Source organism: Molothrus ater, chromosome 23, assembly GCF_012460135.2.
Source record: "Molothrus ater isolate BHLD 08-10-18 breed brown headed cowbird chromosome 23, BPBGC_Mater_1.1, whole genome shotgun sequence".
NCBI lineage: Eukaryota > Metazoa > Chordata > Aves > Passeriformes > Icteridae > Molothrus > Molothrus ater.
In genome coordinates, this window is record NC_050500.2 from 6,394,422 (window position 1) to 6,661,629 (window position 267,208).

At 53.2% G+C, this 267,208-nt stretch overlaps 3 protein-coding genes and 1 long non-coding RNA gene across 7 annotated transcripts; 3 read left to right on the forward strand and 1 right to left on the reverse strand.

Moving 5' to 3' along the window:
• Positions 1 to 23,935: 23,935 nt before the first annotated feature.
• On the reverse strand, positions 23,936 to 28,471 carry LOC118695062 (uncharacterized). Its single transcript, XR_004981500.2, has 2 exons — positions 26,236 to 28,471; positions 23,936 to 24,391 (listed from the first exon to the last, which is right to left on the reverse strand). It is a non-coding gene; the product is annotated as an uncharacterized LOC118695062 (long non-coding RNA).
• Positions 28,472 to 29,190: 719 nt separating this feature from the next.
• On the forward strand, positions 29,191 to 68,080 carry IGSF21 (immunoglobin superfamily member 21). Of its 2 annotated transcripts, XM_036396295.2 has the most exons (10): positions 29,191 to 29,550; positions 49,902 to 50,014; positions 56,114 to 56,235; positions 61,403 to 61,521; positions 62,169 to 62,284; positions 63,069 to 63,516; positions 66,094 to 66,179; positions 66,921 to 67,113; positions 67,208 to 67,246; positions 67,833 to 68,080. In XM_036396295.2, exons 1-10 carry the CDS (start codon positions 29,487 to 29,489, stop codon positions 67,904 to 67,906), a joined length of 1,374 nt encoding a protein of 457 aa, XP_036252188.1. In that variant the 5' UTR covers positions 29,191 to 29,486; the 3' UTR covers positions 67,907 to 68,080. The 2 variants fall into 2 exon arrangements, with proteins under 2 accessions (XP_036252188.1, XP_036252189.1); XM_036396296.2 differs by lacking the exon at positions 29,191 to 29,550 and having other exon boundaries at positions 49,981 to 50,066.
• Positions 68,081 to 72,421: 4,341 nt separating this feature from the next.
• On the forward strand, positions 72,422 to 75,247 carry KLHDC7A (kelch domain containing 7A). The gene has a single exon (XM_036396353.1). The coding sequence runs from the start codon at positions 72,559 to 72,561 to the stop codon at positions 75,166 to 75,168; it is 2,610 nt and encodes an 869-aa protein (XP_036252246.1). The 5' UTR covers positions 72,422 to 72,558; the 3' UTR covers positions 75,169 to 75,247.
• An 18,548-nt stretch (positions 75,248 to 93,795) lies between these two features.
• On the forward strand, positions 93,796 to 228,366 carry PAX7 (paired box 7). 3 transcript variants are annotated; one of them, XM_036396244.2, is made up of 10 exons: positions 93,796 to 93,880; positions 96,281 to 96,516; positions 97,464 to 97,593; positions 98,582 to 98,710; positions 152,151 to 152,350; positions 175,804 to 175,969; positions 177,332 to 177,528; positions 215,001 to 215,066; positions 223,162 to 223,408; positions 228,251 to 228,366. In XM_036396244.2, the coding sequence occupies exons 1-10, from the start codon at positions 93,796 to 93,798 to the stop codon at positions 228,364 to 228,366; spliced, it is 1,572 nt and encodes a 523-aa protein (XP_036252137.1). The 3 variants fall into 3 exon arrangements, with proteins under 3 accessions (XP_036252137.1, XP_036252138.1, XP_036252141.1); XM_036396245.1 differs by lacking the exon at positions 215,001 to 215,066 and having other exon boundaries at positions 98,576 to 98,710; XM_036396248.2 differs by lacking the exon at positions 215,001 to 215,066.
• The last annotated feature ends 38,842 nt before the right edge of the window (positions 228,367 to 267,208 follow it).

A 267,208-nucleotide genomic window follows, 5' to 3' on the forward strand; every position in this document is an offset into this window, starting at 1 on the left:
CCTCCCTTGGAGCTGGTGAGCGACCAGGAGGCTGGGAGATGATGGGGAAGCAGCAAGGCCAGGAGCTGCGGGATTCCAGGAATTTTGGGTAGCTGGGCTGAGGAAACAGTGATGGCGGCACTGGAAGGGGGTGTTGGAATGATGAGTGTTGGAACGATGGCTATGGTGGAATGGTGGCCGTGTTGGAATGGTGGCCATGGTGGAATGGTGGATGTTGGAATGATGAATGTTGGAATGGTGGCCATGTTGGAATGATGGCCATGGTGGAATGGCAGTTGTTGGAATGATGAATGTTGGAATGGTGGATGTTGGAATGATGGGTATTGGAATGGTGGCCATGTTGGAATGATGGCCATGTTGAAAGGGGATGTTGGAGCCATGGGTGTTGGAATGATGGCCATGGTGGAATGATGGATGTTGGAATGATGGCCACACTGGAAGGGGATGTTGGAATGGTGGCCATGTTGGAATGGGGGATGTTGGGATGATGGGTATTGGAATGGTGGCCATGTTGGGAATGGTGGATGATGGGTATTGGAATGGTGGCCATGTTGGAATGATGGCCATGTTGGAATGGTGGCCATGTTGGAATGACAGATATTGGAATGGTGGTCATGTTGGAATGACAGATATTGGAATGGTGGTCATGTTGGAATGACAAACATGTTGGAATGATGGACACAGTAGAATGGGATGTTGGATCCATGGGTGTAGGAACGATGGCCATGGTGGAATGATGGATGTTGGAATGATGGCCACTCTGGAAGGGGATGTTGGAATTACAGCCATGGTGGAAGGAGATGTTGGAATCATGGCTGTGCCACTGGCCAAAGCCAACCGAGAATGATGGTGGCCCCATGGCAAGCCCATAGTGATGCTGATCCCAAGTATCCCACTGGGATAAGGAGCCACGTGCTGCAACAAACCCTCATCCCAATCCTTGGGAATGCTGGATCCGTGACCAGACCCCAGCCCATCACTGTGTTTGACCCCATGGCAAACCCAGAGTGGAGGAAACCCCAACGATGTCAATCCCAACCGCCCCATTGGGATCCAAACTCTCATCCCAATCCTAGGGAATGCTGGATCCATGACCAGACCCCAGCCCATCACTGTGTTTGACCCCATGGCAAACCCACAGTGGAGGAAAACGATAACTGATGTCGATCCCAACCGCCCCATTGGGATCCAAACCCTCATCCCAGTCCTTGGGAATGCTGTATCCGTGACCAGACCCCAGCCCATCACTGTGTTTGACCCCATGGCAAACCCACAGTGGAGGAAACCCCAACGATGTCGATCCCAACCGCCCCATTGGGATGCGGGGCCGTGCGCTGCACCAGCCCCTCCTCCCAACCCTTGGGAATGTTGGACCACGGGGACCCTCAGCCCCCCAAGCCCTGGGGGTGGGACAAACCCATCCCCAGGACACCTGGACCTCCGGGATGTCCGAGCCCCCCGTCACCCCCACCCCTGAGCATTAATTGTATGCTAATTACCTTCTCATTAAGGCTCCAGGCCAGGCTCTTTCCCAGCTCCACCACGGATTTGGGCAGCTGGGAGGAGGTCGGGAGGTCCATCCCTAATTCCAGGCCCGCGTGAGCGCCCCCCATTAGCGTAATTAGCCGTGCTAACGAGGAGCTGTGATGTTTTATGCATGGTGCCTAATTTTACTCCGGCAAGCTCCCGCTAAATTTAACTCCATTAATCATTGATTCCCGAGGGGCCGGATCCCTGATTAGCGTCACATGGATTAGGGCAGGAAAGGGATTTAAAATAAACCCCCCTCGCCCTTCTCCTGCGGGAGACGGAGCCACCGGTCCTTGGATGAGTCTGGAATGTGGCTGGAAGGCGTCGCTCCTTTCCTGGGTTTCTTGGTGCTGTTTTCTGGGAAAAACCAGGGAAACAAAAGCATTGTGGGATCATTTCCCTCTCCCCATTCCCAATCCCAGTTTTCTTGGCTGTGTTTACACAGCAGAGCCGTCAGTGTTTAATTTTTTTATTGCAGGCTCCAAGAGTTTATGGAGCAATTCCCAGATTTCCTTGATGAATTCCCAAGGGTTGGGAGCCACTGGCTGGTCCTGCATCACTCAGCCCGTCTGGATTCCAGCGGATCCATCAATCCCCACCGCGGACACTGGAATTCCTCAAGGAGCTTGAGGACAAGGCTCGAGTCCCTTTGGTGTCCAGCTGCTCCCAGTGTCTTCCCACTCCCTAAGGGAAAAAATCCCCCTCATTATTTCAGAGTCACTGGATTTTAAGGGGATTTCCCCCTTCCTTAACCCCATCCATGCAGTATTCCAAGGATTTGGACCATTCCCACCCCTCCTGTTCAGGGATGAGGATTTGGGAGCTGTCCATGAGTCTCTTCCAGCAGGTGGAGCCACCAAAATTCAGACATTTAGGTCTGAGCGTCCATGTCCTGGGATGGGGGGAAAATTGGGACTGGGGAGTCTGAGCTTCCATTTCCTGGGCTGGGGGGACACCGGGATTTAGGGGGACATTGGGATTTGGGGGAACATTGGGACCTGGGGGGAGCCTGAGCATCAAAATCCCAGCAGGGATTTGGTTTGTTGCAGCACGTGGGGTAGGGAGCACCCTGGGATCTGGGTTGTCCAAAAATCCAGGTCCTGGATTGTGAGGACATTGGATTTAGGGGGGATATTGGGACGTGGGGATCTGAGCATCCTTGTCCTGGAATGGGGCGGGACATTGGGATTGAGGGATCTGAACATCCAGATCCTGGACTGGGGGGACATTGGGATTTGCTGGAACATTGGGATTTAGGGGAACATTGGATCAGGAGTCTCCAAGCATTGAAATCCCAGCCTGGGGGGGGGGATTCTGAGATCTGGGTTGTCCAAAAATCCAGGTCCCTGAATTGTGAGGACATTGGATTTAGGGGGGATATTGGGATGTGGGGGTCTGAGCATCCTTGTCTTGGAATTGGGGGGGAACATTTGGATTGAAGGATCTGAACATCCGAGTCCTGGACTGGGGGGACATTGGGATTTGCTGGAACATTGGGATTTAGGGGAACATTGGATCAGGAGTCTCCAAGCATTGAAATCCCGGCCTGGGGGGGGTGGGATTCTGGGATCTGGGTTGTCCAAACATCCAAGTCCTGGATTGCAGGGACAGTGGGATTTAGGGAGGACATTGGATCAGGGGGCTCCGAGCATCCCAATCCTGGCCTGGGGGAATAGTGGGACCTGGAGTTGTCCCAGTATCCAAGTCCTGGATTAAAGGACATCAGGGTTTGGGGGGTCTGAGCATCCCAGGCCTGGATCAGGGGGACATCAGGACCTGGAATTGCCAAGTTTTCCTCCCAGGCAGGTGAAAAATGAAGGAGAAACGGGAAAACCAGAGCCAAGGCTGGGCTGGGATCGCATCTTCCCGAGGCACAGATGGAGCAATTAGAGGACAAATCCTTCCTGGGGCTGATCCCGCTCCAGGAACGCAAACACTTCCATGGGGGGTCCTTTCCGGGCTTTCTGAGGCTGCTGGAAATTCCGAGCCTGTAATTCCTTGATGGAATTGGGATATTCAGGTACTTGAGAAGGTTATGAGAAAAGCAGAAAACATGGAAAAAGAGCATTTCCCACCTGCAGAATTCCCAGGGGCAGCGGGCTGGGAGCCAAAAATCCCAGGAAAAATGAATATCCAGGTGTGTCATTACCCAGCCCAGGTGGATTTGGGATTTGGGAAGCAGCAGGAGAATCTCAATCTGCCTCCCTTCCTCCTTTTCCATGTCCTCGGGTCACGGATTCCGGCCCTGGGGAGCAGAACCAATTTCCCAACGTTTCCAATTAAACGCTTCCCATCCGAGCCATTAATTAGGATGTTCCAGGGCACTTCCCAGGCACTTGGATTTCCCAAATATAATTATTAATATCCCATGAAACAATGAATTATCGCCCACAATTAAAATTAATTACGTTTCTCCAAGTTAATTAAATTATTCTTCGGATAGGGAGATGAGGGAATTCCAGCATCCAAAGGAGAGGCCTCATGGGGGACTTGGAGGAAGCAGGAGAAGGGAGGGGGCAGTGCTCCAAAATTCCAGGTTTTTCTTGGCTTCCCGTATTCCCTGTCCCATTCCCTTGAGTGTGGATACAATGGGGTTTTCCACGGGAAAAAAATTAAAATCCCTGATATCTTCAATTCTCCAGGAAAAGGGATTTGAAATAAATGCTGATTTTTATGGAAAGTGGGAATTGTGTCTGGAGCGGAGGCCAAGGGATGCTCAGGGAATGCTGAGCGGAGCATAAATCCATGGGAACACATTCCCAGCACTACAAACCCCCCAAATTCTGGCAACTCCCCCTTCCACGGCCCAGGCTTGGTTTTTCCACCAGGTTTCTAAGCAGAGGGAATAATTCCAGAGGTTTGGAATTCCCTGTGGAAGGAGTGGCTTTTCTCCAGGCCCGGCAGCTCCTCCATGTCCTGCCAGGTTCCAGGGTCCAAAATCCACGATCCGGGATCCAAGATTCGAAATTCCAAGATCTAAAATCCAAGATCCAAGATCCAGGAGCCAAGATCCAGAATCCAGGATCCGGGATCGTTTGCCCTTCCTTGTTCTTGTCCATAAATCACCGCTATCCCCCGAAATTGCCTGGAAATAACTCGGGGTCATGGAGCTGCTCCGGGTAATTTTCCCGCATTTATCCGCCGGGAGGGATGGGATGGAATGGCTCGAGTGGGTTTTTATTCCCTTCTCCCTTTCTTAGCTGGATTAACCCTTCTGTGGAAGGAGAAAAAGAGGGAACGGTGAGATTTTCCACTCCGCGTTGTCCCTTCATTTGGGAACAGCTTCTGGGACTTTTCCCACACCTTTTCTGCCTTTTCTGGGAAAATTTGGGAACCAGGACCTTACAGGGAAAGGGAGAAAAGGAAAAGCTGCAAATAATGGGAAAAAGGAATATGAGAAAATGATGGCAAAAAAAGAATTTCTCTTTTTTGAAGGCTCCAAGATGGAGCTAAAATCCCAATGGATTGGGATAAAAGAAGGAATTTTGGGATGTGTTGGGTACCTGGGGGGGGGTCTCCCCTCCCAAAAAATTTTGGTTTTATCCCCCTTTCCTTCCCCTCCCATTTCCCGCTGGATTTATTCCCATCCATATTTAAATCTCGATGTATAATTCAAATATTCCTGCCCTCGATTTCCTCATTCCAAGGACTTTCCTTCTCCAGGACTCCCTTGAGACCCTCCCTGGCTTTCCCCCATCCTTGATGCTCCTGATCCTCATCCAAGGATAAAAAACCCCTCCCGCAGATTCCCAAAAGCCCCACAAAAGCTAAAAATTCCCCCTGAATCCCAGCCAGAGAAGCACTTAAACATCTCCACGGTGATTAATAAGGAATAAATGCCTGGATTTGGGATGGATCTGGGATTTTGGAGCCACGTGGGGAGGAGGGAAGAGCCGTGGGAGGAAATCCCACTCCTTGTTTTACACCGCGACCGATTTGTTCCCATTTTTCTCCCGTGTGCACCCAGGAGTCAGAGCCAGTCTGGGAAAAAGGGGAAAAAATTCCCTCTGGATGTGTCCAGGAAAATCCAGGCTCTGCTGAGCCCCTTCCCTTAATTCCAGGAAAATATGGCAAGCTCTGCTCTGCAAGAGGCGGGAAAATGGGAGAAATCCATTTATCCCCTGGGAATTCTGTGTTTTCATGCTTCTCTCCATCCCAAGGGGTTTTTGGGATGCCAAAGTTTGCACCATTGGGAGATTTTTATAATCCAGAGGTTTTTAGGATGCTCATATTTGGAGCTGCCCTCAAACCCTTTCAACTCAAACCTTTTCCAGAGAAAACAAAGGAGAAGAGTTTGGAAGCGGGAACTGGGGACAGGGAGTCAAGCTCGGCCTAGGCTGGGTTTAAGCCCAGCTTTGACCTCAGCAGGAGCTGCAAATCCTTCCCCAGGGAGACAAAAAAGAAGTTTTTTTTCCTGCAGGAAGCAGCTGCCTTGGGCAGTTTCCATTTAAATTTTCAAGTTTTTCCTTAAATTTTGCAGCTTCCCCGTGACTTTTGGAATTTCCCTTTATTTTTTTTTTTCTGATTTCTCCCCCCTTTTTTCCCTATTTTTTTTTCACATTTTCTCATTATTTATGGATTTTCCCTTTATTTTTTTCCCATTCCCCCCCTTTCTCCCTGTTTTTTAAATTTTCCCCATTATTTTTGGTATTTCCCCTTATTTTCCCAATTCCCCTCCTTTTGCCCCCTCATTTTTAAAAATTTCCAACCATTTTCTGAATTTCCCTTTATATCTTTCCAATTTTCTCCCTTAAAAAAAAAAAAATTCCCCATTATTTAAGGAATTCCCCCTTTTTTTTCCCTTCCCTAATTCCCCCCCCCCGCCCCCTTTTTATTCCTTTTTTTTTTTTTTTAATTTCCCCATTATTTTTGGAATTTCCCTTTTTTTATTCCCAGATTCCCTCTTTTTTGAGTTTTTCTGGCTGGGGTGGGATTTGTGCCATCCCAGTGTCCCAGACTGGGATTGGGATGGGATTGGTGGTATCCCTGTTTTCCAGGCTGGGATTGGGATGGGATTGGTGTTATCCCTGTTTTCCAGGCTGGGATTGGGATGGGTTTTCTGCCCTCCTCGTCCTCCACACTGGGATTTCATCCTCTCCTTGAGCTGTTCCATAAATCCCAGCTGGCCCTGGAGCTTTTCCAAGCCTCTGGAATGGGGGACGCCTCCCTGAGGGCACCTTTGACGTCCCAGCCTCCTTTTTGGGGTCGCCCAGTGCCAGCAGCGTCCTGGATTTTGGGATCTGCTCCATTTCCTCCGTCCTCTGGCCAGGGAAGGACTTTAATTAGCAGGGCCTGGAATTAGGGCATTAATTTGGGAAGCAGGAATTGCTCCGTGTCCCTTGTGCTGCATTGCACCAACAACGGCTGCAAAACACCCAGAATTTGGGAATTCTAGGGGAAAAACCCAAAAGTCTGCCCTTTTTCCTTCACTTTTTTCCCACTGTGGTGGAAACCCCAAAGGCGGGGGAGGCCCGGCCGAGCTTTTCCTAAGGAAAGGGAACAAAAATTCTGTGGAATCTGGCACTGATTGAAATTCCAGCTTGGATGGAGCAGGAAAGGAGAAAAATGTCACAGTCCGGGCGCGTTTGGGAACCTTTCAGGATTGGGAATTTGGAATTGCTCCCTGCTGGAGCCACCAAGCTTGGAAAAGGCCTCCAAAACCATCAAGTTTGGGAAAAGATGGGAATTTCTGTAGTGCTGGAGCCCCTCTGTGGGGTTATCCTGGGGGTTTGCAGAGGAAATAAGGAGTTTTGTAAAGGAAAAAGGAATTTTGGAAAGGAATAAGGAAATTTGCAGAGGGAAAAAGGAATTTTTGTGGAGGGAATAAGGAATTTTTGCTAAGGGAGTACGGAATTTTTGCAGAGGGAATAAGGAATTTTATGGAGGGAATAAGGAATTTTGCAAAGGGAAAAGGGATTTTGGAAAGGAAAAAGGAAATTTGCAGAGGGAAAAGGAATTTTTGTGGAGGGAATAAGGAATTCTGGACCCCTTCCATGGGGTTTTCCTGGGGGTGTGCAGAGGGAATCATGGATTTTGTAGAGTAAATAGGGAATTCTGCAGCGGGAATAAATAATTTTGTAAAGGAATAAGGAATTTTGCACGAGGAATGGGGAATAAGGCTCGGGTGGGGCTGGAAAGGAGGAAAACGCTGCATTCCCAGCACGTTTGGGAACCTTTTAGGGGCAGAACATTCCAGGGAATCGATGGAGCTGTTCCATCGATTTGGAACCGGGACTAAAAGCCCAATTCCAGCTTTTAATGGGCCGGGAGGAAAATGGGAAGTGACATAAATGGGATGAGCTGGGAGCCGTAATGGGATGAACTCGGAGTGGAAAAGCTCCTGTGAAAAGGGAGGGAAGAGCAATTAATGGGATCATTTGAGGGATTTGGGAGCTGGATAATGGAGGCCTTACGGCTCCCTTGGGATTGGAGGGAAATCCAGCTCGTTTTTCCCAAAAAAACGACAGAGCTGGTGCAGGGAACAGCAGGAGGAACTGGGAAAGCTGGGATTGGATCCACCTGAACTCCAGGTCTTGGCATAGGGGGGGATATTTTGGGATAAATCCCTGGTTTTGGAAGGATAATCATAATTTTTGGCATTGTCCTTCCCTGCTCTCCCATTCCAGCCTAGTTTTGGAATATTTTGGGATAAATCCCCGTTTTTTGAAAGGCAACCACAATTTCTGACATTGTTCTTCACTGCCCTCCAATTCCAGCCTGGTTTTTGGGATATTTTGGGATGTTTTGGGATATTTTGGGATGCTTTGGGATAAATCCCTATTTTTTGAAGGAGAATCATCAGTTTTGGCATTGTCCTTCCCTGGTCTCCCATTCCAGCCTGGTTTTTGGGATATTTTGGGATAAATTCCCGTTTTTTGAAGGATAATCATCAGTTTTGGCATTGTCCTTTCCCTCTCATTCCAGAGTGTCCCGTCTTGGCCTTGGCTCCAATTTTCCAATGCCAGCAGGGAATGGGATGAGGATCCTTGAGCTTCCCACTTCCAGGACTGGAATTTTGCCTCCCCAAATCCTGTCTCTGCAGGGAAATCGTGGATTCTCCCCCCGGGATGGATGGAATTTTGTTACTTTGGGAATCCTCCTCCCTCTTGTTCCCGGAGCATTTTCCCACTCAGTCCACAAACCCACACCCCAGAACGGAATTTTTCCATATTTTTCCTCATTTCCTATTCTTCCACCAGCCCGTGGGAGATGCTGGGAAAAGACGTCGGAATCGCTTCCAGCCCTGTTCCCATCCCATTTATCCCCCCTGTGTTTTTCCCTCCTCCATCCTCTTGGATTTCCTGGGAATGTCGTGTTCCCTTCTGGCTGCTGGATCAGCACAGGGAAATTTAGATCCAGGTGGAGCCAATTTCTGCCCAGAAATTCCCAATTTTCCTTGACTTGGAGCATCCCTTGCTCCATCCTCTCTCACAATCCTCTCTTATTTTCCATCTATTTTCCCCCCTCTCTCCCTCATGGAATTGCTCATTCCAGGTGTTTCCAGGCGCTGGCAGGGAATAAACACAGGGAGTGGGAGTTGTTCCATTAAATTAAGTTTCTGTTCCATTATCAGCAGGAAAAGTGCGGCCAAGGAGCCTTGGGAATAGGGAAACATCCTTATCTGCAATTCCACATGTGCCAGGCACTGGGAATTGGGAATTATTGGGAACTGGGAATTGCTCCCTACTGGAGCCACCAAGCTTGGAAAACGCCTCCAAAACCATCAAGTTCGGGAAAAGATGGGAATGTTTTTAGTGCCAGACCCCCTCCAGGGTGTTATCCTGGGGGTTTGCAGAGGGAATAAGGAATTTTGTAAAGGAAAAAGAAATTTTTCACAAGGAATAAAGAATTTTACAAGGGAAAAAGAAATTTTTGTGGAGGGAAAAATGAATTTTATGCAGGGAATATGGAATTTTTGCTGAGGGAATAAAGAATTTCATTGAGGGAATAATGAATTTTGCAAAGGGAAAAAGGAATTTTGTGGAGGGAATAAGGAAATTTGCAAAGGGAAAAGGAATTTTGGAAAGGGGTAAGGAATTTTGCAGAGGGAATAATGAATTCATGGGATGGAGCGGTTGGCCCCCAGTGCTGGACACCATTCCTTGGCCCTCTGTCCATGTGGATGGAAAAATCAGGATCTGGAGCTCTGGAAGTGGGATATGACCCCAGGGAATGAGCCCCAAAACTTTTGGATTTGATGCTCGGAGTGAGGAGGAATATTTTGGTTTTAACCTTAAAAATCCCTTTCCAGAGCTGGAGCAGATCCCTGAGCATGGATCAGCGGCTCCTGGTGGATTCCCGCTGGGAATGACCTTGGAATGGCCTTGTTTGGGATGCTTCAGGTCCCAGAAATGATGAGTTCATCCCCCAGCTCGTGTTTATCCCAAAAAAGCTCCGGAGCGTGAATTCCATGTTCAGCCCTTGGAAAAGCTCCGGGATGACCTTGGGTGTCTCCCTCTCCTGCTCAGCCTCAGATTTTGTTTATGGGAAGGGAAAAAAGGGAAAAATAATTTGGAAATAAACCAATAAATGAGATCGAAGCATCAGGAGGAGCCAATTATCCCGTGGGATGCTCCTGGAATGTGATGCAGGCCCCATCCTCAACCTGAGATCGTCAATGACACTTCCTGGACAACATCCTGGGAATTTTCCTGGCTGGGATGGGTTCTGCTCCATCTCCATCTCCCAAACTGGGATTGGGATGGGGTTAGTGTCATCCCAAACTGGGATTGGAATGGCTTTTGTTCCTTTCCTGTGTCCCAAACTGGGATTGGGATGGGTTTTGTGCCATTCCTGGTTGTATTTGCTGGGAAAACAGGAAAAATAAATTCCAGTGAGCTTGGGAAGCTCTTGAGTAGAAGTAAAGCCTAAATCGAGGCCGTTTTCCTCCTGTTCCAAGTGGGATTTTCATGGTTTTTCCTGGATGTAGAGTGTTTTGGGGAAAGGGAAGATTTGGGGTGAAATGTTGCATCCCTGGTTAAGGGCTGGGCCACTTCTCCCTTTTTTTGGGATTTCTTGGGGAGGATTTGTTGCACATAATGCTCATAATCCTAAAAAAAAAATGGGAATTTTCCTTATGGGAAACAAAGGCTGGAGACAAGGACATACTGAACCACAGCAACACCAAACCCCTCGTTCTTCTCTTAATTAATTAATTTATCAGCATCGAGCCTTCCCCAGCTTTCCCCTTTCCCAACGGATCTGCCGCGCGCTCCCCACCCCGCTCATCTCATTCCCCCGGGATCTGCTCCCGCGCTGTCGCTTCCATGAATCCTTCCCACCCTTCGCGGGTGCCGCCGTGTCCCCGAGCCTTCCCCGGTTGATTTTAAGGCTCCGTGACAAGTCAGGGACTGGATCGGTGGCGTCGATCCTGGGATTGCGGCGGAGGAGCCGCCGCCAGAGCCGCGGAAGTCACAGCGCATTAAGGGCGTGAGGAGGCCCCGTGGTGGCACCGGGAGATGATCCCCACAGATGATCCCAGCTGGGAGATGATCCCAGCCCGCAGATGATCCCAGCCCGCAGATGACCCTGGCTCGCAGATGATCCCGGCTCGCAGATGATCCCGGCCCGCAGAGCCAAAGGATAATTAATGAGGCTTTGATGATCCCTGATGGCCGAATCCAGGCTATCTCTGGAGCTCCCAGGGCGGGATAAGGCAGCAGAGGGATGAGTTTTCCCGGAGTTTGGTGCCTGTGGGGATGATCCTGGTGCTGGAGCAGGTTGTGTGCGTTCCCACCGCGAGATCCGAGCCTTTGGGGCGCTGTTATCTCAAATCAACGTCCTCTTCCTCCCCCTTCCTGCTCAAACCTCTCCCTCTCCTCCTTCCGAGCGTGACAGTCACGGTTGAGTTGGGATTATCCAAACCCCGCCTTGGATGCTGAAGGTGAAGGTGAACCCACCTTGGGTTTCTCCTTTGGTTCGGTGCCAGGACTGCCCAAAAAGCCAATTCCTGCCTTTTTTCCCATCCTTTTCCTGTGAAATGCCTGGATCCCGCTGGCGTCTGCAGGGAGGAAGTCAACCGGAAGGGAGGAAAAGCTTGGACTTGGATCCGAAGCAGAAACCAAGCCCTGCTGGTGCCAGGCCTGGAGCTGTCTGCTCCCGTCACGGTGGGGGCTCATCTTTGCAGCTTTCCCTGCCAAAACCACCCCGGGGCGGCTCCGCTTGGATCCAGCTCCTTCCTGGGAGGCTGGGATCCCATCCAGGCCCTGCCGGTCGGATTTGGGGTCTCTCGGAGCAGAGAGGGACGATGAGGTTTCGCTCCAGCCGAGCCGAGCGCCAAAGCTCTCGTTAAAATTGAACGAGCTTGGCAGAGTTTAAATCTGAAACTTGGACAGAACCGCGGTTTTCTCCCCCTCAAAGTACAATCAATTCCTTTCGTCTATAAATATCCTCTATAAATAGCGACGGGAAGAGGTTTTAATATTTCCAAAGGCTCTTCTGGGGAAAGAAAAGCTGGAATATTGGGGCTAAACCCCTTTTTTTCCCCACATTGGATCAGCAAAGGCAGCGCCGCACCCTCGAGCACCCCAGAAAAGCCTCTTAGCTCTGCTCAAGGAGCTCGGTTTGGAAAAAACCCGGGAATAAAGCGGGTTTTTATTCCCAGCCGGCTGTCTGGAAGAGGCCGAGTCCGTAATGGGGTCAATGACTCGGCCGCGCTTCCCCCGGGCTTGGCAAGAACCTGACAAATTGCTGAGCTGCCGCCCGGCTGCGCTGCTTTCCCGAGACCTCCGAGCGGGTCATTAGTGCCTAATTAGCGCCTAAACGCTCTCATTTGTCCTGCCCTTGTCAGCCCGGCCCGGGGAGATCCCGCTCGGCCTCCTCCGCATTCCACAGGCCGGAGCGGGAAAGGGGAGGGAAGGCCAGAAAAGCCATAAACCCGAGGGGCTTTCGTTCCTGCTTGCAGAGAGATTTAACCCCAGCCCAGCGCGGGCCAAAGCCCGGCACGGGGTAAGGCCTGGCTCGCCTCTTCATTCCTAGAGCCTGGCTTGGCCTTTTTGTTTCCTGAGCCTTGCTTGGCTCTTTCTTCCTAAGCCCAACTTGGCCTTTTTTCCCAGAGCCCAATTTGGCCTTTCCTTCCTAAAGTCCAACTTGGCTCTTTCTTCCTTTCTAAATCCCCATTTGCCTCTTCCTTTCCAGAGCCTGACTTGGCCTTCTCCTTCCTAAAGCCCAACTTGGCCTTCTCCTTCCTAAAGCCCGACTCCTCCTTCTAGAGCCCAGCTTGGCCCTTTCTCCCTAAAGCCTGTCTTGACTCCTTCCTTTCTAAATTCCCGCTGGGTTCTTCCTTTCCCAAGCCCAACTTGGCCTTTTCTTTCCAGAGCCTGACTTGACCTTTCCTTCCTAAAGCCCAGCCTGGGCTGCTTCTCCCTTCCTAAATTCCCACTTGGCTCTTCCTTTCCAGGGCCCAGCTTGGCCATTTCTTTCCAGAGCCTGATTTAGCCTTTCCTCCCTAAAGCCCAACTTGGCCATGTCTTTCTAAAGCCCTGCTTGGGTCTTTCTTTCCCAAACCCAACTCAGCTCTTTCTTTCCTAAAGCCCAACTTGGCCTCCTCTTTCCTCAAGCCTGACTTGGCCTTGTCTTCCTAAAGCTCAACTTGGCCTTTTCTTTCCAGAGCCTGACTTGGCCTTCTCCTTCCCAAAACCCAGCGTGGCCTTACCTTCCCAAAGCCTCACTTGCCCTTTCCTTCCCGAAGCCCCCGGCAAGGCGTGGCCCATCTCCGTGCTTCCTTGTCCTTCTTTTCCCAAGGAAATGATGGAATTCCCATCCCTGGAAGCGTTCACACCCCGTGGACATGGCCCTTGGGGCTGTGTTCAGTGCTGGCTCCACAGCTGGACCCCACGACCTTGGAGATCCTTCCCAACCTCCCCAGTTCCACAATCCCTCTTCCCTCTGCTGGCTCGGGCGCTGCTGTCAGCTCCTCCTGCCGAAATCGCCTCCGGTTTAGGAATAAATTCCCAGGTTTTGTGTTCTCGGGATGGCAAATCGAGTTTGGGGTGGGGTTGGAACATTCTGATGTTTTTTTCTCTTCTTTTTCCTCCGGATTTTTTTCCATCTCACTCAGAGCCCAACACGGCATCGCCGGGTGACAACGTGATGACAGCGGCTCCGAAAAGAGGGGGAGGCGATGGATTTGTGCAGGGGGGGAGAAAAGCAGGGAAGAGGAGGGAGGGAGGCAGGGAGGGAGGAGACGTGGAGATGCCACTTCGCTGCTCGCACTCACCGTGATTATCCCATCCCGGCTCCTCGGAGCCGGATCCGCCTCCCCCTTCCCTGGGAGATGGGACTCGTGTGTCCTCCCCCGCTTCTCCTGGCTTTTCCCAGGGTTATTTTTATAGATTTTGTATTTTTTATATTTATACTTTGCCATAAATAAATCAGGAGCCATCCCAGCGCTGTGTGGTGTGAGGACGTGGAAGGATCCATCCACGTGGATATGGGATTGTCCCTTCCCACGTTCCACCTGGAGCACAAAGAACTCCAGGGTGGTTCCAAAATTAAGGCAAAATGGGTCTTTTCCCTAAAATAATGTGGAGTTTTCCTCTTTTTCCCCCCAACCTTGCAGGCTGAGTTCATTGATTTTTAATTCATGTGCAGTTTGGGCTGGAACCCAGCTGTGGAGAAGGCTTTTTTGGGATGCAGATTTTTGGGATGAGGGTTTCCATCCATGGGGGCAAAGCGGGCTGGGATTAACAGTGGGATCCAGGGGTTGTTTTCCCTATGCTTCCCTTAGGAATCGGTTGTCAGCTGTGCCTTGGCTCTAATCCCATCCCAGGCCCTTCCTTTGGATTTTGGGGATCTCCTCTCCCCAAACCGCGATCCAGAGGTGTGGCCTCATCCCCAGTTCCCAACCCGAAGGAAAATCCTTCATGTCCAGCCTCCGATCCTGTGGCACGTGGGGGTCATAGAGGCCGGAGCTGCTCTCAGCCAGGTGAGAGCTGGCAGAGAAACACGGACAAATCCCAATTTTTATTATTTCCTTCTTTCCTCCCTTTCTGTCTCACCTTGAGCTCCCCCCCGGCTCTTCCCGAGGCGGCGGCACCTGGCTCCGGGATTATTTTTCCCATCCCTTTTTGGCAGCGCTCCCTCCTCCGGCACAAACGCAGCTCCTATAAATAACCACGGCTCGTGCTCGCTCCCCCTCCCTCCTTCCCTCGGATCCGTCTTCCTTTCTCCTTGTCTGTCCCTTTCTCCTGCCGGGAGGAGCTGCCAGAAAATCCAGGAGTGGGGGTTGAGCTCATCCATGTCCCCCCCATCCCTGGAATCGGCTGCATCCAAAGCACGCGGGGGAATTTTTAATTGGATTTATGCAAACCTCCCCCCTGCTCAATTTCCTCCCCAGTCCCCCCATAATTAATTCCTGATTTTTCTTTTATCCTTCCCGATGGTCCCAAATCCAGGCAGCCGCTCCCTAAAAATTCCCCCCAAGGATGCCACTGGGTTTCCACCCCAAAAATATTCCAAAATCTGCGCATTTCCCGAATGGTGATGATGTTTTCCAGCCTTTTTTGGGCATGATGTGTTTGGAATGGATTGGGAGGGAATGGCTTCACATGGTTTAGGAGCAGAGTCCCTTGGTCCATGGGAATGGGGAATTCCAGAAATAATTACAGGGTTGGTATGAGCACAAAGCTCCAAAAAGTCGAAATTATCCCGATGAAAGCACCTAAATTTTTGGGAAAAGCTAAAACTGAGCTCAACCTGGGAGATCCCGAAGGATAAATCCGGGTCTGGAGCGGAAACCGCTCCGTGTGTGACCAAGGGTGGATTTGGGATCCCCCATCCCAGGGGATGGTGGGGATGGCAAATCCACCTTGGACTTTGGGTTTTTCCAGCAGGGAATTTGCCGGGAATGGTGGCAGCATTGGGATAATGAGATGCTGCTCACGCTCCCTAATGAAGTGCCGAAGGAAGTCGGCGCCGGCTCCCGGCAAATTAGATCGGGATTATTGGAGCAGTGAGAATGGAAGGATCCGAGATGGTATCGGAGCGGGCGGGAAGGGCTGGAAGGGGAGGAAGGATGGGAACCCCTCCCAAAACCTGGATCAGGGCACGAGGGGAGGGGAGGGATCGGCCTCTCCAGTGGCAATGGCAGCTGGAGCGGGAATGGGATGTGGGAATGGGGTTCTCTGTCCGGAGCGTCCCCAGTTTTCCATGGGCTGCCTCTCCCCAGATTTGCTTTTGTTGCCATTCCTGGCTGGATCTGGCTCCCTTGCAAAAGGAGATTTTCCTCCAGTTCCCGACTGGATTTGGCTCCATGCTCCTTTCCTTGGATGTGTACAGCCTCCAAATGCGGCACAATTGGGAATGTGGGGGATATGGGAATGTTTGCATCCTCCCAAAGTGGCGTTTTTGGGAATATGAGAGATAATGGAATGTTTGCGTCCTCCAAAATGGAATGTTTGTGAATATAAGGCTCAGGTTGGGATCATGGTCAAATTTCTCAGAAGAAAACCCATTTCCAATGGATTTTCCCCCAATTTGGGCCTTTCCCATCCTCAGCCAAGCACTGCTGGGAATGGGATGAGCTGGATCCGGCTGCCGGGTCCCCCTTTTCCCTTCCAGCCACAATTCCCAGCTGGATTCGGCTCAATGCTCCTTTCCAAGAATTCCTTAGATGTGTTTGCATCCTCCAAACACGACAAATTTGGGAATGTGAGGGATATGGGAATGTTGGAATCCTCCAAATGTGGCATTTTTGGGGATTAGGAGGGAAACAGGAACATTTGCATCCTCCAAAATGGTGTTCTGGGAATGTGAGGGAAATGGGAATGTTCTCATCCTCCAAATGTGGTATTTTTGGGAATATGAGGTTTAAGCAGGGCTCATGCTCAAATTTCCCTGGAAAAAAATGAGTTTCCAATGGATTTCCCCCCAGTTTGGCCCTTTCCCATCCTCAGCCAAGCACTGCTGGGATTGGGATGAGCCGGATCCGGCTGCTGGGTCCCCCTTTTCCCATTCCCACAGGATCCCTCAGGAAGGCACCACCCAACAACGGAGCTCATTAAGAGCGTGGAAAACACAAATTTAATTAAAGCCAACCTTGCCTTTACCAGGAAAATAAATCCGCCCTTTTCCATGGAACAATGGATTTTTCCAGCCCTCCCCGTGCCGGGATTCCTCCCTCTTTTCATCCCTCTCCTTTATTATCCCTGGCTGGGAGCAGGCGCTGCCTGATTTCCATAAATTTGCATCAGGAATTGGGGGGAGAAAGGAGGAGGGGAGAGAAAAAAGCTGGAAAAATGAGATTTTCCAGTGCTGAGCTTGCTCTGAAGCAAGGAGCCACGGCTGGAGGAGGGAAAAGGCAGGAAGGGGTGGGAAGGATCCTGGATTTTTAAAGTTCACCCATTCCCTGGTTTTTTGGGTGAAAGAAAAACTTTCCCAAGCTTCGCATGGAGCCGGAATTCCCAGTTTATCCAGATGCAAAATCTCTACAATAAGATCCACGGGGCAGCCCCTAATTCCAGGGGTCTTGTGGTTTTCCTGGGAAGGATCCAGAATTTTCTGGCTTTTCCATGCTGGAAATGTTGGCTGTGAGTTTCCAAGTGAGGGAAAGGCCTTTGGGACCTCTAAGGCCGAGCTTGGAGGATGGGAAGGGATAAAATCTGGGATTTGGAGGCTCAGTTTTCTTCAGGATTGGCTTTTCTTGGTATTTAAGGAAAGGCCAATCCATGGGAGCATCATCCGGGTGGGAGAAGAGCATGGAGATCCAGATGTGGGAATTACCCGAATATGGGATAAAAATGTCAGAATTCCCAGGTTTGGACAGGCTGGAGGGGATGAATCCCAAAGCTGCTCCACAGGGATCGTCAAAATTATTCCCAATTGTTTCTTGGATGGGATTTTCCAGCTTTCTCATGGATAACCCCAAATTTTTGGGGTTGGAGGTTTCTGGGGTTGAAAACCAGGGATTGAGGGACTGAGGAGATGTTGGAAAGAGGCTTTTCCTCACCCTTGGAGCCTCTCCACCGTTACCAGATCCATCCCTTTTCCCAGGGAATAAAGGGCAGGAAAAAAGGAAACGGCCCCAGGGTCCAGCAGGAGGGGTTTAGGTTGGATATCAGGAAAATTCCCTTTGGAAAAGGTGGAGAAGCCCTGGAATGAGCTTCCTATCCCTGGAATTGTTGAAAAGTCCCTTGGGACATGGAATTCCTGTGGGAATGGTTGGAATCCATGACCTCAGTGGCCTTTTCCCACCTGAACAATTCCATGATCCAAAGGCCGAGGATGGGGATTGACCATGGCATCAAATCCCAAATCCCAAACACTTTTGGGATGTTTTCCTGGTTTTTATTCGGAAATAAAACCAGCTCCGAGGGTTTCTCATTCCCAAGGAGAAAATGACCCCTCAATCCATGTCCGAAATCCGCCCTTTTTTTGGGAAGGGAATGCCCAGAGGGAGCCATTTCCAGGTTTTTGGGTCTCAGCCCTTCCTATTCTCATTCTATTCCCACATCGTGGATGGATCCTGTGCATTCCGTTATCCCTGTCAGAGTCAGCAACGGGTGCCTGGAAGTGAGGGGGAATTCCCAAGATTTCAGGGAATTGTGGATGAGTTATAATGATGACAATGTAGGCTCGTGGTCCCATTGGATCCCATCCCAAAATCTGAGGGAATCATGGATGATTTATGGAATTCGGGAGGATGGCAAAGGGGCGTGGTCCCGCTGGATCCCACCTTCATCATCCTGAAGTCGGAATTAAATCCGGGATTTTTCCAGCCATTCCCAAGCCCTGGTTTCTGTATTCCAGCCAGTTTTGAGGTTGGAGAAGGTGGGAAAGAGCTGGAATAAATTCCTGGATTTGAGGAGTTCTTATGGGAGTTCATCTGCTCGTCCTGAAGAGGGAGAAATTCCCAGGAAGTCGATTTGTGTCACATCCCAGCCAGTTTTTGGTTCAATTCCACGGAAATCCCGTTTTCTTCTCTGGAATGACCTCGGGCAAAGACAAATCCCTGGAATTGGGGCTTTGCTCCCTGCTCAGGCCCTTCCAACTTGGATCCAGCTTTGACCTCCCAGCCCTTCCCCATCCCACTTCAGCTGGATGTCCTTGGAGAATGAGGGTTGGAATATTTCCAGAGGGGTTTTTTCCTGGTTTTTCTCCTCCTCTGTAGCATTTTGGGGAAAACTGAAGCATTTCCCCCCACTTTCCTTTTGTTTTCCAGCCTGGATTTTCTGCCTTCCCTGGGAATTTTCCACTGCCTGTTGATCTGGGCTCGTGGATGGAGATTTTCCCCTTTTTCCTCACCTTTTTTCCTTTTATTCCCCTTTTTCCCCTTTTTTGTCTTTTTCCGCCCCCTTTCTCCCTTCTCCCCGTTTTTTTTTTCCTCTCAGAGAAATTTACTTTTATTGGGACCTCTAATGCAAAACCTGCACACAACCTTTTCCCCTTTCCCCCCCTTATTCCCTTTTTCCCCCTTTCCCCCCCTTATTCCCTTTTTCCCCTTTCCCCCCCCCTTATTCCCTTTCCCCCCCTTTTCCCCCTTTTTTCCTTTTCCCCCCTTTTTCTTGAACTCCCTTTTCCCAGGAAAAACGCAGCCTCGGACGCACCAGCAGTGAAAAAATCGGATTTTTAGGGAAACCTCCCTGACCTCTCCCCACGGATTTTTGGGATCAGGAAGAGTTCCTCACCTTGGGAAGCAGAGCAGCAGCTCCCCCCGATCCCCTGGAATTTCTGGAGCTGCTCCTTTCCCAATCCAGGGGTGAGAATTCCTGGTGGGATCCTTCCAGCTGAAGGAGGAGCCTCCCGCTCTTCCCCCGGGAACGGGAGCCGGGGGTGGATTTTTCCATCACCACCTCACACTGGGAACATTTTCCACCTTTTTATTTTTTTATTTCTAGGAACCCTACTGAGGCTGGGAAAAAAGCTGTCTTTCATGGGATTATGTAATTCCAGGGTTTTTTGGGAAGGTGGGAGCAGCTGCATCCGCTGGTGCCGGAGTTGCGGTGGGAGTGGGAAGCTCCTGGGAATGCAGGGAGCAGCTGGAATGTGGCGAGCGGGATTTGGGGGAATTTCTGCCCATTCCAGGCCTGTTATGGGGTCGGGTTGGTTTTCCCAGTGTGGGATGATCCCATCAGATCTGTTCCCGGACAAGCCAAAGGAAGGAACTGCTGGAAAAGCAGGAGAGGAGAGGTTTTGGTGGGAATTTGGGGGTTTTGGGGGTTTGCAGGAGGAAAGAAGTGAAGTTGGGATGCTGGGATGACAACAGGATTTGTGTTCCTGGAAATTTGGGGTTTATTTGGGATTTGCAGGAGCAAAGCATCAAAAGTTGTGCTGGGAGGATGACAGGATTCGTGTTCCTGGGAATTTGGGGATTTTTGGGATTTTGCAGGAGCTTGGAAGTTGTGCTGGTGCCGCATCAAGGATTCTGGGAAAGGAAGGCAGCAAAGGAGCAGGAGGAGCTGGGATTCCCAAATTTTGTATGGAAACATTTCCAGAGCGAGTGGAGCTGTGGAAACTTGGAGGGATCTGAAGGAAAAACCTCTGGGTCCCAGGATTTTGGGATCCCACTGCAAACTGGATTAATTGGGATTAGGGGATTGCACCCACAGGGAGCTGGGAACGGGCTGGGAAAGATGGGAATGAGGGAACAAAGCTGGGATTGGAAAGGGAATGATGATGCTGGGAAAGACAAGGTTGGAGTTGGGAAGTGGTGGGAAAACCCCCCAGGATTTCTCTGCCTGGGATGCAGCTTTGGGAGCAGCCAGGACAGGTTTTGGTGGGAATTTGGTGTTTTTTGGGGGGGATTTTGCAGGAGAAAATCATCAAAAATTGTGCTGGGAGGACAATGGGATTCGTATTCCTGGGAATTTTGGGGTTTTTTTGGGGATTTGCAGGAGCAAAGCAACACAATTGTGCTGGGAGGACAATGGGACAATTTGTGTTCCTGAGAATTTGGGGTTGGGCTGGTGGGAAGACGTGGGAAAATCCCGTGGGATTTCTGTGCCTGGGATGCAACTTTGGGAGTGGCCAGGAGAGGTTTTGGTGGGAATTTGGGGGTTTTTGGGGAATTGCAGGAGCAAACCATCAAAAGTTGTGCTGGGACAACAATGGGATTCGCGTTTCTCGGAATTTTGGGTTTTTTTAGAATTTACAGGAGCAAAGCAGTGAAGCTGTGCTGGGAGGACAATGGGATTTGTGTTCCTGGGAATTTGGAGAGTTTTGGGATTTGCAGGAGCAAAGCAGTGAAGCTGTGCTGGTACAACAATGGGATTCACGTTTCTTGGAATTTTGGGGTTTTTTTGGGATTTTGCAGGAACAAAGCAGTGAAGCTGTGCTGGGAGGACAACGGCATCCGTATTCCTGGGAATCTGGGGTTGGGCTGGTGGGAAGGGTTGGGAAAATCCCGTGGGATTCTCACCCCATGGGATGCGGCCAGAGCGGAGTGGGAGCATCCTTGGACCCCCACTTTTCCAGGGAATCCAGGGCTGTTCCCGGTGCCCCAGAATTGGCCACGTGGGACTGGGAGTGATCCTGAGTCAGCAGTTCCAGGTGGGCCGGGACACCCGGAACACGCGTGGGAGAGCTCCTAAATCCGGCTGGGAATGACTCAGAGCACGAGGGATTGGCTCAGCCACCCCCAGGTCCCTTCTCCTGGATTCCCAAAGCTCCGGAGGAGAAGGGAAGCTCCAGAGGCCTCAAAGGGATGGATTTGGGATGGCTCCACTTCCAACCCTGCGGAAGCTCCAGCTGGGCCACTCCCATTGGGATTTTTTCCTTGTTATTTTAATTTATTCCTGAGGATTTCAATTTTTTATGGAGCTTCCCATAGGTGGAAAAAAAACTCTGGAATGTGCAATGACCACATTCCTCTTTTTCTCCACCTTTTTTTTCATTTTCCTCCTTTTTCCTCCTTATTTTCCTCCCTCCTTTTCTTCCACCTTTCCCCTCCTTTTTTCATCTTTCTTCCCTACTTTTTCCTCTTTTTTTTTTGTTCTTTCTTCCCTCCTTTTGTCACCTTTTTTCTCCCACTCCTTTTCCCCTCCTCCTTTTTTTCTTTTTTTCCTCCTTTTTTACCTCATTTTCCCCTCCTTTTCCCCTCATTTTTTCCTTTGCCTTTTCTCCGTGTCCAATCTGGGACAATCCCTCTGGAAAAGGCCTTGGGGTGGCTCCGTCTCTCCCTTCCCAACCCCTCCCAGGGCTCCTCCTCCTCCCATCCCAGCTTTTCCAGCTCCTTCCAGCCTTGGAAAACTTCTCCCCGAGGAGCAGGAGCCATTCCAGGGGAGCAGATGGCTGAGGAGGAGGAGGAGGAGGAAAATCATGGATGCAAATTCTCCGGGATGTCTTTGCAACATTCCCAGTCAAGGTCGAGCCTCTGGGAGAAGCGTCCTGCAGGATTTTCCCCCAGTCCCTCAAACTCTGGGATATTTCATGGATATTGGAAGCCTTCAAGTGATTGATCCTCATCCATCAGCTGGGACAAACCTGGATTTTTAGGGATGTCCAGGATCCTGGGATGGCAATTCCAGGCTTGGAGCAGCTGGAATTTCTGGGGGTATCTGACATCTCCACAAAATAACCATTCCCAGATTTCCCAACTCTGGTTCCCATTTGTGGGAAAATGGGATCTTCCGAAGGTTCCCCACTAGAAACCCTTTGGAATGTGGGGATTTATTTGGATATCCAGGGGGGAATCCCGTCAAAAACAGACCCCAAAATTCCAGGGGTTCTCTCAAAGCTGCAGAACTTCCCCGGACCCCTGGAAAACTTCCAGACTCCACCCTGGGGTGAGGAAATTCCATGTTTAATTCCCCCCACGTGGATTTAGGAGGAGCAGCAGAACCGGGGGTGCCGGAATTCAGGAGATCAAAGGAATTTGGGCCTCATTATCTCCAAATTCCAGGGAAGCTGAGGCTGAAAGCCGGGAAATCTCCCAGCAGCCGAAAGCTGGGCAGGAGGGAGGGAGGGAGAGCAGAATTCCCAAATCCCTGCTCTGCTGACGAGGTGGAAGCGCGGAGCTGAAATCGCCACGGAGCGTTCGGAGCCACGGCGGCTCCGAGCGGGAATAATTCCGCTTGAAAGAGCCGGATTGAGGTGGAGAGGGATTTTTCCCAAAGAAGTGACAGCTCGGAGCTGGGCTGCGGCGTGGGAAGTTATTTTGGGAGGAAAAGCAGATTTCGGTGTCATTCCAAGGAGTTTCATCTCCTGTCAGCAAACTCCATCCCTGGATTTTGTGCCGCGATTGGAGTGGCTGGAATTGTTGGCATTCCCAAAGTTCTGCTTCATCCCGAAATTCCTGCTTGATGCTGTAGGAATAAGCAGGATGGGAAGCCCTGGCACAGCTTATCCAGGGAATCTGGGGCTGCTCAGTCCCTGGGGTGTCCAGGGCCAGGGCTTGGAGCACCCTGGGATTGATTTTTTCCCTACCCAAAGCATTCCAGGATTCCATGTGCTGGGTTAGGTGGGATAATTGGGATAAATCCTTCCCTGGGAGGGTGGCGAGGCCCTGGGATGGAATTCCAGAGCAGCTGTGGCTGCCCCTGGATCCCTGGAAGTGCCCGAGGCCAGGCTGGACACTGGGAATTCGGGCAGCCTGGGATCGTGGGAAGTGCATTGGAAGGGGATCAGCTTCCAGCTCCTTCCCAACCCATCCTAAAGAATTCCAGATTCGTCACAGCCTGTTCCCATCTTTCCATGACCGGGTGGGAATGGAACCAGCTGGAGATGTCCCCGTTTCTCGTCCCTGCCTGGTGCTGCTTTGTCCCACCAACATTCTGGGTTCCCAGCCAGTATTCCCAGCTTCCAGCCAATATTCCCAGTTCCCAGTCATTAGTCCCAGTTCTAAGTCAATATTCCCAGTTCCCAGTCGATTTTCCTGGTTCCCAGAAATACTCCCACTTTCCAGTCAATATCCCCATTTCCAAGCCAAGATTCCCAGTTCCAAGCCAAGATTCCCAGTTCCCAGTCAATTTTCCCAGTTCCCAGTCAATCTTTCCAGTCAATATTCCCAATTCTCAACCAATTTTCCCAGTTCCCAGTCGATTTTCCTGGTTCCCAGAAATACTCCCAGTTCCCAGTCAATATTCCCAGTCAATATTCCCAGTTTCCTGCCAATATTCCCAGTTCCCAGTCATTATTTCCATTCAATATTCCCAGTTCCAAGCCAATATTCCCAGGTCCCAGAAATATTCCCAGTTTCCAGTCAATATTCCCAGTTTCCAGACAATATTCCCAGTCAATATTCCCAGAAACATTCCCAGTTCCCAGTCCTGGATGCTCCCCACGCATTCCCAAATCCCTTTGCTTCCCGATGACCCTGCGCCCTCCCGGGGCTGGAATTCAATTTTGCTTCCCTACCAAAGAAATCCCCCCCCCCCCCACCACCCCAAATCCACTGTGCAGAAGCGAGAATTAATTAAATTAATTAAAAAATAATTAAATTAATTAAATGGATTAAATTAATTAGTGGCCATTGTGTCATTAATGCCAGACTTTAATTAAATTGTGTGGAGATAACGACTCCAGAGCTTCCCAACAGCCGAACGTTCCCAGGATGGAGAAATTCCTCCTAAAACCCATCCAAGGCAGGCCCTGTCCTCCGGTGGAGCTCCGAAGTTGGAAATTCCAGGCTATTTTCCAGCCAAAAATGGAAATTCCTCCTCTTCCTCCCCTCTTTTCCATCCTTTTGGAGCTTCCAGGTATTTCCCAGGATTGAAATCCAGGATCTCCTCAGCTCCTTCCCATCTTTTGGAATAGATGATCCCATGGGATGTGGAGTGCCTGGACCTGGGAGCCACTCACGGAATTTGCCAACGCCATGTGGTGGTGGTGGTGGCACATTCCAAGAACTCTTTGGAATGTTGGCTGCAGGAAAAATCTGGGAAGCTGTTCGCTGCAGGTAAATTCCCAAGGAATTTTCCTGGCTGCTCTGGAGGGAAAAATTGGGATTTATTCCATGGGGGAAATGTTCCCAAAGCTCCTTGTCCTGCAGGAACTCCTCTCCAAAGGGCCATGGCCGAGATTGGATTGATTGATCCAGGAGCAGAGCCTGGAGCTCGGGAATTCGGAACTTGGGAAATGTGGGACAGGGGAAAGGGGGAGAATCAGGAGGTCCTGGAGGAGGAGTAGGAAACGCTGCAAAATTCCCTGGGGGAAACTTGGTAAAAGGCTGGGATGTGACCGCATTTTGAGGATTTGGGATGTATTTTGTGGATTTGGGATTTATTTTTCAGACTTGGGATAGACTTCCTGGATTTTGGATCTATTTTGTGGATTTAGGATGTATGTTGTGGATTTGGGATATATTTTATGGATTTGGGATTTATTTACCGGATTTGGAGTCTATTTCCCGGATTTGGGATCTATTTTCTGGGTTTAGGATGTATTTTGTGGATTGGGGATTTATTTTGTGGATTTGGGATCTATTTTTCAGATTTGAGATATATTTTGTTGATTTGGGATCTATTTTGTGGATTAGGGATCTATTTTCCAGATTTGGGGTATATTTTCTAGATTTTGGATCTCTTTTCAGGATTATTTCCCTTCCTCTGTGCAATGGTTTGGATTCATTTTCCAAGAAAATCTTCCCTGTCGCCCTCAGATCCCATTTTTCCTGTTTTTCCCAGCTCTGCTTCCTCCACCTCTTTTCCAGGTGTTTGGATGGATCCAATCCCTTATTCCCATCCCTCTCCCACCCAAGGAGCAGCCATTTCCATATTTATTAAATTCCTTTCCCACGATCGACAATCCCTGGCTCATCCCGCTCCTGGTGCCGGGAGGTGGAGCAGGGATGGGAGGATTGGGAAGAGATGAAAGGGAAAACCAATGGGATTCAGGATCCTGGTTTTCCTGCCTTATTCCTGCTTCCTCCTCAGCCTGGAGCAGCCCAACCATCCCTGCTCCCCTGGGAGCTGCCAGAATGGTAAATTCCTGGTGGGATTTCCAGCTCCGTGCTGGGATCCAAACGCTGCTTTCCATGGAGTTCATGGAGGAGGAGGCGCTGGGATTCTCCTGGAGATTCTTCCCGTTTTCCCATCTTCCATCTTCCCGTGTTCCCATATTTCCATCTTCCCACAGTGATGGGAAGAGGTAAATATGGGAACGTGGGAAGATGGAAGATGGGAACACGGGAAGATGGATTTTTTCCGGTGGTTGAGCTGGTGACCGGCTCAGCCCTGGGAGCGCTGGATATTCCCGGCCTTTCCTCGCTCCCACTCTTGGATTTTCCTGCTGCCCTTCCCAGATTTTTTCACCAGGGAATTTTTTCATCCCAATCCTCCCATTTTTTCATTTGCTCCCCCTTTCCAAACCCCATTCCAGGAGGGATTTCCTGCTCCAAAATTCCTGGGATTTTTCCGAGGTGATGTTCCATCAAAACCTCCTCCCTGGGATTTGCTCCCCAGGATGACGCTCCGGAATAAATTCCTGGTTATTCCAAATCTGGGACTTCCTCCCCAAAGTTTGGAACTTTGTCTTTCAATCTGGGAATTTTTTTTCCCTAAATTTGGAACTTTCTTCCCAAAATTTGGGACTTTCTCCCCAAATTTGGGGGTTTTCTCTTCCAGTTTGGGAGTTTTTCCCCAGAGTTTGGGATTTTCTCCCCAAAATGTGGGACATTCTTGCTAAATTTGGGATTCTCTTCTCTAATTTGAGACTTAGCCCCTGGATTTGTTCTGGAAAGGTCGGGAAAAAAAGAGAAACGGGAAAATTTTCCCTTTGGGAGCTTTTTTTGTCCCAAATTCCCATCTCCAAGGGCAGACGGAGGAGCCTCACCTGGAATGTGCTGCTCTGGATTCCAGTTGTTCCCAAGGGACGCATGGAATGAGGCTCAGGCCTGGTTTTCCGGGCTGGATCGATCCCTTGGGAATCTGGGAAGGACGGGAGGGTGCCAGCTCCGTTGGAAAACAAGGATTGGTGTTTTTGGGGAGTGAAGGGATCCAACTTTGGAAGGCAACGCGGGAAAATCCGTATTTACAGGAAAAAACTGGGAATAATCATTTGGATGAGGCAGGAGCAGCATTCCCCAGTCGTTCCCTCCCTTCCCAAGGCTGGGAATCCCCCAGGGCATTCCAAGGGAGCTCCCGCCAGCCGCTGGATTCGCGGGGAATTAAAAGCTGGGAGAAATGGGAGCGATCCGGACATGGCAGGGTTCACATCCCGCGATTTCCAGGATTCCTGTCTGCTCGGATGCCCTGGGAGCCTCCTGATGGCCGGGAATTCCACTCCTGGGAATTCCCTGTGGAATCTGGAGGCTGCCAAGGAAGCTTTGCCTTCGGAAAACGAATCGTGCTCCCAACATTCCGGGTTATTCCCCTTTATCCTTCTCCCACCGGATCATGGGTTTGGCTCTGGGGCGAGGCTGTGCTGAAAGGGGCTGAAATTCCCATTGGGAAGCTCTGGAATTGTGGGAATTTTTCAAATCCGGGTTTATTTTTGTTGTCCAAGGAGGTATTGGAGCTGTTGGATCTTTGGGAAGCAATTCCCAGCTTCCCGAAAATCTCCACTCGCCTCATCCAGGGTGGCTCCCATCCAGAGGAATGTTCCAACCATGGAAACAGCCCTGGCTGAGGAAAGCGGGAATGCTGGGAGAGCAGAATGTTGGGAATTTTGCCATTTTCCATGGAAAAACGGACAGGAAGAGCCAGACGTTGGGTTCCAGCAGCTGAGGGAAAAAGTCCTGGATTGGGTCATCCCGTGGCGATGGATTTGGGAATTTTTGACTCCTGGTGGTTCCGTTTCTCATGGAAAACTCCTCATGAGGGGGGAAATGAAGGATCTGAACTTGAGAATCTGGGACTGGATTTGGTTTTATCCCGGATTTCCGGGCACTGAGGGATGGGTGACCCCAAAATTTTGTCCTGGTGTTTTTTCCCAATCAGAGCCCCAAAAGACAATCCTGGGTGGGAAAACGGAGGCGTTTTCCATGGAATTGCCTTTCAGGGGGATTTGGAACAGCTGAAATTCCAGCCCAACCAGTAACACTTACCCGATCCAAACTGGTGGGACTCAATTCCCAAAAACCCTCCCTGACAGGAACCACCAGGAGCCAAAAAAGCCCAAATCCATTGCCATGGCCTGACCCAATCCATTACTCTTTCCCTCGGTGTTGCCGGGCCAGGATTATGGGTAGTTCCCATCCCAGGGAAAACTTTTGTCCTGGTGTTTTCCCCCAAATTTTAGCCCCCAAAGAGGATTCTAGGGGTTTTTCCATGGAATTGGCTTTGTCCAGCTGGAAATCAGGGAACGTTCCCCTGGGATTTTGGGAATAGGTGGGGGTGGAGGGCTGGAAGGAAAGGATTTGGGAAGACAGGGAGAGCACCTGGAAGTGGGAATAAAGGATAAAAATATGGATTTTTGTGAGAAAAGGGATGTGGATCTCCAGCTCTTCTGCTCTCAGGAAGCCCCGGGCATCCCAATCCCCCTTCCCAAGGAATCCTGGCATCTTCCTGAAGTCTGAGAGTGAAGGGAAACCAGGAAAAGCTGTGGGGCAGGGCCCTGCAGGGTGGGATCCCAGCCAGGGTGGGATTTTGGGGAGTCTGGGATCACTCCAGGCTGGATCCGGGGGTTCAGGGAGGCAGGAATTGCTGAGGGAAGAGGGGGCAGGGGGGAAGTGCTGCTCCCAGTGGATCCCAGTGGATCCCAGTGGATCCCTGTGGGTCCCTGCTCCAGGATCCTGCATCCCATATCCCTGCCTGCATCCTGCTCCTTATCCTGAATCCCAACGCCATCCTGCATCCCAGCCCCTCCTGCATCCCAACCTATCCTGTATCCCACATCCCTGTCTGGATCCCGCTCCCTGTCTTGTATCCCACATCCCTGACAATATCCCAACCCTGCATCCCGACCCCGCATCCCAATCCCTTCCTGCACCCCAAATTCCTGCTCGTATCCCACATCCCTGCCTGCATCCCAATCTCATCCTGGACTCCACATCCCTGCCTGCATCCCGACCCCTCATCCCAACCCCATCCTGCATCCCACATCCCAGCCTGTATCCCACATTCCTGCCTGCATTCCAACCATGCAGCCCAACCCTGCATCCCAAATCTTTGCCTGTGTCCCAACCCTGCATCCAACCCCATCCCGCATCCCAACCCCATCCCGCATCCCTGCCTGCATCCAACCCCTCCCCCATCCGTGTCCCCCCTCCTGGCACCGCCCCTCCCCCATCCCGTCCTCTGCCCCTCCCCTCCCCCGGCACCCCCGTGACCCCCCCCAAATCCATCCCTGCATCCCCCCCACCCCCCCAAATACATCCCTGTATCCGCCACCCCCCCAAATCCATCCCTGCATCCCCCGGGCCCCCAAATCCATCCCTGCATCCCCAACCCCCAAATCCATCCCTGCATCCCCCCCACTCCCCAAATCCATCCCTGCATCCCCCCCACTCCCCAAATCCATCCCCGCCATCCCTCCGTGAATCTTCCCCTGCATCCCCCCACAATCCACCCCGCCCCCGAATTCCCCCCTCAATCCATCCCCCCCCGATTTCCCCCCCGGATCCATCCCCCGATCCCTCCGTGAATCCCCCCCCGTATCCCGGAACGCCCTCCCCGATCCCCCCCCCGGTATCCCCCCCCCGGATCCCCCCCGGATCCGTCCCCCCGCATCCCTCCGTGACTCCCCCCCCGCTCCATCCCCCCCAATCCCCTCCCGGTCCCTCCCCGCCCCCCGCTCTGCTCCCCGCCCCCCTCAGCCCCTCCCGGGGGCCGGGCCGGGGGCGGGCTCAGCCCGGGGGGGGCCGGGGGCGGCCGCTCCAGCCCCGCTCGGCTCCGGCTGCTCCAAATCGGCTTAAGGGCGGCAGCGGCGGCGGCGGCGGAGCTGCTGCACCGGGGGGGCAGCGCCGAGCCGAGCCCCCTCCCCAACTGGACCGGACCGAGCCGAGCCGAGCCCCCTCCCGGACCGAACCGGGCCGAGCCCCCTCCCGAGCGGGACCGGACCGGGCCGAGCCCCTGGCGGTGCCCGGCGCGATGCCCGCCCGGCGCCCGGCGCGGGGGCCCCGCTGAGCCGCCCCCGCGGGCACCATGCGCGCCATGAGCCCCCTGCCCCTGTGGCTGCTGCTGTGGCACCTGCGGCACCTGGCGCTGGGTGAGTGTCACCCCCCCTCCTCGAGGGGACAGGGACACCCCCGGGGCCGCGGGAGGGATGGGGTGACCCCCAGGGACACCCCCGGGGCCGCGGGAGGGATGGGGTGACCCCCGCACCCCGCCGGTCACGGGGCGAGCTCGGGGCTCGGCGCCCCCGCCCTGGGGTTTGGGGTGATTGGGGGGTGGGGGGGGCACCCACGGAGAGAAGAACGGGTTTGGAGTGGGGAGTTGGGGTTTGGTACTGGGGAATGGGGTCGGGGGGTGTTAGTGGGGCACCCCATAACCCGGTATTGGTGTGGGAGGCATTAATGGGGCACCCAATAACCGGGAACTGGTGTGAGATCTATTATTGGGCCACCCCATAACCCGGTGTTGGTGTGGGAGCCGTTAATAGGGCACCCCATAACCCGGTACTGGTATGGAGCCTGATAATGGGGCACCCCATATCGCGGTACTGGTGTGGGAGCCGTTAATGGGGCACCCCAAAACACGGTATTGGTGTGGGAGGCATTAATGGGGCGCCCCACAACGGGGAACTGGTGTGAGATGTTAATGGGGAACCCCAGATCGCGGTAGTGCTGTGGGAGGCATTCATGGGGCACCCCATAACCCGGTACTGGTGTGGAGTCTGATAATGGGGCACCCCATAACCCGGTATTGGTGTGGGAGCCGTTAATGGGGCACCCAATAACCGGGAACTGGTGTGAGATCTATTATTGGGCCACCCCATAACCCGGTACTGGTGTGGGAGCCGTTAATGGGGCACACCCTACAGAGGGGGGTTTTAATGGGGCACCCCCTACCCGGGCACTGGGGTGGAGCCGTTCATGGGGCGCCGTTTTTGGGGTGCGAGGGCCCGGGGCTCTCATCCATGGGGCCACCCCGAGTCCCCTTTCCCCGCTCTGCCTGCGCATCCCAGCCCCGCTCCAGCCACCGAGGGGGGGCTGTGTTTGGGGACCCCCACCAGCTCAGATTTTGGGGGGGTCGCAGCCCCTCCTGCCCCTTTGGGATGCCCAAATCCCCAGCAAGGAGCAGCGTCCCCCAAATTCCCGCTGTCCTGGGGGATTGCAGCTCCCGAGCTCCCAAAAACCCCGGGACTCCCCACGCCAGCCCCAAACCCGGGGCTCCGGGGAGGGGAAACCGCCCGGGGAAGGAAACTTTGCCCTCCTCGCACCCCACAGGGCCACCCGTGGCATTTCATTCCGTCTCCATTTGAGGCGAATTCCCTCTTTTTTTCCCCCAATTCCCGCTCGGGGGGGTCTCAGGTGGCCGCTCCTTCCCGAGCCCCGGGAAGCGGGAGCTCTTCCAGGCGCCGGGAGATGGAGGGGCGAGCGCAGCCTGCTCCGCATCTCTCTGATTTTTGGCTCTTTTTTTTGGTTTTTTTTGGATTTTAATGGACTTTGTGCTCTCCGGGAAGCGCCGGCGGGCGCTGCAGGGCGCGGGGCGGGGGAGCCGCGGCTCTGCGGGGCCAGCTCCACACAAAGGAGCCGATTCTTCCCCTCCTGCTCCCGCTCCATCCCTCGGGCACCGCGCAGCCCCAGCCCAGCCGGGCTTTGGGATCGGGAAGAGAATTCCCTGAACCCCTCATTTCCTTCCCTTGGCCCTGGGGTTCGGGTCCTGCCGGGCTGCGGCTGCTCCTCCGAGCCCCCTTCCCCAGCATCCCGAGCATCCCGAGCATCCCAGCGCCGGGATTAATAAAACCTGCTCGGGAAAAGGGGGGAACTTGTGCCAAACCCTCCCCTCCCCTCCCCGCTCTCCTCCGCCGCCGTTTTAAGGTCATGGATAGACAATTTCCAAGGAACAACGCATCCCCCCGGCTTTCCCGGAGCTCCAGCTGTCTGTCACTGGCGCAGGGATCATTTTTCCTGCCTCTCTCCTGCTTTTTTTCTCGCCGCAGATCGGGCGGTTGCTCTCGTGCTGTTGATTTCCTGAGAGCGGCTGCGGGGGAATCTCTGTTTGTGAGGGGGGAAAAAAATGGGATCAGAGTTGGTTTGTGAAGGGGTTGGAGGAGCTCGGGGAGCCCGGAGGGGTTGCGGGTTAGGAAGTGATGGATCCGGCGTCGGGAATTGTTTGGGTTTGGGCATCCACGAGCTGGATTTGGGCTCCTAAACCCCACTGGAACTTGGCTGCATCCCGAGGATCCGCCGTGTTCGGCATCTCCTTCCCTGTGGAAGCCGTCCCTGTGCTCATTTTGGGGTTCCCAACCCAAACCACCCCGCAATTCTGTGATCCCCCCCTCGGCTGTCCCAAAAATCCCATCCCGAGCTCTGTTTTCCCATGAGGCAGCCACAAATCCCGGCCAAATCCCGGGCTGGGGGCGCCTCCCTTTGCTCGGGGCAGCGGGGGCTGAGCTGCTCCCGAATTATTTGGGGGGTGCAGAGCGTTGTTCCCGAATTTGGGGGGGCAGAGCGCTCGCCATTCCCGAATTTCCGAGGGCAGATGGCTTTTTCCTGGCTGACGGCATCCTTGGCTGGAGCCGCCGCCGTGCCCTCCCCATCCCGGCTGGAGAGCGATCCCAGGGATGCAGACCCCGGGGAGACCCAGGTGGGCCCGGCCCCACTCCCCGCTGTCCGTCCCTACATCTGCCCTGTGGCCCCAAAACCCCTTTTATTTTGGGGGGGGGGGGGGGAATTTCCCTGCTTTCATTGTCCCCTCATCCACCTCCTCATCCGCATCCCGGAGCATCCCCCAGGAATCCGCTGGAATCGTTTCCCACCCCACAGATCATCCCTGGGAAGCTTTTTTGAGGGGGGGGATTTCCAGCCCTGCTCTACATCCCCGCCCCGCTCAGGAAAAGCCCTTTTGTGACCCCGAGCACAGCCGGGATCATTCCCGAGGTGTTTTCCAGCCCTCGGGGAGCATCACCCCTGCTATTCCAGCTTTTTTCCCCCCCTTTGTCCCCGGCTCAACCTCTTCCTTTTGCCAAAAAAAGCCGCCGGGGCCGGGGCTAAGTGGGTTAAGGAGCCGTCAGGAGGGAAAAACGAGGCCACGCGGAGGAGGCAGCGCTGGACCATGGAAAAGGAGAGGAGTGCCTGGAAAAGGGACTGGAAAAGCTGGAAAAGCTCCCTTTTCCCCTGAAATCCGTGGGTTCTGGGATCAGGGCTGGCTCGTTCAGCCCGGTCTGAAATACGGCCCCATAAAGGGCTCGTCGGGGGCTGGTTCAGCGCCCTGGGAGGGATCAAAGTGTCGAGTTCCTGGAGATTTCCAGCGGCTTTATCCCGGTGGGATTTGCTTCGGCTTCTGCTTCTCAGCCCCAGTGGGTTGGAAAAAAAAAAAAAGAAAAAAAAAAAAAGGAAAATTCAAGTGTTTGAAGCTCCTGGGCTTTGCAGGGAGCTGTCCTTGGGGATATTCCTGAAAAACCCAGCTTGGGAACAGCCCTTTGCAGTTGGGGATTTACCTGGAATTCTCTCCCCTCTGCAATCCCCCCGGAGGTTTTTCTGGCAGGGGTTTTCCCAGCTGACAGGGAGCCCCTCGGGTGGAACCTTTTCCAGCCTGGAAAAGACGATTTTCCCTCGTTTTTGGAGGGAAAATGCAGCGTGGGGCTTTCCCCAGGGTGGTGGGAGGCACCTGCTCGTGTTTCTTTTTAATGGAAGGAGGAATATTGTAGGAATTGTGTCCTGGGAGAATCGGGGAAAAGGAGGAGCGGGGGTGAAATCCAGCTTTAAATTCACCCGCAGGTGCCAAAAATCTGCCCCACATTCCCACCATCCTTTCCTGTTCACGCTTTTCCCATCAAATCCTGCCTTCAGCTCTTTTTGGGAAGTTTCCCCTCCCATTTCCACGAATCCCGCGTTCCCACGGAGCCTCTCCAGGTAAATCCAGGCCGTGCAGCCCCTTTGGAAAATCCCCCTCGCTGTGCTAATTGCCCTTTCCCAATTAGCCCAATTTCCCTCCTCCCACCGGCTGCGCTTCGGAGCCGCCACTTCCAATCCAGAGCTCGGGAAAAAGCCGCGGCTCCGGCGAGGATCTTCCCTCTCCTTGTGCCTTCCCAGGATAATCTTTGGGAAGGGGAGACATTCCCAGCTTTATTCCTCCCTGGAAAAGCTCCTGTGGCTGCTCCCAGAGTGTTTCCAAAGTCCCCCAAGCCCAAATTCCCTTGGGATTATTGGCAGCCCCCAAAACCAAATCCTGGGAATGTTGCAGAGTTTGGCTTGGGAATGTTGCTGCCCTTTGGCCTGGGATGAGGAATTCTGATCCAGCTGCTGGGAGCCTGGAGCTGAGCAGCCCCTGCCCTGTGCAGGCTGTCAGATATTCCCAGCTCTATCCATGGGCTCAGCCTTGGAATCCTGGGATGCTTTGGGTGGGAATTCCACGGCCAGGGACAGATCCCACTGTCCCAGGTGGCTCCAAGCCCCATCCAGCCTGGCCTTGGACATTCCCAGGAATCCAGGGGCAGCCACAGCTGCTCTGGGAAAACTGTGCCAGGGCCTCACCTCCCTCACAGCCAGGAATTCCTTCCCAAAAACTAATTTCAATTTTCCCTCTGGAATTGTGGAGCCATTCCCTGTGTCCTGTCACTCCAGGCCCTCCTGAAGAAATCTTTTCCATTTTTTTCTGTCGGCTCCTTCAGGTCCTGGAAGGCCAAAATTGGGTCAACCCAAAGCTTCTCTTCTCTCCAGGCTGAACATTCCCAACTCTCCCAGCCTTTCCTTGGATCATCCTGGAGCCTCCTCTGGACTTGCTCCAGAGGGCAGAATTCCCCATTTTCCTGCTCTGGGATCAGCCCTAGACTTGGGAGGTTTCCATGCCCCGCTCCAGGTCCTTCTCCCAGGGCTGCTCTGTGTGCTCATCCCAGCCTGGATCCATCCTGGGATTCTCCTGCTCCAGGTCCTTCTCCCAGCCTGGATCCATCCCGAGTTTGCCCCGCCCTTGTTAAACTTCAGGAGATTCCCGTGGGTCACTCCAGGACTTTTCCAGGTCTGGAAGCCTGGAGGCTCCTCCAAACACCTCCAGATCTTGCCTGGACCTTGCATCCCAAATCCATGGGTGGTCCTGGAGCATCCAGACGATCCCACCAGCCGCCCCTTCCCATGGAGATGTTTCCTGTGATGGCTTTTTCCCACCAAAATGCTCTTTCCTGTGGGGAATTCCTTGGCTTGGGAATGCTTGACCAGCTCTCACCTCTTGCTCCGGGATCTAACAAGGAAAAGCTCTCGGGATAAGAGTGGGATTTTAGTGGGAATCCAGCTGAGCAGACCCTGAGGCTCTGGCAGCGCTTGCCGAGGGAAAAGCTCCACAGGGAGCTGGGAATGGAGCTGAGAGCTCGCCCTGGATGGCTGGGAATGGGCACAGATTCCTACCTGGAACAGGTGGTGGGGGGGGGAGTGAAGCAGCATCACCCCCTCGCAACTCCCAGTGATGGGATTTTTCGGGATTTTCCCCAGTTTTCCAAGTCAAGTCCTCGCTTCAGCCCCACCACATCCAGCTCTGCGCTCAGACCCCACAGAGAGGCAAAGCGAGGGAAGGGGCCCCCAGATCCTTAATTTTGGGAGGCAGCTCCGGCCGTGTGAATTCCCGGCTGGCGAATCCCGGCGGGAGGGATGCAGCTGACGGATGGGGCTGGAATCCTTCCCGATCCAGCTGCTCTCTGTGCCCTTTTGTTTGCTTGCGCGGCGCTGCCGGGCTCATTCCGAGCTCGTGGCTGGCGCTCCCGTTCCATTCTCTGCTTCCCACTTTTCCCCTCTTTTTATTTTTTCCCAAAATAACCTGTCAATCACGGGCTTGTTTTCAGCGCGCTGGGGCCCGGATCCGGCGGGAGCGCCAAGGGCGGGCGGATTCCAGAGGCAGGGATAACAACCCGCGGCTGTTGCTCCCTCTTTGGAGTTGTGGTTTTATCAAATTAGGGACTGGGGGCTCTCCAAAGCCTTTGGATCAGGGAAGGTGCCTCGTTCCCATTCCCAGCTGGGATTCAGCTCCGGGGAGGTTGGGGACGTGCCAGGAAACCCCACAATTCCTGGAAAAGGGAATGGAGATGGGAATGTGGCTCCACTGGGCCCGTCCTGGCCTCCAGACCACACATTTTGGCTCCTCCAGTGCTGGGAGAACTTCTCCGTCTGGAAAATCCCGCCTGGAGCAGGGGAGGCGGGGAATTTGTTCATCTCCTGCCCAAAACTCTGGAATATTTTCCCATTCCTATAATTCCTTGGTCAATATTCTCCAGGCAGAGGGGATTAGAAACCCCTCTCCATCTCCTTGTGCTCAGGGATAAATCCAGGAGCCGCTTCCCATCCAGCCAGGACAGGGAAAATGGGAGCTGGGAATCTTCCTTTGGGATGCACCTCCTGCTTTTCCACCTCCTTGCTCCTTTTCCAAGGATCTGCAGCCCCAGGGAAGGGCTGGATCCAGGGAGAGGCTTCGTGAGGGGAGTTTGGGATCCGAGGGACGGGTGGGAGGAAGGGTGAGGAGGGATCTGCGTCCTCGTGGCCTCCAGTCCATGGAAATGCTTTTATTTTTTGGGATGAATTCCATGGGTAAGCCTGGATTTCTGGGTAGAACGTTGCTTTGGAGGCCGCTCATGCCAGGCTGGTCCCAAGGTGGGAATTGCTCCTGGAGCTGGGGCCTGGAAAAGAGGGAAGTGACGGAAGGGACATTTTTGGCCAGTGATGGTCACCATGGGATGTCCTGGCATGGATTCGGGAATCTCCGGCTCTTCCTGGCGGGACTGGGACAGCAGAAGAGGGGCACAGAGAATCCAGCTCAGCAAATTCCAGCAAAATCCTCGGGATCATCCCAATTTTGGGATAAGGGGGAAGTGGATGGGCTCCCTGTGAGCCTCTTGTGGAGATGTTCCCCTTCCTCATCCTGAGTTCTCTGTGGCTGCATCTTTCCTTTGGAAAAACCCCATGGATTGGATGGGAATTGCCTGGGAAGGGATTTTGATGGGATGGAAATTCCCGGCCCAGCTTTGCCCCTCTGGAGAGAGCATTCCAAAGCTCCGGCTCCAAGGCTTTGGGAGATTCCAAGCCTGGATTCCTGGACCAGGATTTGGGATTCTCCCACCGCTCCATGGAGAATCTTCCTCCTTTTTTTAGGCCCGGCCGCCCCCGTTCCCTGCGGATGGAGTCACACAAAGTGTGGGAACACGGGATCCACGTGGGAACACGGGATCCACGTGGGAACATGGGCTCTGCTATTCCACCCTCGGCAGCTCTGGGAGCATCCCGAGAACCGGGGGTGGAATTTGGCTGCTTTCCTGGCTTTCCTCCTAAAAATAAAGCAGGGAATGTTGGATTGCGAAGGACCCCGTGACTCTGAGAGGGGTGGGAGGGTTTGGGGGGCTGGGAAAGGCCAATGAAATATTCCCAGGGAGCTGCTGGGGAGTGGGATTTTCCATAGGGGATGGATGGATGGATGGATGGATGGATGGATGGATGGATGGATGGATGGATGGATGGATGAAAATGGATCCACTGTGTGGGATTTTCCATGTGGGATAACAGGCTGGATCTGCCGGGGAATGGGATTTTCCATGGGGGATGGAAACGCTGGATCTGCCGGGGAATGGGATTTTCCATGTGGGATACAAGGCTGGATCTGCTGCTGGAACAGCACCAGGCAATGGGCAGATCCTGTTCCAGAAAAGATCCAAAGGATGCAATTCCCACCAGGAACAAGGGTCCCAGAGAGCCCATCCTGTATGGAAAAGCCTCCAGCGCTCCGGCTCCACTCAGAGTCCTTCCCTTTGGAATTGGATAATGAGATGTTTTCCATTAACGGCAGCTCCCGGTGACCCTTTTGAAGTTCTGTTTGCATCTCCCTGCGCTATTCCAGCTTTTTTTCTGTAGGGAAGCGCTTTGTGAGGAGTGGAGATTGTTTGGATTCCTCCCGAATTTCCGCTGTAATTAGTGCAGGGATGGGAAGGCGAGAGGAGCTTAGGGAAGCATTTCCCAAATTAAATCTTCCCATTCCTTGGAATTTGCAGGGTTGTTTTTATTTAGGGCAGGAAAATCTATGAGATTGCATGGTGGGAGAGAGAGGATTTGGGCAATGGGATGGTCAGGATGCTCCTGCCGTTCTTGGTTTGCGTGGATCGCGCTCCAGACCTGCTCCATGCTTCCCAAAAAAATGGGTGAAAAAAATCCCAGAGTTTTTGGGCAGAAAGGATTTGATTGGAATGATTTTATCTCTGGGGGAGGGAGGGAATGGGAATGGGAGTGGGAATGAGAAAGGAGAGCACTTCCACCCTGGAGAATGGAAATGGGAATGGGAATGGGAATGGGAATGGGAATGGGAATGGAGAGCACTTTCATCTTGGAAAATGGGAATGGGAATGAGAAGGGAAAGAACTTCCAGCCTGGAGAATGGGAATGGGAATGGGATTGGGAACAGAGAGCACTTCCTGCCTGGAGAAAGGGAATGGAGAGCACTTCCAGCCTGGAAAATGGGACTGGGAATGGGAATGGGAATGGGAATGGGAATGGGAATGGGGGGCTTTTCCAGCTGTTTAACATCCCGGGCACTCCTCTCCGCCCCGCTGAGCAGGAAAGCCTCCCGCATTCCCGGCCTCTCTTCCCGCCCTCCCGGGAGCACTGAATTAAAGGAATATTGGATGATCCCACGCTTGGTTATGTTTTATTAACGCGGAGCCTCGGCCCCCCGGCACATCCAGAGGATCCGAGGCTCTGCCGGGCGTTTGTCCCTCTTTTCCAAGGTCTGGCTGCTGCTGATATTCCCAATTCCAGTCCTTGGCTTGGCTGGGGGGTCGGGCTGGGGTATTCAGGGAAGGAGGGAAATTTGGGATGAAAAATGGGAATGTGTGGTTTGTCTGAGGATTCTCTGTGTCCTGGCAGGCTTTGGGATGGGAGTTTCACAGCAGGAATAGGGATGGATGCGGGAATAGTGATGGATTTGGGAAAGCAGAGTCATGGACACGACGTGGAGCCGTGGAAAAATCTCCTCCCTGATTTTCCAGCTTTGCTCCATCTCAGGGGTGGGAGAACCCCCAGAATGTCGCATTTGAGGGAAAAGATCCCAAAAAACGCCAGCATTCCACAAGCAGAGCTAAAGGAGGGATCGGGGCTGGGATTTTGCTCCATCAGCCTTTGGGATCAGCGGGAAAAGCCAAACATGGATAATGGGACAGCTCTGGAAGTGATGGGAGAGGGAAAGGTGTTAATTAGCAGTGGTTTCCTAGTGGAGGGGGGATGGATCGGGATGAAGGAAACTGCCCCATGGAGATGGATCGGGATTAAGGGAAGAGCCCCGCACATCCTCTCTGTGGGAGAGGGAAGTGTCGGGAATCAGTGCCTGGAATCAAGGCTGGAAGAGGGAGATATCCATTAATCCCATTAGGGATGCGGAATTACCGGGAGAGCAGAGGGATCATCAACCGTGGAGTGTGAATCTGGAGGAGAGAGAGCAGCGATCACAATCGTGCTTTGTCCAGGGAATGGGGCTGGAGAGGACGGGAAAGATGGGGCTGGATGAGGTTGGGCCGGGGAGATCCCTGGGGGATGGGATCACGGTGTTCCCAAGGGATGAGGGAGAGTTTGGGATGCAGCTGCATCCCTGTGCCTGGGAAAAGCATCTCCAGGCCACGGTCAAATTTTGGAGCTGGGAATCCTGGTGGGAATTTTGGCTGTTTCCATGGGAGGTCTGGAGGAGTCTGTCCCAAAAATCCTTCCCTTCCCTTCCCTTCCCTTCCCTTCCCTTCCCTTCCCTTCCCTTCCCTTCCCTTCCCTTCCCTTCCCTTCCCTTCCCTTCCCTTCCCACTCCAGAACATTCCTCCAGGAATACCAAGGGTTTTCCAACTTAGCCGGGACCATTTGGGGCTGATCCAGGTGCCCCAGGCACCCTCCAGGTCATTTTTTTGGGAAAAAGCTGCACATCACACCCCGAATTCCAAAAACAAAGTGGATTTTGGAGCTCCTGGGATTCCTGCAGGGACTGGGTTTATTTTTGTGCTTCCTCTGCCTGAGGTTGTGCCTCCGGAGAAAGAGTTCAGAAGGAAAAATCCCAAAATATCAGTAACAATGATCCCTTCCCAGCTCCTCCGGGCAGGAATCGATGGAAGGAGTGGAGATTGCCCGGAGCCAACAGCTGGGAGGGAGGGGGGATCGATGGCTCCTCGTTTGTCACCAATCAAAAATCTGGGATAATTGGATTTCCCGCAAGTGGAGAAATAAATCAGGGAATTCATTATCCGGGTCAGGGTCACCCCTGCTCCAGGGCCACCGGGGCTTGGGAAAACCTGCTTGGAACTGGTGGGAAACCCGGCGGGGTCTCCCAAACCGAAACCTGCTGACTTTCCTGAATGGAATTAATGGTTTTCCCTCTTTTCCCCATCCCAAGCCTGTGGGTCTCCCAGTAAAGCTGGAAAAAGAGGAGTTTTAGGGAGGACTGAGGAGTTTTGGGTGGGAAAATTCTTTCCTGGTGTTATTTTTGGGAGCAAGAGCACCTCTGATAACCCCCCTCCTGTTCTCCCAGGATTGGATTTTTTGGGATCTCAAATTATCCCCTTGCTGTTATTCCAGGACTTTCTGAGATCTCAAATTATCCCCTTGCTGTTACTCCAGGATTTTTTTTTGTCTTTAATAACCCCTTGCTGTTACTCTGGGATGGGATTTTCTGGGATCTCTAAAAAACCCTTATATCTGGAATAAAATAGTCCATAATTTTCTAGGGATCTTCAATAAACCCCTACTGTTAATCCAGGATGGGATTTATTGGGATCTCTAATAACCCCTTGCAGTTACTCTGGGATGGGATTTTCCTGGATCTCAGATGAGCTGGAAAGGACCTTGCTTTCCCCTTCCCAAGTGGGGAAACTGAGGCATGGAAAGACCTGGAACCCTGGAATGCTTTGGGTTGGGATGGACAGGGACATTTCCCATAGGCTGTTGTTCCAACGTGGATTTGAGCACTTCCAGGAACAGGGAGCAGCTCCCAGCTCCTTCCCGCTCTGTTAATTATTCCTGCTGGGATTAACTCCAGCAGGGATTAACACCCCGAGCCGTAGCTTCCCAGAATTGGCTGCTGGTGCCATAATCCCCATCCCAACGGAGCTGGAACAGCAGGAAAATCCTCAGCTGCTGTCAGCAAATCCCTCCCAAGCCACTGATTGAGCTCTGCCAGGGGTTTGGGATTTTTTCCCCAGTTTTCCAATCCCTCAGCTCTGGTTTGGGACTCTAAAAAGGAGCACTGGGTGCAGTAATTCTCCTTTTTTTCACTCTGGAATTGCATTCCTGGGTTGGATTTTGTACGGCAACACCATCTGGGGATAAAATCCTTTATCCCAGGTGAGGTTCTCCATAATCCCAGTGCCCAGGGGTGGCATTCAGAGGGTGCAGCTTCCCAGGGAGCTCCAGGAGCATCCAGCTGGCGGGAATCTCTCCCTTGTCAGGATGCAGAGCTGAGCCGCTGGAAGAGGAGGGCTGGGAATTTGCTGATGTGAGGAAAAAATCCCATTTCCAATCTTTTTCAGTGTGGGATTAGGATACAGCCTCTCCTTCTCCTGCCACACTTAATTCAGGATTAATTCCACATCTGCACATGGAGATCAGATCCTGCTGTGTTTTCCGTGGAGCTGCTTGATTAAAAACCAGGGAAAAGCAGAACAGGGGGAATTTTTAGCCCTGGGACACCTGGACATTCCGGTTTGGAGCATTAATCCCGGTTAATCCAGGTGTTGAGGAGGCACCATGCTCTGATGGAAGGGTTTTAGGGAATGTTGAGCCATTCTGGAGGCATTCCATTGGATTTGGTGGTCAGTGATCACTCCCGCTCGGCAAAGTTGGGATTGTAGGAAAAGTGCCCGTCTGGTGAGCTTGGGATTTGCTGGAAATAGACAAAAATTCCATGGAAATGGATTGGAGAGTGATCCATGGGGCAGCTGGGGGCAGATGGAAAAAATGGGGGAAAAGAAGGAAAAATTGGGATTTTTTTAACAATTCCCGAGTGTCATTGGGATCTGCTGGAAAAAAGGAGGAAGGAACTCCCTCCTGGGATTTATCAGCAGGAGGGAATTCCTGCCCTGCAGCCCAGACTGGGGGTGGAAGGACTTCCGGGGGGAAAACAGGAAAATCCAGCTGATGTGGAGGAAATCCTGCAGGAACGGGGTTCATTTATAGGGAAAAGGGAAAATTTGGGATGAGAGGTGGCACCTCCCACCTGCTGGGCCTTGTGTGCCCAAAATCCATTGGCTTCACCCCATGGAATGGCAATAAAATTGGGGAGTGACCGATCTGGGGAATTGTGCCTTAATTAACTTGGGGGGAGTCGTTTGGCAGCTGGGAATCAGCCCTGATTTGCATATTTGCATAGATGCAAATGAGGGCCATGATCTCCATTTATCAAACGAGGCGTCTCAGACCCAGCCTGGCCCTGCGGAATTTTGGGCTCCGTTTTGGCTCCGGCAGTTGTTCCAACATCTGGGAAGAGGCCACAAGGTGCTGGTGGAGCCATCGGTCCAAATTAGGGATGGTGCCAGGTTTTTGAGGGAATTTGGCTCTGCTGGATTCACCTTCCCACCTTTCCCAGGATGAGGCATCATTTTGGATTCTGAAAACACCCAAAATGATCCAAACAAAATGAATAATCTGGAAAAATCCTTGGATAATGAGGAAAAGGGGTTAATGGAACAGGAGAAACAACAGCGGAATGATGACAAACGTCCGTCTCTTCCCAAAATCCTGATCCACCAACCCAGGAGCTCTTCCCAAAATCCAAACCCATTGGCCCATCACAGGCTCTTCCAAAAACCCCAACCCAAAGATCCACCAGGAGCTCTTTCCTCTTTCCATGATCCCAGCCCAACAACCCATCCCGAGCTCTTCCTGAAATTCCAAGCTCTTCCCGAAATCCAAAGTCAATCACTCATCTTGTGCTCTTCCCAAAATCCCAATGACCCATCCCAAGCCACCACTTTGAGCAGCTGTGGGAGCTCCAGTGGGATGTCCAGCGTTTTATGTTATGGGAATATCAGTGGGATGAAGATGTGGAGATAAAATATTCCCCCCTCCAGCACCGCTGGGAGGCCAAGGGATTTTATGGAAACATTGGAAGTGGAAAAGGGCGGGGGGGAAAGTTATAAATAAAACTTCCCAGCGTTTCAGTAAATGCTCCTAAACATCCTTCCCATGCGGAGATAAATATTCCATGTGTGATTTACGGCCCTGCATTCCCAGGCTGTGCGGGCAGCGGGATAAAATCCCATAAATCACTGGGAATATCAATGCAGCCACCACATTCTCGCTGATAAGCAGCGTGGGCCAGGAAAATCCATCTTTTCTGCGCCAGCTGCGCCTTGACGGAGTTGATTTAAGGAGTTTTGGGATTGGGAGGGGTTTCCCAAGCCTTGGGAGGGTCTTGGATCCTTCTTTGTGTGTTTTCGTGGAAAGGAATTCTCTTCCAGGGGGGTTCAGTTTTGGGGGTGTTGGGATTTTGTTCCAAACAAGATAATTCCCATCCATCCCAGGGAAATACTTCCCAAATCTGAGAGATCCTGGCTTTCCGATGGATGTTGCTTCCCTCCGGTCCTGTTTTTCTTGTGTTCACCCCCAAATCCTCACTTTTCCAGCATCCCTGGTTTTGTAGCCACTGGATTTATCTCCCGGGATGGGAGGGATGCAGCCCTTAGATCCACCATGGAATTTCATCTCTGAGCATCCAGGAAATCCCTGGACTTTTGGGATGAGAGACCCCCTTAACATCCAAAAATTCCAAAGCCATTCCAAGGGTTTGTAGCAGGGCCTGGTCTCCCTCCAGCCAAAGCCGTCACGGTTTTCCCTCCAAACATCCATCTTTTTCCTGGAACGCCGCATTCCCTGTGGATTTGTGCCGGAGATGTCGAACAAGCACGAAATCGACGCCGTGAGCTGAAGCCAAGCCGGGAACGGGCTCCCTCATCCCGTGCTCCAATGAGCCGGAACAGCTCCGAGGAGCTTGGGAAAAGCCGGATGAAGACGTTCGAGGATTTATTCCAGCCCGTGCCCAGGCCACGGGGCTGATTCCGACGGCTCAATCCCACCCGGATTTGTCTGTCGGGAGGCGCAAAGGTGGAAAACGCTGGAGTTTTCTTAGGATTTACTCGGCAGGGAGAGAGCTGGACTTGAGTCGTTGTGGGAAGGAAGCTGGACGGGGAAAAGTGGAAATGTGGGAAGGAGGAGATGGAAAGGAGATTGGAATTGGAGAGATGGGACACAGCACCACCGGGAGGCTCCCAAATCCCAAATTTCCTGTGGCCTTTCTGCTCCCAAAGTGCCCAAACTCTCCCCTTCCATCTGAAATCCTTTGCTGTGCTGAGGTTGTGCTGATGGGGATGAAAGTCCCACAGAGCTGGAATGTTTGGAATGTTTTTAGCCCAGCAGGATCCATTTGGATCTCATTCCTCTTTTTTCTGCTGCCTCTGGAGCCGCTGGAGTCTCGGAGCTGATGAGAGCCAATCCCACCCCTCCAGAACATAAAAGTGACTCTGGAGCTCATCATGAGGAGAAAACCAGCCCCAAAATGGATTTTTCCTGAAGATCCATCAGCATCAATCCTTGGGAAGCCCTCAGGTGGTGTTGGAGATGCTCCCCATGGACACAAGGACATTGGGAATCATGGGCACGGAGCAAATCGGGAATTCATCCTTTTTCTTTGGACTGGGATATTTTGGGATATCTTTTCTTCAGGATATTTTGCTTAGGAGGAATCTGGGATTTAAGGAAAAAAGGGAAGCTGGACAGTGGTTAAAAATTCCATCTTGATGGGATTTAGGTGTTGAAATCCTTGGGAGCTGGGATTTGTGAGTTTGTTTTATCCGTATTTTATAAAAATGGGGAATCATGGAATGAGTTGGATTGGAGGGACCTTAAATCCCATCCCAGTCCCTGCCATGGACAGGGACACCTTCCCCTATCCCAGGCTGCTCCAAGTCCAACCAGGCCTTGGACACTTCAAGGGATGGAGCAGCCTTGGCTTCTCCAGGCTGAATTGATCCATAAAATTCCATCATTCCATAATTCCCACAAGGTTTGCTCATGGAATGGACAGGAAACAGCCCCCGGAGCCCGGCTTGAAGGGGTTCCCTCACTTCATCTTCATTTGAAAGGGGCTGGGAGGCCGAAGGGGCTGCGCTCAATCCATGGATTGATCCAAAGGATTGATCCAAACCATTGATTCCCATCACAAAGAGCCTCGGGACACATCCATAGGATCCGGCAGGTTCTGCATCCTGCTAATTGAAGAAAAATGGACCCGAAGCATGGGCTGGACGTCCCCCTGCTCATTCCATACATTTTCTCCTGATCCCTAAAAATTTAGGAGCTGGTTTGGTCCAGCAGCCCCGCCTAAGGAATAATTCCAGATCCAGCTGCGGAATCGTTCCCTCCCACTTATGGAAATGAGAGAGGGAAGCGGCGCCTAATGAGATGTTTGTGAGGGAAGAGGAATTTTAATTACTGGCTCTTAATTGTCTGCTCGGCCCGTTAATATCCCATTTTCCCGGGATTAATGCCATTCGCTCCCTGCCAGCCAGGCTCCTCCTCTCCTGTGGGTGACGCCAACTTTCCCGGGTTTATTTTAGGGAATGCGCCCGTTTTCCAAAAGCCAGGATGACTTTTGGGAGGGCGGTGGAGGGGTTGGGGATGTTTAACCCCGTTAACTGAGCTGGTGGATTTTTGGGAAGCAAAGCTGAATATCCAAGGAAAACTCAGCACAAGGCTCCCCCAATCCATTTCCGCCACTTCCCAAAGGCCCATTTTCCTTGGAAGCGTGGCGCCGACTCTGGCTGTCATGTCCCATTCCCTGGCTGGTGTTAAACCCATGCCAGACGCTTATTCCTGTTTAAACAAGAAATAAAATCCTGCTGCAGCTTTCCAGGAGGAAAAGCTCCGGATTCAGCAAAATTCCACCTCCCTGGATGGGGCCAGCTGGGAATTCTTTGCCCTTGGAGCCCTCCCGGGTTAACAACGAGAGGCAGCATCATATTCCGACTGTAAATTGTCCTGGAATGTCATAAATAAAGCATGGCCGGAGCCGGGAAGGGAGCGGGAAGGAATTTGCTGCGTTCCCAGGAACAACTGGAGCTGTTGAATTTTTCATGGACAAGATGTTGCAAAGCGCCGCCAGTCAGAGCACGTTTGGTTCTTGAGGATCCGGGGCTTCCATCCCTGGATCTGCCACGGCCGTGGACGTTCCATGGTTGGGAATTTGCAGGAGCACTCCCAGATTTTTCCAGGGGGGTTTGCATCCCTTTGGATCCCACTGAAAGGAGTGAAATGTCTCCTGCTCTCCTTAAATCCTGGGAATTTTGGGATATTGACCGGTTAAGGGAGTGCTGGTGTCTGTTTTCCTGTTCCCTCCTGGTTTTCCCATCCCATCCCAGCCCTTGGAAAAGGGAGGTGGAGGAATAGGAGGGAATTATGGATAAGCCCCGTTAATCGCTGGCTAATTAAAATGATGAAGTGTTTGTGTTGTCAGCGGCTCCTCGAGGAGGCTGGGGACGTTCCAGAGGGGGATGGAGCCACTGGATCCCAAGAATCCCCTCCTCTGGCTCCATCCCGAGCTCCCAGTCTGCTCAGATCCGCTGCTGCTTCCAAGGACCATTCCTGAAAGGATGGGGACAGGTTGGACTCTGGGGACACGGAAAGGGGGAAAATCCATCCTCAGCTGGAGCTGCCCCATCCCAGGATTTGTCCAATCTTGGAGGGGGCTTGGAGCAACCTGGGATAGTGGGAAGAGTCCCTGCTCAGGTCCCTTCCAATCCAGTTCCAGAATTCCATTGGTTGGAGATTTTTGGGAAACACTGGGAGATGAGAAATCTGGGAATGGGAGCACTGGGTGATCTCCATAAATAAATCTTGGATTTCCATGTGGGATGGAAGGAATCAGGCGCCCGGGGGAGATGTGGAAGGGGCTCCATGTGGTGCTGGGATTCCTTGGAAGGCTCCATTACTCCAAGGCCTCTCCTTAGGACATTCCCATCCCATTCCGTCCCATCCCATCCTCCCCAGGAGCCTCTGAGCGATTCCAGCCGCCCTGGCCATTCCCATGGAGTGTCCAGCTGCATTTGTGGGCAGAAATCCCCACAGAATGCTGGAAAGGGCTGGAAACGGGGTTTTCATCCAGCATCTCGCACTTCCAGGGCTGGAGCAATTCCTGCCTTATCCCTGGGAGCTCTTCTGTAATTGGAAGCACCGAGCTTGTTCCGATGCTCTCCTTTATGAACGCGTCACTCCCGATTTCAAAGGACATTTCCTTTATCCCTCCCTTCCCCCTCTCCTCCCCCTCCTTCCCTTTTCCCTTTTTTTTTTAATCCCCCTTAAACTGGATGGTGCCAGAATTCCCAGCGATTGCCAGCAAAAATATCCTCTCCTCCCCAGGGCTGCCATCTAATCAGAGGGATGAATTTCCAGAGGGCCGAAGCCGATCCGGGGGAGGCCGGGCCCGGCATTCTCTGGAAAATCTCGGATTGAAAAGAGCAAAGGGGAAGCGGAGCGAGGCTGAGAAGGGGACGCTGATAAAGGGACGCTGATAAAGGGACGCTGATAACGCGAGGGATGACAGAAATTCGGGATGGGCTCTTCCTTTTGGAAGAGTTCTTCCCACCCAGCCATTCCCGTCACGGCCGCTTTGTTCTCCTCAGTAAATCCCAAAAAAAAAGGGAGCCGAGGGAGGCTCTGGAGCAGCGCTGGCACCTGGCAGTTGTTCCCGGTCGGGAGGCGAAGGGAAGCGGAGGATGAGGGATGGGATTCGCACGTCAGGCGCAGCCAAGCAGCGGGGTCTGGACGGCTCCATCTGGATTCCTGCTTTATTTTCCTTTGTTTTCCCGCTTTTCCCCCTCCCCTCCACGCATCCTTGGCCGGCTCCTGTGGGCACTCGGCATCTGTTTCCCTCTCCCCCTTCTCTCCTTCTTTTCCACAACTTCCGGGCTGGTTTTGCACTGGATTTGGGCAGGGGTGCTCTTGGAGCGTTTGAGTTTTCCCCTTCCTGCCTTTTCCAGGCCCAGTCAGGGCTCTAGATCACTGTCCGTGGGATCCTGATCCCACAGCACCACAGCAATAAATCCTGGAACTCCAGAGCTTCCACGCAGGAGAAGCTCGGGAACATCCTGTGGTTCCACACTGGTGTTTTTAGGGATCAAATGTCTGGATTTAAGGCCCAGCCAAGCCACAATTCCCAGGAATATGAGTGGAAGCTGCTCCCAATGCCAGCTCTGAGTGGTTTTCCAGCACATGGAGGAAGCAGAGAGAGGAAAAATTCCAATTTTGGGGGATTTTTTTGGCCACCCAGAAGATGCAGGTCAGGGATGGGTTTGGAGGGGGATTTCCTTGGAAATAATGCTTGGATGGGTGGATTTGCTGCATGGGAGTGGCTGGGGCCACCCCAAACTTGGTTCTTTTTCACTTTAAAAATCCACCAAAAATCAGGGAAAGGTCCAAACAGCACCAAAAGCCTTGGATGGACTGGGATGGGGATGGATCCCTTTCCCATGGAAGTGCAGGGGTCTGGAAAGGAATAATGTAGGAAGAGGGATGGGAAACATCTGGAAATGCTGAGCTGGGAACTCCTGGATCCCACGGACAGGGAGAAAATCCAATCTCTGCTCTGGACTGCGATGGGGATGGTTTTGCATGGAAGTGCACGGGTCTGGAAGGGAATAAGGTGGGAAAAGGGATGGAAACCACCCAGAAATGCTGAGGTGGGAACTCCTGGATCTCCACATGCCACGGACAGGAGTGAAAATCCAATCTTTGCTCCAGCTTTGCCAGTTCCTCCCCGGCTCCCTTTAATCTCCGGCTGATCCGGGGGAAGGCGGGAGCTGCGATCCCAGCCGGGGGCTCCATGGAAAGGCGGGAGCTCTTCCGCACGCACGGAGGCTCCATCCCGAATTCCTCGGGGCGGATCCTGCCGCGCTGCCAAGGATTTGCTCATCCCCCTCCTTCCCCGCCGCTTTCCCGTGCCTGTTGCTCATCCCGGCGTTCGGAAATGTCAGGAGCCGAGCGAGGGGAATCGGGGCAGCCCTTCCTCCCTCCCTCCTCCTCCTCCTCCCGTTCCTGCCTTTTCCATCCGCACGGTCCCGAATCCAAGGGGCCCTCGTGCAGCCTTGGCAATCGCAGGGATTTAATCCCCGCTTTAGGAACAAAAATAAACCCTGGACAGGCAGGGAGAGGCTGGAAAGGAGCCGGCCCCAGGCAGGCTGGGAATGCTGACCAGGATTTGGGTCGCTCCCAGCTAGGAAAACCAGGATTCTGGGATGCAACAGCAAAATTCCCTCGTTCCAAGCATCATTTGGAGCTGAAAAGAGATTTAACCCTCAGCCCTACCCCCAAACAGTCCCAGAAATCCACTTTTCCCCCTGTGTTTCCTTGTGCAGAGCTGTTCCCGCAGCCCCCAAAAGCAGCACAAAACGGGATTTTCCGGCTTTTTCCCGGTGTTCAATATTCCAGGCCACGCTGCCCGGCTGCCGCAGCCTGCACGTGTTCCCGGAGCGTGTTCTCCCGCAGGTCGTGCCTGGGATTTATGGCACAAACACCTCCAAGTTGTTTTACAAGGAATGCTGAGCCTCAGGATCACCGCCTGGGAGGCACAAAAAATCCTGGGAATTCACCTTCTGCCCTCCCAGGGCATCTTCCTCAAAGGAATCTCTGATTTCCAGCCCCGTTTCCAAACCTGCTCCTGTTTCCCTGACTTTTTCTCGGCTCTTTTCCCACCTGGTGCGAGGAGAGATTAAAAAAAAAAAAGGAATTTGGATTGGGTGAGGGTTTTTATTTTGGTTTTTTTGGGATGTCCCGGTGTCAAGCAGGGAAGGATGCCTGGGATTTGCCAGGCTGTCAATCCATCAATTCCCAACAGCTGCAGGAAAGGCAGGAAAACAAACCAGGAATGCAGTTCCTGTCCTTGCTGCCCCCCCCGGCTGCTCCCTGCTCCCAATTTCCCAACAAATCAAGGGGAAAGAGGGAGAAAAGGAACGGATGGAGCTGCCCGGGCTTTGATTTTCCCTCTGGATCGAGGATGGATTCAGAATCCGGCCATGGGGAGATGGGGAAGGAGCTGAAAAAGGAGCTGGATGAGGGTTGTGCATCCTCGGGGGAAGCTGTTGGGGAATTCCCACCGGGAATGATGAATTTGGGAAGTTTTGTGCAAGCACAGGGCAGGGAATGGGGAGAGACGATGGAGCCCAAAGCAAACCCGTAGGAAGGACGGGAATTTGCAGTGGGAATGGTGGCCGCTGGGATTTTCCCAAATTCAGGAAGGATTTCCTTCAACTTTGGCTTTTTTGGGATCATTGGGGGCGGCCCTGTGAGGGGTCAGGGCTTTCCCTGGCATCCAACAGTGCCATTAACCCATAAAATTCCTGGTCACCACCAATTCCAAACTTCCCTGGGGCTCAGCTCTCTTTCCCTGCCTTTTTTCCCCCCACTTTTCCAGGATATCTGACCGTCAGCATCGAGCCCCTGCCCCCGGTGGTGGTGGGAGACGCCGTGACCCTGAAATGCAACTTCAAAACCGACGGGAAAATGCGGGAGATCGTCTGGTACCGGGTGAGCTCCGACGCCTCGGGAATGGGAATGCGGAGCCGGCCGGGAACAGAAGGTCAGGGCTGGATGAGGCAGGAAAAGCAGACGGAGCTTGGGCTGATGGGAATATCAATTCCTGGGAGGAGGAGGAGGAGGGAGGCAGCTGGGCTGGACTCGGGAAATGAGGCTGGGAGGGATGCAGGATGGATTTGGGATCATCAGGACTTGGGATCATTGGGATTTGGGATCATCGGGATTTGGGATCATCGTTGGATTTGGGCTTCACGTGGAGTCCCCATCCTTTTTTTTTTTTTTTTTTGGAGTGGCTGCCAGGTGGGTTTAGGGATGGCTCGGGATTGGGTTGGGATTTGGAGCTGGAGCTGAGGTTGGCACCGCTCTGCCAAGAGCTTGGAGGGTGGAAAATGATGGGGAAAAGGCAGGAATGGGGAAAATCTGGGATATCCGGGGTTTGGGGGGAAGTTTGGGGTTCTTCATGTAGAGCTTTTAAAAAAGCCCCAAATTTCCCTGTTCCCAAATTATTTGGGAATTTGGGATGTTGAATGGGAGGGAAGCTCCTGGTTTTATTTCGGAAAGGGGAATTTGGAGCCTGGCTTTATTTGGGAATGGGGAATTTGGAGTCTGATTTTATTTGGGAATGGGGAATTTGGAGTCTGATTTTATTTGGAAATGGGGATTTTGAGGGCCAGTTTTATTTGGGAAAGGAAGGATTTGGAGCCTGGTTTTATTTGGGAAAGGGAGGAATTAGGAACCTGGCTGTATTTGTGAAAGGGGGGAATTTGGAGTCTGGTTTTATTTGGGAAAGGGAGGAATTTGGAGGCCAGTTTTATTTGGGAAAGGAAGGATTTGGATGTTGTATTAATTTGGGAAAGGGAGGAGTTGGAGGTTGGTTTTATTTGGGAGAAGTAAATTTGGGGGCCAGTTTTATTTGGGAAAAGGGCATTTGAATGTTGATTTTCTTTGGGAAAGGCGAATTTTGAGACCAATTTTATTCGGGAAAGGAAGGATTTGGAGCCTGGTTTTATTTGGGAAAGGAAGGATTTGGAGGCTGGAGCTGCTCCTAGATCATCATTCCTGAGCCTTGATCCAGCCTCAGGTTCACCAATCCTGAGCTTTCTCCAGGGAAATTTGGGATAAGCTGCCAACCACAAATGGTTTTATCCAAGAAAACCTGAGGTTTTCCAGGGAAAACTCCTGGAGGAGGCAAAGAGAGGGCGAGTGCTGCCAGTGGCATCAGATGGAGCAGCTGGGAATATTTTTCCTTGGATTTCCCATCCTGTTCCTGCTCCCTGCCCAAGGAGCTGCCCTTCCCTAATGCTCTCCTCCATTTCCAGGTTTATGAGCAGGGAAAGGATCGGTGCAAATCCATCTGTTGGAATGTGGTGTGTGCACAGGAACATCTCCATGGAATCTGAGATGGATTTTCCTATAATTATTTATGGCTGGACCCCTAAATGTTGGACAGGCAGGGAACAGAACCCCAAACCTGCCCCGAATCCAAAATCCCAGCTTGGAATTGGTTTCACCTCCCTCCTTTTTTTAGGGAGGATTTTTTTTTTTTTCCTTCTGGCTCCGCCATCTCCACCAGGTTTTTCCTTCCCTTTTCCACTGGGTAATATTGGATTAACCCACTTTCCCGGGAGCGGGATTTGCATAATCCCCCCTGCGAGCAGGGATGTGGGAGCGGCTGCTGCTCCGGAGCAAACGACGCTCCGAGAAACCTCGGAGGCAAAGGGAAGGGCAGAAATATCCCAGCTTGGATTTTCATCCCCACAAATCCCCCCTTTCTTCCAGGGGTTTTTACCCCTCCTTCCCTCTTGCTTCTTTCCCAGGAACTTTCCCAGGTTTGGGAAGTTGGGTTTTTGGTGGAGCAGCTCAGGATTTGCCCAATTCCTTCCTGATTTTAAGGGTTTTTTTCCCATTTTTCTCCCTCCCTGTCTTGCCTCACTCCCGGACTTTTGCAGCTTCCCAAAGCTCCCGTGGCAGCTCCAGGGTGTTGGAGGTGATGGATGGATCTGGGAGAACTGGGGCGGAGCCTCTGGAGCTGTGGGTTCCGTTTATTCCACCCGTAAATCACGGGAATGTGGCTCCGGAGCGCTGGATTGGGGTCACGCCCGGCTCCTCGTTCCCGTGATTTATTGGACAGGGAGCAGAGGGAGCTCCTGGAGCCTGAGGGATCTGAGCTGCTCCAGGGGCGGGAAGGGGCAGGGAAAAGGGGGAGAGAGGAGGAAAAGTCAATGGCAGCGCTTTGGTGGGGATTGGAGTTGGGAATAACCCCCAGGATGGATCCTGTGGGATGGATCCGTAACCCTTGGGATGGATCCATAATCCATGGGACAGATCCATAACCCTTGGGATGGATCCATAACCTGTGGGATGGATCTGTAACCCCTGGGATGGATCCCTAACCCACATGGTACATCCATAACCCCTGGGATGGATCCGTAACCCTTGGGATGGATCCATAACCTGTGGGATGGATCCATAACCTGTGGGATGGATCTGTAACCCTTGGGATGGATCCATAACACCTGGGATGGATCCATAACCCATGGGATGAATCCATAACTCATGGGATGGATCCATAACCCCTGGAATGTATCCATAACCTGTGGGATAGACCCATAACCCACAGGGGTACATCCATAACCCCTGGGGTGGATCCATAACTCCTGGGATGGATCCATAACTCCCGAGTGGATGATCCCATTGGGATCTGTGCTCTCCAAGGCTGAGGAGCCTCATCCCATGGGTGAAACTCCACGGAGAAACCCCACACTGGAACCAGCACCCACAATTCCAGCAATTCCCCTGGATTCCCCGGGGATGAGGGACGGACAGGGACAACCCTTTCTTCCCGCTGGGAAACCCCTCAGCTGCTGGAATGCCGCCGGTTTCAGCATTCCTGGGACGAGCAAAGGGAGTTTTTCCCAGAATAAACAGGAACACATCCCTCAGGCGGAGGCGTTAATTAACATCCCACAATCCCAACACCTCCGCAAGGTGTGATGTTCCCGGGAACAGGTGCAAACACGGATCTGCACCTGGAGAGCTCCTGAAAAAGCCTTGGCGGGAGATGGGGGTGGCAGAATCCGCTCGGAATGAGGCTGGGAACACCCAGAGCTGTTCCTTGGGTCCCGCTGCCGGCGTCTCCGGGGTTGCCCCGGATTTGTGTGGTTGGTTCCAGGATGGGAACTGGGAAAATTCCTTCTTTTCCCAGTGGAGCTCAGGAAAAATAACAGGGAAGCAGGAGTGGGAGGGGAAATCCTTGGAGGGTCCAATCCAGCCTCGTGCAGCAGGAAGGGAAGCGGAGCTGGATTGGGCTGGGCTCAGAGCATGGGAATTTGGGAATTGCAAATGGGGTTTGGTGGATCTGGGGTGTCCGAGCAGGGCCGGACACCATTCCCTGGTGCTGCGTGGGATTCCTGGGATGTCCGGGAATGAAGGGTGGGAATGGAGGGGAGCCCACAGGGCTCTGCCTCCATTAATTAGAGCTTGGTGCTCGGGGTAATTAGCGGGAAGGGAACGAACTGGAGCTGGGATTGCTGGGAGCAGGGCCCTGGCATTGCTGCTGGTAGTAACCTTGGAGTATGGGAAAAACCTAAATCCAGAGCATCCCAGGAGTTTTTCCCATTGGTTGTGATTCTCTGGGGAATGGGTGAGGGAAGCAGGAAAAAACCTAAACCAGGAGTTTTCCAGGATAACAAGTTTTTCCTGTTTGCTTCTCCTGGGAATGGGCAGGAAAATCCTAAATCTGGAGTTTTCCAGGATAGAGTTTTCCCGGTTGATTCTCCTGGGAATGAGCAGGAAAAAGTGAAACCAGGAATTTTCCCGGATATTGAGTTTTTTCCAGTTGATTCTCCAGGGAATGGGCAGGAAAATCCTAAATCTGGAGTTTTCCAGGATGAAGTGTTTTCCTGGTTGATTCTCTAGGGAATGGGAAGGAAAAACCTAAATCCAGAGTTTTCCAGAATAATGAGTTCTTCCCATTGTTGTGATTCTCCTGGGAACGGACAGGAAAAAAACTTAAATTCGGAATTTTCCAGGATAACAAATTTTGCCCAGTTGATTCTCCAGGGAATGACCAGGAAAAAAATCTAAATCTGGAGGTTTCCAGGATAACAAATTTTTCCCAGTTGATTTTCCAGGGAATGGGTAGGAATATCCTAAATCTGGAGTTTTCCAGGATAACCAGTTCTTCTTGGTGTCTCTGACGTGGACGCTGCACCCCCTCCTTTTCCCCACCAAACACCTGGAGTGCTGCAGCCGCTCCAGGGAATTTTCCCTCTTTCCAGAGCCATTTCCATTTGCTTGGAGAAAGGGAATCCATCGATCCATCCTTGGGACACGGAGCCTGGATCAGATCCCAATTCTGCCCCTTTCGTCCCACATCCATCACTTTCTGATGATTTTGGGTCCTTTGGGCATCCTGACGGGACGCTCCGGAGATTTTAATAGATTTTGGGAACAGCAAATGTCCATTTTAATGGATTTTGGGATTTGTTCAGGTCATTGTGGAGGGGAGGGCAGCAGGTGGGAATTTGGGTGGGAATGGAATTTTTCCTGGGATTTATGATTAATGCAGGAAGCAGCACCCATTTTATGTTCCTGTGCCCCTTTTCCCAAAATTCCTGGATGTGGAGACATTCATTGGGATGGGAACCATGGGATGCTGCCCAATTATCCTCCTTTTTTGACTCCCAGCAGGAAGAGTTGGGCTGCAAATTGCTATGGAGTTTCTCTTCCCAAAAATCTCCCCAGGTCTGGATAAAAGGCTGGAATTAGGGCTGATCCCTGGAGACAGAGAGTTCCTGATGGGCCTTTTCCTGGAATTCCCTCCGGAGTGGAAGCTCAGGGAATGTGAGGATTCCCAGAGGGTGATTCCAGCTCCCCTTGGATGGGGCAGGATTTGGGCCCACATCTGTCCGGATGTGCTGAGAAAATCCCAAGGCTGCAAATTCCCAATCCAAAGGCATCGCCTCCACCATTCCCAGCACTTCCCACTGTAAAAGAATCCCTAAAATCCCTTTGGATTTGGATCCCTTCTCCTTCCCAGGAGCAGTTCCCAGGTTTCTCTTCAAACCCAAAGAAAAGTCAGGAAAAATCCCTGGAAACTTCCCTGGAAACTTCCCAAGGCCGGAGATTTACAACTCCCGTCATTTTTCCCGCTTTTCTTCATCCCACATCCGTGCCAGGGTGGAATTTCTTTCCCATAAAAGCCTCAGCCTGGGATAATAAACTGGAAGAGTTTTTTAGTGATGGATTTTTTTTCCCCCTCCTTTTCCGCCACTTTTTGCCATAAAAAAAGAGGGAAAAGAGGAAACGGGGAATAATAGCAGAATTTTGGCCAAGCGTTGGGTGGGGATCTGGGGCTTTGTCCTTGGGAAATGTTGAATTTGAGGATTAAATCCCAAAATCTTCTTCTGTTGTTCCTGGCTTAATTTAAAAAATGGGAATTTTCACTCTCTGGAAGCTGGTTTAGCCTCAAAATTCCCATTTCCCTCCATATTTTTCCTCTAAAACTCCTCAAAAGCAGGGAAGATAAATCCAGAGGTGCTGGGAGGCACAGGGTATAGAATCGTAAAAAAAGCCATTTTCCATTAAAAAATTACAATTCCCAGCTGGAAAATGGAATAATGGGACGGAAAACGTGGATTTCAGTTTCATCTCGGCAGAGGCATCATAAATCCATAAATTCCAAGATGAAAGACGCTGGGATTCTATGGATAAATGTGGAAATTGTGATATAATAAACACAAAAATTAAAATAAAAGCAAAAATTAAAATAAAAACAAAAATAAAAATAAAATTCTAATGTAAGTATTTAAATGCACCACATAAAATATTAAAATAAATGTATTTACTGCATTTAATATAGATTAAAATTCAAATAAATTTATTCAAATCTAAATAAGTACCGAAATATAAAAAATTATATCAAAATGCAAATAAATCTATTAAAATCTAAATAAATACATTCAAATTTAAACAAATATATTTAAATAGAAATCAATTTATTCAAATTCTTGGAGTGAAAACCCTTTGAAATATTCCAAAAAGGGCCGAAAATTCCCAGATTTGGGACACTGGGGCTGTTTCCCACAGGTCACTGATGGTGGCACCATCAAGCAGAAGATCTTCACCTTCGATGCCATGTTTTCCACCAACTTTTCCCAGATGGAAAACTACCGGAAGCGGGAAGACCTCGTTTACCAATCCACCGTGCGGTGAGTCCTTTCTCCCTATTAATGCAAATTTTTAGGGAATTTTTTTTTCCCTATTTTTGGCCCCGCTCAAAGGATTCCAGCAGAACCCGCGCCCCGTCCAAGCGTTGTTCCCGTTTTCCTGATGATTCTCAGGGAAAAGGTGGGAAAAACGGGGGTTTTTAGAGGTGGGAATGGGCAGAGAAATCCAAAGCTTGGGAAAATTGGGGAAAACAGGTCCATATTTATTTATAAAACAGGCATGGGAGCGTCTCCTTGCTTTTATTCCAAGTGGCAATAACTTCCAGAATTCCAGGTTTATTCCTGATTCACCTGCTCCATTCCCACTGCTCTAAAACCAGCTCTGGAGCTTGGAAAAAAGGTCAGGAGAGGCTTCATCCAAGGGGGAAAAAAAATGGGATGAAATTTCCCTTCCTCCCGGTTTCTTTCCAGTCTCGTTTCTGCAGGAAATGAGAATTTCCTGATCGGATTTTCCCAGCTCGTTTTTTCCGGCACGGGGAGTAAGAAAAACTGGGATTTCCTCCAGTCACAGGAGGTTTTCCCACCTGGAAATATCCGGAATGGCCTGGGAAGGGCTGGGCCAGGCTCATACCATGGGATGAGCTGGTGGGAAGCGGGAAATCCTTCCCAGTCCTTTGGAATTAATTTGGGAATTTTTTGGGTTTTTTCTTTTTGCTGTTTTTCCCTGCTGCGTTTGGAGTTGGTTTTTCTCCTTAAAGAAAAGAGTGGCTGCGTGGGAATGGATGTGGATTCAGAGTGGGAAAAGGGGGCTGGGGAGGGAATATTATGGGATGGGTCAGGAGGATGCTCGGGCCCTGCTCAGGAAAGGCTCAGGAGGAGTTTGAGATGCTCAGGGGGGCCAGGAGATGCTCGGGGATTACTCCAGGAATGCTCCAGGAACGCTCTGGAGATGCTCAGGGTGCCCGGGGGCCACTCAGAGGATACTCAGAGGATACTCCAAGGTTACTCAGAGGATACTCCAGAAAGTTCAGAATGCTCACGTGGATGTTCAGGTAGCTCAGGAGGTACTCCAGGGTTACTCAGAGGAGTCAGACAATGCTTGGGATACTCAAGGGTTACTCAGAGGATGCTCAGGGGATGTTCTGGAGATGCTCCAGGGATGCTCCATGGATGTTCCAGGGATCCTCAAGGGATGCTCTGGGGATGCTCTGGAGATGCTCCAGAGTTGCTCCATCCCTGTTTTGTTTCCCTGGATCCACAGAGCTGCTCCTCGGATGCTGAACACATTCCTGACTCCTGTGTGGAGAAGGTTTTGGCAGCTCCAGGCAGGAATTTCACATCCCTGACTCCAGGGCTGTAAATTCAGTGCTTCCCTTGGGATTTGGCCATCACTTGCCTCCAGACGGGAAAATCAGGGAATTAAAGTGGATTAAAACATTCCCTGTGTGCGGAATGAAGGATCAGGAACATCCCTGGAGCAGGAGCAAGGATCAGACATTCCATGGAATGAGGGATCAGGAGAATCCCTGGAGCAGGAACAAGGATCAGACATTCCATGGAATGAGGGTTTGGGCGAATCCCTGGAGCAGGAGCAAGGATCAAACATTCCCTGCTCTTGGAACGGGGGATCAGAAGCATCCCTGGAGAAGGACAACAAGGAATCACCCATTCCCTGATCATGGAATATTTCCCAGACCCGACAAGGAAAAGCTCCCACTTTTCCTGGCTCCACACGTTGTAGAACGAATGGAATTTGGGAGCAGAAAATTCCCCCACCCCAGCACCAGGCACTTGAAGGCCTCGGGAATGTCCAGGAAATTGGGCGTGGAGCCAGGAGATGCCAGCAGGAAAAGGATTTTCATGGCATGGCCTTTTTTTTTCCAAGGAAAACAGGAGCCAGCCTGAGGAGATCATTCCCAGAGCCTGTTTTCCCAGGCATTGGAATTTTTTGGGAAGGTCCTGCTGGATTTTGGGCTCTCCCAAAGAAGTGGGGCAAACCCGGGAAGGGTTTGGGGATGGAGGAAGCATTTCCCCGTCCAGGTTTTTGCTCCTGTTCATTCTCCCTTTTTTTTTTTTCCATCTTTTTGTTCTCTCTTGTTTTGGGAATCTTTGCCGCGGTTCAGGCACAGCTGGAGCCATCCCAAGGAGCTTTATCCCAGGAGGAGCCGTCCTTATCAGCGTTATCCCGGTCCTTATCAGCATTATCCCCATCCTTATCAGCATTTTCCCGGGCAGAATTGTCCCGGGAGAATCCAGCCACATCTGCATTTTCCCCGTTTCTTATCAGCGTTTTACTCCGGTGGAGCCAGCTTTTATCAGCGTTTTCCCGTCCCAGAGAACGTTATCCCGGGAGAAGCCGGCCACATCTGCGTTTTCCCAGTTCCTTATCAGCCTTTTCCCGCTCCTTATCAGTGTTTTCCCGGCCTTATCAGCGCAGCCCAGGGGCTCCAGCCTGGCTCTGTGCCGTGAAGAGCAAAGCTGGGAGAGATCCAATCCCTCCAATCCCGTTTTTTTTTTTCCCCTTTTCCTTGATTAAAATCCCACTCTCATTAGGAATTCCCAAATCCCTTTTTCCCTGTGTTTCCAACTCCAGGACGCACCAGGGAGCATTTGCCTTTCCAGGGCCAGTTGTTCCCTATCTCCCGTCCTTGGGAATTCCAAACTGAGCCTGCCAGGCCCCAAAATCTGCGTGCAAATCCAAAGGAATCCTTCCAAAAGGGCTGGAGGGGGATCGGAGCCGCTCCGAAATGCTGCTAACGGGAGATTCCCGATCCATGCGTGGATAATCGGAGCCTGGAACAGATGGTGGAGGCTCGGTTGGAAGTGTTGTATCCATGGAAAGGAGGGAATGTTCACTTCCAGGAGGATCCTTGGAGTGGGAAGGCGGCCAGGGGCTGGGAGAAGGGAAAAGCGGAGCTGGAATCCCCCTGGCAGGGAAAATTCCCCTGGGTGGGATTTTTAACTGGGGCGCTCCATGAGGGAATCACTCCTGCCCACATGGGATGGGTGAGGTGGGATAAGGCTTCTGGAGAGGGGGGATGGATCTCCTGGAATAGGGAATGCTGCCAGGTGGAGAGGAGAGATGGATCTCCTGGAATAGGGAATGCTGCCAGCCGGAAAGTGGGATGGATCCCTGGAACAGGGAATGCTGCCACGTGGAAGGCGGGATGGATCTCCTGGAAGAGGGAATGCTGCCAGCCGGAAGGTGGGATGGTGCTGGGATGCTCTTCTCCACCATAGAGGAATGGCTGTGCCAGCTGGAAAGGTGGAAAGTTGCTGGAAAAGCAGGGTGAGGCTTCTGGATGGTGGGGTGGGATAATGGTCCTGACTGGAAATGCAGGATGCTTCCAGCAGGAGAAGTGGGATAATGACAACTGGAAAGGTGGGATATTTCCAGCTGGAGAAGTGGGATAATGACAACTGGAAAGGTGGGATGTTTCCAGCTGGAGAAGTGGGATGATGCTTTCTGACCGGAAAGGCAGGATGCTTCCAGGCAGTGAGGTGGGATGATGCCAGCTGGAGAGGTGGGATGATGCTTCCGACCGGAAAGGGCGGATGTTCCCAGGTGGAGAGGTGGGATGATGCCAACTGGAAAGGCGGGATGCCACCATCCAGTGAGGTGGGATAACGCTTCTGACTGGAAAGATGGGATGCTTCCAACTGGAAATGTGGGATGTTTCCAGCTGGAGAAGTGGGATGATGCTTCTGACTGGAAAGGCCGGATGTTCCCAGGCGGTGAGGTGGGATGATGCCAACTGGAAATGTGGGATGCTTCCTGCTGGAAAGGCAGGATGCCACCACCCAGTGAGGTGGGATAACGTTTCCAACCAGAAAGGTGGGATAATGCTGCCAACTGGAAATGTGGGATGTTTCCAGCTGGGAGAAGTTGGGATGATGCTTCCAGCCAGGGAGGTAGGAAGTCACAGACCAGCAAGAAGGGATGGGACCAGCTGGAGAGGTGGGATGATGATGCCTGGAAATGTGGGATGCTCCCAGCTGGAGAGGCGGGATGGGATATTGGCTGGAAAGGCAGGATGGTCCCAGCTGGAGAGGCGGGATGGGATATTGGCTGGAAAGGCAGGATGGTCCCAGCTGGAGAGGCGGGATGGGATATTGGCTGGAAAGGCAGGATGGTCCCAGCTGGAGAGGCGGGATGGGATATTGGCTGGAAAGGCAGGATGGTCCCAGCTGGAGAGGCGGGATGGTGCTGCCATCTGGGAGGGAGGGATGGTGCCAGCTGGCACTGTGGGGTGGGATGGGATGGGATGGGATGGGATGGTGCCGGCTGGTGAGGCGGGATGGTGCCGCTGAACGGAAAAGTGGGATGCTGCCAGCCAGAAAAATGGGATGCTGAGGATCAACAAGGTGGGATGCTGAGGATGCTGAGGACCAAAAAAGTGGGATTCTGAAGAGCAGAAAAAGGGAATGGTGAAGATAAGAAAGGTGGGACAGTGAGGACCAGAAAAGTGGGATTCTGGGGATCAGAACTGTGGGATGCTGAGGAGAAGAAAGGTGGGATGGTGAGGATTAGAAAGGTGGGATACTGGGGAGCAGAAAAGTGGGATTCTGAAGAGCAGAAAGATGGGATGGTGAGGACTAGAAAGGCGGAATTCTGGGGATCAGAATTGTGGGATGTTGAGGATCAGAAAAGTGGGATTCTGAGGAGCAGAAAGGTGGGATTCTGGGGAGCAGAAAGGTGGGATGCTGCTGGCCAGGGAGCTGGGATGCTGCCCATCAGCCAAGTGGCCCCTGTGCAGCCTCCCAAGCATTCCCAGCTCCAGCAGCACGGATCCTTTGGCACAACTGCTCCTCTCCTGTTTTCCCCAAGTCTATCTAAAGCCTCCAGATAAAAGGTGGATCGATGAGCGCTCTGGGTTCACTGGGAGTTTGGGATTTGCTGTGCTGGGGTGGCCTGGCAGGGCCGGTGTCAAGGTTTCCCATTGGCATCTGCGGGCAGGCAACATCTGTGGCCATGGATTTGTGCTCCATCCACGTCTCCTTCCAATAACGCAATTCCTTCCCCTCGGAGGAGCTGTCAGTGCCAGGGAACTCCAGCTGCTAAAGCATTCCCGAGCTCCTCCCACAGCCTTTGGAGTTATTAAGAGTTTATTGATCCCTGTCCAACGCTGCACTGTCCGGGTGCCGATCGATGAATCCCACGGGAAAACGGGGTGGGGATGGAGTGGTGAGCACTGTCCCTCCTCCACAGCCTTCCCGAGGTCCGGATCTCGGACAACGGTCCCTACGAGTGCCATGTGGGGATCTACGACCGAGCCACGCGGGAGAAGGTGGTCCTGGCCTCCGGGAATGTGTTCCTGAATGTGATGGGTGAATGCCGGGATTGGGATCGGGATCAAGGGAAAACCACTGCGTGGTCTCAGGGTGTGGGAACAGCAGGGATTGGGATTGTCCTGCCATACTTGGGGGTAGGAATGGGGTGTGGGGATGGGGATGGGGTAATGGGATTGGGATGGGGATAGGGATGGGGATGGAATGGGATGGGGATCGGGATAGGTATGGGGACAAGGACAGGGATGGGGATGAGGATGGGGACAAGGACTGGGATGGGATGGGGATGAGGATGGGGACAGGAATAGGGATGAGGATGGAATGGGGATGGGGATGGAATGGGGATGGGGACAAGGACAGGGATGGGGACAAGGACGGGGACAAGGACAGTGATAGGGAATAGGATAGGAATAAGGACAGGGATGGGGATGAGGGTGAGGATGGTGTGGGGAGAGGAATGAGGATGCCCATGGGGATGGGAATGGATATTAAGATGGGAATGGGACATGGATAAGGATAGGGACAGGGATTAGGACAGGGAATAGATTGAGGGTGGGGACAGGCATGGGAGCAAAGATGGGCATGGGAATGGGAACAAGGATGAGGACGGGGGTGAAGATGAAGGATGAGGATGGGATGGGGGTTGTTGAGGACTCCATGCTGACCTCCTGGCTCTGCCCCTGCAGCTCCCCCGACGTCCATCTCGGTGCTGGCCGCAGACACCCCGGCGCCCTTCAGCCGCTACCAGGCGCAGAACTTCACCCTGGTGTGCGTGGTGTCCGGCGGGAAGCCCGCGCCACTGGTGAGCTCCTGGCGGGACCATCCCTCCCCCTGGCACATGGGATAACCCAACACCTCCTCTGTAAAATCCACCAGATCCTTGTGCTCTTCCATCAGGCCAAACCCGCTCCCCAAATCCCATCTTTCCATGGAGACCGTGGGATTTGGGAGTGGGGAAAGGAGCAAATCTTCAGGATTCAGGAGCAGGGAACCAGCCAGACCTTTGGGATTTGGGAGTGGGGAAAGGTCCAAACCAAATCTTTGGGACTGGGGAGCATGGAATGAGCCAAACCTTCAGGATTTGGGAGTGGAGAAAGGACTAAACCTTTGGGATTCAGGAGAGAATGAACCAAACCTTCAGGATTTGGGAGTGGAGAAAGGATCAAACCTTTGGGATTTGGGAGTGGGGACAGGACCAAGCCTTCGGGATTCAGGAGCAGGGAACCAACCGGACCTTTGGGATTTGGGAGCAGGGAACAAACCAAATCTTTGGGACTGGGGAGCATGGAATGAACCAAACCTTCAGGATCTGGGAGTGGAGAAAGGACTAAACCTTCAGGATTTGGGAGAGAATGAACCAAACCTTTGGGATTTGGGAGTGGGGAAGGGACCAAACCTTCAGGATTTGGGAGAGAATGAACCAAACTTTTGGGATTAGGGAGAGAATGAACCAAACCTTCAGGATTTGGGAGTGGAGAATGAACCAAATCTTTGGGATTTGGGAGTGGGCAAAGGACCGCGGATTCCATCCAAAGGGGTGCTGAGGACACCCCCGCCGCACTCACGGTCCCCTTTGTCCCCTCCAGGTGTACTTCAAGCGGGACGGGGAGCCCATCGAGGCCACCCCGCTGCCGGAGCCGCCGGCCGGCGCCAGCAGCTGGGCCCCCCGGAGCCTCCTGCACCGCGACCTGGACGACACCAAGGTGCCGAAATCGCTGGCGGCCGACGGCGAGCTGGGAATGGGGAACCCCTTTCCCACGGCGGATGCGCCGCGGGGGCTGGCGGCCGAGCGGGATTCGGTGACGGAAAGCATTCCCGAGACGGTTGTGAGCCGGGAATTCCCGCGCTGGGTGCACATGGCCGAGCCCATCTATTACTTCCGGCACACGCACGCGCCCGTCAGCGACGGCACCGTCGAGGCCCGGGCCACCCTCACGTGGACCCTGAACCCCCAAATCGACAACGAGGCCCTCTTCAGCTGCGAGGTCAAGCACCCGGCGCTCTCCATGCCCATGCAGTCTGAGGTCACGCTAGGTAAACCAGTGGATTTGGGGCTTTTCCTGGGTTTCAGGCACTTTTGTCCATTTTGCGGGATTTTCTTCTTTTTTTTTTTTTTGGTTTTTCTGTTTTCATTTTTTGGACTTTCTCTACAGGTTTTGGCTTTTCTCTCAATTTTTTGCCTTTTCTCTCCATTTTTTGGCCTTTCTCTTCATTTTTTGGCCTTTCCCTCCCATTTTTTGCCTTTTCCACCCAGTTTCGGTCTTTTTTTTTTTCTTCACTATTTTTGGCCTGTTTTCCTTTTTTCCCCTTGCTTTTTCCTTTTTGTTTCTTTACTTTCCTCTCAATTTTGGGGTTTTTAATTTTTTTTTCTTTTTTCTCCACTTTTTCTATTTTTTTTTATTTTTGGCTCCTTTTTATTTTTTATTTTTGACTTTTTTTTTTTTTTTTTTGGCACTTTCCCCCCATTTTTCTGGAATTTTCCACAGGATTTTGTTTTTTGTTTTATTTCCACGTGCTTTGCTTTCCTTGCACACATTTTCTCTCTCCTTTTGTCCTTTTCCTTTTCTTCTGGGGGCTTTTAGGCACATGTAGGGATCCCATGGGGCTGCATTGGGATAGAGGTGGTGATGCCAAGGCTCCACAAAACTTGGAATGAGAGGAGGGAATCTGGGATGTCCACCAGGCAAGAGAAGAGATTTTCCAGGTGTTTATGGCCCTCCAGCCATGGGCAGTGTTTAGGGTGGGGTTTGCTGGGATTTTTGGGGAATCTGTGTCGTGGTGAGCAGGAAGAGGTGTTGGAGCTGCAGACGGAGCTGTCACCTCCATCCCAATCCCAGGAGATCCAAGGACATCCCATGACCCTTATTGGCTGCCACAAAGCTCATCCCAGTGGGAATTGCCAGGGAGGGAATTCCCGAGCTGGCTCCTGCCCATGGAGCTGTGACAGGCTGATGGGATTGAAGCCAGGGAATTTGGCTCCCCACATTCCCAGGCTCCTGGAAGAGCAGAAGCTCCTCAGGTGACTGTGGGATCCACGGGTCCATCACCATCTCTCACCCTGCCTGAGGCTCCCGTCCCCTCTCTTGCTCCTGCTGGAAGAGGCTGAGCTCTCCACGGGGTTTTCCAGCCTCAGGACATCCTCTGGAAAGGCTCTCCCAGCCTGCAGCCAGGTTGAGCAGCCTGGGCTTTGCTCCAGGCCAAGTGGAGCACTTGGCTCCTCATCATCTCCTGGAGAGCTTCTCCTTGGCTTCCCGACATCTTCGCATTAAATCTCTTCCCCAGCATCCAAAACGTACGGAAATCCTGCATTTTCCCACTTCCTGGAGCTCTTTGGGTTTAGATCCAAGATCAAGACCTCGTGGCTTTGCTGCTCTTGCCCAGGGGGTCCAAGACCTGGATTGGCAAAGCTCAGCCCTGATTGTCCCCAGTCCCCAAATCCAGGGCTCTCCTTGTCTCTGGAGGTGTCCCTGCAGCTCCTTGGGTGCCCATCCACTCCAGTTTTTTGGGAACCATCCCAGCAGATCCCCTTAACCCTTTCCCTACATCCATAGTATAAATACACACTGTGGGTATATATAAAATATAGATTCCCAATAAAAGAGAAGATATTCCCAATAAAAGAGAAGATATTCCCAATAAAAGCTGCATTAAACCCAACATCAACCCAAAAGCTGCCTCTTGGTCCCAATCAGGGTGTGATGGGATCACCTTCAGTGCATCCCACCTGGTCCTGCTCCAGAGGGCCACATCCCACATGGAAAGAGCAGCCCATGGTCTCAGGGTGTCCAGGCAGAGCATCCCAGGGCAGGGATGGCCATTCCAAGGGCTTCCAGTGTCCTCCACCACAGCTCTCTGGTGGCTCTTTGTCCCTCTGTGTCCTGCTGGGGTCACATCCAGGTCCATTTTGTCCCATCCATGACAAAGCTTGGATGGAAAAAAGTGACACATCCAAAGCTCAACCTCGCTCCTGCCCATTTCCCCTTCTCACTCCATGAAAGTCCAGGGAGCTCCTGGGATGTCCCATCCCACTTCTGGCCCAGCAGGGACATCCACACAGCCCCAGGTGGAAGCAGCAGCAGATCCTGTGTGGTGTCCCTCCATCCCAGGGGAGGAGCATCCCTAGTCTGGCATGAGAAAAGGCATTCCCGGTTTTTCCACACCGTCCTTGGGATTCTGTGCTAGCCAGGCCTTGGGGTTGGCTCCTGTGCTAACAGCGCCTGGCTGAGAGTCACCAAGGCTGCATTTTTTGGGAATGTTCCTCTGAGGTGTCCATCTCCCTGGCTTCAAACCAACCTGATCCTTCTTGGCCTTTTTTATCCGAGCGGAGAAGGGTTTGGTTGGGAAATAACTCCTTCCCATCAATCCATCCCACCCCAGCCATCCATCAGCCTCACACTTCTCCCGTTCTCCCGCCTGGGGGGTCCTTCCCTCCCTGTCCATCCGTCATTCCGGTGTCACTCAGCCCGGCCATCAATCGCGGAGCTGCCACCCCTGGGCTGCCACCCCTCACCGGGATCATCCATCAAAGCCTCGTTAACCCCTCCAAGGGCAGCCCCGGCACCGGGAAAGTCGCGCGGCGCTGACGGCTCCTCCTGTCCCCTTCCCGTGCAGTTGCTCCCAAGGGTCCGAAGATCACGATGACCCCGACAAGGGCGCGCGTGGGGGACACCGTGCGGATCCTGGTGCAGGGCTTCCAGGTCAGCATTCCCACGGCCACGGAGGCCAATGGACAGCCTTGATCCAAGGATGTGGATGTGGGCTTGCCTTGGTGGCCTTGGTGGCATCATGGTGCCTGTGTTGGGATGGGTTCCCAAAGTTGTGGCTGTTCCACCCTGGAAGTGTCCAGGGACAGGGTGGGTGGGGCTTGGAGCAATCTGGGACTGTGGAAGGTGTCCCTGCTCTTGGGATGGGATGGGATGGGAGGAGCTTAAGGGTTCTTTCTAACCCAAACTCAAACCTAGACTCAGACCCAGATATATTCACACCCAAACCCTAACCCAAACTCAGACTTAGATTCAGACCCAGACCCAAAGCCAAAACCAAATCCAAACCCAAACTCAAAACCAGGCTTAGACCCAGACCCAAACCCAAACTCAAACCCAGACTCAAACCTAAATCCAAACCCAAACTCAAACCCAAACCTAAATCCAAACCCAAACTCAAACCCAGACTTAGACTCAGACCCAGACCCAAACCTAGACCCAGACCCAAATCCAGACCCAGACCCAAACTCAAGCTCAGATTCAAACCTAAACCCTAACCCAAACTCAAGCTCAGACTCAAACCTAAACCCAAACCCAAACTCAAACCCAAAACCAGACCCAAACTTAAGCTCAAACTCAAACCTAAACCCAACCCCAGCCCCAAGCCAGATGCGATGATTTCATGTCCAGCTTTGCTGATCCCGCTCTCCTCTGCCCCCGCCCCTCTCCCTGCAGAACGAGGTGTTCCCGGAGCCGCTGTTCACGTGGACGCGCGTGGGGAGCCGGCTCCTGGACGGCAGCGCGGAGCACGACGGGAAGGAGCTGGTGCTGGAGCGGGTCCCGGCCGAGCTCAACGGCTCCATGTACCGCTGCACGGCCCAGAACCCGCTGGGCTCCACCGACACCCACACCCGCCTCATCGTCTTTGGTACGGCCACGCCGCGGCCCCGCCGTCCTCTCCACGGGCCCCTGCGCGGTGCCTCCCCCCTAAAATTGTCTCTCTGCTCTTTGCTTCCCGCTAGAAAATCCGAATATTCCCAGAGGGCCAGAAGACTCCAACGGTGAGCAGTGCTGGTGGCACTGGGATTTCCATGGAGATGCTCGGGGAGGGAAGGGCCGTGCGGAGAGGGCCTGGCCCTGCCTTGGCCCCGGCCCTGGGGCACCTCTCCTTGTCTCACTCCAAGCACTCGCCCATCTCTCCTTGCCTTGTCCCAGGCTCTTGCCCATCCTTCCTTTACCCATCCCAAGCCCTTTCTGATCTGTCTTTGCCTCACTCCAAGCCCTTTCCCATCTCTCCTCACCTCATTCCAAGCCCTTTCTGATCTCCTAGCCTCATTCCCAGCCCTTTCCCATCTCTCCTTGCCTCATCCCAAGCCCTTTCCCATCTCCTTGCTTCATTCCATGTCCTTTCCCATTTCTCCACATTCCCAGCCCTCTCCGGTGTCCTCGGGAGCATCCTCGCACCAAAAGGGACCCCACAGATGCTCCCACCCCATCCCTCATCTCCACCCGACCCCACCCAACCCCCAGGCCAAGTTTTGCGGGGTGGGGGGGTCCCCTCCTAACCAGTGGTGCCCCCATCCTGCTCTAAACCCAGCGTTGGGATGTGGCTCCATGAACTCCTGATCCCTTTTTCCTCCTCTCCAGGTTCACTTCCCGGCCACTGCGGCTTCAGATTCGTTTTGGCGCTCACCCTGACAGTGATCCTGGAGCTCACGTGAAGCTTCACCGCCTCCTCCTCCTCTTCCTCCTCCGTGTCCGGCTCCTCCTGGCATTCCTGCCTCCAGCCATCGGGTCTCCCGCTCTTTTTTTTTTCTATACTCTCGACAGTCTCGGTCTCTTTCCGTGTCTTGGCTTCCTCAGACGATTGAATTAAAGGGAAAAAGGAAAACCTCTTCTGGGAGAAGGTCGTAATTCATGTTTTACCTGTGCTGGGATTCCCAGCTCCATCTTGGGGTTCCCATCTCTGTCTCGGGATTCTCAGTTGCATCTTGGGGTTGTCAGCTCCATGTTGGGGCTTCCAGCTCCATCTCGAGGTTCCCAGCTCCATCTCGGGGTTCCAGCTTTTTCTTGGGGTTCCCAGCTCCATGTTGGGATTCCCAGCTCCGTTCTTGGGGTTCCCAGCACCATCTTGTGGTTCACAGCTCCATTCTTGGGGTTCACAGCTTTGTCTTGGGGGCTTTGCAAGGTCTTGGAAGGGGGAGCAGGAGAATTCAAGGATTCAAAGACCAAATTTTCCCTGGAGAAACCCGCGCGCAGCATTCCCACTGCCCCGAGATGCTCCAGGCCCTGTATCCCCAGGGTGAGGACCCGCAAACATCCCCAGCCCTCCCGAGGCCGCGGAGGCGGCGCCGGGAGCCCAAAGTCGTGGATCACTGGGTTTATCCGGTGGGATTCCGGCTGTGCTGGGAGCCAGGGCCCGTGCGCGCCGCTCGTCCCGGGCTGGCTGAGGAATGACAAGTGACAGGCGGCTCCCGACCCCAAATGTCAGCGCTCACACTTGAGCGGGCAGCGTGTCCCGTCCCCTCGTGGCCAGCTGTCCCCATGGAAACGGGCTGGATCCGGCCATTCCCGCCGTGCCCATCCCGGGATGGCGTCAATCCTGCTGCACGACGGCCCCTGGCAAAATCCAGGTGGTTTTGCCCCAATCCTGGAGGTTTTCCAGCCTTTTCCTCATGGTGGAGCACCCGGCTGTGGGCTGGGATGTCCTGGGGGGAAAGGATCCTGAGGATGGGGCGCTCCCAAGCCTTTTCCTCTGGGAACTGGTAATCCTGGGGGATTTTTTGGCAGCCGTGTGGTGCCTCGTCTTCCCCAAGCCCCGCACGAGCGCTAAGCATCATTATCACCGTGATGATTAATTATTATTAAGCAGATCCCAGCCCTTCCCCGCTCCGTTGCCAACCTCGCTGCTTCCCCAGCCTCAGAGGAGCTGAACGAGCCCATGGCAGCTCCAGAGCTCCTTCCCATACGGAATCCCAGAGTTTTACCCTTCGGATTGGGAGCAGTGGGATCAGGACTGGCTGGGACGTGTGGGGGGATCAGCAGCTCCACTTCCACCCTGAAGGAATGGCATCCAAACATCCCAATCCCATCGGATCTGTGCTTCCACTCCACGGACGAGAAGAAAATCTTCATTTTTTCAGAGGAAGCGTCGTTTCTTCAGGAATTCTCCCTGCCTCAGTTTCCCCCCATGCCCTGGAGACCCCCTCCCATGGATCCTTCTGGCCTTCCTCATGGATCTGAGCCGCTCCAGCGGCCTCATCCCGCCCTAATTAAACAACCACCAGGATTAAACAGCCATTAGGCCTCCCCGCTTGGAAAAGCGAGCATTTCCAGCCGCCCGAAGCTCCATTTAAATGCAAATGTGGCGGGTTTAGCCCAGAACCGTGGAAATGAGGAGCATTCCCGTGGAAACGAGGAGCAATTCCAGCGGCGGGGCCTCCACCGGCTCCGCTCGGTGCCACCCCGGGAGCGCTGGGACAGGAACGCCGGCCCGGGTGGGGCTGCATCCCAAACCCACCCCAGTTCGGGATGCTCTGGGAAGAATCCCTGGGAAAAGGGATGGATCTCCTGACGTGGATGGATCGACCAGATGCTGGGACCTTCCGAGCGCCAGCGCAGACAGATGAATGAGGGGATTTGGGAGCTTCTCCCCATTTTGGGGCAGAGCTGCCGCCTGTTTCCCTGAGTTCCTGCCAAAACGAGGCGCACAAAGGGATTCCATCCCACCATCCCACCAAAGGGAACCATCCACGCTCTGCCGGACCCACCTTCCCCTCCCCACCCTCTCCCTGCAGGTACTCGCAAAGGACCCCAATTTCCCCCCCTTTTCCCCCCATTCCCGATCCCGTTGTTGGAGGCGCCGGCAGTGAATAATGCAGGAGGAGGCTGGAGGGGAAAGGAGCGGCTCAGGTTGTTCCATTATTGATGAGAGCTGACAGATCCGCTGCTGACAACCTTCCGAGGAGATCTGATTAGCTCGGAAAAAAACAACACCGAAACCGCAGCGCCTTCGCGAGGGGCTGACGGCAGCTGAAAACCCCAAAGGAGCGGCGTTATCGACGCTCCCGAATTCCAGGGGACTTTCAAAAAAGGTTCTAGCAGGTTTGGAAGAGGTAATTACGCTCAATTAGAGTCACAAGCGCCGAGACGTCAGCGCCGCTTCTCCCGCTCCCCTCACACCGCAGGCAGGGATAAACGGGGATTTATCCAGCGGAATCCGTGGATTCTTTGGGATAGCAGGAACCGGGGGTGCTCCGGCCCTGCAGGAAAGTCAGCGGGAGCTTCGCTCGGCGCCTCCCCCCTCACTGCCGGCTGCGTTCACGGGGCTGCCGAGCGCATGAATAATTCATCCTCCTCCTCCTCGGCTCTCAAGCGCCGGGGTCTTTGCAGATCCAGCCGCGGGATGAAAGCCCCGGCAGGAGCGGTGAAGGGCCCGGGAGGTCGCGGCTGCCAGACCCTTTTCCAATTAGCCGAGCCCTGGAACGCGTGCCCAGACTCCACACGCGGCCCTCCTCCCTCAGCTCCGGCACCGCCCGGGCCTCCAGGCAGGAGAAATTCTCTTTTTCCCAAGGTTTTGGCCAAACCGAGCCCCGCAGGGGTGGATTTTGGGGCTCTGTCCCCGGCAGGATGGAGGAGAGGCCGGGTGGGCTTGGCTGGGGTTGTTTTGGATGTCCGACACCACCCGTGCTCCAAAACCCAGCTTTTAAATTAAATATCTCAATTCTCCCAAGCTCTCCTGTGCTGCATTTCCCCACACGAGGGGACAGCACTCCAAATATTCCCCTAAATATCCTAAATTAATCCCAAATAAAATATCCTAAATATCCTCTGTTGGTGGATCCGTGTTCCCAGCAAGGACGAGCACAGGGATCCCGGAGTGCTGAACCAGCCTGGGGGCGTCATTCCTGTGCTCCCTTTCCATCCTTTTTAGGGATACAAAACCTTTTTCGGTGTTTAGGACAGGATCCTCCAGCTGGAGGGTCAGGGGACCCAGCCCCATCCCCTCCACCACGGGAATTTCAGCCTTCCCGGGAATTTCAGCATCCCAGCCTGGGCAGGGGGACACCTCAACACTCAGGGATGCCAGGGATGGTGGAGAACCTGGCCCGAGGGGGTTCAGAGGCCCCTCCCCATCCCAAAATCTGGGGAAGCGGCGGGTGGGATGAGGTTTGGGAAGCTGAGGACACCGGGAGTGAATTCCTGAGCTCCCACCTCCCACTGGAGACCCCTGGCAGGGCCCCCTCGCACCGCAGCCACCCACGTCCCCTGGGTTCATCCCTGAGGAAAATCCCACCGGGCTGGGACGGAGCCAGCGGGAGCGAGTCCCCGAGTGCAAACAGGAGCTCCCACCCACGCCCAGTTTGGCTCTTCCTTCCCTCGTTCTTTTCCGCCTCTCCCTGAAGCTCCCCTGGGTCCGATCCCTTTGGGTTCCGCTCCCCCGGCAGCGGTGGCAGCGATGCCGTTCCCCAGGCTCCCGCCTTTCCCCCCACCCCACCGTGCTCCCGCTCGTATCGTCTTGGGGACAAAAACTCCCCAAAATCTTCGGAATTCAGGCCAGGAGTAGATCCACCACCAGCACCTTCCCCTGCCGTGCCTCAGTTTCCCCACGGTGACTCCGATTCCTGCAGCATCCCTCAGGAATGACAACTCCCATCCCTTCCCATCCCGAATTTCCCCCTGCTTTTACTCCTCCCTTCGCTCCTCTCCTCGTGCCCACAGCTGAACTCCAGCCCCGATTTCCTGCCCAGCTCCCGGATTTTCCCCCTTCCCGACGCCCACAGCTCCTTTTCCACCAGCTCCTCCTTCTTCCACGGCGGCCTCCGAGAGACCCCACAAGCTCCGGGGCTCTTTCCCGTCAGCCCTCGTTAGGCAGCGCGCGGCAAACGAGGGCCGCTGAATTAATTAATCACTGAATTAATTAATCACTGAATCAGCTGCTGAATTCGTCACCCGGCCGTGCCGCGGAGCAGCTGCTCGGCATCAGCCCAAAGGGCTCCCGGCTGCCGCTCCCTCCCTTTTCCGGGAGCACCGAGGGATGAGGAGCCTTTGCTGGGCACAACAACTTTTTTTCTTTTTCCTCTTTTTTCATTGCGCGACCCTTTTTAAAGCACCGCAGAGGAGCAGCAGCTCCCCGGGGATGTTTTTCCTGCCTTGGTGCCCTTCCCCGAGCCTCTCTCTCCGTTTCCCAGGCCAACAGAGCCGGCCCTGGGCTGCACCTTTCCCTGGAGCCCAGCCCATCCCAAACATTCGCGGCTCCTCCGGAAGCCTCCTGCCAGCTCTGCCCGCTCAAAGTCACCTTGTCCCGGCCCGCCGCGCTCCGGCCTCTCCCGGCAAATCATTAATCGGCTCCTCGGCATTCCCGCATGGAAAAATGCCCCAGCGGGTGCCCCCGGCCTGGCACTCGGAGATGCCGCTGCCCGGGAAGCTGCTCCTGTCGGCGGCCGCGCTGCTGCTCCTGTCCCTGGCCTTCAGGTTTTATAGGAACCGCTCGCCTCCCCCGGGAAAAATCCCACCGGGAGAGCAGCGGGAAAACCGGGATGGGGATGGGGCTCTGAGGAGGAGGAGGGATGGGGGGGACAAACGTGGGAATGGCCCCGGGATGCAGCCCGCGGCTCTCCGGGGGGAGCAGAGCTTTCCAAGGAATGAGGAGGAGGAGGAGGAGGAAGGAGAGGAGGTGGGTTCGGAGCTGATTCCCAGGAAAGCCCCGCTCGGTCCGGCCGGGATGGAAAGGGAGTGGGGAAGGAAACTGGGATGGAAGTTGGGAATTAAATCAGAAAGTGAAGCAGGGGCTGAGCTGGGGAGAGATCCCGGGAGCAGGACGGGAAGTGAGCTGGGAAAAGAGCTGGGAAGCGAGCTGGGAAGTCAGCCAGGAAGGAAGTCGGGAAGCAGGCTGGGAATCAAGCCGGGAAACAATCCAGGAAGAAAGCCAGGAAGCAAATTGATAATGAAGCCAGTAAATGAGTTGGGAAGTGAGCAGACAAACGAGCTGGGAAACAAGCTGGGAAAGAAATTGGGAATTAAGTCAGGAATCGAGCTGGGAAGCGAACCGGGAAGCAAGCTGGAAAGTAAGGCAGGAATTGAGGTGGGAAGAGAGCTGGGAAGTGAGCCAGGAAGCAAGGCAGAAATTTTGCTGGGAAGTGAGCCGGTAATTTTGCTGGGAAGAGACCTTGGAAGCAAGGCAGGAGTGGAGGTGGGAAGTGAGCCGGGAATGTCGCTGGGAAGCGAGCTGGGCTCTCACGACCCCGGGGCCGTGGCCGGAGGCCGGGGCAGCCCCGCAGGGAGGGACGCAGCTGCTCCGGGCTCCGGGCATTCCCCAGGGATTCCCGACGCCCGGACAGAGGGGGATGGATGCGCCCAGAGCACGGAGCGGGATCCGGCTGCAGGAGCGGGGAGGAGCAGGGAGGGCAGCGCAGGGACAGTCCGGACCCTCAGCGTCACCTCCAGCCTGGGGCTGCTGCTGACGGCGAGCGAGGCGGGCTCGGACACCTCCCACTGCTTCTCCTCGGTGGCCAAGATCCAGGTGGAGGAGAATTTCATCCCGGAGCGCCGGGACCAGGACAGGGACAGCCTGCCCAGGCCTGGCCTGCGGGGCAAAGTCTACGACTACTTCGTGCAGTCCACCTCCGAGTCGGTGTCCAGGCGGACATCCCTGCCCTTCGTCCCTGCGGGGACACCCCGGTGTCACGGGGAGCGGGGCCAGGCGGAGCCACAGAGCTCCGGAACCCAGGGGGAGAATCCAGCTTTGGAAATCTCTGATCCCGACACCTCCTCAGCTCCACATGAGGGCACGGAGAGCCCTCCAGAGCCACCTTCTCCCAGCAGCACCCTGGGGATCAGCCCCGAGCTCCCGCTGCCCGGTGCGGTTCCAGCTGCGGCTCCTGAGCCATCCCAGGTGTCACTGCCCAGCCAGGTGCACCTGGGGAACTGCTCCGAGGTTCTGCGCGCAGCCAAGGCGCGGCAGCTGCGGGCCCTGCAGGATGCTGCCCTCCAGGTGATGAGCAACCACCTCCTGCAGGTGCTGCGCACCCCATCCATCTACGGCCGCCTCAACGCCGGCGAGCGGGAGCTGCTCCCGGCGCTCCGGAGCCGCGGGCGGCCGCGCCTGGTGGTGGCCGATGTCCCCCCGGCCGAGCCCGGCCACCGCCGCGGCCGCCTCTGCTACTACGACGAGGACGGGGACCGCTGGTGCCAGCTGTGCCAGCTGCCGGCCGAGGTGGCCGGGCGGGGCTGTGCCGTGTGCTCCATGTTCAATTACCTGTTCCTGGTGCCCGGCTGGGAGGGGACAGGCCGGGCGCGGAGCCCCTCGTGCCGCGTGCTCTGCTACGACCCCCTGAGCGACAGCTGGCGCGACATCTGTCCCCTGCGCCAGGCGCGGCCGCACTGCCAGCTGGTGGCCCTGGACGGCCACCTCTACGCCATCGGGGGCGAGTGCTTGGCCACCGTGGAGCGCTACGACCCCCGGCGCGACCGCTGGGCCTTCGCCGCCGCCCTGCCCAGGGACGCCTTCGCCGTGGCCCACGCGGCCGCCGCGTGCGACGGGGACATTTACGTCACCGGGGGCACCCTGCGCTCGCTCCTGCTGCGCTACGACGCCCGCGGGGACAGCTGGGCCACCAGCCCGGCCGTGGGTGACAAGGACAGGACGGCCGAGCTGGTGAGCGCCCACGGGTTCCTGTACCGCTTCCAGCTGCGGCGCGGCGCCGGTGGCACCCAGGTGGCCGTGTCGCGGTGCAGCGCCAGCGCCAGGCTGTGGTACCGCTGTGGCAGCCGCCCCCTGCCCGAGCCGGCCGGGCTGCGCTGCGCCGCCCTGGGCGGCCTCGTCCACTGCCTCGGCCGCGGTTTCCATCTCCGCTTCCTGGCCGACCCCGTCTCGCCGCGCTTCGGGGCCAAGGAGCTGCGGCCCTTCCCGGAGCCCCACGGGAGCCTCCTGCCCGCGGTCCTGGTGCTGCCCGAGGGGGGCACGGAGACACCCCGGCCCTGAGGGGTCCCCAGGGAGCGGTGGCAGCTGGAGAAGGAGCCCCCAGGCTGTGCAATCCAGGCCCTCCATGGACCCGACTACTTCCCAACACTCCGGGATGCAGGAAGGGATCAGACCCTTGGATCCAGCCTCTTCCCACTCTCTGGGATGGAGAAAAGGATCAGACCCTTGGATCTGACCTCTTCCCACTGCCCGGGCTGGAGGAAGGGATCAAACCCTTGGATCCAGCCTCTTCCCACTTCCTGGGATAGAAAAAGGGATCAGATCCTTTAATCTGGTCTCTTCCCACTGCCCAGGATGCAGGAAGGGATCAGACCCTTGGATCCGACCTGTTCCCACTCTCTGGGATGCAGGAAGGGATCAAAGCCTTGGATCCAGCCTCTTCCTACACCCCAGGCTGGAGGAAGGGATCAAACCCTCGGGCCCTGCCGGGAATCGCAGCCCGGAGGAGGCTCCAGGAAGAGCCGGGAGGAGCTGGGCGGACTCGTTTGCTCAGGGGAGGTCAAACAGGGCCGTGTTTGTTTGGGCGGCAGCAAATCCCGGATCTCCGCGGGCTCCAGCTGTCCGGGCGCCCGTCGGGACCCGATTTAGACCCGATTTAGACCTGATTTAGGCTCCAGGTGGGGAACATTGACCCGGACACGGATGGGGAGTGGTTTAGGGTGGCGGTCGCTGAAGCTCCGCCGGCATCACTGGGACGCCTCACTCACGCTGGGAAGAGTTCGGGGCTGGCCTCGTTATCTCTTATCTCGTTATTTCTCACCTCCTCCTCCTCCTGAGAGCGCAGTTGTCTGTGTTTAATCTCTGTGTAAAGCGGCGCCGGGGCTTTAGGCACAGCTGGGCCTAAATTAAAGCGAACATTCGGTGAAATGAACCCCGCGCCTCGTTTTAAGCCGAGCCTAATTGGAGGCAGGAGCGCGCTGCTTGTTCGACATCGCTAATTAGGCACGGCCGGCAGCTCCGGGGAGGCGAGCAGGGAGCAGCGCTCCCTCATCCCCTTTTCCCAGGTTCTCCCGGCTCAGACGCTCCCCCATCCCCTTTTCCCAGCTTTTCCCCCTGCAGACATTCCCTCATCCCCTTTGCCCAGCTTTCCCAGGAGCAGATGCTCTCTCATTCCCATTTCCCCCCCAGCTTTTCCCAGCTCAGACACTCCCTCATCCCTTTCCCCCAGTTTTTCTGGGAGCAGACCCTCTCTCATCCCATTTTCCCAGCATTTCCCAGCTCAGACATTCCCTCATCCCCCTTTCCCAGCATTTCCCGGCTCAGACACTCCCTCATCCCCTTTTCCCAGGTTTTCCAGGAGCAGATACTCTCTCACTCCCTTTTCCCAGCTTTCCCAGCTCAAACGCTCCTTCATCCCCTTTTCCCAGCTTTTCTGGGAGCAGACACTCTCTCATCCCATTTTCCCAGTTTTTCCCACTTCAGACACTTCCTCATCCCCTTTTCCCAGCATTTCCCAGCTCAGACACCCCCTCATCCCCTTTTCCCAGCTTTCCCAGGAAATCACTGGTTATCCCACAATTCCAGAGGGGCTGGGGGAAAGGAGCTTAAATCCCCCCCAGTTCCACCTCCCGCTACCCCAGGCTGCTCCAGCCTGGCCTGGGACACTCCCAGGGATGGGAATTCCAGGTTTTTTAGGGAATTTCGCGGCTGCTCGGAGCGGTTTAGGAGAGCCTGGGTTAAGATTCTCTCCCAAAGCGCTCCCGGAAGGATTCCTGGCACTGCCTGGAGCCTCCGGACGGAGGGCAGGGAACCTTGGGAGGCTGCGTTAATTAATGAGCCTGGGGCCGCGGTAATTAATTAACCCAGGGCTGCGTTAATTAGCAAACCTGCCCAGACTGCTTCTGCGGGTGGGGGTGGGTGAAGGACCCCTCCCTGTCATGGGAAATGCAGGAATACGTCGGAGCACGAGGATTTTTGGGATTCACGGAATTTCCCAGCTGAAACATCCCAAAAAAGAGACTCTGGGAGATGGGAGGCGGCAATTCCAGGCGGGATGATCCCTCTGGGATGGCCCCGGGGCAGGGGAGGGGGGAAATAAAGGGAAAAGGACAAATCCAAACCCAGACTCAGACCTGGAGGTTTCACTCCCTGCTCCAAAATCCCAGAGGTTTTGTCCTTTCCCTGCTCCCAAACCCTGAAAGTTTGGTTCCTTCTCTCCCAAATCCCGAAGGTTTGGTTCATTCCATGCTCCCAAATCCCAAAGGTTTGGTTCATTCTCTCCCAAATCCCGAAGTTTTGGTCCTTTCCCCGCTCCCAAATCCCAAAGATTTGGTTGGTTCCCAGCTCCCAAATCCTGAAGGTTTGATCCCTTGTCCAACTCCAGGTTCCTTCTCCCACCCCGGGGCCATTCCAGAGGGATCATCCCGCTGCTGCCGGGCTGGAATTCCCACCTCGCTCATCCCAGAATATTTTTTTTTTTTTTTTTTTTTGGGATGTTTCAACCCAGAAATTCCGTGAATCCCAAATCCTCCTTATTTTCCCCATCATTATTTAACTCCTTGCTCCTCTCGCTCGCGCTCCCCCACATTTCTGCTTTTCCCACGGCGAATTCCCGGTGTTGGAGCTTTCCAGCCCCTTGGAACGCGCGGACCCTTCCCGTCCCCATCCCAAATCCCGATTTTTGCCCTTTCCCCGTGACCGCTGCAGAGGAGAGCTCCCGGTGGGTGCGAGCGCGGCCCTGGAGCCCTTCCAGAGGACATTGGATTGTTTTCCATCCCAGGAAAGCTTTCCCAGATCCCGCCTTGCTGCCGGCGCCGTTTCGTGTTTCACCTTCCCTTTAACCCCTTCCTGCCCGCCGAGCCCGCGTTCCCCAGGGATGAGCGCCAAGGACGGGGCGCGGGCAGCGCTGCCCCCCCCGCTCCTGCACTCTCCAAGATTAATTTTGGGAAGCATTTGGGAGATTAAAAATGCCTGGGACATCCCGGCCTTGTCCTGCCGGGAAGGACACACAGGCCGGGAGTGTGTGGGAATGACTTTGGGATGAGGGAAAGGGAAAATAAAGGGAAAAGGACAAATCCAAACTCAGGCTTACACTGGGAGGTTTCACTCCCTGCTCCCAGATTCCAAAGGTTTGGTTCATTCCCTGCTCCCAAACCCCAAAGGTTTGCATCGATCCCTGATCCCAAATCCAGGAGGTTTGATTTGTTTTCTCCTCCCAAATCCCAAAGGTTTGGTTCATTCCATGCTCCCCAATCCTGAAGACTTGTTTCACTCCCTGATCCCAAATCCCAAAAGTTTGGTTGGTTCCCTACTCCCAAATCCCAAAGTTTTGGTTCTTGCCCTGCTCCCAGATCCCAAAAGTATGGTTCTTTCCCTGCTCTGGAGCCTCTGGAAGTCTCCCAAATCCCGAAGGTTTGGTTCATTCCCTGCTCCCAAACCCAGTGCGGGGAAGAGCCTCTGGAAGTCTCCTAAGTCCCAAAGGTTTGGTTCTTTCCCTGTTCCCAAATCCCAAAGGTTTGGATTGTGCCCTGATCCCAAATCCAGGAGGTTTGATTATTTCCCTGCTCCCCAATTCCAAAGGTTTGGTTCATTCGTTGCTCCCCAATCCTGAAGACTTGTTTCACCCCCTGCTCCCAAATCCCAAAGGTTTGGTTCCTTCTCTCCCAAATCCCAAAGGTTTGGTTTGTTCCCTGCTCCCAAATCCCGAAGGTTTGGTTCATTCCCTGTTCCCAAACCCAGCTCAGGGAGGAGTCTCTGGAAATCTCCCAAATCCTGAAGGTTTGGTTCTTTCCCTGTTCCCAGATCCCAAGGGTTTGGCTCCTTCTCTTCCAAATTCCAAAGGTTTGGATCGTTCCCTGATCCCAAATCCAGGAGGTTTGATTAGTTCACTGTTCCCAAATCCCAAAGGTTTGGTTCTTCCTCTCCCAGATCCCAAAGGATTTGGTTCATTCCCTGCTCCCAAATCCCAAAGGTTTGGTCCTTCCTTTTCATTGGGATGTCCTGGATTTTCATGGAAAGGTTGGAAAAGCTGCCACAATTTCCAGGGAAAGGGGTTGGGAATGCACGTGGTGCATCCCAATAAACTCCACACCTTCCCCATGGATCTTTCTGGAAGTATCCAAGGATGAATAACCAGAGGTCACCATGGATCCTGTGGGATTTTCCCTGGAATCTTGGGATCCATGGATGGGAACAGGGAGAACTCCTGGATCTACCAGGGACAGCAGCTGGGGCTCCTGAAAATCTGGGAATCCCTGGAGTTGCAGCTGGGGCTCCTGAAAATCCATGAATCCCTGGAATTGCCGCTGGGGCTCCTGAGAATTTGGAAATCCCAGGAGTTGCAGGGACTCTCCAGCAGCAGAGACTCCTGAAAATCCAGGAATCCTTGGAGTTGCAGGGACTCTCCAGCAGCTGGGACTCCAGAAATTCTGGGAATCCCTGGAATTCAGGGATCTCTCCCTGTTCCCACCCCCAGATCCAGGGACTGAAGTTCATTCTGGGATCATTTTCTCAGCTCCAGCAGAATTCCCAGCACACCCCGGGCATCCAGAGCCACCTCGGCATTCCGACCATTTCTGCTTCCCAGCTTTTCCCCAGTCCTGCTTCCTCAGCTCCTTCCCTTCTGCTCTGTTTTCCCTGGATTCGCTCCCGGGAAGCGTCAGCAGAGCCGGGCCCAGGGAGCGGAAGAAAAGCTGAGCTGGCTCCGGGAGCTCCGTCGGAATTCCAGGGGGAGCTGGGGCTCTGGAAAAGGGCTGGGAAAGGGCTGGGAAAGGTCAGGGATCCCCAGGCACTGCTGGAGTCCCCTCATCGCACTCCTGGAGCTTCATCCCAATCCCAGAGCCGGAGCCACCCCTGGGATTGTTATCCCTGATCCCAAATCCCACTGGAACGGCAGCAGGATGGGAATGGGATGAGGTGTTCCCAAAGGATCGAGGAGTATCCCAAAGGATCCTGGAATAACCAATATTTGACCCCCAGGGATCCAATCCAGCTCCAGGCCCTGCTCAGAGATCCCAAAATTCCGCATTTCCAAATGCTCCCGGGGCTCCAGGAGCCTTGGGAATGTTCCCATTCCGTGGGCAGCCATGTCAGCCCTGAACCCTCTGGAAGGAGAAACTCTTCCCGAAATCCAACCGGAATCTGCAGGTGACGCCAGAATCCAGGGAATCCAGGAATTCCTATCTCCATCCTCCAGGAATTCCAGAACCGCACAGGGACCGGGAATGGTCCAGTCCAGAGAAATTCCTGGAATAATGCCTGGAATCCTTGGGAATTGGGAGCCAGTGAGGAGAGGGGATTGTCCCTGAGGGATCCCGAGGGAATCTGAGATTCCCTTGGAATCTGAAACCCACAGCAGGCCCTGCCTGGAGGGGAAAATTGGGATTGGGATTTCCAAGGAGTTTTCGCCTGGAGACCTCCAGCCCCCTGGGATGGGATCCATAAAAATCCACAATTCCCTTAATTCCCACGCCATTCCAGCTGCATCCATGTGGGATTCCCATCCCAATCCCATTCCCACACCCACCTCATTGAAATTGGGATAATTTCATTGGAACTGGAATAATTTCCATTGGCGTTGGGATAATTTCCACTGGAATTGGAAAAATTGGAATTGGGATAATTTCCATTGGATTTCCAGCTGATCTGTGTGGGATTCCCACCCCAATCCCCATTCCCACGTCATTCCCAAACCGTTCCAGCCCTATCCATGTGGGGTTCCCATCCCAATCATCTCCATGGGACTGGGACCTCTCCTGCTTTTTGGGGAGCATCTCCATGGATTAGGGGTCTGTCCTCCTTTTTTGGGATATCTCCCTGGGACCTCTCCTGCTTTTTGGGGAGCATCTCCATGGATTAGGGATCTGTCCTCCTTTTTTGGGATATCTCCATCCCAAAAATTTTTGGGATTTAGGGTCTGTCCTGCTTTTTGAGGAGAATTTCCTGCGCTGGGATGTGACTTCCCGGGTTTTGCTTCCCTAAAGCAGCGGCGCTGGAAATCCCAATCCTGGAGAAATTCCATAGAAATCCTCCCAGGCCCGGGTGTTCTAACGGAATTCCAGGGTTTTTTTCGCACACTGGGAATTTTGGAGCTGGAGAATGAGGATGGAATTCTGGGATTCTCCTTTCCTGGTGGATCCAGATTTTCCAAACGGGCTGGAGAAGGGGATGAAGAATCCCAGGAATTTCCTGAAGATCACAGGGACCCTAAAACAGAATTTGGGGTTATCTCGATCCAGAATTTTGGGATTCCAATGGAGGATTTTCCCTAAAATGGGAAAAATCCGGGAATAAGGAGAGGAGGAAAAATCCAGGAGCACCGGAATCCGCAGGAATTTTAAAATTCGGGAATTTTCGATGGAAGCTGAGCCCAACGGAGCCGCAAAATTCCCTTTCCTCAAACTTCCGAAATCCTCAAAATTCCTTTTCCCCGAGCTTTTTCCCGGGGCGTTGCTGCCATCTAGGGGCTCCCGGTTGAAAACATGGAAAAACGGAATTTATTCCCAGTTTCCCAGCATTATTCCCAACTTTTTTTTTTTTTTTTCCTTTGGCTTTTCCAGCGGTTTTTGTCTGCTTTATTTGCAGCTTGGATCTTCCCGGAATTTTTATTCCTAAATTACACCCAGGGTTTTTCCAAGACTTTTCATCCCAGCAAAGATCATGTTTTATCCCTGGAAAAAATTCTGGCAAAGACTTGGATGCTTCCCAGAAAAAAAAACTTGGAAAGAACAAAACATCTTTGGGGCTCAGCTGGGATGTAAAATTCCCAAAAATGGCAGGAATGTGGGAATTCCCAGCTCCTCATCCCAGCAAATCCCTCATTCCCACATGGACACGGAGCAGGATCCTCATTCTGCTCATTTCATGCCCCATTTCCATAGGGAAAAGGTTGGAAATGCCATAATTTTGGATTTTTTTCCCAATTTCTGCTCCTTCTCCCTCTCAGCTGCCCAAAAGCGTTTTGGGAATGAGGGAACATCCAGGGAAAAGTGGGAATTCTCCTCCTGCTCCTCCCTGGGATCCACCCAGATGCCATTTTTCCCCAAAATATTTTTATTCCCAGGAATCCTGGAATCCTTTAATTCCTGGTTCTCCTCACCCTAACGGGGCAAAGCAGGCATGGAAAAAAATTCCATGGTTTTGAAATCAGTTGAAGTCAAGGAATAGGAATTCCCAAGGAAAAGGGAGCTTAGGGAATGAATAAGGAGCAGCCAAAGAAATGGGAATTCAAAGAAATTCAAAGGAATTCCCGGAATTTTCAAGGAAAAATGGGATTTATTCCTGGTTTTCCCAGATTTTCCTGGAGGTTTTCCATTGAACTTCCCCTGGGTCCATCTGGGCTCATCCCGAGGAATCCACGCATGAGGATCCTGCTGGATCCCTCTGGGAGCAGCTCCGTGCCCAGGGAATGCCAAAGGGGGAAGGAAAAGCGGGAATTCCAGCAGCCTTAGGAAAAATCACCTCAGAAAGGAGAAAATTGGGATTCCTGAATTGCCCGGAGGCCACACTTGGGGGATATTGGAATTTTAGGGATTTATCCAGGCTGTGCCGGGTTTTTTCTCCATGGGAAGGGCTCAGTCCAGGTTTTATCCCAAATTCCTGCAGGACAGGGAAAGGAAAGCAAGAGGGGAAAGTGGGAATTCCAGCAAATTCTGGATTTCTGGGAATTGCAGAAATCTGGGATCAGGGAAGTTTTTACAGCCCGGAGAAACCAAAGGAACCTTTTCCCATGGGATCATTTCTCCCATTTCTCTTCACCCCATGGGGTTCCCTTGGGATCCGTATCCAGCTCTGACCCCCTGGAAAACCCCAGAGCATCAGAGAACCCCAAATTCCCAGCCCCAGGCATTCCCTGGGTTTCCAGGGGGAGGATGATCCCTAAAAAACCTGGGACATCCATCCCCAACCCTTCCCATCCCTCAATTCCAATGAAATTATCCCAATTCCCATGGAAATTATCCCAATTCCCATGGAAATTTTCCCACTTCCAAGGAAAACGATCCAAGTCCTGATGAAAATAATCCCATTTTCAATGGAAATGATCCCGACTCCAATGAACTGGTCCCAGTTCCAATGGAAATTATCCCAGTTCCAATGGAAATTATCCCAATTTCAATGAAGTTATCCCAGTTTCAATGGAAATTATCCCAATTCCAACGGAAACGATCCTGATTAACTCAGATTCCCTGTTTTTCCCAGCCCTGATCTTCCCAGCTCCTGGCCTGGATGCTCATCTGGGATATCCTTCAGCACAATCTCGGAATTATTTGGACTGGAAAGGCTTTAAATCCCACCCTATTCCCCCTCATTCCATGGGGGGATTCCAGGATATTCCATATCCATTCCAGGAACATCCACCCCCCAGTCATTTCCACCCCTGAATTCCAATGGGAAATATCCCAGTTCCAATGGAAATGATCCCAATTCCAATGGGAATTATCCTGGTTAACTCAGATTCCCTGTTTTTCCAGCCCTGAACTTCCAGATCCTGGTACAGGCAGGGATGTGGGATCACCTGGAATGAAGGAATTGTCCCAGTGTCCTCCAAAGACAGATCCAGATCCAGGTCCACATCCCGGTACAGGTGGAGATTTGGGATCACCTGGAATGGAGGTGTGGGATTGTCCTGGTCTCCTCCACAGCCAGATCCAGCCCCACATCCTGGTGCAGGCAGGGATTTGGGATCACCTGGAATGAAGGGATTGTCCCAGTGTCCTCTACACCAGATCCAGTCCCACATCCCGGCACAGGTGGAGATTTGGGATCACCTGGAATGAAGGCCTGGGATTGTCCAGGATGAAGGTGTGGGATTTTCCTGGTGTCCTTCAAAGATGAATCCAGTCCCACATCCCGGTGCAGATGGAGGTTTGGGATTGCCTGGAATGGAGGTGTGGGATGGTCCCAGTCTCCTCCAAGGCCAGATCCAGCCCCACATCCTGGTACAGGTGGAGATTTGGGATCACCTGGAATGGAGGTGTGGGATGGTCCCAGTCTCCTCCAAGGCCAGATCCAGCCCCAGATCCTGGTGCAGGTGGAGATTTGGGATCACCTGGAATGGAGGTGTGGGATGGTCCCGCTGCTCTCCACAGCCAGGTCCAGCCCCACCTCCTGGGACAGATTCCCATGGACTCCAGGATCTCCAGCGTCTTTCCCCAAGGTGGGGATCAAACCCTGGGAAGGCTGAGGGAGCTCATCCCACAGTTCCTCCCATCCCAGCCCTGCGGACGTTGGGTCCTTCCCTGTCCCAGGACAATTCCTTCCTTGGCAGAGGGGGCACCTCCAGCGGGTCCTTCCCAATCCAGCTCCCCCTGCTCCAGGCTCCTGGGACCCTGCTGGATGCTCAGGTCAAGCTTGGAGCCTCCCTGGAATTCCCCATCCTTGACATCCAGGATTTTTATCCTCACCAGGAGCTGGAGGAGCTGGGGGCTCATCCAGGTCCCCAGATGGACCTGGTGGAAGGGCTCAGAATTCCATGGAATTCTCCCTGTCTGATCCAGGGCTCTGGGAAGGAGGATCCGAGGTTCCAATGCAGCTCGTTCCATCCAGTCCAGCATTCCCAAGTGTCCAGGGCCACTGGAACCTCCTCAGAGGAGTTTTGGAGGTGTCATTTTAATAGAAAATATCGTTTTATAGGAAATATAATTTAAAGAGAATAACCTTTTATAGAGAAGATATAATTTTATATAAAACCCTCAAATCCGTCCATCCATGGATCCCCCATCCGTTATCCTGGGGAGGAAGGGAGGGATGGATGATGGATGGATGGATGGATGGATGGATGGATGGATGGATGGATGGATGGATGGATGGAGGGAGAGATGGATGGATGGATGGATGGATGGATGGATGGATGGATGGATGGATGGATGGATGGATGGATGGATGGATGGATGATCCATGGATGGATGGAGGGATGGATCCATGGATGGATGGATGGATGGAGGGATGGATGGATGGATGGAGGGATGGATGGATGGATGGATCCATGGAGGGATGACAGGGGAAAAGCAGGGAATCTTTTCCCGAACCTTCCCGGCCGGATCCACACGGTGGCAGCAGGGCTCTGCCGATGGAACACCGGGAGACGCTGCGCTGCTTATCCCAAAAAAGCCCAGGGATGAGAGCCGAGGAACCGCTCCATGGAAGGGGCTCAGAGATCCCCGGAGAGATCCCAAGGGAATCCCGCTCCCAGGGAGAGAGGGAGGGAAAGGTCCCTGACCTGTGTCCAGGCTGTGTCCGAGCACATCGGTCCCAGGACACGCTGACCCCTCCGGAGCTGGGGATTCCTGCAGGAACTCCGGGAATTCCCCCTCAGGTGGCACTGTGGGACAGGGAAAAGGATCCGGAATGGCTCAGGCTGGGTTGGTGGGACCTTCGCGCCCATCCCATTCCATGTCCGGACACCTTCCCTGGTCCCGGGTGCCTCCAGCCCCATCCAGCCCAGCCTGGGACATTCCGGAGATCCAGGGGCAGCCACAGCTTTCCTGGGAAGAGGTGTCAGGGCCTCACCTCCTTCCTGGGCAGGAATTTCTTCCCAAATTCCACTCAAATTACCCTATTTCCGTCTGACCCATTCCTGCTCGTCCTGGAAGTCCACTTCCCAAGGAACATTCCCTCTCCAGCTTCCCTGGAGCCCCTCCAGACACTGGAAGTCGCTCCAAGTTCTCCACATCCCTCCTTCCATCCATCCATCCATCCATGGATTCCATCCATCATCCATCCATCCATCCATCCATCCATCCATCCATGGATTCCATCCATCCATCCATGGATTCCATTCATCCATCCATGGATTCCATCCATCATCCATCCATCCATCCATCCATCCATCCATCCATGGATTCCATCCATCCATCCATGGATTCCATTCATCCATCCATGGATTCCATCCATGGATTCCATCCATCCATCCGTCCATCCATCCGTCCATCCATGGATTCCATCCATCCATCCATCCATCCATCCATCCATCCATCCATCCATCCATCCATCCACCTGTGGATTCCATTCATCCATCCATGGATTCCAATCATAATCCATCATCCGTCCATCCATCCATGGTTTGCATCCATCCCTCCATGGTTTCCATCCATCCCTCCATGGATTCCATCCATCCAAGCTGCTCCAATTCCTTCAGCATCTCCGTGGCCTCCTCTGGACCTTCTTCCACAGTTCCGTGTTGGAGCAGAGAATTCCAGGTGGGATCCCAGGAGAGATCCCCCCTTCCCTTCCCTGCTGCCTTCGTTCCTTGGGATGCACCTGGGACATGGATTTTGGGCTGGGAATGTTGGGATGAAGATGGGAGAGAGGGATGGGATCCACAAAAATCCCATAAAAATTCCCTAAATTCCTATTCCTGGTCTAAAACCCTGGAATGTCTTTTTTTTTCCCCCCCATGGAAAAATCCCTTTATTTTCCCATTTAATTCTGTATGACCCCAAAGGTTTGGGGGCTTTATTCAAACATTAATAAAATACTAACAAATACTTTAGTGTGACTATAAAAATCAATAATTAATGTAAATAAATAATAATATAAATAAACAATACTAATTAAGTGTGAATATTGTGATTGAAGTCTCAATCCTACAGTTAAAGGCATCCCAAATTATTTTATTTTTCCTTTGTTTTGATTGTTTTATCAATTTGTTTGTGTGATTTAGAGTTGACAATATCTTTATTAGTAGTAGTAGAACTACTACTACTAATATTTTAATCAATATTTGGTGAGTTCATGATTGATAATTTCTGATTTAATCAGTATTTGTGCGATTTATTATTGATAATCCCCGATTTAATCAATATTTGTATGAGTTTATTACTGATATTTCCTGAATTTTATCAATATTGTGTGGATTTATTATTGATAATCCCTGATTTCCATCCATATTTAGACGAGTTTATTATTGATAATCCCTGATTTAATCAATATTTGTGAGAGTTTGTTATTGATAATTGATTTCCATAATTGATATTGATTTCCATCAATATTTGGTGTTTATCATTTATAATCCCTTATTTTAACCTATATTTGATGAGTTTCTCATTGATAATTCCTGATTTCCATCAAAATTTCATGATTCTATTGATAATTCCTGATTTTTATCAATTTGGATGAGTTTCTTACTGTAATTTCTGATTTCCATCAATATTTGGGATCACTGACTTGGTCCTGCTGAGTTTTTTAACTTTCATGCTCCTCCTGCTGGAATTCCTCGGATTTCCAATGGGATTTAGGCCTGGCTTTACCTCATCTGCTGCGACAGGTGAGGCTTTGTTAGACCTGGCATCAATAATTATCAATCATTATCAATAATTATCCTCATTAATCCCTGTCCTGCTTTTTGGGACATGCTCCCCCAAAATCAGGACAGGCACCAATCCCAAGGAAATTCTCCTCAAAAAGCAGCACGGATCCTAAAACCCATTGAAATGCTGCCCAAAAATCCACAGAGATGCTCCCAAAAATCAGAGCAGGCCCCAGTCCCATGGAATTTCTCCTCAAAATTCAGGACAGACCCCAAACCCATGGAGAAGTCCCCCAAAAAAGCAGGACAGACCCCAAACCCATGGAAATACTCCTAAAAAGCAGGACAGATCCAAAACCCCATGGAGATGTCTCCCAGAAAAGGAGGACAGACCACAAACCCATGGAAATGCTTCCCAAAAACCCATGGAGATGCTCCCAAAAATGAGAACAGGCCCCAGTCCCATGGAGATGCTGCCCAAAAAGCAGGACAGATCCCAATCCTATGGAATTTCTCCTCAAAAAGCAGGACAGATCCTACAATCCATGGAAACATCCCCAAAAAAGCAGGGCAGACCCCAAACCCATGGAAATTCTCCTCAAAAAGCAGCACAGATCCTAAAACCCATGAAAATGCTTCCCAAAATCCCATGGAGATGTCTCCCAAAATTCAGGACAGCCCCCAAACCCATGGAGATGTCCCCAAAAAGCGGGGCAGACCCCAAATCCATGGAATTTCTCCTCAAAAAGCAGAATAGGGCCCAATCCCACGGAAATTCTCCTCAAAAAGCAGGACAGATCCCGAAACTCATGGAGATGTCTCCCAGAAAAGGAGGACAGACTCCAAACCCACGGAGATGCTCCTCAAAAACCCATGGAGATGCTCTCCAAAAAGCAGGAGAGGCCCCAATCCCATGGAGATGATTGGGATGGGAATCCCACACGGATGCAGCTGGAACAGTTTGGGAATGATCCCAAGTGGGAATGGGATTGGGGTGGGAATCCCACACGGATGCAGCTGGAATGGGAATTTAGGGAATTGTGGATTTTTATGGATCCCATCCCATCTCAGGGGGCTGGAGATCTCCAGGAGAAAACTCCCTGGAAATCCCAATGCCAATTTCCCCCATCCCGGTTTTTCCCAGCCCTGTCCCTTCTCCAGAGCCCTTTGGGATCTCTTGGGAATCTCTGATTCCCTTGGGATCCCTCGGGGGGCACAGCCCGGGACAATCCCCTCTCCCCGCTGCCTCGGGATTCCAGGCGTTATTCCAGAGGCAGATCCGGGCGGGACGAGCCCCGGGATCCCGGGAAATCCGGGAAAACCCCAGCGGCACCCGGAGCGGGGCCGAGCCTCGGGAAAAGGGGATTTAATCCCGCTCCGGGAATCTGAGCCGGGAAAAGCGGGCGGGGCGCTCCGGAGGGACGGGAATTCTGTGGGATCGGGAGTGTCGGGGTCCACAGCGGGAACGGGGCCGCTGCAGCCTCGCGGTTGGGATTTATCCCGTGAAAATTCCCGGCTCATCCCAGAGATGTCGGGCTTGGATCAGGGAACGGCTCCAGGCCGAGTTAAACCCGGCCCAGGGCGGGGCCGCTCCGCCCTTTGAGCCCCGCCCGGGACTTTGATCCTCGGGTTTGGGGTCTGGGAAAAACAAACCGGGGACACCCCTGGGGACACCTGAGACCGCCTGGGGACACCCCTGGGGACACCTGAGACCGCCTGGGGACACCCCTGGGGACACCTGAGACCGCCTGGGGACACCCCTGGGGACACCGGCGAGATCTCCTGGGGACACCCCTGGAGGCATCTAGAATCTCCTGGGGACACCCCTGGGGACACCTGAGGACACTGCTGGGGACACTCGGGTTCTGCTGGGGACGCTCCTCAGGACAGTCCTGGGGACACTGGCGGGGACACGTGGGATGTCCTAGGGACACCCTGGATCTGCTGGGGACACTCCTAGGACACTCCTGGGGACACCCAGAATCTCCTGGGGACACTTCTGGAGACACTTGGGATCACCTGAGGACCCTCGGGATCTCCTGGGGACACTCCCAGGGACACTGCTGGGGACACTTGGGATGACCTGGGGACACCTGGGAACACTGCTGGGGGCACCCAGAATCCACTGGGGACACTTGGGATCACCTGGGGACATTGTTGGGGACACTTAGGATCTCCTGGGCACGCTTGGGATCACCTGGGGACATTGCCAGGATCTCCTGGGGACACTCCTGGGGACACTCCTGGGGACACCCAGGATCTGCTGGGGGACACCTGGGATCTCCTGGGGACACTGTTGGGGACACTGCTGGGGACACTGCTGGGGATAACCAGGATCTGATGGGGACACTTGGGATCACCTGGGGACATTGCCAGGATCTTCTGGGGACACTCCTGGGGACACCCAGGATCTGCTGGGACACTCTGGGGGACACCTGGGATCTCCTGGGGACACTGCTGGGGATAACCAGGATCCGATGGGGACACTCAGAATCCCCTGGGGACATTGCCAGCATCTCCTGGGGACACTCCTGGAATACTCCTGGGGACACCCGGAATCTGCTGGGACGCTCTTGGGAACACTCCTGGGATCACCTGGGGACATGGCCAGGATCTCCTGGGGACACCCAGAGTCTCCTGGAGACACTTGGGATCATCCTGGGGATCTGCTGGGGACAGTCCTGGGACACTCCTGAGGACATTCCTGGATTCCCCGCTCCTGGAAAAGGAGAATTCATTGCATTAATTAATTCATTAATCCATTTATTGCTCTTTCCCCACCTCCCAGCCCCTTTTCCACCGCTTTTCCTGCTGTTCCCTCGCTCCTTCCCCGGGTCCCTCCCGGCCCCGCGCCCGTCCCGGCTTCTCCCGGCGCTGAAAAACTCCGGGAAAACGCGGAAATCCCGCAGAAATAATTTCCTTTCAATCCCCGTTTTTCAAGGTGGATTTCTCTCCCTTTAGAGGGAGATTCCTGGGATAATCGCTTGGGAAAATAACGCTGGGATCTCCCACGGGAAACCTTCCCACATCCATCACCTTCCTGGAACTGTGCGAGGAACCAACTTTCCATCAAGGAATTCATCCTCGGGCGCTTTTGGGCTCGGTTTGGTTTTGCTTTTTCCGTCCTTGTGTTGAAAATCGGGATCGAATCCTTCGGGTTTTCCTCCTGAGCAGCCTCTGAGCGATTTCCCAAGGGAATTTCTCCTTCCTGGGTGCGCCCCGCTCCAGAAATGGGCTGACATCCCTAAAAAATAATAAAAATTTTAAAATAAGAGAAGCACTTTTTTGAGGGGAATCCTAATTCATAAAAATCATTTTTAAAAGGGCTTTTTGAGGAGAATTGCAATAAATAAAATCGCTGATTGGGGAGGTTTTCCAGACGGGTTTAATCAACCTGAGAGCGTCTTTTCCATGGAGAAAATGGGATGCGGAGCCCTTTTATCCCAAAAATCCGCATTTCCAAGCGCGCATCCGAGTTGGAAACCCACCCGCGAGGGATGCGGGGGATAACGGGATGCTCCTAAAAAATCCCAAATAATCCCAGCCCGCTCCCAGCGCGCGTTCCCGCGGGAATCGCGGCATTTATCGAGCAGGAACATACCTTAGGAAACCATGGAGATGCGCCGGGAAGGTGGGGAGAGAAATTCCCACCGGGAAAGCTCCGGGAATTCCGCGCTCCGCATCCCGATGGATGCAGCCTCTAATCCAGAGAACCGGGCTCGGCTTTTGTCCACGAGGCAGAGCCGGGAGAAGATGGGAAAACTGAAAAAAAAAAAAAAGAAAAAAAAATAGGAAAAAAAAAAAAGAAAAGAAAAAAATTTCAAATTTAACCCCAAAAAGGATTTGGCGCAGGTGACCCCTCCTGGAGCGGATTTTTGGGGTGATGGGTGGGGACAGTCCCTGTCACCCCCTGACCCCCTCTGGACAAACCCCGGGATGCGGCAGCAGCCTGACCCCCCTCAGAACAACAACAACAACAACAATAATAATAATAATAATAATAATAATAATAATAATAATAATAATAATAATAATAATAATAATAATAATAATAATAATAACAATAATAATAATAATACAATTGGAGCTCTTTGCGTGGCCACTGCCCGGAGCTGCAGGAGAAAGTGAATTATTTTTCTTTTTTTTTTTTTTTTGCCTGAAATTGCCGAATCTTCCCCCAATTCCAGCAGAACGGGGCGGGGGAAGGAGAGAAAACAAACGCGGCGTTTGAAGTGCGGGATTTTCCTGCGGGCGAGGTGACCCCGGAGCGGCGGGGAAGGAGGGCCCGGGCTCGGCTCCCGGGGTTTCACCTTCCCCCAGCGCCGCGAGAGCAGAAATATTTAATTTTCAACTTTATTCCCAGGCTCCTGCCCCCTTATCCCGGCAAATAATTGAATTACGGCGGCAGGAATGCGGCGGGGACGGAGCCGGGGGTTTTCCCCCCGAAAACTCCGGGAATTGGCGTTTTTTGGGAAGCGGGGAAGGAGCGAGGTTTATTTTCGTTCGCCAAAGCCGCGCCTGAGCCGGGCTCAGAGTCCGGGCGCAATTTGACACCTCGGGAAGAATTTTAAAATCGCTTTTCCCCCCTCCCCACAACTATCCCGATTTCGGAGGGGGATTGGGGTGGATTTGAGGGTGGAAAGGCAGAAAACCCCAAAGCGCGCAGGTTTAGGCGCGGCTTGGGCCGAGCTTGGGCTCCAGGCCGGGTTTAAGCCCAGAGCAAAGGCGAGGGAGGAGCGGGCCGGGCTGGGGGGGGTCAGGCCGGGCTTTGGGGTCCGCTCTGGGGCCGGGGGCGGCGCGGCCGCTCCGGGGCGGTTTTGGGGAGGGGGCGGCGGGGCCGAGTCCCTTTTACAGCTGCGAACAAAAGGCAGCGCCGGCGCCGGCGTCACGTCCCGCTGCGCGCTCATTCCCAAAGCTCCCGCAGCTTTTGGGGGAAAATCGGGAATTCTCCGGCCGGGCCGGGCCGGCCCCCAGCCCGCCCCGTAATTAACGCGGCTGTTAATTAATGAGGGCGGCACCTGGGATGGGGAAGGGGTGGGGGCGCTGGGCCGGGGGGGGGTTCAGGGTGAGCCTTTGACACCCCCAGGGATGGATGGGTGGGAAAAGCGGCTCCAAACCTTGGAGGTGGGGAGCATTTAATTAATTAATTTATTAATTTATTTATTTATTCATCGCACTTATTTCCTACTATTCAAATATTTTTCTTATTTAATTTGTGGGGTTTTTTATAATTTCTCACAGTACTTTTTTTAAAAAAATTAATTTTAAGTTTTTTACTTCAACTTATTTTAGTTGTTATTTGCTTTAATTTCTCTTCTACTTAATTGCCATTCATTTTCATTTTCATTCATTTTTAATTTTTTATTAATTTATTACAATCCTGCTTTATCTCAAATTTTTTTTTAATTTGCATTTTAAATTTTTTTTTTATTTTTCAATCCACGCCGCAATTCCCCCACCCTAAGTCCATGCCCCGCCCGCCTTTCCCCTCCTGGAATCCGCTTAGGGGGAAAAACCCTAAAAAATCCCCCAAAACCCACCAAAAAAACCCCAAACTCCCGCAATTCCTGATTTTCCCTGCTCTGTTGCACCCCAAATCTTTCCCAGCCGCTCGAGGGACACCCCAGCTTTCCATGAGGAGCCTGAGAATGACCAAAAACATCCCCAAAAAAAAAACGCTCTGGGAAGGAGCGCGGGGCTCCGCTCCCATTGGTGCCGGGGCCGGGCGCGGATCCCCCTTCCCATAAAAGAAAGGAGCCGGAGCCTATCAGAGCCCGCCCGTCCTTCCCACCGCCCCAACTTCCCCGCCGGAGCAACTTCCAGCCCCCTCCTCCTCCTCCTCCTCCTCCTCCTCCTCCTCCTCCTCCTCCTCCTCCTCCTCCTCCAGCGCTGCCACAGCCGCGCCGCGAGGAGGAAGAACCGCAGCGCACGGAGCGAATCCGGGGGGCCGCGGCTCCCCCCGCTCTGCCCCCCGAGCCAGCCCCGAGCCAGCCCTAAGCCAGCCCTAAGCCCAGCCCAGCTCCCTTTGGCAACTTTGGCCGTGCCTGCTCTTCCCGGGTGACATTCCAGCGGAGCGGCCGCTCGGGACACAGCCCCCAAACTTTCCCGGCAATTTCTGGTGGGTGATCCCCCCCCTCTACCCCCACCCCTTTCATCCCGAGCGTTGCAGCATTTTGATTTTTCCGCTGATTTTTTTTAAATCATTCTCGTTTTGTTGGTTTTTTTTTGTTGGGTTTTTTTTAAATAATTTTTGGGGTTTTTTTTGTTTTGTTTTGTTTTCCCCTCGCTCGGAGCCCAGATTTCTCCCTTGTTTTGCAGCCGCTGGAAGGGCTGGGAAGGTCGGAGGAGGCGGCCCCGCAGCCCCCCCGGTTGTGCCCGGTGTCCCCCCCCCGGTCCAGCCCCGGTCCGCACCGGAGCCCCTCGGCCGCCGCCGCCCCCCGACCATGGCAGCGCTGCCCGGGACGGTGCCGCGGATGATGCGCCCGGCGCCGGGGCAGAACTACCCCCGCACCGGCTTCCCGCTGGAAGGTAGGTCTGGAAAACCTGGAAAAGGGCTCTGGAATCACCCGGGGAGGGGGGTTAGGTCTGGAAAATCTCCGCTCCATCCCTCTGGAATAACCGGGGGGGGCTCTTAGCTCTGGAAAAGCGCTGCTCCATCCCTCTGGAATAACCTGGGGGGGCTCTTAGCTCTGGAAAAGCGCTGCTCCATCCCTCTGGAATAACCTGGGGAGGCTCTTAGCTCTGGAAAAGCGCTGCTCCATCCCTCTGGAATAACCCTGGGGGGGACCCTAGGTCTGGAAAATTTCCACTCCATCTCTCTGGAATAACCGGGGGGGGCTTTTAGCTCTGGAAAAGCGCTGCTCCATCCCTTTGGAATAACCTGGGGGGGCCCTGGGTCTGGAAAAGCGCTGCTCCATCCCTCTGGACCTACGGAGGGGGACTCTTAGGTCTGGAAAGGCGCCGTTCCATCCCTCTGGAATAACCTGGGGGGGCTCTTAGGGTGTGGAAAATCTCCGCTCCATCCCTCTGGAATAACCTGGGGGGGCTCTCAGCTCTCTGCAAAAGCGCCGCTCCATCCCTAAAAGCGCCGCTCCATCCCTCTGGAATCACCCTTGGTGCAGGGGGTGCGGCTGAGCTCCGCTCTTGGGGGGGTTCCCGAAATTCTCCCAACTTCTCACCCCTTACCCAGCCCCTTCCCGCCGCGCTCCCCGCGAATTCCCGGGATCCGCTTTGCTGTTTTCCCGTGTTTCGAGTATTCCCGGGCATCCCGCAGGATTTTTGGGGCAGCTTCTCCCGCTTTGGGGTTTTATTTTTTGGGGGCGGTTGATTTTTTTTGGTTTTTTGGGTTTTTTTTTCTGGCGGGTTGATTTTTTAAAAATGTCCCCGTGTCAAAACGGGAGGGAAACAACCAAACTGATGGGATTTAACTTTTCGGAGGGGAAAATAGGAATAAAAACCTTGATCCGGGGAGCAGCGGGATGATGTCCTTGGCCGGGGCTGGCGAAGCGGGGACTCGGGAGCTGTCACCTCGCCGAGTGTCACCCATCCTCCCTCCGCCGTGCCTTTGTCACGAGGGGGGCGATTATTTCCAGGCACACACGTTCCCAAAAAAAAAAAAAAAAAATTAAAAAAAAAGGAAAAAATGAGAAGAAGAAAAAAAAAAAGGCAAATTTTCTATCCGGGACCCCTCTGGCCGCATTTATTAAAAGCGGAGAAAATTTCATCCCGCCCGTGCTCAAGTGGCGAATCGCAAACCCGCGGAAAACCACGCAGGCTGCAAAACACACAGGGCGCGGGGATTTGCTGAAGTGCTTTTCTGTAGCAAATGAAGTAAAACAGACGGCAAGGGAAAGGATCAAAGGATTACAACAATATTTGCACAACATGACTGGGAATAATGAAAGGAGAGAGCGGCCGGCGCTTTTAGCGGCTCTTGAATGTAAAATTGGCCACTCGAGTGTTATCTGTCGATAATGATACATCCAGGGAGCGCCGGCCAAAGTGACTCGGAATTAGCGGTGCATGATTCTCGCTAAATCGCCAGGCAATTTCTGGAATCGACTTTTCTTTGTAGCGAGAGAGGGGAGGGGAAAAAAAAATTATATCTAAAAAAAAAAAATAAAAAAAGAAATAAAAATCCGCCCCCCTCGCCTCGCCTGGCGCTCGCCCCCTCCAGCCTCGCGCAAATTACCCAGCTGAGTTCTGCCCCCTCCCGTCCTGCCTCCCCTCCTTTTCGCTTTAATTTCCAGCCTGTGAAATCGTATTAATCTGCGAGATCTGCGGCGCGAGGTGTTCGATAAATTGGGGAGGGGGCGAAGGAGCCCCCGCGCCCGGAGAGGCGGCGGCGAAGCGGCCGCGGGATAAAATCCACCCCAAAAGCCACCAAAAAAAAACCCCAAAACCACCCCAAAAAAGCTCCCCGAGGGTGTTCCAGAGGTGATGTCCAAAAGTTTGTTGGAAAGCGGAGCTCCGTAAATCGAGGCGAGATTTTTTGGGGGAGAAAGGAGAAGTTTTGGGCGCGTTTTGTTGAGTGGGTTTGGATCTCCTCGCGTTTCAAACGCCGGGAATGGTTTCAAACCAAGGTGTGAAATCCCAAATCCGGACAAATTTCCAGGGATGGACACACGGGGGGTGTCTTGGGGGGGATTTTTAGTTCCCCACTTTCCATGGGAGAATCTCAGGCGTGGTGCCGGGATAAACAAACACCGGGATAAACAAACACCGGGATAAACACGGGATAAACCCCGGGATACGCACGGAGCGCAGGGCACGGGCGAGACTTTGCCCCTTCTTTCAAACCTCCAAAGCCCGGGAGAGAAGCGGGATGTGCGGGGAAAGACACGCCGGATTTTCCGATTTCCCCCCTCTAATTTCACTTTTCCCCGGTTTTTTTGGGTCGGGTTTTTTTCCCCACCTTGTCCCTCGCAGTGTCCACCCCGCTGGGCCAGGGCAGGGTGAACCAGCTCGGAGGGGTTTTCATCAACGGGCGCCCGCTGCCCAACCACATCCGCCACAAGATCGTGGAGATGGCGCATCACGGCATCCGGCCCTGCGTGATCTCCCGGCAGCTCCGCGTCTCCCACGGCTGCGTCTCCAAAATCCTCTGCCGCTACCAGGAGACCGGATCCATCCGGCCCGGGGCCATCGGCGGCAGCAAGCCCAGGGTGAGTGCGCTGCGGGCACCGCGCCCCAAAATTCCGCCTTCTTTTGGGGGGCAGCGCGAGTTTTCCCAGCGGTTTTGGGGGGTTTTTTTTTTGTGTGGATTTTTTTTTTTTTTAGGGGAGAAAAGGTTTTAATAAGTTGCGGTTTTTGGTTTCTAACGGGGAGAAAGCGGGGCCCGAGCTGGAGGTGCTGATGGATTCAAGTGTTTTTCTTTTTTGTGGCTTCCACGTGCAACAAGTGGTGCGCGCTGGAGCGATCCCGGCGGGGTGTGGGGAGCAGGGAATCCGGGATTCTTTGGCAATAGGAAATCCCATAAACACCCCGAAAAGTGTCCCCTGCGCCGCCTCCCCGGAGCTCAGGGCAATCCCACCCTGCCGGCTCTCCCGGCCCTCAGAGACCCCGCTTTTAAGATTTGGGGGAGCGGGGCCTTTTCCCAGCTTTATTTCCCTCCTGACCCCACTTTTAGGATTTGGGGGAGCCGGGCCTTTCCCAGCTTTATTTCCCTCCTGATCCCGCTTTTAAGATTTGGGGGAGCCGGGCCTTTTCCCAGCTTTATTTCCCTCCTGATCCCGCTTTTAAGATCTGGGGGAGCAGGGCCTTTTCCCACTTTATTTCCCTCCTGATCCCGCTTTTAGGATTTGGGGGAGCCGGGCCTTTCCCAGCTTTATTTCCCTCCTGATCCCGCTTTTAGGATTTGGGGGAGCAGGGCCTTTTCCCAGCTTTATTTCCCTCCTGACCCCGCTTTTAGGATCTGGGGGAGCAGGGCCTTTCCCAGCTTTATTTCCGTCCTTTCCCCACTCCCAAGCCCCATTTTCCACCCCAAACCCCGCAGCCCGGCCGGGGAGGACTGAGCTGCGCTGCTTCTTTTGAATTAAAAGCGCTTTTCCCCTGCTCTCCCTCCCTCCCTTCCTCCCCGTGGGGACACCCCGGCGCCCCTTGGGCACAAAAGCAGGTCGCGACTCCCGACGTGGAGAAGAAAATCGAGGAATACAAGCGGGAGAACCCCGGGATGTTCAGCTGGGAGATCCGGGACCGGCTGCTCAAGGACGGCCACTGTGACCGCAGCACGGTGCCCTCAGGTGAGAAGGCAGCTTGGCCACACTCCCCCGGCTCCACGGGAAAAGTTATCCCGCGGGAAAGGTTTCCCAGAGCATCCAAACACCCTCCCGGCTCTGCTTGGATGGAGGAGGGAAAAATCACCCCGAGCAAAGCCCGGGATTGGGGGCGATTCGTGCCCCGGCTGCTGCAAAACCGAGCCCAAACCAAGGCCTTTTCCCGGGTTTTTCCAGCTCCCTGGAAAGCCGGGGGGATGCTGGGGCAGGGGGAGACCCCCAGAGGTGCCCCCAAATCCAAGGGGGGAAAGGGGAGCCCTGTTGGTCCCGCTGGGATTTGTGCTGTGGGGGCTGCACAGCAACGTCCCCATGGGGCAGAGATTGCAGGAGATCCGGGGATCAAGGAGATCCCAAGACATTCAGAGATCTGTGACATCTATGGATCCATGAGATCCTGAGATCCAGGAGATCCCAAGACATTTAGAGAGAGATCCACGAGATTTAGAGATCCCTGAAATCCCCAGGCATCCATTAGATCCATGGATCCAGAGATCCATGCGGACCTGAGATCCCGAGATCCAGGATATCCTGAGAGACCCAGAGATCCGTTAGATCCTGAGATCCAGGATATCCCAAAAGATCCCGAGATCCACGGGCAGCCAGGCTGGAGCCCAAAGTTCTGCCTGCAGGGCCGTGTTTGGGGTCCGGGGGCTCGGCTCTGAGGTCCCTGTGGGTTTTGGGGCCGCTCTGTGGGGCCAGAGCAGGCCCGGAGCTCCATCCCGGCTTGGGAACTGGGGGGAATTTGGGAATTGTGAGGTGACTTCGGGACATCTCGGTGGCGCTCGGGTCGGGACGTCAATTTGGGAATGCTCGAATTGGGGAATTCGGGAATCGCGGGGGCTCGGCGATGGTGGCAGGTGCATTCCCACGGGAAGAAGAGCGGCATTCCCGGCCGTTCCCACTCCTCGCAGGCAGCTTATACTCGCCTTTCTGCCTTTGACTGTCCGAGGTTTAGTGAGTTCGATTAGCCGCGTGCTCCGCATCAAATTCGGCAAGAAGGAGGAGGACGAGGACTGCGACAAGAAGGAGGAGGACGGCGACAAGAAGGCCAAGCACAGCATCGACGGCATCCTGGGCGACAAAGGTACCGCTGCGCCGGGGGGGGGGACAGCGGGGACACGGCCCTGCCCGCCGGGGGTGGCTCCAGAGCCGCCGGGTTTGGCTCTTCCCAAAAAAATCCCTGCGGGGAGCGGGGCTGGCAGGAGGAGGAAGAGCTGTCGGTGCTTTGCTCGGGATCAATTATCCATAAAAAAAGGGCCGGGAATGGCCGGAGGGGGGGAGAGGCACCTCGTAAATGAATTTGTTAAACAGATTTCGCCTAAGTGGTCCCCTGGAACCGGGGCTGACAGGTGACCGATGGCGCCGATCAATATCAATTAAGGACGGGAGCCGCCAGCTCCGAGGGGACACGGGGGGGGTCCCCGGAGCGGCGCCGCACCCCCCAATTATCCTGGGAAAAATTACCCAGGGAAAACCATCCAGGGAAAACCATCCAGGGGAAACGATCCAGGGAAAAATGATCCAAATGATCCAGGGGAAACCATCCAGGGAAAATGATCCAGGGAAATCCTCCCGGCGCAGGCGGGGGAAGGCTCCGAGCCAGGCCGGTGGCGGGGCTCTGTTATCGCCTCCCAAACGCGGCGTTTTCTCTCCCGCTGCCAGGAAAATTCCAACTTTTCCCAGCTGGGAATGCGAGGTTGGGAGTGGGAACTGGAGTGCGGGCAGCGCCGTGGTGCCAAAAAACAACCAACCAAACAAACAAACAAAAAAAAAAAGGTGGAATTTTGGGGGAGCATCCGTGAGATCCGGCAGGGAAAAAGGGGGGCTTGGAGCAGCTGCGGTCGGGCATAAAACGAGCGCGGTTTTGGGGGGGAAACGGTGATTTTTGGGGGGAAACCGGTGATTTTTGGGGGGAAAACGGCGATTTTGGGAATCCCCGGCAGAGGGAAGTTGGGATTTTCCAGTTTTCCCCCGAATTGGTGCAAAGCGAGGACGGGCTGGGCTTGAGCCGGAGTTGGGATTTTGGGGGATTTGTGGCATCGCCGCTGTCGGGGTGAGCGGGATTCTCCCCCAGACCCGAATTTCCCCCAGTTTGGGACACGTGGGGGGAATTTTGGGGTAGAAAACGCTGCCCCGAGCCCCCATCAGTGGAGTTGGAAATGAAGGTGACAAAAGGGATTTTGTTTTATTTTTTTTAAAGGATCCGACCCCCTTTTTTTTTTTTTCCTCCTCTTTTCCCAACCTTGAAGATGAACTTCACTTACAAAGACCTTGGGGTCTATTGAAGCTTTATAAGGAAAAGATTCCTGACCACAAAAGCAAACAGCGGAGAAAAAAAAAAAAAAAAAGAAAAGAAAAAAAAAAAAAGAAAAGAAAAGAAAAAAGAAAGAAAAAAAAAAAAAAAAAGAAAGGGGGGGAAAAGGGGGAAAAACCCGAGGCTGCCTTAAAAATGGAGTAAAGGGATGGGGGAGGGAGGGCGCGTCCATTCTCATTCAAAATTCCGCGAGGAGGAGAAAAACTTTTGGACAAAGGGCCGAGGACGGGAAGAAAGGGAGATAAATTATTCAAAACTCCCTGCTGTTAGATAGTTTTGTAATATTATCGGAGCGGCTGCTGCAGAAAGGCAGAGCCGTTGGACGCTGCAAAATGTTGCTGTGATTTGGGAGAGGGGCGATGCTCATTTGCAAATCGGGGCCATTGTGTCCGCCAGAAGCTCCCCCCGCTCACTTTCGGGGTGTTTTTAATTTTATTAGAGGGGGGGGAAAGGAGATTTGGGGGGGTTTAAGTTGTGTTTTCATCCAGGCTCGCCGCTGGGGAAAAATATCTTTATTTTTGAAAGCGCGGGTTGGGTTTTTGGGTTTTTATTTTGCCGTCGGTCGCCACCCCCAAAACAACGACAACAACAAAAAAATTAAAAAAAAAAAAATAAGAATGAAGGAGCGGGGAGCTTTTTATCCCTGATTAGCACGCAAGAAGTGCGTGTCAAGAGGCAAAACAAAACGCTCCCTTCTGCCTTCATGGGTGAGGCCGCGGACAAATCAAACACGAGCCCCCGTTCCTGGATGAAAGGGGGCTAATTTGGGCAAATTCCCGCGGCCGGAGCCTGTGGAGCGCCGCGCTCCCTCCGAGCGCGCAGAATCCCCCGGCCCCGCGCAGAAATCCCAATTTCTCCGCAATTCCCGGGTTTTTATGGCCGCGCCGAGCGGAAATCCCCCCCTAAAAACGGCGTGAATTTGAGGGGTTTTTTTGGGGGGGATCCTGCGCATCTCCAAAAGGAGCGTCCGAAATTCCGAATTTCCCGCTGCCCCGGCGGATTTTAACGCCTGGGAAAGTTTTAATGGCCCCAATTAAGATAATTGATGAGGCCGCTTGTAAAGCACTGGCGGGCGGCGGCTGCGCGCTGGGAAACGCCGCGATTTCTGCTGGGGGAAAAAAACCTCAATTTCTGCTCGAAAAAACCTCAATTTCTGCTCGAAAAAACCTCAATATCCGCACGAAAAAACCTCAATTTCCGCACGCAAACCCCGCAATCTCTGCTCGAAAAAGCCGCGATTTCTGCTCGAAAAAACCGCAATTTCTGCACCAAAATCCCGCAATTTCTGCCGGCAAACGCCGCGATTTTGCATCCCCGCAATTAAAACCCCTTCAGAGCTGTTTCTCCCTCCACCCAATTCTCATTTCCAGGTGGCTCCCACCGAAACCAACCCAACCTCGCACGCCTTGAGGGAGGGATGGAAGGAGGGAGGGAGGGGGAATTTTTTTTTTTTTTTTTCTCAATTTCTGCGCCCAACGCGACTTCTCCCTCCGAGAGCTGCGGGGGGAAAAGGGGCGAAAAAACTTTGGTTTTGCTTTTTTCTTTTTTTTTTTTTAATATTATTTTTTAATCTTTTTTTTTTTTTTTTTCTTTTCCAAGCGCTCCGTGGCGGGTTCTCCTCGCGGGGAGCCGGGGGAAGACAGCCCTAAATGCTCTCTCTTTTTAAGTGGGAAAGAAAGCTTCCACCCTGCGCCTGTTTCTTTCTATCGTCTGCTTGGCATTTAATAATGTTAAGACTTATTAGAGCTGGTAATGAAAACTGTGGCTGTTGAATAGGGAGCTGTGTTGGAGAAGGGTGTAATAGCTCCAAGGCATGCTAAGAAATGTATTTATCCCCAATCAGTACTCACTCTCTGAGTTCCCAGCACAAACGTTAAGTTGAAGGGTTTTAAGGCAGATTAAATTGAGCCTTTATTTCTTTGCACTTTCATCTTTAAACGGCTCACTCCAGCTAGCCCTGGGCGGATATTCATGAGGCTTCACTTTGGGTTTTTTTTTTTTTTATTTTTTTTAATATATGTTTATTTTTATATTTATATATATATATATATCTCCTTGTTAAGAGCGAGTTGTTGTTGCTGTTTATTATTGTTATAATTATAATTACGATTCGGGGTTGTTGTTATTTATTAGGGAGGGGATGCGCCGCTCTCTCCCTCGCTTGGGGGGGGGGGGGAATTTGGGCACCCCCAAATTTCGGGGGGCACCGCTCAGAAAAGGGGGGGGAGGGAATCAATGGAGGCCAGACCCGGAGGGGGTCTCTGGTGTGTCCCCCCCATTCCGGACCTGTCCCCCCCATTCCGGACCTGTCCCCCCCATTCCGGGCAGCAGCGGGGATTGGGGGCGCTGCCACCCCCGGAACCCCGCGGGGTGCGGGCGATGCTCGCAGGGACCCCCAAGTGTTTGTTTTGGGGTGAAAATGCTGATTTTTAGGGCATCTTCCTCTCCTCACTGTGCCCCCCAAGTTTGTGCCCTCGGCCGATTCTGGGGGAACAGCAGGATCGGGGCTCCGATTTGGGGGGAAAAGGGGCGGGATCGGGGCTCCGATTTTGGGGGAAAAGGGGCAGATCTTCAGGATCGGGGCTCCGATTTTGGGGGAGCAACTGGAGAGGGGCAGGATGGGGGTTCCGATTTTGGGGTAACAGTGGCGGGATCTCGGTTCCGATTTTGAGGGAACAGCTGGATTTGGGCTCTGGTTTTGGGGGAAAAGCGGCGGGATCGGGGCTCCTATTTTGAGGGGAAAAGAGTTGAGATCTGGGGTACAATTTTGGGGGAAAAGAGGCAGGATCGGGGGCTCCGATTTGGGGGAACAGCGGCGGGATGGGGGTTTCCGATTTGGGGGAAAAGAAGCGAGATCGGAGTTCCAATTTTGGGGGGAAAAGAGGTGGGATCGGGGTTCCGATTTTGGGGGAACAGCTGGATCGGGGTTCCGATTTTGGGGGAACAGCGGCGGGGTCGGGGTTCTGATTTTGGGGGGAACAGTGCGGGAGGGGGGACAGGGACAATTCCAGCCGGGAGCTGCTCCCGCCGGGTTTTTGGGTGCCCGCAGCGAGAGGAGAGGGGAGGGTTTGGGGGGTCCCGGCCGATTTGAGGGAGCTCGGGACGGGCGGAAAGAGAAGGGGGAACCCCCAGAGCTGGGCCGGGCTTTGTTCCCCGAGCCGGGGGAGCGGAGCGGGGCTGCGGGGCCGATTTATCGGCAAACAATCGGCGCGGGTTTAAAAACCAACACGCGGCTCCTCGGTAAATGTGTGTTTAGAAGCGCGGGGGGGGCCGCGAGCAGACACTTCATCAAATCAAGGGATTACCAAAGGTTGGCAATCTAATCAAACAGAGCCCAGGCGGGATTTGTGAGTGTTGCGAGCGGGATCAGCTCTAATAATGGGGGGCAGGAGAAGAGATAGGGAGGTGTCAAGCAATTCATTGGCTTTAGGCTGAGTTATTCTGTGCATATTTCAGGCCGAGAGGAGAGGGAAGAGAGGGGAAGAGGAATAAAAAAAAAAAAAAAAAGCAGGGAGAAGGGAGAGGGAGAGGGAGGAGGGGGGGCTGGATGCGGGCGCACACGGAGCTTACATGTCACAAAAAAAGCTGAGACAAATGAGGTACAACAATAAACACAGATAACAATTACAAAGGCAAACAGTGGCTTTTGGGAACGGGAACCTGGGCTACATAAACAAAGTCGGCAAATGTTCGCAAGATAAACTCCTGCCTAAATCGAGTGTGACGGGGAGGAGAGAAGAGAGGAGGAGAGATAAGGCTGGAGAGGGGAATAAACGGGAATAATCGAACACGAGGCGTTTGAAAAAACAAACTTGAGACAAGGATGCGGCGAGCGGGGCTCGGCTGTACGGCAGGGAGCGAGGGAATGTCGGGGAGGTGCTGGAGAGCCGGGGCTCGGCTGGGGTTGGGGGCTTTTCCCTCTCTCCCCCCCTTTTTGGGGGAGAAGAAAAGGATCCGTCCTGGAGCGGGGGGAATGGGGAGGGAAATCTCGGGGTCAGAGACAGGTGGGGAACCCCGGCCGGGAGAGAGGAAACGCATTGGAGAGGTTTTAATGTGGGATTTGGGGGTGATTCCATTACCCAGGGCACGTAGGAGAGGTTTTGATGCAGAATTTGGGGGTGATTCCATTACCCAGGGCAGGTAGGAGAGGTTTGAATGCAGAATTTGGGGGTGATTCCATTACCCAGGGTGGGTAGGAGAGGTTTTAATGCAGAATTTGGGGGTGATTCCATTACCCAGGGCGGGTAGGAAGCAGATTTGGGGCGAAGGGGGGAGATGGAGCCGCCATAGAGCAGCGCAGGAAGGAAGAGGGGAGGTCTCGTCCTAATCCCAGGTTTGGGCCCTAATTGGGCCGGGAGGGAGGGGGCAGAGCCGGAATTAAGGCAGGAGAGGCTGAGAGGGGAACGCGTGATCCAGGGGTTGCTGCAAACAAACAGATCTCCCCCAAAAACCCCCGCTTTTAACCCGAAATCATCTCGAGGAGCAGCCGCAGGCCGCGCTGGGGTCTCGCTCTCCCGTGGAGGATTTTTCCAAGCGGGAATTGCGCGCGGGAGAGGGGAGAGACGTGTCTGCAGCGTGGTTAAAGGAATTAGATATTTACCAGTTTGAAATAAGCCTGGGTATGGGAAAAAAAAAAAAAAAAAAAAAGGGAAAAAAAAAAAAGGGAAAAAAAATAAGCAGGGGGAGAGAGAGAGAGAGCGAAGATGAGACGGGAGAACACTTCAAACGAATTCATCATCTGGAGTGGCGAAGGGGAGATTTAGAGACAGTATTGGGAAGTTATTTAGATATTAATAACATATTTTCCTGAGGCGTCAGGAGTGCCTCCATACGCACTTTTTCCTCGCAGCTATTTGGCTGGGTGAAATATGGGAGACCCAAATGTTGGGGAGAGATAACACAATCAGCCGAGCCCTGGTCCTGCGACTGCATCACGGCGTTAAACCCGGATTAACCTCCCCTTCCTCCCCCTCCTCCGCCGCCGTTTCACACCCCCCCTCTCCGAACTCCCCAAATTCCACCCCCACGAGAAGCTTTTTCCAAATTTTTCAGGGGAATTTCCGCGGCGGGGTTTTAAAGCGCACACAACAGCGGGGAGGGACTCCGGCATTAGGGTGAAGGATCTTTGGGAAAATTGCGTTTGCCATAAAAGAGAAAAAGAAAAAAAAAATAAAATAAAGCGAATCAGGGCCCCTCTGCAGACCTGGCTTTGCGGATATTCTGTATTTATGGGCATTATTCTTAAAAAGAAGTGGGGGAAAAAAGCCCGTTTCAATCTGCTGCCACTTTTCTCTCCCTTTCCTCACGCGGTTTTAGTCGCCTTTGAAATGGATTTGATTTTATTTTGTATTAAATCGGAACTTCAGCCTGGTTTGGGCTCTGGGGTTTCTGGGGGGTCGAGGAGAAGCTGAGAGGGTCAGGAAAGGAGGGATCCGAGCGGGGCAAGGGGGGCCCCGAGGGGGCAGGGAGGGAGGCAGAACCCCAGGTTTGGGATTTTGGGGGGCTCCTCCTCCCTTCCTGCCCCCTCATCCCAGGAAAAATCAGGGATGGAGGAGTTGGAAGGCGCAGGTGCAGCTCCGGGAGGGAGCAGAGCTTGGGATGGGGCTGCGGCTTTGCAGGGGAGAGGGAGGCTCGGGGTATCCCCCTCCCCAGAACCCCTCCTGCTCCTCCTCCTCCTCCTCCTCCTCCTCATTCCCGGCTCATCCCGAGGCTGGCGCTCGGCGGGGCCGCGCCACAAAAGGAGTTGGATGTCACTAATGCCACTTTATAAAGACATTTGTCACCCGCAGTTGGGGACAAGGCGGGGAAGGAAGGGCCGGGGGCGCGCGGGGAGGGCGGGAGCCGCCAGCGGAGCCGGGTTTGAGAGGGGCAGGGGATGATGGGGATGGTGATGTGATGATGATGATGATGATGATGATGATGATGATGATGATGATGGTGGTGGCGATAGCTCGGGGGCACCGCCTGGGACTGGTCCGTGCACTTGAACGGCCCTCGGGGCTGTGGGGAGGAACAGGGGGGGCTTGGAGCTCCTCGGAGAGGGTTCGGAGCTCCTCGAAAGGGGTTTGGAAGGGGGGAGCTGCATCCCCTTGGAGGGGGCTTGGAGTTCCTCCCTGAGGTTTGGAGCTCCTCGGAAGGGGCTTGGAGCTCTTCAGAGGGGGTTTGGAACTCCTCAGGGAGGGTTCAGAACTCTTTGGGGAGGGTTTGGAGCTCTTTGGAGATGATTGGAACTCCTCGTGGGGAGCTGCATTCCCTTGGGACCCCTCGGACGGGGTTTGGAGCTCCTCGGGGTAGTTTGGAGCTCCTTGGAGTAGTTTGGAACTCCCCGGGGAGGGTTTGGAGCTCCTCAGGGTAGTTTGGAGCTCCTCAGGGAGGGTTTGGAATTCCTCGGGGTAGTTTGGAGCTCCTCGGGAAGGGTTTGGAGCTCCTTGGGGTAGTTTGGAGCTCCTTGGGGTAGTTTGTAACTCCCCGGGGAGGGTCTGGAGCTCCTCGGGAAGGTGCTGGAACATCTCGGGGTAGTTTGGGACTCCTCAGGGAGGGTCTGGAGCTCCCCAGGGAGGGTCTGGAGCTCTCGGGGGAGCCGCATCCCCTCGGGACGCTCTGGCGAGGGGAGAGCGAGCAGGGGCTGGGAGCGAAACGCGAGGGCGAGGGAAAGGCGAGGCGGGCGAGGGAAAGCGGCGGCGGCGGCTGCAGGAAATGGAGCCGCTGCGAGCCTTTGATCGCGGCTGCTCTCCCTTATCGGGAGCGCTCCCCCACAAAGGGAAGTTCATCACATTACAGCGGCTCGCGCCGTTAATTAGCGGCCGCGGCTCTGGCGGGACCGCGCGATCTGAGGCCGCGTTTCGTGCTTGGCTGGCTCCGGGAATGAACGGGAATGGGAATGGGAATGGGAATGGGAATGGGAATGGGAATGGGAACGGGAACGGGAGCGACAGAGCGACCGCGGGCTGGGGGCCAGCTCCTCCCTCGGGAATTGCGCTGGGATAGCACTGGGATAGCATTGGGATAACACCGGGATATCATTGGGATAGCACTGGGATAGTATTGGGATAGCACTGGGAATAGGATTTGGAATAGTGCTGGGGATAGCACTGGGATAGCATGGGGATAGCACTGGGAATAGTGTTGGGAATAGCGCTGGGATATCATTGGGATAACACTGGGATATCATTGGGATAGCATCGGGAATAGCGTTAGGCTAGCACTATCATTGGGATAGCATTGGGAATAGCACTGGGAATGGTGTTGAGAATAAATAGCATTGGGATATCACTGGGATAGCACTGGGAACATCACTGGGAATAGCACTGAGATAGTGCTGGGAATATCATTGGGAATAGGATTGGGAATAAATAGCACTGGAACAGCACTGGGAATAGTGTTGGGATAACACTGGGATAGTGTTGGGATAGCATTGAGATATTGTTGGGATAGAATTGGGATAGCACTGGGAATAGCATTGGGAATAGTGTTGGGAATAGGACTGGGAATAGCATTGGGATTAGCATTGGGATATCATTGGGATAGCATTGGGAATAGCATTGGGAATAGTGTTGGGATAGCATTGGGATATAACTGGGAACGGTGTTGGGAATAAATAGCATTGGGACAGCACTGGGAATAGCATTGGGAATAGGATTGGGAATAGTGTTCAGATATCATTGGGATAGCATTGGATAGCACTGGGATATAATTGGGGTATCATTGGGGATGGCGTTGGGATAACACTGGGATAGCATTGGGAATAGTGCTGGGAATAGCGTTGGGATATCACTGGGAATAGGATTGGGAATAGCATTGGGACAGCACTGCGACAGCATTGGGATATCATTTGGCATAGGATTGGGAATAGCATGGGATAGAACCGGGATAGAATTGGGATATAATTGGAATAGCATTGGGATATCTTTGGGAATAGAATTGGGATAGCACTGGGATAGCATTAGGAATAACACTGGGAATAGCATTGAGATATCATTTGGGATGTAATTTGGGATATCATTTGGAATTTCTGTATCTCTGCTTCTGCGGGGCGGGGCAGGGCGGGGCAGGGTGGGGCAGGGCGGGGCTCCCTGGTGGATGAAATCCGTGGCCGCCCAGAGCTTTTGGGCTCACGGAGGTTTTGGGAGCGTTGAGTTTTGGCTTTTCCCAGGGAAATGCTGGGAAAGAATTCCCAACGAGCCCAGCCAGGTTTTCCTCGGGAGAGGGAGGGACGGGGCAGGGGTGGGAATGTCCCTGCCCAGGGATGCTCCTCTGCCTCCCCTGCACGGGAGTGATCCCAGGGGGATTCGGGGAACCGAGGGAAAACTGGGGCTCCACAGGGGCGGAATGGGATTGTCCCCCCCCTGTCCCATAGGGGCTGTCCCCTGCCCCACAGACAGGTGTCCCCCCTCCCACAGAGTGTCCCTGTCCCACAGGGAGTGTCCCCTGCCCCATAGGGGCTGTTCCCTGCCCTACAGAGAGAGGCGTCCCCTGTCCCTGTCCCGTCCCACTGGGGCTGTCCCCTGCCCCATAGAGGTGTCCCTTGTCCCATAGAGAGAGGCGTCCCCTGCCTCTGTCCTGCCCCACTCGGAGTGCCCCCTGCCCCACAGAGAGGCGTCCCCTGCCCCATAGACAGAGAGATGACCTCCGCCTCATATTGGGGTGTCTGCTGCCCTATAGAGGGCTGTCCCCTGCCCCATAGGGAATGTCCCCAGTCCCATGGACAGAAGAGTGTCCCTGCCCCATATGGGGTGTTCCCTGCCCCACTGGGGGATGTCCCACTGCCCCACAAGCTGAGGTCCCCTTGCCCCACTGTGGGCTCATCCTCTGCCCCAAAAGGGTCCTCCTGTGCCCCACCAAGGGATTCTGCTCTGCCCCTCCAAGGGTGCTCCCTGATACCATAGGACACTCCCTGATCCCAGAGGATGCTCCCTGATTCCAAAGGATGCTCCCTGATACCAAAGGCTGCTCCCTGATCCTATAGGATGAGCCTTGATCCCAAAGAATGATCCTTGATATCAAAGGCTCCCTCCCTGATCCCATAGGACACTCATTGATCCCATAGGACACTCATTGATCCCATAGGGCACTCCCTGATCCCAAAGGACACTCATTGATACAAAAGGACACTCCTTGATCCCAAAGGACGCTCCATCACCCCGGGGATGTTTTGGGGGGGCTCAGCGCTATTTTTACCCCCATTCCCTTCCTCTCCCCCTTCCCGCTGCCCCCTGCCCCAGGCCCGGCCCTGCCCGACTGAGGGAGGGAAAGGGAAAGGGAAAGGAAAGGGAAAAGGAAAAGGAAAAGGAAAAGGAAAAGGAAAAGGAAAAAGGAAAAGGAAAATCCCTTCTCGGTTTTGCCCGCGCTCCCCTCGGGGGTTTTTTGGTGCTAAAATTGGAAGGAGCCCCCGGCTGACCCCGGGCAGCGCTGCCCGGCCCCGAGGGAGCCCCGGCCCCGACCCTCAGAGCCGCCTTTGTCCCCAGCCCCGGATCAAAGCGAGCCGGGGACATCTCCGGGAGAGGGGGCGGGGGTGGAACCGCCGTGCCCAAACCCGAGGTGGGGGGGAATAAAAAGCGATTTTCCGATTTTCCAAACCGCCCCTGCCCCGCTGCCTTCCCCAGCTCGGCCGCGCCGGGCCACCCCGTCCTTTATTGAATTTATTTCATTTGTTTTTATTCCCGCGGCCGGGACGCGCCGATTTGCATTTTTATTGGGAATTAAGGGGCGAAAGTTGATTCCAGCAGCCGCTTTTGGAGCGGCTCCTTTCGGAGAGGAGCTGGAAGCACCCGGGTGGTTTTGGGCTGGCTCGGAGTTGGGAGAAAGCTCCTGAAACCACCCGGGGAACTCCCAGAGCTCTGCAGGATTTGGGTTTTTCCAGGAGAAAAATCCACCCGCGCGGAGCCTCGCGGGCGCTTTAATCGCGATTAATTTGGGGTCTTTGGGCGTTTTTAAAGGCAGGAAACAGAGGGTGAGGGTGCAAAGGACACCTCAGTGTCGGGGGACACCCAGGGGACAGCGATGTTTAAATCGGGCCCCGCACATGGGATGGGGCAAAGCAAACTCCGCCGCCCCGAAGTGCCCTGGGGAGCCTCAATTAATGACCAGAGCCTCTGCAGGGCCCTAAACCATCCGGGGAGCGGCGGCCGTGCTGATTTTAGGAATATTTCTATTTATTTATACATTTTTATCTCGCCGGTGTTTTCCAGAGGGATTCGTGATTTTTTTTTTTTTCTTTTTTTTCCCCGTGCGGCGACTTAATTATTTTGAAATTCCGTCCCCACTCCCGCAGAAGATGCCGTTTGATGCTGAAAAGCAGCAAATTGAGCTATTTGAAGCTTTTTTTTTTCCTCCCACCCCCCCCTTCCCTTCCCTTCCCCGGGAATGCGGATATTTGGGCTGTACCTGGCTGCTCCGCTGCTTTATTTTCCCGGAGTTTTTTCCCCTTAATCTCCTTCCAGCCTCAAACCCTCCCCCGCGCGGGGCTCGCAGCGGGATCGCGGCGATTTCCACGCCCGAAAACTTCGGCAAAAGGAGGAGGAAAGTTTGCGGGCTTTGACAGACGGTTTGTTTTGCCGGTTTGTTGATTTTTTTGGGGGGGGTTGTTTAAATAAACAAACCCAACCGGGCGGTTTTTTGCCGTCCCAAATTCACAGCGGGAGGGGTTTGGAAAGAGGAAGAGCCGGCGCAACCTCGGGTGGTGAAACCCAAGGGATGTTTTTTTTTTTTTTGGGTGAAATGATTTAAAAATAACTCAAAAAAGAACTCCTGAATCTTCGCCATTCTCGAGGGAAAACGTTCCCAGGTTCACGGAGCGGAGAGGGAGAAATTCCCCAACTTTTGCCCGGCTCGGCCGAGCCCTGCCAGGGAGTAAAGTGGGAATTCCTCGTTTGGAATCATCCCCAAGGGATAAAAAACCCCAGCGCCGGGATCGGGGCTCAACCACGAGAGCCAAAACCATCCCCGCACCCCCAAATCCGCCGGGAACCCCAAATATTGGGGTGATTTTCCCCCCTGCCCGGCCGGGAAGGGAAAAGCGGCGCCGCAGCCTCGCTCCTCTGGGGCTGCCGGAGCCCCGCGTGTTTTCTGGGCGATTTTAAACTTTCCCCAGGTCGAATTTGATCTTTTTAAACTCTTTTGCCGCCCCCCCCCTCCTCTCTCCCGTCTATTTTATTTTATTTTTTTTTTCTCTCCCCGCTCTGTTTTCTCCCCTTAACCCCGCTCCTTTTTGTGCGCCCGCCTTTCATGGCGAGCGCGGCTTTACAGCTTGCTACACTTTCTAAGTGCCTCAATGGCCACTTTAGAAATACAAACAACTTTTAGAGATAAAATAACCAAACCAGAATGGGACTTTCAATGGGGGAATAGTTGTTGTCCTTTACCATGGAGTGTGCAGCCGCCTCTGCCTAATCCAGCTTTCATTTTCACCGACAAATGCCAAGAATCTATATCTGTCTCCCAACCCCTCGGGAGCTTGATTACACGACAAAAGGCTGCCATTATCCGCCGCAGAAAACAGGGAGGGGACACGGGGGGCTCGGGCCTCTGAGGATGAGGGCATCTCCAAACTATTGACTTAGTGGATGAAGTCAAGAGCAAACACGCTGAGATCTGAAGGGGGGGAAGGCGCTCCGGGAGCAGGGGGGGGATGCTCGGGGAAGCGGCGGCGGAAAAAAGCGGCGGAAAGTGCCTGAAAGTAGCGCGGAAGGGACGGGAGAGAGGTTGGGGAGGGTCGGATCCATCTGGGAAAGGTTTTTCTCCCTTCCCGTCCCGCTCTCTCTCTCATCCCCTGTTCATATTTTTTTTTTTTAATTTAATTTTTTCCCCCTGATGGTGCCATTTGAATTTTTTAAAAGATCTTCTCTATCCGTCGCCACGAGGAATTCGGCGCTTTCCTCCTGTTGGGAGAGGGGGGAAAAAGGAAAACCTCCCCAAAAAACCCCAAACCGCGCTCCTTGGGGGCGCGGGGATGGTGCGGGAACCCCCACCCCGCCCGCTGTGACCCCACGAGAGCCTCGCCCCAAAGTTTGGGGGGGCCGGGGGAAATCCCCGCCCCAGCCTCGCTGCTGGAGCACGCCCGGACCCCGATTTTGTCCCCAAGCCGGGTCAAGGTCTCGGCGGCGGAGCCGGGGAATTCGGGATGGGAATTGGGGTTTTGGAGCGAGGGGAAGGGGTGAGACCCTCAGTGGGGCCGGCGGGGAGGAGAAGCCGCCCCCCAGCGCCGTTTCCAGACCCAACAGGGCCCGCTCAGCCCGGCCCGGAGCGATGCCGGGGTCACCTGCGGAGAAATCCGCACCGAAGGAATCCCGCCGCTCCTAATTAATCTTTAATCAAGGCGGCGCAGCGGGGCCTGAAGGAGCCGCTTTTGGGGCGAGGAGCCGCGGTTCAGCCGCGCCCGGCCCAGCTGCCCCAAAACCGCTCCGGTTTAAGGGGTTTAAAGGTGCTGGGGCCGGGCCGGGAGGCTCCGAGACAAAGGGAGAGGCCGACAGGGAGGGCAGAACCTGCATCACCCGTTCGAAAGCTACAAAGGAGCCTAAATTCAGCTTTTTAAGCGAAATTCATCCTGGCGGGGAGCGGGTTGGGTTCGCGGCGCTCGGAGGATTTTCCTCCTTGCCATCAACACAGCCGGAGAGCAGGAGTTTAATTATTTTTAAATTGTAAAAAAATTAAATTTTATTATTATTTGCGTTTGATGGTGCGGAGGGAAAGGTGCTGAACCTCAGCAGGAGGCTGAGCTGGGATGGGGCTGCGGAGCTTTGGGTTTTCCACCTTTGCTTTGGGAAAAGGCGCCGCGTTCCCGGTGCCGTGGACAGTTCGGTGCCTGGCAGGGAAAGAGCAGCTGCTGCGAGAGAGAATAAGTGTTAAAAGAAAGAGGGGGAAAAAAAAATCCTTGTAATCTTGGGACGTGTTTAATCTGCGTCTCCCCGAATCCCAAAAGGCAGCCGGCCCCGTCTCTCTGATTTATTTTTACGCTCGCCTCGTTTGCATCCCAAAGAAGTAAACTGCTATTTTTAACCGCCGGTTTAAAGCTTAATTAAAAGCCCCTAAACTGATTGTTTTGAAAATTGATTTAGAGGAATGGCCCCAGGGCTGAGACGCTATCGCAGCCAAGGCGCGGAGCTCGCTGCGGGTTTAACCCCGGAGCCGCCGGTGCGGGGGATACGCGGGGTCCCCGCGCCCTCCGCGCTCAAAAGCTCTTTGTTAGCGCGGCTCCGGCCCGCCCGGCCGCGGCTCCGGCCGCTTCCTGGGGTGAGGGCCTTTAATTGAATTAATTGAATTAAGCAGAGCTCGGGGATGCCGCTGCCACCGGGAGCCACGAGGTGCCCCCAAACCCGGCTCCGCTGGGGGGTGCTGAGAATTTTTTGGGTGCCCAAACCCCTTCGTGCTCTGCCTAAGTCCCTTTTCCCAGCGCTGGGAAATTCCTGGCGGCCGGAATCATCCTCCGAGGGGGTTTTACCTGCTGGAAAGGGCTGGGATGGGAGCTGGCATCTGCGGGAGAGGGAGGGTGGGAAGGGAAGTGGCGTTCCAGCGCCGTAATTAGATGTAAACAAGAATAGAGACGGGGCTCCGTGGTCAGACAACTCGATTGTGAGCGGATTAACACCTCGGTAAACCAATAAAGGCCCCGAGAGGCTGCGGGCCGGGCAGGACCAGCCGCGGCTGATGGGCTCCCCCCGGCACGCCAGGAACCCCCCCAAAAAGCGGCCCCGACACGCGTGGCACCGCCCCCGGCAATTTGGGGAGTCCGGCTTTGGAGGTTCTTGGCAGAGCTTTGGGTTCCCGGGGGGTTCTGCTGCTCAGGGGTGATTCCCTGCCCTCCCTCGGGGTGCCCAGGGGCCTGGAATGGTTTCCCGGCACCCCTGGCCCTGTTAATTAGGGCAATAAATGAGTTAAAGAGGATCTCCCGCCGCCCGAGCGGGGCAGGGCTCCCCCACCTCCACACGTGCCAGCGGGATGGTTCCTCTGGCACGAGGTTCCTGCAGCCCTTTAATTTCTCCATCCCCTCTTAATAACGGCTTAAAAATAATAAAATCCTCCGGAGCCAGCTCGAGCCAAGCCCTGGCGGGCGCAGCTCCCCGGGTTCGCCTCCAACCGGGCTTTTGTGGCCGCTCCTTTGGCTCCCAGCTCGCCCCCGCTCTGTTTCCCCCAGCCTTGGAGCGCACGGAGGAGTTTAACCTTTGGGAAGAATAAAAAACCCCCTCGGCTCGGGCTTTGAGGGGCGCGGCGCTACCTGCGAGCCCCGTTTTTGGATTTTTGGGGCTTTGGGGGAGCCGAAGGGCTCCGAGTCAAAGCGAGTTCAACACCCGGCTCCCCTTTGTCCCCCCCCGGGCCCGGGGCTCTGCGGGCAGCGCCAATCTCGGCGCGCTCCGGGGGCGCGGGTATTTCTTCCTCCCCGATTGCAAATAAGCGCAAGATTAGCACCAGCAGCTGTTTGGAATTGGAACAATGGAGAGACCTAGGAAGTGGCGAAATTGAAAAAGGAGAACCCCCCCCTCCCCTCCTCTCCTCTCTCCCTCCCCTGCTCGCCCGGCTCAGAGTTCACCGAGTCAGACTGCCTGACTCGCCGTGACCTCCGCGGGGCTGTTCGCGCACGGGGAACCGGGGGGAACGGGGGGAAAAAGGGGGCGGGGGGCGCAGCGGGGGCTTTAATGAAATTTCCTCCAGAAAAAGGAGGAGGTTCCGCCAGGTTCTGGCGGCGCTGGATGCTCCCCTTCGGCCGCCGGGCTGGCTTTGGGGTTTTATTGGGATGATTTTTTTCCCCCCCTCCCCGTTTTGGGGCGCTGCCCCCGCGCTGGCCGGGCCGCCGGGAGAGGTTTCAATGGGATCCCCCTAATGGATTTGACTCGGAAATCTCGACTTGACCAGTTTTTTCCTCTTTAAAACAAACTCATTAAACTTGTCAACACTCATTAGGGCCTTGAAGCGCTGAGCGGGAGCCGCCGGGGGCTGCCCGGGGAGGCAGCGCTGGGGAGGGGGCGGCTCGGCCCCGCTCCGAGCGGCCTCCGCGGGGAGAGAGACGGCGCTGCCAGGAAAATCAACCCCTTAAAAGAGAAATCAAGGGAGGACAGAGGGAGCCGGCACGGGGAGGGGGCCGTGCCTTGGAAATGGGGGCGGCCCCGCGCCCCCCCTGCCCCGGGCTCGGCTACAAAGGAGGCGCCGGGCGAGGGGAGGGCTCCGGAGGGGACTCGGGGTTTGGGATCTTCCCGGAGATTTGGGGGCGTGTGTGGGGGGGGGATGGATCCGCCGGGCTGCGATTCCTGCGAGCGCCGGGGAAGGGGGGACGGGAGGGGGAAAGGGCAGAGGCGGCTCCCGGCCCTAAATCCCCTGGAAATGAGGCTGCTCTCCGAAATTCCTTCCCAATCCCCCTGCCCGCGATATTGGCAGAGCTGTAAAATTAGTCGGGGATCGTCTCAATTCTGCCGGCAGGACGAAAATTGCTTTGGGGTGGGGTTTGGGGGGCAATTAAATGTTGCGCACTTCCCCGTCCCTTTTCAATACCGGTTTTGTTTGGGGTGGACTCCGAATTTTTTTTTTTTTTTTTTTTTTTTGGTGGGTTTGTGTCTTGTTTTTTTGTTTTTATTTTAACGGGTTTATTCTGATGCTTTTCAAGCCTCGCTTCTCCTTTAAGGGGCAAAAAACCGCCACCCCCACCTCTGTTAAAAATAAAAAAAAAAAAAAAAAACCCAAAAAAAACCCTTCGAGCCCTTCTGTTCTTCCCCTCCCTGAGAATGAGAACATCAGCTATTCAAGCGTATTGATGAACTCCCCCAAAAAGTTTATTAAGAGGGGCGAAAACAAAAGGACTAAAGGCCGCAGGCAACTGGACAGACAGTTTATAAACTGAGCTGCCATTGTCCCCCCGAGGCAGATGCATGAATACCTCTGAATGGGGCCCTTTGGAGTGACAAGATCAAGCCAGACAACAGCATGGTAAAAGGAAGGAGCGCTGCTTCTCCCTCCCCGAGCCCAAAGATCTGCTCCCCCTGCTCCTGCCGCATTCACGGACATCTGCAGGGGGAGGAATAAATAGCTCCTTACAGCCCCGGCGCCCGGGGGGGCTGCTGTGCCCCCCCGGCCCGGCTCTCTGCGCCATATGCTGCGCTCGGCTCCTTCTGGGCAGCGGGCGTGCCCCACAAACCCCAACTTCCCTTCCTCCTCTCCTTCGCCTTCCCTCCTGGCCCTTTGCCTTCCCTCCTGGCCCTTTTCCTTCCCTTTCCTTTTCCTTCTCCTTTCCCTTCCTTTTCTCCTTTGCCTTCCCTTCTTTCCTTTTCCTTCCCTCTCTCATTTTCCTTTTCCTTTCCCTTCCTTTCCCTCTCTCCTTTTCCTTCCCTCCTGTCCCTTTTCCTTCCCTCTCTCATTTTCCTTCCCTTCTCTCCTTTTCCTTCCCTTTCCTTTTCCTTCTCCTTTCCCTTCCTTCGTTTTCTCCTTTTCCTTCCCTTCTTTCCTTTTCCTTCCCTCCTGTCCCTTTTCCTTCCCTCTCTCATTTTCCTTCTCTTCTCTCCTTTTCCTTCCCTTTCCTTTTCCTTTCCTTACCTTTCCTTTCCCTTCCATCCTTTTCTCCTTTTCCTTCCCCTCTCTCCTTTTCCTTCCCTCCTGTCCCTGTCCTTTCCCTCTCTCCTTTTCCTTCCCTTCTCTCCTTTTCCTTCCCTTCTTTCCTTTTCCTCCCTGCTTTTCCTTCCCCTCTCTCATTCTCCTTTTCCTTCCCCATTTTCCCTTTTTTCTTGCCCTGTCCCTTTCCCTTCCCCCTCTCCCCTTTCCTTCCCCCTTTTCTTTTTTCTTTCCCCCTCTCCCTTTTCCTTCCTCCCATCCCTTTTTCCTTTTCCTCCTCTCCTGACCATTTTCATTCCCCCTTTTTTCCTTTCCTCTCTCTGTTTTCATTCCCCTCTCCCTTTTCCTTCCCCCTTTTCCTTTTTCCTTCCCTCTCTCCATTTCCTTCCCCCTTTCCCCTTTCATTTTTCTTTGCTTTTTCCTTCCCCCGTCCCTTTTCTTTCCCTCTCTCCATTTCCTTCCCCCTTTTCCCTTTTCTTTCCCCCCTGACCATTTTCCTCCCCTTTTTCCTTCCCCTCCATCCCTTTTTCCCCTCTCTCCCTTTCCCTTCTCCCCTTTCCCTTTTCCCATTTCACAATTCATGGCCCTGCCTGTCCTGGAGATCCCTCGTGGTCAACTAGGTTTGCACAGAACAATTCCCCTTAATAGGCTTTGATGGATTTATTTGATTTTAGGGTTTATTTGATTTTAGGGTTTATTTTAATTTAGGGTTTATTTTATTTTAGGGTTTATTTTATTTTACTTTTCCCTTTCCTTTCCCTGGATCTCAGCCCTGTGCTGCCAGGATGAGGGAATGGGAGGGAAAAAATTCCTGAGCATCCCATGGAGAGGGGCAGGGGATGGAAAACCTGGAAAAGTCCCCAAACCCTCTTTGGTTCCCCTCATTTTGCCCCTCCGGACCCTGGCCCAGATGGAGGGAACAAATTTGGGTGGAACTGAGCAGTTTTGGCTTCTCCCAGAAAACTTCCAGGAGCTGTGTGAGCACTTCAGACAAAATTTAATTAATTTGATTTGATTCAGACAAAAATGACCAAGCTTTGGGAGAGGAGAGGTGTCTTATGAGTGTTTGCAGTGGAGGGGCTCAGATTCGGGATTTGGGGGGGTTTGCTGTCTGAAGAGGCGGAAAAGCAGGGAAAGGGTGACTTTGTCACCTCCTTGGCCCTTGGAACAACTTCCAGGGGTCCAGATCCCAAAAAACACCCGGGCAGGGAGGGAATTGTGAGGTTGAGGGCAGAGAATTCCCAGTGCAATTCCCACAGCCAAGCCCCACAGTCCCCATGTTCCCATTCCATCCCATGGATCCCATAGATCCCATTGATCCCATCCCATGGATCCCATAGATCCCATTGATCCCATCCCATGGATCCCATGGGTCCCATGGGACCCATTCCATGGATACCATCCCATCCATGGATTCCATTCTATGGATCCCATCCCATTCCATGGATCCCATTCCATGGATCCCATAGATCCCATGGATCCTATCACATGGATCCAATCCCATCCCATTGATCCCATCCCATTGATCCTGTCTTATCCCATGGATCCCATTGACCCCATCCCATCCCATTAATCTCATCCCACTGATCTCATTAATTCCATCCAATGGGTCCCATTGATCCCATCCCATCCCATTGATCCCATTGATCCCATCCCATCCCATCCCATCCCATCCCATCCCATCCCATCCCATCCCATCCCATCCCATCCCATTGATTCCATCCCACCCCACCCCATTAATCTCATCCCACTGATCCCATTAATCCCATCCCATGGATCCCATCCAATCCCATGGATCCCATCCCAGAGGACCCTACTGGCACTCGGGGGTGTGACCTCCCCCCAGGGAGGGATTTTTGGGATGATTTTTTGGAACACCTCCCCATGGGGAGGGATTTTTTGGGATCATTTCGCAGAGATGGCTCCTCAGAGTCCTTAACCAGAGACGGCTCCGAGTGCTGCACCAGGGAGGTCAAGGAATGCCAAAAAGTCCCCAAATTCCCCCTTTTCCAGCCCCAAGGAATGCCAAAAAAATCCCCAAATTCCCCCTTTTCCAGCCCCACCGGACCTGGAGCCACTGTCCCAGGGCTCCCTTGAGGGGCTGATCCAATTCCTGACCCCAAATCCAGACTTGGAGCTTCCCAAAGGAGCTCCTGGAGAGGGGCCAGGAGTGGGGCTGGAGCCGCAGGGGCAGAACTGATGGAATTAACAACCCCAAAAAATACCCCAAAATGGCAGCAGGGAGGAGAAAATCATTCGGAAAAGGGGGAAAAACACCTGGAAAAGGAGGAAAATACACAGAAGATGGGGAAAACGCCAACCAAAGGGAAAAATCCCAACCCAAGGGGGAAAAATGCTGGGCAAAGGGAAATGTTGGGGACTGGGGAATCCCTGGGGGATCCTCTCTGTAGGGAATGCAGGGAGCTGGGTTTGGGGTCAGTCCTGCCATCCCAATCCCTATCCCGAGGTGAGCTTTGGGATGGAATTCCCACCCTCAGCAGGGCTCTGGAAGTGGTGCCACCTCCCCAGAAGGGACAATGCCAAGGTTGGATTGCTCTGGGATAAAGCTGAGCGCATTCCCAACCCCTCGTTTGGGGAGGAATGGGAAAACCTAATTAATTAAGTAATTAATTAATTAATAACCCTTTGAGCAAACACATCCTGGATTTTCTGTGAGATCCCACTGACTTTACTGCCCCAGTTTTCCCAGGTTTTGGCTGGACATGGGATCATTTCCAGCCCTCCCAGAGCAGGAATATTTGGGTTATTTCCTTCTGGGGTTTTCAGGAGGTGCCTTTGCCTGAGAGTGTCACAAATAAGGGGCTGAGGGGACAAAAAAGCCCCAGATTTGGGGTCGTTCTCACTCTCAGAGGGAGAAAAATCCCCAAAAAAAGAAACAGGAATTCCCACAAAGCCAAGGACTCTTTTCCAGGCTGATCCCGTGATCCAAGATCCCGTTTTTGAGGCGACGAAAAAGCCCCAGATCTGGGGTCATTCTCACTCTCAGAGGGGAAATAACCCCCCAAAAAAGGAAACAGGAATTCCTACAAAGCCGAGGAGCATTTTTCAGGCCGATTCCCAATCCTGGATCCCATTTTGCTGGGCTGAGGTGACAGAAAATCCCCAGATTTGGGGTCGTTCTCGCTCTCAGAGGGGGAAAAAACCCCAAAAGAAGGAAACAGAAATTACCCACAAAGCCAAGGAGTGTTTTCCAGGCCAGTTCCCTGACCCCAGATCCCATTTTGCTGGGCCAAGGTGACAGAAAATCCCCAGATTTGGGGTCATTCTCGCTCTCAGAGGGGAAATAATCCTAAAAAAAAAAAAAGAAACAGGAATTCCCACAAACCCCAAGGAGTGTTTTCCAGGTTGATTCCCCAATCCTGGATTCCATTTTGCTGGGCTGAGGTGATGAAAAATCCCCAGATTTGGGGTTGTTCTCACTCTCAGAGGGGAAGTAATCCTAAAAAAATGAAACAGGAGCTCCCACAAAGCCGAGGAGCGTTTTCCAGGCTGATTCCCCAATCCTGGATCCCATTTTGCTGCTCCAGGGGTTATCACTTGTTGCCAATCCCAGCCCAGCAGGTGCTGTCAGCTCTTCCTGATGGCTGGGATTTATCCAGGGCCACCACACAGGGCCAGGGCCACATTCCTGGCCTGGAATCCCAGCCAGGCCAGAAGAACCCAGACTAAATTAGGGATTAAATAACCTGGGGACAGGGAAAAAAAATCAGGATTTTTAATGAAAAAAATCAGTATCTGGAGTTAGCAGATGGAATTCCTTATTCAGCACAAGCTAAAGTAGATCCATTAAATTCCCTGGATATGGAAAAATCCCGGCTGTGGAAAAATCTTGGGAATGAGGGGGAAAAGAGAGGTTCCAATCCACAAAAAGTTATGGAATCTCCAGGCATTAAATCCCACTGCCTTCTGCTTGGAAATTCCCATTTTAGACAAAAAGCAGAGGGAATAAATCTGTGGTCCTGTGCTGGGAGAGGAGGGATGGATGGAATCCATGGATCCATGGATGGATGGTGGATCCATGGATGGATCCATGGATGGATGGATGGTGGATCCATGGATGGATCCATGGATGGATGGAAGGAATCCATGGATGGATGATGGATGGATGGATGGATGGATGGATGGATGGATGGATGGATGGATGGATGGATGGATGGATGGATGGATCCATGGATGGATGGTGGATCCATGGATGGATGGAATTTCCCTGGGTTTTGGGGCTGAAATTCCCTGCATTTATGGGATGCCCCCAGAGCAGGGAAAAAGCCAGGGATAACCCAAGGGAAGCTGCTTTCCCAAGGTTTTCCTGGAATTCCAGCAGCAAAGCCATGGCCAGAACCTCATGCACGAATCCCTGAAGCGGGACCCCATCCCCAGCTTTTCATTCCCTTCCAAAACCTGGCACATTTAGAGTGGCAAATCCCCAAATTCCCAAATCCCCAAATTCCCAAGTTCCCGCGGCACCCACAGGATTTTACCCAAAGGTGGGGCACAGGCCTGGAGATTTGGGAGGAAAATCAGCTCACAGGAAAAGCCTGGGAATAAAGCTCAGCCTGCCAAGGCTTAGCTCTGTGGGCGGCTTTATCCCAAGGAACCCCATCCCATCCCATCCCATCCCATCCCATCCCATCCCATCCCATCCCATCCCATCCCATCCCATCCCATCCCATCCCATCCCATCCCTGAGAGGATTCCCGGTGTAAGCAGCATTTTAGAGATTGGGGCAGCCTGCTAAGAAGAATTCCAGGAATCAGCTCCCAAAACCTCCTCCCCTGTTGCCAGGAAGAGCCAAAATCCCGGGAAAAGCTGAGGGACCCCTCTGGAGCTGTTGGAAGGCACCGAACTCCCCAAAATTGGGATTTTTCGGGATGATTTGGGGGTTTTCAAGCAGGGCCTGGAGCTCATTCCTGAATATTCCTGGCATCAAACAAGAGGCTGCTGCCCCCAGCTGGGTTCCAGCGCTCCGAGCAAAGCTCAGCTCGCTCTGCCCTTAATTAATTAATTAAAGACACAATTGAGGGCTCACCTCTGCTCCCGGGGAGGGGACGGGGCCCTGCCATGAAGCCATTCCCAGCTCCAGCCAGCATTCCCAGTGGGAAGAGCAAAGGGCCATTATTTACTTGTTTTCTGGGACAATTTATGCCAAGTTTGCTTCTCCCAGCTCCTGTTGGCAGCAAAAATTCCATCGGGGGTGCAGAGAGGAGGAGGAGGAGGGAATTTTATTCCCATTAAACCCCAAAATCAAAGCACATTCCCAAAAAAAATGCCTCAAAAACTTCAGAGCTTTTGGTATCTCCTTTTTTCTCTTTTTTCTCCCCCAAAAATTTTAACTTACAAAAACGTTTTGAAGATTTCCAGGTTCAGCATCACAAACGTGAGCTTTGATGCTGGAAAAGGGCCCCAAAGAGCTCCAGGCCACATCCCAGTTAACCCAAAAAACCGGGATTAAAGGCTGCTGGCACCACTGGGAATCCCTGGGGCAGATGTTCCCAGGTTTATTCCACCTGGGATTGGGCAATTTGTGGTTTGGGGCAGAAAGGAAAGACTTTGGGAAGTGTTCCAGGGAAATGGGAGCAGCTGGAAAATCTGGGAGTGTCAGCAGCACATCCTCAGTGGGGTCCGGGGCTCTGCACCCCAGAAAAAGGGGAAAATAATTGGGATTTTTGTATGGGAGGGAATGAAAACCTGGAGGTTCCACCTCATGTCCCACTGGGAGCTCCCAGTTCCAGAAGGAATTGTGGCTCCTGGAAGGAATTCTGTGTCCCCCTGAAGGAATTTTGTGTCTTTTGGAATTCCTCCACATTTCCAACCCAACTTTGAGTGGAGTCTCGGGGATCAAAGGGCGAGAAGCGGGTTTGGATTCACTCTGGGGAGTTCTGGAAGCTGAGGGGGAATTTGAGGAGGAGCTGGAGGGATTTGGGATCTGGGGATCCACAAGTTCTGCACCTCCTGGGTTTTCCCACTCTCCCGTGTATGGGATTTTATTTGGGAAGTGATTCCCTTCCTTTCCCATCTCTAATCTCTCATGGATGGTGGAGAAATCTCTGAATTCCCTGCAGGGAATGCGAGATATTCCATGGGAGATTTCCATGGATCAGAGCAGGGATCGGTTCCTGCCCCCCCTTTCCCACATCTCCGCCTTTCTGGTCTGGGATTCATTGGGGCTGATCCATGGAAAATGGGTTTGTGTTTTCCTGGGGCACAGGAAAAGGCCGGTGCTCACAACCGCATCTCCCGATTAATCCGTGCGCTCCTGGGGGCCGGGAATTCCCCACTGGAAATTCGCTCCCGATTGTCTCGGCTCCCAAACCTGCAACCGCTTAGGCCTGGCTTAATTCCCTCCATCTGAGAGGCCCCATGCTGGGAGAACCAGGAGATCCTTCCACTCCCACCTCCTGGAAAACTGGGAACAGCTGGGAAAGGGGAGTGGGAATCAGCCTTTCCCTGGATTTGGGATCCTTGTCTCGGTGGGAATCAGCCTTTCCCTGGATTTGGGATCCTTGTCTCAGTGGGAATCAGCCTTTCCCTGGATTTGGGATCCTTATCTCAGTGGGAATCAGCCTTTCCCTGGATTTGGGATCTCTGGCTCAGTGGGAATCAGCCTTTCCCTGGATTTGAGATCCTTGTCTCAGTGGGAATCGGCCTTTCCCTGGATTTGGGATCCTTGTCTCAGTGGGAATCAGCCTTTCCCTGGATTTGGGATTGTTGCCTCAGTGGGAATCAGCCTTTCCCTGGATTTGGGATGTCCTTGGATATTTCCAGAGCAGAGCTCAAGCAGGAGGGATTTTGCCATAAGTAGGGGGATTTATGGAATTTATGGAATTTCATCTCTTAGCTCCAGATATGGATTTAAAAATCCCTGATTTTTCCCCATTTCCAGGTTATTTCATCCCAAATCCAATCCCTAACTCAGAACCCCACCCTTCTCCATGCATTCCCTCTATTTTCCCTAAAAAATACGGAACTGAGTCATGGCTTTGAGGGCTGAAAATCTGGAATGTTCCACGATTCCTGAGTCCAAGGCTGGGCCGGACGGGGCTTGGAGCAGCTCGGGATAGTGGGAATGTTCTGGGGGTGGCACTGGAAAATCAGGGAATGCTTTGGGCTGGAAGGAGTCTTAAAGGTGGAATTGGGAATTCTTCACCATGGCCTAGAAACGGGGATGGGGTTGGAGATCCCCGTTAATTATCACCCTTAGAATCTGATTCGTAGCCTTTGGTCCCTGTGGTCTCAAATCCCAAATCCCCCATGATTTATCCCGTATTTCATCTGAGCGGTTTCACATCCCAAATTGCCGTGATTTATCCCATATTTCATCTGAGTCATCCCATATCCCAAATCCGCCATGATTTATCCCATATTTCATCTTCTGACTGGTCCCATATCCCAAATCTGCCATGATTTGTCCTCTATTTCATCTGAGCAGTTTCACATCCCAAATCCCCCATGATTTATCCCATATTTCATCTGAGTGGTTTCACATCCCAAATTGCCATGATTTATCCCATATTTTATCTGACCGGTCCCATATCCCAAATCCGCTTCCAGGGCCTGTGTTGGAGAGCTGGAATTTGGGTGTTAATTGGGAAAGGGCCTCATGGAATGGGGTCAAAGCTCATCCCAAACGGGATATCCAGGGAAAACTCAGATTTGGGGGATTCCCTGGCTGTGATCCCAGAATTCCCCATTCACTGGTGCATTTTGGGAATGGGGAACGGGGCAGGATCGGCCCCATGGGATGCATGGACCCCAGGGAGGTTCCTCCCGGGAATCCCAATGGGAGCTGTGGGTCCAGTCCAGACCTGGAGGAGTTGTAGGATCCAAACCTTTGGGATTTGCACAATCCATTCCAAACCTATGGAAGTTCTGTGATCCAAACCTATGGAATTTGTGTGATCCACCCCAAACCTTTGGGATTTGTGTGATCCATCCCAAACCTATAGAAGTTGTGCAATCCATCCTAAACCTAGGGAATTTGTGCAATCCAAACCTATGGAAGTTCTGTGATCCAAACCTGTCGAATTTGTGTGATCCATCCCAAACCTTTGGCATTTTCACAATCCATTACAAACCTGTGGAAGTTGTGTGATCCAAACCTATGGAATTTGTGTTATCCATCCCAAACCTATGGAATTTGTGTTATCCATCCCAAACCTAGGGAATTTGCACAATCCATCTGAAACCTTTGGGATTTGTGTGATCCACCCCAAACCTTTGGGATTTGTGTGATCCAAACCTATGGAATTTGCACAATCCATCCCAAACCTATGGAATTTGTGTGATCCATCCCAAACCTCTGGTATTTGTGTGATCCACCCCAAACCTGTGATTCCGTGACCTGGGCAATTCCCCTTCCTTCCCTTCCCAGTCCCAGTGTGACACCAGGGCTGGTGGTGGCAGCTCCTGTCCCCAGGGGAGGAGACCCCAACCCCAACCCCTGCCTGGGCTGTGGCCACGGGACTGGGTGTCCCCAAAGCGCTCGGTGTCCCCAAAAGGCTCTCAGTGTCCCCAAAGTGCTTGGCGAAACCAAAGGGCTCAGTGTCCCCAAAGGGGTCCGTGTCCCCAGAGCTGTTGGGGCTCAGTGTCCCCAGAGTGCTCAGTGTCGCCAGAGCTGTTGTGACTTGGTGTCCCTAAAGGGCTCTCAGTGTCCCCAAAGTGCTCTGTGTCCCCAAAGTGCTCTAAATGTCCCCAAAGTGCTCTCAAGTGTCCCTGAAGCTGCTGTGGCTTTCAGTGTCGCCAAAGTGCTCAGTGTCCCCAAAGGGTTTGGTGTCCACAAAGGGCTCCGTGTCCCCAAAGTGCTCTCACTGTCCCCAAAGGTGTTGGGCCTCAGTGTCCCCATAGTGCTCAGTGTCCCCATAGTGCTCAGTGTCCCCAAAGGGCTCAGTGTCCCCAAAGGGCTCTCAGTGTCCCCAGAGTGTTCTCAGTGTCCCCAAAGGGCTCTCAGTGTCCCCAAAGGGCTCTCAGTGTCCCCAGAGTGCTCTCAGTGTCCCCAAAGTGCTCTCAGTGTCCCCAAAGGTGTTGGGGCTCAGTGTCCCCAAAGGTCTCTCAGTGTCCCCAAAGGTGTTGTGACTCAGTGTCCCCAAAGCTGCCAAGGCACTGAGAGAGCTGAACCAGGACAGGAGGGACAAATCCCCAAATCCCGGTCCCATTCCTTTTCCCGGATCCTCCTTGGGACCCCAAATCCCCCCCGGGTGTCCCCGAGCTCCACGTTCAGGGCCCAGCTGGGATGGGAGAGATGGGCCGGAATTTTGGGAACGGGGGCTCGTGGGGGTGCAGCCACCCGGAAACCCTTTGGAGCCATTTGGTTGGGATTTGGTTGGGATTTGGTTGGGATTTGATCCCCCGGAGCAGATCCCCCAAGCGCTTCCCACTTCCAAACCCTGGAACAAATCCAGGCCCCTGGAAGGAAAATTATCCCAAAGGGTTCAAAGGACACGGGAAAAGAAAGGAGCCTGGGCTTCGTGTTCTTTTTGTTGTTTTGTTGTTGGTTTTTTTTCACTTTTCCCAAAGTTTGGAAAGAGCGCCCTGAGTTGTTCTCCAGCACTTTTGGGAGCGGGGCCAGGCTGGAGTTTGGAATTTCCCAATTCCCAGAAGTCCGGAGGGCAAACCCATTCCCAGGGAATGAAATTTCCCAGCTCCTCTGTGAGGGATTTTTGATTTTCCATGCAGTGAAGGGGGAATTTTCCACTCCCAAAAATATCGGGAGGAGCTCCCTCGTTGCAATATAATTTAGGAAATAAACTGGGAAGGGATTTTGCCGGGAGAATTCCTACACAGGGAGGTTTGGGATTGGGTTTTCTTGGAATGTGGGGAATAATCAGCTTCCATGGAGTAGAAGTGACCTGGCTGCACATCCAGAATTTGGGTTTTTCCTGCCAAAACAGGAAGGGTCCCATGGAGAGGGAGGTGTTGATTAAATCAAATTAAACCCAGGGATTCTTGGGATGTTGTGGGCTCGCTCAGCCCAAGATTCCCAAAAGTTTGGGAATTTTTATCAAGCTGATTATGGCATCAGTTTAAAAATGTGTCATTCCGCTTTCCTGAGCTCCACCAGGAAGAAAATTCCTGACAAAACTCCGAGCTCAGGATTGGGATTTTAGCACAGGGAATCCTTTTAGGATTCCTGAGTTTCCTGGGAAGGGAGAGGTTGATATTTGGGGGATTTTATAGGGATTTCTGTTGTGGAAGTGCAGCCTGTGGGGCTGTTCCTACATGGGGACGCATCCAAGGGAATTCTGGCGTCAGGGAACTGGGGATGGACAAACGGACTGGGGAACACCAGGAGCTGTTCTGGGGTGTGGAGCTGAAATATTGGGATGTGCCAGGGAAGGAGGGGTTGGATTTCCTGGATCTGCACAGAAGGAGGGAATTCACATCCTTTGGGATCAGCTTTGCCTTTTCCCAGAGTCCCCCCCCAAGGAAAATCCTTCAATCCCAGCCCCTGGCACTGGGGAAACTGGGCTGGATTGGGATTTTTAGGGCCGCATTGGGTTTTTTGGGGCTGCTTTGGATTTTGTAGGGGTGGATTGGGATTTTCAGGGCTGGATTGATATTTTCAGGGCTGGTTTGGGATTTTCAGCGGTGGTTTGGGGTTTTCAGGGCTGGTTTGGATTCTGCAGGGCTGATTTGGGATTTTCAGGGCTGGTTTGGGACTTTTAGGGCTGGTTTGGGATTTTCAGGGACGGTTTGGGATTTTTGGCGGTGGTTTGGGATTTTCAGGGCTGGTTACGGCTTTTCAGGGCTGGTTTGGATTCTGCAGGGCTGGTGTGGAATTTTCAGGGCTGGATTGATATTTTCAGGGCTGGTTTGGGATTTTCAGGGCTGGTTTGGGATTCTTGGGGCTGGTTTAGGATTTTCAGGATGGTTTGGGTTTTTTGTGGCTGGACTGGGTTTTTCAGGGCTGGTTTGGGATTATGCAGGGCTAGTTTAGGATTTTTGTGGCTGGATTGGGATTTTTAGAGCTGGTTTGAGATTTTTGAGGCCAGTTTGGGAATTTTTGGGCTGGTTTGGCTTTTTCATAGCTGGATTGGGATTTTCAGGGCTGGTTTGGGATTTTCAGGGCTGGTTTGGTGTTTCTGGGGCCACTCCCTGTGCCCGCACTCCCCTGGCAGTGACAGCCACCACCAGACGTGGCAGCAATTAAGAACCGAGCGCCTCTCCCAGCAATCCCGGAGCTAAGGAACCACCATGGTCCAGTGCCTCAAAAATCCCCATTAGCCCACGCCACTTATGGCCATAAAATTCCTCGTTTTCTGCTTTTCATCGGCCTCACCCCGGAATCTTCGTTTTGCTTTATTTCTACATTTGCACTCCAACAATGGCAATCAGCCCGTGCCCAGAGTGTTGCAAATCAGAAATTTGTCCACATTTTTTCCACCACCTTCCCGGGCGAAGGCGCCTTTTTCCCTGGGAACGGCCGGGAGCGGGCGGGGGAAGGGGCCGAGATTGATCGGGGCCCTTGGAAGTCGCCGGGATCGGGGCAGGGAGAGGGGGAGCAGCGGGAATTCTGCTCTGGAAAGGCAGCTCGTGGTGGCAGGAGCTCCTGGGGAAAACATGGAGCCTTCCGGGAGTTTTCCTGAATTTTCTGAGGGTTTGGATTTGGGGTTTTTTTGAGTTTAAGGTGGCCTGTACTGGTTAAACTGGGAGAAAGAACCGCTGGGAGAAAGAACTCGCTGTGGAGTGAGGAGAAGATCTGAGGAGGTTTTGTGGCCTGAGAGGGGTTTTGAGATTTTGGGTTTGGGGTTTGGGGTTTTGGGTTTTTGGGTTTTGGGGTTTTGGGGTTGGGGCTTTGGGTTTTGGGGTTTTGGGGTTTTGGCAGTTGAGCGCTGCTTTCCCAGATTTGGGGAAAAAATCTGGGCCCGGGCTCTCTGCAGAGCTGGGGGCAGTTCCCAGTTCATGTCCCAGTGCTGTGACACCACCTGGGCTGTCCTTGTGGGGACAATTTTGGGGATAAGTCCTGAAATCCGCTCCAGGCTCTCTGCAGAGCTGGGGACAGCTCCCAGGCCGTGTCCCCTCACTGTGACACCGACTGGAACAATTTCAGGGACACCACCAACAATTGGGACAATTTTGGGGTTCAGCCCCATAAATCTGGGCCAGGGCTCTCTGTAGAGCTGGGGACAGATCCCAGTTTGTGTCCCAGTGCTGTGACACCACCTGGACTGTCCAAGCTGGGACAATTTTGGGGATCAGCCCCACAAATCTGGGCCCAGGCTCTCTGTAGAGCTGGGGACAGCTCCCAGGCCGTGTCCCCTCACTGTGACACCGCCCGGGCTCTCCCTGTGGGCACAATATCAGGGATCAGCCCCACAAATCTGGGCCCAGGCTCTCTGTAGAGCTGGGGACAGCTCCCAGCTCATGTCCCAGTGCTGTGACACTGCCTGAGATGTCCAAGCTGGGGATGGATTCAGGGATCAGCCCCACAAAGCTGGGCCCAGGCTCTCTGCAGAGCTCCCAGTTCATGTCCCAGTGCTGTGACACCACCTGGGCTGTCCAAGCTGAGACAATTTCAGGGATCAGCCCCATAAATCCGGCCCTGGGTTCTCTGAAGATCTGGGGACAGCTCCCAGGCCATGTCCCCTCACTGTGACACTGACTGGAACAATTTTGGGGACACCACCACCAGCTGGGACAATTTCAGAGATCAGGGCCACAAATCTGGGCCCAGGCTCTCTGCAGAGATCCCAGTTCATGTCCCAGTGCTGTGACACCGCCTGGGCTGTCCCTGTGGGGACAATTTCGGGGATCAGCCCCTAAATCAGCTCCAGGCTCTCTGCAGAGCTGGGGACAGCTCCCAGTTCATGTGACACTGCCTGGGCTGTCCCTATGGGGATGATTTCGGGGCCAAGCTGTTCTGGGGCACCAAGAGCCCTTCCAGGGCCTCGGGGCTGAGCAGCTCATCCCAAATTTAACCCCAGCCCCACTTCCCTCATCAGGCGCATCCCTGAGCCGGTCCCCCAGGGCCATCCTGGTGTGTCCCTGAACTGGGGCCAGCTGGAGCAGGGACAGCCACCCCCAGTGACCTCTGAGTGCAGCTCTGAGCACAGCCTCGTGCTCCGTGCCCTTCCCAGGGAGCTTTGTTGGAATCCAAAGAAATAAGAGCAGGGAGAAGGGGAAAAAAAAAAAAAAGAAAAAGAGATTTTTAGGACTTAGCTGCAGCCTGCCCGGATTTCCCTCTCTGGCATTTGGACGCTGGAGAAAGAAATGGCTGGGATTTAAAGAGGAAAATTCCTGCTGGCAGGAGCAGCCTGGTGTGGCTGCGGGGGCAGGGGTGACCTCCTAAGGGCTGATCCTAAGGGGGTTTTATTCCTAAGGGGGTTTTATTCCTTAGGGTTTTTTATTCCCGAGGGGTTTTATTCCTAAGGGGTTTTTATTCCTTAGGGATTTTTTTATTCCTGAGGGAGTTTTATTCCTGAGGGGTTTTTATTCCCCACTCCGCAGGGATATCGGGAGTTGTTCCACTCAAATCCCTCCTCTCTGTCCCTGTGTGAGCTCCACCCTTCCCAAGCCATCCAAACCCGGCTCTCGCTGTGGGATCTGCCCCTGCTGTCACCCTCTGTCCTCTCCCTGTCCTGATTTTTCCTGGGATCGTGGGATGGGCTGGGCTGCAGGGACCTTGGAGCCCATCCTGCTCCACCCCAGGGATCCCAGGCGGCTCCAAGCCCTGCCCAGCCTTGGGCACAGCCAGGGATGGACAATCCACAGCTTCTCTGGGAATTCCGTCCAGGGCCTCTCCGCCTCCACAGGGTGGGATTGATCCCAAATATCCCATCCAAACCTCCCCAATTTCGTCTCTAATCCTGTCATTCCCTCTCTCACCCCTCATTCCCCACACCTTTCCCTAAAAGCCCTTCCCACTGGAGTTTATAATGCTGGAAAACACCTTTCCCTAAAAACCCTTCCTGCTGGAGTTTATCCCTCCCTGCCAGGGCATTCCCAGCCCCTCTCCTGGAATATCCTCTGTGGGTTTGGGGGATGAAACAGAAGGAAGGTGTGAAAATCTCCAGTGTCCCTCTGTCCATCCCTCTATCCCTCTGTCTGCCCTTCTGCGGGGCCAGGCCAGGCTCAACCAGCCCCAATTAGGGCCATTAATTAATCAAAGGGGCAGCCTTGGTCACTCAGGGCCTTCCCTTCCCTTCCCTTCCCTTCCCTTCCCTTCCCTTCCCTTCCCTTCCCTTCCCTTCCCTTCCCTTCCCTTCCCTTCCCTTCCCTTCCCTTCCCTTCCCTTCCCTTCCCTTCCCTTCCCTTCCCAAACCTTCCCAAACCTTCCATTCCCAAACCTTCCCTTCCCCCCCTTTTCCCCTTCACCCTTTTCCCCACCTTTTCCTGTCCTTTTTGCCCTTTTTTCTCCCCTTTTCCCCCCTTACCCCCTTTTTCCTCCCTTTTCCCCCTTTTCCCCCCACTTTTCTCCCCTTTTTTCCCATTTTCCCCCTTTCTCCCCTCTTTTTTCCCCCTTTTCTTCCCCTTTTCCCTTTTTTCCCCTTTTCCTCCTCCCCCCCCACTTTTTACCCCTTTATTGATCCAGATCAATATTTATTGATCCAGATAAAATTCCCCACCCCTGCTCCCAACCCCACCATTCCCAGGGCTGTAATTCAGATTTAATAATTCCCATTTCTATTTAACAATTCACATTCATATTTAATAACTTGCCTTTAGATCCAAGAATGCACATTTCTATTTAATAACGGATTAATTAATTATTAATTAATTCATTGATCTTTATCTCATTTTTCCCGGATCTGTTCTCCATCCCCTGCATGATTTTGGCATCACAAAGATTTTTATAAACCCATAAATTCCAGATATTATTTTTATAGGGATATTTGTGTTTCCTGGGATTCTCCCCACCTACATGCAGGTGTGAACCTTGCCAGGAATCCACCTGGATTTCCATTTATTCCAATTTATTTCCATTTCCCATTTCTTTGGGACACATTAAATCCCAGCTGGAGTTGTTTCCCCCCATAGAACTCAAGGAAAGGCTCCAAAAGGGCCAAATCCAGGCTTTTTAAGGAGAAACAATTCCATGAAGTGATGGAGGTCGTGAGGAAATCAGGATTTTCCATGGATAAAACCCCATTTTTGGATAAAAAATCTGATTTTTCATAACCTGACTGAGATGATTTTTGCCGCCTCCCAGACTTGCAGATCCCAGAGCAGAATTTTGCTGGCAAAAAAAAAAAAAAAAAAAAAAAAAAGGCAATTTTGGGGCTTTTCCCTCCTCCTTCTGTGCACAAACATCATTCAATCCCGATCCTGGTGTTTTCTTGGATGCTTTTCCAGCCCCTGCAGAATTTGATCCCAGGGATCAAATATCAGATTTTTATGGAAAAAAACCCTCCCAGATTTTGGCAGCAGCAGCAGCCAGGAATTCCCAGACCCGGGAAGATCCCCTTGGGCAATCCCGGAGTATCCCAAGCTTCCATTGGGAATTGCCCAGCCCTGGGAGCTGCCTGGGGCAGGATTTGGGATAAAATTGGCCCTTTTTGGTGAGGAAACTCCTCTGGGAAGGCGTCAGCAGAGGGTGACATTGTGCAGGATTGGGGAATATTGGGGAATACCTGGAATGCCACCAGGAAAACTTGGGAAAGTCCAAAGGGGCCTAAAAATTCTGAGGAATAGCCTGAAATTCCAAGGAAGAGTGTTGGGTTCTGGGAAGAGGGATTTGGGATAATAAGGAATTCCTTTTATGAGTTTGCTGTGGGAATGTTTTAGATCTAAACCTCAGTCCTGTGCTAAAAATTCCAGATTTTAGGAATTTTTTAAATGCGTAAAATGAGGCACCCAATCTGTACTTTTCCATGGTTCTGACGGAATTTTGAGGGTTCCGAAGGGGAACTTTGCTGCTGTGGGAATGAAATGGATCCAAGAGCTGTTCCGTGGGAATGGGAAAGGATGGAAAGGTGGAATTTGGCTTCTTGAAGGGAATTCCCATGGGAATTCTGGGATAGTTCATGGATTTATCATGATGAGGATGATTTATGGATTTGTGGTTGTGGTGACCTGGACTGAGCCCGAGTGGGGAGGGTTCGGAGCCGGGTGTTGGAATTTTGGTGGATTTCAGGTTCTTTGCCTGTGGATTGGGATTTCCAGGGGTTTCCATGGCTCTGGAATGGCTGGGGATGGAATGGCAGGGAATTCTGTCATTCCCAGTAATTCCCAGTCATTCCCAACCATTCCCAGCCATTCCCAGCCATTCCCAGCCACTTCCAACCATTCCCAACTATTCCCAGTCATTCCCAACCACTCCCAGCCATTCCCAACCATTCCTAACCATTCCCAGCCATTCCCAGGTTGAATATCCCAGTGGAGCTTCCCAGGATTTAAATGAATATCCCAGGAGAGCATCCCAGCCTTCCCATTTTCCAGATCAATGGCTTTTCCCAAATCCTAATTTTTTTGGAGAAAGTCCTGCCTCCGTTGACTCGTTTAGAAAACATCCATGCAAACAAAGGAATTCCAGGTTTTTCCAAGGGCACCTGGGGTTTCCAAGCTGGATTGGCCAAGTGGCTCCTGAGTGTTTCCCTGCCTGGCACTGGGATCTATCCCTGGAGTTGGGATCTCTCCATGGCTGCCACGGCTCTGGAATTGTCCAGCAGCTCCAGGAGCTCTGGGATTGGAATCTTTGAGAATCTTTGGGCATGGAAGGAAGAGGGACAGGCCAGGAAATTCCTTGACTCCAGGGAATGTTCAGGGAATGTTTCACTTCCATTGGAGCAGGAATTTGGGATTCCAAAGGAATGACCTGTTGGGAATCGTGTGGTGGGAATGCCAGGAATCCCCACCTGTTCCTTCTGGAACCACAGTCTCTGGAGGGCCCAGCTGGGAGTCGGCACATCCAGGTTTTATTCCCAGTGAAAAGGAATTCCCGCCCTCAGCTTCTCCCTTGTCCCATTTTCCCTCCCCAAAACCCCTCCAGTCCAATCCTGGGCTGCAGAAACCCTGGAAAAAATGGAAAATAGAGAAAAAAAACCCCAATATTGTTTCAGCCCCCCCAAACACTGGGAATCTGGACAATTCCAACTGCTGAAATCTGGGAGTGTCTCACATTCCAGGGGGAAGCAATTCCTTAATCCAGTTCCCTTCTCCCAGGAGGGGAAGCTCCTGGAGTGTCCAGGATGCAATCATTTCCCTACATTCCCAGGCAGGAACACCAAAACTTCCTTAAGAATTCCAGGGAATTTGTTCTGCTCTGGAAACTGGGGAGCAGGGCTGGGGAGAGGGGTTCGGCTCCGGCAGGGTCAGGGCTCAGCTTTCCGAGCCTGGAGCCAAAATCCCGGATTCCCGGGAGCCTGGAAAGGTGAGGGAATCTCATGTGGGCTCCTCAGCAGCTGGGAAAGGCTTTTCTTGGGATATTTCCTGTATTCAGTCCTGGATTCCTGGAAACCTGGATGGGTGAGGGAATCTCACGTGGGCTCCTCAGGAGCCCTCAGGGAAAGGTTTTTCCTTTCCATTTTTCCTGGGATATTTCATTTCTCGAGCTGAGGGTGGGGATTTTCTCCTTGCAGCTCTTCCCTGCTTCATTTTCCAAGAGTTTCCTTGGGGTTTCTGACCCTTTTTCGAGCCTTTAGGATCTGCTCTGTTGGTGGTTTAGCTCAGAACAGGTTTGGTGCGTCCCACGCGCGGGTCAGGAGATGCTGAGTGCCAGAACCAGCTCCTGCCCAGGAGGCTGAGCGTCCACAGGGATCCCAGAGATCCCACCTGGATCCAAGCACAAAATTCCCATCCCCTTGGTGCCGTTGTGATCCCAGGGGAGCCAAAAATTTGATGTCAGAGGCAATCCCTGGACAGCAAAGTCCCAACTCCTGTGGGACTGGAAGCTTAGGAATTTCCTCCTGGGTGGTGGCCTTGGGGACAGCCATGTCCTGTGTCCTTGGAAACTCCTCCTGGCTGGTGGCCTTGGGGACATCCATGTCCTTCCCTCACCCAGGACAGCCTGGGGTGGGATTTGCCCCCCCATCCTTCAGTGGAATTGGTGTCTGAGACCCCAAGGGATAAATTGGGGCAATTTCCTGCAGAAATGGGGCTGCAGGGCTGGCCCTGGTGTGAGAGGGGGCTCAGGGTTCCCATGGGATGAGCCCCTCCTGCCATTGTTCCTGCGAGATCTGAGCTGGGAAGGGAATATTTTGTGCCAAAACCCAGGAAAAATCCCAGGTTCTTCCCTGGTGGTGCTGTGCCCGCTCCATGCCCAAGCACCTCAGTGTGGTGGCTGGGAATTCCCTGCTGGGCCTCAGGAACCCCGGGGCAGGAGGGATTTGGGATTCCTTGTCCCCAGCCTGGGAGGTGGCACAGCTGGGCTCTGTCCCCGCTGGGGGCCAGGAACTCCATCCCAGGAGGAATGGGAGCTCCATCCATGAGGAATGGGAGCTCCATCCATGAGGAATGGGAACTCCATCCTATAAGGAATGGGAGCTCCATCCGTGAGGAATGGGAGCTCCATCCATGAGGAATGGGAGCTCCATCCCATGAGAAATGGGAACTCCACCCCATGAGGAAACCAGGCCTTTTCCATGGGTGGAAACCCATTTTTGGATAAAAAATCTGATTTTTCATCACCTGACAGAGATGATTTTTGGGCAGAGCAGAGTGGGAGCGGTTCCATGGGAGCAGGATGTGATTCCAGGGTTGTTGTTGGGCTCCTGGAGGAGAATTCCAATTTCAGCAGCTGTGGGAGAAGCTGCCACCCCATCCTTTATTCCTTCTGCCCTGGCTGTGGTGCCTTTTGGGGCTGCCTAAAAACAGAGCCAGACAAAATTGAGGAAATAAAAAGCAGGTGTATTTATTTATTGAAGGGCCCTCAGGTGCATCTCAGGCAGGGGCTGCACCCAAAACTGGACCACGGCTCACTCAAGGGTTTTCACACTTTGATAACTTTGGTCCATTTGCATGTTGGGGGTTAATCCTCCAATTACAGCTTCAGCTAATGAAGCCATTCACCCCAAGTTTGCTCCCCCAGCTCCCTTTTGTTGAATCTCTGGGGGCCTGAGGCAGTGAGGTGTCCTTGCCTGCCAGGCCTGGAGAGGAATTGTTGTGTCTGCCCCAAACGGGAGAACAGCAGCTGGCACTGCGGGTGGGCTTTGGAGTTACACACTGAAGAACCCAGGATTATATTACAAATTACAAATTGCAAATACAAATAATAAAAAATGTATTAAATGAATCTATGAAATCCTGAGGCATCAGCTCCACCTCAGTGCTGCTGACACCCAGCAGGGCCCGGGATGCACCCGGGGCTGGGGTGGCTCCCCTGGGGCTCTCACCCCGCACCTTTCCTGGCTCAGGGCGTTTGATTGTCTGAAAGCAGCAGAATCTTTAACAGTCCATCCCAAAATGGTTGGGTTTTACCACAGAGCCTGTGATGGGGCACGAGCATCAGCAGTGGGTTGTCACAGACATCTTTTATGGAAAATCCTTTCCTTAGGATTTTTTCCTCCTGAGAAGCTGAGAGGCCTCAGGAACAAAATGTACCCAATGGTTATCTGCTGCTGTGGAATGCAACAGGTGCATCTGGGATTGGGCTCATGTGGTTGTTTCTAATTAATGGCCAATCACAGTCAGCTGGCTCAGACTCTCTGTCCGAGACAGAAACTTTTGTTATCATTCTTTCTTTTGCTATTCTTAGCCAGCCTTCTGATGAAATCCTTTCTTCTATTCTTTTAGTATAGTTTAAATATAATATATATCATAAAATAATAAATCAAGCCTTCTGAAACATGGAGGCAGATCCTGGTCTCTTCCCTCATCCTCAAACCCCTGTGACACGGTCACATCCTTGCCTGCCAGGCCTGGAGAGGAATTGCTGTGTGGGAGAACAGCAGCTGGCACTGCGTGTGGGGTTTGGGGTTCTACACTAAAGAACTGCAGGGTCACAAATACACAAAAAATATAAAAATTAAACCCCTGAGGCACCGGCTGGTGGCCCCGAGCAGCTCCGTCCCTCCCCTCGTTCCGCTGCCCTGCCCGGGCCGGCGCCGCCGCATCCCCCGGCCCGACCCCTCCTTCCCTCCCTCCTTTCCTCCCTCCCTCCCCCCGCGGCATCCCGGGCTCCTTCCCGGGGGTTTTAATATTCAGGCCGTACCTTCCACATGAGCAGTGCTGAAGAGCCGGGTGTCGGGGTTTATTGATATCACCCGGGGCCGCTCGGGGCTGTCAGCTGCACATTCAGCCTCCCGCGACCCCCTAAGGTGCGGGTCCTGGCAGCTCTAAAGGAATCCGCACAAAAAAAAAAATCCCTTTTTTTGTTCGGCCCAAGGTGAGACAATGCGGGCAGGGCCCTGCTCCAGATGACAGCGCTGATAAAGGAGCGCGGCGCAGGGATATCTTCCTTTCTTCGCGCTCCTTCATTCAATCCTTCTTTCTGTCACTCGCATTCTCTCCTCCCTGCGTTTCCCTTTCTTCTCTTTCTTCTGGCGGCCGCGGCAGGGCCGGGCCCGGGGGTTCAATCGCGGACGAATGTCACAGCCCCGCTCCCGGCGCATCCCGGGGCTGCCCAAGGCGTCCCGGGGGTTCCTGACATGAATGGAGAGCTGGGAGCGATTTTTGGGGGGAAAAACGGGCAGGGGAGGGGGGAAAAACGTGGAGAGAAAGAGAGAGGAGGTGGGAGAAACGCGGGAGGGAAAGTGGAGTTTGTGGTGAGGCAGGAGGGTGTGGATATCCACATATAAATGTATTTCTATATAGAAATCTATTTATAAATATATAGGTATATAGAATGTGTATAGAACATTAATAGTATAGAAAATCAAGACCCAAATCAAAGCTCACAGGGGCACAGCAAGTGGGCAGGGGATAAAAAAATCAGATATTCCAAAAATCCGTCATGAGTTTTGCTGCATCCCTGATTTCCCAGCTGGAGCACGAGGAGAGGGAAGGGAAGAGGTGGCTCAGGGCCACTGGGATCTGTCCCTGGCACTGGGATCTGTCCCTGGCATTGGGATCTGTCCCTGGAATTGGAATCTGTCCCTGGCACTAGGATCTGTCCCTGGCACTGGGATCTGTCCCTGGCACTGGGATCTGTCCCTGGATCTGGGATCTGTCCCTGGAACTGGGATCTCTCCCTGGCATTGGGATCTCCCTGGAATCGGGATCTGTCCCTGGCACTGGGATCTGTCCCTGAATCAGGGATCTGTCCCTGGATCTGGGATCTGTCCCTGGGATCTGTCCCTGGATCAGGGATCTGTCCCTGGATCTGGGATCTGTCCCTGGAACTGGGATCTGTCCCTGGATCTGGGATGTGTCCCTGGGATCTGTCCCTGGATCAGGGATCTCTCCCTGTCCCTGGGATCTGTCCCTGAATCAGGGATCTGTCCCTGGCATTGGGATCTGTCCCTGAATCAGGGATCTGTCCCTGGCATTGGGATCTGTCCCTGGATCAGGGATCTCTCCCTGGATTAGGGATCAGGGAAAACAGGGAAAACAGGCAGGGCTGGTGTTGAGTTTTTCTCTTCTTTTTTGCTGGGGTCGGGGTGAAATGTGTGATTCGGCATTTCTTGCTTGGATTCAGGTGTTTATCAGTTTTTATCTGTGTTACAGGCTCACAAACTGTGAGTTTAACAGTACTTTAACAAACTAAAAATGGAGCTGTGTCTTTACAAGGCTTTGTAAGGATAAACTGTTTAATTAACAAATGGCCCTTAATTTTTTTAAAATTTAACTTAGGAACTAACTATTTGTGTCTTGTAATGTGGATCTTTTTATCTAATTACACAATATTACTTAAATTTATGAAGAAGAAGGATTAGTTTCTGTCCTAAAACTTCTATTTTGTTTTATATATATTGCTATATTCTATAACCTTAAACTCTAGGTTTTCTATTATGTGATATTATACACTTTTATTTAAACTATGCACCAATAACCTCAGTTTTATTGTTTCATTTTGGAAGTTTTCTCTATGGCACCAATAACCTCAGTTTTATTGTTTCATTTTGGAAGTTTTCTCTATGGCTGCAGGTTAAATGTGGTGTTCTCTTGAGGGTCAGCACAGAAAGTCTGAAATTCTCAGAAACCAGGGTTCCAACAGGCTGGAGCTCAGGGTGGGATCCCAGCCAGGTGGGCACCCCCAGGGTGACCCTGTCCCTGTCCCTGCCCCTGTCCCTGTCCCTGTCCCTGTCCCTGTCCTGTCCCTGTCCCTGTTCCTGTCCCTGTTCCTGTCCCTGTCCCTGTTCCTGTCCCTGTCCTGTCCCTGTTCCTGTCCCTGTTCCTGTTCCTGTTCCTGTCCCTGTCCCTGTCCTTGTCCCTGTTCCTGTCCCTGTTCCTGTCCCTGTCCTGTCCCTGTTTCTGTCCCTGTTCCTGTCCCTGTCCCTGTTTCTGTCCCTGTTCCTGTTTCTGTCCCTGTTCCTGTCCCTGTCCCTGTCCCTGTCCCTGTCCCTGCCAGGAGTGGCACAGATTGATGGATCCCAGCCCCAAACTGGGGCTGAGCATCTCCAGGTTGTCCCCGTCCCTGTCCCTGTTCCTGTCCCTGTCCTTGTCCCTGTCCCTGTTCCTGTCCTGTCCCTGTTCCTGTCCCTGTCCTGTCCCTGTTTCTGTCCCTGTTCCTGTTCCTGTCCCTGTCCTGTCCCTGCCAGGAGTGGCATGGATTGGTGGATCCCAGCCCCAAACTGGGGCTGAGCATCTCCAGGGTGTCCCTGTCCCTGTCCTTGTCCCTGTCCCTGTTCCTGTCCTGTCCCTGTTCCTGTCCCTGTTTCTGTCCCTGTCCCTGTCCCTGTCCCTGTCCCTGTCCCTGTCCCTGTTCCTGTCCCTGTCCCTGTCCCTGTCCCTGTCCCTGCCCAGGAGTGGCACTGATTGGTGAATCCCAGCCCCAAACTGGGGCTGAGGATGAGGAGGAGCAGCCAGGCCCAGCCCAGGGAGTTGCCCCAGGGCCCAGAGGAGCCGTGGGGACAGACACGGACAGGGAATGTCCCCTCTGCTCCTTCCCCCTTGATGTCCCAAGCCCCGGTGACACAGCCACGCTGGTCCCTCGGGCCTGGCAGTGTCCCCTGCAGGCTGGGATCAGATCCCTGTAAATCCAGGGGTTATCTGGGATCAGATCCCTGTAAATCCAGGAATTCCCTGGGATCAGATCCCTGTAAATCCAGGGGTTATCTGAGATTGGATCCCTGTAAATCCAGGAATTCCGTGGGATCAGATCCCTGTAAATCCAGGGATTGTCTGAGATTGGATCCCTGTAAATCCAGTGGTTATCTGAGATTGGATCCCTGTAAATCCAGGAATTCCGTGGGATCAGATCCCTGTAAATCCAGGGGTTATCTGAGATTGGATCCCTGTAAATCCAGGGATTCCCTGGGATCAGATCCCTGTAAATCCAGGGGTTACCTGGGATCAGTTGTCCCATCCCTGCTGCCTTACCCTGTAAATCCAGGGGTTATCTGGGGTTGGATTCCTGTGAATTCAGGGATTGTCTGGGATGGGATCCCTGTAAATCCAGGGGTTATTCAGGATCAGATCACCCACCTCTGCTGCCCTACCCTGTAAGTCCAGGGATTCTCTGGGATCAGATCCCTGTAAATCCAGGGATTCTCCATTATCACATCCCTGTAAATCCAGGGGTTATCTGGGGCTGGATCCCTGTAAATCCAGGGATTATCTAGGATCAGATCAGCTCTGATCCCTGTAAATCCAGATACACCTTGGGCAGTCAGAAACCTCTGAGGCTACACCCACAATGGACAATGGTCATGAGTTTTTCAGACAATTATAAATTTTTAACCCCATTTGCATATCAGGGGTTCATGCTCCAATTACAGCTTCAGGTGATGAAGTCATTTACCCCCAGTTTGCTGCCCCCCAGCTCATTTTGTTTGTACTTTTCAGGGCCTGAGGCTGGAGGGTGTCCTTGAGTTTCAGGCCTAGAGAGGAATTGTTGTGTCTGAATAAAATGGGAGAACAGCAGCTGGCAGAACAGGCTGTGGAATTTAGAGTTGGGCACTAATGCAGCACAGGATCTGAAAAATAGAAAAGCTGAAATCCTAAGGCATTGCTCGCCTTCCCTCCTTCCCTCTGTGAAAAACATGTTGACTCTCCTGTGAAAATGTAAAAAGTTTAATAAAGGACAATAGGAGACAAGGACCACAGAGCAAAGGTTATTACAACTACACTGTTATCTTTGGGGATGCTCTTTAAATATTTTTTCTATTGCATCAGTCTGTTGTATATTCATAGACTTCTATGGATAGTAAAAATTTTCTCTAAACCAGTTTATATGTTTTAAGGATTGTTTAACCTGGCTCCTCCTTGGGTTTGGTTTTTAGAGCATGTGGATTCCTTGGCTGTGGTTTTAGTAATTTTTTATCACCTCCAGTTTTTGGGCCTTGGTCCGCACTGTTTTTGGATGGTGAGTGCTGATAGTTGGCAGATCTGTAGCAGATGTCCTCATCCTGTGTTCATTGGATGTTATCCCATCCAAGTAGGCATTTAAACACAAATATAGTTAACTACTATGTCTAAGCTTAATTAACAACAGAAATAAAAACTATATCTTTATAACAAAGTTACTTTAACACTATGCATATAAAATCGATTTTAATATTTGTGAAAAGCCAATATTATCATATGATCTAATATATTAATATATTATAATATATCATATATGCATATACTATATATTCATATATAAATATATTACCATATATTATAACATATAATTTTATATCATCATATAAATAATAGAATTAGAAATAATATATTATATAATTTCATATTATAGAAATAATAGAATCATAAATACTACATATAAACAACATTATAATATAATATAATATAATATAATATAATATAATATAATATAATATAATATAATATAATATAATATAATATAATATAATATAATATAATATAATATAATATAATATAATATAATATAATATAATATAATATAATATAATATAATATAATGTAATGTAATATGATGTAATAATATATAATATAATATAATATAATAATATATTATATAATTTTTATTTATAATATATAAACACTAAAATGTATTGTGATATAATTATATTATAATAATATATATCTATTTATAGAATATATAAATAATAAAATTATAAATTATACATATAATATCTATTGTATAATATGTATTGTATTATAAAATATGATATCTATAACACCTCCCTCTGTCCGGGCTGGATCCTGCGCCTGCCACAGGCACGAGGCCATGAATATTGAAGTGCCAGAGGGGCCTTTTATGGAGCCCACAGATGTGCCGGGACTCGGGGCCGGCCCCATCACCTCGGGCCGCTTGAAAAGGCCGAACAAAAGCGCGGAGAGAGAGGGCGAGGGGCGGAGGGGGCAGGGAGGCGAGGAGCAGGAAAAAGTTGAAAGCGAAGAAAAGAGGGCCGGAGTTGATGGATATTCCATCTGTTTGTGGCCAGGGCATTCACAAAGGACGCGGCTCCCTGTCTGCCCTCCCTCCCTCCCTCCCTCTCTCCCGGGCTGCCGCCGAACGGTCGGGATGGGTCGGGTTTGTTCCCCTCTGGAAGGGGCAGAAAGTTTTGGGGTTTGTGATGGGTGTGAGGACAAGGCAGTGGGGCAGATCCTCAGGATCAGCCCCGTGGATCCCACTATTCTCTGGGATTTCATCTGGATCAGATCAGCCTCATGGATCCTGCTGTCCCCACAGGGAGTTTCTGGGATCAGATCAGCCCCGTGGATCCTGCTGTTCCCACAGGGATCCTCTGGGATCCCATCTGGATCAGATCAGCCCCGTGGATCCCGCTGTCCTCACAGGGATCCTCTGGGATCAGATCAGCCCCATGCATCCCACTGTTCCCACAGGATCCCATCTGGGATCAGATCAGCCCCATGGATCCTGATGTTCCCACATGGAGCCTCTGGGATCAGATCAGCCCTGTGGATTCCACTGTTCCCACAGGGATCCTCTGGGATCAGATGGGATCCCATGGATCCCACTGTTCCCACAGGATCCCATCTGGATCAGATCAGCCCCGTGGATCCTGCTGTTCCCACAGGATCTCATCTGGGATCCCATCTGGGATCAGATCCCTGTGGATCCCAAACTGAGTCTTTAACCAAAGGAAAGCTCTGTCTGGAATATTTTTATATGTTTATTGGGTTATTACCTTATCTAAGCAGGTATTTTAATATAAGTATACTTATATCAGCTATTTAATTAAGCTTAATTAACAACAGAAATAAAAACTATATCTTTATAACAAAGTCACTTCAACACTACACAAATAAAATCTATTTTAATATTTGTGAAAAGCCAATATTATATTAACAGTGCTGGGAGCAACAAAATCATGGCAGGACAATTCTGCACCGCCTTTTTGGGCTCCTCAAGGCCCCGTTTGCACCTGGATGGGATTGGTTTGCTCCTGCCTGGGAAAAAGGAGCTGGGAAGGCTGGGAGAGCTCCAATTCCAGCTTCCGGAGCTGCTGGTGGCAGGCCCAGCTCAGGAGAGGATAAATCCCAATGTGCCCCTGATCCCGGCTCGTTCCGTGTCCTCCTGGGGCAGCCCGAAGCTCGGGCTGTGCCATCCCACCTCTCCTGTCCCACAGGCACAGCTTGGGATGGTGGATCCAGGGATTCCTCCATGCCTGAATCTCAAAGATTCCTCCTTCTGCCCCACAGGCGATGCCCAGGGCAGGATCTCAGCTGTAATCATGGGATGGGCTGGGCTAGGCTGGGCTGGGTTGTGTTGGGTTGAGTTGAGTTGACTTGGGTTGGCTTGGGTTGAGTTGAGTTGGATTGGCTTGGGTTGGGCTGGGCTGGGTTGAGTTGGGTTGGGTTTGGTTTGGTTAAGTCTCGTTGAGCTGAGTTTTGTTGGGTTGAGTTGAGTTGAGTTGGGCTGGGCTGGGTTGTGTTGAATTGAGTCGGGTAGGGTTGGGCTGGGTTGCGTTGGCTTGGCTTGAGTTGGGTTGGCTTGGGACCAGCTTAAAATGGATCCAAGTCCATCCTCCTGCCATGGCAGGGACACCTTCCACCATCCCAGGCTGCTCCCAGCCCTGTCCAGCCTGGCCTTGGACTCTTCCAGGGATCCAGGGGCAGCCACAGCTGCTCTGGGCACCCTGTGCCAGGGCCTGCCCACCCTCACAGCCAGGAATTCCTTCCCAATATCCCACCTAAACCCCCCTGTGGCAGTGGGAAGCCATTCCCTGTGTCCTGTCCCTCCATCCCTTGGCAATTGTCTCTCTCCATCTTTCCCGTGGCTCCTTCAGGCCAGGCAAGGCCACAATGAGGCCACTCCAGAGCTTTGGGACAGTTCAGCCTCCTCTCTAGGCTGAACATTCCCAATTCCCTCAGCCTTTCCCTCCAGGAGAGCTGCTCCGTCCCATTGATCCCTGTGCACCTGGGCTGGGCTGGGCTGGGTGGAGAGCCCTGGAACAGGGGATCCTCTGGGGGCTCTCACCTGGGGCTGCTCAGATTGTGCTGGCACCTTCCAGTGGGTTCCCTTCCCTTCCCTTCCCTTCCCTTCCCTTCCCTTCCCTTCCCTTCCCTTCCCTTCCCTTCCCTTCCCTTCCCTTCCCAAACCTTCCCTTCCCTTCCCAAACCTTCCCAAACCTTCCTCCCTCATCCCATTAAATCCCAGCCACCTCCAGGTGGGATTTATGGAGCAACGCCATGGCTGCAGCAGCTTCAGGGGAATTTGCTGCAGCCAAATGCAGCACAAGAGTTGCAGCCATGGCCCAGCTGACCCCAATCCCAGACCATTCGCAGTCCCACACCATCCCCAATCCCGCTCCATCCCTAATCCCACACCATCTTCAGTGCCACTCCATCCCCAATCCCACTCCCTCCCCAATCCCATTTTGTTCTCAATCCCACTTTGTCCCCAGTCCCAATTTGCCCTTAATCCCGTTCCCTCCTCAATCCCACTCCCTACTCTATCCTACTCCCTCCCCAATCCTGCTCTGTCCCCAATCCCACTCTATTCCCAGTCCTGCTCCCTCCCCAATCCCATTTCATCCCAAATCCCACTCCTTCCCCAATCCCACTTCATCCCCAGTCCCACTCTGTCCCCAATCCCATTTTGTCCCCAATCCCATTTTGTCCCCAGCCCCACTTCATCCCCAGTCCCGCTCCCTCCCCACCTCTCCCGTTTGGTTTTCAGGGCGGTGCAGCTGGCAGGGAGAGGGAAGGGAAGGGGAGGGGAGGGCAGGGCTGAGGCTGGCGAGCAGCCCCTGCTGCCCTCGCCCCATCCCCGTAATGAATGCGCCCCCACGCCCGGCGCTGCCATCCCGCTCCCAGCACCGGCTGCGGCTCCTTGTGGAGCATCCCGGGCTCAGGCTGAGCCTGGAGGGCCTCACTGGGGCCGGCTCCTCCTAATCCTGTTGATTAATTTAACTCCAGGGCCAAGAGGAGCCCAGAAGCTGCGGCTGGAGAGGAGGGAGGCGGAGGAGACGGGAATGGGGATGGGGACACGGCCAGGCCCTGACTGCAGACGGCTTTTCCTGGTGCCCAGCCTCCTCCTGCTCCTTCCAAACCCCTCCAAAGGGCTCCTGCTCGTTGCTCCCCAAGCTGAACCCGCAGCTTTCCTCAGGAATGGAGTTTGGGGCTGTAATTCCCACATTTCCTCACGCTGGAATGAGCCCCTGGACAAGGCCAGGCTTCCCTTTGTCGTCTTTCCCCGCACTGCTCCGGCTGCTCCAGGGGAGTTTATTCCCTTTCCCAGCTCTTCCTGAAGGTGCAGGACTCGGCAGTGCCCCACACAAACCCTCAGCAGGTCCCTCCACGGGGCCACTGCTCCCCTTGCCTCCCAAAAATTGCCCAGACATTGGAAGATCCCCCTCGGAGCAGCGGGAAGGGCTTCCCACTGCATCCCTGCTGCCACTCCCAGGATGAAGCCCCTGCCCGCCTTTTATTCCTGAAATTACCATTTCTTTCTAAAAGCAAAGAGATTTGGGCAGTTTGAGTTTTTCATTCTGAGCTGCAGAGCAGTTACTCTGAAAAAGAGATGAAAAAACAATGGAATTGTTCCTAAAAAACCCAAACACAGGGGGATGAGCATGAGTCCTATAACCCACATGCTTTTCTCCTGGCTTTCCCTGCTCTCCTGGCTTTTCCTTCTCTCCTGTTTTCCCTTCTCTTCTGGTTTTCCCTTTTCCCTTTACTTTTCCCTTTTCCCTTCAATTTTCCATTTTTTCTTCAGTTTTCCCTTTTCCCTTCACTTTTCCCTTTTCAGTTTTCCCTTTTCCCTTTAGTTTTCCCTTTTTCCTTCAGTTTTCCCTTTTCAGTTTTCCCTTTTCCCTTTACTTTTCCCTTTTCCCTTTACTTTTCCCTTTTCCCTTCAGTTTTCCCTTTTCCCTTCAATTTTCCATTTTTTCTTCAGTTTTCCCTTTTCCCTTCAGTTTTCCCTTTTCAGTTTTCCCTTTTCCCTTCAGTTTTCCCTTTTCCCTTCACTTTTCCCTTTTCAGTTTTCCCTTTTCAGATTTCCCTTTTCCCTTTAGTTTTCCCTGTTCCCTGCCTTGTCCTGGGAGGTTTTCCCCTCCGCTCACTCCCGGCTCCGCTTTTCCCGTTAATCTTTCCCAGGATGAGCTCCCGGTGGAGCTGCTGCCGGCCAGCCCGCTGCTTCCCATTCTTCATCCTTCCCACCCAGGGAGGAGCTGCTGGAAATTTCTGTACCTTCCCCTTTGCAGGCTGAGCAAGGCTAAAACACCACCGGTTGCTCCTGAAGGAAAAATCTCTGGAAATTTGGGTGAAAAATTCGGGTGTCCCCCTGCTCCTGCTGCTGGCAGCCACTGCTCACACAGGGATGGGCTGGAAAAAATGAAGGGTTTGAGTTTGGGGTGGATCCCCAGCCTGGGATTCTCCACAGCTTTGGAGAATCCAAAAAAGAATCCACATTCTCTGAAAAAATTCCTTGGCCCAGGATTTTTCTCCTGGGAAGCTGAAGAGCCTCAGAGAAAAGGAAAACAATTCTTATCTCATTTGCTTCTCCTGTGTTGTGCTCATGTGTGGAATGTGTTTGGAGATTGTTTACCCAAAGGTGATTCCTGTTTCATTGGATTCTGAATCCAATGAAATATTCCTGTTTCACTGCATTCTGCTGTGAGTTGTTTTGACTCTTTGGCCAATCAGGGCCAAGCTGTGTCTAGACTCTGAGTTTTCGTTATTATCTTTTTAGCATTCTGTAAGTGTCCTTTCCGTATTCTTTAGTCAGTATAGTTAGTGTAGTATTCTTTAATATAACATAGCATCATAAGGTAATAAATCAGCCTTCTGAGAGCGTGGAGTCAGATGCATCATTCCTGCCTTCATCAGGGCATTCCCTGCAAACACAACACAGGAGAGAACGTGGGAGTGGATTGTCCTGGATATTGCAGCTGGTTGGGAATGGGAACGACCTGTGGGGCTGGGAGCTGAGGGAGCAGCTCGTGGGGCGTGCTGGATGTGCCAGGAGCCCATCCCAGCTGGAAAACATTCCCTGTCCTTCCCCACATCCCTGCCTGACAGCAGCAGCTGCTCAGGCTGGGAGCAGCTGTTCCCAGCCATTCCCTGGGAGTTTTCCTCGGTTCCAGCTTTGAGGTCGGGCTCTTGGAGCCGGGCACTTGGCACCGGGAACTGTGGCTGCTGTTCCCAGCCCTTCCCGGCCCCCGGGGTCACTGGGGTGGGGGGTGGCTCCCGCTGGCTCTGGCACGGCTGGAAAATGGGGATAACGCCTGGCAGGAGCCGTCAGGAAGCTTGGGGATGGATGGAGAGGCTTATCCTAATCTTGGTATCGGTTATCTCAGCCCTTTTCACCCCAGAATCAGCACCACGGTGGGGACACAGGGTGACAATCCCTTGTCCTCTCCCAAAACCTCATGGACAAACCAGGGATCCTTTAGCGGGAGCTGGGGGGGTATAGAGGATATTTTCACCCCTGACAAAGGAGGAAATGACAAGGAGGAAATGACAATTAATTACTTTATTATACTATGTTATTATATATTATATTACACTATATTACATTACATCTAAACTGAATCTGCCAAGCACTCAACTCTGCACCCAACTGCTCTGAATCTCTGTCAGTGACAGTCCCGACACACACACACTTGGATTCCATTGGTCAGTGAATCAAAATATTCACACCAGAATCCAATTATCAATTCCCTTCAGGTAAACAATCTCCCATGATTGTGAACAAACACAGGAGCACTAAATGAGATAAAAATTGTGTTTTCTTTCTCTGAGGTTCAGAGAATGTGAAACCCAGAAATATTCTTGGGAAGAATTGTGCCTTGCTTTTCTCTGAGAAGAGAAATGTGGCAACAATGAGGTTTCCCTTCCCAGGTGGAATTTGGCACGGATCCTTTCCCGGGTGGTTTTCGCTGCCCCTGGGAGCTCTGGATCCCAGAAGTGGGATGGGAGGAGCAGCCGAGCTCATTCATGATGGAGCAGCTCCACTGAGGAGCTTCAGGGAATGCGCTGGAGCTTTCCAGATGTGCCTTTGCTCCTCCAAGGCCCAGATGTGCGGGCTCCTACCTGCCCCGCATCATCTGGGGCCCAGATGTGCAGCCCTGCTGTCCTCAAGCACAGATGTTCCTTCTCCTGGAGACCCCTCGAAGTGGACAAATCCCAAAAATCTTGTTTAGAAACAAATTTTGGCGACGCGTGGAAGAACTTGGAAATTTTTTAGGATTTTTTCTTTAGGATCTTTAAAACGTGGGGCAGTTGCTGCCCCTCTGAAGCCGTCAGGGAATTTCTCACTGATTTTGGGGGAAGAAATACAGAAATCGAAGGGTTTGGATCTAAAAGCTGAACATGTTTAAGGCATTTAACGGGATGCCAGAGCCTGAAGGAGGGAAAACCTCTCCAAGGGATGTTTTTCCTCCAGAAACAACCCCTGGAGCAGAGCTCCCCTGGATCCAGCACCTTCTCCGAGGTCCCACAAGCCCCAGGACATAAAAGGAATTTTGTCAGGAATGCAGAGGCTTTTTGTGGTGATCTCAGTACAAACGAGGCGGCCCCGGGGGGATCTGTGCCTCCCAAACCCCCCAGCAGCTGTCGGGAGCCACAGCTGCAGCTCCCAGCGCTGCCAAGAAGAAAAGCAGATTTTTGGGTGATGATAATATAGGAGCTGAACAAAAAAGGGGGGAAAAATAGGCTGGAAAACACGGTTAGAGACTTCAGGGAACTTTATGGTCAAGCAGAGTTTATGTAAGCCCTGCTTTAATCCTAAATTAGCAAAGGTTCGCCTGAAAGAAAAAGGACTTCGCTGTGAGCACGATTTGGTTCTGGCTCTCAGCGAGGCTGGGTGGTTCCTGTGGAAAACAACAGCCAGGCTCGGGAAGGGAAAAAATCAATTGATGCAGTGAATCCCCTGTTTTCCTGGGAAAGAAGGAAGAGGTGGCAGGGCCAGAGATGTCCCCAGCTCGGAGGTTTCCTGTGTCACCTTGTCCCTTCTCTGCTGCCCTGGACAGGGGGCACATTTTGTGGCCTCTCACATTTTTGAGACCCTCCAAAATCAACATCTGCACCCCACAGGGAACCCATAACCCCCACATGGAACATCTCTGGAGCCTGGGATTGCTCCAGGAGAGACAACATTGGAGTTCCAGCTCCTGCAAAAGCTGCTGAGGACCTGGGGGATATCCATGGGGGGCTTTCTGCTTGATCACCAGCCAAAAATGTGGGGCAAAACTGGGTTTATTTATTCCAGCTGGGTTCACCAGAGCCTCAGGAGGCCGTGCCTGGTGCTGGGATCAAGGCAGGGAGAAGGGAAAGGGAAAAGTCCAGGTGGAGGAATAAGTGACTGATTAAACATTGGGAAAGGACTGGATGGTGCCTGAATTCCATAGGAAATTTGGGAATTGAAGAGCTGAGTTGTCTCCTGTGGGCAGCCCAACCTCCAGCAATGCTGAGCTGGAAGGGTTTTTCCCATCTGTAAAAATTGCCAATTGTTCCTCTTTCTTTTCCTTCCTAAGTTTTAAAAACTGAAATCTTCAAGCCCAACCCTTGATAAAACATGGGAGGAAATTGGGCAGCACAAGTCAAAGCATCATTTGTTGACAACATTTCAGTTCTTGCCTTTTTTGGGCCAAAACGGGCAACTCTGAAACAGGAATTTCCAAGGAGAAGTGGAAATTCCTTGAAATAAGCCAAACACTGGCAGTTCTTTTCTCGGTGTCAATTTGAATCAGGGGCTATGGGCTCCCCTTTTCCTGTGAGAAGTTTTGATTTCCCGAGGTTTTCTTTGCAATGTGGGGGGAAATAAATGTAGCAAATGCCATAAACAGCATAAAAAGAGTGGATGTTCTGTCCGTGGGACAGAGAAACTGGAAATTCCTCATCCCTGGAAGCGTCCAAGGCCAGGCTGGACAGGGCTTGGAGCACCCTGGGACAATGGAAGGTGTCCCTATGGAGGTGTGGAATGGGATGAGATTTAAGGTCCCTCCCAGCCCAAACCAGTCTGGGATTCCAGGATTGCCATGGCTGTGGGGACAGGGACTGGGATTCCAGGATTGCCGTGGATGTGGGGACAGGGACTGGGATTCCAGGATTGCCATGGCTGTGGGGACAGGGACTGGGATTCCAGGATTGCCATGGATGTGGGGACAGGGACTGGGATTCCAGGATTGCCATGGATGTGGAATTGAGGGACTGGGATTCCAAGATTCCCATAGCTGTGGAATTGAGGGACTGGGATTCCAGGATTGCCATGGATGTGGAATTGAGGGACTGGGATTCCAGGATTGCCATGGACGTGGAATTGAGGGACTGGGATTCCAGGATTGCCATGGCTGTGGGGACAGGGACTGGGATCCCAGGATTCCCATGGCTGTGGCATTGAGGGACTGGGATTCCAAGATTCCCATGGATGTGGAATTGAGGGACTGGGATTCCAGGATTGCCATGGCTGTGGAATTGAGGTACTGGGATCCCAGGATTCCCATGGATGTGGAATTGAGGGACTCCTTTTCTTAGATACTGAGCAGAAATTCTTCCCTGGAATGGATTTCCCAGAGAAGCTGTGGCTGCCCCAGATCCCTGGAGGTGCCCTGGCATGGTGGGAAGTGTCCATGCCCACGGCAGGGGGTGGCACTGGATGGACTTTGAGGCCTTTCCAACCCAAATTAGATTATTATCCCTGCTGTTAATGAAGGAATGGGACCACTTTTGGGCTAAGAATGATTTATTACTCAGATAAGCATTAGAGGCTGTGAGATTTATGAGAGCAAGTAGCCAGTTGTAGCTCAAGAGTGGCCACAAGTCCTTTGTTACAAGACAATCTGTAACTTTTTAATCTAATGGACAAAGTTTCTCTTGTTTTTCCAACTTATCCCTTTTATTGAATTTTGCTGTGGGTACTTTTGCCCAGTAGGCTGTTGTCACACGTATACACACATTCTAATATATGGAATATATTATATTATATTCTAATATATAGAATATATAGAATATGTAAAACTATATTCTAATATATAGAATATAGTTTTATAGTTATAATATTCTATTAAAACTTCTAAACTCTTAGCTTACTCTATATAACTACTCTCCTACATTATAAACTCATCATTTTAACACTACAATTTCTCACTTAAGGCATATTCTTACAGCTCTAGAAACAGAAGTTTATGATTTTTCTTCTTAATGTCTGTGTACATTTTTTTACATTAATATAATACACAGCCTTTTCACATTAATCTAATTTGCATTAATCTAATTAATCTATTTTTACATTAATCTAATTAATCTATTTTTACATTAATCTAGTGTACAGCCTTTTTCTAAGGCTGCAGATCAAACCCTTCAGTGTTTGTGGAATTTTCTGTTTTTCCGATTCCCACATCAGAAGATTCCAACATTGGAACATAATTCCAAGCTTTATTTTGTTGACTTTGCTGGGCTCTTTACAGAATTCCCAGAATCACTGGGTGGGAAGAAACCTTCAAGACCATCCAGTCCAACCCAGCCCCAACACCTCAACTAAACCCCGGCACCCAGTGCCACATCCAGGCTTCATTAAACACACCCAGGGATGGGGACTCCACCACCTCCCTGGGCAGATCATTCCAGAACTTTGTCACAGACATCTTTTATGAAAAATCCTTTCCTTAGGGTTTTTTCTCCTGGGAAGCTGAGAGGCCTCAGGAACAAAATGTACCCAATGGTTATCTGCTGCTGTGGAATGCAACTGGTGCATCTGGGATTGGGCTCATGAGGTTGTTTCTAATTAATGGCCAATCACAGTCAGCTGGCTCGGACTCTCTGTCCGAGCCACATGCCTTTGTTATTCATTCCTTCTTTTTCTATTCTTAGCCAGCCTGCTGATGAAATCCTTTCTTCTATTCTTTTAGTATAGTTTTAATATAATATATATCATAAAATAATAAATCAGCCTTCTGAAACATGGAGTCAAATCCTAGTCTCTTCCCTCATCCTCGGACCCCTTTCAGCACTGTCACAGAACTTTATCACTGTTTCCATGAAAAACTTTTTCCTAATATCCAACCTGTATTTCCCTTGGTGCAGCTTAAGGCCGTGTGCTCTGGTTGTGTCAGTGCTGCTGGAGAAAGAGCCCAGCCCCAGCTGAGCACAGGCACCTTTCAGGAGCTGTGGGGAGTGATGAAGTCACCCCTGAGTCTCCTTTTCTCCAGGCTGAGCACCCCCAGCTCCCTCAGTGGTTCCTCACAGGGTTTGTGTTCCAATATTTTTCCCCGTGGGACTGAGCCCCCTCTCCTGATTTCCTCTTCCTCCCTCTCCTCAGGGAACCGCCTGGACGAGGGCTCGGACGTGGAGTCGGAGCCGGACCTGCCGCTGAAGCGGAAGCAGCGCCGCAGCCGCACCACGTTCACGGCGGAGCAGCTGGAGGAGCTGGAGAAGGCCTTCGAGAGGACCCACTACCCCGACATCTACACCCGCGAGGAGCTGGCCCAGCGCACCAAGCTCACCGAGGCCCGCGTGCAGGTAAGGCCCGGCCTAACCGCGCGCGGCCCGGTCTAAGGTCTAAGCCCACACGCTCCCCGGAGTAACCCTGTGCACCCCTGGCTTAACCCTGCACATTCTGGCTTACTCTGTGCTGCCCAGCCTAACCCTGCACAGCCCAGGCTAACCCCATGCATCCAGGCCTAACCTCAGGCTCCCCAGCCTAACCCATCACATCCCAGCCTAACCCTGTGCTGCCCAGACTAACCCTGCATGTTCTTGCTTACCCTGTGCAGCCCAGACTAACCCTGCGCACCCCAGCCTAACCCTGCACATCCCAGCCTAACCCCACTCTCCCCAGCCTAACCCTGTGCACCCCAGCCTAATCCTGCACTCCCCGGCCTAACCCGGCTCAACTCAGCCTAAGCCCACTCTCCCTGGCCTAACCCTGCTCACCCCAGCCTAACCCCGCTCTCCCTGGCCTAACCCTGCACAGCCCAGCCTAACCCTGTGCAGCCCAGCCTAACCCTGCTCTCCCTGCCCTAACCCTGCTCACCCCAGCCTAACCCCGCTCTCCCCACCCAGAACATGGCTGCTCCTTCTCTGCCTCGTCTTAACAGAGCAAAACCTTTGCTTGAACAGGGTTCAAACAATCAAATTAAAGCAGATCCATACTGGAGGCTTCCAGCCGGGCATGGACACACCCAGTTATGGGATTCCTGCAATTTGATGAGGGTGATTAATTAGGATTTCTGACTGGTACAATAGGGTGTTCAGTTGTCCCAGGAGTTCACCCCATGTCAGCCCCAAGGGCTTCTTGGCCCCATTTTCTTCTCAGATTGTGGTTGGAAAACAAAATGTTCTTCTTGGAAATATGGCTCAGCAGCGTTTAAGGGATGAATTAGGAGGTTAATCATTGTCCTAAAATCTCGGGGAAAGGTAGGAAAACCACCAGGAGCTACATAACTCTGGGACGGCACCCCACAGAGCTACGGATCATGGGGAAAACCCAAAGCTCTTTAGGCATCACCTCCCCTTGGAGAGGAGCTGGGAATGAGGCGGCTCCAAGGTGGGAGCCGAGGTCAAACCCAGCTCTGCCTCTCGGGTCCCGTCCAACTCCTCTGCATTCCCACGGATTCAGGGAGGCCCTCTGGATTTGGCCCCTGCAGCGGTACCAGCTGCAGGGTTTGCATCCCCGTTGGGACTGGCAGCAAAAGTTTGGCATTTTCTCTTGGAGGCGATCCCTCGGAGGCCCGGGGGGGTTATTCCCGGCTGGAGCAATCCCACATTTCCCAGCCTGGCCCCGCGGAGCAGATCGGATTCTGCGACGTTTGCAAGTTCCGCGTGTGAATTTTCAGACAAGTTTGGGGGATTTTTTTCTTTTCCCCCCTCCTCGGATCTCCGGGGAGCACAACAAGGCTGGGGAGGAGGGAGAGCAGGAGAGGGGAGGAGCGGGAAGGGAGGGTTTGGAGCCGGGAATTCTGACATGGACACGATGAATGGCCCTGGCGGGAGCGGCACACAGAGCCCCTTATGTGTCCCACATAAAGGCTGGGTCAGCGGCGTGTGCAAACAGCACCGGGATCGGGGATAATGGGATCCCTCGGGAAGGGGGAGGGATTGGGGATTGGGGATTGGGGACTAGGAGGGTTACAGCAGTGAGATGGGGACCCCCGCAGTCTGTGCTCCCAGCAGGAATCCCGGGTGCTGCGGGAGCAGGGAAAGGGCTCTTCGAGCTCTCTCCTGCCCAAGAAATGCTCCTGGAATGAGTTTTTCCAAAGGAAAATGAGCATTTCCAAAGGAAAATGAGCATTTCCAAAGGAAAATGGGCTTTTCCAATGGAAAATGAACATTTCCAAAGGAAAATGAGCTTTTCCAAAGAAAAATGGGCTTTTCCAAAGGAAAATTGGTTTTTCCAATGCAAAATGAACATTTCCAAACTAAAATGAGCTTTTCCAAAGGAAAATGGGCTTTTCCAACGGAAAATGAACATTTCCAAAAGAAAATTAGCATTTCCAAAGGAAAAAGGCCTTTTCCAAAGGAAAATGGGGTTTTCCAAAGGAAAATGAGCATTTCCAAAGGAAAAAGGCCTTTTCCAAAGAAACTGGGCTGGGTTTTCCTGGGGGTGTCAGGATAAGGATGCGCTCACCCAGGAACTGCCTTAGAGTTTTGGGGTTTTCCCCTCCGATGTTTTGGGTGTTGGGTTTTCCCCTCCTGGGTATGGGGGTGTCCCCCACTCCTGCTTAAGGATTTTTCCCAAAGAATTGTCCAGCACTCCCTGCACTGTGGGAGGTGCTGTCACCTCCCTGCAGCTTCCTCCTGGGAAATCCTGGATTTTCCTGGAGCCGTCATCCCTCTAGACTTGGCTGTGGAGACTGGAGAAGGAAATCCAGCACAACGTAGGCTGGCCCGACTTTGATCTCAGCCCAGGGAGTTCAGAAGTGTGGATTTGGTGGCCGTGTAAGATCGGGGGATGTTTGGAGCCTGGGAAAGTGGCTCATTAAGGGAATGAAGCCACCCAGGGTTGTAATGTGTGAATTCCCCCGTTTTGTTTTGCGTGTTTTTGCCCTAATTGTGTAGGTGGCCACAAGCTGTCGAGCATGGGATAGAAAATGGATAGAAATGGAAAAAATGGGATTTTGAGGGAGAGCTGAGTTTAGGGAACACTGTGGGATGGAGCATGAGGGACGCTGAGAAGGAAGGGAAGAGCCCCAAAGCCCCAAAGCACCAGGGAGAGCACAAACCTTTCCCAAGGATCTGGGAGAACGGAGGGAAGAAGGACAACCAAAAAAAAAAAAAACAAAAAAAACCCAAAAACCAACAAAACCCCATTAATTAATTTTAAAATGCCCTTTTTCCCTGTCCCAAGCTGGGATCTCCCAGGCCCTGGGTGAGGAGGCTCCTGCCAGGGCTTAGCAGCAGCTGCTCTCAGAAGCACATTCCTGCTGCCTTGCTCATTCCAGCAGCCTGGCACGGGCGGCTCCTTCCCACCACCTGATTTTCTGGATATCAGGGCTGGTCTTCCGCCGGCTCTTGGGATCTGCAAACATCGCTCAGCAAAGATCTTGTGCGAAAAACTTTAAAAAAAAAAATAGCTCCACACACAGATAAACCCACATGGGCACATCCAGCAGGGAATCTTCCCCCACCTCGGGGGCTCTCTGCTGTCTTGACTGAGTTTTTAAGCCAAGAGTTGAGTTTTGGGTTAAAAATGGCTCCAAGGCAGCAGGGCCAGCTCAGAGTGGGGGTTCTGGGGGTGTTTATGAGGCATGAAGGGACAGAACAAGGGGGAATGGCTCTAAACTGAAATAGGAACAATTCAGATGGGATATCTGGGAGAAATTTTATCCTATGAGGGTGGGCAGGCCCTGGCACAGCATTCCCAGAGCAGCTGTGGCTGCCCCTGGATCCCTGGCAGTGCCCAAGGCCAGGCTGGAAGGGGCTGGGAGCAGCCTGGGACAGTGGAAGGTGTCCCTGCCATGGCAGGGGTGGCACAGGAGGGGCTTTGGGGTCCCTCCAACCCAAACCACCCCAGGATTCATTCCATTATTCATTCCATGACTCATTCCATGATTCATTCCATGGTTCCATGAAGGGTCTCGCCAATGTCTGCCCATCCTCCTCATCCCTGAGCTCCACGTGTGGGGTGGGGCAGAGGCACAGAGGGGTTTGTGACCCCAAAGAGGGACAGGAGAGCAGCTGCCTCACATCTGGTCCTCGTTCCACTCATCCCCTGGATCACAGCTTGGGAGTGGCTTTCTTCCTGCATCAAATTCCTATTCCTATTCCTATCCCTGTTCCTGTTCCTATTCCTATTGCTATTCCTATTCCCGTTCCCATTCCTGTTCCCGTTCCCATTCCCGTTCCCATTCCCATTCCCATTCCTGTTCCTATTCCTATTCCTGTTTCCATTCCCATTCCTATTCCCATTCCCACTCCCATTCCCGTGCTGCAATCCCCGTTTGACACTCCCTGGACAATTCCAGGGGGATTTATTTTTCCCTCTCTCTCTGCCCCTCTCTGGCAGGGGCCGCTCACTGTGCCCATCCAGGCGCTCCATTCCCATTTCCATTTCCATTCCCGTTCCCATTCCCATTCCCTTTCCCGTTCCCATTTCCATTTCCATTTCCATTCCCATTTCCACTCCCTTTCCCGTTCCCTTTCCTGTTCCCATTTCCATTTCCATTCCCGTTCCCGTTCCCATTCCCACTCCCATTCCCTTTCCCTTTCCCATTCCCATTCCCATTCCCGTTCCCATTCCCGCTCCCATTCCCCTTCCCCTTCCCGTTCCCGCTCCCGTTCTATTCCGTTCCATTCCCTGCTGGCTGCGGGGAGCCGTGGGCTGTGTCTGCCCGTCCCGGCCGGTGTCGGGATAACCGGAGCTGTCGGGATAACTGGAGCTGTCGGGAAAACTGGAGCCGTCGGGTTAACCGGAGCTGTCGAGTTAACCGGAGCTCTCAGGATAACTGGAGCTGTCGCGATATCCGGAGCTATCGGGATATCCGGAGCTGTCGGGATAACCGGAGCTGTCGGGATATCCGGAGCTGTCAGGTTAACCGGAGCTGTCGGGATAACCGGAGCTGTCGGGATATCAGGAGCTGTCGGGATAACCGGAGCTGTCGGGATAACCGGAGCTGTCGGGATATCAGGAGCTGTCGGGATAACCGGAGCCCCGACACGCTGACAGCTCATAAACCCCCGAGCCGGACGGGGCCGGGGCAGCCGTGGCGGTTCCGGTTTCCCGCAGGGTTCTGGCCGGGTCACGGCGTTGTTTGGGTGCTCGGGACGCGCATTCCAGCTCCGGCTTCCCGGGGGATGAGCGTGAACGGGTTAATCCCGGGCTGAGCCGAGCCAGGGATGAGCCCGCGCGGATTTCCGTGGGAATTCCAGGGATTTGTCCCTGTGCGAGGCAATGTCCTGACTCAGGGAATGTCCTGGAGGAATTCTCACCCATCTGTGAGCTCCCCTTCCCTCCCTCCCTGCCAGAAAACAATCCGCGAATGTCCCGGGCATTAGGGAATCAACAGGAATTCTCTCCGTTCATTTAGTGGGAGCTTTGATTTTGATCTTGGATGTTTTCTGGGATTTTTCACCCGTTTTTGTGATTATCTCACGGATGATGTCAAAGTTTTGATGTGAGGGAAAAAAACCCAAAACTCTTAAAAGGGATTTTGTGACAACTTTGAAGATTTTCTCCCTGGCATTCCTGGAGAGACTTTTTCCCAGAACAATCCATTTCCCATAAACAACGGGGAATTTGTTTGTGGTGTGGATTTCAGCAGGAAAATCCTTTTGGCAGGAGATTCTTCTGTAGGTGTAGGAATGACCTCTCCAAGCGATGTCGGTGTCACAAAAGCCACCAGGGCCAGCAGCCATGGGGCTGGGGAGCTGGAATTAATCCCTGTCCTGGACAATCCCAGTTGTGGAGTGGTTTTCCCAAAGCTGTTCCATTTTTAGGGTGGGTTACCAACAACCCTCGCTGCTTATTGCAGGAAGAAATGGGAAGTAAAACAAAACTGTCCAAGTTATTCACTTCCAGCTTGGGGATTTCTCCAATATTTTCCCACAAATATTCCCTGGTGCAGAGGGAATATTTCCAAACATTCACCTTCTTCTCCCGGTGCTGTGATTCAGCCAGGGATTGAAGGCTCTGAAATTTTACATCCAAAAAATCAGCCTCGATTTCTCCCCCCAAAAAACCCCAGAGAGTGTTTTTGGGTCCTCAGCATCTCCTGGGGTGATAAAAAGCCTTGGAGCAGTTCTGGGATCTGGGAGCATTCCACAGAAATGTGGATTTTTGGGGATATTTCATTCAGCAGCACCTCGGCCCCACAAAAGGAATTCCTTGGGTGGCTTCAGTGTTGGTTAATTACTAATGTAGTTATTTTTTGCTGTGAGGTAGGATTAGGAGAAAGGTAAAATAGGTTAAAATTTTTTAAATTAATAAATTATAAAATAATTTATTAATAAATTAATAAATTATTTCAAATTTAATGAATTAATAAATTTATTATTTAGTAATTAAAAGAAAGAGCAATAAGAATTAGGGTGAAATTTTTAGAACACCTTTTTGTTTCTTAACATTCCATTTGCATTTACATTTGCCACACTGAGAAATTCCCTTTTCCATGGGAAGGAGCTGCAAGATCCAGCAGAAAATCTTTCCCCACCTGAGCTTCAGGCAAGGCTGAATTGCCTGAATTTGAATTCTTTTGTGAAGGGCCTGGGAGTGTGAGGACAGGGGAAGGGGAATGGGAATGGGGAAAGGGAATGGGAATGGGAATGGGAATAGGAATGGGAAATGGGAATGGGAATGGGGAATGGGAAATGGGAATGGGAATGGGGAATGGGAATGGGAATGGGATTGGGAATAGGAATGGGAAATGGGAATGGGAATGGGGAATGGGAATGGGAATTCCCTGGAGCAGGGAAGGTTTAGGTGGGATTTTGGGAGCAAGTTCCTGGCTGTGAGCTGGGGAGGCCCTGGGAGAGCAGCTGGAGATCCCTGGAAGTGCCCAAGGCCAGCTTGGAGCACCCTGGGATGGTGGGAGGTGTGGAAATGGGAATGGGATCATCATGAGGGTCTGCAGGGCCAGCCTATTTAGGATGTGTGGGGCAGGGAACCTGTGACCCAAAGGGAGAATTCCACAGCAGAAAACGCTCCCTGGAGCCTGATTCCCATCCTTTGAGGGATGGAGGATCCTCCTTTGAGTCATGGGGGATCATTTTACTGATCCCAGAGGAGCCCTCCACCCACAGAATGGGATCCTCTGGGGTCAGTAAAACCAGATTATAGATCAAATCCCAGATTTTGTCTGGGATGGGAACCTTGGAGCTCCCTGCTCTGGCTGTTTGTGCTGTCCTGCCTTTCCTTGAGCCTGGGGGAGCCCCTGGTTGAGTCCTTGAGCCCTGGTGTCCTGCAGGGGTGGGAATGGTTGGGTTCTCCAGAGGCCAAAGCTCTGGAGGAGCCCCAGTTTGTGTTTCTTGGCTGCCCCACGCTATTGTACTTGCAGGGACCCCCATGGCAGGCGGGGATGATGAATCTGGCTCCATGCTCTCAGAAGGCCAATTTATTACTTTATGATACTATATTATATATATCACACAATACCATAATAAACTATACTAAAGAATACAGAAAGGACATTTAGAGAATGCTAAAAAGATAATAATGAAAACTTGATGAATGCTAAAAAGATAATAATGAAAACTTGAAAATGATAATAATGAAACTCTTTCCGGAGTCCCGGCACAGCTTGGCCCTGATTGGCCAAAGAGTCAAAATAATTCACAGCAGAAACCCATGAAACAATCACCTGTGGGTAAACAATCTCCAAACACACTCCAAAGCAGCAAAACACAGGAGAAGCAAGTGAGATAAGAATTGTTTTCCTTTTCTCTGATGCTCCTCAGCTTCCCAGGAGAAAAATCCTGGGCAAAGGGATTTTTCAGGGAATGTGAAATTCAGGGAATGTGAATGCCACAGCACCCCAAACCCACCAGGCTGCAGCAGGGTCTGTCCCATCCACCCCAAACCAAACAGGGCCTCCTGGGGCTTTCAGCAGCAGAACTTCTACCCCAAAACTTCCTCCCCAGCCAGGGCAGGGACCAAACTCTTCATGCTCCCCATTCCAAAGCTCTGGTTCCAACCAATAAGGGTCCAGTGGCCAAGGCTTTGCCCTCCCCAGGAACTTCTACCCCAAAACTTCCTCCCCAACCAGGGCAGGGACCAAATTCTCAGTGCTCCCCACCCCAAAGCTCCAGTTCCAGCCCAGTAAAGCCCAGTTAGGGTGCGGTGGCCAAGGCTTCACCCTCCCCAGCCTCCCCAGTTTGGTTCATGGGCTCAGCACTGGGGAAGGTTTCCCACGATTAGGACCAGGCTTTGCTGGGCCAGGCTTTAATCCTGGAGCCACTGAAGCTTTTGCCCAGAGCTTTTCTTGGCCGAGCAGAGCTCGGTGGCCGGGCTGGAGGTGCTGCTAAACCCAGCCTGGCTGAGCGAGGCAGCAGCAGAATCTGCCCCTGACACCTCCTGCAGCTCCCAGGGGTGCCAACATCAAAGCTGGCCCCAAAATGTTCCAGTGCAGCTCTTAAAGCATCCAGGTTTGGCTGCCAAGAGAAAAATATTTATAACATATTTATTTAATAGGAATATATTTTTATACATTCAATAATATTTATATATAAACAAAATTATATATATTATATTAATATATTCTATATTCTATATTCTATATTCTATATTCTATATTCTATATTCTATATTCTATATTCTATATTATATTGATAGAAATATATTTTTATCTATTTAATAATATTTGTAAAATATTGCAACTTTCTCACAGCACCCAGCCCTTCCTGGTCTTTGTCACCTTCCCCAGCTGCCAGCTCAGACCCAGGGATAATCAGGGAAGCAAAACACAGGGATGGGTTTAAAGTTTATATTTAATTATATTTAACATAAATTATAATAATTTATATAATGTTTCAATTTGGTTTATATTTAATATAACGTTTTATTTATTTTATATATATATAGAAATTAATTTATATAACGTTTGTATTTGATTTTAGCAGCATCTCCTCTGCCAGCTGAAATCACCCCTGCCAAGGGAGTGATTTCTAATGTATTTATTTTGTTGTTGTGAGGTAGGATTAGGAGAAAGGTAAAGTAGGTTTTAAAAGGGTATCTAGAAAAATTTATTAACAGTAATTAAAAGGAAGAGTAATAAGAATTAGAGGACAATTTTTAGAATACTTTTTTGTTTCTTTACAGGGTTAGACAGGGATAATCAGGGAAGCAAAACATAGGGATGGGTTTAAAGTTTATATTTAATTATATTTAATATAAATTAGAATAATTTATATAAAGTTTATATTTGAGTTTAGCAGCATCTTCTCTGCCAGCCGAAATCACCCCTGGCAAACAGAACCTGTAAAATGTGGAGCTGGAAAACACTGATGGCAAACAGTGGCCAAAAGCTGCTTTGTTCCCTGGGAATATTATTTAATTTATAAATATTATTAATTCTGTGCTGAGGGGTAAAGCTGCAGCACTGGGCAGGGCAGGGCTTGGAGCTGGGAGCTTCAGCCTGGCTTTAGGATGGCTCATGTGGAAGTGGAACCTCTATCCCATTCCCCTCTATCCATCACCCTCTATCCCATTCCCTCTAATCCCACTCCCCCCATCCCACTCCCCTGCAATCCCATTCCCCTACAATCCCATTCCATTCTATCCCATTCCTTCTAATCCCACTCCCTCATCCCCTTCCCCCTATCCCACTCCTCCCTATCCCATTACCCTCTATCCCATTTTCCCTCTATCCCATTCCTGTCTATCCCATTCCCTCTAATCCCATTCCCTTTTATCCCATTCACTCTAATCCCACTATCCCCTACCCCAGTCCCCCTATCCCATTCCCCCTTACCTCATTTTCCTCTATCCCATTCCCCCCTATCCCATTCCCTATATCCCATTCCCCTTTATCCCACCCCCCTATATCCCATTCCCCTTTATCCCACCCCCCTCTATCCCATTCCCCTTTATCCCACCCCCCTCTATCCCATTTCCCCCATCCCACTCCCCTCTATCCCACTCTCTGTTATCCCACTCCCCTCTACCCCATTCCCCCTATCCCATTCCCTCTATCCCATTCCCTTGAGGAAGTTTTTAAGGAAAACTGCAGCCCTGGAGGAACCAACATCCCAATGAAATATTTCCCTGCTCACAAGGGCTTGTTTAACCAAAACCAGGTGGTTTCCCAAAAAAACCCTACTCACCTGTTCACTGAAATCCTACAAACAGCTGCCACCTCCAGGAGCTGGGATGTGCCGGCAGAAATTCAGGCTGAATTCCCTGGATAATCTCATTTGTGAGGAGCCATTTGTTCTGCTCCACTAACCTGGTTTAAAATGGAATATTTAATATTTCATATTTATCTCCACCACATCACCCACCAGAGGAAGAGGCTCAGCACTGAACCAGAGCAGGAACGGCAGGAAAAAACCCAAAGGGGCCCCAGATCTGTGTGTCCTGCTGGAATTTTTTCCCCGTTTTCTCAGGAATCCTCTCGGTGGCCTCGGTGATGCTGCCACATCCCTGGTGTCACAGCCAGCACAGGAAATGTCCCCACTGTGGTGTGGATTTGGGGGATCCCACCTGGAAGGGTGGAGAAGGGAATATCCTTGGGGTCTCCCCAGCTCCTCCCTAAACCTCCTCTGCACCCCCTGAATTCCAGCTTTTGGTAGGATGGACAAGGCCCTGCTCTGTTTTGGGAGAGGCCCTGACCTGGCAAAATCCCCTTGGAATCCCCCATGGAATATTTGGGGCATTCTGACCCAGCAGAATCCCCTTGTTCCGCCTGGGAAAGGCCCTCAGCTGACCCTGTGGAATATTTGGGGTGTCCAGATCCCCAGACCCAGCAGAATTCCCTTGTTCCAGCTGGGAAGGGCTCTCAGCTGACCCTGTAGAATATTTGGGGTGTCCTGAGGCCCTGGACTGGGAGAATCCCTTTGCTCCAGCTGGGAAGGGCTCTCAGCTGACCCTGTGGAATATTTGGGGTGTTCTGAGGCAAAATTCCCTTTCTCCAGCTGGGAAGGGCCCTTAGCCCACTCTATGAAATATTTGGGGTGTCCTGATGCCCTGACCCAGCAGAATCCCCTTTCTCCAGCTGGGAAAGGCCCTCAGCTGACCTTTGGGAATATTTGGGGTGTCCTGATGCCCTGACCCAGCAGAATCCCCTTTCTCCAGCTGGGAAAGGCCCTCAGCTGACCTTTTGGAATATTTGGGGTGTCCTGATCCCCTGACCCAGCAGAATCCCCTTTCCCAGCTGGGAAGAGCCCTCAGCTGACCCCATGGAACATTCTGGGTGTGCTGAGGCCATAAAAGAGCCTTTCCCACCTGGTTCCTGCAGCCCCTGAGCACAAACAGGTGCTGCAGCCCCTTGGCTTTCCCAGCCCTGTTTCCATTTATTTCCTCATCCACCCCATCCATCTTTCTCCCACATCAAGTCCTGATTAGGCTGAGCAGGAGCACAACAGGGTTTTTTTTTCCCCTCCCACAGGAGGCTCTTTTTGACCTTCCTTTCCTCTCCTTGTCTGACAAATTGTGGGAGCTGACCCAGAGCTGGGATAATTCGCTCCAGCCCCATCCTGGCAGGCAGCTGCTCCAGCAGGGTGTCTGTGTTTGAACAGACAGGTGTCTGCTGAGGAAGGCAGAAGCCTCCCCTGAAATGGAAAATGTAAACCCTCTCCCCCTCTGAATTGTTATAAATTTGAAATTAAGGGGCTCTCCGGCAAAGATATGGGAGCAGGAATAACAGTTCTTTACTAGGGAAGAAAAATTTTAAAACAAACAAACAAACAAACCAAAAACCCAGTGCGGTAATACAAAACAACACTGACAGAGTCAGAATGGGAGCTCTGGGTCAGGGTGGTGGCACAGCCCCATCCCATGGGGGCTCAGCCCTCCTGCAGTGCCAGCTGTGGCTCTGCTGGAGCAGGGATCCTGCACAAGGGGGGAGTTTCCTCTGCAGCTCCAGGGCTGCTGGAGATGGGCCTGGGCTCCCTCTGGCCATGCAGGGCAGCAGAAGCTGCTCCTCTGGCAATGCACTGGGCAAAGGCTGCCCTGGTGTCCCAAATCTCAGATTGTACCCAGGTAGGAATGCTTGGCTCCTCCCCTGGGCGCAGCATCTCCCCATGGGATGCTGGGATTGGATCAGCCCTGCAGGGACACTCAGTGGCCATGGACAGCAGAGATCTCCTGGAGGGAGGATTGGCTGTGGGAGAGATAAAGAAAACTGCCCCATGAGCAGAGATAACTGCCCCACAGATAGGAATGGAACACACAGCCCCATTTCCAGCCTAAGACACAGGGATGGGAGGCCTGAGGGATACCCAGGATATCCAGGATACCCAGGATATTCAGGATATTCAGGAGCATGGCTGAGCAAGGTGCAGTGGCACAAGGACTCCTTGGGTATCTCCATCCCAGATTTTTCCATCACGTCTCTGCTCCCCCTTAGCAATGCCAGGTGGTTTCTAGGACACATTTCTTTATTTAAGGCATTGTTTGGGAACTGATCCACGGGGAATACCCCAAAAGCAGCAGGTACACCTCCTCTGCTCTTGGGAAGAACCAGCAGCTGCTGATTTTCCTGCTGCTGATTCTTCCCCCAGCCCTTTCCCCAAGCGCCGGCCCCAAATTCTGGGTTGGTTCTGTAGGGTCTGGGGAGGAAGTTTGGGGTTGGTTCTGCAGGATTTGGGAAAGGGAGTTTGGCGTTGGTTCTGCAGTGTCTGGGGAAGGGAGTTTGGGTTTTTTTTCAGTGGGATTTGGGAAGGGAGTTTGGCATTGGTTCTGCAGTGTCTGGGGAAGGGAGTTTGGGGCTGGTTCTGCAGGATTTGGGGAAGAGAGTTTGGGGCTGGTTCTGCAGGATTTGGGGAAGAGAGTTTGGGGTTGGTTCTGCAGGATTTGGGAAGGGAATTTAGGGCTGGTTCTGCAGTGTCTGGGGAAGGGAGTTTGGGGCTGGTTCTGCAGGATTTGGGGAAGAGAGTTTGGGGCTGGTTCTGCAGGATTTGGGGAAGGGAGTTTGGGGCTGGTTCTGCAGGATTTGGGGAAGAGCGTTTGGGGTATTTTCAGCAGGATTTTGGAAGGGATTTTGGGTTTGGTTCTGCAGGATTTGAGGAAAGGTGTTTGGGGTTGGCTCTGCAGGATTTGGGGGAGAGATTTTGGTATTGGCTCTGCAGGATTTGGGAAGGGAGTTTGGGGTCGGCCCCCAAGGTGTGGGAACCCTTTTGTAAGCGCAGCCTCAAAGAAACCTCCCCAGCAGCTCCCAAGCTTCCTCCTCTCCCTCCTCTCCCTCCTCCGTGCAGTTGCAGCGGGCCAGGCTCCACGCCAGGCTCGCCATGGTGTAACAGGATCCCGTGGCAGGGAATCTTTCGGGGCTGATAAACCCCGAGCAGGCGGGAACTGAAGGCAGGTTCCCTTTGAAGTGCACCTCGCATTACAGCGAGCTGCTCCAGCCTCGGGATTTCAACCACCAATAAAATGATTTATGAGCATAAAAGGCCCCAGCCACCTTTGAGCTGGGGGAAGGGGAGGAATTGCAAACGTCATTAGCTGCAGAGGCTCTGTTTTTCTTCTCAGGGTTAGAAATGAGGGGCAGAATGGACCTGTTTGGGCCATGAAATGAAAAATTAAAATTTAATTTATTAACAATAAATTAAATATTAAAATACTTATTATATATAATCATGTATATTATAGATAACCATATTAAAATACTTTGTTGACTATAAATTAAATAATAAAATATTTATAATATATAATGGTATAGATGACCTATAATAATATTAAACCACTTTATTAACAATAAATTAAAGAATAAAATATTTATAATAGATAATATAGATTATATATAATAATATTAAATTACTTTCTTGACAATAAATAAAACAGTAAAAAAATCTATTTATAAGATATAATAATATATAATATGGTATAATAATATAGAATAGAATGATATATTAATTTATGAACAATATGGCACATACTCGTGGGGCTGCAGCCTCCAGCCAGGCTCAGTGGGAAGAGCTGTTTTCAACTCCTGGGAACCTCTTTTGGTGCAGGTGGATTTTTAAATGTTATAATTTTTCATTTGTTTGGCTTCAGCAAACACCAAGGTCTTGCACTGGCTCCGGCACCTTCTGGAGCGAAAGAGGCTGAATTTCAGCTGGCTGAGTATGGAAATGGCCCAAAATGTGAGAAATAGGGGGTTTATCCTCAGTTTAACCTGTGTAAGGACTCAAATTGGTTGATTTCAATCCCAAAAGCAACAGTTTTCCTGGAGTCACAGGAGGAGCGTAATTAGGAACTGGATTTCCTGGTTGATAATCCTCTCCCTTGGAGTTTATCTTCCCTTTCTTCTCCAACACTGCAGAGCAGAAAGGCTCATCCCCAGGGTGGCTCTACCTGGCTGTAAAAGGATCCCGAGGATCCTTTTATCTCCGATAAAACAAAGGAATGACACCGGGTGGGGGAGGCAGGCCGGGAGGCGCCGCGCTCACACAGGTGGATTTTAATCCTGAACAGATTGAAAGTGCAAATGAGACAAAAATCCCCTCATACGGGGCATGAAACGGCACAAATCTGTTCCAAGCTCTGTTTTGATCACACAAGTCAGACCCCAGGGCGGCCAAATCCTCCTGTCCCACCCTAGAACATCTCACTCCACATCTTCTTCCACCTCATCCCAGCTGGATTTGCAGCCTCTGGCTCTTGGTTGAGATAGGAAAAGAACTTTCCCACCCTTGGGAAGGTCAGGAATGGCTGAGGTTCCCTTTTTCATCCTCTCTCTGTGCCTGGATTCAGATCTTGGCCCTGGTTTTGCTGCAGGTGCTGGACTTTGATGTGCTGATCTCTGCACTGGGATCTTGATCTTTGTGAGGTGGTTCCTCCAGCCCCAGCCCTTTCCTCTGCAAAGAAAGGTTTATTCCTCTTTTTTTCCTCTGCAAAGAAAGGTTTATTCCTCTCCTTTTCCTCTGCAAAGAAAGGTTTGTTCCTCTCCTTTTCCTCTGCAAGGAGAACATTTCTTTCTCTCCATTTCCTTTGCAAGGAGAACATTTCTTTCTCTCTTTTTCTCTGCAAGAAGAACATTTCTTTCTCTCCTTTTCTTCTGCAAGGAGGTTTATTCCTCTCTTTTCCCCTTCAAAGAGGTCTCTTTCTCCTATTTTGCTCTCCAAAGACAAGATTTCTTTCTCTCCTTTTCCTCTGCAAAGAAAAGTTTACTCCTCTCCTTTTCCTCTGCAAAGAGAAGATTTTTTCTCCTTCTCCTCTGCAAGATGTTTTTCTCTTTTCCTCTCCAAGTACAATGTTTATTTCTCCTATTTTCCTCTTCAGAGAGGTTTCTTTCTCTCCTTCTCCTCTGCAAAGACAAGGTTTGTTTCTCTCCTTTTCCTCTTCAAAGGGGTTCCTTTCTCTCTTTTTCTCTGCAAGGAGAACATTTCTTTCTCTCCTTCTCCTCTGCAAAGACAAGGTTTGTTTCTCTCCTTTTCCTCTTCAAAGGGGTTACTTTCTCTCTTTTTCTCTGCAAAGATAACATTTCTCTCCTTTTCCTCTGCAAGATTTGTTTCTCTCCTTTTCCTCTACAAAGACAAAGTTTATTTCTCTTCTTTTCCTCTTCAAAGAGGTTTCTTTCTCTCATTTTCTTCTACAAGGAGGTTTATTCCTCTCTTTTCCTCTGCAAAGAGGTCTCTTTCTCTCCTTCTTCTCTTCAAAGACAAGATTTCTTTCTCTCCTTTTCCTCTACAAGGAGGTTTATTTCTCTTCTTTTCCTCTGCAAAGACAAAATTTATTTCTCCTCTTTTCCTCTTCAAAGAGGTTCCTTTCTCTCCTTTTCCTCTTCAAGGAGTTTCCTTTCTTTCCTTCTTCTCTGCCAAGACAAGGTTTGTTTCTCTCCTTTTCCTCTTCAAAGAGGTTTATTTCTCTCTTTTTCTCTGCAAGGAGAACATTTCTTTCTCTCCTTTTCCTCTTCAAGGAAGTTTATTCCACTCTTTTCCTCTGCAAAGAGGTTTCTTTCTCTCCTTTTCCTCTTCAAGGAAGTTTATTCCTCTCTTTTCCTCTGCAAAGAGGTCTCTTTCTCTCCTTTCCTCTGCAAAGAAAAGATTTCTTTCTCTCCTTTTCCTCTGCAAGGAGGTTTATTCCACTCTTTTCCTCTGCAAAGAGGTTTCTTTCTCTCCTTTTCCTCTGGAAAGACAAAGTTTATTTCTCCTCTTTTCCTCTTCAAAGAGGTTTCTTTCTCTCCTTCTTCTCTGCAAAGACAAGGTTTATTCCTCTCCTTTTCCTCTCCAAAGACAAGCTTTATGTCTCCTTTCCTCTCCAAAGACAAGCTTTATGTCTCTCCTTTTCCTCTCCAAATACAAGGTTTATGTCTCTCCTTTTCCTCTCCAAAGACAAGGTTTATGTCTCTCCTTTTCCTCTGCAAAGACAAGGTTTATTTCTGTCCCTAAGCACCAGAAATCCCCAAGCTGTGGGAGTGGAAGGGAGTGACAGTTCAGGAGCAGAGCAGTCCCACAGCCCCGGTTCCACACTGCAATTTGCACCCGTGCAGGACCAAAAAAGGCCTGGGGGATCCTCTTTGCATGACCAGGGCACACAAAAGGTTATTTAGGTTATTTCTTTATTCCTTTGTGCTGCTCCCCGCTCCCAGAACCTTCCATGGGCAGGGCTGGATGAATGCAAAGTGCTCAGGGTCCATTCAGGGCTCTCCCCTCAGCCCTGTCCCAGATTTGGGGTGTTTGGGTGCCAGGAGCCGCGGCCCCGCTGGCCCGGAGCTCAGGGACGGGAGTGACCCATTTCTGTCACCCTGCTGAGGGCTCTGGGCAAGCAGGGCTGGGTGCCAAGGACCTGCCAGGGCCCCACAAACCTCCCAGAGCTCACTGGCACCATGAAGGGAGCCGAGGGTTTCTGGTGTTCGTGGTGTGAAAAGCAGCGGGAAACGGGGCCTGGCCGGGCCTGGGCCCTGCCCGAGCCACCGCGGGCCCAGAGAGGGGTTTGGTAAAACGGGGCCAGAGCAGCCCAGGAACCCCAGAGTGAGCCCAGAACAACCCAGAGCAACCCCAGAGTGACCCCAGAGCAGCCCCAGAGTGACCCCAGAGCAGCCCAGGAACCCCAGAGTGATCCCAGAACAACCCCAGAGTGACCCCAGAGCAGCCCAGGAACCCCAGAGCAACCCCAGAGTGACCCCAGAGCAACCCCAGAGCAACCCCAGAGCAACCCAGGAACCCCAGAGTGATCCCAGAACAACCCCAGAGTGACCCCAGAGCAACCCCAGAGCAGCCCAGAGCAACCCAGAGCAACCCCAGAGCAACCCAGGAACCCCAGAGTGACCCCAGAACAACCCCAGAGTGACCCCAGAGCAACCCAGAGCAACCCCAGAGTGATCCCAGAACAACCCAGAGCAACCCCAGAGTGACCCCAGAACAACCCAGAGCAACCCCAGAGTGATCCCAGAGCAACCCAGAGCAACCCCGAGCAGCCCCAGAACAACCCCAGAGCAACCCCAGAGTGATCCCAGAACAACCCCAGAAATGGGAACAGATCCAGAGAACCCCAGAGTGACTCCAGAGCTGCCCAGGAACCCCAGAGCAATCCTAGAGCAACCCCAGAGCAACCCCACAGCAATCTCAGAGCAACCCCAGAAATGGGGAACAGGTCCAGGAACCCCAGAACAACCCAGGAACAGGGAACAGATCCAGGAACCCCAGAGCAGCTCCAGAGCAACCCCAGAAATGGGGAACAGATCCAGAAACCCCACATGGAACCCCACAGCAACCACACAGGGAACCCCTGAGTAACCCCAGAGCAATCCCAGGAATGGGGAACAGGTCCAGGAACCCCAGAACAACCCGAGAAACAAGGAAGAGATCCAGGGAGCACCCCAGGAATGGGGAACAGATCCAGAAACCCCAGAGCAGCCCCGCAGGGAACCCTAGAGTGACCCCAGAACAACCCCAGAAATGGGGTTTGATCAAACGGCCCCCACAGCACCCTAGAAATGGGGAACAGATCCAGGAAGCCCACGGTAACCCCACAGGGAACCCCAGGGCAGCCCCACAAATGGGGTTTGATCAAATGGCCCCCACAGCACCCCAGGAATAGGGAACAGATCCAGGAACCCCAGAGCAGCCCCACAGGGAGCCCCAGAGCAACCCCACAAATGGGGTTTGATCAAACGGCCCCCACAGCACCCCAGGAATAGGGAACAGGTCCAGGAACCCCAGAGCAACCCCACAAACAGGGAACAGATCCAGGAACCCCAGAGCAGCCCCACAGGGAGCCCCAGAGCAACCCCACAAATGAGGTTTGATCAAACAGCCCCCACAGCACCCCAGGAACAGGGAACAGATCCAGGAACCCCAAACCAAGCCCGAGGGGAAGCTCAGGGGACCCTTCCCAGCAGGCAGGAAGGGGAGGCAGAACCCCCTGAGTGAAAATTGCCTTTTCCTGTAAGAACAAGGCCCAGGAATGGGGAATTGTTTGTAGGGAACTCGATAGAAAAGTGCCCACTTTGAGACTGGGATCCTGTTTGGGGCTTGTGGCACCATGGTTCTGTGGTGTCTGGGAAGGGAGTTTGGGGTTTTTCAGCAGAATTTGAAGAAGGGGGTTTGGGGTTGGCTCTTCAGGATTTGGGGAAGGAAGTTTGGGGTTTTTCAGTAGGATTTGGGAAGGCAGTTTGGAGCTGGTTCTGCAGGATTTGGGGAAAGAGTTAAAGGTTAGCTCTGTGGGATTTGGAGGGAATTTGGGGTTGGTTCTGCACCATTTGGGGGAGCTTGGGGGTGTCTGTGCAGTGTTTGGGGAAGGGAGTTTGGGGTTGGCCCTGCAGGATTTGGGAAGGGAGTTTGGGGTTTTTCAGTAGGATTTGGGAAGGGACTTTGGGGTTGGTTCTGCAAGATTTGGAGAAGGGAGTTTGGGGTTGATTCTGCAGGATTTGATGAAGAGAGTTTGGGGTTTTTTTCAGCAGGATTTGAAGAAAGGAGTTTGGGGTTGGTTCTGCAAGATTTGGAGAAGGGAGTTTGGGGTTAGCTCTGCAGGATTAGGGGAAGGAATTTGGGGTTGGTTCTGCAGAATTTGGGGAAGGGAGATTGGGGTTGGCTCTGCACCATTTGGAGAAGGGAGTTTGGGGTTGGTTCTGCAGGATTTGGGGAAAGAGTTTGGGGTTGGTTCTGCAGAATTTGAGGAAAGGAGTTTGGGGCTCGTTCTGCAGTGTCTGGGGAGGGGAGATTGGGGTTGGTTCTGCAGATTTGGGGGAGCTTGGGGTTGATTCTGCAGGATTTGGGAAGGGAGTTTGAGGTTGGCCCCCAAGGTGTGGGAATCCTTTTGCAAACCCAGCTCCTGCTCTGAGGCTGAGCAGCTTGGGAACCTGATAGAAGGGGAGGGGTTTTCCCCCACTCCTGATTTTTGCTCAGTTTTTTCCCATTGCTGTGAAATTCAATCGTGTTTTGCAGCTCTTGAGGCCTCCCAAAGCCCAGCAGCTGTGTTCTCATCTGGCCTGAAAGCTTATCCTCGTGAACCCCAAAGAGAACCTGGCCTGAGAGCCCTCTGTGCTGAAATGGAGCAAACCCAGCCCATGAGGCAGCTTGGGCAGCTCTTTTTGCTCTGCAGAAAGGAGATTTCCCCCGATAAAACACTCAGGAAACTCTTTTTGTCTTGCAGAAAAATTATTTCCCCTGATAAAGCACTTGGGAATCTCTTTTTACCCTACAGAGATGGGATTGCTCCCAATAAAACACTTGGAAAACTCTTTTTACCCTGCAGAAATATTTCCCCGATGAAATACTGGGGAAACCCTTTTTTTCCCTGCAGAAAAGGGATTTCCCCTGGTAAAACACTTGGGAATCTCTTTTTATCCTGCAGAAAGGAGATTTCCCCCGATAAAATACTTGGGCAGCCCTTTTTACCCTGTAGAAAAGGGATTTCCCTTGGTAAAACACTTGTGAATCTCGTTTTACCCTATAGAAAGGAGATTTCCCCAATGAAACACTTGGGAAACCCTTTTTGCTCTTCAGAATAGGGATTTCCGCTGATAAAACATTTGGGAAATCCTTTTTACCCTGCAGAAGGAGATTTCTCCCAATAAAACACTTGGGCAGCCCTTTTTACCTGGCAGAAATGGGATTGCTCCCTATAAAACATTTTGGAAACCCTTTTTACCTGGCAGAAATGGGATTGCTCCCTATAAAACATTTAGGAAACCCTTTTTACCCCGCAGAAATGCAGATTTCCCCCAGTAAAACCCACCAGGAATGCCAAACCCCTATAAATCGGAGCACATCCCATAAATCGGAGTTGTGTGGGTGACCCCAAATTCTGGGTAAATCTTCATTCTGGGGTTCAGCAGCAGAATTACAAAAGCTCCTCTGGAGCCTCGCAGGTGAAGCAGCAGAGCTGAGCTCAGCTTTGCCCCGGTGTTTAGGCTGGGTTTATTTTAATGCAGAGACTGCAGCACCATCCTGGGCTGGCTGCAGAGCTCTTGCTGATGCCTTGGGAAGGCTGAGCTAGAACAGAGACTGGACAGAGTTAAAGAATAAAATAGGGATTTATTGAAAGGATCTCCTCAAGGGATCCACCTTGGGCAGCACAAGAACCCAGCCAGGGCTGCACCCAAGATGAACCAAAATGGTCACAGAATGAACCCAAGACAAACCTAAATGGTCACAAAAGGAGCCCAAAATGGTCACAAAACGAACCCAAGATGAACGAAAATGGTCACAAAAATGAACCCAAAATGAGCCCAAAATGAACCCAAAATGGCACAAAATGAACCCAAAATGGTCACAAAATGAATCCAAGATGAACCAAAATGGTTGCAAAATGAACCCAAGATGAACCAAAATGGTCACAAAATGAACCCAAGACAAACATAAATGGTCACAAAATGAAACCAAAATGGTCACAAAACGAACCCAGGATGAACCAAAATGGTCACAAAATGAACCCAAGATGAACCAAAATGGTCACAAAATGAACCCAAAATGGTCACAAAAGGAGCCCAAGATGAGCCCAAAATGGCACAAAATGAACCCAAGATGAACCCAAAATCGTCCCAAAACGAACCCAAGATGAGCCAAAATGGCACAAAATGAACCCAAAATGGCCACAAAATGCACGACCAGTCATGGGGTCTCTCACTTTTATAAATTCTGCTCCATTTGCATTTTGCAGTTCATTGTCCCATTCCAGCTTTAGCCCCTGCAGTCCCATCCTTGTTTTTCTCTCTCCAGCCCACGGTGTTTGTGCTCCTGGGCTGAGATTTGGGTCATTTGTCCTTGGTCCCAGCTGGAGCAGGAATTGTTTTGTGTCCCTGCTCTGTGCAGAGCTCACCATGCCCTGATGTGAGCCCAGACCCACACACTAAAGCAGCCCAGAATGGGAAAAATATAAAAGCTAAACCTGAGATATCAGCACAGATCTGAAAAATAGAAAAGCTAAACCTGAGATATCAGCACAGAATCTGAAAACCAGAAAATCTAAACCTGAGGCATGGGTGGCAAAGTGTTTTGGGGCTGGTGCCAGCACAGAGCTTGGTGCAATTCCATCAACGCTGAGGCTGGAGGAGCTGGGGAAGCTTTTCAGGGCTGTTATCCCGAGGTGTGTCCGTGTCCATCTCTTTCCTGGGAGCCGGTGGCTGCTCTCCCAGCCTCCGAGGGAGCAGAGCTGTGCTGTGACTCAGCTTTACAAGGACACTGCTTGGAGCCGTGCTAATCCTGACTGCTCCGGGGGTTTGTTTGCCCGCTGTCCTTACTTCCCATCCCTAAAATAAAGCCCAGACCCACACACTAAAGCAGAACAGAACCTGAAAAATAGAAAATCTAAACCTGAGGTATCATTGCAGGCAGGGCAGGGCTCGGCAGGGCTCTGGGAGGAGCCGAGCCCCGAACTCCCTGCGGGGCGGGTTTATCTCTCGAGCTTGTCTAACACCGCGAGCACGATGCTAATCTGGCCATTGATCCCTCCTAACAGTGCCGCTATTATGGCGCTTAATCCTCCGGCAGAATTCCCAGCCTCGCAGCGAGCAGGGACGGGCCAGGTGGCAGCGGGGCATCTCCCTGGGATGGACTTTTGGGGAGCACACAAACCCCATGGTGGGTGTGGGACCTCACTGTGGAAAGGACCTTGAGACACTTGAGTGTGTCCAGAGGAGGCAACGGGGCTGGAGAGGGGCTGGGAACACAAACCCTGTGAGGAACCACTGAGGGACCTGGGGGTGCTCAGCCTGGAGAAAAGGAGACTCAGGGGTGACTTTATCACTCTCTAGAAGTTTCTGAAAGGTGGCTGTGGTCAGGTGGGGTTGGGCTCTTTCTCCAGGAACTGACAGAACCAGAGGACACAGTCTCAGGGAAATTTAGGTTGGATATCAAGAAAAGTTTTTCACAGAAAGGGTGATAAAGTTCTGGAATGGCCACCTGGGGAGGTGGCAGAGTCCCCATCCCTGCGTGTGTTCAGCAAAGCCTGGATGTGGCACTGGGTGCCAGGGTTGAGTTGAGGTGTTGGGGCTGGGTTGGAGTCCATGATCTCGAAGGTCTCTTCCAACCTGGTGATTCTGTGAATCCCTGTCCACCCCCACGTGCTGCTGGGAGCAGCATCCACCCAAAATCCTGGGGGCCGGGGATGGGGGTTTGGGGTCACCGGGGAGAGGGAAGTGAGGAGGGGGGTGGAGATTCACCTCCACTCTCCAGGGGTGAAGGACCTGCCATGGTCCAGGAGCAGCTCGAGCCTGGGCTTGGCTTTGGCCAGAGGGTGCTGCCAGAAAGTGTGACAGGCAGAGCTCAGGTGTCACCCATGGGGCCTTTCCTGTCCCCCCAGGTGTGACAGGCAGAGCTCAGGTGTGACCCACGGGATGTTCTCTGTCCCCCAGGTGTGACAGGCAGAGCTCAGGTGTGACCCACGGGATGTTCTCTGTCCCCCAGGTGTGACAGGCAGAGCTCAGGTGTGACCCACGGGATGTTCTTTGTCCCCCCAGGTGTGATAGGCAGAGCTCAGGTGTCACCCATGGGGTCTTTCTTGTCCCCCAGGTGTGACAGGCACTGCTCAGGTGCCACCCACAGGTGTTTCATATCCCCCAGGTGTAAAATGCATTACTCAGGTGTCACCCACGGGGTGTTCCCTGTCCCCCCAGGTGTGGATTTTCCTGTACCCCCAGGTGTGCCAGGCATTGCTCAGGTGTCACCCACGGGGTGTTCTCTGTCCCCCAGGTGTGACATGCATTGCTCAGGTGTGACACACATTGCTCGGGTGTCACCCAGGGGGTGTTCTCTGTCCCCCAGGTGTGACATACATTGCTCAGGTGTGACATACATTGCTCGGGTGTGACCCACAGGATGTTCTCTGTCCCCCAGGTGTGCCAGGCATTGCTCAAATGTCACCTGTGGGATGTTTCCTGTCCCCCAGGTGTGACAGACACTGTTCAGGTGTCACCCATGGAGTGTTCTCTGTGTTCTCTGTCCCCCAGGTGTGACATGCATTGCTCAGGCGTCACCTGTGGGATGTTCTCTGTCCCCCAGGTGTAACATGCATTGCTCAGGTGTCACCCATGGGGTGTTCTCTGTCCCCCAGGTGTGACACACATTGCTCAGGTGTCACCTGTGGGATGTTCTCTGTCCCCCCAGGTGTGACAGGCAGAGCTCAGGTGTGACATACATTGCTCAGGTGTCACCTGTGGGGTGTTCTCTGTCCCCCCAGGTGTGACATACATTGCTCAGGTGTCACCCACGGGTGTTCTCTGTCCCCCAGGTGTGACATACGTTACTCAGGTGTCACCCAGGGGGTGTTCTCTGTCCCCCCAGGTGTGACATACATTGCTCAGGTGTCACCCACGGGGTGTTCTCTGTCCCCCCAGGTGTGTCACACATTGCTCAGGTGTCACCCACGGGGTGTTCTCTGTCCCCCAGGTGTGACATACATTGCTCAGGTGTCACCTCTGGGATGTTCTCTGTCCCCCCAGGTGTGGTTCAGCAACCGGCGGGCGCGCTGGCGCAAGCAGGCAGGAGCCAACCAGCTGGCAGCCTTCAACCACCTGCTGCCGGGGGGCTTCCCGCCCACGGGGATGCCGGCGCTGCCCCCGTACCAGCTGCCCGACTCCTCCTACCCCAGCACCACCATCTCCCAAGGTGAGCCCCCTGTTCCCCTTCCCAGCTCCCCTCTGCTGAGGGCTTTGGGGTCCCTTCCAAACCACCCCCGATTCTCTCCTTGGGCCGTTCTGGGCTGGGGCATCCTGGGACAGCTGGGAGCCTCTTGTGGGTTTGGTTTAGTTGGGAGAATTGGGGTTTTTCCTCAAGTCCATGGAAATTCTTCTGTTTTCTCCTCTATCCCACATCCCTTCTGCTGTGTCCCCCTGTGCCATTGCTGGAGTTCTGGACATGGAGCACATCCCAGTAAATTGGGGTTGTGTGGGTGATCGCTCATTGTGGGCAAATCTCCATTCCAGGGTTCAGCAGTGGGAATATTCCAGTGGAAGGAACATTGTTCATTCCAGCTGCCTTGTAAACTGGGGATTTCCAATGGTGTGGAATTTACCTCATTCTGTGTAAATCTCCATTCTGGGGTTCAGCAGAAGGAATATTCCAGGGGAAGGAATATTGTTAATTAGTTACCTTGTAAATTGGGCATTTACCCAATTTACCCAGTTGGGCATTACCCATTTACCCAAACAAACCCAAATTTACCCAATTTACCCAATTTACTATTTACTTAAATTATGTGGGATTTACCTCATTCTGGGTAAATCTCCGTTCTGGGGCTCAGCAGCAGGAATATTCCAGTGGAAGGAATATTGTTAATTAGTTAGTTACCTTGTAAATTGGGCGTTTACCCAATATTTTATTTATTATTTACCCAAATTGCATGGGATTTACCTCATTGTGGGTAAATCTCCATTCTGGGGTTCAGCAGCAGGAATATTCCAGTGGAAGGAATACTGTTAATTAATGAGTTACCTTGTAAATTGGGCATTTATCCAATTTATTATTTATTATTTACTCAAATTGTATGGGATTTACCTCATTGTGGGTAAATCTCTATTCCCTTGTTCAACAGTGGGAATATTCCAGTGGAAGGAACATCGTTAATTCCAGCTGCCTTTGGCCTTTCCCAAGGGATTCCTGGGCTTTTTTGGGGGAGGAAAACAGAATCAAAACAGAAACTTCACCAAGTGTGGAGCTGCTGGCTCCCAGGATGGCCAAGCTGCCATTCCTGGGTTTCCCAAGGGTTTCCTGGGGGTTTCCCAAGGGTTTCCTGGGGGTCTCCCGGGGGTCTCCTGGGGATTTCCTGGGGGTCTCCCGGGGGTCTCCTGGGGGTTTCCTGGGGGTCTCTCAGGGGTCTCCCAGCGGTTTCCCAGGGGTTTTCCGGGGCTTTCCCAGGGGTGTCCCAGGGATCTCCTGGGGGTTTCTCAAGGGTTTCCCAGGAATCTCCCGGGGGTGTCCCGAGGTTTCCCGGGGGGATCCCAGCCCGTTGGTGTCCCTGTGTCCCCGCAGACGGCGGCAGCACCGTGCACCGGCCGCAGCCGCTGCCGCCCTCCACCATGCACCAGGGCGGCCTGGCCGCCGCTGCCGCCGACTCCGGCTCTGCCTACGGCGCCCGGCACAGCTTCTCCAGCTACTCCGAGAGCTTCATGAACGCCGCAGCCCCCGCCAACCACATGAACCCCGTCAGCAACGGCCTCTCCCCGCAGGTAGGTGCCCCTTTCCAGCCTTCTCCGCATTCCGCGAGCGCGGGCAGCTCCGAGCCGGCACCGCGGTTGTTGGGGTTGGGTTCGGTGTTGGTGTGGCTGTTGTTGTGGTGGTGGTTGTTGTTGTGGTCAGGAATTCCTGCAGGGAGAGCAATTAGTTGGTTTGTTAATGAGCAGCAGCTCTGTCGTGAGCCCAGCGCTGGTTGTTCCCACAGCCAGGTTGGGGTGAGGGGATCCCTGTGATGGTGTTCACAGGGGTCTCATGCTGAAGGAAGAGACCAGGATCTGACTCCATGTTTCAAAAGGCTTGATTTATTATTTTATTATTTATATTACATTAAAACTATACTAAAATAATAGAAGAAAGGATTTCATCAGAAGGCTGGCTAAGCTAAGAATAGAAAAAGAAAGAATGATAACAAAAGCTCTATCTTGGACTCTCTCTCCGAGCCAGCTGGGCTGTGATTGGCCATTAATTAGAAACAACCAACATGGGCCCAATCCCAGATGCACCTGTTGCATTCCACAGCAGCAGATAACCATTGGTTACATTTTGTTCCTGAGGCCTCTCAGCTTCTCAGGAGGAAAAATCCTAAGAAAAGGATTTTCCATAAAAAGATGTCTGCGACAGATCCCCAACACCTGGAGCGCCCCCAGAACCACCCCAGAGCAGAGGGGGCCCTGTGGTGGTGGGGGTGACCCCAAGGACAGCACACCTGAGGGTGGACTCCGCAGCTCATCCTGGCTGGCTGATTTAGGCACAACCTGGAGCTCCTCCAGGTCTGGCTGGACACGGAGCTGAGCTCAGAGATGGAGATTTGGGGTTTGATTTGGGGAAATTCATGCAGACAATCCTGCACGAGGCATAGGTGAGCTGTGGAGAGGGGAAGGAATCTCCAAGCTCACCTTTGTTATCAAGTGGAAATGAAAACGAGCAGCCAGGACTTGTCCTTATCCTGAGGGACACCAAATCCCATTTTTCCACTCTTGGTCGCTCGTGGGATGTGGAGTTGTGTGGAGAGCAGCAGTTGTTTCAGAGGGATCAGTTTATTTAGGATGGGAAACCAAAATAATTTAGGATGAGGAGGAGAAACGAGGTGGGCACCTGGAATGGAAAAGCTGCAGAGGTTTGGAGTCCAACAAACAGGGACACCAGGGGCTGTGGAGGTAAAGGTGCAGCAGTCTGGGTGTGAAAACAAACACGGAGTGTCAGTGAAAGAGGGAAACTTTGCACTTCTCTGGAATGGTTCAAATCCCCCACTTTTGGCTTTGAGTGGGAAAACCGTGATTGGCATAGGGCAGAATGGGAAAATACTGAAATGCGACTGGCACAGGGCTGGATGGGAAAATATGAAAATATTGACTGGCATGGGGCTGGATGGGAAAATATTGAGGTATTGAATGGCACGGGGCTGGATGGGAAAATATTGAAATGTGACTGGCACAAGGCAGAATGGGAAAATATTAAAATATTGACTGGGACAGGGCTGGATGGGAAAATATTAAAATGTGACTGGCATGGGGCTGGATGGGAAAATATGAAAATATTGACTGGCATGGGACTAGATGGGAAAATACTGAACTGTGACTGGCACAGGGCTGGATGGGAAAATAGTGAAACGTGACTGGCACAGGGCTGGATATTGCTCCAAACAGGGACATTTGTGGGGGAATAGGCTGATATCCCTCTGACAAGGGATTTCTGAGAGCACTGTGCTCAGGCTCAGAGGATACAGGCTGGGATTGAAAGGCAGGCCTGGGTTAGCTGGGCCAGGGCCCAGGATTAACTCAGATGATCCCAAGTGCAATTTATCCCCACGGAATAAGGCGGGGATGAGATGCCTGGGATGAGCCCCAGGCGCAGAGAAGGCCATCCTGCAATTTCCATTTCCCTTCATCCTCTCCTGCCCAGTCCTGCAGAATCAGGGGCTCGTTGAAAGGACCAGACCGTGGCTTTTCCTCTGCTTATCCCAATCCCAAATTCCCCTGCCCCCAGGCTCAGGCTGGGGACAGATATCCCTGAGCCCATAAGCCCTTTGTATGGGAAAGAGAGGATCCTTTATCTGGCAGGCCTGAAGAAAAGAGAGCTTTGCACCCCCAGGAAGAGGAGATTCCCATTTTCCCAGAGCTTTTAATCATGTGAGGGCCAAGATATCGGTGTGGAAATTCGTCTGTTCCCTTTGTGTGCTGAGAGCCTAACCCAGGTTATTTCCCGACTGCTTTACATTCCCTGATCAAAAAATTCCTGCCTTTCCAAGCCCTCTGCTGTTCCTAGTGGAAGGAGATGAGAAATGCTCCCAGCAGGATGAGGAACTCCTGGATTTGTCCTTTATTAGGGAAGTTTTTGGGGTGGGGGGGGTCTCTTTATGGGGTGCTCTGTGGGATTTATGAGTTGAGCTGAGCACAATCCGGCTCTGCCGGGGCATTCCAGGGAAATGCCAGGAAAATTCCACCCTCCCAGCTGCCAGAGGGTCCTGTCTGCAGGGGGAAGGATCAGCCAGAGGGAAAGAGGGGGTTCAGGAGGGGGGAAAGAAAGAGGGGGTTCAGGAAGGGGAAAGAAAGACGGAACTCAGGAGAGGAAAAAGAGGGGGTTCAGGAGAGGGGAAAGAGGGGATTCAGGAGGTGAGGAGGTGAGAAGGTGAGAAAGAGGGAGCTCAGGAGATGGAAAAGAAGAGGTTCAGGAGGGGGGAAAGAATTTGGGAGTTCAGAAAGGGGAAAGAGGGAACTCAGGAGATGGAAGAGAGGGGGTTCTGGAGGGGGCAAAGAGGGAACTCAGGAGGGGGAAAAGAAGAGGTTCAGGAGGTTGGAAAGAGGTTCAGGGGGTGGGAAAGAGGGAGCTCAGGAAGGGAGAAAGAGGGAACTCAGGAGGAAAAAGAGGGGGTTCAGGATGTTGGAAAGAGGGGGTTCAGTAGGGGGAATAAAGGGGGCTCAGAAGATGGAAAAGGGAGCTCGGGAGGGGAAAAAGAGGGGGTTCAGGAGTTTGGAAAGAGGGGGTTCAGGAGGAGGAAAAGAGGGGGCTCAGGATGGGGGAAAGAGAGGGTTCTGGGGTGGGAAAGATGGGGCTCAGAAGAGGATGAAGAGGGAGTTCAGAAGGTTGGAAAACCCACAGTGGGAGCTGAGGGTGATGGTGATTTGTCTCTGGCCAGGTTTCTCATTTCCCCCATGGCAGCAGCAGCAGCAGGAGGAGATTTCTTGGCACTTCAGACAAGGAGAGAGGCCCAGGAGCTCCCAGCTTTTGCTCCCTATCCAGTTACCCCAGGATTGGGTGTCCTGGCTGGAATCCACGGGCTGTGCTGGCAGCTGGAGTCTGGGAGGAGAAGCACGGTGTTCCTGTTCCCAAAGAGAAAATGGGGATTTGGGATGGCCACCGTGGTGTTCCTGTTCCCAAAGAGAAAATGGGGATTTGGGATGGCCACCGTGGTGTTCCTGTTCCCAAACAGAAAATGGGGATTTGGGATGGCCACCGTGGTGTTCCCATTCCCAAAGAGAAAATGGGGATTTGGGATGGCCACCGTGGTGTTCCTGTTCCCAAACAGAAAATGGGGATTTGGGATGGCCACTGTGGTATTCCCGTTCCCAAAGAGAAAACAGGGATTTGGGCATTCCTGTTCCCAAACAGAAAATGAGGATTGGAGTGGCCACCACGATGTTCCCAATCCCAACAGAAAATGGGTATTTGGGGTGGCCACTGTGACATTCCCATTCCCAAACAGGAAATGAGGACGTTTTGTGTGGCCACTGTGGCATTCCTGTTCCCAAAAGAGAAAAGGGGGATTTGGAGTGGCCACTGTGGTGTTCCCACCCCCAAACAGGGATTTGGAATGGCCACTGTGGCATTCCCATTCCCATTCCCAAACAGAAAATGGGGATTTGGGGTGGCCACTGTGACATTCCCATTCCCAAACAGGGATTTGGGATGGTCACTGTGGCATTCCCATTCCCATTCCTATTCCCGTTCCCATTCCTATTCCCATTCCCGTTCCCATTCCCATTCCCATTCCTATTCCCATTCCCATTCCCATCCCCATTCCCAAACAGGGATTTGGGATGGCCACTGTGACATTCCCATTCTCATTTCCATTCCCAAATGGGGATTTGGGATGGTCACTCTGGCATTCCCATTCCCATTCCCATTCCCAAACAGGGATTTGGGATAGCCACTGTGACATTCCCATTCCCATTCCTATTCCCATTCCCATTCCCAAACAGGGATTTGGGATGGTCACTGTGGCATTCCCATTCCCATTCCTATTCCTATTCCCATTCCCATTCCCATTCCCATTCCCAAACAGGGATTTGGGATGGTCACTGTGGCATTCCCATTCCCATTCCTATTCCCATTCCCATTCCTATTCCCATTCCTATTCCCATTCCCATTCCCATTCCCATTCCCAAACAGGGATTTGGGATGGTCACTGTGGCATTCCCATTCCCATTCCCACTCCCATTCCCATTCCCATTCCTATTCCCACTCCCATTCCTATTCCCATTCCCATTCCCATTCCCATTCCTATTCCCATTCCCATTCCCATTCCCATTCCCAAACAGGGATTTGGGGTGCCCACCGTGGGTCCATCCCCAGCCGTGCTCCCTCTCCGGGGCTGATCCTGCGTGAGCTCTGCCCAACCCTCACACGGGATTTGTTTAGTCCCGGTTTTTCAGCCGCACAAAGCCCAGCTCAGCCGCTGGATCCTCCCGGCTTTCCCAGGCTGCTCCGCCTCCATCCCAGAGCTCAGCTGGGAATTTTGGCTCCCGTGACTTCATCCCGGGTGAAATGTCACAAAAACCCCGATGGATTCTGTGACACTTCACCCGAAAACACCAGCTTGGCTGGGCTGGGCTGGTGAGGGGTTAAGCCCAGCTGGAAATTAAGCCTGACCCAACTCCTTGTCCCGGCCTTGTTTCTCACTTCCAGCCCTGGAATGGAAAGAGAAGCAAAGTAAAACTTTGTGTGTTGAGATAAGAAGAGTTCAATAATTGAGAATGAACTAAATACAGTGATGATAATAAAAATAATGATAATAATAATAATAGGCCAGGGTGCTCCAAACCCCATCCAGCCTGGCCTTAAACTCGGTTTTAAATCCAGTTCTGTCTCAGTCAGGATCTGCCAGCCCTTCAGGAGCTGTGTGTGCTGCACTGGGTGCTGAGGGCGGAGATTGGGGAGTTAAGCTGAGTATCAGAGGACCAAAATGGGGCCACTTTGGCTGATGCTGGGAGAGCCCCTCAAACAGAAAAGAAATCAGATTTTTTTTCCATATTTTCTTCTGCTTTTCACCTCGAGCCTCCTCTGCCACATCTCTTCTGCCTTTTCAAGTATCTCTGTGGGTTTTTGGAGGGTTTGTTGGAGGGTTTGTTGCAGGGGTTTGTTTTTGGGGACTTTGTTTTTGAGGGCTTGTTTTAGAGGGCTTGTTTTGGAGGGTTTGTTGCAGGGTTTGTTTTGGGGGATTTGTTTTGGATGTTTGTTTTGGGGGGTTTGTTTTTCAAGGTTTGTTTTGGGGGCTTTGTTTTTGAGGTTTTGTTTTAGGGAGTTTGTTTTGGAGGGTTTGTTGCGGGGTTTTTTTGGGTGATTTGTTTTGGGGGTTTGTTTTGAAGTGTTTGTTTTAGATGGTTTGTTTTAGAGGGTTTGCTTTGGAGGGTTTTGGAGGGTTTGTTGCACTGTTTCACCTCTACAATTCCTGCTGCTCTTTGAGCTCCAGACCCGGCCCTAAATCCGTGTGCCCATTCCCTGCAGCCCTTAGGGTCTCCAAGGGCTTTCCCAGAGCCAAAACCGCTCAGCTTGGAGCAGGTGGGGCTGGAGAACGGCTCAGAACGGGGTTAAAAGGCAGGAACTGCAGACCTTGTCCTTCCTGAGAGCTCAGGATCTCCCAACAGCCCTGCGGGATCTGCGGGGATTGAGACAATTGGGACAATTCCAGAGGCACAAAGAGCCAAGAGAAACTTGGTCACCTCCCCGGAGCTGTGGCTTTCATTTCCTCAGGGCTGGCAGTGGCTTTGGGTTTGTGCTCCCTGAATTCATTCCCAGAGTCTTGGAATTCCCAATCCCAGGTTTGGATCTTCCTGGCTCTGGGAATTCCTTCCCTGATTTCCAGGATCCTCCTGGCTCTGGAAATTCTTTCCCTCAGTTCCATGGATCCTCTGGGAATTCCTTCCCTGATTTCCATGGATCTTCTGGGAATTCCTTCCCTGATTTCCAAGGATCCTCCTGGCTCTGGGAATTCTTTCCCTCAGTTCCAGAGATCCCTCCTGGCTCTGGGAATTCCTTCCCTGATTTCCATGGATCCCTCCAGGCTCTGGGAATTCTTTCCCTGATTTCCAGGGATCCTCCTGGCTCTGGAGAGGCCGCTCTGTCTCCCTTCTCTCAGTGCCACCAATCCCTTTCTCCGTCTGGTGCCTTTTTTTCCTTTTTTTCCCTTTTTTTTTCCTTTTTTTTTTTTATTTTTTTTATTTTGTCGGAGACACTGTGCCTGTAATAAGCATTCAAAATGAGTCTTGCTGGGCCAGGAGAAAGGGGAGGGGAAGAAAGAAGGGGAGGAGAGGATGAGATTTGGGGGTGGGGTGGGGGGGGGATTTGGGGAAGGGGGAAAAGGAGGAGGGGTTTTAAATAGCAAAGAATTAGGAAAAAAAAAATCTGATGCAAATCACTGGTAGAGAGAAAATTATGTGCAATTACCCGAGCGATACTGGGCAGCCGTGCCCACCCCAACCAACAAGATCTCATTAACAAGCAGAAAATAAGATTGAAATGGTGTGTAAAAGAGCTGAAAAATGAATTTGAATGCTGCATTTGTCCACAATTACCCCCTCGTTCACACATATTTTATTGCAATTTTTTTATTATTCTTAATCTTTCCATCCCTCAAAGCAGATTGGGAACATCCTGGCATTACGCTTGCTGAGGGAGGAAGCATTAAGGATTCCCCGTTTCCCTGAAAGGAGACCCTTCTCCCGCTCGAATTTTCCAGGCTGGGTTTTGGCCGGATCAGGATTCATTTCCCGGCTTAGCCGGGTGTAGGGCCGTGTTCTCCCTCATCCCTTAACGCCCCCACACCGGGGCCTTCCCTTCCCCTCTCTCCTTCTCCCTCCAGGCTTTGCCACCTCCGCATCCCCGGCATTCCTGTTCCTCCAGAGGATCCTGGAGCATCCCCACATCCACCCTTCCTTCCTTCCTTCCTTCCTTCCTTCCTTCCTTCCTTCCTTCCTTCCTTCCTTCCTTCCTTCCTTCCTTCCTTCCTTCCTTCCTTCCTTCCTTCCTTCCTTCCTTCCTTCCTTCCTTCCTTCCTTCCTTCCTTCCTTCCTTCCTTCCTTCCTTCCTTCCTTCCTTCCTTCCTTCCTTCCTTCCTTCCTTCCTTCCTTCCTTCCTTCCTTCCTTCCTTCCTTCCTTCCTTCCTTCCTTCCTTCCTTCCTTCCTTCCTTCCTTCCTTCCTTCCTTCCTTCCTTCCTTCCTTCCTTCCTTCCTTCCTTCCTTCCTTCCTTCCTTCCTTCCTTCCTTCCTTCCTTCCTTCCCTCCCTTCCCTCCCTTCCCTCCCTCCCTCTTTTCCTCTCTCCCTTTTCCTTCCCCCTTTTCCTTTCCTTCCTTCTGCTGCTTTTGCTCCTCCTCCTGTGAGGAGGGAAAGGGATGGTTTGGAAGTTTAGCTTAGTTCATTTTTTGGGGGTTTCTTAGCCCAAAAGAAGCTTTTTTTTTCCAGAAAGGAATTACCCCAAAGGACCGTTTGGAGCACATGGGGGTGATCCCCTGGCCCACTCAGCAGGAGGAGGGCAAAGAGTGGTGTCACCTCAGAGAGAATGACCCAAAATTGTCACAGAATTCTGGGCTGGCTGGGGCTGGAGGGGCCTTAGAGCTGATCCAGGCCCCCCGGCAGGGCAGGGACACCTCCCACTGTCCCAGGGAGCTCCAAACCCTCCCTCCCTGCTAATTCCGCCTCCTTCCCTCCCCGGGGCTCGGGAACGGGACCCGGCACTCCGGGCTCCTCTGGGAAAAGCGGCTCCACCTCGGTTTCGTCTCCCTAAACTTTTAACCTGCACATGCCCTGTTTTCCACTAAAGTTTCTGGCATTTTTGGGGATATATTTCACCGAACAAAGCCCATCTGCTCTTGTCAGTTTGACGCCTCTGCTGCCGGCACCGGGAACGGGGGAGAAGGGAACATTCTTCCCGTGTGAAAACAGATCCGTCCTTCTTTGCCTCATTCCCGGTGACTCCGGCTCCGAGGAGGGTGGGAAGGGGGGAATTCATAGCCCAGGGGCCTCTCTGCTCTCCCTGCCGAGGTTCCCTGGGCTCCCTCGATCGATTGGGGCACTCCCATCCCGCTGGAAACACATCGGGAGCAAAAAAGGCAGGATTTTATTCCCATAACCCGAGTTCTGTGCGAGTCCCTGTGTGATTCCCACTCCGAAGGTTGTTCCTTGTGTGTGTTACAGGGAGAGGAAAATGGAAAGATTTGGGATTCCCACTCCAGAGGTTTTTCCTGCGTTTGTTACTGAGACAGGAAAATGGAAGGATTTGGGATTCCCATTTCAGAGGTGCTCCCTGCATGTGTTACTGACAGGAAAACATTGGGAACACGGAAGGATTTGGGATTCCCACTCCAGAGGTTTTATCCCTGCGTGTTTTACTAAGAGGAAAATATTGGGAACGTGGAAGAATTTGGGATTCCCACTCCGGTGGTTGTTCCCTCTGTGTGTTACTGAAAAAGGAAAATGTTGGGAACACAAAAAGATTTGGGATTCCCACTCCAAGGTTGCTCCCTGCGTGTTTTACTGGGACAGGAAAATGTTGGGAACACGGAAGGATTTGGGATTCCCACTCCAAGGTTGTTCCCTGTATGTGTTACTGAGAGAGGAAAATGGAAGGATTTGGGATTCCCAGTCCGAGGTGGTTCCCTGCGTGTGTTACTGAGAGGAAAACGTTGGGAAGAGGGTAGGATTTGGGATTCCCACTCCAGAGGTTTCTCCCTGTGTGTGTTACTGAGACGGGAAAATAGAAGGATTTGGGATTCCCACTTTGGAGGTTGTTCCTGCGTGTTTTACCGATAAGAAAATGTTGGGAACACGGAAGGATTTGGGAACAAACAGTCGATTCCCGAGGCTGGAATCCCATGGGAATTTGGCGCTGCCTTTGGTGGGCCCAGGATCGGCCCCCAAGGCACTGCAAGCTCAGGGAGCAGCAGGACACAAATTGGGGAGGAAAAAGGAAGAAATAGGAGAAGAAAAGTGGGGGAAACCCGAGGAGAAGAACAAGAGCGATGGCAGCAGGAAGGAGAAGCGCGGGGAGGTGTGGAAGTGCCTGAAAAGCCCCCAAATGTCGAATTTAAGGGCTGAGACACAGAAACCTGTGCCCAAAATCTTCAAATCTCCGTCCCCAGGCAGAGCCAGGCGGAGCAGGCTGGATGGAACGGGAATTCCTGAATTCCTGAATTCCTTTACCTCCCTTCCTCCGGCTCCTGGGGAGGGAGCAGGGGCTCGGCCGGGAGGATGCGAGCGCTGATTACTGAGGGAGCTCGGGCCGGGCACGGAGGGAAAATGAGCCATTAGCAATTAACGCCATTAGCAATTAACGCCATTAGCAACCAACGCCGCAGCCGCTGCCCGGCGTCCCCTCCGTGCCGCGATGTCCCCGGGAGCCGGGATGGGGGGAGAGGCAGCCCCGGAGCGGGGGCAGCGAGGCAGAGGGGACGCTTAAAAGCGAGGAACGCAATGAAAGGAAGAAATAATTGGGATTTGGGGGCGGGGGCACGCGGCGCATTCCCGGGGTGCGCGTTCCGGCTCCTTGCAGCTGCGCTCCAGCTGTGCTCCAGCTGTGCCCCGCCTGGGGAGAGCAGGAAAAACCCACAGCGGCGCGGGCAGGGATCCAGCCCCGGCTGCCCCGAGCTGTTTGCCCCTCGCAGGGGTGCTGGGGTGGATCCAGGGCTGAGGAGCCGCGATGGGCAGTGCGGGCGGGCCCGGGGCTCTCCTGCCAGCGGTCAGGAGCACATAACCACGGGAATGATTCTATGCGGGCGCTTTGATTGAAGAGCTCAGGGGTACAAACCCAAATCTGAGCCCGACATGGGTTCGGGATGAACATGCTTTTGTATTCTATCGTTATATAACTTTCATGTTAATTATTAAACTTATATTTTTCTGTTGTATACATAGATTTAATCCAAGCATAGGCTCCTCGTGGTCCCCCTCAAATTTCTAACGTAGTTTCTCATTGTTCTTCTTACGATTAAACAATAATTATATTTAATTACTAAGCAATCATCACATCTAACAATTATATCATTTTTCATGTACTGCTTACGCAGGTGCAATTTCACATGATCTGGCAAACACAAAGCCCAACATTTTCAGAGTCTATTTTTAACATTTTTCCAGGGCCCCACTAAGCTTAGCTTCTTTCTAATTCCCCGAATTTTATGATTTTAAAACCTTTTCCTATCACTCCTGGCGGGATTCCAGCCCGGGGAGGATGGACAGGGGACCGCGAGTCCCCTCCATGAGCGCAGCTCTGCCGGGGTTGTGTGAGAGGGTCAGGACTCGGCGGGGTTGGGTTTGCCTTTGCTTCCCGTCCGTGTGCGCTAAGGAAAAGAGAAACTCCCGTTCCCTCCCGTCCCAGCTGGAGAGGCTGCAGGACTCTGGGGATGCGTCCACCCCTGGAGCATCCCGGGGAGCTGCTCGGGAGGATCAGTCTGTGCAGTCCCAAAGCCTCAGGAGAGGTTTATGAGATGAGACGATTCCCAAAGGGATGCTGAGCTGAGCTTTGGTGTGAGGTGGGGGAGAGTTTGGGGGCCGCGTCAGCTTCCCGAGCATCCAGAGCGACCCTCCCAGCGCCCCAGGGGTGGAACAGGAGCAGGGAACGGCTCTGCAGGGTGGGCTCGGAGAGTTTGGGGTGCCGGGGAATGGCTCTGTGATGTGGGCTCGGAGAGTTTGGGGTGCTGGGGAAAGGCTCTGTGTTGTGGGCTCGGAGAGTTTGGGGTGCTGGGGAACGAGTTTCGGCTCTGCAGGGTGGGCTCAGAGAGTTTGGGGTGCAGGGGAACGGGTTTCGGCTCTGCAGGGTGGGCTCGGAGAGTTTGGGGTGCCAGGGCTGAGCACAGACTTTGGGGTGCCAGGGAATGGCTCTGTGCTGTGGGCTTGGAGAGTTTGGGGTGCCAGGGCTGAGCAGGGCCATTGCTCAGGCAGTTTGGGGTGCCAGGGCTGGGCAGGAGCTGGGAATGGCTCTGCTGTGTGTGTGTTCGGACAGTTTGGGGTGCCAGGGCTGGGCAGGAGCAAGGACATTCATTGCTCAGACACTTTGGGGTGCCAGGGAATGGCTCTGTGCTGTGGGCTCGGCCAGTTGGGGGTGCCAGGGCCGGGCAGGAGCCGCTGGTGCCCCGGGAAGTGCAGAGGGAGGAGATGCCGGAGCCGCAGGGGAGGCCCCACACACTCCGGGGTGCGGGGTCCGTTCCATGCCGGGGTCCCCCCTGCGTGGCGCGGGATGTGCGGGGACATCTCTGGGTGCTACGGGGGCTCTGCTGCCCAAAGCCGCCGCTGCTCCTCCAGCCGTGCCCGGGATCAGTTTAGGGCGGGGCTGGGGATCACAAACCCCGAGAGATGGGGATCACAAACCCCGAGAGATGGGGATCACAAACCCCGGGAGATGGGGATCACAAACCCCGGGGGATGGGGATCACAAACCCCGGGAAATGGGGATCACAAACCCGGGGTTGGGGATCACAAACCCCGGGAAATGGGGATCACAAACCCAGGGTTGGGGATCACAAACCCCGGGAGATGGGAGATCACAAACCCCGGGAAATGGGGATCACAAACCCCGGGAGATGGGAGATCACAAACCCGGGGTTGGGGATCACAAACCCCGGGGATGGGGATCACAAACCTCGGGAGATGAGGATCACCAATTCCAGGAGATGGGGATCACAAACCCCGGGAAATGGGGATCACAAACCCCGGGAGATGGAGATCACAAATCTCAGAGTTGGAGATCACAAACCCGGGGTTGGGGATCACAAACCCGGCCGGGGCTGGGGATCACAAACCCCGGGAGTTGGGGCTGGGGATCACAAACCCCGGGAGATAAGGATCACAAACCCGGGCAGGGCTGGGGATCACAAACCCGGGCAGGGCTGGAGATCACAAACCCTGGGGCTGGGGATCACAAACCCCGGCCGGGGCTGGGGATCACAAACCCCGGGAGTTGGGGATCACAAATCTCAGAGCTGGAGATCACAAACCCGGGCGGGGCTGGGAGCGAGCGGATCAAAGGTGCGCGGGGTCCCGGCTCGCCGCTCTCAGCTCCGGGCTGCCCTTAAACCCACGCGGTTTGGAGAGGAGGGGGATCTGATTTCAGGGAATGAGCACCTGAAAAGCGATCGTGAGCCTCGCGGGGCGGGGAGCCCGGGCAGGCACATCCAGGGGAATCACGGGGCTGGCGGTGAGGTCGAGGGAAAAGAGGGAATGGAGGGGTTGTTCTGGGAAATTACAGGGAATTTGAGAAATTATCCCGGCTGTGGGGTTTTGAGGAAAGAGGGAATGCAGAGATGGAGGGGTTGTTTTGAGGAGTCATAAGGAAAATCCCAGGAAAATCAGTGGTTTGTAGGATTGAGGGGAAAGAGGGAATGCAGAGATGGAGAGGCTGTTTTGGGAAATCCCGGGGAATTTGGGAGAGGGAAGGAGGGAATGCAGAGATGGAGGGGCTGTTTTGGGAAATCACAAGGAGCGTTTCGCGGGATTGAGCGGAAAGGCCAAACCGATGAATGTGGGGAGGGAATTCACGGCCCAGGCCAGCGCTGAGGTGACACCGCGCTGTCCCCGCTGCTCTCCCCGCGCTCCTGCCCCGCTCGGGACAGCCCTGGGGCGCTGCCCTGGCCCTGCGGAGCCACCCCCGCCCCTCCAGCTGACCCTCGGAGGGACACGGGGGGGACACTGCCCATGGGGACACAAAAGGGGGATACTCTTGATGGGGACATAGCGAGGGGACGCTGCCTATGGGGACACAGAGGGGGCACACTCCTGATGGGGGACACAGGGAGGGGACACTCGCAATGAGGACACAGAGGAGGGACACTCACAATGGGGGACACAGAGGGGACGCTCCCGATGGGGACACAGAGAGGGGACACTCCCCATGGAGACACAGCGAGGGGACACTCCCGATGGGGACATAGCGAGGGGGGATGCTCCCATTGCGAGTGTCCCTTTTCTGTGTCCCCCATGTGGACACAGAAAAGGGACACTCGCAATGGGGACACAAGGGGGACACTGCCCATGGGGACACAGCGAGGGGATGCTCCCATGGAGACACAAACGGGGGACGCTCCCATGGGGACACAGTGAGGGGACGCTGCCCATGGGGACACAAACGAGGGGACGCTACCATGGGGACACAGCGAGGGGACACTGCCCGTGGGGACACAAACGAGGGGACACTCCCATGGGGACACAGCGAGGGGACACTGCCCATGGGGACACAGCGAGGGGACACTGCCCATGGGGACACAAACGAGGGGACGCTCCCATGGGGACACAAACGAGGGGACGCTCCCATGGGGACACAAACGAGGGGACACTGCCCATGGGGACACAAACGGGGGACACTGCCCATGGGGACACAGCGAGGGGACACTGCCCATGGGGACACAAACGAGGGGACACTGCCCATGGGGACACAGCGAGGGGACACTGCCCATGGGGACACAGTGAGGGGACGCTCCCATGGGGACACAGCGAGGGGACACTGCCCATGGGGACACAAACGAGGGGACGCTCCCATGGGGACACAGCGAGGCTGCCCAGCCTCCCCCGCGCTCCGCAGCGGCCCCGGGAGCCCCCGGCAGCCTCGGCTCGGCTCTCGCAGCTCTCGCTGTCCCCGCGCTCCCTCTCCTCTCCTCTCCTGTGTCCCCATTGATGTGCCGGGGAGCTGGCTCTGCTCTGCCTGCTCTGTCTGCTCTGCCACTCGCGCGTCTGTTCCGAGAAGGGATCAGAAGTTTCAGCGAGCGCTCGGCGCCTCTCCTTTGATCCATGTCCTGAGGCCTGCTTGACAGCGAAAAAAAGCATGGAGACAAAACGACTCAGTCAAAGTGATTCCTGACAACTGTCTCCATGAGATAAGGAAGCTCTCTGTGTCTTGGTGGTTTTTTTTTTTTTTTTCTCCTCTTCTAATACCGCCTCTCCGTTTCCATAAGAAGCGGAGTCACTTTAAACCAGAGGAGCAGCGGAGAGGAGCCGAGCACAGAGCCCAGCTTTATCGCGCTTCCTGTCTCCTTTCCCACTCATTTTTTTATTTTATTTTCTTTTATTTCTTTTTTTCCCTAAAACCCCTTCTTTTCCCCCGTTTTTCCTTCCCTCCTTCCCCCGGTGCCGCCCGTGTCGCTGAGCGATCCCAGGACATTATTCCGAGCCAGCTGTCCCCGCGAGGGGCTGCGGGGGACACCGCGAGCCATGGTGTGACAATGAGCAGCCCTTTCAGGAGAGGGAGGCGGCCTCATTAGGAGCCGGGCTTTACCCACCGCTGGCCACTTAAGCGGCGCTCGGAGCTGCTCCCCCGCTGCTGAGCCCCGGAATTTTCTTTAGGATTCTTTAATTTCGCTTTGCCGGGCTCGTGTCACGCAGGGAATGTCCCCCCTGCCATGGCCAGGTGGCTCCGGGGCGCTGGCAGGGGCGGGTGTGCGACACTGGAGGGTGCGGGGCGTGTGGGAACAGGGAATGGGATTGGGATCCCAAAGGCAGGGATCCCTCCGGGACAAACAGCGCACGGAGGGGACAGGGAGGTGGCTCAGACCGCGGAGCACGGGGACACGGGGGGACAGGGCCACTGCAGCCGTGAGGAGCTGCGGGAGTGCAGGGTGGATCCCGAATGGATGGATTCGGGGTGGATCCCGATGGATGCATTCAGGGTGGATCCCGAATCCCAAACTGCTCCATCCCAGCCCTGCAGGGGACCTCGGGTGACCCAACAGGACCCTGGCAGGACACAGGACAGAGCCACGCTCGGGGTGTGGGGACAGGGGCTGGGGAATCATGGAAGGGTTGGGCTGGAAGGGACCTTGGAGATCTCATCGTCCCGGCCCCTCCCGTGGGCACGGATCACTTTCCGTGGGCAGGGACCCCTCCCATGGGCACAGACCCCTTTCTATGGGCACGGATCCCTTTCTGTGGGCACGGACCCCTCTCGTGAGCACAGACCCCTCTCGGGGGCAGGGACCCCTTTCCATGGGCACGGACCCCTTTCCATGGGCACAGACCCCTTTCCATGGGCACGGACCCCTCTCTCTCCCCTCCCACCATCCCGGGCAGCTCCGAGCCGCCCCTGGGCCCCCCCAAACCCGGGGCCGCGGGCCCCGAGCCCCTCCCAGCCCCCCAGAACCCCTCGGCCGGGCGGTTCCCCTGCCCCTGGCTCCCGTAATGAGCCTTTTGTGGCGGCTTCGCTCCGGAGTGAAACTCCATTAGCGGCGGGGCCGGGGGGCGGCGGGGGGCGAGGGTCCCTTCCCCCCAGAACCGCGCTGCACCGCGCTGATAAACAGCAAATATCGGGGAACAGGATTTCCACATTATCTGAGCGCGGCAGAAAATCAAAATTTCAGTCTAAATCCGAGGAGACGAAGCTCATAAGCTCCTCCAGCTGATACAGACGCCGAGCCCAGCCGGCAAAGGCTCAGGAGGCACAAAATAACATTTTTCCTTAAAAAAAAAAAAGAAAAAAAAAAAAGAAAAAAAAAAAGAAAGAAAGAAAAGAAAAGAAAGCAAAAAGAATGAAGGAGAAGGGAGAAGCAAGAAATCTTTGGGGGCTGCCTGTGGGGGAGGGAGGAGGAGAGGAGCATTGTGTGGGGCTGCTGCTGCTGCTGCGCCTTCCTGCTGAGGGGAGAAACAGCCGGGAGCGCTGGGGAGGGGGCTGGGAATGCCGGGGAGGGCTGGGGACAGAGCTGGGAGTGCTGGGGAGCGCTGGGCTCAGAGCTGGGAGTGCCGGGGAGGCTGGGGACAGAGCTGACAGTGCTGGGGACAGGGCTGGGAGAGCTGAGGACAGGGCTGGGAATGCTGGGGAGCGCTGGGGACAGGTCTGGGAGTGCTGGGGACAGAGCTGAGAATGCGGGGGACAGAGCTGAGAGAGATGGAGAGCACTGAGGACAAAGCTGGGAGTGCCGGGGAGGCTGGGGAGGGCTCTGAGCCTGCTGGGACGGGGCTGGGGAGGGCTCTGAGCCTGCTGGGACGGGGCTGGGGAGGGCTCTGAGCCTGCTGGGGACGGTGCCCATGCCAGGAGGGTCCCAAAGGGCGGCTCCGGCTGCCCTGGGCCGGGCCTGCAGGTGCTGGCAGCGCTTCATGAGCGATCCGAGAGCGCAGCTGAGCCCCGAGCCCGATTTGGGAGCCAGGGGGGCCCTTCCCGAGCCCAGATCGAGCCCGGGTTCGGCCGCTCCCGCCTGGCACAGGGGGCAGGAGCCGCAGCGGCCCTGCCGGGGGAGCGATGCCGGGGATGGGGGAACTGCTCTGGGACAGGGAACCCTAAAACCCCGCAGCGGGGTGGGAGCAGCTGAAGAGATGCCGAGGATAGGGGGAACCGCTCCGGGATGGGGATGGGGAACCCTAAAACCCCGCAGCGGGATGGGAGAGGCTCAGCAGTGCGGGAGAGATGCCGGGGATAGGGGGAATTGCCCCTGGAGAGGGATGAGGAACCATAAAAACCGGCAGTGGGGTGCGAGCAGCTCAGCAGATGCCGGGGATAGTGGGGAATCGCTCCTGGAGAGGGGTGGGGAACCCTAAAACCCCGCGGCAGGATGGGAGCGGCTCAGCAGTGCGGGAGAGATGCTGGGGATACGGGGAACTGCTCCTGGATGGGGATGGGGAACCCTAAACATCGGCAGCGGCGTGGGAGGGGTTCAGTAGATGCCGGGGATAGTGGGGAACAGCTCCGGAATGGGGATGGGGAACCCTAAAAGCGGCAGCGGGGTGGGAGCGGCTCAGCAGTGCGGGGGTGGCCCCGCGGGGCCGAGGGACGCGGCTCCTCCTGCCCTGCAGGAATTTCCCCCATCCCGGAGTGGATCCAGAGCAGTTCCCAGGTGCCGGCTGGAGCAGGAATTCCCAGAGCATCCGGCTTGGCCGTGTCCCAGCCATCCCCGCACCCTTGGTGCGCTGTCTCCTGACCTTCCCTGCTCCAGGGACCCCCCAAAGGCGCCGCTCCCGCAGCATCCGCGGCTCCCGGGGCCGGAATCCGCGGGGTTTTGCCCGGAGGATGCGCCCCGGAGGCTCCGGGCTCCCCCCGGGGCTTTTCCTCGGCGCTGCTTGGGGCAAGGAAGGAGAAGGAGCAGGGACGAGCTGCAGGAAAGGTTTTCTTGGTTCCTGCTCCATCACCGGCTCCTTAAAGCTCAGAGCACAAAGGAATTCCTCACCCTCAGCTCCCGGGAATGCCCATCACCCCTTCCCACCGCGTTCCTGCGCCCATCTCTGCAGTGGCATCTTCGGGCAGGGGATTTTAGGGTCTGTCCCGGCCGGGGCACGTCTCTGGTGTAACCCCAGTCCCTCCGTGCACATCCGGGGGCTGTTGGTGGAACTGAAGCCCAAAATTTGGGGTTTTCCCAGGCTCTGTGTAACTCCAGTGCTGGAGCGAACTCTGAAGGAGGGGATTTATTTTGGGTGAGGAGGAGGAGGAAGAAGGTGTGGAACGGATGCCTTTGGAAGCATCACAGTTGTGCTGGCAAAAGGGTAATTCCCAAAAAAATCCCAAGGTGTTCTGCAACACCAAACCCGTCCCTCAGCAGCCAAACCCCACAGGAAAAGCTGAATTGGGGCTGGAAAGGCTGAACTGGGGCTAGAAAGGCTGAATTGGGGTTGGAAAGGCTGAACTGGTGTTGGAACGGCTGAATTGGGGCCGGAAAGGCTGAATTGGGGCTGGAAAGGATGAATTGGGGCTGGAAAGGCTGAACTGGGGCTGGAAAGGCTGAATTGGGGTTGGAAAGGCTGAATTGGGGCTGGAAAGGCTGAATTGAGGTTGGAAAGGCTGAATTGAGGCCGGAAAGGCTGAATTGGGGCTGGAAAGGCTGAATTGGGGCTGGAACGGCTGAATTGGGGCTGGAAAGGCTGAATTGAGGCTGGAAAGGCTGAATTGAGGTTGGAAAGGCTGAATTGGGGCTGGAAAGGCTGAATTGGGGCTGGAACGGCTGAATTGGGGCTGGAAAGGCTGAATTGAGGCTGGAAAGGCTGAATTGAGGTTGGAAAGGCTGAATTACCCTTGAGGGCTGGGCTGGCCTGCTGGGGAGGGGCAAACACACCCCAAACCCCACACAGGGGAGCTGCTGGGGGGGTTTGGCTCAGTGAATTCTGTGATTCTGTGATTCTGTGAATTCTGTGGATTCTGTGAATTCTGGGATTCTGTGAATTCTGGGATTCTGTGAATTCGGTGAATTCTGTGAAATCTCCTCTGGTTTTTGCCCTCTGTTCCTTGCCCCCAGCCCGGGCAGCTCCAGCCCTGCTGTCCCCAGCCCATCCCCGCTGGGGTCCCTGCTGCTCTCCCAGCCCTTCCAGCATTCCCAGTCCCTCCTGCCCCACAGCTCCTGGCTCCATTCCATTCCATTCCATTCCATTCCATTCCATCCCAGCCCATTCCATCCCATCCCATTCCATTCTGTTCCATTCCATCCCATTCCATCCCATTCCATTCCATTCCATTCCTTTCCATTCCATTCCATTCCATTCCATTCCATTCCATTCCATCCCATCCCATTCCATCCCATCCCATTCCATTCTGTTCCATTCCATCCCATTCCATCCCATTCCGTTCCATTCCATTCCATTCCATTCCATTCCATTCCATTCCATTCCATCCCATTCCATTCCATTCCATTCCATCCCATTCCATCCCGTTCCATTCCATTCCATTCCATTCCATCCCATTCCATCCCGTTCCATCCCGTTCCATTCTGTTCCATTCCATCCCGTTCCATTCCATTCCATTCCATTCCTTTCCATTCCGTTCCATCCCGTTCCATCCCATTCCATTCCATCCCATTCCATCCTGTTCCATCCTGTTCCATCCTGTTCCATCCCGTTCCATTCCATCCCATTCCATTCCATTCCATTCCATTCCATACCATTCCATCCCATCCCATTCCATCCCATTTCCATTCCATCCCGTTCCATCCCATTTCCATTCCATTTCATTCCATCCCGTTCCATCCCATTCCATTCCATCCCATCCCATTCCATTCCATCCCATCCCATTCCATTCCATTCCATTCCATTCCATTCCATTCCATTCCATTCCATTCCATCCCATCCCATTCCATTCCATCCCATTTCCATTCCATTTCATTCCATCCCGTTCCATCCCATCCCATTCCATTCCATCCCGTTCCATTCCATTCCATTCCATTCCATTCCATTCCATTCCATTCCATTCCATTCCATCCCGTTCCATCCCATTTCCATTCCATTTCATTCCATCCCGTTCCATCCCATTCCATCCCATTCCATCCCGTTCCATCCCATTCCATTCCATTCCATTCCATTCCATCCCATTCCATTCCATTCCATTCCATTCCATTCCATTCCATTCCATTCCATCCCGTTTTCATTCCATCCTGTTCCGTTCCGTTCCGTCCCGGGGCTGGCCGAGGTTTTTCCCCGGGCCCGCCGGGGCAGGGAGGTCAGGCCCCAGCGAGTGTTTCCGTTTAGTTCCAGATACCAGCCTGACAGGTGGGCGCCTCTTGATGAATTCCCAGCTCCCCTAAAAGCGCCCGGGCTCCCGGCCCTGCCCCAACCCAGCCAAAATTCGGGGGGAAGCTCTGGGAATGTGGCAGGGGAGGGCGGGGGGGTTCTGCCCCTCCGGGGTTTCACCTCCAGCACGGCCCAGTGAGGCTGTTTGGGTGGGAGGCACGGCCAGCAGCTCCCAGTTCTCCCAGTTCTCCCAGTTCTCCCAGTTTTTCCTGTTTTCTCAGTTCTCCAGTTCTCCCAGTTCTCCCAGTTTTCCCAGTCGTCCCATTTTTCCCAGCTCCCTCAGTTCTCCCAGTTCTCCCGGTTCTCCCCCCAGAGAGCCCCAGAGACCCCCTGAGTCACCAAGAGAGCTCCTGAGACCCCCAGAGACCCCAGAGACCCCCTGAGACCCCCAGAGTCTCTGAGAGAGCTCCTGAGACCCCCAGAGACCCCCTGAAAGCCCATGAGTCCCCCTGAGAGCTCCTGAAACCCCCAGAGACCCCAAGAGACCCCCAGAGATCCCCGGAGATCCTCAGAGATCCCCGGAGAGCCCCTGAGAATCTCTAAGAGCTCCTGAGACCCTCAGAGAGCCCCAGAAAACCCAGAGGCCACCTGAGACCTCCATAGAGCCCCTGAGACCCCCAGAAACCCCAGACACCCCCAGACACCCCCAGAGACCCCCAGAGAGCCCCAGAGAACGAGTCAGAGCCCAGGAACACCGAATCCCTCTGGTGCTGCTCTGGCCCATGGGGAGATTTGGGGTTTTTCTCTTTCTTGGGCACATCTGTGGAGCCTGAGCCTCGGGAGTTCTGTGCCTCTCTCTCACCCCCTTTTCACACTCTGGGTGTGCAGAAATGCCAGAAATCCCCACTCTGGTCCAGAACAGTGCCCAAAACCTGCTGGTTTCACCCCAGAACCTCTCTGCACATCCATGATGGGGAAATTTCCGAGGTTTATGGAGCTGGGGGTTTGAGGGGAGGAAAATTCCAGTTACCCCAGAGAGTTGAGGGGGTTTGAAGGGAGGTAAATCCCAGTTACCCCAGAGAGCTGAGGATGTTCCAGAAGGGTGGTAAATCCCAGTTACCCATGATAACTGGGGGGATTTGAGGGGAGATAAATCCCAGTTACCCCAGAGAACTGGGGGGGTGCAGAGGAGGGTAAATCCCAGTTACCCCAGGGTGCTGAGGGGGTTCAAAGGGAGGTAAATCCCAGTTACCCATGGGAGATTAGGGGTCTCAGAGGGAAGGAAAATCCCAGTTACTCCAGGGTGCTGGAGGTGTTCAGAGGGAAGGAAAATCCCAGTTACCCATGAGAACTGGGGGAGTTCAAAGGGAAGAAAATTCCAGTTTCCCATGGGAGATGAGGGGGTTCAGAAGGGAGGTAAATCCCAGTTACCCATGGGTGCTGAAGGAGTTCAAAGGGAGGTAAATCTCAGTTTCCCATGGGAGATGAGGGGGTTCAGAGGGAGGTAAATCCCAGTTACCCCATGAGAGCTGAGCGGGGGCTTGAGGGGACAAAAATCCCGGTTACCCATGGGAGATGAGGATGTTCCAGAGGGGAGGAAAATCCCAGTTACCCATGAGAGCTGGGGGGGTTTGAGGGGAGATAAATCCCAGTTCTCCATGAGAACGGGGGGGTCCCAGAGGGGAGGCAAATCCCAGTTACCCCAGGGTGCTGGTGGGGTCCCAGAGGGGAGGTAAATCCCAGTTACCCCAGGGTGCTGGTGGGGTTCCAGGGGAGGTAAATCCCAGTTACCTATGGGAGAGGAGGAGTGTTTGAGGAGAGGTAAATCCCAATTATCCCATGAGAGCTGAGCATGTTCCAGAGGGGAGGAAAATCTCAGTTACCCATGAGAACTGGGGGGGGCTTCAAAGGGAAGAAAATTCCAGTTACCCATGGAAGATGAGGGGGTTCAGAGGGGAGGAGAATCCCAGTGACCCATGGGTGCTGAGGGGTCTCAGAGGTAAATCCCAGTGACCCATGGGAGATGAGGAGGTTCCAGGGTTGGAAAACCCCAGTTAGCCATGAGAGCTGGGGGTGTCAGAGGAGATAAATCCCAGTGACCCTGGGGTTTGAGGGGAGCTTTGAAGGGAGGTAAATCCCAGTGACCCATGGGTGCTGAGGGGTCTCAGAGGTAAATCCCAGTGACCCATGGGTGCTGGGGGGTCTCAGAGGTAAATCCCAGTGACCCATGGGTGCTGAGGGGTCTCAGAGGTAAATCCCAGTGACCGATGGGAGCTGAGGGGTCTCAGAGGTAAATCCCAGTTACCCCAGGGTGCTGAGGGGTCTCAGAGGTAAATCCCAGTGACCCATGGGAGATGAGGAGGTTCCAGGGTTGGAAAACCCCAGTTAGCCATGAGAGCTGGGGGTGTCAGAGGAGATAAATCCCAGTGACCCTGGGGTTTGAGGGGAGCTTTGAAGGGAGGAGAATCCCAGTGACCCATGGGTGCTGAGGGGTCTCAGAGGTAAATCTCAGTGACCCATGGGAGCTGAGGGGTCTCAGAGGTAAATCCCAGTGACCCCAGAGTGCTGAGGGGTCTCAGAGGTAAATCCCAGTGACCCATGGGTGCTGAGGGGTCTCAGAGGTAAATCCCAGTGACCCCAGAGTGCTGGGGGGTCTCAGAGGTAAATCCCAGTGACCCATGGGTGCTGAGGGGTCTCAGAGGTAAATCTCAGTGACCCATGGGAGCTGGGGGGCTTCCAGGGCTCAGGAGAGGCAGGGAAGGAGATTTCCTGCTCAGGTCACTCCCAGCTCCAACCCTGACAAAGCCCGGGGGATTTTCCCCATCCTGTTATCAGGGTGGATCCCCCCTGCAGGAATGTGGAGATTAAAACCCCAAAGGGCACCCTGAGGAGCAGGGAAGGACAAACCCAGGCTCCTCCGAGGTGCTGCAGCCTCCTGAGCGGCACAGCAGCGCCGAGGTTGGAGGGAAGCAGCCAATGCCTGAACATTTATGTAAAAAAAAAAAAAAAAAAAAAAAAAGAAAAAAAAAAAAGAAAAAAAAATCAACTTATTAAAATTTCTCCCGGCTGCATCTCCTGCTTATTCAAACAGTGCCAATTTCCGTGGATCTCATATCAGCTCCCAGCATCTCCCAGCCTCAGTGCTTGGGTTATGTGGGAAGAGAGAGAGAGAGAGAGGAAAAAAACTGTGAGCAAAATAAAAAGCTGCTATCTGACAGAATCTCTCCTGGGGATCTCAGTTATGAAAAAAAAAAAATAAAAAAGAAAAAAAAAAGAATAATTTTTTCTCTTGGCTGCTGTTTGTTAAATGTGCAGGAGCCATAGGCAAATTTTTGCTAATTTTGTGCATGCTTTTATCATCCTGGTGATTCACTGGCAGCTTTATCCTCTGATAAGTGGATTAGTTGTTGAGCTAAACAAAAAGGTGTTTGACAAGCAGGAAGCTCTAAAGAACATATTTGTTTTCCAAAGAATGGAGCTGTGTTTGTGGCTCGGTGCAGTGTGGGGAATTTCATTACCCCAAAGGAGAGGCCTCCGAGCTCTCCTGCCTTGCACGGGGGTGAGGTGTGCAGGAGCCTCTCCATGCTCTCAGGCTTTGGGTTTGTGCTGTGCAGGAGCCTCTCCCTCTTTTGGGGTTTGGGATGTGGTGTGCAGGAGCCTCTCCATGCTCTCAGTTTGGGATGTGGTGTGGAGGAGCCTCTCCTTTTTCTGGGGTTTGGATTTGTGGTACAGCAGGAGCCCCTTCCTGTTGTTGGAGTTTGGGATGTGGGGTGCCTCTCCCTCCTCTCAGGCTTTGGGATGAGGTGTGGAGGAGCTTCTGCCTTCTCTTGGGGTTTGGGATGAGGGTGGAAGAGCCTCTTCCTCCTCTCAGGGTTTGGGATAAGGTGCAGCAGGAACTTCTCCGTCCTCTCAGGGTTTGGGTTTGTGGTGTGCAGGAGCCTCTCCCTCTTTTGGGGTTTGGGATGTGGTGTGGAGGAGCCTCTCCTTTGTTGGGGGTTTGGATTTGTGGTATGGCAGGAGCCTCTTCCTCTTGTTGGGGTTTGGGATGTGGGGTGCCTCTCCCTCCTCTCAGGGTTTGGGTTTGTAGTGTGCAGGAGCCTCTCCCTCTTTTGGGGTTTGGGATGAGGGTGGAGGAGCCTCTTCCTCCTCTCAGTTTGGGATGAGGTGTGCAGGAGCCTCTCCATGCTCTCAGTTTGGGATGGGCTGTGCCTCTCCCTCCTCTCAGGGTTTGGGGTCTTGGGTTTGGGGTTTGGCTGCTGAGCAGGGGTTTGGTGGTGGAGAACATCTTCGGGTTTATTTGGGAATAACAGCTGGATGTATTTAGGAATAACCCCTTTAAGGAGGGTCAGCAGAACCCCACAGCTCCCAGTGAGAGCCCCACAATTCCCAGTCAGAGCTGGGCTGTAGGGCTGGGATTGAGGAAGGTGCAGAGGAGATTTTGTCCAAAAGGAGCAGAATGGGTCTGGAATGAAATCTTGCCTTTCCCCAAAGCTTTCCCTGTCCCACCCGAGGATCTCCTCCCCTGGGATGTTTCTCCTCACAGTGCCACGGGGGAAGGTGGTGATTCCCAGGCCAGGAATGGGGGCACAGGGATTTTATCCCATTTAAATGTCAGACTGGAGCCCTGAGGCTTTGCCAAGGGCCTGTGCTGGCCCCAGGCCCCTTCTCTGCAGGAGCTCTGCAGTCCCAGGTTTCTGCAGTGTGTGTTTGGGGGCACTCCCTCCTCCTCTCCCCCTCAGGCCTTGGGCCGTGTTACCCAAACCCATGGGAATAATGGGAATTCTCCCCTCAGAGCTGCCAGGGGACAGTGACAGGGACCGTCCCTCACAAGGATCAGGAGCCAGGCCCCGGCCTCGCTCTGTCCAGCTCAGGGGATGTCCTGGAACAAAGGAGCTTGACCTGCTCATCCTGCCTGGGCTGCTCTTCCAAGCTCTCATCCCATCTCCTGTTCCATCCTGTTCTTCCAAGCTCTTATCCCATCTCCCATTCCAACCTCTTATCCCATCTCCTCTTTCATCCCACTTTTCCAATCTCTCATCCCATCTCCTGTTCCAAGCTCTTATCCCATCTCCTGTTCCATTCCATTTTCCCAAGCTCTTATCCCATCTCCTGTTCCATTCCATTCTTCCAAGCCTTTATCCCATCTCCCATTCTATCCCACTTTTCCAATCTCTTATCCTATTTCCTGTTCCAAGCTCTTACCCCATCTCCTCTTCCACCCCACTCCTCCAAGCTCTTATCTCCCATTCCATCCCACTTTTCCAATCTCTCATCCCATCTCCTGTTCCATCCTGCTCTTCCAAGCTATCTCATCTCCTCTTCGAAACCCTTGTCCCATCTCCTCTTCCAACCTCTTATCCCATCTCCCATTCCATCCCATTTCCCATCTCCTCCCATTCCATCCCATTTCCCATCCCATCCCATCCCACTTTTCCAATCTCTTATCCCATCTCCTGTTCCAGTCCATTATTCCACGTCTTTATTCCATCTCCCATTCCATTCCATTCCACTTTTCCAAGCTCTCATCCCACTCCTGTTCCCCCCGTGGTCCCGGTATCCATCTCTGTCCTGGCAGGGACTCCTCAGGCTGTGGTGGCACCGCTCTGGTTGCTCCCGGTGTCACTTTTCCCCCATCCCGGGTTCCTCCTGGCAGGGACAGTGAGCAGCCACCCTAAATCCCCTTCCCTGGTCATTCCTGGTTTTTCCAGCCTGCCATGGGGCTGGAATGGGGCCGGCTGCCCCCAGTGGTGGCGGGGCTGTGGCTCTGTCCCCTCGTGGCCGGGCGGTTCTGCAGTGACCCCTCGGCAGGATGGGGGTTGTGGAGGTGATTTTGGGGTGCACAAGGATGGGCAGTAAATCCCCAGGGGTGCCCCTGGGATGGATCTCCCAGGGAAATGAGGCCTCTTCCCTCTGACCCTGCTGATCCTGCTGATCCCGCTGCTGACCCCAACATTCCCCAGTGTCCTTCACAGCCAGAGCCGGGCTCGGTGACCAGAGCAGGGCAATCCCAACCCTGGCATGGCCCCGGCGCTCCTGGCACTCCCAGGAGCCTGCAGAGAGGGAAGGGATGGCCATGTCATCCCCATACCCCTCCCCATCCCTATCCCCATCCCATCCCCATCCCCATCCCATCCCATCCCCATCCCATCCCATCCCCATCCCCATCCCATCCCATCCCCATCCCATCCCCATCCCCATCCCTATCCCAATCCCCTTCCCATCCCATCCCCATCCCCTTCCCATCCCATCCCCATCCCATCCCATCCCCATCCCCATCCCATCCCCATCCCATCCCATCCCCATCCCCATCCCCATCCCCATCCCCATCCCATCCCATCCCCATCCCCATCCCATCCCCTCCTCATCCCTATCCCATCCCATCCTCATCCCCATCCCATCCCCATCCCATCCCATCCCCATCCCATCCCCATCCCATCCCCGCGTTTCCCCCACGCCACGCCCGGGGTTTCAAAGCCGCTTTTCGCTGCCGATCCCAGGGGCTGGAGCGGCGTCGTTTTCCCGGGGTTTGGGGAGGGAAGGAGCGCTGGGAGCGGGCTGAGCTCAGAGCTGCGGCCGGCAGCGCTCGCTGTGGCGGCTCTGGCACGGGTGAAACAGGAGAGGGAGGGAAGGAGGGAGGGAAGGAGGGAGGGGGGACGCGGCCGCGGAGGAGCGAAAGGTCCCCAGCTGGCTGTGAGTGGCATCTGCGCGCGGAGCGCAGCCTCCAGCTGAGAGCTATTTCACTATTTATTTACATGTAATTATTGCTATGAGGTGCAGATATTAACACTGTCAAGAGCAATTTGCCCTGACATTTTTCACTCGCTCTGTTCCCTGACGTTCGGGGCTGGGTGGGATTTTTCCGCTGCCTCTTCTCTCCCGCTCCCTCCTCCCGGCCCCGCTCCGCTGCGGGCACCGCGCTGCTTTAATCCCGCGCCCTTCGCAACTCATTAAACTTTGAAATTTAATTTTGGCCGGGGCTCGGGGAGCGGCTCCCGCCCCTGCCCGGCAGCCGAAGCGTTCCCGGTGCGAACAAACCGAATTTACCGCTGGCCGCGTTTTCAATTGCGAGGCAATCTCGGCCTCAACCTTCGCTGCATCTCAAACACCCCAAAGGTGCTCGAGCGTTCACGGCGGGGACCCTGCGAAAGCAAACGCAGAACGAGGATTTTCCCAACCTCTGGCCCACAAAAATCCAAAGATTTTCCCAACCTCTGGCCCACAAAAAAATCACAAAAATCCAGATTTTCCCAACCTCTGGCCCACAAAAAATCGCAAAAATCCAAATATTTTCCCAACCTCTGGCCCACAAAAAAATCACAAAAATCCAGATTTTCCCAACCTCTGGCCCACAAAAAATCGCAAAAATTCAAATATTTTCCCAACCTCTGGCCCACAAAAAAATCACAAAAATACAGATGTTCCCAACATCTGGCTCACAAAAATCCAAAGATTTTCCCAACCTCTGGCCCGAGGAAAGCAAAAATCACCTCCTGCCCCCAAACTGGGCTCTGGTTCTGACTTTCTGAGCCCCGTTTTCCCCCTTCTCTGCCTGCCCGAACCACCTGATTGTTGGTGACACTTTAAATTAAGACTTCGGAGCCCTGATTTAATGAGGCAGTTGTTGATGTCATTTAATAAATCCCGGTTGTGCATCGGGGCTGCTTTGCCACGGGGCGGGGGGGACGTGACAGGCACAGCCCAGCCCGGCCCGGCCCGGCTTGTCCTCTCAGCCCGGAGGGGATTTGGGATCCTTCAGGATCTGAGAGGGGATTTGGGATCCTTTGACAGCCGAGAGGGGGTTTGGGATCCTTCAGCATCCGAGAGGGGATTTGGGATCCTTCAGCAGCTGAGAGGGGGTTTGGGATCCTTCAGCAGCCAGGAAGGGGATTTGGGATCCTTCAGGGAGAATTTAGGAGCGGGTGACCAGGCCAGGGTGTGTCAGGGCTGCTCTTGGAAGGAGAAAACCCCACAAATTCTGGGTATTCCTCAGGGCTTGTGCCTGCAGGATTTTTGGAAGGGATTTTAACGATCCCTCCGTTTCACCCACAGCACTTTCCGCCCCTTTTTCTGTCATTCTTAGGGTTGGAGCAGACTTGGCTTTGCAGGGAAAGGTTCAGGAATCCAGGGCTTTCTCCCTCTTCTCTTCTGGATTTGCTTCCTGGGGAAGGGCACAGCCAGAGCCGGGCTCGGGGGAGAAGGGCACGCTCCAGGTGTGGAATATTCGGGATTTGGGGGGGTTTGTTCTTCTTTGTGTGCGGGTGACACAAACAAGCAGAGGCAGAGGGGTCCTGCTGTGCACCTGGAACCCCATCCCAAAGGAAAAGGGATCACCGGGAGGGTCGGGGCTGATGGGGACACCTAAACGGGGTCGTTTCCTTCAGCGCAGCCTGGAGAGTTTGGTTTTCCCTCTTTGTAAACAAAAGGACAGAAATGATCCTGAGTGCGTCGTTAATTCGTTAATTTCCTCGTGCTTTGCCCCAAATCGCGGCGTTTCGCCTCATTTTGGCTTCTGCCTCGATGTTTGTGTCTGCATGAATCCCTCCCTGCATGGATGCCGATGGAAAGGCTTTTTCCCCTGGATGAAAATGCTGCTTATCCTTCCCACAGCGTTCATCCCTCACCTGCTGACCCTTTGTCAACCTTTTCCAGGAGGAGCTGGGATTTAAAGCCAGAGCTTCTCTTTTTGTGGGTTTAAATCAGGGCCCAGCGTGGAAATCCCACATTTTCTGTTCTCAGCTCCTCCTCCCCACCCCATTCCTGAGCGTGGCACTGAAACAAAGCTGATAAAACCTTATCAAACCTTATCGAACCTTATCAAACCTTATCAAACCTTATCAGCCTCCCTCACACCGCCCAGGGATGGGCCAAGGGAGACCCCGAACCACCCCGTGGTCTGAAGCTCTCTTTGCTAGGCTTGGCTTATCCCAAGGCTGGCTGGAACGAGCCTGCCGGCATTTGGGATGCTCAAATTCCTGCTCCCCAATAAACCCCCGAGTTTTAGCCTTTCTTGGGCTCAAATTCTACCCTTTTTGGGCTCGAGTTTTGGTCTTTCTCGGGCTTGAGGTTTACGGTTTTTGAGCTGGAGTTTTTACATTTTTGGGCTCGAGTTTTACCTTTTCAAGGCTCGAGTTTTGGCCTTTCTTGGGCTGGCATTTCAGCCTTTCTTGGTCTCAGGTTTTAGCTTTTATTGGGCTCAAGCTTTTGCCTTTCTTGGACTCAAGCTTTATGGTTTTTTTTACTCGAGATTTAGCTTTTATTTGGCTTGAATTTTAGCTCTTCTTGGGTTCAAGTCTTTGCCTTCCTTGGGCTCAAGTTTTAGCCTTTCTTGGGCTCGAGTTTTATCTTTTATTGGGCTCGAGTTTTGGCCTTTATTTGGCTCACGTTTTGGCCTTTTTTGGACTCGAGTTTTGGCCTTTTTTGGGCTGTTTTTCCCGGGGGCAGGGCCGAGCTGAGCCCCGCCGCGCCTGCTGCTGCTGCCGCTGCTGAGCGCTGTGATCAGCTCAGAGCCCCGGAAAGCGGCAGAACATTCCAGAAACGAGGCCGATTCCTGCTCCTGGCGGGACTTTGGGCCGTGTGCGCTGTGTCCTGTCGGGGTGCGGGGTCGCTCCCCCCCCGGAAGCTCCAGATTCCCGGTTTTTGTGAGGACGGGAGGTTTTTCTCCTCCGCATAATGACCAGGGCAGAATTAATCAGGCGAGGCTTTACTGCCGCTGACCCGCGGGCACCCGCAAAGCCCCGGCAGCAGCTGGTCCATACATTAACTCCGCTCTGCCTTAATCTCGGCTTTAAAACCGGCTCCTAGTGAGGCGGGGACGGGAGCAGGCGGGACACGCAGATTTTCCCAGCATCTCTCAGGTGCAAAGGCTGGCAGGGCTCGAGGCAGCTAAAGCCCGAGCTGGGCTCTGCTTTTTGGGGTTCAGCTCTTCCCCGCAGTCCCAAACCTTGTGCAAAGGCACCCGCAAAGCCCCGGCAGCAGCTGGTCCGTGCATTAACTCCGCCCTGCCTTAATCTCGGCTTTAAAACCGGCTCGCAGTGAGGCAGGGACGGGAGCAGGCGGGACACGGAGATTTTCCCTGGCAGGGCTCAGGGAGGATAAATCCCGGGCTGAGCCTGGTTTTGGGGGGTTCAGCTTTTCCCCAGAGCCCCAAACCCCGTGCCGAGATCCCGGTCCCTCGCTGAGCCGGAGGGTGGGAGCAGAGCTGGGAGCGGGATCGGGATGGGAGCAGGATAGAGAGGGGTGGGATTGGGATAGGGTCGGGGTGAAAGCGGGATGGGATTGGGATAGAGAGGGATGGGAGCGGGATCGGGATGGGATCAGGATGGGAGCAGGATAGAGAGTGATGGGAATTGGGATAGGATCGGGATGAAAGCGGGATGGGATTGGGATAGAGAGGGATGGGAGCGGGATAGGAGCGGGATGGGATAGGATCAGGATGGGAGTGAGATAGAGAGGGGTGGGATTGGGATGGGAGCGGGATGGGAGCGGGATTGGGATGGGAGCGGGATGGGAGCGGGATAGAGAGGGGTGGGATTGGGATAGGATCGGGATGGGAGCGGAATGGGACTGGGATAGAGAGGGATGGGAGCGGGATCGGGATGGGATCAGGATGGGAGCAGGATAGAGAGTGATGGGAATTGGGATAGGATCGGGATGAAAGCGGGATGGGATTGGGATAGAGAGGGATGGGAGCGGGATAGGAGCGGGATGGGATCGGGATCGGGATGGGAGTGAGATAGAGAGGGGTGGGATTGGGATAGGGTCGGGATGAAAGCGGGATGGGAGTGGGATGGGTTCGTGATGGGGCCGGGACAGGATCGAGATAGGATCAGGATGAAAACGGGATGGGAGCGGGATAGAGAGGGATGGGATCGGGATTGGGATGGGAGCAGAACAGGATCGGGATGAGATCGAGATAGGATCGGGATGGGAGCGGGATGGGATAGAGATAGGAGCAGGATGGGATCTGGGATCGGGATGGGATCGGGATGAAGCGAAATGGGATCGAGATGGGATCGAGATGGGATCGAGGCGGGAGCGAGCGGGCGGGCCAGGAGCGCGGGCGCTGTCCTGCTGCCGGCAGCGGTGACATGTGCCAGCTGTGCGCTGTGTCCCCCGCTTGTCACTGCCCAGCGCCTGCCACAGCCAATCTGCGTCCTAATCGCCATCAATTAACACGAAACACTCTCGCCCCTCGCTCCCCCCGCCCCCGGCGCGGACACCCGGCCCGGAGCTGGGCATAAAGAGGGAAAAGAGCCCCCCCAGGCCCGACCCTCTCCCCCTTCACTTCCCACTAACTCAGCGCAACCAATTAGGCATCTGACACCCGCGCGGGCTGACAAATTGTTTCTGTCATCTGCTCTCTGTCTTTCATTAAACGGGAGGCGGAGGGGGGCTCGCGAGGGGAGGGGGCGGGAGATGTGATCTCCCATGCTTAGCGAGGCCAGATACATTAATTACAAAACGGCCATTTGCGGCATGAAAATGCATTAATTAAATTTATGCAATCATTATCTTTAAATAGTCATATCTTGGAAATGATCAGCCCTTCCTGAGTCTTCCCTCTCCTCCGCTAAGTATCTCTAATCCCTTTTCCAGCGGTTATCTCGGGATCAGCGGAGCCTTGTGTGCTTTTAAACTTCTGCGGCAGGAGATGCTCCAAAACTCCGCTCGAGTGGCAGCCGCGCTCCTGCCCCTGGCACCGCAGCCAGGGCGGGCACAGAGCGAGGATTTGCCGCTTTTTGCATGTTTTGGACCGAGATATTCTCATTAAAAACCTCGTGGCTCGGCCGGGAGTTGTGGGGTTAAGGAATGAAGTTCTCGCCTTGGTGCGGGAGGGCGAGGGATGCGCTGCGGGTCCCGCGCGGTGGATGCGGGGCTGTTTTCCTTGGAAAAGGTTGGATTTCAGTGAGGCAGAGCCCTGGCACAGCAGCCAGCCGCCTTCCATCAGGGCATCTTCCCTTCAAAAACATCTCCTGGTTCCAGGCCATCGATGGCGTCCGTGAGGGAAAAAAAAAAGGGTTAAAAAGAGGCGGTTTTTTGCTCTGATGATCCAGATCGCTCCGTGGTGGCTTTGCTTTGTCATTCTAAAAGATATTTTAATTCATAGCACCTTCAGAGGTGGCCAAAAACTCAAATTGTGCCCGCAAAGGAGCGGGAAGGGCGGCGAGTGAGGCGTTAACCCAGGAGCTTCTGCTTTTCTCCCTCGCTGTTCCGAGGCTTCCCCCGTTTGTGATGAGCACACAAATAAATAATCAGCGGGAATTGTGCGGGGTTTGCGCGGCCAGCCCAGGTACGGCAGAGCCGAGACACCCGGGGAGGGATTAATCCCATCTCCTGCTGGAGTCAGCACCTCGAGCTGGGCAGGAAAACTCCACCCGAGCGGCTTTGGGAGAGCTGGGGCATCCAAACCTCCTCCCCCGGGCCTTTCTCAGCGCTGCGGGGGAAGATTCTGTTCTCTTTGTGTGCCCGCGCCGTTTCTAATCAACCCTGCCGGGTTTTATCCCCAAAATCGGCGATTCCTGTGGGGCAGTGCCCGCTCAGCCGGGGGTGTTCGGAGCCCGGAGTTTGGGATTAGGGCCAGGTGGAATTTGGGGTGAGGGCAGCGAATGCTGCCGGGTTTCTCCCGTCTGGGGGGCAGGAATGAGCTCTGGGATTTCAGAAATGGCCTCGGGCGGTGCCGCTGCTGCCCAGAGATTCCCTCGGGCTCTCTCAGGATGGAATCGGCGCTGCTGGGACCCGGCAGGGCGGGAGCAGCGGCAAACGGGGCACACAAAGGGCTCCTGTTCCCTGCAGCATCCAAGGAATGGCCCTTCCTGGAGAGAAGGGGGCAGGAGAGGCGTTGGAGCTGAAATATCGGCGCTCCTTCAGCCTGGATTTCAGTGCCGATCCTGCTTCCTTCCCCGCTGCATCCACCAGGGATGGACCCTTCGGCAGCCCGGAGGGGATTTGGGATCCTTCGGCAGCTGAGAGGGGAATTGGGATCCTTCGGCAGCTGAGAGGGGATTTGGGATCCTTCAGCATCCGAGAGGGGGTTTGGGATCCTTCAGCAGCTGAGAGAGGATTTGGGATCCTTCAGCAGCTGAGAGGAGATTTGGGATCCTTCAGGGAGAATTTAGGAGTGGGTGACCAGGCCAGGGTGTGTCAGGGCTGCTCTTGGAAGGAGAAAACCCCACAAATTCTGGGTATTCCTCAGGGCTTGTGCCTGCAGGGTTTTTGGAAGGGATTTTAGCGATCCCTTTTAACGATCCCGCGCTGGATGCAGCTCCTTCATCTCCGATTCCCGCTTTTCTGGGAGGCTTTGGAGGCTCATGTTCGGTGGTGTTTCAGCGGCTCCTGAAGCCCCAGCAGCCGAGAGGGCTCGGGAGGGAGAGCACGTGCAGGGCCGGGAGCGGCGTTTCCTTGGATTCGGGAGCTGGGATTCTCCTTTGGGTGAAGGAAAAAGAGACCCTGACTTTAATAATCCCCCTCCCGTGGCAGCCCCAGAAAACCCCCCCAGAGCCGAGGCTCTGCCGGGATCTCCCGGGATCCTGCTCAGGCTTTGGGGCGGGCTGGGAAGGGAAACCTCCCCTAAAACCCGCCGGGAATGGGGAGAGGGAGCGAGCAGGGAGCTCGGCGCCGCTGATTTTCCCTTTCCTCGGGCTGCTCGGTGCTCGGTCCCCGCTGCACTTGCCGGGCCCAGCAGCGCCGTTTCACCGCCGTGACCTCTGCGAGCCCCGCGGGCACGGCCGGGCCGAGCGGGGTCTCTTACACCGCGCTTAAGCCGGGCTTAACTGATTACAGCCCTCGATAGATCAGAGAGAGCGGGGGCAGGCCGAGAGGAGCCCCGGGCAGGGCTGGGGCTATTGATGCCTTTTGGGGCTACCTAAAAACAGAGCCAGACAAAATGAAGGGAATAGAATGAAGGGAATAAAATTAAAGGAATAAAAAGCGTTTGTATGTACTGAGGGGCCCTCAGGTACATCTCGGGCAGATGAAGCCTCCCCAGGGGTTGCACCCAAAAATGGACCATGGGTCACGGGTTTTGTGAGTTTTGTGAGACCACGGGTCACACTTTGATAACTTTGGTCCATTTGCATGTTGGGGGTTAATCCTCCAATTACAGCTTCAGCTAATGAAGCCATTCACCCCAAGTTTGCTCCCCCAGCTCCCTTTTGTTGAATCTCTGGGGGCCTGAGGCACTGAGGTGTCCTTGACTGCCAGGCCTGGAGAGGAATTGTTGTGTCTGCCCCAAACGGGAGAACAGCAGCTGGCACTGCGGGTGGGGTTTGGAGTTACACACTGAAGAACTGCAGGGTCACAAATACGTGGAAAATATAGAAACTAAAATCCTGAGGCATCACTATCAGTGCGAGGAGCCCGGAACAGGGCTGGGGCAGGGCTGGGACTATCAATCAGCCCACGGGGCTATCAATGAGCTTATGGGGCTATCAGCACACGGAGCAGCCTCGCCCGGGGCCGGGAACCCCGCCGGGGATTCTTTGTGGTGCAGCTCCTTTGGCGCTGGCAGAGGCTCCCCCGCACTCCCAGGGCCCAGAGCATCCCAGGAAATCTCCTTTGGAAGCTCCATCAGGGGGCCCAGCGGCTACACTGCTGGGATTGGGGTTGGGAATGGAGTGAGGGAGAGGAGGGACAAGGGAGGAGGTGAAGAGGAGACCTTGCCGTGGATTTGTTTGGTTCTGGCTTTGTCAGAGGAATAAGTGAAGTTCCTAAAGCAGCTGGAATTTGCTGAGACTCCTCGGTGCTGCAGGTTTTGGGCTGTTTTACTGGGAACCTTGGGTGTGTTTGTTCCTTTCTTGGCCCTTTGTACCCCTCACCAAGCCCCCAGAGCTCCTCCTTCCCCCAGCGGGTCTGAGCTTACCCAAAAATGCAGAACAAAAGCCACAAGCCTGACCCACTCCCAAGCCCAAATCTACCCCAAGTCCTTCCATTGGTCTGGAAGCATTTGGGAATTCCAGTTTTCCATGGTTCTGTCTTCCTGCTTTCTCTCCCAGGTGACTTTGTCCCAAAACCCCACGAGCAAGGATTCCTGTTCCTGCCCCGGATACTCGGGGTGAAGTGTCCCAGAAACGCTTCCCATTCCACCAGGGGGATTTTCCCACCCAGAAAATTTCTCCCTTCTGAAATATCCACAGAGAAATGTGAGGTTAAACACGGGGAGGGTGGGAGCAGCACCAGGATGGAGTTTGCTCATGGTGACTCAAAAATCAGGAGGCTGGGGCAGCTCCGTTTGCCGGTTAGCGTTCAGGAACACATAATTATGGAATGATTCTGTGCAGGTGATTTTATTGAAGAGCTCTGGGTGTCAGGGGCACACAGACCCAAACCTGACCCTGCATGGGTTCAGGATGAACATGTTTTATATTATATTGTTATATACCTACCTATTGATTATTAAACTTACATTGTTCTATTGTATACATTGATTTCATCCAAGCAGGGGTTTCTGTGATCCCCCTCAAACCCTTGAGCATAGTTTCTCATGATTCTTTTTACAATTAAACAATAATTACATCTAATTACTAAACAATCATCACATCTAACAATTACATCATTTATCATATACTGGTTACACAGGTAAAATTTCACATGATCCAGCTATCACAAGGCCTAACATTTCCCAGGGCCTACTAAGCCCAACTTTCTTTCTAGCTCCCCTGAATATACCATGATTTTAGAAACATTTTATCCCTACACTATCATGAGCAGCACGTTGGGGCAGCCCGGGCTCCATCCTGGGTTTTCTCTATCAAATGTCTCAGGATCCTGATGAAATCAGGAAAAATGCTGATGCTGACGAGACAAAGCACGGCACTGATGGGTGTAAAGCACAAACTGCTCCTTCCCCGAGGGGAGCTGCCCCTGGAAATCGGAGCCCTGTGGGAGTTCAGGGTGTGGACGGGCTCCTTCTCCTCTTGGCTCAAGCCTCTCCCGGTGTTTCCCGGTTGGTGAAATCAATGTCCAGAACCTGGGACCCCGCTGGCCTCCCCCAGCCCCCAGGCCACAAAACCCCTTTGTGTTTCCTCCCTGGTGACCCAGCCTGGCCAAGCCTTTGCTTCCTGCTTTTCTCTGGGGAACAGCAGAGTTTGGTGTCCCAGAGCAGAGTCTGGTGTCCCAAAGCCAAGGACCATGGCTCATGTTTAGCAGAGTTTGGTGTCCCAAAGCTGAGTCTGCTGTCCCAAGTCAGGGAGCATGGATCATGTTTTTGAGCAGAGTTTTGTGTTTCAGAGCAGATTTTGGTGTCCCAGAGCTGAGTTTGGGGTCCCAACCCAGGGACCATGGCTCATGTTTTGGAGCAGAGTTTGGCATCCCAGAGCAGAGATTGCTGTCCCAAAGCCAGGGACCATGGCTCATATTTAGGAGCAAAGATTGGTGTCCCAGAGCAGAATTTGGTGTCCCAAAGCAGAGTTTGGTGTGCCAAGGATGGGGACAATGGCTCGTCTTTTGGAGCAGAGTTTGGTGTCCCAGAGCCAGGGACCTTGGCTCGTGTTTGTGAGCAGATTTTGGTGTCCCCGAGCAGAGTTTTGTCATTGTAATGGGGTCCAGACCAGGTGACAAGTGACATAGACTCAAGACATTCGCAGAAGGCTAATTTCACTTTATTAACAAACCCATTGCTTTTTATACCCTAATTTGCTGCAGGTGGACCTAATTGATCCTTTAATTAAAACAGCATCACCACTGGCTAATTAAGAAACCACCCTTTGGTAAACAAATCTCCATAACCCATTCCGCATGTTCACAACACCAGGTGCAGCAGGTTAAGATAAGATTTATTTATAATTCTTTTCTCTGATCTTCTCACAGCCTTTCCCAGGACGATGCCTGGGAAAGTTGTGTTTCTATGGCCAGAGAGAGCTGCTGCCACAGAGTTTGGTGTCCCAGGCCAGGGACCGTGGCTCGTGTTTGTGAGCAGAGATTGGTGTCCCAAGGACAGGGACAGCGGCTGGTGTTTTGCAGCAGAGATTGGTGTCCCAGAGCAGATTTTGGTGACCCAAGGCCAGGGACAATGGCTCATGTTTCCAAGTAGATTTTGGTGTCCTAAAGCAGATTTTGGTGTCCTAGAGCAGAGTTTGGTGTCCCAGGCCAGAGACAATGGCTCGTGTCTTGAAGCAGAGTTGGGTGTCCCAAAGCCAGGGACCATGGCCCACGTTTGTGAGCAGAGATTGGTGTCCCAAAGCACAGTTTGGTGTCCCAAAGCCAGGGACCACAGCTCACATTTTGGAGCAGAGTTTGGTGTCCCAGAGCAGAATCTGGTGTCCTAGAGCTGAGTCTGGTGTCCCAGGCCAGGGACTGTGGTTTGAGTTTGTGAGCAGAGTTTGGTGTTCCAAGGATAGGGACAGTGGCTCGTGTTTTGGAGCAGAGTTTGGTGTCCCAAGGCAGAGTTTGGTGTCCCAAAGCCAGGGATAATGACTCATACTTCCAAGCAGATTTTGGTGTCCCAAGCAGAGTTTGGTGTCCTAAGGAGAGGGACCGTGGCTCATGTTTGCGAGCAGATTTCGGTGTCCCAAGACAGATTGCAGTGTCTCAAGACAGATTTCAGTGTCCCAAAGCAGCATCTGGTGTCCCAGAGCAGAGTTTGGTGTCCCAAGGCAGGGACTGTGTCATGTCCCCACACCAAGCAGCTTCTAACTCAATTCTCGCTCTTCCCCTCCCTGTCCCACTTCTCCCGTGGGATTTCTCGGAGCCCTCAGCAGATGTTTGACCCCGCAGTGCTCCCGATTCCCTCGATTCCCTCGTGGGATCCCCGCCGCTCCCCCCAGAGCAGCAGCCGCCCCTCTCCCCTCGGGCCGAGCCCTTTGCGCGTAGCTCAGCGCCTTTCCTCAGACCTTGTCTGTGATTTGTACATCCCTACAGAAGCAGGGTGCCCAAAACAAGATGCAGTGCTCCCGCTGGAACCTCACCATAGCCCTGAACAATCAGGTAACAACCTCCCACCCCCGCTCCTCCTCCTCCTCCTCCTCCTCCTTGTCCCTCGCAGCCCCCGCAGCTCCATCGCATCCCCGGCTCCATCCCACCCCCGGCACCTCTCCATCGTCGGTGTGTGGCGCTTCCCATCCATCCGGCGAGCAGGGCCATTGTAGGGCGCTCATCTCCATGTCACCTGCCGTGTCCCCGAGCCGTCCCCGCGCTGCCACGGTGTCCCTCGGGGCTCTGGAGCCGCGGGAAGCGCCGCTGCCGGCCCGGGGTTGCTTGGTTGCTGTTTGGGGCTGCTCTGGTGTCCCAGGGGCGCAGGGAATGTGGGATTCAGGCACGTCGTGTTCCGTTCCCAGCTCTCCACACCTTTTCCAGCTGAGGTTTGGGGTTGGAAATTGGGATTTTGCAGCTCCCCAGCAGCAGCTCTGGAGCCGGCCCCTATCAGGAGGAGCCGTGGGGTTGTGGGGGCTCCTCCACTGCTCCCCTCGCTCCTGGAAGGGGGATGAACACCCGAGGGGCTGAGGCCGGGGATCAGCCCTGGGTTTGCCAACCTTGAATCCCCCAAAATCCAAGTGGAGGCTTTGATCACACCTGAGAGAGGCAGGGCCGAGCTCGAGGTCAGCGGGGTCGCCCTGGAGGGAATGGCTGGGCTTGGGAAACACCTGCAGGGTCCTCAGGAGCACCCAAACCCCAGAGCACCTCAGAGCACCCAAACCCCACCACAGGCTCCAGTTTGCTCCAAACCCTGCCTGGCAGTGCTGCTGCACGCACGGAGCTGCAGTGACAGGATCAGGGATTTTCCAGGTGCAGGAAGGGTGAAGCACCCTCTGGATCTGCAAAGCAAATTTAGGGGGTGCTCGGTCTGGAATGCTGGGATCCAGCTCAGCTGGCTGCGGTGATTTAGAAAATATTTGAAATTAATTGCTTGGTTTTGTGAGTGCAGTGTTAGCGATTGCTACACAAGCCATTTTAGTCCTACCTAGGGGCATATTTGCATATATTTATCCTCCTTTCAAGTGGAGATCTTTGGGGAAAGTGTATTTATCTCCTCCTAACTCTTTCTTCGGCTTTCAGCCATCCTACAGTCCCCTCTTCATTTTGTTCCCATTTAATGTATGTGTGGAATAATCGACTCTTCCTCTTCCCGCCAAGTGGAAATGAATCCACAGAGATCAAAAAGCTTTAATGTGGGGAAGGGTTTTTCCTTCTGCCACGAGCAGGGTGAGAGGGAAAGATGGGCAGGATGGAGCTGGGTGCCCCCAAAACTGCCTGGGAGGGCAGGGCACGACCTGGAGAGGAGCTGGAGCAGCCAGGGGTGGAGGTGACCCCAGGAGGAGCTGGGAGAGCTTTGTCCTCCCTAAATCCCAGGGATCCAGCGGGTTTCCCAGCAGGAGGGTTTGCTGTGCCCGGGGAAGGGAGGTGGGAACAGCCCAGGAGCTGGAAGCTGAGGAGATTTCAGCCTGCCCTGCAGGGAATTTCCTGGGGCTTCTTGCCTGGTGTGGCCCCAAAAAGTCCAACAGATCCCATTCGTTGCCAGCCAGGGAGGGTTGTCCCCATTTGTCCCCATTTGTTCCCGTTCCCAGGAGAGCAGCACCACAGCCCCAGGAACCACAGGGCAAGGAGCCCTTCCCAGGGTGTCCCTGGATGTCCCCGGGTGCGTCCATGGATGTGTCCCTGGATGTGTCCCCGCAGTATCCAGGGGTCACCTGGGGATCCTGGGGAGCTTCAGGGACAGGGCAGGAGCTGTGGTCACTCCAGGATATCCCACAGTGAAGGAGCTGTGGTCACTCTGGGATGTTTTAGGGCAGGAGCCGTGGTCATTCCAGGATGTCCCACAGGGCAGGAGCTGTGGTCACTCTGGAGCTGTTTTAGTGCAGGAGCTCTGGTCACTCTGGGATGTTTTGGGGCAGGAACTGTTGTCACGGTCACTCCAGGGCTGTTTTAGGGCAGGAGCTGTGGTCACTCTGAGGATATCGCACAGGGAAAGAGCCATGGTCAATCTGGGATGTTTTAAGGCAGGAGCTGTGGTCATTCCAGGGATGTCCCACAGGGAAGGACCTGTGGTCACTCTGGGGCTGTCCTGTAGGGAAGGAGCTGTGGTCACTCTGGGATGTTTTAGGGCAGGAGCTGTGGTCATTCCAGGATGTCCCAGAGGGCAGGAACCATGGTCACTCTGGGGCTGTCCCACAGTGAAGGAGCTGTGGTCACTCTGGGGCTGTTTTAGGGCAGGAGCTGTGGTCACTCTGGGACTGTTTTAGGGCAGGAGCTGTGGTCACTCTGGGCTGTTTTAGGACAGGAGCCGTGGTCACTCTGGGCTGTTTTAGGGCAGGAGCTGTGGTCACTCTGGGGCTGTCCCACAGTGAAGGAGCTGTGGTCACTCTGGGGCTGTCCCGTGGCTCTCAGCAGCCACCACGGGGCAGCCCCAGCTCTGCCAGGGCCAGGCCTGGCACCAGACCCGGCTGCTGCCCTGCCCTTGTCCCTGTGTTATCTGTCCCCATCACCCGGGTCCCCTCCGGCCCCCTGCACCCCAAAAGCAGCTCCTGATTGCCCAGCTGGAAGGTCCTAATTGCGCTTCCCTCCCCAGAGCCGCTCCTTTATCATAAAGGGTGCACATTTCCCCCGCTGCAGCTTCCGCGGCCACAGGCCCCGAGGGCCAGCTCAGAAATGGAGGGAATTAATTACATTTTTTTAACTCCCCTCCTTTTATAGCAGGGGAGAGAGCGATGAAACGTCCCGGGGGGAGCGGGGGGAGCTGCTGGGGAGGGTGGGGAGGGAGGGAGCAGCAGCAGGAGGTGAGGGGGGAGCTGCTGCTTTCATCCAGGAGGGTCTTTGTGCACCAGCCCCACACCCCAGGACCTCTCCCCGCTCATCCCTACCCAGGAAAGGCAGGGATGAGGCCCCAGGCAAGACTCAGCCCTAAATGCGAGCCCAAGGGTGGATTTGGGCCAGGGGAAGGGAGAGGATGAGGATGGCAGGGAGGGAGAGGGCCAGTCCTGCTGTCAGTCCCACTGATGGACAGCGAGCAGATCCCCCTGCAGATAAACCCCGGCAGATGTGGAGCGGGCATTGATTTTTAGTCAGGGATGATAATGCACCAAGAAGTCATAAATTAGAAGGCAGCAAGGTCAGAGAGGGAAGGGAGAAGGACTTTGCATTCTTGAGGAGGGGATCCAGAGTTCAAAAGTGGCCTGGAAAATGAGTTTCTGCAGCTGGAAGGAGAAGGCTGGGGACACGGGCACAGGAGGGCTCTGCAGGGTTTGCCCTGCTGGGTGGAAGGAGGGAACAGGAACCTCTGGTTCCCTCTTGATATCCCAAACCCCTTCATGTCCTGGGCTAGGAAAGTCAAATCTGAACTTGTGCAGAGCTCAGGGAGCTCAGCCCCAAATCCCCCTCAGCCTGTCTGGGAAGGGCAGGGGCTTCCCGGCCCCAAATCCATCTCAGCCTGTCTGGGAAGGGAATTCTCAGCCCCAAATCCCCCTCAGCCCATCTGGGAAGAGGAATCCTAGCCCCAAATTCCCCTCAGCTTGTGTGGGAAGGGAATCCTCAGCCTCAAATCCCTCTCAGCCTGTCCTGGAAGGGCAGGGGCTTCTCGGCCCCAAATTCTTCTCAGCCTGTCCAGGAAGGGGATTCTCGGCTCCAGATCCCCCTCAGCATGTCTGGGAAGGGAATTCTCAATCCCAAATCCCCCTCAGCCTGTCCAGGAAGGGCAGGGGCTTCCCATGGTCAGCGTTCTTGGAGAGGGACCGGACAATTTTGGGGCTCAGCTGAGCTGTCAGGGTCCCCTCGGCCACCCGAAATCTACAGGAACATCCAGCTGGGATGAATCCCCCGTCCCAGAGGCAGCCATTCCCCATCCTGGCAGGGCTGGGAGGGAATCCCGGTGTCCTGGTGGATTCACAGGGGGAAATTCGGCCCCCTAAGCTGTCCCTCGGCAGGGGAACCTGCAGGGTTCCCAAGGGGGAGCAGGGACCGGGAGCTCCACAGGGCTGGGAGGGGATCCCAGTGTCCCAATGTTCCCCTGTGGAATTCCAGAGGGAAATCCAGCCCTTCCTGGCCCACTTCAGGCCGGGCTGAGCTGTGCCTCGGCAGGGCAGCGTCTCTGCAGGGTTCCCGAGGAGGAGCAGGAATTGGGAATTCAGCGGGGCTGGGAGCGAATCCCGGTGTCCTGATGGATCCCAGAAGGAAATTTGGCCCCTGAGCTGTCCCTCAGCAGGGCAGTGTCCCCACAAAGGCTCCAGAGGGGGAGCAGGAATTGGGAACTCACAGGGATGGGAGAGAATCCCGGTGTTCTGGTGGATTCCCAGAGGGAAATTCAGCCCCTGAGCCGTCCCTCGGTGGGGCAGTGTCCCTGCAAGGATCCCAGAGGGAGAGCAGGAACTGGAAGGGGGCTGAGGGGAATCCCAGCGTCCTGGTGGATTCCCAGAGGGAAATTTGTCCCTCTGAGCCGTCCCTCGGTGGGGCAGTGTCCCTGCAGGGGTTCCGGAAGGGGAACAGGAATTGGGAATTCAGCAGCGCTGGGAGGGAATCCCGGCGTCCTGGCGGATTCCCAGAGGGAAATTTGTCCCTCTGAGCCGTCCCTCGGTGGGGCAGTGTCCCTGCAGGGATCCCAGAGGGAGAGCAGGAACTGGGATCTCCCAGGGCCGGGGCTGCTGGAGCCAAGGCCGGCCTGGAGAGGCCCCGGGGGCAGAGCTGAGCTCAGGCACAGCTCCTGATTCCCACCAATTGAACCCAATTCCTTTTTTTTGTGGGATTTGTGGAAGCCATCTGCCCCGCTGCCTGAATTTGGAGTGTGAATCTGGGTTTCATTTGCCAGCCTTGCTTTACATCCCCCTTTTTTTCCTAAAAGGAAGTGTTAATGTGGCTCTCCCCGCCTTGGGGAGCCTCGGGTCCTTTTCTCGGGGTAATCAGGAGCAGCTGGGGCACGGCGGGGCCGGGAGGGAGGGAGCAGAGCAGCACAAACCCCGCAGCTCCCTGGGCCATTCCTGAAATCCTCTCTGCACCTGCGGGGCCAGGCAGCACTGCCAGGCCTGGACAGCTCAGCGAGGGCGAGGAGAGAGGGCAGAGCTTCCAGAAATAACTCACAGCCCCCACGTCCGTGTTTTCTGTGCGTTTGTTGTTTTAAACCAAAGCCGGTTCTGCTGGTGAATTCACTCCGGGCGTGCCCGGGGCTCTGTGTGAGGGCCCTGGGTGTCCCTCAGGACACAGCCCCAGCTCCTCCAGCCCAGAGGAGATGGGGGCTGATCCCAGGCTCTGGGCTTTAGGGGGAGCCCACAATTGACTCTGCAGCTGGGAGAGCCCCCAGGCTGCCCTTCTGGGATTTCCCCACTCTGCAGAGCCTGGGGGGTCCGTGTGGCACCCCCAGGACTGCTCAGCACCCCAGTCCTGGATTAAGCCACTCTCCTGAGTGTTAAATGTGCTTTCCTCTCTTCATCCCCAGTCCCGTGGGAGCCCCACGGGGGCGTTTTTAGGTCTGAACATTCCCATGGAAGCACCTCGGGGTTTAATCCCTGCCACGAGGCTCTGGAGAGCCGATCCAGGCTCTGCTAAGCTCGGTGTGGGGGCAGCTGAGCCGGGCTTAACTTTGGGGGAGCAGCAGAGAAGTCTGAGCTCAGAGCAGGGCGGAAAGGCTGGAGGAGGAGGGGTCAGTGAGGCAGGGATGGGGGGAACGAGGCACGGATGGGAGGGAACGAGCCAAGACTTCAGGGGGAAGGAGCCAGAGATGGGAGGAAAGAGCCTGGAATGGGGGGAATGAGGCAGGGATGGGGAGGGGAAAGAGTCTGGGATGGGGGAGAATGAGTCTGGAATGGGGGGAACGAGCTACGGATGGGAGGAATGAGCCTGGGATGGGGGAACGAGTCAGGGATGGGGGGCAACGAGTCTGGGATGGGGGGAAGGAGCCAGAGATGGGGGAAAATGAGCCAGGGATGGGGGGAAAGAGCATGGATGGGGGGGAATGAGTCAGGGAATAGGAGGAAGGAGCAGGGATGGTGGGAAAGAGCCAGGAATGGGGGTGGAATGAGTCAGGGATGGGGGGAATGAACCAGAGATGGGGGAACGAGCCAGGGATGGGGGGGGAAGAGCATGGATGGGGGGGAATGAGTCAGGGAATGGGGGAAAGGAGCAGGGATGGTGGGAAAGAGCCAGGGATGGGGGTGGAATGAGTCAGGGATGGGGGGAATGAACCAGAGATGGGGGAACGAGCCAGGGATGGGGGGGGAAGAGCATGGATGGGGGGGAATGAGTCAGGGAATGGGGGAAAGGAGCAGGGATGGTGGGAAAGAGCCAGGGATGGGGGTGGAATGAGTCAGGGATGGGGGGAATGAACCAGAGATGGGGGGAACGAGCCTGGGATGGGGGGGAAGGAGCCCCGAATGGGGGAAATGAGCCAGAGATGGGGAGAATGAGCCAGGGATGGGGGGCAATGGGCCATGGATGGGGGGAACGAGCCCGGACCTGGGGGAACGAGCCAGGGATGGGGGGAAATGAGCCTGGGACGGGGGGGAAGGAGCCCGGAATGGAGGAAATGAGCCAGGGATGGGGGGAATGGGCCAGGGATGGGGGGAAGGAGCCCTTCCCTCTCTCAAAGCTCACTCCGTGCCCCAGCCCCACGGCCAGCCCAGCCCCACGCTCGGGGTTAGATGGATTTTCCAGGGTTTTACCCAACCCCCTCCACCCCCCGCTGCCCAGTTCCCCTCCCGGACAAATTCTCCTGGCGGAGCGGAGCCGGGAGGGGATTTTCCATGCAGGCAAAGCGTCTTTGCAGCGCTCCCGAGCCCTTCCGGGGGGAGGAGGAGATGCTTTAGAAAGCAGAGGCCAGCTCGTGGCTGGGCATTCACCCCGGAGCCCGCTGGGGCACGGAGGAGGGGCCGGGAAGGTGTCGGGGTGAGCAGGAAGGGGAACCTCGGCCCCATAAACCCCCCCAGTGTCCTCGCCGAGAATGCAGCCCCGGCACAAAAGCTCACCAGGCCGCTGCTGGCGGATAAAGGGCTCATTTTACCACTTGCCAGGCTCCAAATATTTCCAATTTGCCACTTTAATTGATGTCAATAAGGTTATGCTAAATTCGGAGATTTGGAGCCGCTCGGCATCTGAGCGCCGGGCGGGCCCCCCGAGGTGACCGTCCCCTGTCCCCGCTCCCCCCGACACGACCGAGAGGCTTCAGGAACCCCCGGCCCTTCCCCTGCCAGCCCTTTCCACCCTTAACTCGGAATTACCCCGGGGAAATTGTGCTGATCCCTGGCGGGAGCGGGGTCCCCGTGTGAAGGGCAGAGCATCACCATCAGCTCAGCCCCGGGAACAAATCTGGCATTTTTGCTGCCAAAAAAAAAAAAAAAAAAAAAGAAAAAAAAGGAAAAAAAACACCAACAAAAACCCAATTAGTTCATCTGGTTCGGGCCTCAAAGCAGGAAGATTTTTTGTGTGCAAATTCAATTACATTTTCCACTGGAACACTGAAAGGAGCCGGACCAGGACCTGTTACCCTTTAACTTTTGGGGCCAAAGAGACCTCGGACGTTTCAGCCCCTGGAGCTGCATCAAAGGCAGCGAGGGTTTGACCTGCTTTGCTCGGGGACCTTTGCAAACCTGACTTCCCAACAACGGGAAGATTTTTTTCCTCACCGTCCCTTTGGGAAAATCGGGATTTTTCTCCTGGTTTTCCGTGACCCCTCTGCTCATCCCTGGCAGGGCAGCAAAATATCCCCAAAAACCCGAGTGGGCTGAGTGGAATTGTTGCATTCTCCCCGTGCAGGGCTCCAAGGGGAGCCCCGGCGGGGTTTGGGGGAGCAGAGCTCGGCTCTTCCATGTGGGTGCTGTCCGTCCCAAAGCGCCACTTTCAGGGCCGTTTTTGGGGCCGTTTTCGGGGCCGTTTTTGGGGCCATTTTCGGGGCCATTTTCGGGGCCGCTTTCGGGGACGCTTTCAGGGCTGCTTTTAGGGCCGTTTTTGGGGCCGCTTTTTGGGGCCGCTTTCAGGGCTGCTTTTAGGGCCGTTTTGGGGGCCGCTTTTGGGGCTTTCAGGGCCGTTTTTGGGGCTGTTTTGGGGGCCGCTTTCGGGGCTGTTTCCCTTCCGGCCAGCCCCTGACGGTGCCTCGGTGTCTCTGCAGGTGATGAGCATCCTGAGCAACCCCAGCGGGGTCCCGCCTCAGCCCCAGGCCGATTTCTCCATCTCTCCCCTCCACGGCGGCCTGGACAGCACCAACTCCATCTCGGCCAGCTGCAGCCAGCGCAGCGACTCCATCAAGTCCGTGGAGAGCCTCCCGACCTCGCAGTCCTACTGTCCCCCCACCTACAGCACCACCAGCTACAGCGTGGACCCCGTGGCCGGCTACCAGTACGGCCAGTACGGGCAGAGTAAGTGCTGGGAGCAATTCCCCCTTCCCGGGAAGGGCAGGAGCTGGGGAGGGACTGGGGGTTGGATTTACGCACCCAAGTTCTGCATTTTTGGGTGAGAGACCCCTGGAAGTTTGTCCTGCTGGAAGTGAAATCTGCTCGTGCGTCGCTCCTCCCCTCGCAGGTGAATCAAAAGTGCAGGGAAATGTTTTAGGTGAAGTTTTCTGTCAGGAAAGGGCAGCTCCCAGCGCCTTCTCTTTCCCCAAAACCACCGGGACTGGCTCATCCTGCTCAGCCGGGGGAAAGCTGGGCTTTGTAAAGCCGAGCTGAGCTGAGCTGAGCCTGCCCTGCCCTCCCCAGGCCGGGGCTGGGAGCTCTTCCTGCAGAACGCGTTTGTCACCAGGGCTGGGGCCGTGGGACAGCTGGGCTGGGAACCCTGAGCTGCCCTGGGACAGGGACAGCGTGGCCCGGGTGTTGTCCCTGCTGGGTGACAAGGACAGCCCAGTCAGGAGTGACAGGAACAGCCTGGTCAGGGTGGTGGTGTCCCCGCTGGGTGACAGGGACAGCCTGGCTGGAGGTGACAGGGACACCCCAGTCATGGGGTGCTGTTCTGGCTGGACGACAGGGACAGCCTGGCCAGTGGGTGTTGTACCTGTTGGGTGACAGGGACAGCCTGGCTGGGGGTGACAGGGACACCCCAGTCAGAGGTTGCTGTCCTAGCTGGGTAACAGGAACAGCCTGGTCAGGGGGGGTGTTGTCCCTTTTGGGTAACAGGCACAGCCTGGCAAGAGGTGACAGGCACAGCCTGGCTGGGTGAAAGGGACACCCCCCAGAGTGACAGGGACAGCCTGACCAGGTGACAAGAACAGCCTGGTTGGGTGGCAGGGACTGCTCAGCCAGGTGACAGGCACAAGGTGACAGGCACACCCTGGCAGGGTGACAGGCACAGCCCAGCTGGGTGACAGGCACAGCCCGGCAGGGTGACAGGCACACGGTGACAGGCACACCCCAGCTGGGTGACGGGCACACCCGAGCAGGGTGACAGGCACACCCGAACAGGGTGACGGGCACACCCTGGCAGGGTGACAGGCACACCCCAGCAGGGTGACGGGCACAGCCCAGCAGGGTGACAGGCACACCCCAGCCGGGTGACAGGCACAGCCCCGCGGCCGGGCTGTTGTCACCTGCCGCGTTGTGGCGGCCGCGGGGCGCTGGCAGCGCCGCTGAGCCGCGAGGGTTAAAGGTGCATCCTCTTCCTGCGGGCTGCCCGCAGCGTGTCCTCGGTGACCTTTCCTCCCTCGGCCGCGGCTCCGGCCCCGCTCTGTCACAGCCCTTTAATGTCCTTAACGCGCGGCCTCAATGAGAACCGGCTGTGGCGGCAGACGGGATCAATAGCGGCCCCCCCGCCCCTCCTCTTTTTGTTTGTCGGGAGTTTGATCTGTGACCCCTCGACCTTCCCCTCGCTTCTGGATGCGGGGCTGGACACACGTGCTATTGATAAAAATCTTAAACAAATTCCGATACCATGTATTTCCAATAAAGATTCCCTTGGGCGAGGCGTTAGTCACACCCGTGTGTGTAAAAAATAAAATAAGGGGGCGAGCTGCGTTCGGCGGAGAGGGGGAAGGAGAAAGGAGGGTTTGTGTGGCTTCGCTGCAGGAATTTTTGCTCGCACGGTTTGCGTCGTTCCCCGGGCCCCCCGTGCCCGTTTCTGTCACCCCGTTGGTGACGAGCTCTCGGTAATTAGCGCTGCCCGGAGCAGCCCCTCACGTGCAGTTGACCTTGGAATAACATTTTTTCCTCCCTTTCCCGGTGCCTCTTGTGCTTTGCAGATAATTCCAATTCCGCCTCCTTTTTTGGGTTCTTCACTTCCCTTCAAATTCTGTTTTAACGCCCGTCGGCGTGAGGTGACCCCGCGGGGTCATTTATTCAGATCAGGTGCTCCTTCCTTCTCTGGTGCGGCACAAGAGCATCAAAAACTCTTTTTAGGTGCTAAAATATATTAATTGCATATCACAAAACATCTGTTGGATTATATATAATGTCATGGCGCATATAATATTATGTAATTAATGGTATATAACTAATATAAATGGTATAATATAATAGTATATATACAATATAATATATAATATATTATATTAAATTATTGATGTTATGTATATTATATATTATAAAATATATAATATATATTATATATTATAAATTATATATTATATGTTATATGTTATATATTATATACTAAATACTATAGATTATATAAAATTATTATATTATATATATTATATAATATAGATTATATAAATTATATCATTTAATTAATATAAATTATATTATAGGAATGGGGGTTATGGGCTTGGGGCAGGCTCTGTGTGACAGGACAACCGCAGGATTTGGGAATTGGAGAATCCCTCTCCTCCCGCTTCTCCTTATTCCCAGTTTTACACAAACAAACCCAGCCTCACTTTCCCTCTCACTTAAACAAACAATCACCTTCCGTAAATTTCTGGGTTTATTTTGGCTTCTGCCCCGTTAAACCAACAAACCCCATCCCTGATTTCTGACCTGGCATCCCCTGGTGCCTCTGGGTTCTTCCCACCGGCGCAGCAAGGAATGTTTGGGGTTTTTTGGGAGGATGGGATCGCCATCCAATTCCCAGCCTGTCGGGCTCGGCTCGCAGGGGACGGGGCTGGACAAAAGGAAATGGCCTCAAACAGCACCGAGGGAGGCTCAGGTTGGATTTTGGGGGAAATTCCTGCACGGAAAGGGGCTCAGGCACGGCATGGGCTGCCCAGGGAGATGCCATCCGTGGGATTGTCCCCAAAAATGGATCCAGTGCCCGGAGACAGCATTTGGGGATGGGCAGTGCTGGGCTGAGGTCTGGACTCGATGATCTCAGGGGGCTTTTCCAGCCTCCCTGACCATTCCAGGATTTTGTGGGCTCCACCTGCTCGCCCCCCTCCTTCCCCCAGGGCCACCCAGCGCGGGTGACACCGGGGACAGAGCCACCACCGCACACCGGAGCGGTGAAACCCCTGAAACATCCGGGAAAGCTCTGGATGGGAGCTGGGGGAGGGAGCCCGTGGAAGGCGGAGGGGGCGCACCCAGAACTCCCGGGTGTGCTGCTGCTCCCGGTGGGTTATCCCGGATCGCTCCCGCTGGGTTATCCCGGGATCGCTCCCGGTGGGTTATCCCGGGATCAGTCCCTGTGGGTTATCCCGGATCCCTCCCGCTCCCGCTGGGTTATCCCGCATCGCTCCCGGTGGGTTATCCGGGATCGGTCCCGGTGGGTTATCCCGGATCCCTCCCGCTGGGTTATCCCGGGATCACTCCCGCTGGGTTATCCCGGATCCCTCTCGCTCCCAGTGGGTTATCCCGGGATCGCTCCTGGTGGATTATCCCAGGTCTCTCCCGCTCCCGGTGGGTTATCCCGGGATTACTCCCACTGGGCTATCCCGGGATTACTCCCACTGGGCTATCCCGGGTCTCTCCCGCTCCCACTGGGTTATCCCGGGTCTGTCCCGCTCCCGGTGGGTTATCCCGGGTCTGTCCCACTCCAGAACCGCTCCATCCCTCCCGGCGGGGAGCGGGGCCGGCAGATCCTCCGCTCCCAGAGGCCGGGGCCGCGTTAATGATGCCGGTGATGGAACGCGGGAGCGTGAAGGGAATTCTAATGGATCTGCCAAGTCTAATCAGGATTGGTGCGTGGAAGGGGCTCCTCTGGGGCCCGCCGCTGACAGGACGTTGATGGCTGAGATTTGTTTACTCATTGGCAGCGATCGGGCAGCTCCTGCCAGCTCCTGATTAATCTAATTGGGGCCATTAGAGGCGCGGAGGGGGACTTTGACTGAAGCCCGGCTAATGAGCAGTGTCACCGTCCTGTGCCAGCCCTGTCCCCTCACCCCGGGGCAGTCGGGACCTGCCGTCCCCTCGGGGCCGGGGCTGCTCTCCCTTCCCAGATGGAAGCGAGGGAAGAGGTTTCGGTGAGATGGAGGGAGGCGGGCAGAGCTCGCAGCAGCGGGCGAGGCAGGTGCGAGCCCAGGGCTGGGCAGCCTCCAGCGAAACCTCTGGAATCGCATCCAGCAGCATCACCCGGAGCGGCAGCCTGGAAGGTTTATCCCAAACCTCCAGGCAGCTCCTTCAGAACGCCCCTTTTCCATGCGGAATTTTTGCTCCTTTCAGGTGTTTGTGGAGAGAGTCGAGGGCCTCCCCTCGGCTGTGCTGAGCCCCACAGCAGCTCCTGGCAGTTGCAGCTTGGCTCTGAACCCCTTCCTGGGAGAGCAGGAGGTCCCTGCTGTGTGTGACAGCCCCAGCTTGGCTCTGAACCCCTTCCTGGGAGAGCAGGAGGTCCCTGGTGTGTGTGACAGCTCTGGGCTGTCCCTGCTGCCCTGCAGCTCCTGGCAGCCCCAGCCCAGCTCTGACCCTCCTCAGGAAAGCAGGAGGTCCCTGCTGTGTGTGACAGTGCTGGGCTGTCCCTGCTGCCCTGCAGGACCTGTCCTCCTCCTGACAGCCCCATCCCAGCTCTGAGCCCTTCCCAGGAGAGCAGGAAGTCCCTGGTGTTTATGATACCCCATCCTAGTTCTGAGCCCTTCCTGGGAGAGCAGGAGGTCCCTGCTCTGTGTGACAGCCCCAGCCCAGCTCTGAGACCCTCCCCAAAAGAGCAGGAGGTCCCTGGTGTGTGTGACAGCCCCAGCCCAGTTCTGACCCTTCCTGGGAGAGCAGGAGGTCCCTGCTCTGTGTGACAGCCCCAGCCCAGCTCTGAGCCCTTCCCAGAAGGTCAGAAGGTCCCTGGTGCTGCCCTGCAGGGCTGAAAGCCGGCTCACTGCGTGTCCCCCGTGTCCTCACTGTCCCTTTCCCCCGCAGCCGCCGTGGATTACCTGGCCAAGAACGTCAGCCTGTCCACGCAGCGCCGCATGAAGCTGGGCGAGCACTCGGCCGTGCTGGGGCTGCTGCCGGTGGAGACGGGCCAGGCCTACTGAGAGCCCCAGGCCAGGGAGCCCTGGAGAGCCCCAGGCCAGGCACCTCTGGAGACGCCGGCTGCCCCAGGGATCCTCCCTGCCCGTTCCACCCCAGCTGCCGAGGAGATGGGAAACAGGGGGAGCTCTCCCAGGATCCAGCTCCTCCAGAACATTCCAGAGGCAGGTCCAGCCTCTGGGCCTGACTCCTCCTGTGGCCAGAGACCACGGGCTGGGTGCATTTATCAACCTCAATCCAGCCCTCCCTCCAAAGCCCCTGGCCACAACATTCCCACGCTCCAGGACTTTCCATTCCCTAGGTAGCTGGCATAGTCGAAGCCAAATTGAGCGCTTTGGGGTTTTTTTCTTTGTAAAAGAAAAGAAAAACTTTCATTTTGGTTCCTTTTCTTTCCATTGCTGTAAATTTGGTGAATGTTGTATAGGAAGGAATAACCCAGCTGAGCATTAAGGGTGATGTAAATCGGGACCACGGAAGACCTATGGACCAAAAAATAAGGACTTGTTTAAAAAACAAACAAACAAACAAACAAACAAACTGCAAAGACAAATGAAAGCAGAAAAACATTTATTCAAGGGACAGCAAATTTCCCCAGCCCAGCCTACCCTCTGTTCTCACCGGTGGCTTCCCAGATCACTGCTGAGCAGGGCTGGGGTGGAATTCCAGGCAGCCTGGGACCTTTGGAAAACAGAAACGGCTGCAGGAGGAGTGGAGAGGAAGGCACGGGTGACACTCACTGCTCCTCTGAGGGACAATCCAGAGCCGAGTGTCACCGCCAGGCCACGGCAGCAGAGCAGTGACAGCGGGGACAGCGCTGGCCTGGCACGAGGACGGGCTGCCAACACACCTCGGGGACATGGGGCAGGGCTCCTGGTGGCCCTGCTGGCCCTGAGCTGGCCACGGGAGCAAAGACGAGAGGGCAGGGCCAGGAATGCGCTGAGCAGAGCTGGGTTCTGCCATGGGAGTGGCCTGGAAGGGAACGGAGCTGGGCCTGGAGGTGCTGCCCTGCCCAGGACGTGGAACCAGGACAGAGGAGCTGAGGGGTTTCTGCAGCAGCCAGGACAGGAAGGGGCTCCCAGCTGCCCCCTCCACACTGCAGGGATGGGATTCGTCTTCCTGAGGCATTGCCGGGAGAAAGTCTCGCTCCATCCATCCATCCATCCATCCATCCATCCATCCATCCATCCATCCATCATCCATCCGTCCATCTGTCATCCATCCATCCATCCATCCATCCATCCATCCATCCATCCATCCATCATCCATCCGTCCATCCATCCATCCATCCATCCATCCATCCATCCATCCATCCATCCCTCCATCCATCCATCCATCCATCCATCCATCATCCATCCGTCCGTCCATCCATCCATCCATCCATCCATCCATCCATCATCCTTCCATCCATCCATCCATCCATCCATCCATCCATCCATCCATCCATCCATCATCCATCCCTCCATCCATCCATCCAACCATCCGTCCATCCATCCATCCATCCATCCATCCATCCATCCATCCATCCATCCATCCATCCATCCATCCATCATCCATCCGTCCGTCCATCCATCCATCCATCCATCCATCCATCCATCCATCCATCCATCCATCCATCCATCCCCAGCCCAGTCCCACAGTCCCTTCTTCTGCTGCTGGAGCCTCTTTTTCTCTCTCCCCCCCTCTAAGCCAGATCCTGTTCCTTGGATTTCTCCCCCCACTTTTCTCCTCTCCTGCCTCTGTGTCCCCTCCTGTCTGAGCTGCCCTCCCATGGGTGCCACGTTTCCCTTTTGGCTGGGGTGATGCCCCTTGGGGATCCCTGAGCATTCCCAGTGAGGCAGAGGTCACCCCTCACCTCCCCATGCAGGGTCAGGAGATTTGGCCTGGAGAGGGTCAGGACAGCTGGCCTGGGATGAGGGAGCTGAGGTGTGAGAGGTGTGGTGGCCACGAGCAGAGTTTGGTGTCCCCCATGAGCAGAGTTGTGACCCCACAGGCAGAGTTTGGTGTCCTCCATGGGCAGAGTTTGGTTTCCCTCACGAGCAGAGTTGTGTTCCCCATTGGCAGAGTTGTGTCCCTCACAGGCAGAGTTTGGTGTCCCCATGGGCAGAGTTCAGTGTCCCCCACAGGCAGAATTTGCATCCCCCATGGGCAGAGTTGTGTCCCCCATTGGCAGAGTTGGTGTCCCCTACGGGCAGAGTTGTGTCCCTCCCAGGCAGAGTTTGGTGTCCCCTGTGGGCTGTCGGGGTTTGTGATGCCCTGAACCCCTCAGATCTCTGCTTTCACAGCAATTTTCTGCCTTTGTGCACTGAGGGGCCCCGTGGCCACTCCAGGTTGCTGAAGGAGGCTTCCCTGGTTCTCCCCTCTCCCGGCCTTCCCGAAGCAGCTGGAATGTTCTGGCAGCTGGAACATCTCCCTGGGCTCTTCCCCTGCCTGGCCCCCTCCCCATTCACCACAAGCCACCAGGCCCCTGTCCCACTGTCCCTGCAGCCATCTGGACCAGCTCTCCTGTCCTGGATTCCAGCATCCCAGCGCAGCCACACATGGCTCCCATCAGCTTTGCTTCCCGCCTCCGGCAGAGCTGGCTCCACATTCCCAGAGGGATTTTCCTGCACCTCTCTCATGCAGGAGCTGCGCCCAGGTGACTCCTGAACCCAGAGGCTCGGTGCTCCAGAAATCCTCGTGTCACACACGGAGCCCAAACATTCCCTGGATCACAGAGTTTGGGAGCAATTCCATTCCCACCTCCTCTCCTGGGGCAGCCAGCGAGGCCGATGGGACACGGAGGGGACACAATTCCCAGAGGGGACAGAGGAGCCCCCGCACCCTGGACTGCTCGGGTGACCCCAAGGCCTCTCCCTGCTCTGCTCCGGAGATCTCGGGGAGCAGCAAAGCCTCTGCTGTTCGTGGTGTTTGCACTTCAGAGCTCTGGAGGAAGCAAAACCCCTGTGGAATTCCAGGCCTGGCTGAAATGTCATTCCCAGCAGGAGCCCCGAAGGGATCGGGGTGACTCCAGGCAGCGATGGAAGCACCTGCTGGAATTTCTCTCGGCACCACTCACAGCAAGTGCTAAAACAGAAGATTTCCTGATATTTAACAACATTTCTGACCATCCTCAGCTGGGAGCACCTTCCCACCTGCCCCCTCCTCTTTACCGCTGGAATTCTATCCTGTGCCGATCCCAATTCCATCCTGTGCCGATCCCTCTTCCTCCTCCCTGCTGGAATTCTATCCCATGCCAATTCCTTCTCCTTGCCACTGGAATTCCATCCTGTGCCGATCCCTCTTCCTCCTCACTGCTGGAATTCCATCCTGTGCCGATCCCAATTCCATCCTATGCCAATCCCTCCTCCTCTTTGCCACTGGAATTCTATCCCGTGCCAATCCCAATTCCATCCCATGCCAATCCCTCTTCTTTGCCGCTGGAATTCTGTCCTGTGCCAATCCCACCTCTTTGCTGCTGGAATTCCATCCTGTGCCAATCTCAATTCCATTCCATCCCAATCCCTCCTCCTCACCGCTGGAATTCCATCCCATGCTGATCCCAATTCCATCCCATGCCTGTCCCTCTTCCTCAGTGATGGAATTCCATCCCTTGCTAATCCCTCCTCCTTGCTGCTGGAATTCCATCCTGTGCCGATCTCTCCTCTTTGCCACTGGAATTCCATCCCATACCAATCCCAATTCCATCCCATACCAATCCCAATTCCATCCCATGCCAATCCCTCTTCTTTGCCGCTGGAATTCTGTCCTGTGCCAGTCCCACCTCTTTGCTGCTGGAATTCCATCCTGTGCCAATCTCAATTCCATTCCATCCCAATCCCTCCTCCTCACCGCTGGAATTCCATCCCATGCTGATCCCAATTCCATCCCACGCCTGTCCCTCTTCCTCAGTGATGGAATTCCATCCCTTGCTAATCCCTCCTCCTTGCTGCTGGAATTCCATCCTGTGCCGATCTCTCCTCTTTGCCACTGGAATTCCATCCCATACCAATCCCAATTCCATCCTGTGCCAATCCCAATTCCATCCTGTGCCAATCCCAATTCCATCCCATACCAATCCCAATTCCATCCTGTGCCAATCCCAATTCCATCCTGTGCCAATCCCTCCTCCGTGCCGCTGGAATTCCCAGCCCAGCGCCCTCCTCGCTGCCTGCCCAGCCGCAAGGAAAGGCTCCACCATTCCAGGGAATCCCTTGGCTGCTGCTCCTGCTCTTCCCTCCTCTGTCTCCTCACCCATGGACAGCCGGGCCTGGCCACCTCATCCGAGGGCAGGACCCCAAAAAACCCCGAAATTCGAAAGAGGGAGCACCGCAGAAACCTCCCTGCCAATCCCCTTCCCCAGAACGTCCGTGGGCAGCTGGGCACTGCTGTAAATAGAATTCCTAGAGGAACAAAATAGCTCTTCTCTGACCTTCCCCTCGTGGTCGCACTTTGTACATTTAGTTGGGAAATTTGGTCATGTGCTGTATGTTTATAGAAAGTTGACCTTTTTTTTTTATATACTAAGAAAAAAAAATCCCACAGTGAGTGCCGTGCTAGTTAAAAAAAAAAAAGACAGAAAAAAAAAGAAAAATGTAAAAAAAAATTAAAAATAAGGAAAAAAGGGGATGGGGGGATGAACTGTAGAAATTTGCCTATTGTGTGTTTTCAAAAGACATTCCAGAATCTTCGGGGTGGGATGGGGTTGATTTCGGGCTTGGGGTTTTTTTTTTTTTGCTTTTTGTTTTGTTTTGTTTCTTCCTTTTGTTCATGTATGAAAGTCAAAAGTAACTTTTGGTTTTGTTCTGTTGGTTCAGTTTTGTTTCATGGATTGCCAACCTCAGCTCTGCTGACGAGTGACAAACTCGGGGGGTGGGAGGGACGGGGAGGGGACACGGCGGGGGAGGGCCTGGAGCTGGGACAGGACAGTGAACAGTGGGACAGCAGGAGCCTGGCTCGGGCCACCTGCGGCCACCTGGGGCCACCAACAGGGACTGAGACTGGAGAGCTGAACAGCAGGAACCTGGCTGTGGCCACCTGCAGCCACCTGGGGCCACGAACGGGGACCAAACCTGGAGAAGTGGACAGCAGGAACCTGACTGTGGCCACCTGCAGCCACCAACAGGGACTGAGACTGGAGAGCTGGACAGCAGGAACCTGGCTGTAGTTACCTGGGGCCACCAACGGGGACCAAACCTGGAGAGCTGGACAGAGCCGGACAACAGAAACCTGGCTGTGGCCACCTGTGGCCACCAACAGGGACCAAGCCTGGAGAAGTGGACAGCAGGAACCTGGCTGTGGCCACCTGGGGCCATCCAGCAGCAACCAAGTGGATCCTCAGCTGCTGCTGACTCTGGGGGACCAAAATTCACCCAAACACCAGAGCGACAGTGACCAAGGGACGTGGCCAGAGATGGACATTAGAGATGGACATGGCCAGAGATTGACACGGCCAGAGATTGAGACATTCCAGAGATGGACACACTCCAGCGATGGCCACAGCTGAGATGGACTCACTCATCAAGGATGGACACAGCAGAGATGGACACAAGCCAGAGGTGGACACATTCCAGAGATGAACACATCAAGGAACGACACATTCCAGAGATGGACGCAGCAGAGGTGGCCACAGCCAGAGCTGGCCACACCCAGGGATGCTCTCCCAGCTCCACCGCTCTCCCGGGGCTGCCGGTGACCCCTGCCCTCCCTGGGGCACAGCAATGACCCCGAGGGGCTCCTTTGGCCCCGCCATCCCTGTCCCGCCCCAGCACGGCCGGACCGGGCCTGGCCAGCGCGGCAGATCGGCTCCTTTGGCTCCTTTGGCTCCTTTGGCTCCTTTGTGTATTTAACGCTTCTAACCCGCCCTTGCCGGTGCCCGCGGGTCCCCCCAGGCTGTGGGGTGTCCCCTGTCCCCATCCCTGCGGGATCCTCGCTTCTGTGTTCGCCTCATCCCACCCGCTCCAGGCCGTGGGCGCGTGGGCGCGCGCCGGGTGTGTAAATACGGAACCGCACCATAATTTATTCAGCTATATGGAGTAGATTTAGTAGGAAGAGAAACTGGTTTTGCTTTAACTACCTGCTGCCTGTAGGTGTCTTTCTGTAACTCAGGCATAACTGTTATACATTAAAAAAAAAAGAAAAAAAAACGAAAAAAAAAGAAAAAAAAATTGAGTCCAAGTGGCTTTGGCTTGTTTGCATAGCAGAGAGAGGGGGGAGAGCCTCGGGGATATCTAACGCATAAAGAAGGCAAATTCCAGCTGTTTTCCCTCTAAAACCTGGCAAAACCCGTCTCTGGTTCCCAGCAAGGTGGAGAAGCCGGGCAAATAAATAAAACCTTGAATTGCACCATGGCTCTGCGTGGGGTGGGGATGATTCCCCGGCCTGCCCTCAGCACAGCCGAGCCTTTATCCATCGATTCCGAGCACCGCGGGCACCTGGCTCCTGGTAAACACTGAGGGCAACAGGCAGAAAAATATTCCCAAAGTGCAGAGGGGGTGCAGGGCTGGGAACAGACCTTGGGAACAAAGCCCTGGGGTCAGGAGCGAGCCCTGAGAGGCTCTGGATCCCAGGAACAGGAGCTGATCTCCAGCTGGGCCCCGCGGGTGCAGCGGACACGAGCGGCCCTGGGGGCTTTTGGGGCTGTTCCACCTCGGAGGGGTCACCCTGGGATGGGAAACAACAATTGTGGGGTGGGAAACATCAAATGTGGGGTGGGAAAATCAACTGTGGGGTGTGGAACATCAGCTGTGGGATGGGGAACATCAGCTGGGTTGGGAAACACCAAGTGTGGGATTGGAAATACGAGATGTGGGATGGGAAACACCAACTGTGGCATGGGAAACACCAATTGTGGGGTGGGAAACATCAAATACAGGATGGGAAACACCAAATGTGGAATTGGAAACATCAAATGTGGGACTAGAAACATCAGCTTTGGGATGGGAAACACCAGCTGTGGGATGGGAAACACCAGCTGTGGGGTGGGAAATAACAGATGTGAGATTGGAAACACCGAATGTGGGATTGGAAACACCAAGTGCAGGATGGGAAACACCAATTGTGGGGTGGGAAACATCAACTGTGTGATTGGAACCATCAAATGTGGAATTGGAAACACCAGATGTGGGATTGGAAACATCAACTGCAGGATGGGAAACACCAATTGTGGGACTGGAAACACCAAATGTGGAGTGGGAAGTACCAACTGTGGGATGGGAAACACCAACTGTGGGATTGGAAACATCAACTGTGGGATGGGAAACATCAACTGTGGAATGGGAAACATCAACTGTGGGATGGGAAACATCAACTGTGGGATTGGAAACATCAACTGTGGGATGGGAAACATCAACTGTGGGATGGACACTGCCTGGGTTTGAGTTTGGGGAGCAGAAAGGGCCGGAACTGCCAGCCTGGGGTCTGCCCCCAGCTCAAGGGACACCCGAGGGCTTTGGGATTGCAGCCCCCCACCTGCATCTCCTTATCCAGCCCCTTCCTGAGACCCCTGCACCCCCAGCTGCTCCCAGTGCTGGGATAAGCCACAGTTCTGAGGAGAATGGGAAACTGGGGAGCCCCTGAGCCAAGGGCTGCCCACCCTGGATGGGGCTGGGGGGAGCCTGGCAGGGCTGGGGAACCCCTGGGCTGGAGGTCTGGGGGGGCTCGATGGGAATCCCTGGAAAACCTGTCAGGAATGAGCTGGAAACCGCAGTTCTGGCACCGAGGGCACCGTGCTGCCCTAAACCCTGAAACTGTGGAATTTATGGCCAGAGAGGCTCAGCCCCATGTGGGAACCATCACCAACCTCAGCCCAGATCCCTCCCCATGTCCTGTGGGAATGGCATGTGGGATCTGCCAGGAGCCCCTTCCCACCCAGACCCAGAATTCACAGAATTCACAGAATCACACAGAATCACACAGAATTCACAGAATTCCCAATTTCACAGAATCACAGAATGACTAGGTTGGAAGAAAGATCATCCAGTCCAACCCAGCCCCAACCCCTCAACTAAACCCTGGCACCCAGTGCCACATCCAGGCTTTGTCAAACACACCCAGGGATGGGGACTCCACCACCTCCCCAGGTGGCCATTCCCCAACTTTATCGCCCTTTCCATAAAAAACTTTTTCCTAATATCCAACCTGTATTTCCCTTGGTGGTTGTGACTGTTTCCTCTGGTTCTGTTGGTGCTGCCTGGAGCAAGAGCCCAACCCCACCTGAGCACAGGCACCTTTCAGGAGCTGTATCCCACCAGGACCTGCTGGATTTTTCCAGGGGACAAAATCAGGAGCTGCTGCTGAGGGCAGCTTGGAGCCCTCAGCACCACGGGGTCACACCCAGGGTGGCAGAGAGGGGACCCCGTTTGTCCAGGAACACCAAACATGGTGAGACTAAAATGGGGGGACATTAAAAACACAGTGACACTATAAACACAGTGACACTATAAACACAGTGACACTATAAACACGGTGACACCAAAACAGGGTGACACTAAAATGGGGTGACATTAAAAACATGGTGATATTATAAAAATAGTGACACTAAAATGGTGCCACATTACAAATATGGTGACACTATAAACACGGTTATGTAAAACACGTTGACCCTATAAACATGGTGACACTAAAACGGGGTGACACCAAAACAGGGTGACATCAAAATCACGGTGACACTATAAACATGGTGACACAAAAACATGGCGATATTAAAATCATGGTGGCACCATAACCACAGTGACACCAAAACAAGGTGACACTATAAACACAGTGACACTAAAAAGGGCTGACACTAAAACAGGGTGACATCAAAATCACGGTGACACTATAAACATGGTGACACAAAAACATGGCGATATTAAAATCATGGTGGCACCATAACCACAGTGACACGAAAACAGGGTGGCACTATAAACACGCTGACACTAAAGGGGGTGACACTAAAACAGGGTGACATCAAAATCACAGTGACACTGTAACCATGGTGACACCAAAACATGGTGACATCAAAATCATGGTGACACCATAACCACAGTGACACCCAAACGGGTGACACTATAAACATGGTGACACCAAAACAGGGTGACACTAAAACGGGGTGACACTATAAACATGTGACACTATAAACATGGTGACACTAAAACAGGGTGCCACTATAAACATGTGACACTATAAAGATCCTATGGCACTATAAACATGGTTATGTAAAACACGGTGACCCTATAAACATGGTGACACCAAAACCACGGTGACACCAAAACCACAGTGACACCAAAACCACAGTGACACCAAAACAGGGTGACATTAAAATCATGGTGACAATATAAACACAGGGATATTAAAATCACAGTGATACTCAAACGGGGCGACATTAAAATCAGGGTGGCACTGTAAACCTGGTGACACTAAAATGGGGCCACATTACAAACACAGTGACATTATAACCATGGTGACACAAAAGCAGGGTGGCATTAAGAACATGTGACCCTATTAACACGGTGACACCAAAACATGGTGACATTAAAATCACGGTGACACTAAAACGGAGTGACACTATAAACACATGACACTAAAATGGGGCAACATTAAAAACACGGTGACACTGTGTTTATTTATTTATTTAAGCATTTATTTATTTATTTAAACATTTATTTACTGTTTATATTTTTCATGTTTTACTGTTTTCATCATTTTGTTCATATTTTGATTTTATTTTGTTATTTATTTATACGTTTGTTTGTTTTTATTATCTGGGACTCGCAGCTCTCCCCTCTGGCCCCCAGGACCTCTGTGCCCTCTCAGCCTCCTGACCCCCCCACTGAATGTTCCCCTGGAATTTTGATATTCCCCTGGAATCCCATTATTTGCTGCCCAGGCCAGGGGTATTCCAAGCCTGCAGAGACCCCAAGCACGGGAAAATCCCCAAATATCAATAATGACATCCTGGCTCTGCCCTCTGCAGGGCAGAAACCCCCAGAGGAGCAGCTCACACTTCCCTTTGCAACTTCACAACCAAAAAGAATTGAATATTTCCATTATTCTCCTGGATATTCTCACAGTTACTCTTGGACTTGATGATCCTGATGGATCCCTTCCAGCCCCACATATTCCATTATTCTATTATTTATAATCCTACAATTCCATGATTTATAATTCTGCAATTCCATGATTCTATGATTGATAATCCTACAATTCCATGATTTATAATCCTACAATTCCGTGATTTATAATTCTGCAATTCCATGTTTCCATAATCCTACAATCCCATGATTCTGTAATCCTATAGTTCTATGATACCATAACCCCACAATTCCATGGTTCTATAATCCTGTATTTCTGTGATTCCCTAATCCTGCAATTCCATGATTCCCTGATCCTACAATTCCATTTTTCCGTGATTCTGTGATTTTATAATCATGCAAATCCTCAGTTCTCTGATTTTACACTTCCATGATCCTATAATCTGACAATTCCATTATTTCATGATTCTGTGATTCTATAATCCGACAATGCCATGATTCTCTGATCCTACAATTCCATGATCCTACAATCCTATAATTCTGTTACTCTTTAATCCTGCACTTGCATGACTCCATCATCCTACAATTACGTGAGTCCCTGATTCTATAATCCTATAATTAGATTATTCCATAATCCTACAATTCTATGACTCTACAATCCTGCAATTCCATGATTCTGTGATTTTATAATCCTGCAAATCCATGGTTCTTTGATCCTACATTTCCATGGTTCCATTATTAGAATCCTACAATTCCATGGCTCTGTAGTCCTACAGTCCCATGATCGTCCCACCCTGCAATTCCATCATTCTGTAATCCTATAATTCTGTGATTCTATAATTCGACAATTCCCTGATTCCCTGATCCTACAGTTCCATGATTTCATGGTTGTATAATCCTGCTATTCCATGATTCTATAATTGTACAATTCCATAATTCCATGAGTCCATAATCATACAATTCCATGGTTCCATAATCCTACAGTTCTGTGGTTCCAGAATTGTATAATCCTACAATTCCACAAATCTAGAATCCTGCAAATCCATGATTCTCTGATTTTATAATCCTGCAAATCCATGGTTCTTTGATCCTACATTTCCATGATTCCATAATTCTAGAATCCTACAATTCCATGGTTCTGTAGTCCTACAGTCCCATGATTGTCTAATCCTGCAATTCCATCATTCTGTAATCCTATAATTCTGTGATTCCATAATCTTGCAATTCCCTGATTCTCTGATCCTACAGTTCCATGATTCCCTGATCCTCTAATCCTACAATTCCATTATTCTATAATCATACAATTCCATGGTTCCATAATCCTACAGTTCCATGGTTCCATAATTATTATAATCCAACAAATCCACAATTCTATAATCCTTCAATTCCATTATTCCATGATTCTATAGTCCTGCAATTCCACGATTCTGTGATTTTATAATCCCAGAGTTCCACAGCCCTCTGATCCCACAATTCCACAATTCTATGATTCCATAATCCTGCAATTCCATGATCCTACAATTCCATAGTCCTGCAATTCCATGATTCTATGATTCTATAATCCTGCAATTCCATTATTCTGTGAGTCCATAATCCTGCAATTCAATTATTCCGTGATTCCATAATCCTTCAAATCCATGATTCTCTGATTCCATAATCCTACAATTCCATGGTTCTCTGATCATTCAGTTCCAGGATTCCATGATTCCATAATCCTTCAAATCCATGATTCTCTGATTCCATAATCCCACAATTCCATGGTTCTCTGATCCTTCAATTCCATGATTCCATAACCCTACAATTCCATAGTCCTGCAATTCCATGATTCCATAGTCCTGAAATTCCACGATTCTGTGATTCCATAATCCCACAATTCCATGGTTCTCTGATCCTTCAATTCCATGATTCTGTGATTCCATAATCCTTCAATTCCATGATTCCATAATCCCACAATTCCATGATTCTGTGATTCCATAATCCTGCAGTTCCATGATTCCATAATCCTGCAGCTCCATGATTCCATTATTCCATAATCCCACAATTCCATGGTTCTCTGATCCTTCAGTTCCATGATTCTGTGATTTAATCCTGCACTCCCACAATTCCGCTCTCAGAGGGGATTTGAGGAACAGACAAATCCCATTTCCATGCTGAGGCTCTTCCCACCTCATTCCTTTCCCAAGGAACGGGAAGAACAACCTGGAAAGGAAAGAAAACATTTTTGATTCAGAAGCTCAAACTACAGAGAATTCAATTGTTCCTTTTTATTCAAAACAAAGCGATTAAACCTTTTTTGAAAGGTTCCTGTTGTACAAATGAAATGGTTTAGGGGAAGGGGCTTGAACTCGTTTCCACCTCTCCCTTTTTTCCAGCACCTTTTCCAGCACTGGGGATTCCCAGGGGAGTTTTGCAGCTGGAATTTCATGCTCCTTTAAGGGCCTGAACCTTGCCCATATCCCCAAATCCTGACCAATCCCCAAATCCCAAAGATTTGGGGGAAAGAGGAGCAGTTAACCCTGGCCCTGCCAGCTGCGGGTGCTCCAGGAACGTTTTAGGGTGAGTTTGGGAATCCAGGAAAAGTCTGGGGGAGGTTTGGGACTCTGGGAAGGTTTTGGGGTGGGTTTGGGACTCTGGGAAGGTTTTGGGGTGGGTTTGGGAATCCTGGAAGGTTTTGGGGCAAATTTGGGAATCCTGGAAGGTTTTGGGGCAGGTTTGGGATCCTGATTTTTATGGGTGCAGAAAATCCATCCCAAAGGGTGATCCAGGCCCCTGGAAGCAGAATTCCCTGGAATTCCTGTGGGAAGAGGAGCCCAGCACTGCCTCCTCCCCATCCTCAGCTTCTGCTCCCCAAAATTCGGGAAGTGGCTCCGGAATTCCCGCTTGGCATCGGCACCTGGGTTTTTTGGGAAGTGCAGGTGCCCATCCCGAGGAGGGATTCCTGTTCCTTTCATTGTGGGATTAGGGAATCATGAAATTGTAGGATTATGGAATCCCAGAAATATAGGATTATGGAATCATGGAATTGTGGGTTTATAGAATCATGGAATTGTAGGATTATGGAATCCCAGAAATATAGGATTATGGAATCATGGAATTGTGGGTTTATGGAATCATAGAACTATAGGATTACAGAATCATGGGATTGTAGGATTATGGAATCATGGAATCGTGGGTTTATAGAATCATGGAACTGTAGGATTATGGAATCACGGAACTGTAGGATCATGAAATCATGGAATTGTGGGTAAATAGAATCATAGAGCTGTAGCATTATAGAATCACAGAAATATAGGATTAGGGAATCATGGAATTGTAGGATTATGGAATCACAGAACTATAAATTGATAGAATAATGGAATTGTGGGTTTATAGAATCATAGAACTATAGAATTACAGAATCATCACCCTACGGTCATGGAATCACAGAATTGTAGGATTATGGAATCACAGAACTATAGGATAATAGAATCACAGAAATATAGGATTATAGGGGATTGTAGGATTATGGAATCATGGAATTGCAGGGCTATAGAATCATGGAACTGTAGGACTATGGAATCATGGAATTGCAGGGTTATGGACTCATGGAACTGTAGGATTATGGAATCACAGAACTATAGGATAATAGAATCACAGAAATATAGGATCAGGGAATTATGGAATTGTGGGTTTATAGAATCACAGAACTATAAAATTACAGAATCACAGGATTGCAGGATTATGGAATCACAGAATTACAGGATTATGGAATTATGGAAATGTAGGGTCATAAACCATGGAATATGCTGGGCTGGAAGGGATCCATTCCCATTCCCATTCCCATTCCCATCTCCATTCCCATTCCCATTCCCATCCCCATCCCCATTCCCATTCCCACTCCCATTCCCATCTCCATTCCCATTCCCATTCCCATCCCCATCCCCATCCTCATTCCCATTCCCATTCCCATTCCCATCTCCATTCCCATTCCCATTCCCATTCCCATTCCCATCCCCATTCCCATTCCCATTCCCATCTCCATTCCCATTCCCATTCTCATCTCCATTCCCATCCCCATTCCCATTCCCATCTCCATTCCCATTCCCATTCCCATTCCCATTCCCATCCCCATTCCCATTCCCATCCCCATCCCCATTCCCCTCCCAGTGGGAATCCCTACCCCTGGGAAAAGCCTTTTCCCTCTGGCTCAGGCACCTGAGCTGAATTAATCCCAAAGTTTTGTGGGGACTGGGGACAGCCTTTGGGAATGCCTGCAGCCCCTTTTTGGGATCACAGTTCCTTGGGGGTGGAGGAGGAGCAAAAACCTATTTTGGGTGTTTTTGTCTGTTTTGTGGAGGTATTTTCTACATAAAACAGCCCTAGCTTTTATTCAGGGATTTTATTTAGGTTTTTATTTAGGTATTATTTTAAGTATTTTATTTAGGTATTATTTTAGGGAGGTTTTAGGGGGTTTTCTTTACTTATTTAAATATTATTTTAGGTATGTTATTTACGTATTTTATTTATGTATTTCATTTGGGCATTATTTTAGGTACTTTATTTACATATTACTTTAGGTAATTTATCCAGGTATTATTTTAGATGTGCTACTTAGGTGTTTTATCTAAGTATGTTATTTTGGTATTTTATTTAGGTATTATTTTAGATGTGTTACTTAGGTGCTTTATCTAGAAATGTTATTTAGATACTTCATTTAGGTATTATTGTGGGTATTGTTTTAGGTATTTTCTCGATATTGTTGTAGGTAAATATTTTGGGTCAATAACCCCTAACCCAGCCACTCCCAGCTCCCAAACCCCTCAGTCCCAGTGGAGCCACATTCCAGCAAATCCCACAGGGAACGTGCCCAGCCCAGGCCAGATCCCGTTCCCAATCCCTGATCCTGGGGATGTTTATGGCAGCCCAGGGCCATTCCCAGCTCCTGCCCATATCCACCTCCCTGTTCCTGATCCCACTGATCCCAATGATCCCAATGATCCCACAGCCCAGGGCCATTCCCAGCTCCTGCCCATATCCAGCTCCCTGTTCCTGATCCCAGGGATGTTTTCCTGCCCCATATCCCCCATTGCTGATCCCAGGGATGTTTTCCTGCCCCATATCCCCGTGGCTGATCCCAGGGATGTTTCTCTGCCCATATCCCCATGGCTGATCCCAGGGATCTTTCCCTGCCCCACATCCAGGTCCCCAATCCCAGGGATGATTCCCTGCCTCATATCCAGGTCCTGCCCCATATCCCCCCTTGATGATCCCAGAGATGTTTTCCTGCCCCATATCCAGGTTGCTGTTCCCAGGGGATGTTTCCCTGCTCCATATCCAGGTCCTGCCCCATATCCCAGTCCCTGATCCCAGGGATGTTTCCCTGCCCCATATTCCCTTGTTCCTGATCCCAGGGGTGTTTTCCTGCCCCATATCCAGGTCCCCAATCTCAGGGATGTTTTCCTGCCCCATACCCAGGTCCTGCCCCATATCCCTCATTGCTGATCCCAGGGATGTTTCCCTACCCCATATCCAGGTCCTGTCCCATATCCAGGTCCCCAATCCCACGGATGTTTTCCTGCCCCATACCCAGGTCCTGCCCCATATCCCTCATTGCTGATCCCAGGGATGTTTTCCTGCCCCATATCCAGGTTGCTGTTCCCAGGGGTGTTTCCCTGCCTCATATCCAGGTCCCAAACCCCAGGGATGTTTTCCTGCCCCATATCCCCTCTTCCTGATCCCAGGGATGTTTCCCGGCCCCACATCCAGGTTGCTGATCCCAGGGATGTTTTCCTGCCCCATATCCAGGTCCTGTCCCATATCCAGGTCCCCCATCCCATGGATGTTTCCCTGCCCCATATCCAGGTCCTGCCCCACATCCCCATTCCTGTTCCCAGGATTGTTTCCCTGCCCCACATCCAGGTCCCCAATCCCAGGGATGTTTCCCTGCCCCATATCCAGGTCCTGCCCCACATTCCCATTCCTGATCCCAAGGATTCTGCTCCCCCCAGCGGTTCCAGCTCTGGGCTGATTAAACTGGGCTGTGGCCCTGCATAAAATCAGGGAGTTCTGAGCAGGGCCAGGGACACGGGAGGGAATTAAATCCCTCAGGGAGGATTTCCATGCCAGGCCCGCTCCTTTCTTTTTTCGGGATTAATTGTAATTAAGATCTCGGCCCGGGCTCGCGCTCACCTGGTGCAGAGCAGCCTGGAATTTTAACAATTTTAACAATTCCAGCGTGGGAGCTCAGCTCAGCTCATCCTGCATTCCCAGAGCATTCCCTTCCCTCATCCCCGTGCCAGCATTCCCATTTTCTGCTCCAGGCTGGGAGAATTCCTTTTGGGAGAGTTTTCCTGGGAAAAGGGTGCTAGGGAATGGGAGCTGGATGAGGTGCAGCGTTCCCAAATCCACATTCCCTGCAAAAAGCAGCCTGGGGTGAGCAGGGTGAGGTGCAGCATTCCCAAATCCACATTCCAGGGGAAAAAACAGCCTGGGGTGAGCAGGGTGAGGTGCAGCATTCCCAAATCCACATTTCTGGGAAGAAGCATCCTGGGGGAGCAGGAATCCCCCCTGGAGGCTCCCAGGTGCCCCTCAGGGGTGCAGCAGGCCCAGTTTGGGGTGTCTGAAGTTCCCTCCATCCCAATTCCCCCTTGGAATTCCCCGGGAGCGGGTAGGACCCGGGAGAGAAGGAAATCCCATTTTCCCGGGGCTGGAGGATCCCTGACATTCCAATTCCCTCCTCAGTCTCTGCTTTCCCTCAGCACCCCTTGGGCATCCCCAAAAATCCACCAGGGAACAGATCCAGGGGGAGCACAGGGCAGCTCCTGATGGAAAATGTTGGGAATATTCTCCTACAGGCAGGAGATGGAAGCAAAGCTCCCTTCTCCCTCACAAATCCCAAAATTTGACTTCAATCCCTCTCTCAGCTCCTTTGGGATCAAGTTTCCCGTGCTGGATCTGCCTCACAGACCCTCTCCCCTCATCCCCACCTTTCTCTCCTCTCTCCTTTCCCTCCTCTCATCCCTTTTTTTTTTTTTTTTCCCTGGCTGGGAAATAAATAAATAAAGATTAATAAATAAATAAAATATCCAGGAATGCTGGCTGATTCCTGCACGTCCCTCACCCCGAATTCCACCCAGGACTGCCTTTTGTACAGAGCCAGGCTAATTATTATTAATGGCAGATTTGGGTTTATTTCAACCAGGAGACCAAAAAAAAAAAAAAACTTAAAAAAAATCCGAGGGGGAAGAGGAGGGAGGACGAGGAAGGGAGGGGAGAGGGGGGGAAAAAAGGAAAAAAGGGAGAGAAGAAACCCAGAAGAAACTGTTCACATTTCCCGAGACATGGACAAAGCTTTTATGAATATAACTGGATTTGTAACAAGCATTGCAGCTGCATATAAGGCATTCAGACATGGAGACAATTTTACTAGATAATAGACTATCACGCAGGATACAATTTAAATTAAAAAATGCAATTTTCACCTTGAAATGAACAAATGATTACAATTTCTATACAAATTAAGGCATTCAGGCTCTCTTTCAGTAGTGGCATCAGCCCATGAAATATGACATAATTACCATGAAATACATTTTCAAATATTTTGATTTTTGTCCGCTGCTTTTAAAAAACATAGCCCGGGCTCACGCTCGCGCGCGTGTGTGTGTGAGCGTGCGTGGGGGGAGAGCGGCTCCCATTATCCCACCTTCTGGGGAAAAACACATTAAAAAGAAAAGAAAAACTCCCCAAAGATTAAACCTCCCCCCCCCTCCTCTCCCTCCTCCCCGCTCCCCCTCCTCTTGACTCGCGAGATAAAATTGAAAAAAAAAATCAGACAGAAAGAAAAGGGACGCAAGCGAAAGGCTCTAAAGCCTCGAGATTTATCTAAATTACTACGCTTATCTGCAAAAATCACATCTGCCCGTTATCTGCCCGCTCCGCGCATCGCCCCCGCCCCTCCCCGCGCCCGGCTCCGATTCCGCTCCTTTTATTTTTTAATTATTTTTCCATTATGCTCCTCTCGCCGGGCTGCGGCTACAAGGGGGATCAGAGGGGCGCTGACCCCGAGCCGGGCAGGGAGGGATGGAGGGGAAGGATGGGGTTGGGAAATGCGGGAGGAGCTGGAATTTGGGGGGCACAGCAGGGAGAGAGGGGGGGGTTTGACCCCCATCGCTATCCAGGAAAATCCACCGGGAGCAGCGGGATGAGAGGGGCTAGGAAAGGAGGGAGAGGGGGAATTTTGGGGGGAAAAATACGGAAATTATAGGGGGAATTTTGGGGGAAATACAGAAATGATTGAGGGAATTTTGGGGGAAAATATAGAAATTATAGGGGGAATTTGGGGTAATATGCAGAAATAATAGGGGGAAATTTCAGGGTAAAAATTCAGAAATAAAAGGGGGAATTTGGGGCAATATACAGAAATTATAGGGGGAATTTTCAGGAGAAAATATAGAAATGATTGGGGGAATTTGAGGGTAAAATACAGAAATAAAAGGGGGAATTTGGGGGAATATACAGAAATTATAGGGGGAATTTTCAGGGGAAAATACAGAAATGATTGGGGGAATTTGGGGGAATATACAGAAATGACAGGGGGAGTTTTTGGAGTGAAATACAGAAATGACGGGGGAAATCTTGGGGGAATAAACAGAAATAATAGGGGGAATTTTCGGGGGCAAATACGGAAATAATAAGGGAGATTTTGGAGGGAAAATATGGAAATTATTGGGGGAAATTTTTGGGGTAAATAAGGAAATAATAAGGGGAAATTTTGGGGGTAAAATATGGAAAAGATAAGGTGACTTTTGGGGCTAAAATACATTAATTACAGGGACAATTTTGGAGGTAAAATACAGAAATTACAGGGGGAATTTTGGGGGAAAATACAGAAATTATAAGGGGAATTTTGGGGGGTAAAATACAGAAATAATAGGGGGAATTTGGGGCATAAAGCATCATTTTTGAGAACCCTCCAGTGAGTTTTTCCCAGCCCCTCCCGGTTGCACATCCCAGGATGGCTCTGTCCCTTTGTCTCCCTATTTTTTTTAGGAAATCCTAAAACCAAACCTGGGTCAGGAGGACGGGCAGGGCCTGGTGGTGCAAACTTGGCCTTTTCCAGCTCCTCCATCAAACACCATCGGGAGAGGGGTTTGGGGAAGAAATTCCTGGCTGGGCTAGAACTCCCAGAGCATGGAAATTCTCTGGAATTCCCAGAGGAGTCCCTGGATCCTGGCAGTGTCCAAGGGACAGCTTGGGACAGGGCTGGTGGCCCTGCCCGGGGGTGGCACTGGATGGGCTTCCAGGCCTTTCCAAGCCAAGACATTCCAGGATTTTTCCAGGATTTTTCCAGGATTTCCTGTGTTTTCCCTGGGATTCCAGACTGGGAGGTTGGGGCTGGGGAGTTCCCTCTTCCCTCTGGGGTGAGCCTGAGTTTAAAACCTGCCTCCATTCCAATCCATCCTCCTGGAGTGGGGCGGGATAATCCCAGATTTTGGGCCCAGCTCCAACATTCCCAGTTTTTTGTGTTGGATTTGGGAAATCTCAGGAGGGATTTGTTCCTTTCCTCCTGGCTCCAGCATTCCCAGTTTTTTGTGCTGGATTTTGGGAAAGCTCACGTGGGGTTTGGCCCTTTCCTCCTGGCTCCATCATTCCCAGTTTTTTGTACCAGATTTGGGAAATCTCAGGTGGGGTTTGTTCCTTTCCTCCTGGCTCCAACATTCCCAGGTTTTTGTGTTGGATTTGGGAAATCTCAGGAGGGGTTTGGCCCATTCCTCCTGGCTCCAACATTCCCAGGTTTTTGTGCTGGATTTTGGGAAAGCTCAGATGGGGTTTGTTCCTTTCCTCCTGGCTCCAACATTCCCAGTTTTTTGTGCTGGATTTTGGGAAAGCTCAGGAGGGGTTTGTCCCTTTCCTCCGGGCTCCAACATTCCAGGTTTTTGTGCCAGATTCTGGGAAAGCTCAGGTGGTGTTTGTCCCTTTCCTCCTGGCTCCATCATTCCCAGGTTTTTGTGTTGGATTTGGGAAATCTCAGGTGGGGTTTGTTCCAATCCTCCTGCTCCATCATTCCAGGTTTTTGTGCCAGATTCTGGGAAAGCTCAGGTGGGGTTTGTTCCTTTCCTCCTGGCTCCAACATTCCCAGGTTTGTGCCGGATTTTGGGAAAGCTCAGGTGGGGTTTGTCCCTTTCCTCCTGGCTCCAACATTCCAGGTTTTTGTGGTGGATTTGGGAAATCTCAGGTGGGGTTTGGCCCATTCCTCCCAGCTGAGTCCTGTCCTCCTCCAGGAATCCAGGGATGGACAGAAGGGTTTCCCCTGAGCAGCAGCTCCCAATCCTTGCTTTCCATGGGATAAAATCCCTTTTCCCATTATTTCTACCCCTCCTCCTCCTCCCCAAACCCGTCCCTGCCTGCAGCATCCCTGCAGGAATTGGGGACCTCGCTGGGATGGCTCCAGCCTTGGCTCCCTCAAGGTTTCTTGACCTCCATCCCCATTCCTCAGCTTCTACTCCCAAATTTTGTAGTTTTCACTCCAAAACGTGCTCTGGGATCCGTGTCCTGCTCAGCAGCACACCAAGCAGGGATGGGGGAGGATTAATTCCATTCCAGTTTGGCAATTCAGAGGAGTTTTGTGGGGAAAATCCATTTTTTGGTGGCGGTGAGTGGCACCTGCGGCTGCTGGGCTGCTCCCGGATTTTTCACCAAAATCTGGAATTCTTGTGAGCTGTCCATGAGGAAATCCTGGTGTTCAGTGCTTGGAGGCTCTCAGGGAATGATTTCCTGTGGATTCTTGCAGCCCTGAACAGGAGCAATGGAGCAGCTTTGGAATCAGCCCCTGCTATAAATAATTTTTAAATTTTATTTATAATATTTAAATAATTATTCATTAAATATAAAAATTATATATATAGTTATATATATATAAATTATTTAAATAATTTTATTTTTTGTCCCCCACTATAAATAATTTCATTTTTTATTTACATATTCTTTCAACTTTCACCACCTCCATCTCGAAAGCCTCTCAGCTCCTGGTATCCAGTAACAGATATTGATTTTGGGCTGGAGAGCTGCACAGGGCAGAGCAGAGCTGAGCAGCGCCTTTAAGGCAATCGATAATTTCAGCTGAGAAATTATTCAGAATTTGGGAAGAAAAAAAGCTTTTGAGCAGAGCTGGAGCTGCCTGGTCTGCACTGAGTAAATAAAATAAAAACAAAATTGTGGGGTTTTTTCTCAAAAAGCAGGAGAGGAGGAGTCAGGCAGGGGAAGGACAGGTCAGGGCAGTGGGATGGGATGGGATGGGATGGGATGGGATGGGATGGGATGGGATGGGATGGGATGGGAATGGGGATGGGGATGGGGATGGGGGGAATCTTCCTTATCCTTGCTGGGAATCTGGGAATGAGTTCCAGGAGAGGCTGGAGCGCACAGAGAGCATTCCTGGGATAGCTCTGGCCCCAGGGCAGCCCTTCCTGGGGCCGTGGGTGGGGCTGGGGCTTAGCTTTGGGGTTTTTAATGAGGTTTGGTGTTTTATTGGTGTTTGGGGTTAATTCCCCCAGAGTTCTTTCCTTTAAACCAAACTGTAGACAAAGGGGCCTCACTGGGAGCATTTCCCATTCCCGTTCTCATTCCCATTCCCATTCCCACAGGATTTTGACCCAAGTTAACTCAAACGTGTCTCCACTGAGTTGCTCCCAGGAGCCAGACTCCCCTTGGGATGGGACACAGGAAAAGCGGATCCAGGTCCACTCTGGGTTGGGACTGGTGTTTGCAATCTGATTTCCTTTGTTTGCAATCTGATATCCTTATCTTTTTGGGATAATCTGCTGCATCCCAGATTGGCTGTCTATTTTCTGCTGGGTTTCTTGTTTCAAATGTGGTTTGTTTTAGTGTGGGTTTTGTTTTCGCTTTGGTTGTTGGATCTTTTGGGAGCTGCTCCTCCCTGCCCGGCCCCAGAGCTGTTCCAAACCCCAGAGGTGTCCCCAGCTGGGCTGTCCCTGTCCCCAGCCCCAGCACTGTCCCCATTCCAGAGCCCTTCCCAAACAGCTCCGGAGCTCAGAGCCACCCCCAGCTCTGCTTGGGACCCTCTGAGCGCTTCCCAAGGGATTCCCAGAGCTGGGAGGATCCATCCTGACCCTGCTGAGCCCACGGGGTCAGGGAAGGCCAGGACTGCCGGGTGTCAGCCCATGCTCCAGGTGGGCAATAATCCCTGCAGCTCACTCCTGGCCAGGCTGGGACGAGCTGGGGCTTCCCAGAGCCGGCTCCTTCCCGAACCTCTCATTTCCCAAATCTCCCATTTCCTGAACCTCCAATTCCCAGCCCTCCCATTTCCTGACCCTTCCAATTTCCCAACCCTCCCATTTCCCAAATCCTCCACTTCCCAAATCTCCCATTTCCTGACCCTCCCATTTCCCAAATCTCCCATTTCCCAACCCTCCCATTTCCCAAATCCTCCATTTCCCAAATCCTCCATTTCTCAACCCTTCCATTTCCTGAACCTTCCATTTCCCAACCCTTCCATTTCTATTTCCCAAATCCCCCATTTCCCAACCCTCCCATTTCCCAAATCCCCCATTTCCCTCCCATTTATGAGGTGCCTGCAGCTCTCTGGTCCCCACCTGGGAATCTCCAAACCCTTCCCAGCCTCTCCTTCCAGCCGGGAATGCTCCGGGGCTGCCCCGGGGTGGGAATGGCTTTGCAGGGAAGCTCTGGAGCCCCAGGGAGGGCTGGAGGGAGCTCAGAGGGGTCCCTGGGACTGAGCCGGGCTGGGCCGGGGCTCGGGGCTGGGCTCCATCTCCAGGCACAGCCCCAGGTGCCCGGGATTGTCGGGAATGCTCTGACAGCTCCCGCAGGGGCTGCGCCCCAAGGGGACCTGGAGAGGCAAAAGCAGCCGAGGTTGGGGTATCATCATCATCATCATCACCATCACTATCCTCACCATCACCATCACCATCACTATCATCACCACCATCACCATCATCATCATCCTCACCATCATCATCACCACCATCATCACCATCACCATCACCACCATCATCATCATCACCATCATCATCACCACCATCATCACCATCACCACCATCATCATCATCATCCTCACCATCATCATCACCACCATCATCACCATCACCACCATCATCATCATCACCACCATCATCATCATCACCACCATCATCATCATCACCATCACCATCATCACCATCATCACCATCATCACTGTCTTTGTATTATTATTTTTTTTATTTTAATTATTACTTCCCATCAATTTCCAGTCACCAAAAGCACAGGAGGTTGGGATATTATCATCATCATCATCATACCATCATCGTCACCATCATCATCATCATCACCATCACCACCATCATCATCACCATCTTCATCATCATCATCATACCGTCATTGTCACCATCATCATCATGATCACCATCTTCATCATCATCATACCATGATCATCATCATCATCACCATCATCACTGTCTTTGTATTATTTATTAATTTTATTTTTATTTTAATTATTACTTCCCATCAATTTCCAGTCTCCAAAAGCACCGGAGGTTGGGATATTATCATCACCATCATCATCATACCATCATCGTCACCATCATCATCATCGTCACCATCATCATCATCACCACCATCACCATCATCATCACCACCATCATCATCATGATCATCACCACCATCACCATCATCATCACTACTTTTGTATTCTTTATTAATTTTGTTTTAATTTTTATTATTTTATTTCTATGTTTAATTTTAAATTTTAATTCTTTTATTATTTTAATGTTTATTTTATTTTTTATTATTTATTCATTTTATTTTTATTTTTTTATCATTCCTTCCCATCACTTTCCCGGAAATCCAAAGCCTTCAAAGGGAAGCCGAACCCTTCCCTGCAGAGCCAGAGTGTCCATGCTGCTGGGATTCCTGCTGGGATTCCTGCTGGGAAGCCCAGGAAGGCCCTGGCCATCACCTCCCCCCTGCCTGGAAGGATTTTCCCTCCGGAACCGGCCCCGGCCCCACTCCAGGTGCCCAAAGTCCCACCCTGAGCCCACTTTGGCTACTCCAGGGCTTGGCCCGGCCTGGACAAGGGAAGCTCCTCCCTGGGGGGAGGACCTGGGGTCACTCCCCGCTCTGGGCCGGGATTTCTGTGAGGTTTTCTGAACTCCCCGTGGTGCCTCAGGATTTTAACTTTTATATTTTCCATGTATTGGTGACCCTGCAGTTCTTCAGTGTAGAACTCCAAACCCCACACGCAGTGCCAGCTGCTGTTCTCCCACACAGCAATTCCTCTCCAGGCCTGGCAGGCAAGGACACCTCACTGCCTCATATATTCATTTAATATATTTTTTATTATTTGTTTTTGTAACTTGTAATATAACCCTGCAGTTCTTCAGTGTAGAACCCCAAACCCCACACGCAGTGCCAGCTGCTGTTCTCCCACACAGCAATTCCTCTCCAGGCCTGGCAGGCAAGGATGTGACCGTGTCACAGGGGTCTGAGGATGAGGGGAGAGATGAGGATCTGAGTCCGTGTTTCAGAAGGCTTGATTTATTATTTTATGATATATATTAAAATAAAACTATACTAAAAGAACAGAAGAAAGGGTTTCATCAGAAGGCCAGCTAAGAATAGAAAAAGAAAGAATGATAACAAAAGTTTCTGTCTCGGAGAGAGAGTCTGAGCCAGCTGGCTGTGATTGGCCATTAATTAGAAACAACCACATGAGCCCAACCCCAGATGCACCTGTTGCATTCCACAGCAGCAGATAACCATTGGGTACATTTTGTTCCTGAGGCCTCTCAGCTTCTCAGGAGGAAAAATCCTAAGGAAAGGATTTTTCATAAAATGTGTCTGTGACACAAGGACACCTCACTGCCTCGGGATTCCATAGATTCATTTAATACATTTTTTATTATTTGTATTTGCAATTTGTAACTTGTAATATAATCCTGGGTTCTTTAGTGTGTAACTCCAAAGCCCACCCGCAGTGCCAGCTGCTGTTCTCCCGTTTGGGGCAGACACAACAATTCCTCTCCAGGCCTGGCAGTCAAGGACACCTCAGTGCCTCAGGCCCCCAGAGATTCAACAAAAGGGAGCTGGGGGAGCAAACTTGGGGTGAATGGCTTCATTAGCTGAAGCTGTAATTGGAGGATTAACCCCCAACATGCAAATGGACCAAAGTTATCAAAGTGTGAAATCCCGTGAGCCGTGGTCCAGTTTTGGGTGCAGCCCCTGCCTGAGATGCACCTGAGGGCCCTTCAATAAATATAAACGCTTTTCATTCCCCAAATTTCGTCTGGCTCTGTTTTTAGGCGGCCCCAGAGGCGTCACCTGCCCCTTTAAGGGCGGCCCCAGCTGCGCTCGCTGCAGAGGATGCGGAATTAAGTTCTGAGAGGCTCCCGCAGCTGAGGCAGATGCGGCTCAGAGCGGCTCTTTATGTATTCATGAGCTGTGTGGAAGGGAAATAAAAGGATTCATTACCACGCAAAGTGTTACTAATGACATGTACCTGGTGCCGGGCACCTCTGGAAATCTAATGCGGCGCGGGCGGCAGAAAATGCATTCCCTTCTCCGGATGGAAAATTTCCCCTCCTTGGCCCGGCCTCATTCCGCATTCACTAAAAGCAACATTTACAATTCTTCTGCCATTATGTCCTACCAGGGCCTCTGCGCCTCTTGGCACGACCTTGAGATGAGCTGAAAATTGGAAATTCGCTGCCGCAGCCGGGCTGGGGAGGGCGGGGAAGGGACCGGCCCCGGCTCCGGCTCTCCGGGCTGGGAGAGAGAGGGAAGGGAGAGAGAAAGAGAGAAAAAAAGGGAGAAACAGGGAGAGAGAAAGAGAGAGAGAGAAGGGAGAGAAAAACGGAGAAAGGGGGAGAGAAAGAGAAAGATGAGAGAGAAAAAAAGGAGGAAGGGAGAGAGAGAGAAAGAGAGAGAAAAAATGAGAAAAAAAGAGATTAAGGGATAGAGGGAGAAAGAGATTAAAAGAGAGAGAAAGAAAGAAAAAGAAAGAATGAGAGAGAAAGAGAGAAAAAAGGGAGAAACGGGGGGAGAAAAAGAGAGTGAGAAGGGAGAGAAAAAGGGAGAAAGGGGGAGAGAAAGGGAAAGAGAGATAAGAGAGAGAAAAAAGGAGGAAGGGAAAGAGAAAAAATGAGAGAAAAAGAGAAGAAGGGATGAAGGGAGAAAGATTAAAAGAGAGAAAAAGAAAGGGAAGGATGGATGGATGGATGGATGGATGGATGGATGGATGGATGGATGGATGGATGGATGGATGGATCCCCCTTAGCTCTTTGGAAGTTCCCAGCTGGGGGGCACAGGGATCAGGGTATCCATGGATTCATGGGCTCGGTTCTGCTCCATCTCACAGCTCTCCCTGGTTCTCCACCAGGTGTGTGCAGAGAACTTCCTTTGTCTCATCCCCAGCCCTGGGGCAGGTTTTGGGATGCCCCTTCAGCTCCCTGGGGCTGGTGAGCCGTTTGCAGGGTGCAGTTTGCAGTGCTGCAGGATCCCTCCCACTGCCACTTTTCCTATGGAAATCCTCATCCCTCCCACCCTCCCTCAATGGGATAGGCCCACCCCAGACCCACCCCAGACCATTCACTTCTCCTCCCCTCCAGTCCCTTCCTCACTCCCAGCTGTACTCCAGCCACTGTTGGAGGTTTTCTCCAAGATTTCCTCATTTTTGGATCAGGTTTGGGCTGGGCTCTGGGGACGACCCAGGCTTTCAGAAATTATTGATTTGATCTGGTTGTGAGGGGGGAGAGCTCCCAGAATGGGAGGAGAAGGGGCTGGGTGGGTTCTGCTCCCACACCCTCCATGCACCTCCAGCACCCTCAGTCAGCTCATTCCTGATTGACCCCAGGGTTCCCATCCCAGGGAGGTACAAGAGATGTTGGGGAGGGGCTGCCCACGAGGGACAGGGCAGGGTGTGAGGAGGGAGCCTGGCAGTGCCAGGGGGGCAGAACCGGCCTGGCGCCAAATCCCAGCTCCTCAGGTTCCATCGAGATCTCAGCCAGGTCAGGGCTCAGCCTCTGCCAGGGCTGGGCTTGGCCCCTCTGGAGCTCAGCCAGGCTGGAGCTGTCCTGGAGCTGTTCCTGGGTCTGTCCTGGAGCTGTTCCTGGATCTGTTCTGGATCTGGTCCTCGATCTGGTCCTGGATCTGTCCCTGGATCTATTCTGGATCTGTTCCTGGATCAGTTCTGGAGCTGTTCCTAGATCTGTCCTGGATCAGTTCTGGAGCTGTTCCTGGATCTGTCCTGGATGTGTCCTGGAGCTGTCCTGGATCAGTTCTGGAGCTGTTCCTGGAGCTGTTCCTGGATCAGTTCTGGATCTGTTCCTGGAGCTGTTCCTGGATCAGTTCTGGATCTGTTCCTGGATCTGTCCCTGGAGCTGTTCCTGGATCTGTCCTGGATCTGTCCTGGATCAGTTCTGGAGCTGTTCCTGGATCTGTCCTGGATCTGTCCTGGAGCTGTTCTAGAGCTGTGCCTGGGGCTGCTTCAGATCCATCACAGCCTCATGGGTTCCTGCACCTTCCTCAGGCAGGAGAAGTGGTCACGCTGCCCTCCCCCAGTGCCTCAATGGTGACTTTTGACCCTCTGCTGTTCTCTCCTCATTGACAGAAAACGCTTCCTTTGCACCTCGGCTTTTCAGGGATGGAAATCGCCTTCCCCTTGTTCCCCTCCAGCTCTTCCCTGCTCCTGTTCCTGTCTGGCCATGCCTCCCTCTCCCTTTCATCCTGCCCAGATCCCTGCCCAAATCCGTGCCCAGTTCCCTGCCCCTGCCATATTCCTTGCCCCTGCCCAAATCCCTGCCCATATCCCTGCCCAATTCCCTGCCCATATCCCTGCCCAAATCCATGCCCTTGCCCAAATTGCTGCCTAAATCCTGGCTCAAATCCCTGTCCCTGCCCATATCCCTGCCCAAATCACTGCCCCAGGCCCAAATCCATTCCCTTGCCCAAATCCCAGCCCAAATCCCAGCCCCAATCCCAGCCCCTGTCCCAGCCCCAATCCCAGCCCCAATCCCAGCTCCAATCTCTGCCCCAATCTCTGCCCCAATCCCAGCCCCTGTCCCTGCCCCAATCCCAGTCCCAGCCCCAGCCCCAATCCCAGTCCCGGCCCCAATCCCAGTCCCGGCCCCTGTCCCAGCCCCAATCCCATCCCCAATACCAGCCCTTGTCCCTGCCCCAATCCCAGCCCCTGTCCCTGCCGGTCCCTCCCCGCCTCTCCCGGCCCGGTTCCCGCTCCCCGTTCGTTCCCTGTTTACCGAGGCTGTTTGTGTCCGTGCTCAGCTCTAATTTAATCAAGGCCGGGACGCGATTCCAGCCTTGTTTGCCCAGCCCGCGGCCCCGCTCCTGATTAATTCCCGGAGCGTCACAAGCGCTGTTCTGCCTTGTTTGTCACCGCTGCCGGCGCCTCCCGCGCCTGCCCTCGGGCTCCAGGGGCTGGGAGAGATCCTGGGATGGAGATGGGGACACCAGGCTGAACCCAGAGCCCCGGGATGGGGACACCAGGCTGAACCCAGAGCCCTGGGATGGGGACACCAGGCTGAACCCAGAGCCCCGGGATTGGGATTGGGGACACCAGGCTGAACCCAGAGCCCCGGGATGGGGACACCAAGCTGTACACAAACCCCTGGGATGGGGATGGGGACACAAGGCTGAACCCAAACCCCTGACTTGGGGACACCAGGCTGCATCCAAACCCCTGGGATGGAGATGGGGATGGGGGCACCAGGCTGAACCCAGACCCCCACGATGGGGATGGAGATGGAAATGGAGATGGGGGCACCAGGCTGCACCCAAAGCCCTGGGATGGAGATGGGGCATGAAGGCACACCCAAACCCCCTGGGATGGGGATGGGGGCACCAGGCTGAACCCAAACCCCAAGGATGGAGATGCAGATGGAGACAGGGACACCAGACTGCACCCAAAGCCTCTGGGATGGGGATGGAGATAGGGACACCAGGCTCAACCCAAAGTCCTGGGATGGGGACATCAAGGTGCATCCAAACCCCCTGGGATGGGGATGGAGATGGGGACACCAGGATGCACCCAGACCCCCGGGATGGAGATGGGGATGGGAGCAACAGGCTGAACCCAAAACCCCCAGGATGGGGATGGGGGCACCAAAGTACACTCAAACTCCCGGGATGGGAGCACCAAGCTGTACCCAACCCACCCCAGATGGAGATGGGGACAGGGACGCCAGGCTCCACTCAAACCCCCAGGATGGGGACACCAAGCTGTACCCAAACCCCTGACATGAGGGCACCAGGCTGCACCCAACCCATCCCCGATGATGGAGATGGGAATGGGGACACCAGGCTGTAGGCAAACCCCTGGGATGGGGATGGGGATGAGAGCACCAAGGTGCACCCAAACCCCCCTGAGATGGGGATGGGGATGGAGGTGGGGCTGCACCCAAACCCCTGAGACATCCACTGCAAATCCAGCAGCTCTGGCTGTGCCCCAGCTCCCTGCTGGGGAAAATTGGTGGCTCTTTGCAGGGATTGCTGCAGGGGAGCTCCTCCTGGTCAAACTGGGGTAAACTTCCCCAAACAGGAGTCCTGGGGATCTGTGGGAATTCTGTCCATGTCCACTCTTCTGGGCTGGGAGAACCCCCTGGGATCTGAATTCCTCCTGACAAACAGGAATGGGAATCCAGGGTGGGAATCTGCAGAATCCCTTAAATCTGAATTCCTCCTTTATCAAACAGGGATGGAAATCTGCAGAACCCCTCTGGGTCTGAATTCCTGATCTATCACACAGGGATGGGAATCTGGGCTGGGAATCTGCAGAATCCCTTTGGATTTGGATCTGAATTCCTCCTCTATCAAACGGGGATGAGAATCCAGGGTGGCAATCTGCAGAACCCCTCTGGGTCTGAATTCCTCCTCCCTCAAACAGGGATCAGCACATTCCCAGCTGCAGGGTGAGGGGCACAGGTGGAGCTCATCGTGCACTGGGAGGTTCCCCCTGCAGGTTCTGTGTCTGGGAGCTGGAAAAGCACAGGAAAATATTCCCTCACCAAGCAGAGGAAACTGGAAAACGAGGGTGTAGCTGCAGGGAGTATCTCGGAATAGTTGGAATTACTGGGGGGGAATTACTGGGTGGAATCACTGTCACAGACACATTTCATGAAAAACCCTTTCCTTAGGATTTTTCCTCCTGAGGAGCTGAGAGGCCTCAGGAACAAAATGTACCCAATGGTTATCTGCTGCTGTGGAATGCAACAGGTGCATCTGGGATTGGGCTCGTGTGGTTGTTTCTAATTAATGGCCAATCACACTCAGCTGGCTCAGACTCTCTGTCCGAGACACAAGCTTTTATTATCATTCTTTCTTTTTCTATTCTTAGCCGGCCTTCTGATGAAATCCTTTCTTCTGTTCTTTTAGTATAGTTTTAATATAATATAAAATAATAAATCAATCCTTCTGAAACATGGAGTCAGTTCCTCATCTCTTCCCTCATCCTCAAACCCCTGTGACACGGTCACAGAATCACCCGACAGGGAGGAAATGGGTTAATTCTTTCAGGGAGGGGAGGTGTGGGATCAGTCGGGGTCCCGGGATGGGATGGGAGGCGCTGCTGTCCCCAGGAAAGCGGAGACGAGCTCTGGATTTCCCAGCAGGGCTGTGAGGTTGGGCTGAGAAAAGGGCGATGGAAAAGGAGCGGGAGAAGGGTGAAGGGTGGAGGGGGGAAGCGGAGCTGCGGCCGCTTGGATTTCGGTCCTCCGGGGGCAAACCGGAGCCCGGACCATTTTCCCAGGCTGCGAGCAGGAGCCGCCGCCGGCTGCCCCCAGGCGGGACTGAAGCGCTGCCAAAGCCGCGGCGCTCCCGGTGAAATCGGGAGCCGGGGAAGGCTCCAGGCGGGCTCTCGCTGGCTGCAGCAGAAAGATGAGAGCCTCCCTGGCCGGCAGCAGCTGCTCCGCACATTGCCCAGCCCTTGCGAGCTGTCAGCGCCCCTAAAGGAGCGGGGAGGGCGGGCTGGGAGTGCAGGTGGGAATTAGCGGGGAATTCTCGCCTTCCTCCGCCATCACCCCTCCTCATCCTCGGGGGAGCCGGCGGGGACAGGGTTCGCTCCGGGAATGGGACAGGGAGCAGCTCCCAAGGTGGGCGCCCCGTGTTCTCCAAGGGGCTCAATCCGCCCCAGCTCGGAAAGGAACCGGGGCAGTTCCCGTTTTCGGCACCGAACCTGCAGGAAAGCGAGGATTTCACCTTCATCCCTCCGTGCTCAGCCCCTGCCCCGCAGCAGGGAGCAGATCCCGGCTCCAAGCGGGATTTTCCGAGGAGCAGGGCGGCATCCAAGGGGTGGGACAGGGCAGGACAGCTCTGTTATTCCTGGGATGAACTAAACCCCTAAACAGCTCCGTTCCGGGCTCCTCCGAGGCGGGGATGGCTCAGGGCCGGGATTTTGGCAGATCCAGCCCAAAGCCGCGGCTCTGCCCGTCCCAGCTGGGTTTGGGCTCGGGATGCTCCGAGCGGGGTCAGGAGCTGGAGCTCAGCCCGGTTCGCTCGGCTGCTCGCGGTTTGGACAGCGAGGAAGGGCTCAGCTCCTTCCCGAGGCTGATTGATCCATGGGGAAATGGAGCCCGGGGGGCCGGGGCTGTGCCGGGAGGTTGGGGTGGGCTCAGGGACCCCAGCAGGGGGGTGGGCACTGCCCAGGCCCCCGAGGGCACGGAGACACCCCCGAGGCTGCCCCAGGGTGGGACTGTGGGGACGGTGTGCAGGGCCAGGGGGGAACAGCGATCCCAGGGATCCCTCCAGGGCTGGATCAGCCATCCCAGGGATCCCAGGGATCCTTCCAAGGGTGGGATCAGCCATCCCAGGGATCTCAGGGATCCCTCCAGGGCTGGATCAGGGATCCCAGGGATCCCTCCAGGGCTGGATCAGCCATCCCAGGGGTCCCAGGGATCCCTCCAGGGGCTGGATCAGGGATCCCAGGGATCCTTCCAAGGGTGGGATCAGCCATCCCAGGGATCCTCCCAGGACTTGGATCAGTGATCCCAGGGATCCCTCCAGGGGCTGGATCAGTGATTCCAGTGATTCTCCCAGGACTTGGGAGGATGATCCCAGTGATCCCTCCAGGGGGGATCAGCGATCCCAGGGATCCCTCCAGGACTGGATCAGCCATTCCAGGGATCCCAGGGATCCCTCCAGGGGCTGGATCAGCAATCCCAGGGATCCCAGGGATCCTTCCAAGGGTGGGATCAGCCATCCCAAGGATCCTCCCAGGACTTGGATCAGTGATCCCAGGAATCCCTCCAGGGGAGGATCAGCGATCCCAGTGACCTCCCCAGGGATGGAATCAGAGATCCCAATGATCCCAGTGATCCTTCCAGGACTTGGATCAGTGATCCCAGTTATCCCTCTGGTGGGGGGGGGGGGAATCATTAATCCCAGTGATCCTTCCAGGGGCTGGATCAGTGATCCCAATGATCCCAGTGGGATCCAAATGATCCAAGGGTGGGAACAGTGATCCCAATGATCCCAGGGATCCCTCCAGGGTCTAGATCAGCAATCCCAGAGATTCTTCCAGGGCTTGGATCAGCGATCCCAGTGACCCCCCCAGGGATGGATCAGCAACCCCAGTGATCCCAGTGTTTCTTCCAGGGACGGATCAGCGATCCCAGTGGATGCTTCCAGCTCAGGACATTCCCTGAGGCTCTGATTCATCATCTGCCACAGCCAGCAGGATCTCGGGGCTGCAGAGCCCCCCTGGGACACCCCAAAGGTGCCACCCCAGATCCTCTCCAGGAGCTCCTCCCCCCCTCAGCCACCTCCTGCCCTCGTTCTCACTCATTCCCGCTGGGAGCTGCCCCTTCCCGGCATTCCAGCTTCGGGAATCTCATTCCCGAGCAGCAGCCAATCCATCAGCCTGGCACGGCTGGGGGTGCCAAACCCTCCCCAAATCCCGGATTCAATGCCCAGAGGTGCCAAACCCTCCCCAAATCCCGGATTCAATGCCCAGAGGTGCCAAACCCTCCCCAAATCCCGGATTCAATGCCCAGAGGTGCCAAACCCTCCCCAAATCCCGGATTCAATGCCCAGAGGTGCCAAACCCTCCCCAAATCCCGGATTCAATGCCCAGAGGTGCCAAACCCTCCCCGAATTCCCGGTTCAGTGCCCGGGATTCCAAACCCTCCCCAAATTCCCGGTTAAGTCCCCGGGCCGTGCCCCGCGGGGAGGATTCCTGCCCCGGGAGAGCCGCTTCGTTCCCGGCAGGGAATTCCCGGAGATCAGTGGGAGCAGGGCCAGGACAAACCCCCCGAGGGAAGGGGAACAGAGCTCCGGGACAGCCGCAGGAACGGCCCGGGGGCAGCTCTGCCGATGGGAACTTCCCTTTTCCAGCCCAGATTTCCTCCTGTTTGACAGGAATTTCCCTTTTCGAGACATAAATTTCCTTGTGTTAGACAGGAATTTCCCTTTTCCAGCCCAGATTTCCTCGTGTTTGACAGGAATTTCCCTTTTCCAGCCCAGATTTCCTCCTGTTTGACAGGAATTTCACTGTGGGAAGGAGCTTCTCTGTGTGTCACCTGTGCAGAGCTTCACCAGCACAGGGAGGGAGAGGCAAAATCCCAGGATTTTCCTGGGCTCCAGGGACCCTCACAAGGGGTTAAACCCCTGGAATGGAGGGGCTGAGGCTGTTCCAGGGACGCCCACAAGGGGTTAAAGCCCTGCCCAGGCTCCCTCTGCCTTGCCGAGGAGCGGAGCTTGGGTTTCATGAGCAGCTCTGGCTGTAAAACCGATCCTGGCTCTGCCCTGATTGATGGGAAACAGCGGCCCCAGGGGGGATCCCGTTCCCAAGGGCTGACACCCAACCCCATCCCACCCAACCCCATCCCACCCCATCCCATCCCACCCCATCCCACCCCATCCCATCCCATCCCATCCCATCCCATCCCATCCCATCCCATCCCATCCCATCCCATCCCATCCCATCCCATCCCATCCCATCCCATCCCATCCCACCCCATCCCTCTACACCCAATCCTCCCTTGCCAGCCCAGCAGCAAAGCTGGACCCAGTCAGGCCCAGCCCAGTCAGGCCCGGCCCAGCCGTTTCCAGCCAGGGGTGGAGGGGAAAGGGGACCCGGGGCAGGGGCAGCACTTTGGGGGCTCGGGGGTCACTCCTGGGTTGGTGATTTTGGGGAAGCAGCGGCTCAGGGCGAGGGTTGGGGCTGTGAGAGGCACTGGAGGAGCAGCTGGGGCTGCCCCTGGATCCCTGGCAGTGCCCAAGGCCCGGCTGGGCAGGGCTTGGGGCACCCTGGGACAGTGGGAGGTGTCCCTGCCATGGCAGGGGTGGCACTGGGTGGGATCTGAGGTCCCTCCAACCCAAACCATTCCGTGGTTCTCTCATTTGTGACTCATTCTGATGCCTCAGGTTTGGGGTTTTCTATTTTCCCATTCTGTGCTGCTTTAGTGTGTGGGTCTGGGCTCACATCAGGGCATGGTGAGCTCTGCACAGAGCAGGGACACAAAACAATTCCTGCTCCAGCTGGGACCAAGGACAAATGACCCAAATCTCAGCCCAGGAGCACAAACACCGTGGGCTGGAGAGAGAAAAACAAGGATGGGACTGCATGGGCTAAAGCTGGAATGGGACAATGAACTGCAAAATGCAAATGGAGCAGAATTTATAAAAGTGAGAGACCCCGTGCCATTTTGGGTTCATTTTGTGCCATTTTGGGTTCATCTTGGGTTCATTTTGTGATCATTTTGGGTTCATTTTGTGATCATTTTGGGTTCATTTTGTGACCGTTTTGGTTCATCTTGGGTTCATTTTGTGCCATTTTGGGTTGTGCTCCTGAGGTGGATATATTAAAACCTCTTCATAAATACTTTTATCACTTCTCACCGGACGTGGCAGCATTTGGGGTGACTCAGCTGCCCTCCCACCTCACCCCAGTGCCCACAGGGGCAGCAGCTCCTCGTTGTGGGTTCTGGCAGAGCCCTCCTGAGCAACCCGAGCTGCAGATGTGCAGCCCCCAAGCAGGCACCGGCAGCAGGGATGGAGCCAGGGGGGCTGGCACAGCTCCAGGGCAGCGCCATCCCCTCCCCAACCCTCCACAGGCACAGCCAAACCAGCCAGGGCTGGGTCCTGCTCATCACTGGTGAGCAACCCCCGAGCAGGGCAGAGCTGCCGAGGAACAGGAGCCCAGGAACAGCTCCGAGCCTCCCTGCGGGTCCCTGCCCCGCCTGCGCCCGGCGGGAGCTGCCTCCCTCCCTCCCTTTGTCCATCCCTCCATCATCCGTCCATCCATCCATCCATCATCCATCCATCATCCATCCATCCATCCATCATCCATCCATCATCCATCCATCCATCCATCCATCCCTCCGTCCATCCATCCATCATCCATCCCTCCATCATCCATCCATCCATCATCCATCCCTCCATCATCCATCCATCCATCATCCATCCATCATCCATCCATCCATCCATCCATCCATCCATCCATCCATCATCCATCCATCCATCCATCATCCATCCATCCATCCATCCATCATCCATCCATCCATCCATCCATCCATCATCCATCCATCATCCATCCATCATCCATCCATCCATCATCCATCCATCATCCTTCCATCCATCCATCCATCATCCATCCATCCATCCATCCATCCATCATCCATCCATCCCTCCATCCATCCATCCATCCATGCATCCATCATCCATCCATCCATCCATCCATCCATCCATCCTCCATCCATCCATCCATCCATCCATCCATCCATCCATCCATCCATCCATCCATCCATCATCCATCCATCCATCCATCATCCATCCATCCATCCATCCATCATCCATCCATCAATCATCCATCCCTCCGTCCATCCATCCCTCCGTCCATCCATCCATCCATCCATCCATCCATCCATCCATCCATCCATCCATCCATCATCCATCCATCATCCATCCATCCATCCATCCATCCATCCATCCATCCATCATCCATCCATCCCTCCCTCCATCCATCCCTCCCTCCATCCATCCATCCCTCCATCCATCCATCCCTCCCTCCATCATCCATCCATCATCCATCATCCATCCATCCATCATCCATCCCTCCATCCATCATGTCCCTTCTTTCTTTCTTTCTTTCTTTCTTTCTTTCTTTCTTTCTTTCTTTCTTTCTTTCTTTCTTTCTTTCTTTCTTTCTTTCTTTCTTTCTTTCTTTCTTTCTTTCTTTCTTTCTTTCTTTCTTTCTTTCTTTCTTTCTTTCTCTCTTTCTCTCTTTCTCTCTTTCTCTCTTTCTCTCTTTCTCTCTTTCTCTCTTTCTCTCTTTTTCTTCCTCCCTCCCTCCCTCCCGTGTTTGGGGTGTGTGGATGGCCCCGTTCTCCCCCTCGGCTGCCAGCGCTGCCCGGAGCCCGGCATGCAGAGGGTTAAGGGCATCAGGGGCTCCTTCCCCTCCTTTCCCCGAGAAGGAGTCCCGGGTGATGTCACCGGGCACAGCTGTCCCCGCTCGTCCCGCCAGCCGGGCTGGGCCCGCCGGGGCTGCATTCCTGGGCCAGGGTGGGCTCTGAGCCCGCCCCGGCTCCCGCAGCTGCTCCAGAGCCCGAGGGTCCGGCCGGGGGCAGAGCAGGGCGGGGACTGAGGTGCCACCAGCGCGGGGAGGTGTCACCCCCGGCATTCCAGCTGTTCCCAGAGCTCCCATCCCACCCTTCCCTCGGGAATGCCCCTGGATCCCTGGCAGTGCCCAAGGCCCGGCTGGGCAGGGCTTGGGGCACCCTGGGACAGTGGGAGGTGTCCCTGCCATGGCAGGGGTGGCACTGGGTGGGATCTGAGGTCCCTCCAACCCCAACCATTCCGTGGTTCTCTCATTTGTGACTCATTCTGATGCCTCAGGTTTGGGCTTTTCTATTTTCAGATTCTGTGCTGATATCTCAGGTTTAGCTTTTTTATTTTCAGATTCTGTGCTGATATCTTAGGTTTGGATTTTCTATTTTTCAGATCTGTACTGATATCTCAGTTTGGCTTTTCTATTTTTCCCATTCTGGGCTGCTTTAGTGTGTGGGTCTGGGCTCACATCAGGTGAGCTCTGCACAGAGCAGGGACACAAAAGAATTCCTGCTCCAGCTGGGACCAAGGACAAATGACCCAAATCTCAGCCCAGGAGCACAAACACCGTGGGCTGGAGAGAGAAAAACAAGGATGGGACTGCATGGGCTAAAGCTGGAATGGGACAATGAACTGCAAGATGCAAATGGGGCAGAACTTCTAAAAGTGAGAGACCCTGTCAGCATTCATGCATTTTGGGCCATTTTGTGTCCACTTTGTGCCATTTTGGGCTCATTTTGTGCCATTTTGGTTCATCATCCCAGTGCTCTCCTTGCTGACTGCAGAGCCCCCAGCCCTTCCCAGCCTCACTGCCTGGGCTCTGCCTCCACCTCCCCGTCCCGCAGGGATCCAGCCCTGCCCTGCCCGAGGGGGGATCCCTGGGGAGGGGTTTGGGATCCTCCTGGGAGGGGTTTGGGATCCTCCTGAGCCCCCAGCCCGGCCCCTGGGACAGGGCTCACATCTGGAGTAGGGGGTTTGGGACCCAGTGAGTGTCCCTGGGAGCCCAAATTCCCATTATCCCTGTTCCCTACAAGCCCCTGGTTCCACCGTGTGCTTTCCCCAGGGAAAGGAATCCCCTTTCCCTGCATTCGCCCCTCTCTGGGCTGTGGGTGTGACTGGAGGAGCAGACGGGTCCCAGTTTGCCATCCCAGCACAGCCCAGTTTGGCCCTGCAGAGGGCTCGGCTTTCCCTGCTCCAGGCTGCTTCCTTTCTCCTTCCCCCTTTCCCCTTTCTCCTTCCCCCTTTCCCCTTTCCCCTTTCTCCTTTCTCCTTCTCCCTTTCCCCTTCCCCCTTTCCCCTTTCTCCTTCCCCCTTTCCCCTTTCCCCTTTCTCCTTTCTCCTTCTCCCTTTCCCCTTTCCCCTTTCCCCTTTCTCCTTCTCCTTCTCCTTCTCCTTCTCCTTCTCCTTCTCCTTCTCCTTCTCCTTCTCCTTTCCTTCCCTTTTCTTTTCCCTTCCCTTCCCAAACCTTCCTTCCCCTGCCCCTGCCGGGTTCCAGGAGCATTCCCGGTTTTTGGGGTGCCCCGTTCCCCCCGAGCGGGGCAGGAGCTGCAGCCAGGGCTGATCTCCCGAGGCTGGGATGGTTCGGAGCGGGGAGAATCGATTGTCCCGATTGTCCCGATTGATCCCGATTGTCCCCGATTGCCCCGATTGCCCCGATTGTCCCGATTGTCCCGATTGTCCCGATTGTCCCGATTGTCCCGATTGTCCCCGATTGTCCCGATTGCCCCGATTGTCCCCGTCGTCCCCGCGGCTCTGCCCACCCGGCACGGCCCCAGTGTCAGCGCTGCGATCTCAGCTCTTGCCAGCACCGGGCACGGAGCCGAGGGGTGGCGTGGGGGGTGGAATCCCCCCCAAAACCAACAAGGGCAGAGCGGGGCCGCCGCTGGGAGGATGCGGAAAATCGGGCCCGGGGGGAGAGCGGCGGGAAGGAGCGGAGCTGCCGGGGCTGGGAACGCGCTGATCCCTTATCGGGAAGGGATGGAAAACAGCGCTGAGATGGGAGCGCTGATACATCCTAAACAGCCGGGGAGGGGAGGGGAGGGAAAGTTTGGGAAGGGAAGGTTGGGAAGGTTTGGGAAGGGAAGGGAAGGTTTGGGAAGGGAAGGGAAGGTTTGGGAAGGGAAGGTTTGGGAAGGTTTGGGAAGGGAAGGTTTGGGAAGGGAAGGGAAGGTTTCGGAAGGGAAGGTTTGGGAAGGAAGGGAAGGTTTGGGAGGGAAGGTTTGGGAAGGGAAGGTTTGGGAAGGGAAGGTTTGGAAGGGAAGGGAAGGGAAGGGAAGGGAAGGGAAGGGAAGGGAAGGGAAGGGAAGGGAAGGGAAGG

What these genes read in the sequence shown, in the direction of transcription:
- PAX7 (XM_036396244.2), top strand. Translation starts at nt 93,796, where the DNA reads ATGGCAGCGCTGCCCGGGACGGTGCCGCGGATGATGCGCCCGGCGCCG. An exon ending in CCGCAGCACGGTGCCCTCAG is followed by an intron (nt 97,594 to 98,581) that starts GTGAGAAGGCAG and finishes TCCGAGGTTTAG; the next exon opens with TGAGTTCGATTAGCCGCGTG. An exon ending in CAGCACCACCATCTCCCAAG is followed by an intron (nt 175,970 to 177,331) that starts GTGAGCCCCCTG and finishes GTGTCCCCGCAG; the next exon opens with ACGGCGGCAGCACCGTGCAC.
- IGSF21 (XM_036396295.2), top strand. Translation starts at nt 29,487, where the DNA reads ATGCGCGCCATGAGCCCCCTGCCCCTGTGGCTGCTGCTGTGGCACCTG. An exon ending in GGGAGATCGTCTGGTACCGG is followed by an intron (nt 50,015 to 56,113) that starts GTGAGCTCCGAC and finishes TGTTTCCCACAG; the next exon opens with GTCACTGATGGTGGCACCAT. An exon ending in TGTGTTCCTGAATGTGATGG is followed by an intron (nt 61,522 to 62,168) that starts GTGAATGCCGGG and finishes CTGCCCCTGCAG; the next exon opens with CTCCCCCGACGTCCATCTCG.
- KLHDC7A (XM_036396353.1), top strand. Translation starts at nt 72,559, where the DNA reads ATGCCCCAGCGGGTGCCCCCGGCCTGGCACTCGGAGATGCCGCTGCCC.